Below are 288,358 nucleotides of genomic sequence, written 5' to 3' on the forward strand. Positions count from 1 at the left end.
GTCCTTAATATCAGGGGCGCAATTTTGGTTTTAGAAGTGGGGGGGACATAATATTATAATTATATATATGATTTTTTTATCCAATTGGATATACACTCCAAACAGCCTACCAGACAGCTACATGGCATCAACGTGGTTCTAAAGCACACTGTTGCCTCGTTTTGTATCACATTCCAATGATAACACCGTGGCGGATAAAAACACAATTTCAGTATGTGGGGAGGACATGTCCAGATTACAAATTGCACAATAGAAATGTAAAGATCATTTCCGATTAAACCGACATATGCAGAGTTTACCGTGAATGCAGTGTTACGAAGTCCCTGCCGATGACTGTTATCAGCACCTCACAACCATGAGCTGCACACTGCACTCCCCATCTCCCATGACCTGAGCCTCAGAGTCTAGGCGGTACCATAAACCTGCCTCTCAAACTTTCTTTGACCTGTGTGACCTGATAGGTTTCAAGGTTACTGGGGGCCGGACATCTACCAATTGTCTTGATTATACAGGTCACAATATACTTGCAGTCTCCCTCAGGCAGTGGCAGAGAGCAATATCGCTTTCTCTGCCTGTCAACAACTGGACTCATTCATATCTCTGGACTTGTGGGATGGTGTGCATGCTCAAAAACCACTACCTTTCTCACTTTTCACCCCCATGTACACTAACGTTCAAAAGTTTGGGGTCACTTAGAAATGTCCTTGTTTTCGATAAAAAAAACAAATATCTTTGTCCATTAAAATAACATCAAATTGATCAGAAATACAGTAAAGACATTGTTAATGTTGTAAATGACTATTGTAGCTGGAAACTGAAGATTTTTAATGAAATATCTACATAGGCGTACAGAGGCCCATTATCAGCAACCCTCACTCCTGTGTTCCAATGGCACGTTGTGTTAGCTAATCCAAGTTTATCATTTTAAAAGGGTAATTGATCATTAGAAACCCTTTTGCAATTATGTTAGCACAGCTGAAAACTGTTGTTCTGATTAAAGAAGCAATACAATGGGCCTTCTTTAGACTAGTTGAGTATCTGGAGCATCAGCATCATCATGAGTGGGAGTCCCCGGTGCACAACTGAGCAAGAGGACAATTACATTAGAGTGTCTGGTTTGAGAAACAGACGCCTCACAAGTCCTCAACTGGCAGCTTCATTAAATAGTACCCGCAAAACACCAGTCTCAACGTCAACAGTGAAGAGGCGACTCCGGGATGCTGGCCTTCTAGGCAGAGTTCCTCTGCCCAGCGTCTGTGTTCTTTTGCCCATCTTAATCTTTTCTTTTTATTGGCCAGTCTGAGATATGGCTTTTTCTTTGCAACTCTGCCAAGAAGGCCAGCGGCCCGGAGTCGCCTCTTCACTGTTGATGTTGAGACTGGTGTTTTGCGGGTACTATTTAACGAAGCTGCCAGTTGAGGACTTGTGAGGCGTCTGTGTGTGTCAACTCTTGGGTTGCCTTATTCCCCTTTAACCGGGGGTGGTGTCAGTGGGTCACAAACCAGTAAAATAGTAGAGGCGGGTCCCTCTCTTTCATGCCTTTTCTCCTAACGCGTGACATTGCCTTTAAATTTCAAATACGCTGTAACGCAGAACTTCCACGATTACGGATTTAATAGAGCCCCTAGTGTCATGTCATCATTCATGATACAAATATGTAGGCCTAGCCTAGCATGCCTCAATGGTCATACATACCAAAGCCAAAAGTATTATGGAGGCTGTAAACTAATCAATCAACGCTCAAGAACACTGTACTGGACTACAGAATATGGATTGAGCAAAATGTGTTCTGGCCTAAATTGAACAGGTGCAGCCTTTAGGTACACAAGGTATGAAACTGGTACCAAAGAGAGAACAGTATTTCCAAAGATCCGTTTGCAACAGAATCGGATTAATGAATACGCCCCAGTCCTTTGTTTTAGTTTGCGCTCATATTGTCACTGTCCATGGTGCTGAATATGTACCTGCGGCTTCTACCAAAAGTATGGGGACACCTGCTTGTCGAACTTGACATTCCAAAATCATGGGCATTAATATGGAGTTGGTCCCCCCTTTGCTGCTATAACAGCCTCCACTCTTATGGGAAGGCTTTCCACTAGATGTTGGAACATGGGACTTGCTACCATTCATCCACAACACCATTACTGATGTCGGGCACTGATGTTGGGCGATTAGACCTGACTTGCATTTGGTGTTCCAATTCATCCCAAAGGTGTTTGAGGGGGTTGAGGTCAGGGCTCTGTGCAGGCCAGTCAAGTTCTTTCACACCGATCTTGACAAACCATTTCTGTATGGACCTGACTTTGTGCACGTGGATAATATCATGCTGAAACAAGAACGGGTCTTCCCCAAACTGTTGCCACATAGTTGGACGCACAGAATCGCCTAGAATGTCATTGTATGCTGTAGCGTTAAGATTTCCCTTCACTGAAACTAAGGGGCCAAGCCCAAACCATGAAAAACAGCCCCAGACCATTATTCCTCCTCCACAGTTGTCACTATGTATTTGGGCAGGTAGCGTTCTCCTGGCATTCGCCAAACACAGATTTGTCTGCCAAACTGCCAGATGATGAAGTGTGACTCATCACTCCAGAGAACGCATTTACACTACTCCAGAGTCCAATGGCAGTGAGTTTTACAACACTTCAGCTGATGCTTGGCATTGCGCATGGTGATCTTAGGCTTGTGTGCAGCTCCTCGGCCATGGAAACCCATTTCATGAAGCTCCCAATGAACAGTTGAACCGAGGACAGACGATTTTTATGCGCTATGCACTTCAGCACTGGGCGGTCCCGTTCTGTGAGCTTGTGTGGCCTACCACTTCATTGCTGAGCCTTTGTTGCTCCTAGGCGTTTACACTTCACAATAACAGCACTTACAGTTGACCGGGGAAGCTCTAACAGGGCAGAAATTTGAAGAACTGACATGTTGGAAAGGTGGCATCCTATGACGGTGCCACGTTGAAAGTCACGGAGCTCTTCAGTAAGGCCATTCTACTGCCAATGTTTGTCTATGGAGATTGCAGTGTGCTCAATTTTCTACACCTGTCAGAAACAGGTGTGGCTAAAACAGCCGAATCCACAAATTTGAAGGGGTGTCCACATACTTTTGTTTATATAGTTTAAGTGGCAACCAGGTTGCCTATACCACTGTATTGGATCCATTATAACGGTATAATGGCGCCAGAGGAGATGGCGGCCGTTTTACAATCCCCTAACCAATTGTGTTATTGTGTCTGTTTTTTCGCATTATTTATAACTTATTTTGTACATAATGTTTCTGCCACCGTATCTTATGACAGAAAAGAGCTTCTAGATATCAGGACATTTATTACTCACCCCGTACTGGAGGAATAGTTTTTCTTTAGCGAGTCAGACGGGAAGGATTTACTTCAGATTCCCGACAAGGCCTTCATCCCCGTCATTCGCAGGAGAAGGAGACGGAGATATCGGGGACGAAGGTCTGGTTGCCTTGTAAGGAGCCAACGTACAGTCAATGGAAAATAAAATAGACAAACTACGATCACATATATCCTCCCAACAGGACATTAAAAACTGTAATATCTTGTGTTTCACCGAGTCGTGACTGAAAGACGACATGAATAACATACAACTGGTAGGTTTTACACTTTTTTTGGCAGGATAGAACAACGGCCTCTGGTAAGACAAGGGGTGGTGGTCTATGATATTTGTAAACAACAGCTGGTGCACGAAATCTTTTGCTTGCCTGAGGTAGAGTTTCGCATGATAAGCTGTAGACCACACTATTTACCAAGAGAGTTTTTATCTATATTCGTCGTAGCTGTCTATTTACCACCACACACCGATGCTGGCACTAAGACCGCACTCAATGAGCTGTATACGGCCATAAGCAAACAGGAAAACACTCATCCAGAGGCGGCGCTCCTAGTGGCCCGGGACTTTAATGCAGGGAAACTGAAATCCGCAGTTTTAAGAAAATACCTTAAAAAAGTAAGAAATTAAAGTAACAAATAATTAAAAAGCAGCAGTAAAAAAAACAATAGTGAGGCTATATACAGGGAGTACCGGTACAGAGTCAGTGTGCAGGGGCACCAGTTAGTCGAGGTAATTGAGGTAATATGTACATGTAGGTAGAGTTATTAAAGTGACTATGCATAGATAATAACAGAGATTAGCAGCAGCATGGGGGGGGGGCAATGCAAATAGTCTGGGCAAGCATTTGATTAGATGTGCAGGAGTCTTATGGCTTGGGGGTAGAAGCTGTTTAGAAGCCTCTTGGACGCCTGTAATCCATAGCTTCTGGTTGGGGGATGTGCGTACGGTCACTGTGGGGACGACGAATCAATGCACCTATTGATGAAGCCAGTGACTGAAGTGGTGTACTCCTCAACGCCATCGGCAGAATCCCGGACTGCCCCCATTCTCATCGACGGGGCTGTAGTGGAGCAGGTTGAGAGCTTCAAGTTCCTTGGCGTCCATATCACCAACAAACTAACATGGTCCAAGCACACCAAGACAGTCATGAAGAGGGCACGACAAAGCCTATTACCCCTCAGGAGACTGAAAAGATTTGGCCATAAGACTCCTGAACAACTAATCAAAGGGCTACCCAGATCCCTCTTTCACACTGCTGCTACTCTCTGTTCATTATCTATGCATAGTCACTTTAACTCTACCTACATGTACATATGACCTCAATTACCTCTTACCGGTGCCCCCGCACATTGACTCTGTACTGGTATCCCCTGTATATAGGATCGCTATTGTTACTTGACTGTTGATGTTTAATTATTTGTTACATTTATTTTCTATTTTTTGCTTAACACTTCTTTTTCTTAAAACTGCATTGTTGGTTAAGGGCTTGTAAGTACGCATTTACCTAAGATCTACACCTGTTGTATTCTGTTCATGTGACAAATAAAATTTGACACAGAATCACGACTCAGGATATGACCCAGACGCAGGAGGCGGATGGTTCGGTTCTCAGAATATTTATTGTAACAAAGGAGCAGGCAATAGGGCAGGTTGAGGGCAGGCAGAGGCTCGTAGTACAAGGCAGAGTCTAAAAGGGACAGAAAGGCAGGCTGAAAGGTCGAAACCGGGAAGACTCGAAAACAACAACTTGTATCACACGGAAACCACGCTAGAACGATTTGACAAGACAGAAAACGCAATATAAATACACAGGGGATACTTGGGAAAATAGGAGACACCTGGTGGGGGGTGGACACAAGCACAAGACGTGAAACAAATCAAATCGTATCAGTCACATGCGCCGAATACAACAGGAAATGCTTATTTACGAGCCTCTAACCAACAATGCAGTTAAAAAAATACGGATACGTAATAAAAGTAACAAGTAAAGATCAGGGTGTGACAATTCGCGTAAAACTACGTGCCCTATCTCTGATTTAGTTATATGCTTTGGCCAGGGTCTATTGATTTAAGTAGACGTACGACCTTATCATTTTATCCATCATTTGGAAATATTTTATAAACTAGCGCAACATTAGTTTCATGCCCACAAGATGCATATACGTTTTGCCCGCATTTCCCCGTACTTGACGCACGTATGTATGTGCTTCGCTTTCAACTTGCTAAAAACGAACTAGTTGGAGTCTGTGTCTGTACTTGTGTTTGTACCTCGCCACAGTGAAACAATGCACAAGTAGAACATATTGAACGCATATGGTACACACAACGCACCGTAGCCTAGCGCGGCACCTCCAACGTAACGTTCCGGACTGCTCTATTGAAAATGAATGACTTCCGCCAGTACGTAAAGAGTTTGATCCATCTGATTGACATCGTATGTCAGTAGGGCAGTGGTGTAAAGTACTTAAGTAAAAATACTTTAAAGTACTATATAAGGATTTTTTATAAATATATATATATATTTTGGACTACTTTTACTTCATTACATTCCTTAAGAAAATATTGTACTTTTTACTACATACATTTTCCTTGACACCCAAAAGTACTTGTTACATTTTGAATGCTTATCAGGACAGGAAAATACTCAAATTCACACACTTCACAGAATATCCCTGGTCATCTCTACTGCCTCTTTATTTTATTTTATTTTTCCAGGTAAATTGACTGAGAACACGTACTCATTTGCAGCAACGACCTGGGGAATAGTTACAGCGGAGAGGAGGGGGATGAATGAGCCAATTGTAAACTGGGGATTATTAGGTGACCATGATGGTTTGAGGGCCAGATTGGGAATTTAGCCAGGACACCGGGGTTAACACCCCTACTCTTACGATAAGTGCCATGGGATCTTTAATGACCTCAGAGAGTCAGGACACCCGTTTAACGTCCCATCCGAAAGACGGCACCCTACACAGGGCAGTGTCCCCAATCACTGCCCTGGGGCATTGGGATATTTTTTTATTTTTTTTAGACCAGAGGAAAGAGTGCCTCCTACTGGCCCTCCAACACCACTTCCAGCAGCATCTGGTCTCCCATCCAGGGACTGACCAGGACCAACCCTGCTTAGCTTCAGAAGCAAGCCAGCAGTGGTATGCAGGGTGGTATGGCGGTCTCACTATATGCCAAATGCTTTGCCAAATGCCACCTGGTTTGCTTAATATAAGGAATTTGAAATTATTTATATTTTTACTTTTGATATATTTTAAACCGAATACTTTTAGACTTTTACTCAAGTAGGTTTTACTAATGGACTTTTACTTGAGTCATTTTCTATTAAGGTATCTTTACTTTTACTCAAGTATGACAGTTGGGTACTTTTTCCCACCACTTCAGTAGGGTGGCGCATTGACGTATTGTAACGTGGCCTGGGAGGCGAAGTGGCGTAGCTTGGAGTCCGAAAGTGGTAGAAGGTGTATGCTAATGTTTCTGTTGTGTTCTGCATTACCAGTTTACCTAGGTTAGCTAACGTAATCGTTGTAATGAAAATGGGACTGTTCGGGAAAACACAAGATAAACCACCAAAAGACTTGGTAAGTGAAGGCTTCTGGTGAGGGGCGACACGAGCTTGACAGCTAGCCAAACAACTCATTCTAAGCTAGATACAGAACCTAACAGCTAGGCTAGCTTGCTCTGTTTATTTATGGTACTGTAACAAGGGCGACGTTTATCCAATACCTCTCCTCACGATCTCTGTCGTATTTAAACTTTAATCGAATAACATAGTATTGTAATGTAGCTAGCTAACGTTTACTACGGCAGTTTACGAGTTAGCTAACGTAAGCCAATTGTTGCTAACATTACCATTTCAGTTTGATTGTTAGCTACACAGTAGCTAGCTAGTTTATGGCCTTCAATATAAGTAGTGCTTGTTTGCTAGCTACTTGCATTGGAAGAATGTGTAGCCTATATTTACAAACTTTATTCCCCAAAATGCTATGGCTGCTGGCCTGTTGCTCATTTACACACTAGCAGCCAGCACCATCTTCGGATGTAAACAAACGACCATCAATCTAACGTCACTTTACATTGTTCTGCCTCAAATTCACACGAAAGAAGAAAAAATAGTTTACACGTAATTTTCTTAAGTTTGACATTGAATGACACATCTGATTGTAATATTTTACTAGTGATTTGTTGAAGCTTAATTCACTTGTTTCTGTCATTTAAGGTAAATGAATGGTCACTCAAAATCAGGAAAGAGATGAGAGTGATTGACAGACAAATTCGAGGTGAGAATAAGTACTTTAAGGCTATCTTATGTGAAGCCTAGTCCAATATTGGTTTAAGAATGTCAGAGAGCAAAAACAATACACTATAACAATATAAACACCAAGGGAAGTTGCTGTCAAACTTCTGTCATAATGTTCTACATGAGTTTGTTATATTACATTATATTAGCGCTCTCTCATTGTACCTATCCTATCTCAGACATTCAGAGGGAGGAGGAGAAGGTAAAGAGATCCATCAAAGATGCTGCTAAAAAGGGACACAGGGACGTGTGTGTGGTTCTTGCAAAAGAGATGGTCCAGTCGAAGCGTGCAGTCAGCAAACTTTATGCCTCCAAAGCCCAAATGAACTCTGTACTCCTCAGCATGAAGAACCAGCTTTGTGAGTGTGAAGGAAACTACTGATGTAGCACCACCAGTTACAAAATGCCCAGGATAAGTTAATTTGATGACAAATGAATAGAAATGCTTTGTAACACTGGAAGCTAGTAGCGGTGCAGAGTTTTTCCTGGTCAGACCAAGTGGTCAAGTCATGGCCCAAATATGAATATATATGCATATGTAATATGCTACGTGTTACATTACGAAGGGGTGGTGTCTGGTGTGTGACTGCTGTTATTTTCCCAGCTGTATTGCGTGTAGCTGGCGCCCTTCAGAAGAGCACAGAGGTCATGAAAGCCATGCAGAGCTTAGTGAAGATCCCAGAGATCCAGGGCACCATGAGGGAGCTGTCCAAGGAGATGATGAAGGTCAGTCACATATCTGCTGACACACTGTGGCCGCTGTGTTACTGTTGGGTACATAAATCGATCACTGCTCATGTGCATTGCTGCTGCGTCACGTACCGGTGTGAGAGACTCAGGGAAGCCGTCCAGTTTTGAACCACTGCTACGATCCGAAGCTACAAACATACAATTCATATAACCAACAATATTATGCACTATGTTGAAATTTATATTGAAGAATAAATGAGTAAATATTGTTTGAGTATTGATACACAACACCAAAAGGTTATATGTCCCACAGGCTGGTATCATAGAGGAGATGCTGGAGGATACCTTTGAAAGCATGGAGGATGATGAGATGGAGGAGGCAGCAGAGGCAGAAGTTGATAAGATCCTCTTTGAGATCACAGCAGGTAAAGACAGTCCCTCTGGTAATGAAACTGGTCTCAAAAAGTTGTTTGGGGTTGTAAATGTTCATCTGTCTGGTGGGGGCTTATGGTAAAAAATGTAATGTTGTACATGCTGACCTCTGGTGGTTTGTTCCATATTAGGCGCCCTTGGCAAAGCGCCCAGCAAAGTCACAGACGCCCTACCTGAAATGGAGCCTCCTGCGGCAGCCTCAGAGGATGAGTCGGAGGAGGACATTGAGGAGATGCAGTCTAGACTGGCAGCCTTAAGGAGCTAAGATTGAGCTTTTGACCGCTTTTAGTCCCATTAAAGTATTTTTGCCTGCTCAAGTATGAACAAAGACAATTTTGGTCAAGGGTTAATCTAGTCTCTTCTCAAATATATTGTATCTTTCTTTCACATTATTGTTTTTCATTAGCTTTGCGCTGAGAACATTTGAATGCTTAGGGCTAAATAACATATCAGATCTGTTCTGAAAGTTGGCTTTTATGACCTTGGGTAAGCCCAGAAATCACCCAAAGTGTGGTGACTGTATACCCAATGTTGCGAAGATGTATATTAATCCCAAGATCGCTGAAAATAAGAATGCTCATGCCTATCTAAAGTGATGAGTGTGGTCTGATTATTTTGGGGAAGCTGAGGCTTCATCCTGCAATAGGGTGGATTAACCACCCACTGGGGGAAAACAGGTTGAATCAACGTTGTTTCTACATCAAATCAATGAAATTACGGTGAACCAACATAGAATAGACGTCTGTGCCCAGTGGGCAGAGACTTACTCTGAGCCGGTCACTGACATATCTAATCCGTAATGGAAATGTCTTGCTCTACATTGTGACATTAAATGAGTGACTCATCACATTTTAGTGTTCATGAAACTTTAATCAATCACTACTCTGATCTAATTCTGAAATATAAAATGTAAAACAATATACACTGAGTATACCAAACATTAGGAACACCTTCCTAATAAGGAGTTACACCCCCTTTTGCCCTCAGAACAGCCTCAATTCGTTGGGGCATGGACTCTACAATGTGTTGAAAACATTCCATGCTTCCCACAGTTGTGTCAAGTTAGCTGGATGTCTTTTGGTTGCTGGACTATTCTTGATACACACGGGAAACCTAGCAGCGTTGCAGTTCTTGACACAAACCGGTGCGCCTGGCACCTACTACCATACCCTGTTCAAAGGCACTTCAATATTTTGTCTAGTCCATTCACCCTCTTAATGGTGTACATACACAATCCATGTCTCAATTGTCTTAAGGCTTAAAAATCCTTTAACTTGTCTCCTCCCTTAATCTGCACTGATTGAAGTGAATTTAACAAGTGACATCAATAAGGGATCATAGCATTCACCTGGTCAGTCTGTCATGGAAAGAGCAGGTGTTCTTAATGTTTTGTACAATCAATGTATTTAATTTACTTTCAGCATTTGAAACCCTGGAACTAAAAAGCAAACTTCTCTGTAAAGTTTATCTGTACAGTGCATATATCTATATTATTTTCTTTATATAATGTTGTTTGGAGGGGTAAAAAAGGAATGCAAATTCTAACCGATTTTGGATGTTGAAATCGTGCTTCTTTAACTGTGTATTGTTGGCCTCAAAGTCCTTAAATTTGTTGTGCTTATTCAGTAAAAAATCTGATTGGTTAGTCTCGTTTCAGACCCTGTGTGTTATGGGTTGTTTTTTTCTGTGCATACCTTTGTTTTTTATGTGACCAGGAAATTATTGAAATAAACATTAATGATTTTACTGTTGCCTGGCCCCCATACTTGAATGTTACCTGAAAGTTAAGGAAAATGGAAGAGTAGGATGAAAGGAAAAAGTGGACAAATGTGTTTCGTTCGGTTGGTAGGCCACTACTTTTGTTGCTATATTTTATGGGAAAGAGCAACATCTGTGAAAACACATTCAGGAGCGAGAGAGTCTTAGAGCGAAACAGTGCGTCTTTCGTCTGGGTTGCTTTTCACTTGGCTTCAAAGGGATTAGCTTTATAACCAAATGTAACCAAACCCTATCTCGGTCCTCTGTTGATATAGGTTACCAGTCATAAAAGCACTGTAGCTGTCTCATGTTTTAGGGAAAACTCCCCAAAATTATTTACAAGCCTCAACTAATGGCAGTGGATTATATTGAATTACTATTGTTTCTGAAACTGAGCACTTACAGTATTGCAATCATAGTATACTATTGAGATGTTTAATCCAGACTGCCTGGTCCATGCTATCAGGGATCCTTGGGATGTATCAACTCTGAAGTTACCTGATTGAAGTTTAATTTTTAAATGGTGGGTTTAGGGTAGTGACTTCCCAAGGATTCTGAATAGCATTTACCCTGCCTGGTGCTCACCTTTTTTCTTTCTTTTTTTCCAGCTCCAGGCCCTCTATTTCACAAGGTGTTGGTGTTGTCACTACAACCTCACAATTGTCCTAGTTAGTGGTCAATTAAAAAATTAACATCAACATCAGGTAGTTAGGCCAGTAACTATTTAAATAAACAAAAAATACTCTGTATCCATAGGCGGAAATCCCAGGGGGGACGAGGGGGACACGACCCCCCCCATCTTGGGAAAAATATGATTTGTCCCCCCCAATATATCACTGTAAACATAACTATGTAATTTCAATAACATTAATAATACGCAATGAAAGCACTTGTGCTGATTATAGACACTTAATAGCGCATTTAAATTTCAAAAGATTGCGACCCCCCCCGCCCTTTGCCTCACAATGGTTTGATCCACTGCCAGTTCTTTAGCTGGCAAGGTAATAGAGAGTTCGTATCTACTGTCCGAAAGGGACATGTACGTAACTGACGCGAGGTTAATCCAGTCAATCCATAGCAGGTCCATAGCAATGTTATTTATTTATTTTTATGTTGGCAGGGTTCACACACTAGCGGAATTTGCAGAGCTAGCGCGCAAACTAAAGCAAACATTAACTATCAAGCTAGCTAGTACCTATTCCATTTATGTGGCGTCGTCAAAGATGGAATCTTTGCTATCGTCAGTTTATTCCAAGATCAGCATGCAGCTGTAGTGCTTCGACGTCCCTGTGATAAGGTTAGCAATAAACTGAAGTCCAAACTGAACAGAACAGAACTACACTCTCTTCTACCATTGTCTTAAATATATATAATGGTCTCGTTGCAAAAGATCAATTGTCGCTAGTGAACTTTTTTTATTTTATTTTATTTCACCTTTATTTAACCAGGTAGCAAAGATTATAGCAAACACACAGAAACGGAATTGGTGCTCGCTAGCTTTACAAATTCAGCTATTGTTGGAAGCCAGCCAATATGAAACAAACTATTTAAATTACAAAAGGTTGCAGCATGTGTTGTGTAAATGTGTGTGTGTGCAGCTAGGCCAGCCAGCCAGCCAGGTAGAAAAATGGCAGAAAAAAGTAAGAAGACGGACATCAGAGTATTTGTCAGTACACCAAAACGCATAGTAAGAACTCTAGTATCCTAATATCTCAAAGACTAGTTGATAAAATGTTCATAAGAAAGAAGTGAAATGCTAATGGAATGTTTCACAATGATGTCATTAGGCAGAGCAGGCAACAGATGGCACACAGACAGCAGAGCTGGGGACAGACTGGCAGAGACAGGGAGTCTCAGGTAAGTTTGTTGAGTCTTTGTTTGGCAACATTATGAAAGGTTCTCAATTTTTTTGACTTGTAAAATAGGGACATAATTGGAAAATGCCATGGATACCCCCACTCTCAACTTAAACTGGTGACTAAACTAAGATTTGTTTACGGCAATGGTATTGCTGTTGTGATTAATTGTGTAGTTTTGGGTACCGGTAGTTAGGAGTACGGCAAACACCTTATTTATTTTCTAGGAGACCGGCTGAGTCAGTTAGGGGGGTGAAAGGGAAAGAGCCAGGAAGAGAGACTTCAGAGGACAGTGTCACAGCCACGGCAGGACCAAGTGTCACCCTTGTTGCCAGCAGCACCAGTATAGGGGACAGTGGCACAGCATTGTCCAGTTACCACAGTGATGGCACAAAACCATATCAGCCACACCCACAATTTATAGAACCGCAAACTCTTGCCAACAGAGTGTTGACGTTTCAAGAGAGATGGTTTCGCGATTTCCCCTGGCTACATTATAATCCATCAATAAAAGGAGTGTTGTGTTTTCACTGTAGCCAAGGGTTTTCAAGCCAGCCATCTTTTGGCCAAAGAGCTAATGCTGCCTTCATTAGTGCAGGAATTAGGAACTGGAGAAAAGGCATTGAAAAATTCACAGCACATCAAAATTGCCAAACCCACCGCCACTTTGTAATTGTAACAGCACACCAGCTAAATCCAATCAGTGTCCAGTTATGTCCAGCGCGTGGGTTAAACAGCTGGATGACGCAAGGCATTGCTTGATGAAAATTGTTAGTTCGGTGCGGCATGTAGTAAGACAGGGACAAGCCTTTAGAGGCCACACGGATGACAGTGGGAATTTATACCAGATTTTGAAACTTAGGGCAGAAGAGGATGATCCCATTTTACTGAAGTGGTTAACAGAGCGTACCACAATGTACACAGGCCCCAAAGCACAGAATGAAATTCTGAACATCATGGCCAATAGTCATTCGAGGCATTGCAGCTGAGATTAGGTCTCTTCCGATTGTACAATTTTCATTAATTGTTGATGGTACTCAAGATGTCTCTGGTGCTGAACAGGAGAGTGTCTGTCTGCGTTATGTTGACCATGACCATGTCCCTCACAAGGAGTTTATTGGGCTATACAGGGTGTCGGAGACAACAGGCGAGGGCATTGCGAAAGTGCCAACTGATGTGTTGTTGAGGAAACCCGCAAACATATGCTCGGTGTCATAATACAGAGGCAGATGCAAGATGCAAGCAACGATGGTTTAATGAAATAGTTTACAGCATCAACAGGACAGACAGAATATACTCAGACAGAATCCAACCCAGGGCCTAGGGCACATCCTCTGATGATAGCGTGCTGAGAAATCCAAGGGAGTGAGTCCGGCTGGGTAGGAAGGAGCACAGCAGATAATCCCCACAAGGGCTGCGAGAGAAAGAGCACTGACACACGACACAACCTCAGGGAAGAAACAACGATCTGACAACAAGAAACACAGGTTACAGAACATATAAAGGGGAAGATAATTAATTCCAGCTGGCGCAGACAATCAGGCCAAGATTGGAAACCACGCCCACACAAACACAGGAGAGAGAGAGAGAGAGAGGCAGTGGATTCATGAACCGTGACACTCGGTTCTTTTGTTCAGTAGTGTGTATAGCAGTGGTTCTCAACCTTTTTGGGGTACTGGAACCCCTGCATATTTTGAGGCAAGGCAGGCAAGGTTTTGAGCAGTCCTCAGGGACCTCCACCCCCTCTATATTATATGTAAACTTACTGGAAACCTTGTGGTACTGACTACATTCATTACACTTTTTTATTTCACGGACCCCTTGCAATTAGTCCATGGAACCCTGTTTGAGAACCCCTGGTGTAATTGATATTTGTTCTTTTGTTTAGTAGTTTTCAGGACACTTACAAATTATTTATTTCATGTTATTTTATTTAAAATGGCCTACTTTGTGCGACATACTTGTCCATAGCTGCTGTTTGAAGGGTTGAGACACTGACTGAAGGATATTTTGTTTGATTTATTTGGGTTTTTCATTGAAGTAGTTATTTTGCTTTTAGAACTACTTATTTTAAGCTTTTTGTTCTTGCAAAGATATTGTAGACTCAGGCCAGGTGGACATATTTAATGACTATATAAATGTATCAGAAAAAGTGCAATTAAAAGGTCAATTCAATACGGAGACCAACTTTGTGATGGTTCTCAATGGAGATTCTTTTAGATGTGATCACACCATGTTCATTGTATTTATGAAAACTACACCCATACAGTGTACAGTACCATTGTCACCTACTGACCTTTCTTGATATTGCTGGTTGTAAGTACGAATACCTGCATACATACTGGACTGGTAAGGAGCACTGCTATAACTATTATTAGTAGTAGAATTATAATGATTTAAACATTTGAACAAGTTGGGAAAACCCTTCAGTTAACTACTGTACCTATCAATTATCCAGTTGTAGGAATTATGGTTCCTCAATATACATTTAACAACATATGCTATGTGTTACAGCACTACTTTTGGTGTCCCCCTCAGGAATTGCTCTTGAGAAAATTTAATGTAATTGTCCCCTCCAAGGTTGATCTCAGATTTTCGCCCCTGTCTGTATCACGTTCATGTCTGCGTGCAGCGCAACGTTTGACGCGGTGGTTGGTCCTCGCTGACGCTGCTGTCAAATGGCAACTGCCAACGCTCAGAAGGAAACTCCTCCCTGTTGTCAGCACGTTCCGTCCCCTTCTCAGCGCAATGGTTTCTTGGATAATCTCTAGACTTGTGGTGTAAGTAAAAAAAAATTATCACATTCTTCTTTCATAAAAATCCCACCTCGAGATAATGCCGTTTGCTGTAAATATGCGTTTTTCCGTGACACAAGATGCATGACAGCAGTGGCCGCTTTATAGCCCATTTAGGCTACGTCTTATTTCTGAGCAGAGACGGTGACTCCGGGGTTTGAGGCGAGACGGAATATTGTGCTCTGTTTATGACTTATTCCTTATTTAAATAAGGTATTTTTTGCCTTATTTGATTTAATAGTCATATCACATTTAAAGGGTCGGTGAATATTTTATTTAGCCTATTATGTATTTACATGAGTTTTCATTTAATTCCAGACAAAGAATTACGTGATTGCCCAAATGAAATATGTTTATTTATATTTATATATGTCTGCTCATGCAGAGCTATGCATGTTGAAAATGATCAAGCAACAATAATGCTGTAATCGATAGGGGATTTCATACAGTAAATTCAAATATAACTATATAATAAATATAATAAAATGTTTTTTATAAAGCACAGAGCAGTGGTAAGCAGAGCTATTTTATTATACTTGATGTCCTTTATTTGGAAAACAAAGGGATGGGTCACCCCTCTCAGGTTACAATAAAAGTGTTGTATATATTTCTAAGACTTTATTGACGCAAATGTTCTGAGTCATCCGAATATTTAAGCACGTTAATGTATGGAAGCAGAATTATAGGCTCCACTTGTCATTTCTATTGTGTTGTAATATGGCGAAATGATTAAACATGTTCACAACATATAGACTTGGTGTTAGCCAAATCTCAAAATAGCACGTCAATTAAATTTAGGTTACAATATCATATTACATTGCTGGTTCAGACGTGAGGCTCCAAGTATCTTCTGTCTGATTTGGCATTCAAAGCTCTATATAGACTATCCAACACATTTTATTTGTTGTTCTGAGGTCTTAAGCAGAAACACTGAATGCATTTTGTTTTGAGTGACCTTGTGTGTTTAACAACTGTATGGTTATACAGGACAAGCCAGTGTAGGCCTATGTAGGTCAGTAATTTGAGCAGGTCACACTCACAACTGTTACCATACTGTTGCTTCAAGCCAAGGGGTCCCCCTGTCTGTTATAGTCATACACAGGTGTAGTCCTCATGTGGCCTTGTTTAGTAAGTTCGGATTTTAAATGTGCACCTTTTTCTGCTCACTCATTAGTTTTAATTGTTGTTGAAAATATGAGTGTCTTCATGTCAATTACACATTCAACAATATGAGCGGAATTGGAAAATAGTTGCGCACGTAAAACTCTGACTTGTCTAGCAGGGGCCTCTTTGATTGCAATGGGACTTTGGAGCAAAGGAAGTGCGCATGGGACTGTTCTCAGATTCTCCTAATTTCTTGGAATATGAGCCACTCCCTGTTAATGTATTATTTGTTTATATAAACATTATGCATTCAATCAAATCTAAAACAGTTTTAACACAGTAAATTCGTCACAAACCCAATACCCATTACTGCGAAGTCAGAGGACATATAGCTTATACATCAAAGTTATACAAATAAAGAGTTGTTTGTTTTTTGGACAGTTTTTACCAGTGAGTTTTATTTGCTTTTAGCCCCATAAATGTGTGTGGATGTGCTGGACAAGCACTTATTGCATAAGCTAATTACATGTTTTGTGTTTTCCAGGCTTGTATTTGGCACACTATATCCTGCATACTCCTCATACAAAGCTGTCAAGTCAAAGGATGTGAAGGAATATGTGAGTATTAGCAACATTATGAAAAAAGTGACAATGAAACCATAGTCTGGACTTATTATGGGCCAGTTTCACAGACCCAGCCAAATCGTGGACTGAATTACATGAACCAGGATTTATAAGAATTGAGTTTAATATTCCTGAACTATTATGTATCAAACTAACTGTGACAGTTATTTTGCTTTTAAAGGTGAAATGGATGATGTACTGGATCATATTTGCACTATTCACCACCATGGAAACCATCACGGATATATTTATCTGTTGGTAAGTTAATGCTGTATTATAAAATACCTGTTTTGTTTATGTATAGTATTATTTCACTCGTTTTCATATAATTAGTTATGAAGTCCAAAATATTGTTCTGCAATAGTACTGAGTCACATAACATTGTAATGGAGAGTAGATTTTTTGAATGCTCTGATTGCTATATTATTCTTCCCTTCACTGTAGGGTTCCTTTCTATTATGAGCTGAAGATTGCCTTTGTGGTATGGTTACTGTCTCCTTACACAAAGGGGTCCAGTGTTCTATACAGGAAGTTTGTTCACCCAACACTATCTTCAAAAGAGAAGGTGAGACCAGTACATTAGTACTTTTTTTTTTGTCCTCTTGAAATGTTTTATAAGGTGTCTTCTATATTATATATGTTTTAAATGCTCTGCTAATCATTTTAATGACAGACTTTGCTGTGATCAATTATCCGAAGGAGAGGTTGGATTGTCCTAGCTGGTCATGTTTTGGGTGGAGGGGCATAAGGAAACGGCATGGTTTTTCCTTCTGTTCTGTTCCTTTCCTTTTTCCTTTATTTTGGGGTCAGGAAACACATCAGAGTTGAGTGGGGACCAACACTGGGACCCAGTGTCAGATGAAAATTAACAATAGCACTGATTCTAAAAGACAATCAACATGTCCACTCTTTATGTGTGAAGAAACGTGTGTTGCTAAAGAGCAATCTCAAGACAGATAGTGACCATGTTCATTACAAATAGTCACAACATGTATTGTTTACATACAGTAGATCAAATCTGTGAGTGTGTTTTTCACATGGCCTGCCAATAAAAACACAATTAATATGTGTGTTTTTCTCTCTGTCCAGGATATTGATGACTATCTCTGCCAAGCAAAGGACAAAAGCTACGATACTCTGGTGACTTTTGGGAGGAAAGGTTTGAATGTAGCAGCCACAGCTGCAGTCCTGGCTGCGACAAAGGTAATGCTGACTATTTCCATTTCTGATGTGTCCTGGGGCAATGGTGGGGTGAAGTTATGTTTTTCTGTGTACATATATGTATAATTCATAGTGTTCATATATTTTGTCTCCCACCCCAGAGCCAAGGAGTACTGTCAGATAGACTACGAAGTTTCAGCATGCATGACTTGTCCGCCTACCAGTCCAACCCAACTGAGATGGACTCTGGATCTGTCCCCACTCAGTCTGCAGCTGGACAACAGAGGGCCAGGACCATGATGCGCAGCAAGTCAGAGAGTGGCTACACCAAGGGTGAGACTATACTGCCACATACACTTACATCACTAACCAAGATACAGACAGAATGAATGATACAGCCAGGTTCGGGATGAGATTATCCTATTGCACATCATTTTTCCATAAGACAATTTGATCACCTCTTAGATAACTACCAGGTAATGGCTAAGTAGCAATATGGTAACACTGAAAAGGGTATATACTGTACAACAGGCAATTTGTGTACACCTCTAGCATGTCTACTAGTACGGACTAATAGAGTAAATATTTACTAGTACATATGCTAGAGGTGTACACATTGCCAATCATATCTAATTTGCCTTTAATTTGAAGCAGTGAGCAATATGATGCAGTAAGGTATTTAAGTTACTAACTAGGGAGTTAAAATGTAATCATTGTTTCCATATTATGGTATATTTGGCAAATAATGGTTCTACCACAGCACTAGTGAAAACAATGAGTACAGTTTAACTCCATAGTTAGTAAATTAAATACCTTACTGCTTAGTATTGCTCATTGCTTCAAATGAAAGGCATTAGAAATGTTGACACTGCTGAAAACAGGTCTGTTTCCTCTGCTTAAACAAACATTATCATATGGCCTCTTTCATGTTTAAGCCTGAAGATAATAGTTCTGTGCCCTGACTTTCCTTAGTCCCCCTAACCCCACATATCTATTCCTGTTTGTGATGCTCTCTGACTGCAGGTCAGTCTCCACATGGCTGACAGGCAGGCTCTGAACCAGTGCTATTCAAACCTTTACCAGAATTCCTGGGGACCCCATCCCAAATCTGACCACACAACATTAAAATCAGTCCATTTACATTTTCACATCAACAAATAACCTTAAATTCATTACATTTTCTTTCTTATCAAAATTAAGAGTACCAATAAATACATTTACTCACTGTAATGGTATTTTTGAAATGATTTTTCTCAACAACAACAAAATGATATGTCCCATGAAAAAAATATATATATTTTTTTTTTTGCAACCCCACTGCAATTCCCCCGAATATCAATGCTCTAGACCCAACTAAGAATGCTTCACGGTTAGCTTTTATCATTGAATGACCAGAGCCTGCTCTCCGGTGGCCATACTAGTTCAGTGTTCCATGTCTCATTATACAGTATGTGTTGTACAGTCCCAAAGTTTCTTTGAGATTCACTTTGTTTGGATTGATTAGTCTATTTTCCAAGAGGTTAATAATAGCCACAGGGTGAAAAAGAATGCTTTTGCACCATGGCTCTGTTAACATTTTTGTTGTGGAGGACTGTAACTATTCCTGTAAGTGCCTGTACTGTGTGGATCATTAACTAATTTTCTAATTATGTTTGAAAGACGTGTTTTGTTAACTTACCACACACTTATTGTACAATAATTACAACGTGATTATCTGTGTTTTCAGAACAACATGATATTAGCTGATAGGTCAACCAGCATCCTTCATATTCGAAAGAGCTGGTTTATGAAAGGCTATTTTGGCCTTTTGCTTTCCATTTCCATGGCATATTGAATGATGAGATGGAAATCCAGTGTACTCAACATGATTCTGCAGAGACTAAATGAAGAGCCCTGTGAGAGAGGGAATCCCATATCTTTCAGCGTTATTCTAGTCCTTATTCCCCTGCTGCACACATGGTCCTTTTGATGTCTGCTCCCGTGCTCTGTGTAGAGAACAACAACCACCCTACTCTGCCCCTTAGAACCTGAACTCATAACAACCTCTCTGGAGTGAAGCTACAGCACTTCAATAATTATAGTACAACATTTCACTGCTGCTTTCAGCGTACATTCGGATGTGTGTCTGTTAATTTTTCACCACCGTTGCTTCTCACGGTGCAGGGCAGGATTTGGACATGACTGAGTATGAGGTGTTGAGATTCGACCAGTGTGACACCAAGGAGCTGCTGTCCCACGCTATTACCCCCCCCAAACCCACACTTTCTCCTTCACCCTCCCTGACCCCCCAGCCCTCTCCACCTCCATCCCTTGCACCCCCAGCACCAGAGCAGACTGAGGACATGGGGGGGGAAACATCAACAAGCACCCCACAGCTCAGGCTGATTAAGAGGAAGGCGCCTGAGGTACTCCTTTAAACTGGCTGGCCTACTGGCATGTGATTCTAACTTCCCCTGAACTGGACTGTGGTGACTAACACACTGGGTCCTCGTGGCACGGTACCATTGGAAAAATGAGGACAGAAGATCATTTTCTGGCTGAAATTAGTTGTACTGTTATGATACAAATTAGTTTCTAATATGCATTTGTATTTTTAGTGGACTGATAAGTGTACGAATTTATGTTGTTTTGCAGTGTTGTTTCACTGCTGATGTGACTTTGCTGTTGAATGCAATGGAAGTATTCATTTGATTGCATGTATTGATTTCCCAATTTCCATAGAAAACAAGCTGGAACAGGCCTCTGAAAAGAACATTCCAGGATTGCTTTCTTTACCATGTGTCAACTCATATTTTCATAAAGTACTGAGTGTTTATCTTGTGCCCAAACTGACAGTATAGATATACAGAGCATGCATATCAGACAGACAAGACAAACATTGTCAGACCACAAATCAGGAATAATGTGGCATTTATTGCTTTCAGAACCGTTATGGTTAATCAGTGCCCCATCTCTCTTTTTTTCCATCTGTCTTTCTAGCCTCCTCCTAGGGACATAAGACCTCTCACAAGATCCAGGATTGCCCAGCTGACTTCAAACAGAGAAGCCATGTGATTTTGTGTGAACGCTCCCAAGACCGCTTTAGCTGCCTTAGCTGCAAGGAGAAGAGGGTAAATAATGAAATGTGGCTAAAAGCTAAATGCATAAAGCAGCCTTGTTTTAGAATAAGGAAACCAAAGTGACTTGTGACCCTCTATCTTAATATATATGACATCTGGCACATACTGTACTGTAACGGAGACAGATGGTGGGTGCCATCAAGGTAGCACTCAAGAGTGGGCTCCATACATTACAGACATTTGGATTGATTTGTCGGTCATTGAATATGTTTTTGTATGTAAAGTGTGTGTATTTATCATTAATTGTTTTTTTTATATACTATGTTTAGAGACAAATGCATGTATGTGTCTCTGGTCATTAGTGTCATAAAACAGAATGTATTGTTACTTACATCTTTTTGTGGCTACTTGGTCACTATTTGAGGTAGCATCAGTCATCAGGAGCGTAGCAGGGTGAAATACTCCGTAATGAAGGATATGGTTGTCCACTCACTCTCTTGGGTTTGTAGGGAGAGCTATAACCTGGCAAATACAATCTATACTGACAATTTAACAGGACACAGAATATTGAAATGAATTGTCCTGTCAGGTTAGTATAACTCCTCAAAGGTGGTATTTATTTATGAGATGAAATAGCAGTGGTAGGACTTCAAAAATGCTGATTATTATTAATCAACTGCAAGTAAGGGCTCTATTCAGTCTGTATCGCTGAAGCATTACAGATTGTGCGATAGAAATGTAAAGGTAATATATGATTGAGCCGGCATATGCAGCGTTTATCGTGAATAAAGTCTTCACTAAATTTAGATCACGCTGTAACGCTGAACTTCCACGATACGGATTGAATAGAGCTCTTTACCTTTGCTTATAAAGCCTTAAATCATTCAAATAAAACATTGAGTACCTGGTACTACAGAAACAGTAATATCAGTACTTGTATTTCTTGCAATGAGCACTAAAACATAATGAAGAACATAACTATGACTGTCAGTGACTATTGGCACTATGCACTATGTTCAGAGTTACTGCAACTGTTCCAGTACCATGAAATGCCCAAAAAAAAGTCAACATCAGAAATGTAAAAAAAAAAAAAATCCTTTTTAGTTCACTGATCACCATGTTATTTATTATTACCAAAAGTATTATTATTATATGGGATTAGTTAGTATTCAAATAAAGAAATTGATCTATGGGGTAGAAATGTTGACAATTGACTTTTCAATCTCATTATATCTGGCATTCAAGTCTGTCATTCAATTGTTTTGTAAAAGTTTGTGTTATTCATGTCTTATAGGCATCACTATACATTTGAGTTTTTTCCGGTTTAGCACACAAAACATACTTTGAAGTGTATAGCTATTGAATAACAAAAGATAGCTAGTGGCGAGGGCTATATACTCGGGTCCTTGTCAGAGTCTAAAAACACTGTGCAATACTCTGTTTTCACTGAGCAATTGCAACTCAGGCTTCTTACTCAAAACTCCACATTTCTCAATGTAGCCACAATTGTCGACCTGTCTTTTCCCAGACATTACGAAGAGATGAATTTCGAATTATTCTCTAAGACCTGCCTGTTGCCTATATCTATGAGGGCATAGCAATTACACTATAGTTGGGCAGGTTCCTAACCTTTTGTAAATTACATGAATATCGGGAGTGTTTCTGCCAATGGTAGTAACAAAGGTGAGTGACATACTGTCTTTAACTGAACGTTTCTGCACTGTAGGTATGTGAATTCACTTAGATTGAACCCTCTTGACTATTACACAATGCATCACTGAATCTGGGAATTATACTTGGGGTTTGGGCAGAATTAATTTTAGTTCACTGTTCTCAATAAATACATTAAGGCTTCTCAGGTATGTGTGTTCAGTTTACATCAAATTCAATCACTTTCTGGAAAAAAAAAGATTTTGGTATATACTTGTTTGCACATGGAATTATCAGAAAGAAGTTCCTTCTAATTGGCAGAGTTTTCATGTGGCACAATTTTTTTTATCCTTGTTGCGACTAGTAGTTTCAGTGTTGTGTTGGAATGTGATTCCCTTTTCAAATTAAAAAAATGGATACAAATAAAGTTAATCATGTTTTTGTTGCCATCTAGCAGCACACAGATCAATAAACAAAAGTCATATGAAAATTCTTTACTACAGAGCATTGGGGGAATTGGTTTAGTTTTTATTTGCTTCATTGATTGCCTTGCCAATTTTACATTGATTCTGAAGTGCATAATATTTTTTTCAATATTCTTTTGAAGCACTTTGTGGCAAGGTCAGGAAAGTTATTCTCATGGACAAAATACATGTTTCCACAACCTTGAGTCAAATAAATTGCATGAGGAACATGTCTGACTGATGGCCTCAAAGTAAAAAGTACCTTCTGGCAGGCCAGAATCTCCCATGAAGCTCAAACCTTATTGTGAATTTCAGAAAAAAAGATGACAGGAATGATGAGCTAAAATGACATGTGCTTTCTCTGTTTCATCAGTGTTTCTGTTGGTGAATTGATAACAGCCAATAAATATGAGACAATGTGACACCATGGCTTATGTATTTTTGCATTAATTTATTCAACAAGACAGTCATATTTCAATTGTATTCATCAATTGCCCAAATCTGCATTTCACTCTACATTGACAAAAATGCTGCTGTGAACAATGTTCTTGTGTACAATGACATTTGATTAATCAATTGCAAATGTACATACATCTCAGTGAGAAGGACAATTCAAGCCATTAGACTTTCAGGTTGACACGTTCATGATATTTCTTGTAGGGATCATTGACAAACCAGTTCCTCCTCTTCCAGAATTTTGTGGTCATTTTGTCCAAGAGCTTATTCTGTGTTTTGTTACAAAACACATGCTCCCTTAAACGCTTCTTTCTGGCAGGCAACTTCTTCCACAGTTTTTTCTTGTATCCAGCCTATTGAGAATCAGCAGTAAGTGTCAATTTGCAGACAGAGGAGAAACAGAGAGTCACCGCCACAACCTTTATGGTTTCAGAACCTAAGGAAAACAGAATGAGAGACTTATACATTACCTTGCGTCTAATCCACAGACCACAGTGCAGACGCATGAACCTCTTCACCACTGACCTCACAGATTTCCTCTTTCCTTTTTTCACACTGATGTACGTGAGGTTTCTGCTTGGTTGCTGGACCAGGTTGGGAATGAAAGGTGCAACCCTGCAAGAACCAAGCCCCACCCAAATTAGTAATACAATTGTTTAAAAAAAATGTTTTAATGTTTAATGTCATTCAAACAAACAAAACTTGGGAATATTACTCTCATCTTATTAATTTAATTGATTGATGCATATTTCAAAAACAATTTCAACAAAAGCTGTCTAGTTAGCTAAATTAAGAGTAAAAAAAAAAAGCTAATCGCACTTTATGAATTGAATCAGCACAATATGACTTTTCTGAATCTGATGAGCCATATGCCTAGGTCTCACCGTTGCAAGATGCTCTGCTTGGGTGTCTGGAAGCCTTTGGCGGACAGAGAGGCCCATGCAGGAGTAGTGACCAGAGATCTCTGGACAGTTTGACGATTGATTATGGTGGAGAACCGACATATCTGCTGTCCCCTGGCAAACAGAGTCAACGGCCTCATCAAGCCTGTCCATGCAAAAATAAATAAAGTTCTAAAATTAGGTAAGCTATATCTTGTTCACAGCTGATAACGGTACATTCACTATCACCACACTAGCTACATACCTAGTTAAACAGCTAGCATCATGAGTATGTGCTGGCATTGGATAACTTAACCTTAGCCTGCGCTGCGCTAATCATAACCACGAATGTCGACTCGTTAGGCAAGAAATTAGCTAGGTATATAATCTACAGAAGCTATAGAATCTACACAAAACCTTGAATTAATCACAGGTAAAAGCTCAACAATGTAGCAACACATTACATACCAGGGACGTTCCTGGCTATGGTGGCTGCCATGTTTCTTGTAATGCCGCTGTGAAGCAGGCAATAATAACTAAGCACTTCCGGGTCACGGGTTTTTTGGAATCCTTCAGAATAAGAGTTCTAACCTGTATACTTCGTACTTTATTTGTATTTGTATTTATTAGGGATCCCCACAAGGCAGCAGCTAGTCTTCCAGGGGTCCAAACGCATTAAGGCACGTACATCACACATTAAACAAAATATAAAACAGTACATCATATAACATTATTACACCACTACAGATCTACAATACAAAATGTATAATACAACCATACAACAATATGACAATGTACGTGTGTGTAGAGTGCGTGTGCTAGCGTGTGTGCGTATGCGTGTGTGTCTCTTCACAGTCCCCGCTGTTCTATAAGGTGTATTTTATCCTTTTCCCCCCAATCTGATTCTACTGCTTGCATCAGTTATCTGATGTGGAATAGAGTTCCATGTAGTCATGGCTCTATGTAGTACTGTGCGCCTCCCATGGTCTGTTCTGGACTTTGGGACTGTGAAGAGACCTCTAGTGGCATGTCTTGTGGGGTATGCACAAGACATGCCACCAGACAGCTCGGTTCATTCAGCTTGTCAACACTTACCAAAAACAAGTAGTGATGAAGTCAATCTCTCCTCCACTTTGAGGCATGAGAGATTGACATGCATATTATTAATGTTAGCTCTCCGTGTACATTTAAGGGCCAGCCGTGCTGCCCTGTTCTGAGCCAATTGTAATTTTCCTAAGTCCCTCTTTGTGGCACCTGACCACACAACTGAACAGTAGTCCAGGTGCGACAAAACAAAAGTATTCCTTGCCAACCATTCTGAAACTAACCGCAACTCAACTGTTAAGTGGGGCAGTTATTTCACACGCTGTAGTAGCTGATGTGTATAGTGTTGAGTTATCCCAATACATTGACACACTCGGTTTACTCAAAGCCAGTGGCATGTCATTAGTAAAGATTGAAAAGGGGGGCCTAGACAGCTGCCCTGGGGAATTGCTGATTCTACCTGGATTATGTTGAAGAGGCTTCCATTAAAGAACACCCTCTGTGTTCTGTTAGACAAGTAAGTCTTTATCCACATTATAGCAGGGGGTGTAAAGCCATAATAACACAAACGTTTATCCAGCAGCAGGCTATGATGTATAAAGTCTAACAAAACAGCCCCCACAATCGTTATATCATACATTTCTCTCAGCCAATCATGAATAATTAGGGTGAAAATGATGGAAAATGTGCACAATTATTGATATATTTTATACTAGTTATAAAATAATAATGTAAAGTATTTCTATGAGATATGTGATTTATTTGTTTATTTAAAAACAATTCAAAGTAAAACGGGGGTACATTCTACTCAGGAGCACTTCTACATAACAAATCCACAGAGTTTACACCCAGAGGACCCAGTCTGGTTTTATGAAGGGCAGACATGTAATAATATCCGACTAGTATTGGACTTGATAGACTACAGTGAGCACATTATTAGAAGATAGCTTTATTTTATTTGTAGTGTAATTTGTAGTGTAAAGTGTAATTAAGACACTTTCTAATAATAGTAATAGCTCTGTTCAATTATCCTATCCAATTATTCTAGAGACAATATCTCTCTCATCATCACTCAATACCTAGGTTTACCTCCACTGTATTCACATCCTACCATACCTTTGTCTGTACATTATTCCTTGAAGCTATTTTATCGCCCCCAGAAACGTCCTTTTACTCTCTGGTCTAGACGTTCTAGACGACCAATTCTCATAGCTTTTAGCCGTACCCTTATCCTACTCCTCCTCTGTTCCTCTGGTGATGTAGAGGTGAATCCAGGCCCTGCAGTACCTAGCTCCACTCCTATTCCCCAGGCGCTCTCTTTTGATGACTTCTGTAACCGTAATAGCCTTGGTTTCATGCATGTTAACATTAGAAGCCTCCTCCCTAAGTTTGTTTTGTTCACTGCTTTAGCTCACTCTGCCAACCCGGATGTTTTAGCCGTGTCTGAATCCTGGCTTAGAAAGACCACCAAAAATTCTGACATTTTCATCCCCAACTACAAGATTTTCAACCAAGATCTCAGCGATCACTGCCTCATTGCCTGCATCCGAAATGGGTCAGCGGTCAAACGCTCCCTGAAACACTTCAGCGAGCAGGCCTTTCTGATCGACCTGGCCGAGGTATCCTGGAAGGATATTGATCTCAACCCATCAGTAGAGGATGCCTGGATATTTTTTTTAAATGCCTTCCTCACCATCTTGAATAAGCATGCCCCATTCAAGAAATTTAGAACCAGGAACAGATATAGCCCTTGGTTCTCTCCTGACCTGACTGCCCTTAACCAACAGAAAAACATCCCATGGCGTTCTGCATTAGCATCGAACAGCCCCCGTGATATGCCACTTTTCAGGGAAGCTAGAACCCAATATACACAGGCAGTTAGAAAAGCCAAGGCTAGCTTTTTCAAGCAGAAATTTGCTTCCTGCAACACAAATTCAAAAAAGTTCTGGGACACTGTAAAGTCCATGGAGAATAAGAACACCTCCTCCCAGCTTCCAACTGCACTGAAGATAGGAAACACTGTCACCACCGACAAATCCACTATAATTGAGAATTTCAATAAGCATTTTTCTACGGCTGGCCATGCTTTCCACCTGGCTGCCCCTACCCCGGTCAACAGCACTGCCCTCCCCTCTGCTACTCGCCCAAGCCTTCCCCATTTCTCTTTCTCCCAAATACAGTCAGCTGATGTTCTGAAAGAGCTGCAAAATCTGGACCCTTACAAATCAGCCGGGCTAGATAATCTGGACCCTTTCTTTCTAAAACTATCTGCTGAAATTGTTGCCACCCCTATTACTAGCCTTTTCAACCTCTCTTTCGTGTCGTCTGAGATTCCCAAAGATTGGAAAGCAGCTGTGGTTATCCCCCTCTTCAAAGGGGGGGACACTCTTGACCCTAACAGCTACAGACCTATATCTATCCTACCCTGCCTTTCTAAGGTCTTCGAAAGCCAAGTCAACAAACAGATTACCGACCATTTCGAATCCCACCATACCTTCTCCACTATGCAATCTGGTTTCAGAGCTGGCCATGGGTGCACCTCAGCCACGCTCAAGGTCATAAACGATATCTTAACCGCCATCGATAGGAAACAATACTGTGCAGCCGTATTCATTGACCTGGCCAAGGCTTTTGACTCTGTCAATCACCACATCCTCATCGGCAGACTCGACAGCCTTGGTTTCTCTAATGATTGCCTCGCCTGGTTCACCAACTACTTCTCTGATCGAGTTCAGTGTGTCAAATCGGAGGGTCTGTTGTCCGGGCCTCTGGCAGTCTCTATGGGGGTGCCACAGGGTTCAATTCTTGGACCGACTCTTCTCTGTATACATCAATGATGTCGCTCTTGCTGCTGGTGATTCTCTGATCCATCTCTACGCAGACGACACTATTCTGTATACTTCAGGCCCTTCTTTTGACACTGTGTTAACAACCCTCCAGGCGAGCTTCAATGCCATACAACTCTCCTTCCGTGGCCTCCATTTGCTCTTAAATACAAATAAAACTAAATGCATGCTCTTCAACCGATCGCTGCCTGCACCTGCCCGCCTGTCCAACATCACTACTCTGGACGGCTCTGACTTAGAATATGTGGACAACTACAAATACCTAGGTGTCTGGTTAGACTGTAAACTCTCCTTCCAGACTCACATCAAGCATCTCCAATCCAAAGTTAAATCTAGAATTGGCTTCCTATTCCGCAACAAAGCATCCTTCACTCATGCTGCCAAACATACCCTTGTAAAACTGACCATCCTACCAATCCTCGCCTTCGGTGATGTCATTTACAAAATAGCCTCCAATACCCTACTCAATAAATTGGATGCAGTCTATCACAGTGCCATCCGTTTTGTCACCAAAGCCCCATATACTACCCACCACTGCGACCTGTACACTCTCGTTGGCTGGCCCTCGCTTCATACTCGTCGCCAAACCCACTGGCTCCAGGTCATCTACAAGACCCTGCTAGGTAAAGTCCCCCCTTATCTCAGCTCGCTGGTCACCATAGCAGCACCTACCTGTAGCACGCGCTCCAGCAGGTATATCTCTCTGGTCACCCCCAAAACCAATTCTTCCTTTGGCCGCCTCTCCTTCCAGTTCTCTGCTGCCAATGACTGGAACGAACTACAAAAATCTCTGAAACTGGAAACACTTATCTCCCTCACTAGCTTTAAGCACCAGCTGTCAGAGCAGCTCATAGATTACTGCACCTGTACATAGCCCATCTATAATTTAGCCCAAACAACTACCTCTTTACCTACTGTATTTATTTATTTATTTTGCTCCTTTGCAAAGATCAGAAAGAAAGGGCCAATTTTAATTTCTCTCCTGGTTATTAACTTATTTTTGTTGTTTTTTGTTGTTTTTGTCGCACTGCTTTGCTTTATTTCGGCCAGGTCCCAGTTGTAAATGAGAACTTGTTCTCAATTGGCCTAATTGGTTAAATTAAATAAAGGTGAAAAAAATAAAAAATAAAAACATTAATATGATGGTGAATGCTGATACATCTGATTCATAACCTCTAAGTTTGAACAGATACATTTGGTTAATAAACTTGCATTATAGAAATAACTTCGGTCTGTATCCTGTTTTATTGGATAGTAATTATATCATAACAGAATTTCACTTGAGAGTAGTGCATGGCTATGCTTTATTGCAGTCAGTGTTTTTCTTTAAAACATACAAATATAATTTTATTTTAAATAGCATAGGTCAAAAACATTTCTATTGATGAACATAGATGTGATGCCTTTCAAACAGAAAATAAAAAAGATAACACATAATACCTCAGATCACCAAAATTATTAATATGTATAATCAGCAAATAGATTATTTCTGTGACAGAGGGGAATTTACTTAAAACAATCTTCAAAGCATAAGTTAAACACCCATCGATGTACCATGACTGAGTGCATTTACAAACATCAACAAAAGTGATTTTCATAACACAAGGTCTCCACCAAGTCCTTAGAGGCCCGCAAGCTCCATTTTCAACCCTCCTAAACCATCCAGTGTGTGCCTCTTTAAACCATTTACCTAATTAATCTAAAGGAATGCAAAGGTAAATTCAATTGAATTTTTTTCTTATTTTGAACAAATGTAACGGGATCCACCATCACTAAAGCACAGAATACAGATGAAAAACACTTCTGCTTGTTAAAAATACATCTTGAAGATATAAATCGCAGGAAAGCTGGTGAGTTGTCAAAAATAGTCAAATGGACATTCGGTAAACCATGGCTAGGATTTGGTGTCTGCTTTCTCTTCTGGTCCATTAGTCCACAACTGAGGCACATAGACTTCCCTTGTGTCTGCTCTGAAAGCCAGACATTTCACCCCAATAATAGGAAGTATCAGATGAGGCTGGGGACATGTTCACCAACCAGCATATACTGGCGCGGCATCACCTGGGATCCCGTAGTATTCACCTTGCGGCCTCTCTTTGGTTAACAGAAATTGTCGCGCGAGGGAAAGCTCTCCATCTGTGTCTCGCATTCGACGCAACACCAGTAGGATGACAAAGAGTAGGGCCACTGGACCAGAGAAAAGAGAGAAACAACACATCATTAGTGTATGCAAAAATACTAAAAGGTCACTTACTACTACTCGATTACTTCAGCATGATTTATATATTTCACCTAGTTTTTTTCTACAGGATGTGGCCTCGAGATCAAATGACCTATAAGCATAATTAAATAATATTTGGATATTTGTAGTGCCGAGAAAGTGCATATAAGTAGTGTAATTGGAAGAAATAAACAAGGTTAATGTCAATGAACAACTTTTCTTGATTAATTAATAGGTCACTAAAACCCCAAGTAAATATGGGAATTTCATTATGACAGCTTGACAAGGGGTTTCAACATCTAACTGGTAGCCTAAAGTTCAAACCACTTTCCTCCCACTACACCAAAATGTTAATGTGTCTTCAGACATACCCCCTCCTCCAATGACAAGTAGAGCAATGGCGATAGGGGCCAGCTCGCAGTCCTCCCCTGCCTTGTGGAAGAAGGTCTCCATGCAGTAACCTGGAGCAGTGCTGCCTTCAGGACAGAAGGCAACGCCAGGGCACAGGATGGGGTTCACGTCTGGACTCTGTGGGACAGGTGACATGAGCCCTGGTCATTAAAGTTGGTCAGGAAATCCCTTGGGAATATTTTCAGTATTAGAGGTGTTTACAGGGAATAAGAGCTGTGGTACTGACTGGGCAGTAGTGGTTTTCGGGGCAGAGGTTACAGGTCTCCTGGCCCCAGTGGATCTGGAAGAAGCCGCTGCTGCAGATTTGACACATACTCTGACGGGGAGCCTTGTGCAGGCCTGTCCAAAACCAATCATCCATTTAAAACTGTCTGAGTCTGCTATTACGGTGTACTACCTTCACAAATTAGAACATGCATGCCTTCATTTAGCGTGTTTATAGATGTAATCCATTTAGTGCCAGATAACCCTTCTGTAAATAGAGCTACTTCAGTCATAGACTATACAGACATAGTTGAAGATTTACTTAAAATTAGATTGAATGGAACATTCTCAGCTACAATTTTAATATTTTAACACACTGAATAGCACAGTTTATATTTTTGGCTGGCACTGGCAGTTACCTGGACGACAAGGTGTGCACTCCTTGGCAGCAGCCTGGAGGGACTCTGTACCAGCAGGACAGATCTGACACAGAGCACAACTGGAGGCGCTGTGGGAGTGGCAGCCACAAGGTTGCAATGAATAGGGAAGAACTTATTTAGAAATACTGTTTTATACTGCTGGCTATCACCACCCGTGTCTGATCACTGAACTATTACAATAATAATATATTCAATGCCCACTAATAAACCTATGAGTCTGTCAGTCTGTGTGTCCGTAGGTGTTTTGGGAAGTAAGATCGGTAGCATGAGAGGGAAGCATGTGATGTTAGATCTGCAGACAAGCAACAGTTTGTGTGGATTATCAAGAGTTCATGCAGATCCCGCTGCAGTGCATACCACATTAGTTTAGGGACCACAGATCTAAGGTGACCATGAAGGGCAACTTACTTGCAGAATGTTCCTCGTTGACATGGACTGCACAATGTGGCATTTTGTTGAGACGTATAGAAACCTGAAAATAACACATTCCATTTTTTTTTAAACACAGGAAATTAAATATTTCTAAAGTCTTGGATTGTTTAAATGTGCAACAAATAATTGAAGCCCAGCTCTTATACAGTAGAGCTGATTGTTTTCATCAGTTGTTACACATTTTATATTCACTCCAAAAAATAAAATTCACAACACTATAATCACTGTAATAGTAACAAGTAAGTAATTACTGCAATGCTTATACAACCAAAACAGAACAAATATTGATATAAATACCTGGAGAACAACTTTGGCAGGAGTCGGAGCCTGTGTTGTTGCTGTAGGAGCCTGCGGGGCAGGACTGACACACAGGGCTGCCGGTGAAACTGCAAGAGAAGAGGAAGAGGATCAATGCAACAGTGGTCTACAGAATGTTTGTGAATCAGCTATGCCCTCAGTCGACAGACTTACTTGGTGTAAAAACCCTGGCTGCAGGGCAGACATCGCTGTTGTCCAGCCAGACTCTGAAAGAACCCTCTGGAACATGGGAGGCAAGCCCCAGTGAACAGACACAGCCCTGGCTCATGGCAGCAGGAACACAGGAGGGTGTCTGGGGGATGGATCAGAAGTCTATTATTGAACAGGCTGTGCTGTTTACAAGATTTACCATCTTAATTTTACAGTTTAGACAAATTATCTTTCACGTACTCTGTAGAGGCCACAGGCCAGACAAATGGCAGTAGTCAAATAATACAGCAAAGCTGTCCACTTAGCATACCATAAGACCAAACATCCTTGGTGTTAAAAATAGATGTCACATGGGTAAAAACTACATTACAGTGCTGCATCAATTGGCTGTGGTGTGTTTCTACCTAATTTATAGGTTGTGGTGATAAATATAACTGAGTCTACACAGGAAAATTATTGAAATGTTGTAGCTAACAAAAAGAGCACAAAAGCAGTGAGCTAACATTTTGTTCTCTACTACAGCAAAACACAGAGTGACAATAAAAAGCTTTTGAGGAGATTTATTTAATTCTCAGTCTCCCTCTCTCTGCCAGACTCACCGTTGTCGGAGTAGGACCCTGGGACACAGGCCTCACAGAGGGCAGAGCAGCCTGGGGACGTGGTGCTGAGGATCATATGGGAGGTTGCTGTCTCTTTCTCATTGAATGTAGGGGTCTCACTGACTGTAGGGGTCTCACTGAATGTGGTTGTTTCTGTCACATTCTCAATGAATGTGGTGTTCATCACAGAAAGAGCGAACATCGGAGCCGTCGTCTGACTCACCACCACACCTGTTATAACAAGACAGACTTTCAGAGAAATAGTTCTAGAAACAGGAGAAAATTAAACATTCCCAGCATCTCTCGAAGTAGCAATGTGGTAGATAGGCAAATGCTAGACTGGATTTTTTTAAATTTCACCTTTATTTAACCTGGTAGGCCAGTTGAGAACAAGTTCTCATTTACAACTGTGACCTGGCCAAGATAAAGCAATGCAGTGCTACAAAAAACAACACAGTTACACATGGGATAAACAAAAGTACAGTCAATAACACAATAGAACAATCTATATACAATGTGTGCAAATGGAGTAAGGAGGTAAGGCAATAAATAGGCCAAGAGTAGCAAAGTAATTACAATTTAGCAAATTAACACTGGAGTGATAGATGTGCAGATGATGATGTGCAAGTAGAAATACTGGTGTGCAAAAGAGCAAGAAAGTAAATAAAAACAATATGGGGATGAGGTAGGTAGATTGGATGGGCTATTTACAGATGGGCTGTGTACAGCTGCAGCAGTCGGTAAGCTGCTCAGATAGCTGATGTTTAAAGTTAGTGAGGGAGAGAAGTCTCCAACTTCAGCGATTTTTGTAATTCGTTCCAGTCATTGGGAGCAGAGAACTGGAAGGAAATGCAGCAAAATGAGGTGTTGGCTTTGGGGATGACCAGTGAGATATACCTTCTGGAGGCCGTGCTACGGGTGGGTGTTGTTATGGTGACCAATGAGCTGAGATAAGGCAAAGTTTTACCTAGCAAAGACTTATCGATGACCTGGAGCCAGTAGGTCTGGCGACGTATATGTAGCGAAGGCCAGCCGACGAGAGCATACAGGTCGCAGTGGTGGGTGTATGGGGCTTTGGTGACAAAACGGCTGGCACTGTGATAGACTGCATCTAGTTTGCTGAGTAGAGTGTTGGAGGCTATTTTGTAAATGACATCGCCGAAGTCGAGCATCGGTAGGATAGTCAGTTTTACGAGGGTATGTTTGGCAGCGTAAGTGAAGGAGGCTTTGTTGTGAAATAGGAAGCCGATTCTAGATTTAATTTTGGATTGGAGATGCTTAATATGAGTCTGGAAAGAGAGTTTACAGTCTAGCCAGACACCTAGGTATTTGTAGTTGTCCACATATTCTAAGTCAGAACCGTCCAGAGTAGCGATGCGGGCGATCGGTTGTAGAGCATGCATTTACTTTTACTAGCGTTTAAGAGCAGTTGGAGGCCACGGAAGGAGTGTTGTATGGCATTGAAGCTCGTCTGGAGGTTTGTTAACACAGTGTCCAAAGAAGGGCCAGATGGATACAGAATGGTGTCGTCTGCGTAGAGGTGGATCAAGGAATCACCCGCAGCAAGAGCAACATCATTGATATATACAGAGAAAAGAGTCGGCCCGAGAATTGAACCTTGTGGTACCCCCATAGAGACTGCCAGAGGTCCGGACAACAGGCCCTCCAATTTAACACACTGAACTCTGTCTGAGAAGGCGAGGCAGTCATTTGAGAAACCAAGGCTGTTGAGTCTGCCGATAAGAATACGGTGATTGACAAGAGTCGAAAGCCTTGGCCAGGTCGATGAAGATGGCTGCACAGTACTGTCTTTTATCGATGGCAGTTATGATATCGTTTAGTACCTTGAGCGTGGCTGAAGTGCACCCGTGACCAGCTCGGAAACCGGATTGCACAGCGGAGAAGATACGGTGGGATTCAAAATGTTCAGTGATCTGTTTTTTTAACTTGGCTTTCAAAGACTTTAGATAGGCAGGACAGGATGGATATAGGTCTTTAACAGTTTGGGTCTAGTGTGTCACCCCTTTTGAAGAGGGGTATGACCGCGGCAGCTTTCCAATCTTTAGGAATCTCGGACGATACGAAAGAGAGGTTGAACAGACTAGTAATAGAGGTTGAAACAATGGCGCGGATCATTTTAGAAAGAGAGGATCCAGATTGTCTAGCCCAGGTTATTTGTACGGGTCCAGGTTCTGCTATCTGGATTTGGGTGAAGGAGAAGCTGGGGAGGCTTGGGCAAGTCACTGCGGGGAGTGTGGAGCTGTTGACCGGGGTTGGGGTAGCCAGGAGGAAAGCATGGCCAACCGTGGAGAAATGCTTATTGAAATTCTCGATTATCGTGGATTTATCGGTGGTGACAGTGTTTCCTATCCTCAGTGCAGTGGGCAGCTGGGAGGAGGTGCTCTTATTGTCCATGGACTTTACAGTGTCCCAGACATTGTTGGAGTTAGAGCTATAGGATGCAAATTTCTGTTTGAAAAAGCTAGCCTTTGCTTTCCTAACTGACTGTGTGTATTGGTTCCCGACTTCCCTGAAATAGAGCACATGACCTGGGAAGCTAGATATTCAGAAACCATATAGGCTAATGGGTAAAAACACTGATTAGTATGGTTCAGAAGACCAAAAGTTCATCGGAGATTGGTATTTGATGGCGTAACCCATTGCAGACGTCATGTGACACCTAACCTTCCCCCCACTACAATCAGATTATCTTTCAGTAGACATCCACAGATTTCAACCCTTAGTGTTTGAGGAAAATCCATCAGTAATAGGCCTTTGTGGCACATTCTCCAAAGAGGAGAATTAATTAAAAGCCTTGTTCCTGATCAAAGAATGGCAAAAAGTTCCAGCATGAAAGATTGTAGATGTCTACTTGCTCATTCCTCGGATATCTTACAACGATGTTGCCGTTCTGAATCACACCCACCTGATCTATTTCACAATGAGGTAGCCAACGTTTCACAAAAAGTATTTAAAAGTAATTCTCTTTAGGATATGTAGCTATTTGTGGAGTGTGTAATGTGCCATTATTAAACACCTTTAACACAAGATATCATGGTGTCTGACATACAGTGAGTTGGGGAAACAGAAGAGAGCAGCAGCACACAGAGACCTTATTGTGGCAGTAATCACATTAGCAGTGAGCTGAGCTGCTTTACTGAGAGAAAGACACCCTCTTCAAGAAATGCAATTATTCAAAAACAGGTCATGAGATTTCACCTGCTTTATACTCCAAAATGCTCAGTTGGCCAGGGCCCTCTGTTTATACTGTACAGTATATTCTATTGAGTTTAGATTGCCAGAGCAAGGGGAACTGCTTGGGTAATGTGTGTTAATTGTACACTACAATGATCTGCAGGGCTTGATGAATAGGTCCTAAAGGCCAACAAATGTCACCTCACAATAACAGTTGAATGTTGATTAACATGAACTTTTATAGCTGCACTTGCGCAACATTGTTGCAAAGCAGTGTGTAATGTTAATGTTGCAGTCAGTCATTAAAGAACGTTTTGAATCAGAGAATAAACCAAGGTATACCACGGTTTGTAAAACTTTTAAAATCAAATCAGAATTGTGAATGATAAATTGAATGGCGTGCCTAAGAAAAAGTCTAGCCAAAGTTCAAACAGAAAAAGATCTACACAGTTGAACTAGTGGGTGAGTACCTCAAACAATACCATGTAGAATTGTCTTCAGTGACAGGTTGCTAAAAAGCAGTCAGTGTTGTATGCCATGGGTGTATTCATTACGCTAATTCTGTTGCAAAACGTTTCTTAAACTGAAACAAACGAAACGGGGAGGGACCTACCTGAATCTGTCCAATAGAAACTCACGTTTCGTAACTGTTTGTACTAACGATTACGCCCCAGTTGACAAGCCAAGACAACAAACAAACCAACAACCTTACCTAGCAGACAAGCGGCAGCTATCGCAGTCAAAACTCCCCAACATTCCATACTCCAGATATTATCGTCAAAGTCACAAAAAAGTTTTATAGAATTTCATCCCTGACGGTTGTCTTTCTTTTAGTGAAGTCCACCGTGAGTTGCTAGTTTCTGGTTGTTTGTTGGGCTCATCAATGTCATATGACAAAATACAGATCATGTGATTTTACTTAGAAGTTTTGGCAGATATCTGTATATTGACGAGATGCTCATGTCTCCGCCCTAAAAAGGGGGTCGTCCCAAAGACAGGCGACAAATTTAGGTCCAAAATAAATCCGTTGAAACGCTTTGGGTTTATTTTGAACAGATAAAGCTAAATTTGGGGAGAGTGAAATCTCTCGCTTTGCCTCTTCCTCTCTGGTTTCGATAACGTCAAAGCGCAGCCGCAGAATAAAATCATGCAGACAATCTGGTGTTAAATTAATGAATTAAATCAATAAATTATTATGTATAATTTATTTTCTAGGGGCCAAAGTGTATTACAGTGAAACTGTACTTCCTGAATTCGACTTTTCCACACCCCATTCTCTTTTCAATGTGTGTATCAATTTCTAAATGGGTCACATGAAAGAGATGTCGTCTATGCTCTAAAACCAGACATACCACACATTTAAATGAACAAAACCATTTAAAATAAACAGTTCTATGACAACGTTGTACACCACCAACAATATACTTTCATAATGTGCAGCAGGGTTGGGTAGATTACTTTCTAAATGTAATCTGTTACTAGTTACCTGTCCAAAATTGTGATCAGTAACATAACTTTTGGATTACCCAAACTCAGTAACGTAATCTTATTACATTCAGTTACTTTTAGATTACTTTCCCCTTAAGGGGGGTTAGAAGAAGACAAACATGTATTTTACCAATTTAAAAACATCTGTTGCAGGATATATCAATGTTAAAGTTTACATATGGATGTTCAATTTTACTTTATGGGTTCGTTATGTAGACTTCTTCTAACCCCTCGCTTTCTACTACATATAATAATTAAATTAAATTATATCTTTACATTAATATATATAATTTCTAAGTCCAAAAATGGATGTAGCAACTACAGATTGACCCTTTAAGTCTATCAAAAGTGTGTGAGTTTGAGCATGTCCCCATTAGAGTTTTATTCCATAGACTGGGATCCGCACTATGCAGCTGTTGCAAGAGTGTATTGTACACTGGTGTACAATGCAAGAGTGTATTGTACACTGGTTTCAAAAACAATGATTGATAGGCAGCTTAAACTTCTTGAATTCAAACACATTCCCATTTGTGCAAATTTAAGATATAAAGGAAAATACCATTAAATAATAAATAAACAAACAAAGAACATGTAACCAAACCTTTAAAGCAAGTCTCCTGAAAAAAGTTCAAAAAATTGGAATACCGTGTAAGAGCCTCTAGCCTAGCCTCAAGCCCTAATCAATATGCCTTAACCAACCATGTTGTTCCACCTCCCACATTTGCGATGACATCATCTGGTTTAAACGTCTCTAGAGACAAAATCTCTCTCATCATTACTCAATGCCTAGGTTTACCTCCAATGCACTCTCTTCCTACCATACCCTTGTCTGTACATTATGCCTTGAATCTATGTTATCGTGCCCAGAAACCTGCTCCTTTTACTCTCTGTTCCGAACGTCCTAGACGACCAGTTCTTATAGCCTTTAGCCATACCCTTATCCTACTCCCCCTCTGTTCCTCTGGTGATGTAGAGGTTAATCCAGGCCCTGCAGTGCCTAGCTCCACTCCCACTCCCCAAGCGCTCTCTTTTGATGACTTCTGTAACCGTAAAAGCCTTGGTTTCATGCATGTTAACATTAGAAGCATACTCCCTAAGTTTGCTTTATTCACTGCTTTAGCACACTCTGCCAACCCGGATGTCTTAGCCGTGTCTGAATCCTGGCTTAGGAAAACCACCAAAAACCCTGAAATTTCCATCCCTAACTATAACATATTCCTACAAGATAGAACTGCCAAAGGGGGCGGTGTTGCAATCTACTGCAGAGATAGCCTGCAGAGTTCTGTCTTACTATCCAGGTCTGTACTCAAACAATTCGAGCTTCTACTTTTAAAAATCCATCTTTCCAGAAACAAGTCTCTCACCGTTGCCACTTGCTATAGACCACCCTCTGCCCCCAGCTGTGCCCTGGATACCATATGTGAATTGATTGCCCCCCATATATCCTCAGAGCTTGTGCTGCTAGGTGATCTAAACTGTGACATGCTTAACACCCCGGCCATCCTACAATCTAAGCTTGATGCCCTCAATCTCACACAAATTATCAATGAGCCCACCAAGTACAACCCCAAATCCGTAAACACAGGCACCCTCATATATATCATCCTAAACAACTTGCCCTCCAAATACACCTCTGCTGTTTTCAACCAAGATCTCAACGATCACTGCCTCCTTGCCTGCATCCGTAATGGGTCTGTGGTCAAACGACCACCCCTCATCACTGTCAAACGCTCCCTAAAACACTTCAGCGAACATGCCTTTCTAATCGACCTGGCCTAGGTATCCTGGAAGGATATTGACCTGATCCCGTCAGTAGAGGATGCTTGGTTATTCTTTAAAAGTGCCTTCCCCACCATCTTAAATAAGCATTCCCTATTCAAAAAATGTATAACCAGGAACAGATATAGCCATTGGTTCACTCAAGACCTGACTGCCCTTGACCAGCACAAAAACAGCTTGTGACATTCTGAATTAGCATCGAACAGCCCCCGTGACATGCAACCTTTCAGGGAAGTCAGGAGAAAATATACACAGGCAGTTAGGAAAGCTAAGGCTAGCTTTTTCAAGCAGAAATGTGCATCCTGTAGCACAAACTCAAAAAAGTTCTGGGACACTGTAAAGTCCATGGAGAATAAGAGCACCTCCTCCCAGCTGCCCACTGCACTGAGGCTAGGAAACACTGTTACCACCGATAAATCCACTATAATTGAGAATTTCAATAAGCATTTTTCTACAGCTGGCCATGCTTTCCACCTGGCTACCCCTACCCCGGTCAATAGCCCTGCCCTCCCCACAGCAACTCCCCCACTTCTCTTTCACCCAAATCTAGATAGCTGATGTTCTGAAAGAACTGCAAAATCTAGACCCCTACAAATCAGCTGGGCTAGACAATCTGGACCCTCTCTTTCTAAAATTATCTGCCGAAATTGTTGCAACCCCTATTACTAGCCTGTTAAACCTCTCTTTCGTATCGTCTGAGATTCCCATAGATTGGAAAGCTGCTGCGGTCATCCCCCTCTTTTAAGGGGGAGACACTCTAGACCCAAACTGCTACAGACCTATATCTATTCTACCCTGCCTTTCTAAAGTCTTCGAAAGCCAAGTTAACAAACAGATTACCAAACATTTCGAATTCCACCGTACCTTCTCCACTATGCAATCTGGTTTCAGAGCTGGTCATGGGTGTACCTCTGCCACGCTCAAGGTCCTAAACGATATCATAACCGCCATCGATAAGAGACATTACTGTGCAGCCGTATTCATCGACCTGGCTAAGGCTTTCTACTCAGTCAATCACAACATTCTTATTGGCAGACTCAACAGCCTTGGTTTCTCAAATGATTGCCTCGCCTGGTTCATCAACTATTTCTCTGACAGAGTTCAGTATGTCAAATCGGAGGGCCTGTTGTCCGGACCTCTGGCAGTCTCTATGGGGGTGCCAAAGGGTTCAATTCTCGGGTCGACTCTCTTCTCTCTATACATCAATGATGTCGCTCTTGCTGCTGGTGATTCTTCGATCCACCTCTACGCAGACGACACCATTCTGTATACCTCTGGCCCTTCTTTGGACACTGTGTTAACTAACCTCCCGACGAGCTTCAATGCCATACAACTCAATGCCTCCAACTGCTCTTAAATGCAAGTAAAACTAAATGGATGCTCTTCAACCGATCGCTGCCCGCACCTGCCCGCCCGTCCAGCATCCAGATCAGACGTTTCTGATCTAGAATATGTGGACAAGTACAAATGCCTAGGTGTCTGGTTAGACTGTAAACTCTCCTTCAAGACTTACATTAAACATCTCCAATCCAAAATTAAATCTAGAATCGGCTTCCTATTTTGCAACAAAGCATCCTTCACTCATGCTGCCAAACATACCCTCGTAAAACTGACTATCCTACCGATCCTCGACTTCGGCGATGTCATTTACAAAATAGCCTCCAACACTCTACTCAACAAATTGGATGCAGTCTACCACAGTGCCATCCGTTTTGTCACCAAAGCCCCATATACTACCCACCACTGCGACCTGTACGCTCTCGTTGGCTGGCCCTCGCTTCATACTCGTAGCCAAACCCACTGGCTCCACGTCATCTACAAGTCTCTGCTAGGTAAAGCCTCGCCTTATCTCAGCTCACTGGTCACCATAGCAGCACCCACCCGTAGCACGCGCTCCAGCAGGTATATCTCACTGGTCACCCCCAAAGCCAAATCTTCCTTCGGCCGCCTCTCCTTCCAGTTCTCTGCTGCCAATGACTGGAACGAACTGCAAAAATCACTAAAGCTGGAGACTCTTACCCCCCTCACTAGCTTTTAAGCACCAGCTGTCAGAGCAGCTCACAGATCACTGCACCTGTACATAGCTCATCTGTAAAGAGCCCATCCAATCTACCTCATCCCCATACTATATTTATTTATCTTGCTCCTTTGTACCCCAGTATCTCTACTTGCACATTCATCTCCTGCACATTCTACCATTCCAGTGTTTAATTGCTATATTGTAATTACTTCGCCACCACTGCCTTTTTATTGCCTTACCCCTCTTATCCTACCTCATTTGCACATGCTGTATATAGATTTTCTACTGTATTATTGATTGTATGTTTGTTTATTCCATGTGTAACTCTGTGTTGTTGTATGTGTCGAACTGCTTTGCTTCATCTTGGCCAGGTCGCAGTTGCAAATGAGAACTTATTCTCAACTAGCCTACCTGGTTAAATAAAGGTGAAATTAAAAATTAAAAAAGAGGAATACAGATCAGATGTAGATTTGAGGATACTGCCGATGATTCAGTTTCTTCCTGCAGGTTGGGCACGTCTGTGATTGGGCACGTGTTGCAGAACAGGTGAACACCCTGGGAGGAGAAAAACGTTCTTCCAGCATCAACTGAGGGGTGAGGCAGAAGCTTGTTTACAAGGTGCACACAATTACTGCTTATGCCTCTCATAACACTACCTTATGTACGGTACTTTGATAATTTCCAGAGGCTTAACATCAATGGAAAAGTGAGTCTGACTTACCTCTCCATACGTGTCTATACAGATGGGACAACTGATGGTTACTGAGGTTGATATGTGAACAACAGCAGCCATCCATTTTAACCACACCTCTGTGGAGTGGAGTTGAATTCACAATTGCATGTTATAGTCAGTGGAGTAAAGCACTTACAGTAAGTCAAAAATTCTAAAATACTCCTTAAGTCGATTTTTGGGATATCTGTACTTTACTTTACTGTTTATATTTTTGACTACTTTTACTTCACTATATTCCAAAATAAAATAATGTTCTTTTTACTCCATACATTTTCCCTGACAGCCAAAAGTACCCGTTACATTTTGAATGCTTAGCAGGACAGGAAAATGGCCCAATCTCTGGAAATCCCTACTGCCTCTGATCTGGTGTATTCATTAAACACAAATACTTAATTTGGAAATTATTGTCTGCGTGTTGTAGTGAGCAACAGTGTCTCTTCAACCTCAGGAGGCTGAAGAAATTTGTCTTGCTACCTAAAACTCTGACAAACTTTTACAGATGCACAATTGAGGGCATCCTGTCGGGCTGTATCACCGCCTGGTATGGCAACTGCACCGCCCTCAACCGCAAGGCTCTCCAGAGGGTGGTGCGGTCTGCACAACGCATCACCGGGGGCAAACTACCTGCCCTCCAGGACACCTACAGCACCCGATGTCACAGGAAGGCCAAAAAGATCATCAAGGACAACAACCTCCCGAGCCACTGCCTGTTCACCCCGCTACCATGCAAAAGGCGAGGTCAGTACAGGTGCATCAAAGCTGGGACCGAGAGACTGAAAAACAGCTTCTATCTCAAGGCCATCAAACTGTTAAACAGCAATCACTAACTCAGAGAGGCTGCTGCCTACCTACAGACTCAAATCGTTGGCCACTTTAATAAATGGATGACTAGTCACTTTAAATAATGCCACTTTAATAATGTTTACATAGCTTACATTACTCATCTCATATGTATATACTGTATCTTATACCATCTATTGCATCTTGCCTATGCGCTCGGCAATATCTTTTGTTTATTCTATGTGTAACTCTGTGTTGTTGTATGTATCGAATTGCTATGCTTTATCTTGGCCAGGTCGCAGTTGCAAATGAGAACTTGTTCTCAACTAGCCTACCTGCTTAAATAAAGGTGAAATAAAAAATAAAATAAAAAAATTCACTCATCCATATATTTATATGTACATATTCTTATTCCATCCCTTTAGATTTGTGTGTATTATGTAGTTGTTGTGGAATTGTTAGATTACTTGTTAGATATTTGTATTTAAAAAAAAATATTTCACCTTTATTTAACCAGGTAGGCCAGTTGAGAACAAGTTCTCATTTACAACTGCGACCTGACCAAGATAAAGCAAAGCAGTGCGACAAAAACAACAACACAGAGTTACACATAAACAAACGTAGTCAATAACACAATAGAAAAATCTATGTAAAGTGTGTGCAAATGTAGAAGAGTATGGAGGTAAGGCAATAAATAGGCCAAAGAGGCGAAATAATTACAATTTAGTATTAACACTGGAGTGACAGATGTGCAGATGATGATGTGCAAATAGAGGTACTGGGGTGCAAAAGAACAAGAGGATAAGTAACAATATGGGGATGAGGTAGTTGGGTGTGTTATAGCAATTAAACACTGGAATGGTAGAATGTGCAGAAGATGAATGTGCAAGTAGAGATACTGGGGTGCAAAGGAGCAAGATAAATACATGAATACAGTATGGGGATGAGGTAGATTGGATGGGCTTTACAGATGAGCTATGTACAGGTGCAGAGATTTGTGAGCTGCTCTGACAGCTGGTGCTTAAAGCTAGTGAGGGAGGTAAGAGTCTCCAGCTTTAGTGATTTTTGCAGTTCGTTCCAGTCATTGGCAGCAGAGAACTGGAAGGAGAGGCGGACAAAGGAAGAATTGGCTTTGGGGGTGACCAGTGAGATATACCTGCTGGAGCGCGTGCTACGGGTGGGTGCTGCTATGGTGACCAGTGAGCTGAGAATGTGTGGGGGGGGGGACAAAAGGGCTAGTTAAGACATATTTAGCAGGGCTGGAGGCTGTACAGTGGTAATAAGACAATCACTAACCAAAACAGCAATAGACAAGGCATATTGACATTATGGAGAGGCATGTGTAGCCGAGTGAACATAGGGTCCAGTGAGTAGCTAGGCGAGCTGGAGACATGGCGATTCAGACAGCTAGCGGGCCGGGGCTAGCAGGCTAGCAAATGGGCCTCCGGGGGACATCGCAACGGAAGAGCCTGTTGAAACACCTCGGACAGTTACGTTGGCAGACCAGTTGTGATGGATCTGCGGGGCTCCGTGTCGGCAGTAAATGGTCAGGCCAATTGGCAAAAGAGGTATCGTAGCCCAAGAAATAGGCTAATGGACCTCTGATATCGCGCTGTGGAGACTGGCAGGAATTGACCGGGCTGAAGCTGGCTGATGTCAGTGTTAACGGTAATGACCGCTAGCAGTGGCTAACTGACTACAAGCTAGTTAGCTGGCTAGCTTTTGATGGGGGTTACAGTTCTAAAGTATAAAAAATAGCAGATCCGTAGCACATTGGGTGAGGCGGATTGCAGTAGAGTATGTTCAGTCCGTAGATGGAAATTGAGATTTAAAATATATACGTGTCACACCCTGATCTGTTTCACCTGTTCCTGTGATTGTCTCCACCCCCTCCAGGTGTCGCTTATTTTCCCCAGTGTATTTATCCCTGTGTTTCCTGTCTATCTGTGCCAGTTCGTCTTGTATGTTTAGTCAAGTCAACCAGCGTGTTTATCCCGTACTTATTTTTGCTATCCTCCTTTTTCTAGTCCTCCCGGTTTTGACCCTTGCCTGTTTCTGGACTCTGTTCCCACCTGCCTGACCATTCTGCCTGCCTCGACCACAAGCCTGTCTGCCTCTCTGTACCTTCTGGACTCTGATCTGGTTTTGACCTTTTTGCCTGTCCAAGACCATTCTCCTGCCTACCCCTTTGGATTATTAAACATTGTAAGATTCCAACCATCTGCCTCCTATGTCTGCATCTGGGTCTCGCCTTGTGCCTTGATAATACGAAGAAAACAATATATACACGGGACAAGACAAAACAGACATCCGACTGCTACGCCATCTTGAAAATATTACTGCATTGCCGGAACTAGAAGCAAAAGCATTTAGCTACACTCGCATTAACATCTGCTAACCAAGTGTTTGTGACCAATAAAATTTGATTTGATTTGCCCCTGGCTATCTGTATTACTATTTTTTAAGTACTTTTGATACTTATGTATATTTTTGCAATTAAATTTACTTTTAAACTTAAGCATATTTAAAACCAAATACTTTTAGACTTTTACTCAAGTGGTATTTTACTGTGTGACTTTCACTTGTACTTGAGTGATTTTCTAGTAAGGCATCTTTACTTTCACTCAAGTGTGACAATTGGGTACTTTTTCCACCACTGGTTATAGTCAGGTAAGAAGGGTGGTCTGTCACGCCCTGACCTGAGATATCTCTGTTTTCTTTATATTTTGGTTAGGTCAGGGTGTGACTAGGGTGGATTACGATAGTTTTTGTATTGTCTAGGGTTTCTGTATGTCTATGTGTAGTTGCCTGTCAGCACTCATTTGTATAGCTTCACGTGTCGTTTTGTTATTTTGGTTAGTTTGTTCAGTGTTCATTCTTTTAATAATGAAGAATGTACGTATACCACGCTGCGCCTTGGTCTCCTTCCGACGACGGCCGTGACAGAAGAACCCACCACAAAGGACCAAGCAGCGTGTTAATGAGGAGCGGACATCCTGGGCCTGGGAGAAAGATGAGTGGAGAACATCCTGGACCTGGGAGGAGGTAATGGCAGGGGACAAGACCTTGCCATGGAAGCAGATGGAGATAGCGCAGGAGAAACGGCGACGATACGAGGGGACACGGTTAGCAGCCCGAGAGGCAGCCCCAATAAAAAAAAGTTGGGGGGCACACAAGGAGATTGGCTGAGTCAGGTTGGAGACCTGAGCCAACTCCTCGTGCTTACCGTGGGGAGCGTGTGACTGGTCAGACACCGTGTTACGCAGTGATGCGCACGGTGTCTCCATTTCGGATTCATAGCCCGGTGCGCTCTATTCCAGCTCCTCGCATTTGCCGGGCTAGAATGGGCATCCAGCCAGGACGGATGGTGCCGGCTCAGCGCTCCTGGTCTCCAGTTCACCTCCTTGGACCAGGATATCCTGCGCCGGCTCTGCGTACTGTGTCTTCGGTGCGTTTGCACAGCCCAGTGCATCCTATGCTAGCGCCCCGCACTTGCCGGGCTCAAGTGAGCATCCAGCCAGGACGCATTGTGCCAGCTCTACGCTCCAGATCTCCAGTGCGCCTCCACAGTCCAGTACGTCCTGTGCCTCCTCTCCGCACTCGCCCTGAGGTGCGTGTCCCCAGCCCGGTACCACCAGTTCCGGCACCACGCATCCGGCCTCCAGTGCGCTTCCACAGTCCAGTCCGGCCTGTGCCTCTTCCCCGCACTCGCCCTGAGGTGCGTGTCCTCAGCCCGGTAACACCAGTTCCGGCACCATGCATCAGGCTTGCAGTGCGCTTTCACAGTCCAGAGCTTCCGGCGACAGTTCCCAGTCCAGAGCTTCCAGCAACGTTTCACAGTCCGGGGTCTCCAGCGACGGTCCCCAGTCCGGGGTCTCCAGCGACGATGCCCAGTCCGGAGTCTCCAGCGACGGTCCCCAGTCCGGAGTCTCCAGCGACGGTCCCCAGTCCGGGGTCTCCAGCGACGGTCCCTAGTCCGGGGTCTCCAGCGACGGTCCCTAGTCCGGGGTCTCCAGCGAAGATCCCCAGTCCGAGGCCTCCAGCGAATGTAACGGATGTGAAATGGCTAGCTAGTTAGCGGGTACGCGCTAATAGCTTTTCAATCAGTTACGTCACTTGCTCTGAAACCTAGAAGTAGTGGTTCCCCTTTTGTGGAGCGATGGGTAACGATGCTTCGTGGGTGACTGTTGTTGATGTGTGCAGAGGGTCCCTGGTTCGCGCCCGTGTCGGGGCGAGGGGACGGTCTAAAGTTGTACTGTTACATTGATGCTGTTGACCCGGATCACTGGATGCTGCGGAAAAGGAGGAGGTTGAAAGGGGGGTGAGTGTAACGGATGTGAAATGGCTAGCTAGTTAGCGGGTACGCGCTAATAGCTTTTCAATCAGTTACGTCACTTGCTCTGAAACCTAGAAGTAGTGGTTCCCCTTGCTCTGCAAGGGCCGCGGCTTTTGTGGAGCGATGGGTAACGATGCTTCGTGGGCGACCGTTGTTGATGTGTGCAGAAGGTCCCTGGTTCGCGCCCGTGTTGGGGCGAGGGGACGGTCTAAAGTTATACTGTTACACGAAGATCCCCAATCCGGGGCCTCCAGCGACGGTCCCCAGTCCGGGGTCCCCAGCGACGGTCCCCAGTCCGGGGTCTCCAGCAACGGTCCCCAGTCCGGGGTCTCCAGAGATGGTTCCCAGTCCGGGGCCTCCGGCGATGATCCGCGGTCCGGAACCTCTGGCGATGATCCACGGTCCGGTTCTACAAAGGCGGTGGGATCAGCGTAAAGAGGGGGGGGGGGCGGCGTCCAGAACCAGAGCCGCCACCAAGGGTAGATGCCCACCCAGACCCTCCCCTATAGCTTCAGGTTTGCGGCCGGGAGTACATACCTTTGGGGGGGTACTGTCACGCCCTGACCTGAGATATCTGTTTTCTTTATATTTTGGTTAGGTCAGGGTGTGACTAGGGTCGATTACGCTAGTTTTTGTATTGTCTAGGGGTTTTGTATTGTCTAGGGTTTTTGTATGTCTATGTGTAGTTGCCTGTCAGCACTCATTTGTATAGCTTCACGTGTCGTTTTGTTATTTTGGTTAGTTTGTTCAGTGTTCATTCTTTTAATAATAAAGAATGTACACATACCACTCTGCGCCTTGGTCTCCTTACAACGACGGCCGTGACATGGTCTCACAGGTCTCACCTGGCTTTGGTGTTGGGCAGCGAAGAGGGGGGCTGTCATTGGATTGTCAGGAACAATAATAGCCGCTTCTTCCTCATCACTCCTCAGTACCTAACTTTCCCGGTCACGTCTCCGTAGACATTCAACACTAGCCTCAACTCAACTTTAAATGATGAATGATATACAGAGAAACTCACCATCTACGATCTGCAATGGGATGACAAAGGCCAGGGAAATTGAGTCAATAAGAAACAGAAGATTTGAATATTAAATAACACATACCCCATGTGAAAAGAAACAAATGTGATAGGCTAATTGCAGATTTGCACTCACCACTATTGAGTCATTGTTGTTGGTGAGATCTACATTGTTGTTGGTGAGATCTACATTGTTGTTGGTGAGATCTACATTGTCTTTGGCAAGGTTCACAAAAGATGAAGTACCAGCTTCAGTGGTGTCCAATACGTCCCAACCCAGGGTCCACAAGAGCAGCGGGACGGTTCCGTGATTATCAGTCTCCTGGGTTTGGCATGAGTATTCCACCATAATCACTTTCTGCCAAACCCTTTCTAGTAGCCATTTCACTTGCAGGCTGTCCCTCATCTGTGGTATCTACTGCTCTATTGGACTCTGGTGCCGAAGGAAATTTTATTGACCAGGCCCTTGCCTCCTCCCTGAACATCCCCTCAAACTCGCTCTCCTCTCCATTTCCGGTTCAAGCGCTTGATGGTTGACCACTGGGACACGGAAATATCACTCACAGCACCACTCACCCTTACCATGGGACCGATGCACCAGGAGAGCCTTCCCATCGTCACTGCACCCGCGCACAAAGTCATCCTCGACCTTCTGTGGCTCCAACAGCATAACCCCACCATCTCCTGGTCGAGGATGAAGATCCCCGCCAGGGCACCAGGATGCCGGAAGACCTGCTTCCTTTCACCCTGTGGGTCCATGTTGGTTGAGAGTCCGGTAAGCGCCCTCCAGCCTCATATTCCATCCTCCCGTATAGTTGGCCCCTTGTTTTGGGATGTAGATGTAGACATCTGCCAGGATCTGGAGAGGGAACCCGCACCCGCTACATGCCCTCCTGAGCGCATCTACGTCCCCACAGAGGTAAGGGATAGGCTGTTGACTTGGGCGCACACATCTCTCACCACTGGACACCCAGGTACCCCGCACCACTCACTCCATCTCCAATAAATACTGGTGGCTCACCTTGGCACAGGATGTGGCTCACTATGTCAATTTGTGTTCAGTATGTGCCCAAACTAAATCGCCCGAGCACGCTCCAGCAGGGAGACTCTGTCCATTGATTTTGTCACCGATCACCAGGATGGAACACGGTCGCCTCACTGTTGGAGACATGTCCTCCGGAAGGCCGTAATGCCGGAAGACCTGCTGGAACAGTGCCTCAGTGACCTGGAGAGCGTGCTTCTACATCTGCATTGCTTACTGTTTGGGGTTTTAGGCTGGGTTTCTGTATAGCACTTTGTGACAGCGGCTGATGTAAAAAGGGCTTCATAAATACATTTGATTGATAGGGAGACCAGAGAGAGGAATAAACCGGCATGATTTTGAGAATTTGCCCACAACCACCAGAATGGTGGTGAAACCATTAGAGGTCTTCCGGCACTATGGCCTTCCGGAGGACATTGTCTCTGACAGTGGCCACCAATTCACGTCATGAACCAGCTCCTGAACCAGCTCCTGAACCAGGAGATGGGGAGGTTCCTGAGGAGTCACTGCTCCGACACTTCCTTTACTGGAACACAAATATACAAAAAAGCACACAGACATGAGATCCCAATTCGCCAAACACTATCTGTTGCACCATAACACCAAAGCACGTGTGATACAACTGATGATGAGAAAGTGTACATTAGGTGGGGTCAGGGGGTGATGTAATGCTATAGTTTAGTCACCTATACACTGTGTGAACTCCTGCAGCTTCACTTTAGCTGCTTTTGAGTTTTTGTGTCCATCTACCATCTCTTGCTCCAGGTCTCTCATCTCTTTCTCCTCCTGCAACTGCTTGTTTATGTATCTCTGCTTGGCAGCTTGGCAGTCTGCAAACAATCACAAACAAGATAGGCTCAATAAAACACACAGATAGGCTCAATAAAACACACTCACAAAGACAGGAACACTTACCTTTTCTCAATGATTCCAAAACTGTATAACACTAACTGTAATAACACACACCTCTTCCTTCTTTAGCAGTGTAGTCTTCTGGTTGCTCTCCATGATGCCGGTGCGGGCGAGAGCGGCCTTTTCATAACTGATGGGTCCCTCCAGACGCTGGCGCTCCACCTGGGCAAGCTCCTCCTGGAGGTCCAGCTCCCGCATCTCCTTTTGTCACTGCAGGAATGAGGCGGGCTCGTCCACCCCCTCCACCAGCTGCTCCATCCTGTGTTACCGTAACACACATTATAATACCTCTCCACTCTAGCTGCCTTCATAAGTGCCCCACTGGCCCAGCTAGTTTTTTATGTCAAAAAAGTGACTGACAGTTGGCATGGTGATTCATTCCCGGAGTATAGTGGCACACCTGATACATGAGGCACCGGTGCATGCATCCTATTGTACCAGTGTAGCTCCATTCTCCAACCGAACGGTTATACAGAGCCCCCTCTCTCAGGATGGCTGTGGTGTTTAGCCTGATGGGCAGGTTGTTAGTCTGGTGGACATACACAAATACACAAAGAAGTTCATAGTCAAATGTGTCTGTCAGTTACTATATATTATTTCTGTATAATGTGAGAGCACTACCTTATGGGTGGCTGGAGTTCCAGAGGTGTGGAGTGAATCAAACTTGAGCAGGGCGTCATGGCTTCGCACAATCTGGGATATGACACTGGAAATCAGACAGTACAGTATGATTCAGCATGGATGGAGACAGGATGCTGATATACAAAAAAAATGACCTTAAAGCAAGAAAAACTACTTGAAAATCTCTTGCTGGGAAAATGTAACTAACTTGGTGTGCTCAGACTTTTGTGGGTTTGCACACTTAAACTTTTGAGTGTTTGCCTCATACATGACTTGCTGTAAGTGGAAAAGGAAATAGGGGTTTGTTGTATGTATGAGTGCAGGAGAAAAACGGCATGTGTCAAAATGAGATACCAGACACAATATACCTCTGCCTTCTGACGATTCCTCTGTTTGTCCTCTAAGACGTGCTTTTCTTTTGGAGGTATGTAGGTGCTAGTTGGTACCCAGGACTAAATAAGGTTATAAGGTTTATACAAGGTTATAAGGTTATACAAATAGAATAGCCTATCTATTATGATATTGTGTCAATAACATTCTGACTTTGGACCCCAGTTCAATGTTTCCAAATAAAAAAAGAACCATTGTAAAGCGGTAGCCTATAGTAAAACTGAAACGTGATACTGACTGGCTGCTGTTTCTCCTGCAGGGGGGTGGGGTCAGGTGCAGGAAGAGGGTGGGCTATGAGTTTGGTAAGTGAAAATTCCTGGGGCTCAGTGTTTTTCTTGGTGGCTTTCTTGAGTTGACTCCCTTGAGAGATTCTGGCTGCAAGCTGTGCCATCAGCATCTCAATCTCAGGGCTCCACCTAGTGGGGGAAATGTTTATCTATTAGAAAAAGAGATGGCAAGACATGAAAAAGAAAAAAATTAAATAAGACAGCATGAGTGGTGATTCAATGTCTTTAGGTATAACTTGAATGCCTTCACAATTCTGTAACTTAGCAGTGGGGCAATCCACTTCCTCTTCACATAGGCATCATCATAGATCTGACTCCACTCCCCCTGGATCCACGTACTGATGTTGAAGAAGAAACTTAGGAACTACTAAACCATAATTTACTCTGTCATTCAGTCACAAGTACAGTTTCATTACCTTAACAGTCTACAGTTTGACACTCAAACTTCATGACACAAAAAATACCACACAGATGACCCCGTCTATATGAAGGTAAGCAACTGGATTGTCCGAGAAAGTTGTATTTTATGAGTATTTTATTTTATGAGCCATAAAATGACCACAAACTGTGAAATAATTGCATAGTTGGTGTCATTAGACTACAGATAATGTGTTTTTAACTTTTTGAAGTCCAGAGTTCACAATCTTGCTGAAGCACTGCAGTCCCATGTCATCAAGGAGGAACATGCTGAAGTAACAGATTACTGTGGATTGACAAATATAGAAGAGACAAATGGTCAGATCATGCGTTTGTTATACCATTTTGAAAGCATTATCTAGAATTTAGTTATTGAACATTCTGTGATGAATTTACTGGCAAACTGGTTATGACCAGACTTCAGTAAGCGTTTACCATTCTGAACATACAAGACATTGATGACAACATCCAATAACTTTTTATGCTCAATGCATACAGAAATGAGGTCAAGTATAAACTTCTTATCCAAGGCATCCAGGTTCTGGTAAGAAAGAAACTGACTGTTATCTGAAATGTCTGTAACACCGAAGCAGTATTACGTTATAGATAGATACGGTATATGGCTCTGGTCTGACCATTTTTATAAATAGTCTATTTTCCCTAGCTTTAATATAATGTTTTAATAATTCATAATGGGGCATGAGATTAACAATCCATCGCAGCACATACACATCACATCCATCCACACATACACACTACTCAATTTAGGTACAGTTACAATGTCCTTTGAAGCATCCTCTGTAAAATCCTTTCTCTACAAGTAGGGTGAGTCAACATGTGCACAAGCACACATGCAAACAGAAATCAGAACCATTGACAGCCACGGGGGGGGGGGGGGGGGGGTCTCGTTCAGTTCCCGTCTTCTTCCCCGTGTTTTACCCACGCACCGCTAATGTTCATGTTTGTATTTGTGTTACAGCCACTTTCTGAAAATAATGTACCAAAATTGTAGAACTACCAAAGATCCCTTTTCGCTTGCCAACAATAATTAGGACGTATGTACCATATAATTAGGAATTAGAAATGAATAATTAATTTTAAATTCACAAATTAGCAATTAGAATACTAATAATTAGGAATGTTTCATTTAATAGGATATCTATGGTACCTACACCATGGTGACGTATGGTGCAAGCCTGTGAAAGTGGGTGGCGATATCAACGTGGCTGTCATCAAGCAGACGGAGGGGAAGAGCGAACGAAACCATCCGTTGAGGATTGCTTGCTTTATATATAAAAAAAGAAGGATTGCTTGCTTTATCCCGTCGGACTTGAAAAGTGTCAGTGAATCACCAGTCAACCGTGGATTATGTAGGCATGAAAACACATCGTCGTTTTTAAAGAAATTATTTGAACACTTCAACTCTTTACCTTACAATTTCGGATGTCGTATTGGATTAAATATTTCCCACCTTTTTAGCAACGTAGTTAGCTAGCTAGCATTTGCTAGTCTGTCTCACAGGTAGAAGAGGGGTCGGTGACAAAGGAGGGGTAAAGTGGCGAGGTAACTTAACGATGAATCGATTTCGAAAGTGGCTTTACAAGCCTAAGGTAAGTTTGATTCTATTCTCCAGCTACTGCCAGTAATCTGTTATTGGCTAATATATTTTTGAAAATAGCAATCTATAGTTTGCTATTTCCCCCATACAGTATTTTGCTGCAATGCATGTATTACACTTCTTAGTACATATTGAGCTACGCATGTACATGCTAGCTAGTCACTGCTAACGTTATCTTCTATAAAGTTGTTTCTTTCATTCTGGGTTTTAGGTAACTGAAGCTATGCAATACGAATGGCTGCTTCTCGAAGCAAATTGTCATCGACCGCATTGCTGAGATTGGTCAATACAGAAATAAATAATGTAGCTAGCTAACCTAACTTGCATTGCAGTCTCGAACTTGTACACTAGAGTTTTTGTTAGCTCTCTAGCTACCGTACCTGACGTTATAGTACAAACTGTCATCACCCTGACTCAGAATTCATTTAATTGCTGTTAATCCGATACAGTAACTGAGAGAATGCATCCGACAAGATGAGCGAGTGCATTCCGAGGCTATTAACGCCTATGATAGTTACTCATTCTACATAGCTTTAGTCCAGTGGCTCCCAACCTTTTTTGGCTACTTTACCACAAACTGAATTACGCTATGCTTGGAGTACCCCTGAAGTATCCCCTCGTGAATTTTTACCAGTAAGCCAATGGTTTCATGAGTCTTCTCAAGTACCTCCTGTGAATAGGCGAAGTACCCCCAGGTCCTAGTATCCCTGGATGGGAACCACAAATGTAGCCTTTGGCAATACTAATTTGTCTCCTAAGGGACAGATCGGCATTTACTGTGGGAGAGGGGTGTCAAACAATTTTTTAGCTTTGGGAGGGTTTACATGTATTTATTTATTTATATATATTTTTTATATATTGGGCACAGGGGAGGGTAGTGCATTTCCCCCCAGGTTTACATTTGTTCTTCTGGTTGTATTTTCACTATAAACAATGGCTGAACTTTTGATATTACCCTAATAAAGTTTAGAAGTTTTTGAAGGTATGGTGTGGCTATTATTAAGCTTTAGCTACTGCAGACCTATTATACGAAGGCAGTGCACCCCGGCGCTCCAACTGACTTGGACAGTTGAACTTGGGGTAGGGAAGACTTTCAGGCCTACCAAAGTTTTTAGTTTTACATTAAAAAAAAAAAATCTAACCTTTATTTAACTAGGAAAGTTCTTATTTACATTGACTGCCTACCCCGGCCAAACCCTAACCCGGGCGGCACACAATTGGTAGATTATATTGATAGATTATAGGAGTAACTATAATCTATCAATACAATGTTTATCTTTATTTAAAGTATTTGGTTTGAAAAGGAACGAATTACCCTCCTTCTGTACATGTATAGCAGTAGCCATCTGACATAAAGAAATGTATGTCGGTGTTGTAGTGTCTGTCTGTGTGGAGGCTCCTCAGGGGAGGACCATCCTCAGTGAATTTCCTAAAAATAATGAAATATTAAAACTATACTAAATATATTCACGTCACCAAGTAATTGATTAAAACGCACTGTTTTGCATGGAAGGTCTACAGTAGGCTCAGCAGCACTCTGTAGGATAGCACCATGGTGTAGCCAGTTGTTTCCAACAATTGTTTGAAAAATTACTTGTGTCATGTGTCACAGTATAACTTTACACCATCCCCTCGCCCCGACACGGGCGCGAACCAGGGACCCTCTGCACACATCGACAACAGTCGCCCACAAAGCATCGTTACCCATCGCTCCACAAAAGCCGCGGCCCTTGCAGAGCAAGGGGAAACACTACTTAAGTCTCAGAGCAAGTGACGTAACTGATTGAAATGCTACTAGCGCGTACCCGCTAACTAGCTAGCCATTTCACATCCGTTACACATGCACAAAGTAGATGTCCTAACCGACTTGCCAAAACTATAGTTTGTTAACAAGAAATTTGTGGAGTGGTTGAGAAACAAGTTTTAATGACTCCAACCTAAGTGTATGTAAACTTACGACTTCAACTACATAAGTTTGCATACACTTAGGTTGGAGTCATTAACTTGTTTTTCAACCACTCCACAAATTTCTTGTTATCAAGCTATAGTTTTGGCAAGTCGGTTAGGACATCTACATTGTGCATGACACAAGTAATTTTTTCAATTGTCTACAGACAGATTATTTCACTGTATCACAATTCCAGTGGGTCAGAAGTTTACATACACTAAGTTGACTGTGCCTTTAACCTCTTGGCTCACGGATCCCTTTAGTGGGATAATTGTCATCAACAACCGCTGAATTGCAGAGCGCCAAATTCAAAAAGAAATTGCTAAAAATATTTATATTCATGAAATCACAAGTGCAATATAGCAAAACACAGCTTAGTTTGTTAATCCACCTGTCGTATCAGATTTTGAAAATATGATGTACAGTGAAAGCAATCCAAGCGTTTGTGTGAGTTTATTGATCACTAGACAAAACATTACGAACACCTAGCAGCAATGTAGATTGGTCAGAAAAGCAATAAAATTCATCGCTTACCTTTGATGATCTTCGGATGTTTGCACTCACGAGACTCCCAGTTACACAATAAATGTAACTTTTGTTCGATAAAGATGATTTTTATATCCAAAAACCTCCATTTGGTTTGCGCGTTATGTTCAGTAATCCACAGGCTCGTGCCGGTCTTGAAGGACAGACAAAATTCCAAATAGTATCCGTAAAGTTCGTAGAAACATGTCAAACGTTTTTATTATCAATCCTCAGGTTGTTTTTAACATAAATAATCGATAATATTTCAACCGGAGGGTAAAGTAATTCAATACAAGACGGAAATAAAATGTCAAACTACCACTTTCGCGTGCAAGAACTAATCAAGGACACTGACGCGATTTGATAAATCTCACTAATTTTTCAGAATAAAAGCTTGAAACTATGTCTAGACTGTTCACAACCTGTGGAAGCCATTGGAAAAGGAATCTGGTTGATATCCCTTTAAATGGAGGATAGGCAGGCAATGGAACAGGGATTTTTCAAAATAAGAGGCACTTCTGGGTTGGATTTCCTCAGGTTTTTGCCTGCTAAATCAGTTCTGTTATACTCACAGACAATATTTTGACAGTTTTGGAAACTTTAGAGTGTTTTCTATCCTAATCTGTCAATTATATGCATATTCTAGCATCTGGGCCTGAGAAATAGGCCGTTTACATTGGGAACATTATTTTTTCCAAACATAAAAATTCTGCCTCCTAGCGTCAAGAAGTTAAACAGCTTGGGAAATTCCAGAAAATTATGTCATGGCTTTAGAAGCTTCTGATGGGCTACTTTACATCAGTCAATTGGAGGTGTACCTGTGGATGTATTTCAAGGCCAACCTTCAAACTCAGTGCCTCTTTGCTTGACATCATGGGAAAATCAAAATCAGCCAAGACCTCAGACGAAAAATTATAGACCTCCACAAGTCTGGTTCATCCTGGGGAGCAATATACAAACGCCTGAAGGTACCACATTCATCTGAACAAACAATAGTACGCAAGTATAAACACCATGGGAACATGAAGCCATCATACCGCTCAGGAAGGAGATGTGTTCTGTCTCCTAGAAATGAACGTACTTTGGTGCAAAAAGTGCAAATCAATCCCAGAACAACAGCAAAGGACCTTGTGAAGATGCTGGAGGAAACAGGTATAAAAGTATCTATATCCACAGTAAAACGAGTCCTATATTGACATAACCTGAAAGGCCACTCAGCAAGGAAGAAGCCACTGCTGCAAAACCGGCATTAAAAACGCTACGGTTTGCAACTGCACATGGGGACAAAGATTGTACTTTTTGGAGAAATGTCCTCTGGTCTGATGAAACAAAAATTTGAACTGTTTGGACATAATTACCATTGTTATTTTTGGAGGAGAAAGGGGGATGCTTGCAAGCCGAAGAACACCACCCCAACCGTGAAGCACAGGGTTGGCAGCATCGTGTTATGGGGTGCTTTGCTGCAGGAGGGACTGGTGCACTTCACAAAAGATGGCATCATGAGGACGGAAAATTGTGTGTGTATGTATATATGTATATATATATTGAAGCAACATCAAGACATCAGTCAGGAAGTTAAACCCAAAGCATACTTCCAAAGTTGTGGTAAAATGGCTTAAGGACAACAAAGTCATGGTATTGGAGTGGCCATCACAAAGCTTGACCTCAATCCGATAGAAAATTTGTGGGAAGAACTGAAAAAGTGCGTGTGAGCAAGGAGGCCTACAAACCTGACTCAGTTACACCAGCTCTGTCTGGAATGGGCCAAAATTCACCCAACTTTTTGTGGGAAGCTTGTGGAAGGCTACCCTAAACGTTTGACCCAAGCTAAACCATTTTAAAGGCAATGCTACCAAATACTAATTGGGCAGAGGCGCAGCAATGGGAGGGCTTGGCCCACCCACTTGGGAGCTAGTTCCACCCACTGGGGAGACAGGCTGAGCCAATGAGTTTTTCCCCACAAAATGGCTTAATTACAGACAGAAATACTCCTCAGTTTCATCAGCTGTCCCGGTGGCTGGTCTGACGATCCCGCAGGTGAAGAAGCAGGATGTGGAGTCCTGGGCTGGTGTGGTTACACGTGGGCTGCAGTTGTGAGGCCGGTTAGACATCCTGTTAAATTCTCTAAAATGGTGTTGAAGTTGCTTATGGTAGAGAAATTAACATTCAATTCTCTGGCGAAAGCTCTGGTGGAGATTCCTGCAGTCTCCCTCAACTTGAGACGTCTGTGGCTTTGTGTTGTGACACAACTGCACATTTTAGTGGCCTTTTTTTGTCCCCAGCACATGGTGTACCTGTGTAATTATCGTGCTGTTTAATCAACTTCTTGATATGCCACACCTGTCAGGTGGATGGATTATCTTGGCAAAGGAAAAATGCTCACTAAAAGGGATGTAAACAAATTTGAGCACGAAATGTTAGAGAAATTAGCTTTGTGTGTGTCTGGGATCTTTTATTTCAGCTCATGAAACATGGGACCAACACTTTACATGTTGTGTTTTATATTTTTGTTCATCATACATACAAACAGAAGTATGTGGACACCCCTTAAATTAGTGGTTTTGGCTATGACAGGTGTATAAAATAGAGCACACAGCCATGCAATCTCCATAGACATTGGAGAGTAGAAACACCTACTGAAGAGCTCAGTGACTTTCAAAGTGTCACTGCCATAGGATGCCACCTTTCCAAAAAGTAAGTTTGTAAAATTTGTGCCCTGCTAGAACTGCCCCGGTCAACTGTAAGTGCTGTTATTGTGAAGTGGAAACGTCAAAGAGCAACATCGGCTCAGCCGCAAAGTGGTAGGCCACACAAGCTCACAGAATGGGGCTGTCGAGTGCTTAAGGGTGTAGCGCGTAAGAATCATCTGTCCATGTTTGGCAACACTCACTACCGAGTTCCAAACTGCCTCTGGAGGCAACGTCAGCACAATAACCGTTCGTGAGATGGGTTTCCATGGCCGAGCAGCCGCACACAAGCTTAAGATCACCATGTGCAATCCCAATCGTTGGCTGGAGTGGTGTAAAGCTCGCCGGCATTGGAAATGCGTTCTCTGGAGTGATGAATCACGCTTCACCACCTGTCAGTCTGACGGACTAATCTGTGTTTGGCGGATGCGAGGAGAACACTACCTGCCCCAATGCATAATGCCAACTGTAAAGTTTGGTGGAGGAATAATGGTCTGCTTCTGTTTTTCATGGTTCGGGATAGGCCCCTTTGTTCCAGTGAAGGGAAATCTTAACGCTACAGCTTACAATGACATTCTAGACGATTATGTGCTTCCAACTTTGTGGCAATAGCATGGGGAAGGCCCTTTCCAGTTTCAGCATGCCCCCGTGCACAAAGTGAGGTCCATACAGAAATAGTTTGTCAAGATCGGTGTGGAAGAACTTGACTGGCCTGCACAAAGCCTTGACCTCAACCCCATTGAACACCTTTGGGATAAATTGGAACGGGGACTGCGAGCCAGGCCTAATCTCCCAACATCACAAATGCTTTAGTGGCTGAATGGACGCAAGTCCCCGCAGCAATGTTCCAACATCTTGTAGAAAGCCTTCCCAGAAGAGTAGAAGCTGTTATAGCAGCAAAGGGGAGACTCCATATTAATGCCCATGATTTTGGAATGAGATGTTAGATGAGCAGATATGTTCATACACACCGTCATGTAGTGTGTGTGTGTATAATAGATATTTTATATTAAAGTCATACAGTGGACACCTAAGTCTAAAGGCCTATGCATGCAATGCCCTGATACATTTAGTGGTCAAATCTCTGACAGCTGAAACGTGAGGTGGACAATTCACATAAATCTGTCACCAATTGGATGGAAACTTCACTATAGACACCCTAAAGACTCTGGCAAGTGCGCTAGTCCAGTGTCACTTTGATTATGCCTGCACATCATGGTTCACCAGCAGCCCCAAACATCTAAAGATAAACCTACCAGCCAAAAAAGCTTGTAAGAATTGCACTTAAACTCCCCCCTCATACTGATCTGGAGGTTGAGCATTTTTTTTGTCTATTGTCTCCGTATCTATGTAATTGTATATGTATTTGTTTTAAAATATAAAAAAAAAAATAGGGACCACAATGGAAATAAGTCCCCGACTATTTTATTTAACACTTTTTTTTTTACCCCGCTTTCTCCCCAATTTTGTGGTATCCAATTGTCTCATCGCTGCAACTCCCGTAAGGACTCGGGAATGGCGAAGGTCGAGAACCGTGCTTCCTCCGAAACCCAACCAAGCCCCACTGCTTTTTGACACAATGCCCTCTTAACCCGGAAGCCAGCCACGCCAATGTGTCGGAGGGAACACCGTGCACCTGGTGACCTTGTCAGCGTGCACTGCGCCTGGCCTGCCACAGGAGTTGCTAGTGCGCGATGGGACAAGGACATCCCTGCTGGCCAAACCCTCCCCTAACCCGGACGACACTTGGCCAATTGTGCGCCGCCCCATGGGTCTCCCGGCCGCGGCCGGCTGCGACAGAGCCTGGACTCGAACCCAGAATCTCTAGTGGCACAGCTAGCTCTGCGATGCAGTGCCTTAGACCACCGCGCCACTCGGGAGGCCTGTCCCCGACTTTATTGTGCAATCAACAATTGAAAACAAATATGTATTTATTTTTACTGACAAATTAAAACCAATCACTTCTGACTGTGCAGCGGCCAATTGATGAATGGAAAGAGACATCTGTTACAAAACACTAAACATTTTAAAGCCTTCGATACTGGGTAAGCCTACAGATGGGGAGGGATGTATTTTCTGTTTGTCTAGATTGGCAGTCTATTTATTGTGGCGTTAAACGCAAACCATCGTATTGAAGTGCCCAAAGTCAGTATGCTTTGTTTATTGGTTGTGAGGTGCATTGGCACAGAAACATGTTGGTGGAAAATTCTTTGCATATACAGTGCCTTGAAAAAGGAAATACTTTTTCATGGCACTAATTTATAAAATTATAAATATGGCATCAAAATGTTGAAAAATATGATTTTCCTCCCAGCTGCAGCAGGCTCTGATCGTAGTGTAATGAAACCTGCAGGGAGAGTGAGCTCGTCTGTGGTGGTCGGCGAACCCTCAACCTTCTGGCCTGTAGCCCTGCATATCATCGACCGTGCAATAAAAGCATGCTGAAGTGGCATAGTCGATATCCACGTTTATTAACACAAGGTCGCTACAGTTATTGTTATTTGTAGTTGTAAACATTTATTTTGAGTTAATTCTATGAGGGCGGAGGGTGTTCATTTTGTTTTACAGTACAAGGGGAGGGTCGTGAAAATAATCGCAACATTGGGTGGGTGGGTGGGTGGGGGGGGGGGGCTGCCCCTAAGATCTGGAAAGAAGTGGAGGGTGCTGTACCATGTGTGGATAACACATTTTGAGATTGTACAGTTATCCCTTTAACAGAGAGCTTCAGATCCCACTTGATTTTTGGAAAAAAATGGCCTAACATGGCCTAACATCAGAATTCACATTGAATGTACTCAGGATCAATAACTGATTTGTTGTTGTTGGGACAGTTTTGCAATGTCACAGGGTACCATTTTAATTTGAAGGGTTGGTGAATGTGGCATTGTCATACCATGACTTAAACCACAATATGCAGTTCAGGATGATCTGTCTCACATGTCTTTTTAGATTACTGTAGCTCATGCTTTAGGCCTAGTTGGACTTGACAGCCACGAAGACAACTTGGAAAATATTTGCATTTGCGCACATACTATGTTCCAGCTAAGGCCTATTTACTAACATACCACATCTCTGTTTGCTCTTCCAGCAAATGTATTGTCCATTACCATGACTCTGCCTTTTTCCTTTTAAAAACAACCGCCCTACAATGGTGTTAAGGTTGCCAAGGTGTTTGTCAGGGTAATGACAAAGCTGAACCTTCTAATGAGAAATCGCAAAACTTGTCATTCACTGTGTCTAAAAATTTAAATGGGCGTTAAGAAAATAACCATGTGGTAAGGACTGATTATGTTACAAGGTTTCGTTCCCCTCTTTCCTACAGAGTAAATGTAAGTTGCTGACGGGGACATTTATCGAAGTCCTATTATGCTCCTGCAGCTCAGAAAACACTGGCTAACTCAACACCCTCTTGATAAGATTGTCCTTCAATTCAGTGATTTCATCAAGATATTGGGGAAAGTATTTTTGCAACCAGAATAACAGGAGGTTAAAACGAACAGTCATTGACTAATATAATTAATTCTCAGTACTTTTGCCAAGAGGAGTATTCTGCGTTGCCTTTTCCAGATGTACTGAAGGCAACAATGTTGTTATTTATTTTACCGGCTACTAAGTCTGTAGCATTCCGCTCTCGTTAATACTACTCTAAATAATTTTGCCTAAATTCTTAAGACCCTAACCAAAGTCATCTCCTTTTCGTTTATTCAGCATCACCTAGAATGGAAATATTTCTATAAAATACAGAAAAAGCTGAAGAAAGTAATTACCAAAGTAATTAGCACCTTGTCTGGTCCAGAGTGGTTCTGCACAGTTGTCAACAAGAGGGAGAAAGGGAGCAGCAAAGTGCTGGGCAGCGACCAACACGTCTGAATATTTAGCCTAGTTTCTCCAGCCCTTTATAGATGTCTCCATTCTGCTTACACAACAGCCAAGCCATAATTGCCTTTTCTAAGTGTGCTGAGGGAAACACAGAATGTTGTTATTTATTTTATAGGCCAATAAGTCTGTAGCATTCTGCTCTGACATACTTTATTGTTGAACACTGCATGGCCTTGTCATTTTCGCATCAACAGTAAGTATTTTTATTATTGAACTATGTACTCCTGGAGATAGAAAGGTGTTGAATCAGCATGTTCCCCTAGAATGGAGTAAGGCTATTGATATTTTCAGAGCTGTTCTACCCTAGATTAGTCACATAGGGAAGGAATTTGTTTCTCTCTTTCCAGCTATATAATCTCCATTCAGTGCTCTAAAGAACTCTGGTATCAAAGTGCACTTCAAACTACCTGAAAATAAGACCCACTGATATCCCTTCCAGAGCACTGTACCCTTGGACTGTTGGAGGAAGGGCTATGGCTATAGGGCAAAGGTAGGATTAGATTGACCCACATTCACAATATTGTAAGATGAGATGGCTGACATTCCTTCTTGCTCTGTAAACTTGTCTTGCTGTTTTGGTCTAAATCCTCTCTAAAAGGCAGTTAAGAAAGACCGGGCCTGTTCTGTATTATAGTACTTAGCAAATGTTAGCTTGCTGTACAGGTGCACGTCCTCTACCATTATTGAGTTATGGGGGGAAACGCATTGAATCATGAACCTAATATACTTATAATAGACAGCTTTTTTTCCCCTCGACCAAAAATTAAATCTGAAAAGTTATAATAAAGGGAAGGGAGAAGATTGGGGCCATTGTACATGGAGACATGCTTGACTGGCAGCAGACAGAGACGAAGACCTGGCTAAGGTGTCCACTGAGCCAAAATGGCCTCTATTACTACCTCTCATTCATCAGAGAGAGACTCACAGAGAGAGGGAGAGATGTCAGGAGGCTAAATCTGCATATTTCCTCCTTTTGCCTCTCCCCCAGGGTTATTCTATCAGGCATTCAGTGATTGACCTTCAGCCACACTCCACCTCATCTGTCAGTGTGACAGGCCCACAACCAGCGACGTGCCGGCCAGTCGCGCTCAGCTCGTATCCATCTGCCTGTATAGCCTGAGCAGATGGAACAGAGATGGGATGCTCTAAAATCCACGCTTGCCACTCTACACACTAGCCAAGCATATTAGTACTTGCAATTATAAACAACCACATCCCTCCCCCATCCATTTATACAGTTACAGGATAATACAGATACTGTTTGTAAGACAGAAATGTCATAGATTGCAGCATAAAGTCCAGACATCGATCATTCAAATCCAACTGTCTCTAGTCCTCATCCTTCCAGTCATCCATTTTCCACACTGTTTTAATAATATAGTTTTGCCTAAATTCTTAAGACCCTAACCAAAGTCATGTCCTTTTTGTTATTCAACATCCCTAAGTTGCCGGGGAAATATTTCTGTAAAATACATAAAAAGCTGAATAAACTAAAGTAATTATGCAACTTGTCTGGTCCAGAGTGGTTCTGAACAGTTGTCACCAAGAGGGGGAAAGGGAGCAGCAAAGTGCTGGGCAGCGACCAACACGTCTGAATATTTAGCCAGGTTTCTCCAGCCCTTTATGGATGTCTCCATTCTGCTTACCCAACAGCCAAGCCATAATTGATTTGGTGTCAGCTGCCGGATTTAGAAAACTGACCTGACCCCTGGTGCACATCTAGACAGGCCAGCCAATTTGAAGGCCTTCTGAAATTCATTGCAGGATTGGTATGCTGTCCATTGTGTCCAAGGTGTGGGGTGAAGATGATTTAATGCAAGAAGTTGTGGAGCGATGGGGATTGAACTCCACCAGAGAGACAACTCTAGTAAGGGTGTTTTAATGACAGAGGAGATTCATGGATTTCTTTTCACATTAAGACATTGATAACAATCTGTGGACACTCCATTCGATTGGGACAAGTTCTTTGATTCCACTTTATAGAAGCAGTATGGTGCACTCTCAAGGTGCCCTTTTGCTTTCAGTGAGTGGTATGAGGCTGTCTGCAGCAGCAGACTATAAAATGCACAACACCCCTCCTTCTCTGGCTGCCATCTCTACAGCAGGAAAGAAAGGGAAGGTGGGAGAGCCAGGCAGGGAGAACAGTAGGCCTATATTTTTGGGATTAGGCCTAGTTCTTTCTTGGCCTTGGTTACAGTTGGCAGGAGATAAAATAAAAGGATGCGTCTCTTTCACAGCTTTCACACACTGGTATTTCTTCCTTTTGTTTCTCCCGACTATATTCACAGTGTCACACCATGGGAGTTTTTGAGAACAAAGTCTCTGAACGTGCAGATTGAACAGCCAATACTGTACAACCATTAGCCTTACTATTGAAAGTTACTGTGCACCATGCTATTGTGATTTAAATTTGCAGCAAAGATAAAGAGAAAAAAAAATAACTGTTGGCTTTTGGGAATGAATGTTTTGAAATTTGATATAGCTTAAATGTAAAGACAAGCTTAGAACCCTCAACACCTTCACAATTGTATTGATGTCAACTGCGATTTTTCCACTGTAAATTTGCCCACAGTGGAGCATGGCGTGGGCTTTGTGTATAAATATCTTCTATGCAGAGGGCGGGCACCATAGAAGAGAGGATCAAAGTCTGCTCCATGGAAACTGGACAGTGTATGTGGATGATGAAAACCTGCAAGTTGTATGTGTGTGCGGTCCCTGCAGTCACCAAGTGTTCATCCACGCCTGTCATTATGTCTTTAATCTCCATGGTCAAACTCTGCAGTAATGTCTGCCTGGGTCTTTGTCCATCCATGACAATGGTCTGTTGCTGCGTAGACAGACTGAGCTGAGGCTGACTGAGTCATGTTCCACAAGAGTAGAGAGGGTTGTAAGTGCAGAGTTTAGTTTATTAGAGTAGTACATTTCTTTTATTTCAGTTCTGTCAAAGTAATTTGACTAGAAGAATTGTGATGGTAACTAGGTTTCTTATCTTGTATTTTATCCTGTAAGGAGCACCCATGAAATTGGTCTCTACCGTGTTTGATTTTAAAAGACACTATTATAAAAAAAGAATCATGTTACAGAATGAAGACCAACACGATGCCATGATGCGTCTTCGAAGAAACAACCTTTCACCTACGCCCCCCCCCCCCCCCCTTATCACGCCCCCCTATCACCCTTTCAGCCTCATTTGCGCTTTTGTGTTATTGTTTTCGGAATTTGAAGTCTCCCCTCCATCTGTAACCACCACAGCAGTTAGCCAGCACGGGATTGTATAATTGGTCACGGGTCCTAAGGAAGTGTGTGTGTGGGGGGGGGGGCTGCTTGCAGCAGCCCAAATCTTCTTAGCCCCCCCTCTGTGCTACGGCTGCCCCGTCCTGTCCTGCCAACCCATGTGCCAGGGACGTGCTCTACACAGCTCCATCTTTCAGATGAAACATCAGATTACGCCAGTGGCCATTCAGACATACACAGTCACATGATGACAGCCTCAATCCAGATACAAAGACTATTTTCAAATCTGCTGAGTCAATGAACTTGCTCTGGGTTGAGCGCATTGCCCGGGGCAAAGAAGAGGGATGGCCTGTTTGTCAGCCTGTGTGAATGTGGCTAACTGCTATGGCATTGGCAGATTTGTTTTACACATGCAACACAGTAGCAATTAGATGTTTAAAACTAGTTGACAATAGATGTGCTAAAGGCGATCCTTAATAAATACTAATGGACACAAACACTTCAAAGATTCAGGCCTATAGATTTACCAAGAAAAATTATAGGATAAGGGGTTAATTTCTACTACTCTGTTGTCATATGTAAACTGCAGTTCCAGAGGATTAGAGTAACAAGGCTGAAAGACTTTCGAGGACAAGATGGCTCGCGAAAAAAAGAGTCTTTGCAACACTGTTGAAAGAATTTCACAGTGCAATGGAGACCGAACAGAAAATAATGACTTGGCATAACGGAAACCTCCAGAAGACCTTACGGAGATGATCATGACGATAATAGTCTTCATAGTTAGGCCATAACTGACATAATTGACCAAGGACCTAAAAGTTGTTTACTCAGGGTAGCAGAGGTTTTTGAGCTTTAACGCTGACCAATGGGCCTGAGTAGGGGTGATGCGCTGTATACAGCTGCTCATTTGCCAGTAACTGGATGATACAGAATGTGCTGTTGCAGACAGTGCGAGACAGAGTTTCCTCCAACGTGTGTGTGTGGTAGCCTATTCTTAGCAGGAGAATGAGCCTGGAGAATGAAGGGCAGAGGAAGGCTTGTTGCGAACTCCTTGAAGTGGAGTCTATGTATGTACAGTTACTGATGATGGTGATGTAGGATTATGGAGAAGCATTAGCCACCCCCACTGTTTAAATAGAAATCCAGATTCGGTACCACCACAGGGACATGGCTGAAGTAGACTGCTGCTTGGCACAACGGGAGCGTTTAATATGATTATACAGGCTGGCAAGACAACGCACTGCGAATGACAACAGCACACCTTGTTCAATTACACTGATATCCTTCTTCAGGATCGGTGGGTCCCCTGCGGGACGGTTGAGCTAACATAGGCTAATGCGATTAGCATGAGGTTGTAAGTAACAAGAACATTTCCAAGGACAGACATTTCTGATATTGGCAGAAAGCTTACATTTTTGTTAATCTAACTGCACTGTCCAATTTACAGTAGCTATTACAGTGAAAGAATACCATGCTATTGTTTGAGGAGAGTGCACAGTTTTGAACAAAGTTAATAATGATCAAATTAGTCTCATTTGGGCAGTCTTGATACAACATTTTGAACAGGAATGCAATGGTTCATTGGATCAGTCTAAATGGTGCACACTGCTGCCATCTAGTGGCCAAAATCTAGGTTGCACCTGTGCTGGAATAATACATTATGGGGGGGGGGGGGGGGGGGGGTACAATTATTATTTATTTTTTTGTATTATATTTTACCGGCTCTATTGTGTTATTCTCCTACATTCCTTTCACAGTTCCACAAACTTTCACATGTACCAAGAAACTGCATAGCCTTGCTTCGGGGTCTGAGCTACAGGCAGTTAGTTTTGGGTATGTCATTTTTGGCGAAAATTGGGGGGGAAAGGGGGATCGATCCTTTAAAAACATACTTTTTGGCTGGTTTTGCTGTGTGTTGCCTAATATTGGTGCGGTTGAAGAGAACGGCCTTGAATATGTATCACTAATCCATCCATGGTTAGGTTATGAATGCTTAATCATCTAATGACATGGTTTTGAACAGAGAATGAACAGGTTTGAGTCCTCTGAACGAGAGGATCAAGGACATCTGACAGCATTAGCAGTTACACACCAGTGTCTTGGTCGGTCACTGAATCTGCTGAATCATGTTATCGTGCAAGGTAATGGTTGGTTGTCCTAAAGGAAGGGGACATGAGTTGCAGTTTTTACAGTTGATTCCTAAAACTTCACACCCTCTCGAGACCGACTTTTTTTCAGTCACAACAAGCCAAGCAACTTAGTTTAAATTCAATCGATTAGTTACAGACAATGCATATTTGCCAGATTGTAGGTTGTTGGGAGATTAGTGTTCAGACTAGTTCTGCTCCCTTCAATCCCACCATCTCGTTATCGACTACTTTTTTCTACTGAATCATAGCTAGTTTGTCATTATTTTACCACTGACCGTTTGCCCTTTTCTCTTGACATCTTATTTTTGCCTCTGCCCCTTGTGTAACAGTACAGCATTTAGTTGTCACTCATAACAAGGTTGCGAATCTGTCACCTAGACCGACTAATCATTAATTAATCTGTTTTCTTGAGCTATTTGTGTCTAACAATGTTTTCCTGTGGGAAGAAAGGGTTGCTCTCATGACTTGTATAACCCTATTTATTCACCATCTGGACTATAGCTTTGGCTGAGCTGCAAATTGACACGTTGTGTTACGTCTTCATGAATGACATGCGTTTTACTAACACATTAGCGGTCACTAGGCATGCCGGCCGGGTTCCCATGGAGATCAAATTGTATTTGTCACATGCACCGAATACAATGGGTGTGGACTTAACCGGGAAATGATTGCATACAAACCCTTCCCAACGATGCTGCGATTTAAAAAAAAATTGAGGAATAAAATACACAGGGAGTACCAGATATACAGGGAGTATCAGATCAATGTGCAGGGGTATGAGGTATTTTTGAGGTGGATGTGCATATGAAGGCAGGGTAAAGTGACAAGGGGTAAAGTGACAAAATAATATTCTAATTATTAAGAGTATAATAAAGAATAGAGTAGCAGCAGCATATGGTGTGGGGGTGTTGTCTTCTCAGTGCAGATAGCATCAGCTCAGATAGTCCGGGTCACCATGAGGTTGGAGTCTGTTTGATTGAGTGTGTGGACGGGTGTCTTTTATACAGGTAACGAGTTCAAACAGGTGCAGTTAATACAGGTAATGAGTGGAGAACAGGAGGGCTTCTTAAAGAAAAACTAAGGTCTGTGAGAGCCGGAATTCTTACTGGTTGGTAGGTGATCAAATACTTATGTCATGCAATAAAATACACATTAATTACTTAAAAATCATACAATGTGATTTTCTGGATTTTTGTTTTAGATTCCGTCTCACAGTTGAAGTGTACCTATGATAAAAATTACAGACCTCTACATGCTTTGTAAGTAGGAAAACCTGCAAAATCTGCAGTGTATCAAATACTTGTTCTCCCCAGTGTGTGTGTGTGTGTGTGTGTGTATATTATATTATATACTGCAGATTTTGCAGGTTTTCCTACTTACAAAGCATGTAGAGGTCTGTAATTTTATTTATAATTGTATATATATGTGTGTGTGTATGTATGTACAGTTGAAGTCGGAAGTTTACATACACCTTAGCCAAATGCATTTAAACTCAGTTTTTCACAATTACCTGACATTTAATCCTCGTAAAAATTCCCTGTTTTAGGTCAGTTAGGATCACCACTATATTTTAAGAATGTGAAATGTCAGAATAATAGAGTGATTTATTTCAGCTTTTATTTATTTCATCACATTCCCAGTGGGTCAGAAGTTTACATACACTCAAATAGTATTTGGTAGCATTGCCTTTAAATAGTTTAACTTTAAGCCTTCCACAGGCTTCCCACAAAGTTGGGTGAATTTTGGCCCAATCCTCCTGACAGAGCTGGTGTGACTGAGTCAGATTTGTAGGCCTCCTTGCTCGCACATGCTTTTTCAGTTCTACCCACAAATTGTCTATAGGATTGAGGTCAGGGCTTTGTGATGGCCACTCAAATACCTTGACTTAGTTGTCTTTAAGCCATTTTGCCACTTTGGAAGTATGCTTGGAGTCATTGTCCATTTGGAAGACCCATTTGCGACCAAGCTTTAACTTCCTGACTGATGTCTTGATGTTGCTTCAATATATCCACATAATTTCCCTGCCTCATGATGCCATCTATTTTGAGAAGTGCACCAGTCCCTCCTGCAGCAAAGCACGCCCACATGTTGCCACCCCCGTGCTTCACGGTTGGGATTGTGTTCTTCGGCTTCGGTTCTATTTTTTATTTTTTTTAATCAGACCAGAGGACACTAATCCAAAATCTACGATCTTTGTCCCCATGTGCAGTTGCAAACTGTAGTCTGGCTTTTTAATGCCGGTTTTGGAGCAGTGGCTTCTTCCTTGCTGAGCGGCCTTTCAGGTTATGTCTCTATAGGACTCGTTTTACTGTGGATATAGATACTTTTGTACCTGTTTCCTCCAGCATCTTCACAAGGTCCTTTGCTGTTGTTCTTGGATTGATTTGCACGTTTTGCACCAAAGTACGTTCATTTCTAGGAGACAGAACGCATCTCCTTCCTGAGCGGTATGACTGCTGCGTGTTCCCATGGTGTTTATACTTGCGTGCTATTGTTTGTACAGATGAACGTGGTACCTTCAGCTGTTTTGGAAATTGCTCCAAAAGGATGAACCAAACTTGTGGAGGTCTGCAATTTTTATTTTTTTTACGAGGTCCAGGTTTTGCAGCTCTCAGAACATCTGCTATCTGGGTTTGGGTGAAGGAGAAGCGGGGGAGGCTTGGGCAAGTAGCTGCGTGGTGTTCCGGAGCTGTTGGCCGGGGTTGGGATAGCCAGGAGGAAAAGGGAGAAGCTATTGTTGACCCAATCGTATTTTACTGTAAGCCTAAATATCATACCAGATCTCAAAATATGGAAAGGGAGTGTTTCAATATGACTGATCAGGGAAGTTTTATGAGAATGACCGTTCCAGATTCTACCCTCATAAGAAAGATGGGCCAGCATATCGCCCACAATCAACTTCGGCCCATGATGCACCGCTGTTGGAATGTTCCCTCTTGAATGTGGAATGCCGCAAGAGTAGGCCATAGGTCCGCTGCTATCTCAATAGCTTTTTGTCTTCCTCTGAGTCTGGTGGGCCTTGCTTGTGTCCTCCAGAAACTCCCAGAGGAATGCCATCCCTTTGAGCTAGATTGTGCCCCTAAACGCCAGCCCCTGGCCTGGTACAGCTTCCTATCCAGCTGCTTGTATGTCCTACATTTCATCCTTCAGACAATCATTTGACTAACATGCAAAGGAAGGTAGCCCAGTAGCTAGGTCTGTTTAGTTCTTCAGCGAACTCCACTGACATTTGTTGTCATGCCATTCTTGTTTGTATGACAACAGAACATGACAGAAGACTGCTAGATGTGCAATTCCACAGTAACAGAATTGTGCTGAGATTAAAATGTTTCACTTTAAAATGTATGCCAAACAAAAACCATTGATTTCAAAGTTTAACAAACCATACAACTCTGCACAAGAACTACTTTTATCCATTTACACTTAACATTTTACAAAAAAATACTTTTACTGGAAGAACTGTGCAGATGCAAAATCCCCTTCTGTTTTATCGCCTTCATCTTTTCCAAAAACTCTTAAATATCTGTTTCCCGAATTTAAGATTCAAAGATTTCTGCAGAAACAATGGGGGTGTGAGCTATGACATGACACGTTGACTTTGAAAAAATCTCTTTCGGTTATTGAACTACAGTAAGTGAAGTAGATTTACACCAGGTATCAAAATTGTGGTAATGGAATTACATCATGGGTCCATGATCTGTACTACACAGATGCATAATTATGGATATGAATGTCATTCTCAGGTAAATAGGTGCTCAAAGTAAAAAATATGCAATACCCTCCTTTGCATATTTGGGTATTTATTTTAAACAAGATTTGGTTGGTCTGGACCGGACCAAATCTGAACCAATCATAAACATCTTTTTTTTTAAAGTTTGGACATCACAGCACAGAAGAGGAGTACAATACAGTACATTATAGTGTGCTCAACTCTAGTAGGGCTGGGTGATATGAACAAAATATTATATCACAGTATTTTAAAATATGATATCATGGTATTTGATGGTATTTTTTGTTTTTGAATAATAAAACTTGTACATTTGCTTTGAGTAGTGAGTGAACCTAGGGTGGCAGCACATACATTATTAATTGAAATCCCTTATCTTTATTTTTTGTTTTATACTGTTCAATTCAACTTCAACCAAAACAAATGTCAGCACTTTTATCATTTCCTGCACTCAATTGCAGTGGTGGAAAAGTACCCAATTGTCATACTTAGATACCTTTTTAATAGAAAATGACTCAAGTACAAGTCAATCAGTAAAATTCTACTTGAATAAAAGTATTTTGTTTAAAATATACTTAAGTATCAAAAAAAAAGTATAAATTATTTCAAATTCCTTATATTATTAAACAAACCAGATGGCACCAAATAGTTTTTATTTACGGATAGCCATGGGCACACTCAAACTCAGACATAATTTACAAACAAAGCATTGTGTTTGAGTCCTCCAGATCAGAGGCAGTAGATGACCAGGGATGTTCTCTTTACAAGTGCGTGAATTGGACCATTTTCCTGTCCTGCTAAGGTTTCAAAATGTAATGTACTTTTAGGTGTCAGGGAAAATGTATGAATTAAAACGTACAGTATTTTCTTTAGGAATATAGTAAAGTAAAAGTTGTCAAATAGTAAAGTACAGATACCCAAAAAAAACTATGTAAGTAGTACTTAAAAGTATTATTACTTAAGTACTTTACACCACTGCTCAGTTGAGAGAATTTTCATACTGCCATGTAAGGCTGCACAATATGGGCAAATCTAGGATTTATTTTCAACCAAATTTTGCAATTGCAATTACAGTTTTGTTTGAGTTGGCAACAAATTAAAATGCCAGGGAGGAGTTATTGTGACAGGGTAGGAACTAAAGTGCTGATAAGTGTTTCCTAGAGGACCTTATAAGTTTTGGCTACATTGCATGTTTTCTCTTAGCTACTTCAGGTAGCTAACATATTCTTGCTTTGCATTTAGATGATACTGTTGCACATACAACATGCTAATTTAGGTCTACACCACTGGTATTATCAGGCTGTATTAGCTAGCAACGTTTGCTCTTACTCAGTACATTTTATTAGCTAGCTAGCTAGCTATTAGCATTAGCGGCTAACAATTAGCGTCTCATAAGATATTTAGGGCAACTTGCTAAGAAACACAAACAAATAGTGTCATTGTAGAACGCTAGTGGATTTATATTAAGAAGGAAAGTGAAAACAGCATTGTCATCAACATTGTTGCATGTGCTGCATTGACCTTGCAGACTGAACGCAAGTGTCTCGTTGAGGAACAACAAATTACTTCAACATTTTTCAGAGATAGCCATGTATGCATTTAATGAATCGATTATGCAATCAATTTGACTTTATTTTTACTAATCTAACTACATAACATTCATTTATTTTAATGGTAAATCTCTATTGATAAACTGGGTAAATCAAGATATTGTCTAGGCATAACAGGGTTTCCGTTAGGAAAATGCTGTACTGGACATTTTCACTGGCAGCATTTTAATTTGAGAAATTTATCAGACATGAGTTGGGTGCGTGACCTGATTAGGTCGTCCACCCGCGGTGCTCAGAATGACAGAAATCACATTTAGATGATGGTTATTCATCTTAACCTTTCTAGCGGAACCCCTCGACAACATTCCGCTGAAAAGACAGTGTGCGAAATTCAGAAATATTTTTTTGAAATGTCATTTTCACACATTAACAAGTCCAATACAGCAAATGAAAAACTTTTTGTTAATCTACCCATCGTGTCCGATTTCAAAAAGGCTTTACAGCGAAAGCACGACATATGATTATGTTAGGTCAGAGCCAAGTCAAAAAAACACACAGCCATTTTTCCAGACAAAGATAGGAGTCACAAAAAGCAGAAATAGAGATAAAATTCATCACTAACCTTTGATGATCTTCATCAGATGACACTCATAGGTCATCATGTTACACAGTACATGTATGTTTTGTTCGATAATGTGCATATTTATATCCAACAATCTCAGTTTACATTGGCGCATTACGTGCAGTAATGTTTTGATTCCAAAACATCCGGTGATTTTGCAGATAGCCGCATCAAATCCCAGAAATACTCATAATAAACATTGATAAAAGATACAAGTGTTATTCACAGAATTAAAGATATACTTCTCCTTAATGCAACTGTGTCAGATTTTTAAAAAACTTTACGGAAAAAGCATAATCTGAGTACGGCGCTCAGAGCCCAATCCAGCCAAAGAAATATCCGCCATGTTGGAGTCAACAGAAGTTAGAAATAACATTAAATATTCACTTACCTTTGATCTTCATCAGAATGCACTCCCGGGAATCCCAGTTCGACAATAAATGACTGATTTGTTCCATGAAGTCCATTATGTCCAAATAGCCACTTGTTGTTAGCGTGTTCAGCCCAGTAATCCATCTTCATGAGGCGCAAGCACTACGTCCAGACAAAAACTTAAAAAGTTCCGTTACAGGTCGTAGAAACATTTCAAACGATGTATGGAATCAATCTTTAGGATGTTTTTAACATAAAACTTCAATAATGTTCCAACCGGAGAATTCCATTGTCAGTAGAAAAGCACTGGAACGAGAGCTATCTCTCTCTCGGGACCGCGCGTCACGAGCCTGAGACACTCTGCCAGACTACTGACTCATTCAGCTCCCATTCCCCCCTCCTTTATAGCAGACGCCTGAAACAAGTTTCTGAAGACGGTTGACATCTAGTGGAAGCCTTAAGAAGTGCAACATGACCCCATAGACACTATTCGGTAGGCCAAGCTTTGAAAAACTACAAACCTCAGATTTCCCACTTCCTGGTTGGATTTTTCTCATGTTTTCGCCTGCCATATGAGTTCTGTTATACTCACAGACATCGTTCAAACCGTTTTAGAAACTTCAGAGTGTTTTCTATCCAACACTACTAATAATATGCATAAATTAGCATCTGAGACAGAGTAGCAGGCAGTTTACTGTGTGCACGCATTTCATCCAAAAGTGAAAATGCTGCTCCCTATCCCAAACAGGTTAACAGAACATGCAACTCGAGGATGAGCACTTTGAAGATGTTAGAATAACTGCCACATTTACTTTTCCTCAGCCTACAAGATGAGTAATGAACAGCAAAATCACTAGCCTATGCCAATCTAACATACAAAAGCTTTGAATAAGAGATTCACTACATGGAACAACAGTCCCTTCAAAAAACATCTAAGGGAAGTTTGTTCTGAAGTGTCTTATTATTGTTTATTATCCTAACTCTCGCATGTCATACATAGGTACGGATACCCCCAAGGGACATCCTACTACAGTTTACAGCAGCAGGCACTTATTAACCGGTGTTCTGTGACCTGTGCTCACTGACCACGCTGAAGATGGGATGGCCTGGGGTGTGAAGACTGTGTGTTTATGCTTTAACTCTCTCTGACGGGGCTACTGTCGTTCTTAGAAAACCACACAGGCCCTCTGTTTCCTCGGCGACTTGTCTCTCTGCTCTAAAGCTTTTCATTTAGTACTGAGAGCGCGCACACACTCAGACTGCCTTTTCTCCTCTCTATCAACCTCTTTCTGGAGCACTCACAATCTGCCAGTTCCTCTCTATATATCAGCAATGTAACACCCATTTCTCTCCCCTCCATTAATGTGTATGATGGATGTTCTGGTAGTTCAGTGCCTTATGGCTGGTTGAGATGTATTGTGTTGAGAGGCAGGCCATTGATCCTTCCCAGTAGTAGAACAAACAGTTTTTTGCATTTTGTAAATCTTTAAATCCTTCGCTGCCTTTCTCCCAATCTTGGCAGCTGGGCACTGCAGCCTCTTCCCATCCTTCACAAGTTATGGATTTATAGAGATGGAGCATGTACAGTCAGGTCTAAAATTATTAGCACCCTTGATATAGATGAGCAAAGAAGACTGTGTAAAATAAATAATACAAATATTGAGTTGTATTGTATTTCCCCCCAAGAAAAAATATTGGGAAATTATTTTATACTAATATTTGCTCAGAAAGAGATTTTACAAAATCTCAAAAAGATAGGGGTCAAAATTGTGCACCCTCCCCTTGCAAGGATAACGACAGAGCCTTTTTCTAAAATGTTTTGAGATTGGAGAACATGTTGGGAGGGATCTTAGACCATTCCTCCATACAAAATCTTTCCAGATCCTTGATCTCTTTCATCTGTACTTATGGACTGCCCTCTTCAATTCCAACCACAGGTTTTCAATGTGGTTCAAGTCCGGAGACTGACATGGCCATTGCAAAATTTTGATTTGTGGTCATTAAAAAAAAAAACGTGGGGTGAGTTTTGATTTGTGTATGGCGTTATTTTCTTCCTAGAAGATCCACTTACGGCCTCCTGGCAAAGTCAACCAGGTTTTTAGCTAAAATGTCCTGGTACTTGGTAAAGTTCACGATGCTGTTGACTTTTTAAAGCTGCAAAATGTAACTCTTTCAGCGACCTGACCTAATTCACATAGAAATGTGAGTTATAGATCTGTCATTCTCATTGAAAGTAAGTCTAAGATGCGGTAGATCTGTTATTTGTGCATTTTTTTGTTTTGTGTGTCTTTTTTTTTTGTATACCAGCTTCAAATAGCTGCAAATACATTTTATTTGGTTATGGAATATATATATACTTTATGTGTGTATATATATATATATATGTATATATATATGTATATATATGTATATATGTATATATACATATATACATATATACATATATACATATATATATATATATGTGTGTATATGTGTATGTATATATATATATATACGTGTGTGTGTGTGTGTGTGTGTGTGTGTGTGGACACTCCTTCAAATTAATGGATTTGGCTTTTTCAGCTACACCCGTTGCTGACAGGTGTGTAAAATTGAGCACACAGCCATGCAAACTCCATAGACAAACATTGGCAGTAAAGTGGCCTGACTGACGAGCTCAGTAACTTTCAACGTGGCACCGTCATAGGATGCCACCTTTCTGTCAAGTTTCTGCCCTGCTAGAGCTTCCCTGGTCAACTGGAATGAGATGTTCGGCAGGGACTGGGAGACGAGTCAGGACCTCCGACTGGGGCGAAGGTTCACCTTCCAACAGGACAGCAACCCTAAGTACACAGGCAAGACAACACAGGAGTGGCTTTGGGACAAGTCTCTGAATGTCCTTGAGCGGCCCAGCCAGAGCCCGGACTTGAACCCAATCTAACATCTCTGGTGAGACCTGAAAATAGCTGTGCAGCGACGCCCCACATCCAACCTGACAGAGCTCGAGAGGATCTGCAGAGAAGAATGGGAGAAGCTTCTCAAATGCATGCGTGCTGAGAGAGTTTTCTATAGCTGTTTTTCAGTCTCAGTCCCAGCTTTGATGCACCTGTACTGACCTCGCCTTCTGGCAGGTATTTTGCCCACGGCAATGCGTTTTGCAGACCACACTACCCTCTGGAGAACCTTGCAGTTGAGGGCGGTGCAGTTGCTGTACCACGCGGTGATACAGCCCGACAGGATGCTCTCGATTGTGCATCTGTAAAAGTTGTTTTAGGTGACAAGCCACATTTTTTCAGGCTCCTGAGCTTGAAGAGATGCTATTACGCCTTCTTCACCACACTGTCTGTGTGGGTGGACCGTTTCAGTTTGTCCGTGATATGTACGCCGAGGAACTTAAAGCTTGCCACCTTCTCCATTACTGTCCCGTCGATGGGGGCGGCGTGCTCCCTCTGCTGTTTCCTGAAGTCCACGATCATCTCCTTTGTTTTGGTGAGGTTGAAAGGTTATGTTCCTGACACCACACTCCGAGGGCCCTCACCACCTCCCTGTAGGCCGTCTCGTCGTTGTTGGTAATCAAGCCTACCACTAGTGTCGTCTGCTAACTTGATGATTGAGTTGGGGGCGTGCATGGCCACGGAGTACAGGAGAGGGCTGAGAATGCACCCTTGTGTTGAGGATTAGAGGGGTGGAAATGTTTCCTACCTCCACTACCTGGGGGCAGCCCGTCAAAGTCCAGGACCCAGTTGCACAGGGCGGGGTCGAGAGCGAGGGTCTCGAGCTTAATGATGAGTTTGGAGGGTACTTTGGTGTTGAATGCTGAACTGTAGTCAATGAACAGCATTCTTACATATGTATTCCTTTTGTCCAGATGGGATAGGGCAGTGTGATGGCGATTGCGTTGTCAGTGGACCTATTGGGGCGGTAAGCAAATTGGAGTGGGTGTAGGGTAAGGTAGAGGTGATACTCAAAGCACTTCATGATGACAGAAGTGAGTGCTACGGGCCGATAGTCATTTAGCTCAGTTACCTTGGCTTTCTTGGGAACAGGAACAGTTGTGGCCATCTTGAAGAATGTGGGGACAGTAGACTGGGATAGGGATTGATTGAATATGTCTGTAAACAGAACATCCAGCTAGTCTGCGCATGCTCTGAGGACGCGGCTAGGGATGCCGTCTGGGCCGGCAGCCTTGCGAGGGTTAACACGTTTTAAATGTTTTACTCACGTTGGCCACGGAGAAGGAGAGCCCACAGGCTTTGGTAGCGGGCTGTGTTAGTGGCACTGTATTGTCCTCAAAGCGAGCAAAGAAGTTATTTAATTTTGTCTGGGCGGGTTTCTTTTTGTAATCCATGATTAGCTGTAGACCGTGTCACATACGTCTCGTGTTTGAGCCGTTGCGTTGCGACTCTACTCTGTCTCTATCTATACTGACACTTTGCTTGTTTGAGTGCCTTGTGAAGGGAATAACTACACTGTTTGTATTCGGTCATGTTTCCAGTAGCCTTGCCATGATTAAGTTTTGCACGAATGCTGCCATCAATCCACGGTTTCTGGTTAGGGATATATGTGTATGTGTGGGCACTGTATTTTTACAATATTTTCTACATTTATTGAAAATTAAATACTGTAAATCAAATTTACATAAGTATTCACACCCCTGAGTCAATACATGTTAGAATCATGTTTGGCAGTGATTAGAGCTGTGAATCTTTCTGAGTAAGTCTAAGAGATTTGCACACCAGGATTGTACAATATTTGCACAATACTATTTTTTTATTTTAATTTTGAGCTCTGTCAGGTTGTTTGTTGATCATTGCTAGACAGCCATTTTCAAGTCTTGCCATAGATGTTCAAGTATATTTAAGTCAAAACTGTAACAAGGCCACTCAGGAACATTTATCTTGGTAAGCAATTTCAGTGTATAATTTGGCCTTGGGTTTTAGGTTATTGTCCTGCTGAAATGTGAATTAATTTCCCAGGGTCTGGTGGAAAGCAGACTGAACCAGATTCCTTTAGGATTCTGTCTGCATGGCTCCATTCTAAGTTTTTTTTTTTTTTTTTTTACTCCCCAGTTCTTAAAGATTACAAGCATACCCATTACACGATGCAGACACCACTATGCTTGAAAATATGGAAGGTGGTACTCATTAATGGGTTGTATTGGATTTGCCCCTAACATAACTTTTGGTTCATTTGAATATACAAAGTGTTAATTGCTTTGACATTTTTGCCGTATTACTTTAGTGTCTTGTTGCAAACAGGATGCATGTTTTGGAATATTTCACATATTAGAGCCCAGTAAATTTCGATCCACCCTTAAGTGTGAAACATTTATTTGCCTTCCATAGCAGAGATTTTCCTACTTAATATTCACCAATGACATGATCTGTTGGGGTGGGTGGGTGTGTGTGTGCGCATGCTTTGTCAGTACCTCATACCACTTTCAACATGGCTGTGTTTATTCCGTGGATAGAGAGCTATATGACATAGAGTAGGCCTATATGCTTGTAGGTTGATAACTGTTTTTCGTCATGCTGGTTTGTTTTATTATTGAGAGAGGGAGTGCGAGAACAGTACATCAACACTGACTTAAGGGAAACCGCATGTGGGGCTCAAGAAAATATCATTAAAAACATAGCCACAGTAATCTTCCCCTCAGTCTGTGTTGTCAGGTTCCCTTAAGCAGGAGGAGGAGTTGTAGTACTATTTATTATGGTCTGCTGGTGATGTTGCCGCATCAATCCTTTGTTGTGTTTTCATAACCATTAAGATTTTATTACTCCCCCTTTCCCGGAGATAGGTCCCCACCTGCTCCCTCTCCCTTTCTGCTCCCTATTTTCTCCTCTCTTGTGCTCTCTCTCCAACCCTTTTGAGTGGCGTGGCTGTGCATGTGCTTAGCAATGGAATGATCTTCTATGCTGTGGTCTTCCCTACGGAACAGCACACGGTGTGAGATAATGACACATATCCTTTACCAGGGCCAAGCTGTCTAATTACCCCTGCTCTTCTGGGGAGAGAACAGACTATTAACCATCTGTTAACGTTCCACTCTCTAGAACCCAGCCTGTTTTCATCCATTTCACCGTCCTGGTGCTCATACACATCATACATGTACACCTCCGTAATCCTGTTTTTATGGTATTAGGTCTTTGTTGTCAGTAAAGTCGAAGGCCCCGCATGACGTATCGTTGTAACTGGGATATAGAGAAGAGGAGATGGGAGGGCCTTATTTAAAACACTTTCCCCATGTGCAATGCCCTTTACGTCAATGTTCAGCTGATCTACTACGATTTAAAAACCTCTGAAGTGCTTTATTTAACCTCTCCATCTCTGTCTGTACAGAGGACGGACCCTCAGCTCCTGGCCCAGTTCTACTATGCTGATGAGGAGCTCAACCAGGTGGCCACAGAACTAGACAGCCTAGATGGGAGGAAGGACCCTCAGAGGTGTACGCTGCTGGTCAACCAGTTCAGATCCTGTCAGGTAAGAATCTAAAGGGGCTGACACTGGTTCATTTCAGTACCCTCGGAATACGGCCACAATTCTGTAGCTGGTCTCTTATCGTTTCATTTCAGCATGTTTCTCATTTCTTTTAGACTTCCATCTCCATAAATTAATAAAAATCCATCACAGACATTTCATTTGAGAGTTAATGCTGTAACCCAGTTTGGCAGAGAGCACTTGAAGTCCACCATGCCAATCAAAGTGAGTGAATTGAGGTATTGAAGTTTGACCTCAAATGTTTAAAACTATGACGACAAACTCTACAACAGGGGAGTTTGAACTGCAAAAAGCCTGAGATTAGTTGGCTGATATGTTAGAGGCTGTGCGATTGTCCCAGTAAGCATTGATTGGACGGGCTGTTAAATCAAGCCGGTTCACAGTGGTAAGGAGAGATAAGGAGTCCCTCTGAGTGCAAGCAGTTGATTCAATCAGGTTTTGTTGCTGTTTTAAAAGCCTTTATCAGGTTATCTAGGTCAGGAATGAAGACTTGGATGAGTAACTCTGGAAAGATCAATGAAGTGGCGCTATTAGAGATTGGATCTTTAAGTCTCTCTATTTCTCTATATAGATATCATGACACCTGGATTGATGTTTTCAGGCACTATGGGGTCAGAGTAAAGGTTTTACTGTCGGGTTGTTTTGAATGACTTATGTCAGTGTTATGTAGATCCACTATAGGATATTAGTCTGCTTGACCGGAGATGACGCTTTTTCGCCTCAGACGTATTTGTCTCTGTTTGAGACCTGTCACATGACAGATGGAGGACTGTTGTGTCTATTTGGAGTTGGGGGGCTTCTAAACTGGTCTTCCTCCAGATGTGAGGTCAGGTGTGTGGGGTCTGGACATTGAGGGTTGGCTGCCGTGCTGCTGCCTGCTGTTCAGGGGGGTGGCAGACAGAGAGGTTGTTAACAGGCCCACCAATGTGCCTGAGCCTCGTGCACCCAGGGCCCAGAGGGGGATGTTCCTAATAAGGTCACTGCTTGATCCCCAACTGCTTTCCCTGTCTCTCCATCCTCCCCCACCCACCACTCGCTCTCTTTCTCCATTCCATGCTCTCATTGTCCCTTCTCCCGCCATCTCTCTCTGCTGAGTATTTGTATTCGCGTCATTATCACCTTAAATTGACCACGCCGGGAAGTACTGTGTGTTAGCTTTGCGTCATGTTGTGCTTCGTAAACCCAAAGGCTTTTAGCTGACTGCAGGATGTTTTCAGCGACTGAGAATCATCCATCCTGGTTTGGCAATTTCCATCTCTCCCCCTGAAAGAAAAGAAGTGCTTCAGGGACGCAACACAGCCTCTTATTCTCTCAGCTAGTGTTTTGCTTACACACTAATATTTATGTGAAATAAAATGCAGTTTAACGTGTAATATATGTGATACTTGTCAGGTAGGCTTTTAAATCCCATGGTTAGAAAAGTATTTTGATGTCGGTTACCTCGTTGACAAGGAACACCAGGTTAATAGCATGCTTTAATAATACCACGTATACATGAGACCCCCAGAATGGAAGCCAAGTGGTCTGAAGGTGTAGAGTTGTCTGCTCGACCCTAACGTTTCTGTTATGAGCTCTTATTGATGGCCATGGGCCTCGGAGGTGCCAAGCTGCACCAGTTATGTTGCTCTCACAGCATGGACTGCACCAGTGGAAGAGATGCTCGTTCTTCTTTTCTCTTTTCCTGGCAAAGCATCAACTTGGAGGGTAGGAGTGAAGAGCGAGCAAGCTCTCCATCTATATTCTGCTACTGTAGGTATCATCTCAACGTCATGATGTCTGATGAGAGGCTGATGGTGATCAAGATTAGGCCTAGCTGTAGTGTAGCACACAGGACAATGACCAGATGAGCATTGGGCTGGTGGGGGCACTGGGAACCGGCCAAGGCGTAGGTATTACAGCACTGCAATAAAGTCGGTGGTTAAGCTTTTTAATCTTGCTCCTCGGGGCTAGCAGCAGCAACGTAATGCTGTTCCTGGAGAGAGAGGGAGGGAGATAAAAGGCTCATTGTTCAAACTCTTGTACATGCCAGCGGCACACAAGCTCTTGATTAGCTCTGGCTGTGCGTGACAGTTTGTTTGCACCGCTGGAATTATGGGATTTAGTTGAGTGTTTTTTTTATTGCGTTGTGATTGAGGGCTGTAATGGGACCATTCTGTGCATTGGCCTGTTTAATTGTTTTCAGCCTGTTCCCTGTTCAGAGTTCTCCAGACACTGCAGGAAAATTCTCTACCTGTGGTGGGGCTGTTGAGTGGATGGTTTTACAGTGGTAGTTTGTGAAACATTATGATCAAAACTTCCGCGTTTTGTTTGCGGTCGTTCATCACCAACAGAATTTGTGTTATTGACGCCCCTTTTCATTCAGTACATTTTATCTTGACACCCTTTTTTTGTTCAGTACGTTTATTCACTCATTTATTCAATCTCTATCCCTGTCACTCTCCCTGTGTCTGCAGGACAATGTGTTGAACATTATCAACCAGATCATGGATGAATGTATTCCTGGCGACAGAGCCAACAGAGACTTCTGTGTCAAGTTCCCAGAGGAGATTCGCCATGACAACCTGGCTGGACAGCTATGGTTTGGGGCTGAGGTACTGTACTGTATACCCTCCAGTATCATCTCAAATAACATTAATAATACGTACTCTGCATGAATGTTAGTCTGCTTGACACTATAGGCATTCATCAGTTACATTCATGTTTCCACAATGTAGTGGTCAGCTGGATCATTGTGTAACTCATTCCTTGTGTTAGCCACTTGTGCATAGACAAGTTTTGTCTTGAAGAAAAATATACAATATTTGAATGAGACTACCCTGGATAAAGAAGGGTTAAATAACACAAGTCATTCCCTTCTCTCGCCATCTTTACGTGAAGTGTCTGGCTGCAGGCTCAATCATCATGAACAGGGAGATAGAGAGCATGGCCATGAGGCCTCTAGCCAAGGACCTGACCAGTAGTCTGGAGGAGGTCCGCAACATCACGCGAGACCAGGCCCTCAGAGACCTCAACTTCTACACCGACCGCATGAGGGACACGCTGCGCCACTTCGACAGCCTCTTTGCTGAGTTTGAGCTCAGGTAGCTACAGGACATCAGCATCTTACACTATTGGACATCATCAACATATTTGACTGTATGTATTTTAATGTATTTTTACATGATTCCCTCTGTCTGTCAGCTATGTATCAGCCATGGTGCCTGTGAAGTCTCCCAAAGAATACTATGTTCAGCAGGATGTGATTGTGCTCTTCTGTGAGACTGTGGAGAGGTGAGTTGTATGGGGGGGAGACAGAGAAAGAGAGACAAACCATGTCACGGGGAAAAGCCATGGGACTGTATGAAGGCTAGGTTTGAGTTTTTAGGTTTGTAACGTTGGAGTTGGTACTAAGATGACAGTCGAGTGGTTGTCCAATATTATTTCACAGCCTCACGGCTTTGTTGTGTTTGTCTCAGGGCACTCAAGCTGGGCTATCTCAGCCAAGATATGATCGATGACTATGAACCGGCTCTGATGTTTACAATCCCCAGACTAGCCATTGTGTGGTAAGTGTTGTTTTCTGTCTCCTCTTGTTCATCTTCCAGAACTCTCTGATACTAATAACATTTTATAACCCCCCTGTCTCTCCCTCAGTGGTCTGGTGGTGTACAGTGAAGGTCCACTCAACCTGGATAGGAAACCAGGGGACATGTCTGAGCTCTTCCGGCCCTTCCGCACTTTACTGAAGAAGATCAGGTACTGTTAAGAGGATGCATATATAGATTGTTCTCTGTATTTAATCATAGGTAGAAAATAGCTCTGAACCATCGCAACAATCTTGTGGACATAATTCGATTTTGCCGAACAGTCTAAAAATCATGGGCCAATATCATCCTTATTGCGTGATTATTTTAGGCTGGGCGTTTAAGTATCTTATTACGGTTGTGTTATTCCCATAGGGACCTGCTGCAGACCCTGTCAGAGGAGGAGTTGTTGACGCTGGAGCGGAGCCTCTGTATCTCTCAGGACGGGTTCCCCTTAGTCCCCGAGCTTCCCCCCACCCCAGCCCCCACCATTGCCCCAGACCCCCTCTCATCCAGCAGCCCCACCGGTGACATCCCGGAGGAGCTGGCTGAGAGGGAGCAGCAGCAGCAAGAGGTGCTGTCTCTGTGCATCTCCCACATCCAGGATGTGGAGGACAGGGAGTGGGAGGAGGTGGAGAGGGGGGGAGAGGAGGAGCGGGGTAGTCTGTTTGAGGAGGCGGAGGAGGCGGACCAGGCCTGCTCCATGCAATATGATGAGGAGGAGATTGAACAGCTCAACATGATGGTGCACCGCGTGGGGGACGAGATGTTCACGCTGCTGTCCCCTCCCAGCCAGGGACAGTCCCCAGCCCACCGCCCCAACAAAGGGGGCTCTATCGGTAGCTCCAGCACCGAGGCCTCCCCCATCCGAGTGCTGGTGGGCCAGGGCAGGACAGGTCTCTACCACGAGGAAGAGGACAGAGTCTTCTTCATGGAGGACCTGGACGCAGGAGGGGACCTTGTGACCAGCAGTCGTCTAACCTCACCTTCCAAAGCCCCTCAGCCCTCTTCTCCTCAGCCCAGCAGGCCTGGCCCCCTGACCGACTCATCCAGGAATGGATGGTCCGCTGAAGCCCAGTCAGATCTGTCCCAGCATCCTCACAGCCAGCCCTCACAGTGCCACAGCACCAAGCGACCTGGCCCTGGCCGGGAGCCTCTGCCCTACACTAACGGCTGGGAGGTGGGCCTGGAGGGGGCGGAAACTGCTGAGGTCATCGCACACCGCATGGGAGGGATGAAGCTATCGGCCACCGTCATTTTCAACCCCCACTCCCCCAGCCTGACTGAGCTGGCTGTAGACAAGCTGCTCTTGCCCCGACACCTCTCCTCCTCAGAGACAGAGCCATGCGCCCCCCTGGTGGCCACAAACTGCCTGCTCAACTCCTGTGTCTGCTGCGGCAGCTGTGAGGTCGGCCATGATGACACCCTCACCATGGACACCACAGGGCTGGGAATGAGCCTGGGGCTGGACAAACACTGCAAGCCCCACAGCTCTGTCATCCAGTCCTCTGCCTGCCACCTAGCTTCCTCAGGACACGACCTACATGGGAAAGGGGACTCTCCCCCCCAGCTGACGCCCCCCTCTCGCTGTTCCTCAGAGCCACCTCCGGGGGAGGAGGAAGGGGACCAGCGCTGTGACAAGTGCCTGGTGGTGGTGGCCCCGGGGCCTCAGCAGTGCCTGGGCCAGAACAGGAGCCCCATTGGGGTAAGGGGAACCCCAGAACCTTGTTCCCACCAGTGCAGGACAGTGAGGAGGCCCCAGGCCAGCGGGGGAAGGGACAGGACTGGGACCAGAGAGGCAGACAGTGAGTCCAAGGAAGAGATCAAGAAGAACACTAGGTATGAATATACAGAGCATTTGGAAAGTATTCAGACCCCTTGACTTTTTCCACATTTTGTTACGTTACAGCAATATTCTAAAATTGATTAAATATTTTTCCCCCCTCAATCTATACACAATACCCCATAATGACAAATAATTTTTTTGGGGGGGGACTTAAATATCACATTTGCATAAGTATTCAGATCCTTTACTCAGTACTTTGTTGAAGCACCTTTGGCAGCGATTACAGCCTCGAGTCTTCTCGGGTATGACGCTACCATCTTGGCACACCTGTATTTGGGGAGTTTCTACCATTTTTCTCTGCAGATCCTCTCAAGCTCTGTCAGGTTGGATGGGGAGCATCGCAGCACAGCTATTTTCAGGTCTCTCCAGAGATGTTAGGTTCTGGGCTCTGGCTGGGCCACTCAAGGATATTCAGAGACTTGTCCCGAAGCCACTCCTGCGTTGTCTTGGCTGTGTGCTTAAGGTCATTGTCCTGTTGGAAGGTGAACCTTAGCCACAGTCTGAGGTCCTGAGCGCTCTGGAGCAGGTTTTCATCAAGGATCTCTCTGTACTTTGCTCTGTTCATCTTTTCCTCGATCCTGACTAGTCTCCCAGTCTCTGCCACTGAAAAACCCACAGCATGATGCTGCCACCACCATGTTTCACCACAGGGATGGTGGCAGGTTTCCTCCAGATGTGATGCTTGGCATTCAGGCCAAATAGTTCAATATTGGTTTCATCAGACCAGAGAATTTTGTTTCTCATAAGTGTGCAAAGCTGTCATCAAGGCAAAGGCTACTTTGAAGTTTCTAAAATATATTTTGATTTGTTTGAGACTTTTTTGGTTACTACATGATTCCATATGTGTTATTTCATAGTTTCGGTTGTCTTCACTGTTATTCTACAATGTAGAAAATAGAAAGACCCTGGAATGAGTAGGTGTCCACATACAATTCCAGTCAAAGTTAAGAAGCTATTTATTTTGATTACTTTTAATACATTTGCAAAATGTTTACATCTGTTTTTGCTTTGTCATTCTGGTGTGTTGTGTGTAGATTGATAAGGGAGGGAAACAATTGAATCCATTTTAGAACAAAATGTGGACAAAGTCAAGGGGTCTGAATCCTTTCAGAATGCACTATGTGCTATACATGTGGTGTTTGGGTGATGTGTTATTAGGGCTCCACTTCATAGCATGTAGGCCTCAACAACAGTCATTTACATCTCTTTTGAAAGCAAACTTCCTCCACGTCTGGTCTCTGGCTAATTTAATCCACATCTTGTCATCCAGTTTTATGTTCTGTTTGCTATTTGCACTTTGCTTTATGCTACTTTTGTAGCGTAACTTTCACAGATCCTATTTTATATTGCCCATCTGTTATCAGTTTATATTTTATATTTAATTATTTAGCTTTTCCTCTTTTGTTATTCCCAGTTTTTTTCAGGACTCTCCTCTCAGCTCAGTCTCCAGTAGTGACTGTGAGAGTGTGTCTGTCACCACATGTAGTCTGTCCAGCAGTGCTTACACAGCCAGGTAACCGCTGACCCATTTGTGAGCGGCTGTATCTGTACTGTGTGTGTGTGTGTGTGTGTGTGTGTGTGTGTGTTTCTGTTTCATATGTTACAGATTATGGTCATATAAACCTTTCCCATCAACATCTCTATTTCACCCATTACTCACTTTGAGATTGAAATCAAACACAACCCCTATTGTACAATGCATATTCAGTACAGTACACTATGTTGATGAGCAGTGTTGTGTGTTGATAAGAATGACAATGAATGTGACTGTCCCTCCCCCTGCGCTTCTCTCCATTCTGTCTCCATCTCCCTTCACTGTATGTCTCCATCTCTCTTTCTCTCTCTGCCATGTTCGCTCCTCCTGTCTGCTCCAGCCCTGTCAGCAGTCTGACCACGAGCTCGGGGACGTCAGAGGATCTGGACCACCATGAAATCCAGCTGGCCCTGCAGGCTGCTAAAATGGCCGCCAGGAACAAGATCCGCTCGCGCTTCCACAGCAGCAGTGACCTCATCCACCGCCTCTTCGTCTGCATATCGGGTATGTCTCTCAATCAATCAATCAAATGTATTTATAGAGCCATTTTTACAACCGCAGTTGTCACAAAGTGCTTGTACAGAAACCAAGCCTAAAACCCCAGAGAGCAACTAATGCAGATGTAGCGGCACGGTGGCTAGGAAAAACTCCCTACAAAGTCAAGAATCTAGGAAGCAACCTAGATGGTAACCAGGCTTGCTCTTCTGGCTGTGCCTGGTGGAGATTATAAGAGTACGTGGCCAGTAAGGCCAGGTCGTTCTTCAAGATTTTCATAGAAGACAAGCGGGGTCAAATATTAATCACAGTGGTTGTACAGGGTGCAAGAGGTCAGCACCTCGGGAGTTAATGTCAGTTGGCTTTTCAGCTGATCATTTAGAGGTCGAGACAATATGTGGGGGGGGGGGGGGGGGGGGGGGTTCCATGGCCACAGGCAGAACAGCACGACCAGGTAACTGAGGACAGGAACAGGCAGGAGTCGTCAGGCCAGGTAGTCCTGAGGCATGGTACTAGGCCTCAGGTTCTCTGGGAGAATTAGAGCAAACCTATCTAAGATCACACAGGACAACAGATAAGACAGGAAAATTACACCATATATAACAGACTGACCCTAGTCCCCCGGCACAAAGACTATTGCAGCATAAATACAGGAGACAGACCGGGTGGGTCGGGGGACACTGGCCCCGTCCAAAGTTACCCCCGGACAAGGATAACCCCACCCACTTTGGCAAAGCACAGCCCCCACACCACTAGGGATATCAGCAGGCCAGTAACGTACTACCCTGAGACAAGGCCGAGTATAGCCCACAAAGATCTCCCCACCGCACAAGCCCGAGGACAGGAAGGACGGAAGAGCATGAGCAAGCCAGTGACTCGGCCCCGTAATAGGGTCAGAGGCAGAGAATCCCAGTGGAGATAAGGGATCTGGCAAGGCAGAGACAGCAAGGGTGGGTCGTCACTCCAGTGCCTTGCCATTCACCTTCACGCTCCTGGGCCAGACTACACTCAATCATAGGACCTACTGAAGAGATGAGTCTTTAGTAACGACTTCAAGGTTGAGACCAGCTGTCTGCTTAGAAGGAGCCCTGCGTCTTGTGACTAGTGTACGTGTAGGTATGTACTGCAGAACCAAATCGGCGGAAGCCAGTGTAGGGAGGCTAGCACTGGGGTAATATGATATTTTTGGGGGTTCTAGTCAAGATTCTAGCAGCCGTATTTAGAGTAGAGGTCGACCGATTATGACTTTTCAACGCCGATACTGATTATCGGAGGACCAAAAAAAGCCCATACGGATTAATCTGCCATTTTTTTTATACATTTATTTATTTTTAGTTATTTATTTATTTGTAATAATGACAATTACAACAATACTGAATGAACACTTATTTTAACTTAATATAATACATCAATCAAATCAATTTAGCCTCAAATAAATAATGAAACATGTTCAATTTGGTTTAAATAATTCAAAAACAAAGTGTTGGAGAAGTAAAAGTGCAACATGTTAGCTTTTTTAGATGGCACGTTTAAGTTCCTTGCTCAGAACATGAGAACATATGAAAGCTGGTGGTTCCTTTTAACATGAGTCTTCAATATTCCCTGGTAAGAAGTTTTAGGTTGTAGTTATTATAGGACTATTTTTCTCTCTCTACGATTTGTATTTCATATACCTTTGACTATTGGATGTTCTTATAGGCACTTTAGTATTACCAGTGTAACAGTATAGCTTCCAGGAACACATCGACAACAGACACCCTCAAAGCATCGTTACCCATCACTTCACAAAAGCCGCGGCCCTTGCAGAGCAAGGGGAACAACTACTCCAAGTCTCAGAGCGAGTGACATTTGAAACGCAATTAGCGCGCACCCCGCTAACTAGCTAGCCATTTCACATCGGTTACACCAACCTAATCTCGGGAGTTGATAGGCTTGAAGTCATAAACAGCGCAATGCTTGAAGCACTGCGAAGAGCTGCTGGCTGACGGACTAAAGTGCTGTTTGAATGAATGCTTACGAGCCTGATGCTGCCTACCACCGCTCAGTCAGACTGCTATATCAAATCATAGACTTAATTATAACATAATAACACACAGAAATACGAGCCTTAGGTCATTTAATATGGTCAAATCCGGAAACTATCATTTCGAAAATAAAACGTTTATTCTTTCAGTGAAATACGGAACCGTTCCGTATTTTATCTAACGGGTGGCATCCATAAGTCTAAATATTCCTGTTACATTGCACAACCTACAATGTTGTCATAATTACGTAAAATTCTGGCAAATTAGTTCGCAACGAGCCAGGCGGCCCAAACTGTTGCATATACCCTGACTCTGCGTGCAATGAACGCAAGAGAAGTGACACAATTTCCCTAGTTTAATATTGCCTGCTAACATGAATTTTTTTAAACTAAATATGCAGGTTTAAAAAATATATACTTCTGTGTATTGATTTTAAGAAATGCATTGATGTTTATGGTTAGGTACATTCGTGCAACGATTATGCTTTTTTCCGCAAATGCGCTTTTGTTAAATCATCCCCCGTTTGGCGAAGTTGGCTGTCTTTGTTAGGAAGAAATAGTCTCCACGGTTCGCAACGAGCCAGGCGGCCCAAACTGCTGCATATACCCTGACTCTGTTGCACAGAACGCAAGAGAAGTGACACAATTTCCCTAGTTAAAAGAAATTCATGTTAGCAGGCAATATTAACTAAATATGCAGGTTTAAAAATATATACTTGTGTATTGATTTTAAGAAAGGCATTGATGTTTATGGTTAGGTACACATTGGTGCAACAACAGTGCTTTTTTTGCGAATGCGCTTGTTAAATCACCCGTTTGATGAAGTAGGCTGTGATTCAATGATAAATTTACAGGCACCACATCGATTATATGCAACGCAGGACAAGCTAGATAAACTAGTAATATCATCAACCACGTGTAGTTAACTAGTGACTATGTTAAGATTGATTGTTTTTTATTAGAAACGTTTAATGCTAGCTAGCACCTTACCTTGGCTCCTTGCTGCACTCACATAACAGGTAGTCAGCCTGCCACGCAGTCTCCTCGTGGAGTGCAATGTAATCGGCCATGATCGGTGTCCAAAAATACCGATTTGTTATGAAAACTTGAAATCGGCCCTAATTAATCGGCCATTCCGATTAATCGGTCGACCTCTAATTTAGAACTAGCTGAAGGTTATTTAGTGCCTTATCCGAAGAGTAGAGCATTGCAGTAGTCTAATCTTGAAGTTACAAAAGCATTGATTAGCGTTTCTGCATCAAAGTTGGACAAAAAGTGTCAGAATTTTCAAATGTTACGAAGACGACATGCGAAGCTGGTCATAAAATATTTTTTATATGTTCATTGAAGTAGAGATCAGGGTCCAGAGTAACGCTGAGGTCCTTCAGTTTTATTTGAGACGACAGTACAACCCTCAAGATTAATTGTCAGATTTGACAGCAGATCTTTGTTTCTTGGGACCTAGAACTAGCATCTCTGTTTTGTCCGAGTTTAAAAGTAGTACATTTGCCGCTATTCACTTCCTCTTATCTGAAATACACGCTTCAAGGGTAGGCAATTTTGGGATTTCACCATGTTACATCTAGAGATACATCTTGTGTGTCGTCTGCATAACAGGGAAAGTTGACATTGTGTTTCTCAATGACATCACCAAGAGGCTGCATATATAGAGAAAACAATAGGGATCCTAGAACGGATAGTGGTCTCGCTCCAAGGGCCTAGCTGTAGTTTGATGGGGTAAATCAGTCTACATGTTGCTCATGTTTTTGTTTATTTTGTTATTAATACTTTGACACCAAAATAAAATGAAAATGTACTTTTATTACTTTACTGATCTGTACTCCAAACACCCTCCAACGGATTTACACTGTATTCCACAATGCACTAGCCTACTTGGCTTTTCTCTTTTCTCATATGCACCACAGTTGCACCCGGTATCCTGTTTATGCCTAGCTTGCACGCCTCCAGTTCCAGTGGCATGCATTGAAACGTGTGGCTTTCTTTTGCAAAATAACTATGTATTAATGGACTTATTTATTCACCATCACATTAAGGTGTAGGGCATTCAATGTATTACATGGAAGAATAGCAGGTCTATTTTGCTACAGAGAAGTAGCTCATTGTTCCCTTGTTGGCGCAAACACTAGCCTAGCGTCTAAGTAACGTTAGTTAGCTAGCTATCAAGCTAGCCAGGTTTTCTTAGAAGCTTGTACACACCCCACAGCCCATTCAGCTAGAATTACAGATTGTCCCGGTAGTGACTGTTTTGAATCCCTGCTGTTTCCGTCTGCCTTGTGAGCTGCCCTTTCTGGAACTGAGAGGAGTAACAGAGTAGCCCACGTTACTACCATAACAAAGACCAAAGCCGGTGGGAGTACCGTTGAGGACAAAAATTGTTCTACAAGCAGTTCTTACAACAAAAAGAAACTGGCTTCAAGTTTTGTCCAAATACTGGTGGTCAGTCCATTCTTTTATTAGTTATCTGACCAGAGAGGTCCAGGACCTGAAGAACAGTTAGCAGTTCTCCCAGTGTTAGCTCGATGAGTTTAGAGGAGAACAGCAAGATGACTGCAATCTGTAAGGCATTGAGAGAGGACATCAGTTGTGTATGTGAATCGATGATAACAATGACGGAGAAATCTGATTATCTTGAGGGAGAATCAAGGCGGAACAATATTGTTGAGGACGGAATTGCAAAATCTCCTCACGAAACCTGCACGGCGTTTGAGGACAACGAGGACTATCCTGAAGCTGTGCGCCATAAGCGGAAAGAACTTATCCCAGCCATGAAAGCTGCCAAAGCGCGTGGGGACATTGCTTACATCCACTGTGACAGTCTCATTGTCCAGCCTCCCTCCCAAAAGCCTGGAAGGGATGAGAGCCAAGCATGTCGTTTCGTAGCTTCAACACCCCCCCCCCCCAGCACACACACAATTACACACACAAACTGATTGATGGAATGCTGTTTTATTTTTTGCTTTGTTTGTTCTTTTCCATTTTTATTTCTGATAAACTACCCAGGAAAGGGCTAAAAATGGTCCACCACCCAAAGGACATCCAGCCAACTTGACACAACTGTTCGAAGCATTGGAATCAACATGGGCCAGCATCCCTGTGGAGTGCTTTCGACACATTGTGGAGTCCATGCCCCGACGATTTGAGGCTGTTCTGAGGGCAAAAGGAGGTGCAAATCAATATTAGGAAGGTGTTCCTAATGTTTTGTACACTCAGTGTATGTGTAGATTTAGAAATAAAGTTCATGAAATCATTAACTTGATAACATCAGATAACATTCATATATTAGCCACTTCTGAGACTCACTTAGATAATTTCTTTCATGATACAGCAGTAGCAATTCAAGGATATAATATCTACAGAAGAGACAGGAATGCCTATGGGGAGGTGTTGCTGTATATATTCAGAGCCATATCCCTGCAATGCTTAGACAAGATCTCATGTCAAGTGTTATTAAAGCGTTGTGGTTGCAGGTTCACCAGTCTCATCTAAAGCCTATTATTTTTACAATGTTGCTATAGGCCACCAAGTGCTAACAGTCAGTACCTAAATAATGTCTGTGTGTACAATGCTTAATAGTGTATATGATGTAAACTGAGAGGTCTACTTTCTTGGGGACCTGAATATTGACTGGTTTTCATCATGCTGGCCGCTCAAGATTACTAATCTGGTTCAGGTTATTAATCAACCTATCAGGGTGTTTACAAACGCTACTTGAGTTATATCATCCACATGTATTGATCATATTTGTATTAATACTGTAGAACTTTGTTCTGAAGCTGTATCCGTACCCAGTGGATGCAGGGATCATAATATAGTGGTTGTATCCAGGAAAGCCCAGGTTCTTAAAGCTGGGCCTAAAATACTGTGTAAGAGGTCATATAAAATATTTAGCTATGTGGATTATAAACTCAGCAAAGAAAGAAACATCCCTTTTTCAGGACCCTGTCTTTCAAAGATAATTAATAAAAATCCAACTTCACAGATCTTCATTGTAAAGGGTTTAAACACTGTTTCCCATGCTTGTCCAATGAACCATAAACAATTAATGAACATACACCTGTGGAACGGTTGTTTAGACACTAACAGCTTACAGACGGTAGGCAATTAAGGTCACAGTTATGAAAACTTAGGCCTTTCTACTGACTCTAAAAAAACACCAAAAGGAAGATGCCCAGGGTCCCTGCTCATCTGCGTGAAAGTGCCTTAGGCATGCTGCAAGGAGGCATGAGGACTGCAGATGTGGCCAGGGCAATAAATTGCAATGTCCGTACTGTGAGATGCCTAAGACAGCGCTACAGGGAGACGGGACGGACAGCTGATCGTCCTCGCAGTGGCAGACCACATGTAACAACACCTGCACAGGATCGGTACATCCAAACATCACACCTGCGGGACAGGTACAGGATGGCAATAACAACTGCCCGAGTTACACCAGGAACGCACAATCCCTCCATCAGTGCTCAGACTGTCTGCAATAGGCTGAGAGAGGCTGGACTGAGGGCTTGTAGGCCTGTTGTAAGGCAGGTCCTCACCAGACATCACTGGCAACAACGTCGACTATGGGCAAAAAACCCACAGTTGCTGGACCAGACAGGACTGGCAAAAAGTGCTCTTCACTGACGAGTCGCGGTTTTGTCTCACCAGGGGTGATGGTCGGATTCGCTTTTATCTTCGAAGGAATGAGCGTTTCACTAAGGCCTGTACTCTGGAGCGGGCTCGATTTGGAGGTGGAGGGTCCATCATAGTCTGGGGCGGTGTGTCACAGCATCATCGGACTGAGCTTGTTGTCATTGCAGGCAATCTCAACTCTGTGCATTACAGGGAAGACCTCCCTCATGTGGTACCCTTCCTGCAGGCTCATCCTGACATGACCCTCTAGCATGACAATGCTACAAGCCATACTGCTCGTTCGGTGCGTGATTTCCTGCAAGACAGGAATGTCAGTGTTCTGCCATGGCCAGCGAAGAGCCCGGATCTCAATCCCATTGAGCACATCTGGGACCTGTTGGATCGGAGGGTGTGGGCTAGGGCCATTCCCCCCAGAAATGTCCAGGAACTTGCAGGTGCCTTGGTGGAAGAGTGGGGTAACATCTCACATCAAGAACTGGCAAATCTGGTGCAGTCCATGAGGAGGAGATGCACTGCAGTTCTTAATGCAGCTGGTGGCCACACCAAATACTGTTTCTTTTGATTTTGACCCCCCTCCTCCTCGTTCAGGGACACATTATTTAATTTCTGTTAGTCACATGTATATGGAACTTGTTCAGTTTGTCTCAGTTTTTGAATCTTTTTATGGTCATACAAATATTTACACATGTTAAGTTTGCTGAAAATAAATGAAGTTGAGAGGACGTTTCTTTTTTTGCTGCGTTTATATATTTTTGTTGGTCTGTGATTGATAAGGACCATCTAGACACTGCACGTGATTAATTTATGAAATTGCTTCTTCTAATTATTGATAAACATGCACCTGTTAAAGTGACTGTTAGCACTGTTAAGGCTCCATGGATCGATGAGGAATTGAAAAACTGTATGGTTGGAAGAGATGGGGCAAAAGGAGTGGCTAATAAGTCTGGCTGCACATCTGACTTATGTGACTAAATTCAACGAAAATAAGTAACTGTATTATGAAGGCAAGGTCAATGATATAAAGAATGATGGGGGAAAAGTACTTGAAATGATGGGCAGTAAGACAAATTCAACTCCAATGGTCATCAAATCAGAACGCTTATTCATGACAAAACCATTTGATGTTGCCAATTTTTTTAAATGATTACTCTATTGGCAAAGTGGGCAAACTTAAGCAGGAAATGCCAACAACGAACTGTGCAACATCCTATTCATGTATAAAAAAACAGATAATGAAAAAAAGCGTAAGTTAGAATTTTGTAAAGTTAGTGTGGGAGAGGTGGAAAAAGTATAGCTCAATAATGACAAACCTGCTGACATTGACAACTTAGATGGAAAGCTACTGAGGATGGTAGCAGACTCTATAGCCACTCTGACTGTATATTATGTCATAACTTTGATCTGAGCCTAGAGGAAAGTGTTTGTCCTCAGGCCTGGAGGGAAGCAAAAGTAATTTCGCTTCCCAAGAATGGGTAGTGGCCTTTACTGGTTCTAACAGCCAACATATCAGCTTGCTGCAGGCTCTTAGCAAACTGTTGGATTTTTTTTTTACTTTCAGCATGCTTATAGAGAAAAGGGCACTCAACATGTATTCCACTGACAGAAATGACAAAGAAATTTATAATAAGAAAATTGTGGGAGCTGTACTAGTAGATATCAGTGCAGCCTTTATTATTGACCATAATCTGTTGAAAAAAACGTGTTATGGCTTTTTAACCCCTGCCATATCGTGGATTCAGGGCTATCTATCTAATAGAAGAGGGTTTTCTTTAATGGAAGCTTCTCTAATGTTAAACATGTGAAGTCAAATCTAATTGTATTTGTCACATGCGCTGAATACAACAGATCTTACAGTGAAATGCTTACTTACAAGCCCTTAACCAACAATGCAGTTAAGAAAAAAAAGTGTTAAAGTATTTACTAAAACTGAAAAAAAAATGGAACAACAAATAATAAAGAGCAACAATAAAATAAGAGTAATGAGTCTATATACAGGGGGTACCAGTACAGTCAATGTGCGGGGGTACAGGTTAGAGGTAATTAAAGTAATATGTACATGTAGGTAAAGTGACAATGAATAGATAATAAACAGAGTAGCAGCAGTGTAAAAATTGGGTTGGGGGGGGCTCAATGCAATTAGTCCAGGTAGCCATTTGATTAGCTGTTCAGGAGTCTTATGGCTTGGGGGTAGAAGCTGTTAAGAAGCCTTTTGGACCTAGACTTGGCACTCCGGTACCGCTTACTGTGCGGTAGCAGAGAGAACAGTCTGTCTAGGGTGACTGGAGTCATTGGGAATTTCTAGGGCCTTCCTCTGACATTGCCTGGTATAGAGGTCCTGGGTGGCAGGAAGCTTGGCTCCAGTGATGTACTGTGCCGTACGCACTGCCCTTTGTAGTGCCTTGAGGCCGAGCAGTTGCCATATCAGGCAGTGATGCAACCAGTCAGGATGCTCTCGATAGTGCAGCTGTAGAACCTTTTGAGGATCTGGGGACCCATGCCAAATCTTTTCAGTCTCCTGAGGGGGAATGAGTTTTGTCGTGCCCTCTTCACGACTGTCTTGGTGTGTTTTTGGACCATGATAGTTCGTTGGTGATGTGGACACCAAGGAACCTGCTCTCAACCTGCTCCACTACAGCCCCATCAATGAGAATGGGGGCGTGCTCTGCCCTCCTTTTCCTGTAGTCCACAGTCATCTGCTTTGTCTTGATCACGTTGATGGAGAGGTTGTTATCTGATCTCCCTATAGGCTGTCTCATCGTTGTCGGTGATCAGGCCTACCACTATTTTTGTCATCGGCAGAATTAATGGTGGTGTTGGAGTCGTGCTTGGCCATACAGTCATGGGTGAACAGGAAGTACAGGAGGGGACTGAGCACACACCCCTGAGGGGCCCCCATGTTGAGGATCAGCGTGGCAGATGTGTTGTTACCTATCCTTACCACCTGGGGGGTGGCCTGTCAGGATGTCCAGAATCCAGTTGCAGAGGGAGGTGTTTAGTCCCAGGCTCCTTAGCCTAGTGATGAGCTTTGAGGGTGCTATGGTGTTGAACACTGAGCTGTAGTCAATGAATAGCTTTTTCACGTAGGTGTTCCTTTTGTCCAGGTGGGAAAGGGCCGTGTGGAGTGCAATAGAGATTGCATCATTGTGGATCTGTTGGGGCGGTATGCAAAATTGAGTTGGTCTAGGGTTTCTGGGATAATGGTGTTGTGAGCCATGACCAGCCTTTCAATGCGCTTCATGGCTACAGACGTGAGTGCTATGGGTCGGTAGTCATTTAGGCAGGTTTTCTTTGACAAAGGAACTGTGGTGGTCTGCTTGAAACATGTTGGTATTACAGACTCGGTCAGGGACAGGTTGAAAATGTCAGTGAAGACACTTGCCAGTTGGTCAACGCATGCTCAGAGACACATCCTGGTAATCCATCTGGCCCTGTGGCCTTGTGAATGTTGACCTGTTTAAAGGTCTTGCTCACATCGGCTAAGGAGAGCGTTATCACACTGTCGTCCGGAACAGCTGGTGCTCTCATGCATGCTTCAGTGTTGCTTGCCTCGACGCGAGCATATAAGTAATTTAGCTCGTCTGGTAAGCTCGTGTCACTGGGGAGCTCGGGCTGTGCTTCCCTTTGTAGTCCGTAATAGTTTGCAAGCCCTGCCACATCCAACATGTGTCGGAGCCGGTGTAGTAGGATTCAATCTTAGTCCTGTATTGACGCTTTGCCTGTTTGATGGTTCGTTGGAGGGCATAGCGGGATATCTTATAAGCTTCCGGGTTAGAGTCCCGCACCTTGAAAGTGGCAGCTCTACCCTTTAGCTCAGTGCGGATGTTGCCTGTAATCCATGGCTTCTGGTTGGGGATGTACGTACGGTCACTGTGGGGATCATCAATGCACTTATTGATGAACCCAGTGACTGATGTGGTGTACTCCTCAATGCCATCGGAAGAATCCCAGAACATATTCCAGTCTGTGCTAGCAAAACAGTCCTGTAGCTTAGCATCTGCGTCATCTGACCACTTCCGTATTGAATGAGTCACCGGTACTTCCTGCCATAGTTTTTGCTTGTAAACAGGAATTAGGAGGATAGAGTTATGGTCAGATTTGCCAAAAATGGAGGGTGAGGGAGAGCTTGGTACGTGTCTGAGTGTGGAGTAAAGGTGGTCTAGAGTTTTTTTTGTTTTTTTCTTCTTTTGGTTGCACATGTAACATGCTGGTAGAAATTAGGTCGAATGGATTTAAGTTTCCTTTCATTAGGGTCCCCTGGACAGAGGTGAGAGAAGTGTGGTCTACAGCTTATCATGAGATTCTCTACTTCAGGCAAGTAAAACCTTGAGCGTTCCTTATTATTAGATTTTGTGCACCAGCTGTTATTGACAATTAGACACAGAACGCCACCCCTTGTCTTACCGGAGGCAGCTGTTCTATCTTGCCGATGAACGGAAAACCCAGCCAGCTGTTATCCATGTCGTCGTTCAGCCACGACTCTGTGAAACATGAGATATTACAGTTTTTAATGTCCCGTTGGTAGGATAGTGTTGATCGGAGCTCATCCAGTTTGCTATCCAATGATTGCATGTTGGCTAATAGGACTGATGGTAGAGTTGGATTACCCACTCGCCGTCGGATCCTTACAAGACATCCCAACCTACGTCCCCAATATCTCTTTCTCATGCGAATCAGAGATTTGGGCCTTGTTGGGTGTCTGAAGTAAATCCTTTGCGTCCGACTCGTTAAAGAAAAGATCTTTGTCCAGTACGAGGTGAGTAATCGCTGTCCTGATATCCAGAAGGTATTTTCGGTCATAAGAGACGGTGGCAGAAACGTTATGTACATAATAAATTACAAATAATCCCAAAAAAACGGACGCAATAGCACAATTGGTTAGGAGCCCGTAAAACGGCAGCCATCTCCTCCAACACCGTTCATTGTGTGGTGTATCGCAGGACAGCTCCCTTCTACTCTTTTCTATTTTTACCAATGACCTACCACTGGCATTTAACAAAGCCTATATGTCCATGTATGATGGTGGTTCAACCCTATACAAATCAGCAACCACAGCTTGTGAAATCACTGCAAGCCTAAACAAAGAGTTGCAGTCAGTTAGAATGGGTGGCCAGTAATAAACTGGTCCTGAACATCTCTAAAACTAAGAGCATTGTATTTGGTACAAATCATTCCCTAAGTTCTAGACCTCAGCTGAATCTGGTAATGAATGGTGTGACTGTTGAGGAGACTAAATTACTTGGCGCTACCTTAGATTGTAAACTGTTATGGTCAAAACATATTGATTCAGTGGTTGTAAAGATGGGGAGGTCTGTCCGTAATAAAGAGATTCTCTGCTTTTTTGACACCATACTCCACAAAGCAAGTCCTGCAGGCTCTAGTTTTATCCTATCTTGATTATTGTCCAGTCATACTAGAAGGACGTAGTTAAGCTGCAGCTGGCCCAGAACAGTGGCACGTTTTGTCTTTCATTGTAATCAGAGGGCAAATATCCAGTTTCTCTTGGCTAAGAGTTGAGAAACGATTGACTGCATCGCTTCTTGTTTTTATAAGAAACAATGTGTTGGAAATTCCAAATTGTTTGTATAGTAACTTACACACAGCACTGATGCACACACGTACCCCACCAGACATGCCACCAAGGGTCTTTTCACAGTCCCCAGGTCAAATTCACGGAAACGCAGAGTATTATACAGAGCCATGATTTCATCTCATATAGCACAAGTGAACAGCAAACCTGGTTTAAAAAAACAAATAAAGCAACGCCTCTCCCCCATGTGACGTATTTGTAACTGATAGACACACACACACACACACCCACTACATGTTAATGTTTTTAAATGTATGGGAATTGTAAAGTCTTTTGTCATTAATGTATTTTTCTTTGTGTTGCACCCCAGTAAGACTAGCTTTCGCCATTGGCGTCGGCTAATGGTGATCCTAATAAAAACAATTAATAATAATGTCATTGGTTCCTCTTGACCTCCAGGTGTTGCTGACCAGCTGCAGACAAACTATGCCGCAGACCTTCGAAGCATTCTGAAGACACTGTTTGAAGTCATGGCTACCTCTGAGCAGGGGGACAATAACAAGGAGAAGGGTGAGGAACAGATGCTTCTGTTTAGCTCTCTTATCTTTACATCAGGGTTAACTTGCAGTAATGTCAGGTGTCTTAGTGTAGTTCTTCCAGTTTGTTTGTCTGTGATGGTAATGTTAATCGTAATGACATGGCTGTGCTCTGTGTGGTGGTGCAGCATGTCCAGGGCTGCGCAGTGCTGTGCTGGAGGACTGTTCTCTCTGTCAGGAGACCATCTCCTCCTCGGAGCTGGCAGCCAAGGCCCTGGAGGGACAGTTTGAAGGTCAGCACCTCTCTTTTCTCCTTAAAACACATACACACATGACATGCATGCACACAGTGTGACACACATATAAACAAGCACCACTATTAATGTGCCCCTGCTTTTCCCCTGTAGATCCCCCAGACTGGGTTCCTGATGAGGAATGTGACTCCTGCATCACCTGTAAGGCCCCCTTCACCGTCATCCGCAGGAAGCACCACTGTAGGAGCTGTGGCAAGGTAACACAAAACACCTGAACAGATCTCCCTTTAGAATTGTCTGTACTACATAAAATAAATGAAGAACAATCAAATATAACTTGTTTGCTCTGTGTCTTTTTAGATCTTCTGCTCTCGCTGCTCCTCCCACTCAGCCCCGTTACCGCGGTATGGCCAGGTGAAGGCCGTCAGGGTGTGTACGCACTGCTACATGTTCCACGTCACACCGTTCTACAGCGACAAGACTGGCATCTGACCCCTGCTGTACAAACCTATCCCCCCCCCCCCCACCTCGCTGCATCTACAGGAGCAAATCCAGGGGATATGAGGCTATATTCAAAGTACATCCCCAACTACACAGAGCAACCTTATTGATCATCTTCATCACACTGCACAGCAAGGCAAGGCTTTGGAATAAGGAGGACATGGATGAGAGGACAGAGAGATGGAACGAGGTCGGATGTGGAGGAGCATAAACTATGATTAGATCCTTTCTGTTGTTTTTGAGATGCTGCTGCTGCCTGAAAGGGAACCAAAGGGCCTAATCCTATGCTGTCCTCCTCCTAACTCACTAATGCCTGCCTGCCTAATAGAGGCAGATTAAGAAAAAACTGGAAATAGGGTTTTGAACAGGCTACTCTGGACCGGTCCAGTGCTTTAGGAACAGCTTCTGGGAATGTTTGCAGCTGAAGAGGGAGAGAAAGCCTTTTCTGTTTTATTGCTTGTGTATAACAAAGGCCTTCTGACATCATGTCCTATGCTTTAGCGGGCTTCCCACACTTGTGCCAGAGCTCTGACAGGGCTCCGATTTACTTTAAAGAATGGAAGTCATAATAAACATGTAAATAAGGATAATTATGTTGATAGTGATGATGATCTCCGCACAACTGATCTCGCTTGTTTGGCCGCAATGGCTCTAGAGGTTTTAATTTTAGTTTGTCATGTAATTCCTGATGCTGTGAGGAGGGGAAAGCAATCCTCATCAGGCTATCTAATAGCGAAGCAACAAAAAAATATAGATTTTATGTATATGTGGCTTGTTTGGCAATGTTTTTAACGGCAATATAATTTGTGATATAATTTCATATGGGATTTTTATTTTATCGACTGTGTCTCAAAGGACACAGATTAGCTGGTCTTTTATAACAATGTGGGCTGTGCCCATTGCTTTTACAGTCACAACATACAATGTTTTTTTTAAATGCTTGATCTCATTCCCATCCCATCTTTAACATGCTACTCCTCAACCTCTGACATGGTCACATCAGTCACTCTCTCATGCATTTAATGCCCTCTGGTGGAGAGAAACTTTAACCTCCTACCACACAGTATCTATATTATGTGATTGTTAGAATCATGGAGTGCATATCACCACTATTTAGAGGTTTATGATGCCTGTCTCCCATCAGTTGGTCAAGGCAGCTTTGTTTCCTCCTGATTGTGCAATATAGTTTTTCCCTCTGTGTATGTTGTTGCCAAACACATTTATCTTAAGTATATTTCAACTCTCCCAGTGGTCACACTGATAGCACACTTTTCTAGACAGGATTCACCAAAACCGAGACGAACCTCTACTACTACACTAAGCATGGATGTACATTTTCATGATCTAAGTTACATGCCAGCTGCTGCTGCTGTTGCAGAAACATATGTGATCTGTAGGGAAATCAGTTAGAATATGTTACAGATAGTAAGTTAAATTTAAACTAGACTGTTTTTTTTCATCCCTACCTGCGTATACATTATCCCCATACCTCTCTGCACAAAGTACTACTATTCCCAGTAGATAACCACTTCCTCTACTCTTACATCATGATTTCTGCCTGCTCCCTCTAGTCATTTCTGATGTGGAGGGGAAGCTTCACCATCTAGGTTACAGTGGAGAATGTGATGTGGATAGAGGAATGGTCAATCTGACATAACTGGCTCAAACAACCATGGCCTTCTACGCTTCAAGGCCGCACCAGTTATATCAAATCTGCCCTGATTTATAAGCTAATTCTCAGGCTTTATCTTGTCTAGATCGCTTTATACTTCTACACGGTTTATTTGTATTGAGGAAAATTTAAAGACCTTAAGATTATGTAATTGTTTTATAAACAAAATGAAATTGTAAATCTATAAATCTATTACTACTTTTTCAGTATGGTGCAGTAATTCAAGGACTGCGTATCCTATTACTTCAGAGCTTGTTATTTTGTAAAGGCTAGCAGAGTTCAGTAATAAGAGCCATGTGAAACATTTGGGAAAACTGACATAATGTTATTAGTTTTAAATGTCATGTAAATTAAAATTAAATGACTTTTTTCTTTGAATAAGTGTTTATCCTAATTTCTGTGTTACTACTATCCATTCATGTTCATCTCATTCTCTCAGGCAGTTGGGACATTTGTCAACTCGTCATTGATATGGTCTTGACTCTGGTGTGCACAGCATCAATCACACACAACTTGATCCAAAGGGATGTAATGTCATTGGAGCACGCTTCCCTTGCCTGAAGACCCTGAATGTATTTCAGCTGCTCTATCGATCACTACAAACGGTTCGTCACTAGTTACCACAGCCACAAAGTCATAAACTCCGCCTATTTCTATCATTTCTATTCTTAAACCTAATCTCACATTTAATCTAAACCACACTGCTAACCGTATGCCTAACATTACATTAAAACCAAAAAAAGTTACTTTTTGTTTCACGAATTTCTGTGATATATGGCTGTGGAAACTAGTGCACACCCTATAAACGCCATTTGGCCAGAGCGATGTGGATGGGTAGCCAGGCAAACGCTTCCCTGCCTCTTGTCACGTTCTCAGGTGAGATTACATCCCTGTCCCACTGGGTGGCAGCACCTATTCATTTGATGCAGCATTGGCTGCTATCTGACTGATACATGTAGCTCTATAATCCATAGTACATTAACGTAACACCCCTAACAATTAAATGTTTCCAATTATTCTTCAGGGGATGTGATTAAGCATTGCTGAAAAGATATGTGGATCTTGTTAGACTCACTATGACTGGTATGGTGGGTCTCCTGTCTGTTTGTTCTTCTGGGGGTAGGATTAAAGTTGCTTTTTTAAATAGCGATCTAAGATAGGTATTGTATTGTTTTCTCGTGATGGTCAAGGTCAGGATTCGAGTATGAAACTTATCCTAGATCTGTTACAGGGGTGACCCTCGACAATTTAAATTGAGGCATATACCATTTTTTATAAATTACTCGTGTGATCTAGGCGATTGGATTATGATAGTGAGAAAAAAAGAGTTCATTTTGATAGATTTATCCAGCCCTTGTATGTGATTGGTCAAAAGTTGAGAACTGGGATGGCAACTATCTCTGCACTCGGTAATTATTGTAGTGGATGTGAAGTAGAGTCCACTGTACACACCAGTTGGATACAGACTTTAAAAAACACCAGTTGGAAACAAACTTTTAAAAACTACCTATTTTTTTCCAATTTGTCGAAGTTTATGCAACATTTAAATGGATACCCATCTGTGATTAATGGACACATTTGATGGTATGCTTCGACTGATTTGAGCTTTTCCATTCCATAGACCGATCTACAGGCAGTCAGCGATCATTATAGTTGTGTTCGAGAGCGGTCGATGAAATCGGCCACTAATAAATAATGGAGACCGTGCAGACTTCTATGAGAATGGGTTGCCCGTTTTTAATGAAGAGGCTGATACGAGGTTAATTTACTGTAAACGTCAGGTATGTAATTCAGAGTTAACATTGTTGTGCATAATATGCACTGCATATGACCTTGTTCATACGATTATATTTTTCGCAATAGTTCATAGAAATATATATATTTCAATTTAAGACATGAATGGCTACGTATTATTAACAATTGATTGCTTACAGTTATATGAATAATTACAATTTAATTTTACATGATGTGGAATTTTTAGATAGGCTATGTATGGACTATGGTAACATGTTATACAGTAATTCATGAATGCAAATGGTGACAATTATACAATATAATACAGCTGTGTTTCAGATAAATATACATTTTTGTTGTATATTTGTATATTCATTTATCAGAGGGGGCAATCTGTGAGAGCAGCACTACTTAAATGAGTTTGCACCATATTGACCACAGATATTTATTGAAAATAATAGATAAATATACTAACACAGGCTAGATATGTTATTTTATCGATCAATCCTATGATTAATTTTTTTTTTGGAAATGTGTGTATCTCTATGCATTTTAATTTATAAGAGAAATCCACATGCATTTCAGTTCCACTATGGCCTTGACACAACTGTGTGTCTGACTTGAAGGACATATGGAAATTCAAAGCAGAGCATTTACTGTAGATTTTCCATATCATCTAATGAGGCAAACTGCTTTTCCCTGGGGGTGGATGCGAGTTCTGCAGTGTGCAGTTACAGAATCTGGAAGGCCTGATTTTTTTTTAACCATATGTCTTTTAGAGTTGGGGGAACATTAAGTTGTCTTCAGTCAGGATGGGAGTCCTCAAGATCATGCTGCTCATCTTTGAGTCCGTTCTGTTGTCTGACTGTGCAAGGGGTGAGTAATACATCTTTGGGATATTTTTTTCCTTAACGTAACTTAACTTCACACTGGGCACACACTGGTTAAATCAACATTGTTTCCACATTTCAATGAAATTCCATTGAACCAACGTGGAATAGATGTTGAATTGACGCCGCTGCCCAGTGGGTTTCATTCTTGCTTTCTTGCCTACACAGTAGTGTCCAATCGTTTTAGTGAAATATTAGCAGATAAATTGGTTCATCTAAGTTAGGTTGATGCTGTTGCTTTTTGTTTACATGAAGAAAATCTCAGTTGGCTCTAACTTCTTCACACTGAGAAGTAAGAGAGTAGGAAAAGTAGGAAAAACTCTAAACAAAACCCAAAATCAACAGTGGGGAAGTAGAGAGAAAGCCAACCCTTACCCCCCGTGTGTGATCTTTTCAGTCATGGCCATGTTTGTGTGACTGTGTGTACATTCGCCACTGCTAAGCCAAACAAACACATCCATCAGCTTCCCAGGGTGAAAGAACACAAGTCAGTGTAAGAGTCCAGCTCTCCCGGGGTTGGTCCAGGGACCGTACTTTCTCAGCATCACGTCTCTATGTGTGTGCGTGTGTGTACGACCATGACCAGTGTAGTGTATTATTGCTTTGATTCAGGGTCAGACAACTGCCTGCATTGATTGAGGATGTCAGACAAATGCAGAACGCATAGTATAATTATGCGTACGGTTTCCACAATATCACCTGTCATCAACGGCTGAATATGTCCAGACCAGCTCAGTAGAGCTTGAACGTCACCTTTTCAATTTGACAGCTTTGAAACTTTCACATAAACTTTTAGTGTATTCTACAGCCTCTCGCAGGGGGAAACCAGACATCCTATTCTACGCCTCTCTCCTCATTGGTAAACTTAGAATGGCAGCAAATGGAAGTGGCGTCTCAAAAGTACTACATGCATGTGGCTAACAGGGCATTGCAATATGGGGCAGGTGGGGGCCGGTGAGGGCCGCTAGGTGGTTTGGATGTGGGCAGATTACATCTGTGGGCCTGCAGACAATGCCTTATTCACAGCAGGACAGACAAGCCTTCACGACATGGCTAAAGCAAAAGTAAACAAGACGTGAAGGCTAAATAAGATTAGACAGGCAATTATATCTGTTTACAGATGTCAAAGGAAGGAGAAAATCAACAGGGGAAACAGACTGCAGAGAGAAAAACGAGACATCCTAATCTGTATGCACGGTGGCCTGCACTGATTTTATCACAGAAAAAAATAGGAATATGTAGTCTGTTTTTCATACTTTCTTTCTGAAAGTGATTTTAGATAGGTCCAGAACAGATACATTATTTACTGTTGGCGAACAGCCCCCCCAAAAATATTTAGTAATGCGCCTCTCTGACATCATATGCTCAGTTTTAAGTGGCCAAGTTTTAATATGTAATTTTGTTAAGTTAAATCATTTATTTGGCTTTTATAGGATGGTTTTAATTGTCAGGTATACAGGACTGCAGGGTGAAATAAAGTCTCCAGAAGTTGATAAAAAAGAGCCCATAGTATAATCCCTTAGAGGGAATGATGTGGCAGCAAGCTCCCAGGTATGACACAATGTGATCCCAGAGTAACAACTTCACCGTTTGATATCCTGTAAAATAAAGGTTTTGGTTACAGACACGTGGTTTTGTAGAGGAGTAGAGACTGTCGTGGCTGTAAAACGGTGCCTTGTAAAAGTTAACAGGCTATGATAACATCATTGACAAATGCAAATGATATTATGCAGGAGATAATCCTTTGAGTTACGTGTGAATTCAAAATAACATATTGGAAGTGTTTAGTGGTTTATTCTGGTCGTTATATGATCATCTTCTGTACTTTTACATTTTAAACTTGGGTTAAGTCCAACTTAAAGAACAGAGTGATAATGAGCCTGCTGCTGTCAGTCTGATCCTTTATCTCACTATGCAAGCCAGGACCAGTTCTCCCTTGTGCTCTGAATTATGAAACTTGCTCAGGACTGATTCCTTGAACCCCATTGGACAACCCCTCCCCCCTCGTATTCCCCCCAGCAGCTGTAGGAGGTGCTCCGTGATGTGTCCCGGCAGAGCTTCTAATGTGGTGACAGGACTGGGGACCACTGTGGTATAGTAACTGTGGAATGCAGCACCCGGGACATATGGACCTGCTGTGTGTTCTGTATCCTTGGTGAGAATGAGAGGATACAAGGTGTCCCTAGTACTTACCAACACACACACACACTGAAATGATTACCAGTCTCTTTTTGGAAACAGAATTGCAGTGACATCCACACAAAGTGTACTTTGTTTGTAGGAGAGGCCTGTGATTTTTGAGGCAGTATACTGTATCGACATGTCACAGGCAGCATATTAGCTTGACATGAAAATTTTTAACTTCAGACAAATGTTTACTCATCTACACCTCCTGAGCCATCTGGATAAATTTAGAGCATACAAACTGCTCTGCAACTGTTTTGGAATATATACATTTTATAGGCGAGTTACATCATGGTTTTATAACAAGAAGGTACTATGAGATAAATTGTATGCCATGGGCATTTAAAATCACAAGGGCATTTGGCTCCCAGACAGATTTGCGTAATGAGGCTAGTTTCCCAGTAAACAAATACTCCAAAGTCCTCTTATTTTTAAAATATGGCCCAAATAGTCCGAAGATAATGACACTGTGGTGTTCTGGCACATGAGCCCAGCTGGAGAAACAGAGGGAGAGTGGACAGAGGTGAGAGAATGAAAGAGAGAGGGGGGGAGGTCTAGGCAGTACTGTAAAATCTTTGCAAAATCTTTGCCATTCAGAGTAGTCCCCTCTGAAGACACTTGATTTAGAAATTACAACAAAATCAGTGTTATCATACTATCAGATTCGCCAATGAAGTACCAGCACTGAAAAAGAGTGGATTCATCATAAATCCACCAACACCCACAGACACACACAACTCAGTGCAGTCCGACCGATTGACATGCCACCTCTGAACTCTGCGGACTGCGACGCTTCCCCAAGCCAATTTATGACCAAACAACAACCACTGCTCTCTCGCCATCCCCCTTACACATGTCTCCCTTCTCTCCCTCCCAGTCCTTCTCTCTGCATTTCCTCCCGTTTATTACCAGTGTAAAGCCAGAGGAAGTGAATTAAGTTAATGTGCTGTCGTTAAAACAAGGCATGGAGCTGACCTTTACTCCCACCCACCCTCTCTCAGCTCACCAATAGCCCCTCTTTACTGAGCCTGGGTCCATTTGCAGAGAACAATGGGTGGATTATTATATGCACTAGTCCCCCCGTTTGGACATGGCAGCAGTAATTAATTTTAAACACTCTACATCCCTGAACACTGTGGTAATTTGCCGTCTATTAGTGTGTACGTATACTGCAAACCAGGGAATTGTTTTACTGAGGGGCTGCGATTTAGAGGTGCGTGAGGAAGAGTTATGAGAGGGAGCTACACTCAGGGTTTTGTGTAGAAGTGTGTGTGTATACGTATGTGTGTGTTTTATTAAGCATGGGGCAATTGCTCTGTGAGAAGTCATGATAATGAGATACCCAAGGAGCAGAAGCCAATTTAGAAACCCTAGAAGTATGAGTTACCAGATACAGCAACACTTATTCCCTCTCCAAAAGTTCCACCACTAGTAGGTACTAATACATCATACCACTGCTACTACTGCGTCTACGTTTACTATGATAACAAATACAGCTGCATCTATCATTACTACCGTCACACACTGCAGCTCCTGGCAAATCTATGGAAGGGAGAGGAAGTCTAGGAAGGGACCTGGAAGAGAAAGGTGTTAGACTTCACCCCAAAGAGAGGAGAGGGCTGTACATGGTGATGAGGGAAGCTGTGATAAGTAGCCATAATGGAGGTCAATTGTTGTTTACTTTAGTGGGCCATAATCTGTGTGAACAACACTGCCAGCTTTGACTGAGCCTAATGGGCACTCTAATTAGCATTCTGATGGAATCTCAACTATTTACACATTGTCTGCTCCCATTCACTGTTGTCATGCTCAGCTGTATGGGAAGGGGGAGAATGAAGTGTGAATAGGATTGTTTATAATCTGCCAGTCATGAGGATTTGTCTATGTAGACCTACAGCGATCATGAGTTTGTTTTGCCGCTTGGCTCCGGGTGGCAGTGTCTTTAAGCCACACACTCTGTCCCCTATGAGTAAATGGGGTGATAGACAGACACATGGATTCATGGTGCCCTACTTAACCCACAAGGATCTCATAGAATCCTTTACAATGGGCCAGAGAGCTGGTCTGGTTGACGTGTCATCATTCAAATGGTAATCACCTGCATGTGTTTTTGATTTGATTGTTTGAGATGAACAATAAATATTCAAACTATTGAGGGATATATCTCAAAGCTGCATTATGTAACTTTTTGGGCAACCTGACCAAATTCACATAGATATGTGAGTTATAGATCTGTCATTCTCATTGAATGCAAGTCTATGAAGTGGTCGATTTGTTCTATGTGCACTATTTCTATGCCTTGCGTTTTAAAGTTTGGGTTTTTGGTATTGGAAAATATATTTCTTTTTTTTGTTACATAAACTGAAATTAGACAAACTATTAGAATTTTATCATCCAAGAAATGGCAGAGCGATTTCTGCATATTGCACCTTTAAATCCTGCACCCACCTGTCTCCAAGCTGTTATGTAATGTCATAGTGTCACTATAACAAACAATAAGAGGTCCAAGCTCCAGCTGCATATTTCCCTGTAGCTCTGGAGCACAGGGCTGCTATGTTACACTCTTGGACAGAGAGATTTTTTATTTTATTATTTTTATTTCACCTTTATTTCACCTTTATTTAAGATGGGCCGTAGTCGTTGGGATGGAGCGTGGAGGTGGGTGTTAGGGGCCGCACTGTTGGACCTTTACAATTGACCTTACAATAACATTTCAGCTACGCAGTGGGAAATGTTTATCTTGCGCAACCTCTTCTTTTTCAGCCTCTCTGGCCCCCTCCCCTCCTCTTCCACAGCTCTCTCCTCTCCCTTATATTTTCTCTTTTCTTTCGAGCAGCGGAGAGCAGCCGAGAGCCCCCACTCCCCTCCGTGTTTCACAGCTGTTCTCTCAGTCACTTAACAAACGAAACGTTGAGAGTCTGAAGCCCACTCCTCTCACCCCTCAACAGGAGACGGTCAGTCTTGTTTTCCTGTAGATGTTAGCGTGTAGATTTATGATGAGGCATTGGGTCTCCCTCCCTCTCTTTCCCCCTTTCCATGCCCATTTCCTTTCTCCCTTTCTTTAGACAAGTAAAGTACACATGGCGCTCTATGATAGAATAAGGGGATGTTTTAAACAGTATCTTGCTCATCTTGTACTCTTGTATGTTGAACTTGCCACAATCGTCTTTAGTTGATGTTTTATTTTCTCCTATCATCAGTTATCAGAACTTCAAATCACTGGCATATCCATTGCAAATGTTTCTCTCCTCTCTGAGGTAGTCATTGGAAATCACCAGCAGTACTGACTCCTTCCCTCCAACCTCTCCCCTGCCTCCCCTTCAATGCTTTTTGTTCTGCAGTTAAAAGGTTGATTGAAAGTTATGGTGGCAACAGCGATGCCTGGCTGGGTCTGAAGAAAGCATAGCCAAGGGATAGCTGGGATAACGAGGGCTGAATAAGGCCTCCACAGCCTCCACCATAACCCACCGCTCTGATCAACATCCCCCTTTGCGATCGGCATCAATGAGACCCCACATGACTTTCTGCCTTTTCACTCAGAATTCTCACTATTTTTCTTTGGGAATTGTTTTATAGAATTTGTAAGTTCTATTCTGTATGCACTATTTCTGTCAAACGGAATAGGCATTGTTTAGGATAGCCTTTGGGAATTGGGGAATGTTGTTGTATTATGTCAGAAATTGAGTTCTGATGGTGGAGACTGTGGGAGTGGAATTTGAAACAATGCCAAAGATCACCCTACTACTGTAATTGGGTTGACATTCTTTATTTTCAATGTCAATCACTTTCAGGATCCAAAAGTAAGGAACTTTTTTTCCCGTGAACTTTATATACACAAGGGATCCACAGACCCATAGATTAATGGTTTACAAAGAATGGAAAAATATTCCCCACTTTTAACTTGAAGACTTAAGGAGGCTGGGGACAGAAGAGTAAAAATTGTTCAGAAGCTGAAAGTATGATCTGTCATATTTTATAGTTGGGCTATTGCTGTCCCAGACTGGAATTTCTGCACCATGTAGTTAAACTGATTTGATTTCCTCATGCACAGGGATGTGAGTTTGGGCTCCAGCTTTGGGCCAGGATGCACTTGGGTGGGGGAAGGGGGACTAGCATACACATGGAGATTCAAGGATGTTTTGGAGGATTCATTCCATTCTTAAATGTACCTATAGCTGACTTTGTTGTGCTGGTGTGTGTTTTCTGTGTCAGTCAGTACAGTATATCTAAGATAGCTACTGTTTTGTGTAGCACGTTCACTTTGCAAATGTATGTCTGCAGGTCACTTTGGTAAAGGGACCGTGTGACTCCATGTGTGAGGTTGGTGAATGAAGGACTAAAGAGAGAGATAGAGACATACAGACTGGCAAACAGAGATGTATAGAGTGGAGTGACCTTTGTGGTCGGACTTGTAAGGTGAACCGGTAAAGCGGGGAACACTGTCACTGTGAAAGGCCGGGTACCTCCTGGTAATGACAGGCACAGCAACTCCACAATGACAGATTGATTTCAGACAATATTCCTGAATTGTCAAGAGGCCCCATAGCTGTCAGTAGGAGCTTTGCCAACACCCCCACCCCCTCTGTCTGTCTCTCTCCCCTTCACCATCTCCCTCTGTCTCGTCTCTTTCTACCCAGGCATGGCTGCTACATCTCATTCTGTCATTGGCGCTCTCTGTGAAAAGGTCTGGTTGACAAAGGCGCTGGTGTAAAACGCATTAGTGTGTCATGTGGAGGATTTGGTGATGCTCAGAGCCTACAGTAACAGTGGTGTAGGGTTCCTGCTGGGCCAGCTAATGGAGGGGCACACAGACATTGGCACACAGACAGAGACAGGGTACAGTATGGGTAATGGAGGGGCATACCGACAGAGACAGGGTACAGTATGGGTCACCACACACAGATCCTCTCTGGGCCCCCTCTGACCTCAGATACAGATTCAGATACACACTGCTGGTGCTGCTGTTGACAGCATGTCTTGTTTACTAGACAGGCCTAATGCTTAGTGGTCAGTGAACTTGTAGTCTTCTAGTAGTTAGAGAAGCACAGAGGCATGTATACAGATCTTTATCTCTATATAGCTCTCGGGAAGTTGACTTGATGATAAAGCAGGAGGACTATGACCTAACCAAGAGGCCCAATCAGTTGACTGCAGATGAAATAGTGTTGGCCATGCTTGAGATCCACGTTGGAATGCAGGAGGGGAGGAGGAGGGGTGGGGTGCAAGGAGTGGTAGAGTACACAGATGGAGACACCCTCACTGTTGACTGTCAGGGCCCATGAACCACCAGAGAATACAGACCCTGTAGCTAGCGAAGGGAAGAGAGCAGGCAGACTGATTTCTGAGGAGGAAGGAGTATTAGTTAAACCCTAATCTAGTGAGTGGTTTAATCTTTAACCCACTGTGGTACAGTATGTGAAGTAGACAGACTGACGTGCAAATGAATGGCTCTGTATTGCCTCCAAACCTGTGTGTGCGTGTCCACATTCATTCTACTGTATGTGCTTCGCTTTTCTCCAATCGTATGATAAGGATAGCAAGAAACAGGTGCACATATCCCCTCTACTGTCCCCCCATACAAGCAAGAGCAGAGAGAGAGAAAAGGTTTTTAGGTTTTGTTGTGTCATATGCCCAGACCAGTCCAGGCTGAGCCCAGATCAGGGTAGGGTGCGGGAAGCTGGGTGTGAGATTGTTGAGATTCCTGGTTACTGCCGCCTGGACCCTCCTAATCCCCTTCACTCCCTCCAAATCTCCTCTACCGAGTCCCTACAAGCTGTGTGTTAAAGGAGGCCTCACTGTCATATTTGCCTCTGCTCTCTGCCACTCTCTAAATCAACCTCTCTCTTGCTTTAACCTTCACCCTACTCCTCTCTTTCTAACTTTCTCTCTCTCCCTATTTAACTCCCCCTCTGTGACCCTATATATCACTGCCCTCCATTCTCTTCCTATCTTTACCCATCTCTTGCCCTTATCCCCCTCCCTTCCGCTCCCTCCTTCCCTCTCTCCTGATTAGTGCCCCTAAGCACACTCTCTGCTCCTGTGTGTGCACCATGCCGTGGCCTAATGGAGTGAGATAAGGCTGCATGAAAGACGAGGACTTTACACACACTCAGAGGAGCAGCAAACCAATGTCCATGAACAAATGTGCTCTATGTTACATTACAGATCTTCAGTACAACAGCAACGTATGGTAATGTGCAAAGGGGTTGGCATTTCAATTTGTTCCGGCACTCAACGCATGCTTTTTCAAATTAACCAGTTAAAAGCTATATAGCACCAATTATTTGTATTGATACATGGTTCTCATGAATTTCTACAGTCACTCAGAGAGGATGACAAAGTGGATATGCGATTATGATGTTCTTGGTCCTGTGGTTGTTGCAGCACAGACTCCAGCATACATGCACACACCCCTCAGCAGGAGCTGAGGCTGGTAGAAGGAATTCAAGCCTAATGAAATATAGCAGCTCAGAGTTCAAAGGCTCCACAGTAGGGGCTGTTAGGGGTAGACCGCGTGATGGAGACGTTTCCAGAAGCTTTATGACACTTTATGAGTAATTTCTGACTTTCTTCCTGTTCATTTGATGGAGCCTGCAGGAGCTCATTGTTCTGCATGGGGCCATTAGGAGAGGAAGCGGAGGCAGATCCACTGGTGTTTGTCGTAATCACTGTCAAAACCAGCTTCCTCTCTGCTTTGAAGTGGCAGCAGTTATATTTCAATTAATTAACATTGAAAACATAGATTGGCAGGAGCATCTCATTCTTTCTCCATCCCTCTTGTTCACTGCCTCCCTCTTTCTCTCTTTTGCGCTTTCTCTCCATGGTCTCATGTCACCCAATAGCTCTTACTCTCTTGCCATTCCCACCACTGTAGCCATGGCTATTCAGCCCACATCAGATGGTGCCAAAGAAAGCCTCATTGTCCCCCCTGGTCTGGTCTGGTCTTACCCTGCTCTTATCTATTGATTGGAAAGGCGAGAGGAGAAAATAAAAGGTATTGACTACCAGACGAGGTGAAGTTGTTGGGCAGGACGTCTGAGGTGGTAAGAAAAGACAGCATTCTTTACCCTCCGCTGCCCAACTGCTGTCAGAGCACCTTCTCTCCCTCTGTCCTCCCACTTTTACCCTATCGCTGTCCCCCTCCCCCGCCTCTATTCTTTAGTCGCCAGGATGGCTCTTTCTCAGAGTGATTGTTATCTGTGCTTGTGAAATGTATAGCCCGGCGCAGCAGTGGTCTCAGAACAGAAGCAATGGTCTTTCACACACTCCCCATGCCATGTTGACTGCCTCACCTTCCCTCTCTACTCAACCTCTCAAGTCTCAAGTAAAGTCTCTGGTCCTGGGTTCGGTTTCTTGTTTTCATGTATTTTCTTCTTTCACATCCACCTTTCTTCCTCGTCCTGTTTTGGCTGGCTTTGACAGACTATTTGTGGGTAACATACTATCCCACTGGTTCTCTTTTGCCATCCATTCTGTTTGTTGTAATATTAAAGTTTGCCTAATATTTTAAGAGATGGACAGTAGGATGATGTTTCCCTGGAACTACAGGTTCCATTAAACACTGATTTCCTGCCGCTAGGCAGTTAGTGAAGACTGATGCCTGCGTCTGTCTGGAGACCGGTACGCTTCACTAAGGAAACAGACAAGCAGTACTGAGGACTTCCCACTCACTGGTGGGACAAGAAGTTGCACTGATCCAGAACAAGAGTGGTTTGCTACTTTCAAATGGTTAAAGCTAAGATTGGTGAGAGTAAAGCTGGATCAGGGTTACTGAACAATGTCTTGCTAGAGCCAAAATATTTGATCTCATCCAAATGTGTCAATGGTTCATGGTTTTTGCATGGGACTGTTAGAAATGAGAGAAAACATGGGTTATTTGGTGAGATGGAGAGCAAATACTTTTATGAGTGGGTGAGTTACATGCAACCCACACCACGTTTGGTGCGCGAGTCTTCAAAATAAATGTACACATGCATGTTATTCAATCATTTTCCCCACACTGCTAGCGTGCGTGAACTAGCATCTGCATAGCCAAGCGCTAAAATAGAACTTGGTTCTATTTGAGAAGCTCCACAAGTCCCCTATTGCATATCAGGAAGATACAAACTCACGTGGTTGTTTGAAAAAACGAACGAGGAGATATAAATCAAGGATAACTAACTAAAAACTAACTAGGTTTCCCTTTTTATTACATTTACATTTAAGTCATTTAGCAGACGCTCTTATCCAGAGCGACTTACAAATTGGTGCATTCACCTTATGATATCCAGTGGAACAACCACTTTACAATAGTGCATCTAAATCTTTTAAGGGGGGGGGGGGGGGGGGGTTAGAAGGATTACTTTATCCTATCCTAGGTATTCCTTAAAGAGGTGGGGTTTCAGGTGTCTCCGGAAGGTGGTGATTGACTCCGCTGACCTTTTATCTGTGAATTAATCGTCAGAAGTATAGAAACACATGATATTTATATGATCCGGGTCAAAATTCTACGAAGAACCAGCTAAAAGGGGGACCATATATGTGTGATCAGGTAAAATGACAACCCAATCAATGTTATTCTCCCAGGGCAAACTGCTAGCAACAGCTATCTAGCTTAATTCATGAATGTTTCATGTGTGTTTAGAGCTGTCACCAAATTAACATAGTTGGCTCACAGTTTTTTGTAATTTAACCTGGGTGTAATGATCGAGTCTGGTGGGAATCATAGAGATAGACGGAGGACTCTAGTTTCAAAAGTCTATTTTAACATGGGCTGCGCCATTGAGGACTTTCACCATTTTGAAGAAGTCAACTGGGTGGGACTTCCTTTAGACGGGTTGGCTGACAACGTCATGACAATTATGCGAAAGCATCGATGATGAAGGCTGTGGGGTGTTATGATTCTGAACGGTCAAATAGCTAGCAACAATCACAAGAGGGAATTATAGGTATCTCATTTCAGCTAGTTGTATATTTAAGCAATAAGGCCGAGGGGGTGTGGTATATGGCCAATATATCACGGCTAAGGGCTGTTCTTATGCGCAACGCTGAGTACCTGGACACAGACCTTAGCCGTGGTATATTGGCCACATATCCCAAACCCCCGAGGTGCCTTATTGCTGTTATAAACTGGTTACCAACGTAATTAGAGCAGTCCAAATAAATGTTCTGTCATACCCGTGTTATATGGTCTGATATACCACGGCTGTCAGCCAATCAGCATTGACGGCTCGAACCCCCCCAGTTTATAATGTTATTGATACCATATCTTTTTTTGAGGGGTTTTGACTCATGTCATGTCTATGCTAATGTCTACAATTCGTTATCTAGTGAATCAACAACTGTAATGATGTATTTGAGAGACAACAAGAGCTCATTGTGCAAATGTATTTATGTTTTCAATAAACATTCAGAGATTAAATATAGTTTACATGTTTTCAAAAATCTAAGTTAACCAGTCTGTTTTGCCCCATAGTTCTGCACATGTCGGTTTTGTTGCTCATATAGTTTCACAAACATACGTCATGATCCAAAAATAAATGAGTAATCTTTAACAAAAACAAATGTTTAGCAAAATAAATGCAAGACCGTTTTTTTCTGGCTAACACAGCACATTTTACAAACATATTTCTTACTTTGTAAACAAAACAGGGGTCAAATATGTTTTTGTGAATATAACAACATTTATGACTCCACAGATTACGTTTGTGACCTGCGTTTGACATATTTGTGACTTGCTTAACATTTGTGAGTTGCTCCACGTGTTTGTGAGTGGCCTTTGTCAGGGTTTCCCATAAAAAAAGGAAAACCAGATAAATAAAATTATTGCTGGCCAAATTGACCGTGAGAAAAAACAGTGCTATCAGCCATCACCCAACACTTTACAATGTGTGCAGGAGGCAGTATGTCATTTGAAAACATACTTGATTGTTTGAAGCCTGAATGTTTTACTTCATATTATGAAGCATGTCTTACCTTGCTTGAAAATAAGACCATAGAAAGTTGGAGGCAATTATTTTATCAAATTAAACAGGCAGCACACGAGTTTCAAATTTGGGGAAGCATATTGTAGTCTACAATGTATCCTAGTATTTGATTTTCATATGTGCATTTTTGTGGAACAGTTTCATTTAAATAATAACGTTTTCGTTTCTCAAAATCATTGTCACGTGGTTAATCATAAAAATCTGAATGAAAATGATACAAATATCAAAGTTAAAATTCAACTAATGTGAGAGCACCAGCTTCTGCCATATGGACACATTGATACACCATGATCATTTACCAATGCAGCCGTTGGCCTATAAAACTTTCATTGTCAACTAATTAAAATAGCCTATACTGATTAAAATGCTGGTTCTTTCAATCATATGCATCTCTCTACTCAGCCTATCTGCCTCCCTTTCTATATGTCTTGACTTAAACTATCACTTGTGAAATGCAACATTGTATCTAATCAATCAACTGGATCTGGCATGAAGCTGTCTCTAGAGAACTTGTAACATTGTATCAACTAGCCTATTCCAGGCCCTCAGAGTTTCCTGTCTTATCCAAAGCAACTTACATGTTCATACTTTTTCTGTACTGGTCTCCCGTGGGAAATCGAACTCACAAGCCTAGCATTACAAGCTCCATGCTCTGCCAACTGAGACACATCACATCATCACAAACCACTTGATGTCTCAATGTACTAAATTACTGTACTGCGTGTTGTTGTTTTTTATGCTGATGGAAAGTCTACAGGTACAATCCTAGATGACCAGCCCATGTACAATATAGTAATGTACATTTACATTAAGTTGTTTGTAAGGATGGTAAATTAATACTGCACAAAAAGTGGTTGCTTGGTCATGAAACATATTTAATTTGATGTGGATGTTTTGTGTCTTTGCTCATAACTTTTCACCTTCTGATGTAAATGTTTGAAGACAGGGTTTTGTTCTTTCTGGATTCATTAGAATGACAATCACAGAGAAAGGGACAGGGCAACAACTCTTACAATTCCAACTATTGAATCCTGCAAGATACTGTTCTTAATTATACAACTATCTTCTTTGCCAAAGCAGATACTGGATTTTTTGTTGTTGCTCGTGCTACATACGTCTATATCACTCTGATAATACTAGTAACGGCCCTGTGTACTACTTTTGTCGAAAAATATTTCTTTCAACAAAATAATATCGTTTGTTTTATGAATATTTATTTTTTATTCTGCTTTTTCACGGGGTGCTGCTCGCGGCTATGGCTACTTCTATTAATGCTCAGGAGCGTGCACTCGCTTAACATTAACAACCAGACCCATGCTCATTGCTCACATGGAGCACTCCTAATAAAAGACAACGAACAAATTGACAATTGGTAAATGATGGTTATGATATAAATCAACATTTGTTTCTCACAAGTGTAGCAGGTTGTGAACAACGTTTCTACTCCAAGAATGAGAATGGTAAATGACTGTAGGCCTAATTAGTAATACAATGCATTAACATAAATTAATGTAACCAAATTACGGGGATTGACGGTACATGTACTACTGGTGATATACATCACTGTGAATTGATCCAAATAAACAATCAAAGGGCAAACAATTCACATGAAACAATGAAAACGGGAGAATTGGCGGGAGACATCTGAGTGGATTCTGGAGAGCTGAGAACAAGAGACGCGCCTATAGACTATCTTCGCCACACACCCCTCCCCTTCTAATTGTCTCAACATTTTAAATGATACTCAAGACACATTATCTTCACACATATTTGAGAGGTTTTTCACTGACAGTCGCAACTCAATAATCAGCTAGGGCTTTTGCCACGCGCGCTGCCTATGAAAGACTTTCTCAAATGCCATTTTTCTTCTGTTCTACTGGTTTTCATATCAACTTTCTTTCCTTGTCCAGAAGCCAAATGCACAATCCTAGTCATATTAGCAACCCATCCTAGTTGTTGCATCTTTAGATTCACCCTCTTTCACCCTCTAAATTTCTAAAGAATATTTTCATCTCTTTCATATACTGCTTGCAACAGGTGCGCTGTTTAAAATGGTGTTTTCCCTTTTTCCCACGAATTTCATTTTGGGAAATGTTTGACAATGACATTTTATTTACTGCTTCATTACAGGAGTTGCATGTTTCGTTAAAATTAATTACCATAATCTAAATGTGTTTTCTGTCATTCTGAGCAACGTGGGAGGACGCCCTAATGAGTTACACACCTAATGGGTAACACTTTACTTGACACCTAGTGTCATAACACATTATGACATGGTCATGCAGCTGACATAACTTGTCATAACCTGTCATAATATGGTCAAAACACTGTCATATATTTAAACCTGTTGTGACATGTTTTGCATTAGTTTATGGCTGGTTATGACACCTATATAAGAGTGTCAAAACCCACTTTTATTCAAATTCGTTTTGTTTCCCTGCCGAGAAGTTTCCTTTTATTTGAAAGTTTGTTTCTTAAATCCTTGGTTCATTGTTGTAATGAATTCTTTACAATCATGTTTTTTTTACCCCATTTATTAATAACTTGTAGAATATACACTTTATGGCACTGTCAAGAAGCATTATGACCATCATAGGCCAGATATCCTATCCTTTTCTAACTCCCTTACCTTTCCTTCTAGCCTAGCTTCCTTTCTTCCATTCCTTACTCCCTTTCCTTCCTAGCTTCCTTTCCTCTCATCCTTTACTTGCTCCCTTTCCTTCCCTGGCTTCCTCTCCTCTATTCCTTTCCTATTTTTGTTGTTGTTTAGTTTATTAATTTGACCATTTTCAAAAATAAGTGAGTAAAATCATCAAGGATAACACACAATAAAGTCTGGGACTTATTTCCATTGTGGTCCTCTTGAGACAAGATGGCTAGGCAAGATCCAACATGGTTGAACACACTATAGCAGCGAGATAATAAAACATAAAAACAAAGAAGAAGAACATCTATATCATCATTGCTTCCCTTTCCTCCTTTCCTTCTTTCCTAGCTCCCTTTCCTTCTATCATTTCCTATCTCCCTTTCCTAGCTTCCATTCATTGGTCTATCCTATCTTCCATTCCTTCTTTCCTAGCTTCCCTTCCTTGATCCTTTTCCTTCTTTTCCTCCCCTTCCCTCCTTTGCTTTTCTAGCTCTCTTTCCTCCTAACCTTTCCTAACTATCTTTCCGCCTATCCTTTCCTATCTTTCCTCTCTTCCTTTTCTAGGTCCCTTTGTAGCTTTATTTCAACATTTCCTTTGTCCCTTTCTTTCCTTAACTTCTTTTCTTCTTTTCATTTCCTAGCTTCCTTTTCTTTCCTCATTTCCTAGCTGTCTTTTTCCTTGTTTCCTTTCTTTCCCTAACTTCAATGGAAAATAAAAAAATAATTCAGAATGGGATGGTTTGAGTTGGTTTGGAGAGTTTTGGAGCATTTTGTTACATGCTTTAAACACATTTTCATAATGCATTGTAGACAATGGCAAGTGATCACTCTGCAAAATGTGTCTACCAATTTTCCCTATAATTAAACAAAATATTTTTTTAAAGGTTTTGGGGATCAACTACAATCACAGAAAGAGTAAAAACAAATCTACATGTACAAATTGGCGAACTTCCCCTTTAATGCTGAGTGCCAAAGAGCCAGGCATCAGATCAAATGTCTTTGGTTGGTATGACTCGACCAGGGATCGAACCCCCACCCTTCCAATCTTAGGGTGGACACTACCATAGGGCCCCTGATTTGCTGCTACTGTTATGTTCACTACAATAGTAGTATTATAGAATTCCCAAAGTCAGTACTGTAGTAGGAGGAAAGGAAGCTGGGAAAGAAGGAAAGGGATCTAGGAAAGGAAGTTAGGGAAGGAAATGGCATAAGAAAAGGAGGAAAGGAAGCTAGGAAAGGATGAAAGGTATATAGGAAAGGAGGAGAGGAAAGGGAGCAAGGAATGAAGGATAGGAAGCTATGATAGGAAGAAAGGAAAGAGAGTTAGAATAGGAGCTAGCATAGCAAAGGAGGGAAGGAAAGGGATCAAGGAAAGGAAGCTAGGAAAAGAGGAATGGAGGATGGGGAAATACCAAGGAAAGGAAGCTAAGAAAGGAGGAAATTAAATGTAGTTAGGAAAGGATTGGAGGAAAGGGAGCTAGGAAAGAAAAGAAGGGGAGAAAAGGAAGGAAAGAGAGCAAGGACAGGAATGTAGGAAAGGAAAGTAAACTAGGAAAGGAAGTTAGGGAAAGAAAGGGAACAATGAAGTTAGGAAATAAAGTTAGAAAAATTAGAAAAGGAGGAGACGAAAGGAAGCTAGAGGAGGAAAGGAAGTTAGGATAGGAGGAATGAAAACATAGTTAGGAAAAATAGGAGAAAAGACAGCTAGGAAATAAGGAATAGAAGATAGGAAAGACCAAGGAAAGGAATCTAGGGAATGGAGCTAGAAATGGATAGGATGAAAGGGAGCTAGGAAAGGTGGAAAAGAAAGGGAAATAGGAAAGGAGGAGAGGAAGCCGGGGAAGGAAAGGGAGAAAGGAAAGAATAGAGAAGAGAAAGTCATGGAAAGAAAGGGAGCAAGGAAAGGATGAGAGGAAAGGAAGCTAGGAAGGAAAGGGCGCAAGGAATGGAGGAAAGGAAGCTAGGCGAGGAGGAAAGAAAATTGAGTTAAGAAGGATAGGAGGAAAGAGAGCTAGGAAAGCAAAGAAGGGGAGGAAAGGAAGCAAAAGGGATCAAGGAAAGCAAGCTAGGATAGGAGGGAATTAAGATATGAAAACAAGAAAGGAAGCTAGGATACCAAAACAGATGCATTTTCAAAAGTTATTGTAATATATTCATTTTTATCTTTATTTGTATGAGAACTGAAGATGTCCTAGTCTAGATTCTGTATATTACATTTGCACAACTGATCTGTAAAACGCAACTCACAGATATGTGGAGCAACTCAAAAATGCGAGTCAACTCACAAATGTAATACAAGTAATAAATATGTAAAATGCAGGTCATAAGAGTTAATCAGTCATATTCACGAAAACATGTTTGACCACTGTTGTGTTTGCAAACAAAAAAATATTTTTGTAAAATATGCTGTGTTAACCAGAAAAAAACTGTATTGCGTTAATTTGCAAATCATAATTTGTGACTCATTTGCTTTTGGATCATGACATATAGTTTGTGAAACTATATGGGCATATTTACAGACTGATTTTTATTTGGAAGTTGCATTTTGTATTTGCACAACACCTCTTTTGTTTGTGACTCTACTTATTTTGATAAAAGTCACCATATTATATACACCCTTTCAGTTTGTTTGCCAACAATTTCCTTCTAGTAGAAGAAGAACTACTTCAAAATGGAGATGGCCTCAATTGTGCTGCCTGTGCTCTCACAGACACCATAATGGGACAGATACACTGATGCGATGTCTAAGTCAATGATGGGGATAGACAAAATCAACATGCGCACGATGGCGCATGCACAAACGTGACCTGTGTAGCCATGGTGTTAGTGTGGTACAACTAAGACCTACATTGCCTTCGGAAATAGACCCTTTGACTTTTTCCACATTTTGTTACGTTACTGCCTTATTCTAAAATGGATGAAATAAAACATTTTCCTCAGCAATTTACACACAATACCCTATAATGACAAAGCAAAAACTGTTTTTTAGAAATGTTTGCAAATGTATAAAATAACTAAGACAGAAATAGCTTATTTACATAAGTATTCAGACCCTTTGTTATGAGACTTGAAATTTAGCTCAGGTGCATCCTGTTTCCATCGATCATCCTTGAGATGTTTATACAATTTGATTGGAGTCCACCTGTGGTAAATTCAATTGATTGGACATGGTTTGAGAAGGCACACACCTGTCGATATAAGGTCCCACAGTTGACAGTGCATACCAGAGCAAAAACCAAGCCATGAGGTTGAAGGAAATGTCCGTAGAGCTCAGAGACAGAATTGTTTCCAGGCACAGATCTGGGGAAGGGTACCAACATTTTTTTTGCAGCATTGAAGGTCCCCCAGAACACAGTGGCATCCCTAATTCATAAATGAAAGAAGTTTGTAATCACCAAGATTCTTCCTAGAGCTGGCCACTCGACCAAACTGAGCAATCAGGAGTGAAGGGCATTGGTCAGGGAGGTAACCAAGAACCCGATGGTCACTCTGACAGAGCTGTAGAGTTCCTCTGTGGAGATGGGAGAACCTTCCAGAAGGACAACCATTTCTGCAGCACTTCACCAATCAGGCCTTTGGGTTAGAGTGGCCAGACAGAAGCCATTCCTCAGTAAAAGGCATATGACAGCCCTCTTGGAGTTTGCCAAAAGGCACTAAAAGAACTCTCAGACCATGAGAAACAAGATTCTCTGGTCTGATGAATCCAAGATGGAACTCTTTGACCTGAATGCCAAGCGTCACGTCTGGAGGAAACCTGGCACAGTCCCTACGGTGAAGCATGGTGGTGGCAGCATCATGCTGTGGGGATGTTTTTCAGTGGCAGGGACTGGGAGACTAGTCAGGATCAAGGCAAAGATGAACGGAGCAAAGTACAGAGAGATCCTTGATGAAAACCTGCTCCATAGCGCTCAGGACCTTGGACTGTGGCTAAGGTTCACCTTCCAACAGGACAATGACCCTAAGCACACAGCCAAGACAATGCAGGAGTGGCTTCGGGACAAGTTTCTGAATGTCCTTGAGTGTTCCAGTCAGAGCCCGGACTTGAACCCAATCAAACATCTCTGGCGAGACCTGTGCAGCATTGCTCCCCATCCAACCTGGTAGAGCTTGAGAGGATCTGCAGAGAAGAATGGGAGAAACTCCCCAAATACAAGTGTGCCAAGCTTGTAGCGCCATACCCAAGAAGACTCGAGGCTGTAATCGCTGACAAAGGAGCTTCAACAAAGTAGTGAGTAAAGGGTCTGAATACTTAAGTAAATGTGATGTTTAATTTTTTTATTATAAATTAGCAAAAACATTTTTTTAAACTATTTTTGCTTTGTCATTATGGGGTATTGTGTGTAGATTGATGAAGGGAAAAAAAACAATTTAATACATTTTAGAATAAGGCTGTAACGTAACAAAATGTGGAAAAGGGGGTTAGAATACTTTCCGAATGCTCTTAAATGTGTTTACTGTATTGCATGCATCACCGAGTGAGGTTTCTTGAGACCCAGGTGTTCTCTATTCTAATGCCTGTCAGCAATGGAGTCATTCTTTATTGACCTGTTTGCGATGACTAGAAAGACCAAAGCACTCGTAGAGAGGAAAAAATGCATGTACACATCATTACAAATCCACAGGTGTTTTGAAGAAGAAAACAGAAAGGAGGGAAGAGCTGCCAGCCCATCTGAACATCACTGAAGCCTGGCAGCCTACTACAGTCTGCTTGTGTGTTCCCCTCTTTCTTTCTCATTCTCTGATTCCCTGCTCTGTTTCTCTCTAGCTCTGTCCTCATGTTGAATCAACAGTTGCTTAACCCCTCCAAACGGTTAATGAAACCAGAGATATATTTAGCCTGAATCACAAGAATGCCTCTTGTTTAATGTGCCCCTTTCTCTTAAAATAATCCATCACCAAATTGAGCAAAGAAAAACAGAGCTAATTCTGTGAGTCGCCAGACCTCCTCTTCCTGACCATGAAAGATTCCATTTAAACGCAGAGCTCGGCTAAAATAAGGCCCTTCACCATTACGGCAACACGGGAAAGCTCATGCATGCGGTCATATGTATCGCTTTCCATTTACAGGGACGCTAATAACGCAAACCAGTTGTGTAAACACTCAAGTGCTGACCCGTTTGATGTAAATCTTCCAGAGTTCCATTTGTCATCCCACTGCTTAGTAACAGAGTTCCTCCACTGACATGAACAGACTTTGTTAGAGTTGATTGAAGTATGCAGTGTGTCATAGATCATGTAAATGAACAAACTGAATCTAAGTGTGTAACAGAGTTAGAAACCGATGTCACTGCAATGGACCTATTGAGTATTTACTTCACAGGGAGGGTCTCTGTCTCTAAGCATTTAATCTGAGAATTCATTTCAGCTACAATTTTAAAAGAACCTGTCCTTGAGATAGAGGAGGAGAAGTATTTCTGTTGAGGAGAGGATGGTGGTCATTCATACAGCACAAACACTTATTACGTTACTCAGACGGTGGCCTTGACTTGCAGCACCTCTTCATGTCTTGTTTTTTAAAGCACATCAAAAGGCTTTTAAGAGGAGAGACAGAGGGAGGGAATCATTTGTTGCACATTCCACGCACTTGGTGTGGCTGCCAAGCCCTCTTCTAGTTTATTAAGCCAACGTGTTTTTTCGGGGGGCAAAAAAGTGTTTGTGGGTGCTTTCAGTTCTTTAACAACACTAAAGACATACTTTGTTCTTCTTCTTGCATAAACAATGCGCTCTTTGAAAATAACATTTCTCCAAAAGATCATTCTCATGATACAGAAGAAAGAGAATGTGGAGTTAGAAAAACTTGACCCCTTAGGCTTTGTTCTGATAATGCTGAAGTAGTGTATTTTGACAGTTTGCAATAAGCCTGGTTAGTTGATAGATATGAGTTAGTAGTTTATTTAATCTGTGGTAGAAGGTCGCTTCTCTGTTGTCATTGTACATTTAGAAGCAGTTGATTGCATTAGATAAACACTCATTAGCTTTATGAATTAGTGAAGCTGAGACTCAGGCTGGGCAGTGGGTATTTCCTCCATGTGCTGTGACCTCTCTCTTGCTCTCTCTTTGGTTCTGAGCAGATAGTCTGTTGAGGAGGAGTGAACACTGAGTCCCTCTGTTCTACTCTCTTGGTAACAGAGGAGTGAGATATGAGCTGGCTGAAAACCCGAAAAAGACTGTGGTCACGTTCTCCCCACAGACGTAAACAGTGACACTTACAATTTCCTGTGCATGCTGCAGAACAGGAAGGCCAAAGAGGACGGCAGAGCCTGTGCACTCCACGTGCGTATCTGGGAGGACGTGTGTGTGTGTGTGTGTAAGACTGATTTAACATAGCATAGGGTTCACCGTCTCTCATGGAGCAGTCAGAGTGGAGTGAAAGGATAGCGTACACTCACCCTTTGACTGTCCACTTTATGCAGTCTCGTAGATTAGTGTGCTGATAATGCAGTTTTTTTTTAAATGGTACACACAACTTGTGAGTGGCCTGTTACCATTACAATGAACAGAACCTGAAGTCCACCTCCCCCAAGGGTTACTACCCCCAGGCAGCCCAGGGTTCCAGATCCTTTACCTGCTGTTGAGTTGAGCCACATCTGTTAGCAACGTGACCAATAAAGGCCCAGATGGAGTTATCTGCAGCCCCCTTTCCTATACACCCCCATCTCTATAATGAACTGCTTGTTTACCATATGTGTGAAATGCACTGTTGGAATGTGACTGAGTGTGTGTTGAGAGAGGTCTTGTTTATTCTGCCTTCCCAAAGGTTTTACTGCTACCAGACAGACAATTTGTATTGAAAGACAGACTACGCCAAGTGCTAATTTTAAGACCAGTAACTGTTTTGTTAAATTACGTTGCATTCTCCAAATTGTTTTACTCTACTCATCTGCTAATTTCTGTTGTTTCACTGTGCTCAGTTTCTCTCTGTTATGTTGTGGTCCGGTTCAGCACTACTGCTGCTTTAAGCTGTCTCGGTGAATTGTGCAGGCTTTCTAAGTAACTTGACTATCACAGGTTGTCTGAGCCAGCTCCACTTCACCAGATCAGAGGAGGCCAACCTGAGCCAATTAGGAGCAGGGAGCGGGGCTGCTGTCCACCCAACAGTGGCCCTGCCCTCTCCGTTGCGCTTTGATCTCCCGCACGCTACACACAACCAGAGCCAGAGCCTCCAACTCTGTCTGTAATGGATGACAAGGCTAGTCCAATTATTACAATCTGGTTTCAACATCTCTCGGTAATCAGACGAAAGAAGGGGTAATGAATAATCCCCCACATTTTCCCAAAAAGCATTCAAGGGTTTTTGCTTAATTCAATACAGCCCAAGTCAGAGATCATTTGGTATCAAATCAGTTCAAATTAGAGATGAGTTACAGTAATATGTGGTTTACTGATGTATATCAATGTAGTCTGTATTATATGTCTAGATTAAATGAAGTCTGTTGTTGAACATACATATGGTTCAACTCAATTTGTATGTGTTGCTCCAGGTCCTCCGTGGGTGTCTGAGAGGGTGGCCCACAGACAGCCAGTGCGCCTGGGGAGTTCCATCAAGCTACCATGCTCTGTGGAGGGAGACCCTCCACCCCTCATCATGTGGACCAAGGACGGCCGCAACATCCACAGCGGCTGGATCCGCTTCCGCATCCTCCGCCTGGGCCTGAAGATCAAGGAGGTGGAGGCCGAGGATGCTGGAACCTACGTCTGCAAAGCCACCAATGGCTTCGGCAGCGTTAATATCAACTATACCCTCATTGTCATCGGTAAGTAGAAAGGTGTCTTGCAGTCTGCTCTACATTACAGTATATTACTGTTTGCCAAGTAATACCATTCACAGTGAAATCACCTTTACGATGACGCTACCCATAAACCATGTACATGACTCAAAACTTGCCATCATCTTTTGAGGAAGTGATTTAAAGTCAGTCACTTAACTCTTTCGCTCAGGTCAAGATCGTGTCGATATGCAGATGTTAAAAGACAATAACATGCACCATGGATTCATGGCTCTGAAATAAGGGGATTTAGGAAGGGGGATTGAAGTTAGTCCCCTACTCTCTTATATCTGTTATATCCTATACTACTCAATCCCAAAGTCAACAGCAGCATGGGATGTTGTTTCATATTGCATCATCCTCGGTGACTCAAGCAGATCTTAACTTCTTCCCTATCCCTAGGCTAAACTCTGGTTTGTTAAAGCAGAGGCTCTTTAATTCAGAATAGTCCAACAAGACACATGTTCACCTTAACATTAACCTATGAAGCCCCGTAAAGCATATAAGAGGACATGATGTGGTGTGCAAGAGTCAAGTATTTAAACTCTCAGCAAGTCAAGCTACTGGTCTACTTCATCCACTTTAAGGCCATTGTGCTGCTCTCTCTGTACATACAGTACAGTAGGATGGCTCTGTGCTTGAGTAGAGCGTGATGAATGAGAGGAGTGGAGCGTGAAAGCTCTGTTTAGTTTAATTACTCTAAGATGCCTAATTAGGTCCAGAGCCTCCTGCAGGGGAGAAGAGGGGAGAGCAGGGGCCGACCGGAGGAGCTGCTTCCTGGTCTTGTGATGGTTTCTCACACTGGCCTTGTTTTGGGGTAGAACCCTAATCACAAAGATCAGATGAGGATAACAGTGGGGAAAGAGAATGATGTCCATTGTGTAGCGAGTATCATAGGGTCGGGATGCGGATCTGGGGAAATGTGATTCTAACAAAGTTTTTTTGGCTCCTGTTCAATATGAAGTTGACTGAGATGTCAACAAGAGTGCAAAGCTGTTGATTTTTCCTGGTTAGATATACACTATAGACACACCAAGAGGAGGAATGTCAAAGTTCACACGAGTGTATTTCATCAATGTCATGGCTGTCGGCTGTACTTATAATACGTTATTTTACTGTACATTGCTGTTACGTCATGTAAACTCTTCGTTGTGATAGTAATAACCTGCAGTGTCAGGTTGCCCACATGATTTACATTGGACCATGCTCAGTTCAGAAATATCTCTATGATTGCACAGTGCAGCACAGTGTATAAATCATCAAGTCAGTCAATTTATCCAAATGATAGATAGCATATCTCTCCTTACATAGTATTGTGTGTAACTCACAACTGATTTATCTAGCTTGGCCTTCCTGTTTTTTATTTAACTAGGCAAGTCAGTTAAGAACAAATTCTTATTTACAATGACGGTCTACCCCGCCCAAACCCAGACGACGCTGGGCCAATTGTGCACCGCCCTATGGGACTCCCAATCACGGCCGGATGTGATGCAGCCTGGATTCGAACCAGGTACTGCAGTGACACCTCTTGCACTGAGATGCAGTGTCTTGCGCCACTCGGGAGACCTGTACTATGTAATGAAAAGTATTCTAGCCTTCAGTAGTGCTGAAGCAGGGCAAGATTGTATAAGATAACTTCCACCTGCCTGTATTACTAGATACCTACTCCCACACAAGAAAGATATGTTTTTTTTCTTGAGGCATACTGTTTTCTTATGTGTATTTTATTATACTGAACACCATTATTTTCACCCTCTCTGATCTCCACCACAAACTGTTTGGCCTCGTTCTTCATACAGATGGAGTTGGTTCTGTTTTCCTTTCCCATCGTTTGTGGTGAATGCGTGACAACCTAACACTAGCCTCTCAGCAGTCATTGTACATCTCTGTTTTGTAAGACCACAGAGACCCCCCCCCCCCCCCCTCTCTTCTCTCCATTCTCTCATCCATCATCCCAGTCTGGGACTGGCACACACCACCAGTTTGTTTGTTTTTATAGGTAATTGTCCCATCAGGGGTGCAGTCAGAGGCTTTTTGGGCTAGGGAGATTAGGGGAGCCTTTAAAACATTTACAGGACTGAAATCATACATTGAGAGAACTGACAGCCTAAAAACGGTAGAATGGTCCATACTTATTGTGAGCGGCACTTTCCAATCAATCGTGAAATTATTGTACCTCTTGATGTGCCTAATTGTTAAACATCTTTATTAATTATGTTTTGTGTGTACTCTTCATATAATTAATTAAAATGCCTTTATTTGTATGGCATGTTAAAAGGAAACAAGGTTTAAAAACTCCCTGATGAAGGGCATGCAGCCGAAACAAGTCTGAGTTTTTATATGAAGATTGTCTTGGTCCTCCTTTCTTTTTGATGACCAATTGACCCCTTATACCAAAGAGCACCTTCTGTCTACCAAAATCTACTGTTGTGTACCTTAGCAGCGCTTCACTTCCTTCTTTTTTTCTACTGTGTTTGTGTATAGTTCAATGCCTGGTGGGGAAGGCTGGTAGTTTCTTCAGAGAGATTTATTTGTGTGTTGTAAATGGGAGGTGTAATACTGGCCAGCTTCCAACGTAGCTCTGCGAACAGTATCCATTATTTGAGTTTGTTTTTACTTGAGCTCAGAAAGAAAAAGATGCAGTCAGTTCAAGTGCTGTTCAGGGGAACAGTGGCAACAATATCCTGGCCTGCTTTCAAGCTTAAGGCCCGTAGTGACTTCCAGTCATTGCGCTAACAATAGTTAGCAGTTGTGCTAGTGCTGGTTAGCAACTTCCTTCAAACTGCACACAGAGACATAAAAATGGTATCCACAAGTTTATAAAGGGACTCATTGCCAAAATTCCGAAGTATCCCTTTAATGTCAAACAGAACTAACCCTGGATAGGTTACTATGTTCTCAGAACATAAGATATTAAAGTTCTAGAAATGTTTCATGGGAACAATCAAGGCCATGATTGGTGAACCACTAATCCATTCATAGCTCTTTGTCTGTTGGCAAGATTAGGAATAGTCACAAACAGTGCATTTAAAATGTATGATTAGATTGTACATGTTCATTTATACGGTCATTATTATTCAACATGTCCTCACCTGGGATTTGAACTCAACCTCTTGGTTCATGGTACTCCAATCTTCCTGCTACGCCACCAGGTCCGTGGATGGTATCAGTTCATCTGATTATTCTCATCATGGATTTGTTTATGCCGAAAAAAATAGATAAACACAACATGTAATGTTTTGGTCCCATGTTTCATGAACTGAAATAAAAGGTCCCAGAAATGTTTGATATGCACAAACAGCTTCTCTCTAATGTTGTGCACAACTTTGTTTTCATCCAAGTTAGTAAGCATTTCTCCTTTGCCAAGATAATCCATCCACCTGACAGGTGGTTGCCAAGATGGCGTAGCAGTCGGACGTGTGTTTGTCTTGTCCCATGTAAATAGTCGGTTTTCATCGTTTTTTTTCGTATATATTTTAATCTCACATTCCACCTACAATCTAAATATACTTTCCTGCAACCCGCCTCACTCAATGTGGTATGGATTTGCTATTTTTATACGTTATAACTGGAACCACCATCAGAAGCTAGCCAGCTAACTAGCTACTAGCTAGTAGTCACTGTTAGCCACGGCTAGCGCTCTTCACCTTTAGCTGGCTTGATGGCGTAGCAGTTGGACGTGTGTTTTTGTCTTGTCCCATCCAATCCCGTGTATATATCGTTTTCTTCATATATATTTTGTCAGTTAACGGTGAGGATCGCTAGCACTGGCTAACTCGGACATCAGCCAGCTTCAGCCCGGTCAATTCCTCCCAGTCTGAACAGCGCGATGTCAACCCAGAGCATATCGGACTGCTTTTTCTCTACCACATCTCCGGATTCCTACCGCAAGCGCTGAACCTTAATACCGGATCATCGCAGCTAGCTAGCTGCTATCCGAGTGGCTTTTCCTGGCTAACGTCTCTGTCCCGAAGCAAGAACCAGTTAGCCTGGAGCTAGCCTCGAGCTAGGCCCATCTCCCAGCTAGCCAAAGAGGTCCACCAGCCAATTCTTGGGCTACAATACCTCTTTTGCCAATTGGCCTGGACCCTTTATTGCCGACACAGAGCCCCGCTGATCCATCACAACTGGTCTGCCGACATAACCGTCCGAGGTGGTTTCAACAGGTTCTTCCGTTGCGACGTCGCCGGATGCCCATCTGCTAGCCCCGGCCCGCTAGCTGTCTGAATCGCTATGTCCCCAGCTCGCCTAGCGTAGCAGCGACTATGGAATTGGCTCCCTGACTCATCTAGTGCTACTCATTGAACCCTATGATCACTTGGCTACACATGCCTCTCCCTTATGTCAATATGCCTTGTCTATTGCTGTTTTGGTTAGTGATTATTGTCTTATTTCACTGTAGAGCCCCTAGCCTTGCCCAATATGCCTTAGATAGCGCTTTTGTTACATCCCCCACACATGTGGTGACCTCACCTGGCTTAAATGGTACCTCTAGAGACAAAACCTCTCTCATCGTCACTCAATGCCTAGATTTATCTCCACTGTACTCACATCCTACCATACCCTTGTCTGTACATTATGCCTTGAATCTATTCTTCCGCGCCCAGAAATCTGCTCCTTTTACTCTCTGTTCCGAACGCTCTAGACGACCAGTTCTTATAGCCTTTAGTCGTACCCTTATCCTGCTCCTCCTCCAGTGATGTAGAGGTTAACCCAGGCCCTGCAGCCCCCAGCAACACTCCCATTCCCCAGGCACTCTCATTTGTTGACTTCTGTAACCCTAAAAGCCTTGGTTTCATGCATGTTAACATTAGAAGCCTCCTCCCTAAGTTTGTTTTATTCACTACTTTAGCACACTCGGCCAACCCTGATGTCCTAGCCGTGTCTGACTCATGGCTTAGGAAGGCCACCAAAAATCCTGAAATTTCCAACCCTAACTATAAGATCTTCCGACAAGATAGAAATGCCCAAGGGGGCGGAGTTGCAATCTACTGCAGAGATAGCCTGCAGAGTTCTGCCATACTTCCCAGGTCTGTGCCCAAACAATTCGAGCATCTACTTTTAAAAATCCACCTTTCCAGAAACAAGTCTCTCACCGTTGCTGCTTGTTATAGACCCCAGCTGTGCCCTGGACACCATTTGTGAATAGATTGCCCCCCATCTATCTTCAGAGTTCGCACTGTTAGGGGACCTAAACTGGGATATGCTTAACACCCCGGCCGCCCTACAATCTAAGCTAGATGCCCTCAATCTCACACAAATTATTAAGGAACTTACCAGGTACAAGCCTAAATCCATAACCATGGGCACCATCTTAAATATCATCCTGACCAACTTGACCTCTAAATACACCTCTGCTGTCTTCAACCAGGATCTCAGCAATCACTGCCTCATTGCCTGCGTGCGTGATAGGTCTGTGGTCAAACGACCACCCCTCATCACTGTCAAACGCTCCCTAAAACACTTCAGCGAGCAGGCCTTTCTAATCGACCTGGCTCGGGTATCCTGGAAGGATATTGACCTCTTCCCGTCAGTAGAGGATGCCTAGATATTCTTTAAAAGTGCCTTCCTCACCATCTTAAATAAGCATGCCCATTCAAAAAATGTAGAACCAGGAACATATATAGCCCTTGGTCACTCAAGACCTGACTGCCCTTGACCAGCACAAAAACATCCTGTGGCGTACTGCATTAGCATCAAATAGCCCCCGTGATATGCAACTTTTCAGGGATGTTGAACCAATATACACAAGCAGTTAGGAAAGCTAAGGCTAGCTTTTTCAAACATAAATTTGCATCCTGTAGCACAAACTCAAAAAAGTTCTGGGACACTAAAGTCCATGGAGAATAAGAGCACCTCCTCCCAGCTGCCCACTGCACTGAGACTAGGAAACACTGTCACCACCGATAAATCCACGATAATTGAGAATTTCAATAAGCATTTTTCTACGGCTGGCCATGCTTTCCACCTGGCTACACCTACCCCTACCCCTAAAGCAACTCGCCCAAGCCTCTCCCATTTCTCCTTCATCCAAATCCAGACAGCTGATGTTCTGAAAGAGCTGCAAAATCTGGATCCCTACAAATCAGCCAGGCTAGACAATCTGGGCCCTCTCTAAAGTGATCTGCCGAAATTGTTGCAACCCTTATGACTAGCCTGTTCAACCTCTCTTTCGTATTGTCTGAGTTCCCCAAAGATTGGAACTCTTCCGGGGTCATCCCCCTCTTCAAAAGGGAGAGACACTCTAGACCCATACTGCTACAGATCTATATCTATCCTACCCTGCCTTTCTTATTTTTATTTTCTTTAAAAAAAAATTGACTCCCTTTTCTCCCCAATTTTCGTGGTATCCAATCGCTAGTAATTACTATCTTGTCTCATCGCTACAACTCCCGTACGGGCTCGGGATAGACGAAGGTCGAAAGCCATGCGTCCCACGAAGCACAACCCAACCATGCCGCACTGCTTCTTAACACAGCGCGCCTCCAACCCGGAAGCCAGCCGCACCAATGTGTCGGAGGAAACACCGTGCACCTGGCCCCCTTGGTTTGCGCACACTGCGCCCGGCCCGCCACACTACCCTGCCTTTCTAAGGTCTTCGAAAGCCAAGTTAACAAACAGATCACCGACCATTTCGAATCCCACCGTACCTTCTCCGCTATTCAATCTGGCTTCCGAGCTGATCATGGGTGCACCTCAGCCACGCTCAAAGTCCTAAACGATATCATAACTTGCCATCGATAAGACACAATACCTTGCAGCCGTATTCATCGACCTGCCCAAGGCTTTCGACTCTGTTAATCACCACATTCTTATCGGCAGACTCAACAGCCTTGGTTTCTCAAATGACTGCTTCGCCTGGTTCACCAACTACTTATCTGATAGAGTTCAGTGTGTCAAATTTGAGGGCCCGTTGTCCGGACCTCTGGCAGTCTCTATGGGGGTGCCACAGGGCTCAATTCTCGGGCCGACTCTCTTCTCTGTATACATCAATGATGTCGCTCTTGCTGCTGGTGCTTCTCTAATCCACCTCCACGCAGACGACACCACTCTGTATAACTTCTGGCCCTTCTTTGGACACTGTGCTAACAAACCTCCAGACGGGCTTTAATGCCATACAACTCTCCTTCCGTTTCCTTCAACTGCTCTTAAATGCAAGTAAAACTAAATGCATGCTCTTCAACCGATCGCTGCCCGCACCTGCCCGCCCGTCCAGCATCACTACTCTGGACGGTTCTGACCTAGAATATGTGGACAACTACAAATGCCTAGGTGTCTGGTTAGACTGTAAACTCTCCTTCCAGACCCACAAGAAGCATCTCCAATCCAAAATTAAATCTATAATCGACTTCCTATTTCGCAACAAAGCATCCTTCACTCATGCTGCCAAACATACCCTCGTAAAACTGACAATCCTACCGATCCTCGACTTCGGCGATGTCATTTACAAAATAGCCTCCAACACTCTACTCAACAAATTGGATGCAGTCTATCACAGTGCCATCCGTTTTGTCACCAAAGCCCCATATACTACCCACCACTGCGACCTGTACGCTCTCGTTGGCTGCCCCTCGCTTCATACTCGTCGCCAAACCCACTGGCTCCAGGTCATCTATAAGTCTTTGCTAGGTAAAGCCCCACCTTATCTCAGTTCACTGGTCACCATAGCAGCACCCACCCGCAGCACGCGCTCCAGCAGGTATATTTCACTGATCACCCCCAAAGCCAATTCCTGCTTTGGCCACCTTTCCTTCCAGTTCTCTGCTGCCAATGACTGGAACAAACTGCAAAAATCCCTGAAGCTGGAGACTCTTATCTCCCTCACTAACTTCAAGCACCAGCTGTCAGAGCAGCTCGCAGATCATTGCACCTGTAGATAGCCCATCTGTAAATAGCCCATCCAACTACCTCTTCCCCATACTGTATTTATTTATTTTGCACCTTTGCACCCCAGTATCTACTTGCACATTCATCTTCTGCACATCTATCACTCCAATGTTGAATTGCCATATCGTAATTACCTCGCCACTATGGCCTATTTTATTTATTTATTTTGTATTTTATTTACCTCGCCACTATGGCCTTACCTCACTTGCACCCACTGTATATATACTTTTTTTCTACTGTATTATTTACTGTATGTTTGTTTATTCCATGTGTACCTCTGTGTTGCTGTTTGTGTCGAACTGCTTTGCTTTATCATGGCCAGGTCGCAGTTGTAAATGAGAACTTGTTCTCAACTAGCCTACCTGATTAAATAAAATTGAAATAAAACTTATTTTTTAAAAGATGCTGGAGGAAACAGGTACAAAAGTATCTATATCCACAGTAAAACAAGTCCTATATTGACATAACCTGAAAGGCTGCTCAGCAAGGAAGAAGCCACTGCTCCAAAACCGCCATAAAAAAGCCAGACTACGGTTTGCAACTGCTTATGGAGACAAAGATCGTACTTGTTAGAGAAATGTACTCTGGTTTGATGAACCAAAAATAGAACTGTTTGGTCCTAATGACCATTGTTATGTTTGGTGGAAAAAGGGGAAGCCGAAGAACACCATCCCAACCGTGGAGCACGGGGGTGGCAGCATCATGTTGTGGGGGTGCTTTGATGCAGGAGAGACTGGTGAACTTCACAAAATAGATGGCATCATGAGGAAAGAAAATTAAGTGGATATATTGAAGCAACATCAAGACATCAGTCAGGAAGTTAACTTCTTGCCGCACGGATCCCTTTAGCGGGATCATTTTCATAAACAACCGCTGAATTGCAGGGCGCCAAATTCAAAAATAATACAAAAAATATTTATAATCATGAAATCACAAGTGAAATATACCAAAACACAGCTTAGCTTGTTGTTAATCCACCTATCATGTCAGATTTTGAAAATATGCTTTACAGCGAAGAGTTTATCAATCACTAGACAAAACAGTACTAGACAAAACAGTAAGAACAGCTAGCCCCAAATTAGCTTGGTCACGAAAGTCAGAAAAGCAATAAAATGAATCGCTTATATTTGATAATCCTCCGATGTTTGCACTCACGAGACTCCCAGTTACACAATAAATGTTATGTTTGTTCGATAAAGATTAGTTTTATAACCAAAAACCGCCATTTGGTTTGCGCGTTATGTTCAGAAAACTACAGGCTCGTTCCGGTCCTGAAAGGCAGACGAAAATTCCAAAAAGTATCCGTAATGTTCGTAGAAACATGTCAAACGTTTTTTATAATCAATCCGCAGGTTGTTTTTAACATACATAATCAATAATATTTCAACCGGACGGTAACCTATTCAATACTAGAGAAAGAAAATATCGAGCTACATCTCTCGCGCGCAGGACACCTGACGCGTTTTGAAAAATCTCGCTCATTTTTCAAAATAAAAGCTTGAAACTATGTCTAAAGCCTGGTCACAGCCTGAGGAAGCCATTGGAAAAGGAATCTGGTTGATACCCCTTTAAATGGAGGAGGGGCAGGCAACGGAACAGGGATTTTTCCAAATAAAAAGGCACTTCCGGGTTGGATTTCCTCAGGTTTTCACCTGCAAAATCAGTTCTGTTATACTCACAGACAATATTTTGACAGTTTTTGAAACTTTAGAGTGTTTTCTATCCTAATCTGTCAATTATATGCATATTCTAGCATCTGGGCCTGATAAATAGTCCGTTTACCTTGGGAATGTTATTTTTCCAAACATAAAATTCTGCCCCCTAGCTGAAAGAAGTTAAAGCTTGGTCGCAAATGGGTCTTCCAAATGGACAATGACCCCAAGCATACTTCCAAAGTTGTGGCAAAATGGCTTAAGGACAACAAAGTCAAGGTATTGGAGTGGCCATCACAAAGCCCTGACCTCAATCCTATAGAAAATTTGTGGGCAGAACTGAAAAAGCGTGTGTGAGCAAGGAGGCCTACAAACCTGACTCAGTTACACCAGCTCTGTCAGGAGGAATGGGCCAAAATTCACCCAATTTATTGTGGGAAGCTTGTGGAAGGCTACCCAAAGCATTTGACCCAATTTAAACAATTTAAAGGCAATGCTACCAAATACTATTTGAGTGTATGTAAACTTCTGACCCACTGGGAATGTGATGAAATAAAACACTATTTTCTATTATTCTGACATTTCACATTCTTAAAATAAAGTGGTGATCCTAACTGACCTAAGACAGGGAATTTTTACTAGGATTAAATGTCAGGAATTGTGAAAAACTCTGCTGTTGTTTTTGTCACACTGCTTTGCTTTATCTTGGCCAGGTCGCAGTTGAAAATGAAAACTTGTTCTCAACTGGCCTACCTGGTTATATAATGGTGAAATAAAATGTTAAAAATAAAAAGGTGTGGCATATCAAGAAGCTGATTAAACATCCTGATCATTACACAGGTCCACCTTCTGCTTGGGACAATAAAAGACTACTCTAAAATCTACAACACAATACCACAAATGACTCAATTTGAGGGAGCGTGCAATTGGCATGCTGACTGCAGGAATGTCTCCCAGAGCTGTTGCCAGAGAATTTAATGTTCATTTCTCTACCATAAACCGCATAAGCCGCAAACAATGTTGTTTTTGAGAATTTGGCAGTACGTCTAACTCGCCTCAACCGCAGACCACGTGTAACCACGCCAGCCCAGGACCTGCACATCCATCTTCTTCACCTCCCGGATCGCCTGCGACCAGTCACCCGGACAGCTGATGAAACTGAGGAGTATTTTTCTCTGTAATAAAGCTCTTTAGTGGGGTAACACTCATTTTGATTGGCTTGGCCTGGCTCCCAATTGGGTGGGCCTATGCCCTCCCATGGCTGCGCCCCTGCCCAGTCATGTGAAATCTTTAGATTATGGCCTAATGAATTTATTTCAAATGACTGATTTCTTGTATGAACTGTAACGCAGTAAAATCGTTGAAATTATTGCATGTTACGTTTATATTTTTGTTCAGTATGCTTATTTCAGCAATTGAAGGACTTTCTGTATAGTTGTCAAAGGTTTTAGATTTTTATTTTTTTATTTAACTAGGCAAGTCAGTTAAGAACAAATTCTTATATATAATGATGGCCTAACCCGGACGATGCTGAGCCAATTGTGCGCCACCCTATGAGACTCCCAATCATGGCTGGTTGTGATACAGCTGGAATCGAACTAGGGTCTATAGACACCTCTAGCACTGAGATGCAGTGCCTTAGACCGCTTCAACACTCTGTCTGATAACCAACCCCCCTTGGCCATTTGGCCTAGATGCCCTGGCCCATGAGTGGCAGAGGAGAGGCTATATGCCTTCCCCCTGATCCTGCCGATTCCAGCGACTCTAGTCAGACTCAGGGAAGCGGGCCACCAGGTTCTTCTGATTGCCCCGAGATGGCCGAGATGCCACTGGTTTAGCACAATACTGTCACTCCAAGTGGGGACAGCATGGGAACTACCTCGGAGGCCGGAACTATTGTCACAGGCGGAGGCACATTGTGGCATCCTAATCCCTCCCACCTGCAGCTGTAGGCCTGGCTGCTGGCCCTTGAAAATGGTCTGGTTTAGATCTTGAGCCCTCTGTTGTTAACATCTAACAGCCAGGGCCCCCTCCATCAACCTATAACACGAGGTGGCGCGTGTTCTGCCAGTGGTGTGGGGAGCAGGGTGTTGCTCCAGAATCTTGCGGCATAAGAACTGTGCTCCAGTTCTTGAGGTCTTTGTTTGATGTTGGCAGGGCTGCAGCCTCACCTAACGTATGCGCAGCAGCCATTTCAGCATGTCAGGATGAAGAGCAGGATGGGCCGCTTGGCAGCCATCTGCTCAAGGCAAGGTTTCTTAAAGGAGTCCGTTGATTACGCCCCTCGAGCTCCCTCAGTTCCCAAATAGGATTTGGATCTGGTTCTTGGAGTACTATCCATATCTCCCTTCGAACTGTTAGACGCTATAGACTTTAAACATCTTGCTCTTAAGACAGCGTTTCTGGCGGCCCTCGCCTCTACCAAGAGAGTTGGCGAGCTTCAAGCTTCACCTTTAAGTGATGAGTGTTATCGTCGATGTCCCGGGTAAAGCGAGCTCTACTCTGCTGCCTAATCCTGCCTTCCTATCAAAGGTCCTGCTCCCAGGTCACGTGAACAAGGAAATGGTGCTAACAGCCTTATCCACCTCCATGCTCCCTGGGGCTCATGATGTTGATGTACACGATCTGTGTCGTGTACATCAACATGTACATGACACAGCAGCCCGATTAGGTCCCGTAGGACACTGGTGAGATCTACCAATGATCTCCTTGTCTGGGAGAATCATGGCCGCAACAATGGGGTCCATGATAGGGTACTGGCCCAGTCCCAACTCCTCGGCCGAAGACATGAAGGTCCAATGCTTTCACTGGCTTGAGACATGGAACCTTGAGTTCACCTTAGCCCAAGTTGACGCAGTTCATTGGAGAACTTGGGAGCACTGAGGAATGAAAGTATTCAGACCCCTTCACTTTTTCCACATTGTTACATTACAGCCTTATTCTAAAATGTATTAAATCGCTTTTTCCCTCATCAATCTACACACAATACCCCATAATGACAAAGCAAAAACAGGTTTTTAAGAAATGTTTGCAAATGTATAACAAAAACGTATCACATTTACATAAGTTTTCAGACCCTTTACTCAGTACTTTGTTGAAGCATCTTTGGCAGCGATTACAGCCTCGTGTCTTATTGGGTATGATGCTACATGCTCGGCACACCTGTATTTGGTGAGCTATTTTCAGGTCTCTCCAGAGATGTCAGATCAGTCCGGGCTCTGGCTGAGCCACTCAAGGACATTCAGAGACTTGTCATAAGGCCACTCCTGCATTGACTTGGCTGTGTGCTTAGTCGTTGTTCTGTTGGAAGGTGAACCGTCACCCCAGTCTTAGGTTCTGAGTGCTCTGGAGCAGGTTTTCATCAAATATCTCTCTGTACTTTGCTCTGTTAATCTTTCCCTTGATCCTGACTAGTATCCCAGTCCCTGCCGCTGAAAAACATCCCCACAGCATGATGCTGCCACCACCATGCTTCACCGTAGGGATAGTGCCAGGTTTCCTCCAGATGTGACACTTGGCATTCAGGCCAAAGAGTTCAATCTTGGTTTCATTAGACCATAGTCTTGTTTCTCATGGTCTGAGAGTACTTTAGGTGCCTTTTGGCAAACTCCAAGTGAGCTGCCATGTCCTTTTAATTTAGGTGTGGCTTCCGTCTGGCCATTCTACCATAAAGGCCTGATTAGTGGAGCGATGCAGAGATGGTTGTCCTTCTGGAAGGGTCTCCCATCTCCACAGAGAAACTCTGGAGCTCTGTCAGAGTGACCATCGGTTCTTGATGACCTCCCTGACCAAGGCACTTCTCCCCGAAAACTCAGTTTGGAAACAGGATGCACCCGAGCTCAATTTCAAGTCTTATAGCAAAGGGTCTGAATACCTATGTAAATAAGGTATTTCTGTAAAAAAATAAAAATAATAATAAGACTGTAACGTAACGTTCCACAATGTGGAAAAAGTGTTAGGGGTATGAATACTTTCTGAATACACTGTACACTCTGCCCAGGCTGCTGTTAGGGTATGGTTTAATATCTAGAGCTCCTGCACAGAGCCCTGACCTCAACCCCATCAAACACTTTTGGGATGAATTGGAACACCAACTGCGAGCTAGGCCTAATCGCCCAACATCAGTGTCCAACCTCACTGATGCTCGTGGCTGAATGGAAGCAGGTCCCTGCAGCAATGTTCCACCATCTATTGGAAAGCCTTCCCAGAAGAGTAGAGGCTGTTATAACCGCAAAAGAGGGACCAACTCCATATTAATGCCCATGATTTTGGAATGAAATGTTTGATGAGCAGGTGTCCACATACTTCTGGACATGTAGTGTATGTCTTATAGAACATATAATCTGTATAACACCCCTTTAATACTATATCAGGTGTAAGTACAAAGTAGTTCTGTTCTCAGGGCAATATGTTAATTAAGTAATAATTTATTCTAGGGATATCAGAATATATTTCGGGAAATTCCACTCACAATCCCCAAAAGGTATGGATGTGAGAAGCCAAACTCAACTGCTACAGTAATAGACCGTGTGAGAAGAGGTCCTGAGAACTGACTGGCCAACTCTCGTGAGATTAGTGAGGCGCGAGTTTTGAATCTCACTCCGGAAACAGCTGCAGCTCGAGCCAGTATGAGAGAATGCTAACTAGGATGCGAAGATCAACGGTGTTTAGCTAGAGAACACCCAATCTCACCTAGCCTGGGTAGGCTCGGTACCCAGCCTCAATCTCCAGAGAGAAGAGGCTAGCGTCCAGCTGAACCTAACAAGCAATGCAATTCGCAGTGAGACAACTAACGTTTAGCCTCGCGCCGTGAACAGGTTGGCCAAAACAGTTCACCCTGCTTCGTAGCGCGGGGTCGACCTGTAAGAAAACAGTTAAGACAAAAAAACACTGCAGAGCACTCCTAGGAGGAGCAAGCTTCACACAAAATGGAATATACTCTACACACTCAATGAAAAACTCACCTACGGAGTCTTCTACATCCACTTCTCGCTCACTTGCGTAGCAGAGGGAAGATAAGAGGAAGTGATGCTACTCGCATCACACACGTGGTACATAATTACTTTAAAATTAATATCTAACTCATCCTGCCGCCAGGCGGAAGGATAACCAATTGAGTGACTAGCATAGTCGCTCAATTGTTTTTTAAGTTTTCATAACAATCGGAAATCGGTATTTTGGGGCGCCGATTTATTTATTTTTTCACCTTTATTTAATCTTTATTTAACTAGGCAAGTCAGTTAAGAACACATTCTTATTTTCAATGACGGCCTAGGAACCACTGCCTGAACGAGGAACGACAGATTTTTAACCTTGTCAGCTCGGGGGATCCAATCTTGCAACCTTACAGTTAACTAGTCCAATGCTCTAACGCTGATTACATTGCACTCCACGAGGAGCCTGCCTGTGCCGCGAATGCAGTAAGCTAAGGTAAATTGCTAGCTAGCATTAAACTTATCTTATAAAAAACAATCAATCAATGACTGTCATTGCTCCAATGTGTACTTAACCATAAACATCAATGCCTTTCTTAAAATCAATACACAAGTATATATTTTTAAACCTGCATATTTAGCTAAAATAAATCCAGGTTAGTAGGCAATATTAACCAGGTGAAATTGTGGCATTTCTCTTGCGTTCATTGCACGCAGAGTCAGGGTATATGCAACAGCCAGAATTTTACGTAATTATGACATAACATTGAAAATTGTGCAATGTAACAGGAATATTTAGACTCGTGGATGCCACCCGTTAGATAAAATACGGAACGGAATAAACGTTTTGTTTTCGAGGTGATAGTTGCCGGATTAGTCAAATGGTTTAGAGAGAAATAGTCGACGCGTTATAATTCCTGTAATAACTTGCGGCTGAACTTGAAAGGGGTTCCTTCGTTATTTGACCGTTCATGTCTTCCATGGAGAATGTCTTGATCTACTTCAAATAAGGTCTGTGTTTCGTGCAGGCTTAAACCACCTCGACGTTTTGATACCCGTGTAAATCTCACTAGGATAAGGTAACGTTTGTCAACATATTTTCATAAATCCACTCTACAAAAAAAAAAGATCTTCGCTTATATTTAGCCAATATTGATCAGAGTTACCTTGTCCTATGGATATCTACACAGTTATAAAATTGGCAAGGTGGTGTAAGCCTACACGAAACACAGACCTTATTTTAAGTGAATCTAAAAATGTCCTATGGAATAAATGAAGGAACCGCTTTTCAGATTTTGCTAGAAGGTGTCATGGGAATTATGACTCGCGCTTTGGTCGTCAATTCTTACCATGCCCATTATTAAAATAGGATTTCCTGCATATAGAAATGACAGTTTTTGTTTTCAACATTCATCAAAGGTAACTTAAACTCTATTTTTATTCAAACAGTTGAGAGTATTTGTCTCCTAAGCAGACTCTTCAGTATCATTGTCACTTCAGAGCTGTGTGTGTGTGTGTGTGTATTTATGTATTATATTAAGTTAAAATAAAAGTGTTCATTGTTCATCCAGTATTGTTGCAATTGTCATTATTACAAAAATGTGTGTGTGTGTATGATATATATATATAAGACATTTTTTTTTAAATATAAAGGATTTTTTTGCCCTCCAATAATCGGTATCTGCGTTGAAAAATCATAATCGGTCGACCTCTAACAGAGGGTAGTGCGAACGGCCCAGTACATCACTGGGGCCAAGCTTCCTGCCATTCAGGACCTCTATACCAGGTGGTGTCAGAGGAAGGCCCTAAAAATTGTCAAAGACTCCAGCCACCCTAGTCATAGACGGTTCTCTCTGCTACCTCACGACAAGTGGTACCAGAGTGTCAAGTCTAGGTCCAAGAGGCTTCTAAACAGCTTTTACCCCCAAGCCATAAGACTCCTGAACATCTAGTCAAATGGCTACCCAGACTATCTGCAGTGCCCCCCCACCGCCTCTTTACACCACTGCTACTCTCAGTTGTCATCTATGCATAATAACTTTAATAACTCTACCTACATGTACATACTACCTCATATAACCGGTGCCCCCGCACATTGACTCTGTATCGGTACCCTCCTGTATATAGTCTCGCTATTGTTATTTCACTGCTGCTCTTTAATTACTTGTTACTTTTATCTCTTATTCTTATCTGTATTTTTTTTTAAACTGCATTGTTGGTCAGGGGCTCGTAAGTAAGCATTTAACTGTTGTATTCTGCGCATGTGACTAATACAACTACATTTTATTTTTGATTTTATTTGAATACAAAAATAGCAGTGAATGGATCGATCAGTGATTTTACAAATCAGGGCCTTGATGGGCTTGGCAACAGTAACAAAGTGTGATGTGTAATTACTTATTTTGGGGGGGGGGGGGGACTTTTCTTTCTTTGGGACAATCAGCTGACATCCTGACAACTGATACGCCGAAATGAAACCCATGAAATGTGTCTACAACATTAATATCTTACATTCTGAGAAAATGGCAACTCTCAGAAAACTGGACACATGAATGTTCTTGCAACATCCCATGAAGCGTGTCTAGAACATTCATATTGTATATTCTGCAGTGGTGGAAAAAGTACACAATTGTTATACTTGAGTAAAAGTAAAGATACCTTAATAGAAAATGACTCAAGTTAATGTGAAAGTCACCCAGTAAAATCCTGCTTTGGTAAAAGTCTAAAAGTATTTTGTTTTAAATATACTTAAGTATCAAAAGTAAATGTAACTGCTAACATATACTTAAGTATCAAATGTAAAAGTATAAATAATTTAAAATGACTTATATTAAGCAAACCAGACGGCACCATTTTCTTGTTTTTTAAATTTACAGATAGCCACGAGTACTTTTCGGTGTCAGGGAAAATGTATGGAGTAAAGAGTACAGCATTTCTTTAAGAATGTTGTGCAGGGAAAGTTGTGAGAAGAAAAAAAACAGTAAAGTAAATGACAGATACCCCCCCAAAAATGTTTTACTTTACTTTACACCACTGATATTCTGAGAACATGACAATCATGTTCTGTGTATGTTTGGCAGAACGTTGATGGAATATTTTTCTAATCCTCAGAAAACTGGACACATGAATGTTCTTGCAACGTCCCATAAAACGCATTTAGAACATTAATATAGAGAACATTGTAACCACGTTCTAGATACGTTCTGCCTGACATGAAGAGGGTGTTCTAACTTTAACACCAAAACATGCTAAAAGGGTTCTCAGAAGGTTTTTGCTAAAAGAGAGAGTGTTTCCCTAACGGAAAATTGGACACTCAAACATTAAGGGAACATTAGGTTAACATTACAAAAACGTTTTCTCTCAGTAGAATTGTTAGCTGGGTATCCCAAGAATCTGGTCAACCAGTGCAACATGGCGCCTCCCCAATCCCCCCAGCTGGCTGTTTGGGCCCTGTTTGGGGTGGTCTCCTGACAACTGACCCCCCTCATCCCTTGCATACACCACCAGCTCCACCCCTCCTGCTGCTAGACTTGGACATGACTGCCACACTGAAAGACAGCCAGATAGATACATTTTACAAGTTGCACAGTGTAAAGTTTATATTCTAACACAGTGTTTGCACAAACCATGTAAACAAAGAGGGGATCATGGTAGCCTTAATTTCTACATGGACACTTTAAATCTCTATAGTACATTGGTAGCGATAGTAGTAGTGCTGTAATAGTAGTAATAGTACAGACTTTGTTGTCTGTTCAGATACACCTCATTATGTGTGGCTGATAACATATGGTGGTTGTTTGGAGGTTTGCAGTGTGATGATGTAAGGCCACTTACTCCTTACTTTCTCTGGACATGAGAATGTCCCCAACAACATCTGGAACTCATTGTGACACACAGAATGATGGGGCCTTTTTCTTTGATTCAGTTGAAGCTCAAGGCCAGGGGAGTGAGAGTGATCTATTTCCTGTGGCTGGATTTGTGAATGAAGAGGAGACAAAAAGGGAAGCGCACCAGACCCAGTGATACAGTAGACTACAGAGACAGTTTGAATGGATTCAATTCACTTCGGTTGTTGTTAGCCATTTACTTTGCCTGCCTTCCCAACAGTATCTCTGTAACCAAATATGTCTGGGTGTGTGGGTATTTGCCTTTCTCTCCCATCTCTAAATGTACAATTGTACTGTATTTAGAATGTATATTCCATTCTGAGGATACAATTGGAATACAAATATTTTATCCCTTAAATGTTGTGCCCTGCAAAACCCTAGTGGATTGCTGCTCTTAGTTGCTCTTTGATCAGGGAGGATGGGGCCCCTCTCAAGGAGCGAGAGGGGACACAAAAAGGACTGACAGGGAGTCATCCAAGTCCTGTCCTTTTAATAATAATAATTGTATTTTTCAGTATTCGAACAATAACAATTATGTGGTAGCACTGAGATGTCCTGCCTCCCCCAGTCTCTGGGTCCGGTGAGACAACATTGTGTAAAGACAATAGCAGCCTGGGATAGTAGTATAGGCCTAGACTCATAAAGGGTGCCATTGTTTCTAAGACATTCAAAAAATAGAGAGGAAGTAGATTCAGGAACAAAGAAAATGTGAAAAGAAAATCCCGGCAGTGTGGGACTGTGTTCTATTTAGATTTGGAGGTTCAGGAACCGGGAGGAATGTGGAGAGCCCAAGTGAGCAACAGAGAAATATTTATTCCAATGGAGGCTGTTTTTTTAAAAGGAATGGGTTATTATAGTTGGCCAGTTAAAGCCCTTAAATAGCCATGACATCATGACTGGGGCTGGTGCTGGAGGGGAGAGACAATGGAGGGTTTGTGCCCGAAGAACTCTAAAGAGCTTTGGGGGGTTTGGGGAGAGTCGGAGGGCGGCTAGAGTTGGGGGTTAGAAGCCACATCTGGTCTCTACCTGCCCTATTCAAACACGGAGTGGGAATCAAGTGTTCCAAACTGCATTTGGAGACATTTTACTGGTGGCTACACTGAGCTCAAGTTCGGTACAAGGTGCAAGGCTTTGCTCATATATGTACTGTGCACCTTCATATTTATGAAATATGCCTTATGAAACATTCTTTCTAAGTACTGTATAACACATTCACTATACTTATGAAATGTGTTTGACGTCAATATTACAATTGAATAGCGGAAACATTTGAGTCTGAAGCCTCAGAAAGTAGGCTATGAAAAAAATGACAAACTCAGCGCTGGTATATTGGAAAAGATTTGAATGTTTGTGAATGACTAATACCATGAAGTGCAGTAGTATCATGTGTAATCTATCTGACGCTCTGCTTTGGTTGAACTTCTATAATCAGTCATAATGTTTGGTATTCCAAATTATAGTAATTGGCATGGAACTTAATATGCACCATAAATTAATCAATGTCTACCTCACAAAGTAGATATGCATTACAAACAATCTATTATGTTTCACTGATTATATTTTCACTAAGCCGTGTCTCAGCTCCACCACATGAAGTCAGTCAGTCAATGACCTCAACTCAACAGCTGTCTCCCAGAGCTGCGCTTATAAAAACTGATCATATTACTCCCAAATGTTATAGCGTGTGACCTTAGCATGCACCCCCTCAGTGTATCCTATCTATAAATGCTACATTTACTCAGATGGAGTCAAGAGTGTTTTACTGTGCCTCTTTGGCTGGGGGCGCTTTCTCTTTGTCAAGTGGGCCGTGTCAATGACATTGTAAAAAGTGTGAAACAAATAGCATTGAATTTAACAGAATTTTTTCCCCCACTGTTTGCTGAACACTCTGCCTCATACTTGTGTCCTGAGTTAGAGGAGCAGTAAAACAGAGACTCTCACTAACAACCAGTGTCTACACCATAATAACAACTTCATTGATAGTGTTCAGATGCTGTTTTTGAATGTGAAACGATTATATAAATCGTTTACAAACTTTGAAATAATCAAGACAAACACCCATCTGAGATCAGAACTAGAAGGTAACTCTAGTTGATATTAGCCCAAACGGCCACAGAAGCCTTCACCACTAGTGAAACCCTAATAGGCTTACCTCATAATCTCTGTCATCACCCTCTGTTAAGACCTCTAAGGCCTTTTCTATGTGCCTATTGGGCATAACGATTATACCATGTTAAATTCTATGTTGAAAAGTCTGCATCTTTTGCCCGCAATGATAAAACGTTATTTTCTCTCACAGTGATATGTTCTGTCCCTTTTCCCTTACAGATTACTCTGGCGCTGATAAGACTGGGCCAGGGGTCCCTGGTGGGGTGGACTCAGAGTATGGCCCTGATGGCCTATCAGGAAAACTAGGTAGGATCATAAAAAAAGTAACATTACTACAGTTACCGTAATTGCTGGACTATTAAGCGCACCTGAATATAAGCCGCACCCACTGAATTTAATTTTTTATTTTATTTTGTACATAAATAAGCAGCACGTGTCTATAAGCCGCAGGTGCCTACCGGTACATTGAAACAAATGAACTTTACACAGCCTTTAAACGAAACACGGCTTGTAACAAAAATAAATAGGCTTTAACGAAACACGGCTTGTAACAAAAATAAATAGGCTTTAACGAAACAGGCTTGTAACATTATTATTTTTTTAAATAGCAATAAACAATAGCCTACCAAGAAAGTCCTTGGTCACTATCTTCCTCCTGTGCACTGAAACCACTGAAGTAATCTCCTTTGGTGTCGGAGTTGAATAGCCTCAGAATTGCTTCATCCGATGTTGGATCGTTTTCATTGCGCTCTCCTCACTTTCATCCGGAGGCAAACTCATCCAAGCCTCATTTTCTAGTTCGGGCCATCTTCTTTTCTTTCCTCTGAAAACTTTTGTTGTCTTTTTGCACTAAGTCAGTTTCTCACGCTGCTGTTTCCAACGTCTTATCATCGACTCATTAAGGCTCCCGTGCAGCAGCACTATTTCCTTTTCCAACAGCCAGATCGATCGCCTTCAAATTGAAAGCTGCATCATATGCATTTCTCCATGTCTTTGCCATGATGAGGGTGACAAAATGACTACCGTAATCAGAATGATGGAAAGTTTGAGCGTGCTCGATTTACGTCACATTATGTGACGGTGCTCAGTTTTTTGGCGGCATGAATTTGTGAAAGCGGGAAAAATCCATAAATTAGCCGCGTCATTGTATAAAGCTCAAGGTTCATAGCGTGGGAAAAAAGTAGCGGCTTATAGTCCGGAAATTACGGTAATTGCATTAGTCTGAGTCTAATTTCATGATTTTCGAATCCATCTCTCCTTTTCCCAAAGTTCGTCCCCGTTTCACCCAGGCTGCTAAAATGAGGAAGCGTGTGATCGCCCGGCCCGTTGGGAGTTCTGTGCGGCTGAAGTGTACGGCCAGCGGTAACCCTCGGCCAGACATCGTGTGGCTGAAGGACGACAGGCCACTGACGGAGAGTGAGGTAGGCGAGGGGCGCCAGAAGTGGACCCTGAGCCTGAGAAACCTGACCCCGGAGAACAGCGGCAGGTACACCTGCAGGGTCTCCAACCGAGCTGGAGAGATCAACGCCACCTACAAAGTGGAGGTTATACGTAAGTATCAGAGAGTCACAGAGGTCAGAGTCATAAATACACTTAACGAGCCAGTCCACCTGGAAAGATCTCATAACTAATGTATGTGGTAGACTCCTCAGGGGAAGGAACCAGATAATAATGTAGTATATATCACAGTCCTTCAGACCGAGTTCTATGGATGTTGTGATAATGATCATTTTTGGCTATCATGGATGGAAATAAATCTGGTCAACATTGATACAATTGCCACGTAATCGTAGTAATGTTGGGTCTGGATTTGAGGTGGAACCACAACCTTTTGGAGATCCTTTCTCTCTGATCTAACTTAGTCAGACTGCTGAGTTTGATCAGTACGTTTTAACTCACATCCCTGTTCCATGGATGAATGTTACTCGTATCCCTGTTCCATGGATGAATGTTACTCGTATCCACGCTCCATGGATGAATGTTACTCGTGTCCCTGTTCCATGGATGAATGTTACTCGTATCCCTGTTCCATGGGTGAATGTTACTCGTATCCCCGTTCCATGGATGAATGTTACTCGTATCCATGTTCCATGGATGAATGTTACTCATATCCCTGTTCCATGGATGAATGCTACTCGTGTCCCTGCTCCATGGATGGACGTTACTCGTATCCCCGTTCCATGGATGAATGTTACTCGTATCCCTGTTCAATGGATGAATGTTACTCGTATCCATGTTCCATGGATGAATGTTACTCATATCCCTGCTCCATAGATGAATGTTACTCATATCCCTGTTCCATGGATGAATGCTACTCGTATCCCTGCTCCATGGATGAATGTTACTCATATCCCTGCTCCATGGATGAATGTTACTCATATCCCTGCTCCATGGATGAATGTTACTCGTACCCATGTTCCATGGATGAATGTTACTCGTACCCATGTTCCATGGATGAATGTTACTCATATCCCTGCTCCATGGATGAATGTTACTCGTATCCCCGTTCCATGGATGAATGTTACTCGTATCCCTGCTCCATGGATGAATGTTACTCATATCCCTGCTCCTTGGATGAATGTTACTCGTATCCCTGCTCCATGGATGAATGTTACTCGTATCCTTGCTCCATGGATGAATGTTACTCATATCCCTGCTCCATGGATGAATGTTACTCGTATCCCTGTTCCATGGATGAATGTTACTCGTATCCCTGTTCCATGGATGAATGTTACTCGTATCCCTGTTCCATGGATGAATGTTACTCGTATCCCTGTTCCATGGATGAATGTTACTCGTAACCCTGTTCCATGGATGAATGTTACTCGTATCCCTGTTCCATGGATGAATGTTACTCGTAACCCTGTTCCATGGATGAATGTTACTCGTATCCTTGCTCCATGGATGAATGTTACTCGTAACCCTGTTCCATGGATGAATGTTACTCGTATCCCTGCTCCATGGATGAATGTTACTCGTAACCCTGTTCCATGGGTGAATGTTACTCGTATCCCTGCTCCATGGATGAATGTTACTCGTATCCTTGCTCCATGGATGAATGTTACTCATATCCCTGTTCCATGGATGAATGCTACTCGTATCCCTGCTCCATGGATGAATGTTACTCATATCCCTGCTCCATGGATGAATGTTACTCGTACCCATGTTCCATGGATGAATGTTACTCGTACCCATGTTCCATGGATGAATGTTACTCATATCCCCGTTCCATGGATGAATGTTACTCGTAACCCTGCTCCATGGATGAATGTTACTCGTATCCCTGCTCCATGGATGAATGTTACTCATATCCCTGCTCCTTGGATGAATGTTACTCGTAACCCTGCTCCATGGATGAATGTTACTCGTATCCTTGCTCCATGGATGAATGCTACTCGTATCCCTGTTCCATGGATGAATGTTACTCGTATCCCTGCTCCATGGATGAATGTTACTCGTAACCCTGTTCCATGGATGAATGTTACTCGTATCCCTGCTCCATGGATGAATGTTACTCGTATCCTTGCTCCATGGATGAATGTTACTCGTAACCCTGTTCCATGGATGAATGTTACTCGTATCCCTGTTCCATGGATGAATGTTACTCGTAACCCTGTTCCATGGATGAATGTTACTCGTATTCCTGCTCCATGGATGAATGTTACTCGTATCCCTGCTCCATGGATGAATGTTACTCATATCCCTGCTCCATGGATGAATGTTACTCATATCCCTGCTCCATGGATGAATGTTACTTGTATCCTTGCTCCATGGATGAATGTTACTCATATCCCTGCTCCATGGATGAATGTTACTCATATCCCTGCTCCATGGATGAATGTTACTCATATCCCTGCTCCATGGATGAATGTTACTCATATCCCTGCTCCATGGATGAATGTTACTCATATCCCTGCTCCATGGATGGATGTTACTCGTATCCCCGTTCCATGGATGAATGTTACTCGTATCCCTGTTCCATGGATGAATGTTACTCGTAACCCTGCTCCATGGATGAATGTTACTCGTATCCCCGTTCCATGGATGAATGTTACTCGTATCCCCGTTCCATGGATGAATGTTACTCGTATCCATGTTCCATGGGTGAATGTTACTCATATCCCTGCTCCATGGATGGATGTTACTCGTATCCCCGTTCCATGGATGAATGTTACTCATATCCCTGCTCCATGGATGAATGTTACTCGTATCCCTGCTCCATGGATGAATGTTACTCGTAACCCTGCTCCATGGATGAATGTTACTCGTAACCCTGCTCCATGGATGAATGTTACTCGTATCCCTGTTCCATGGATGAATGTTACTCGTAACCCTGCTCCATGGATGAATGTTACTCGTAACCCTGCTCCATGGATGAATGTGCTCGTCTAATCATGAAGATGAGAAGCATATTGACTGCAGGTCTGAGAATGAGTGTTGTGTTCCGGTGTGTGGGGTGAGGAGGTGGTGGCTGCTAAACCCCAAGCCCCTCCAATCTGGAGCTGATTAAGGTCCAGCTGCCTGCCCCCCCCCCCCCCCCCCCCCCACACACACACACGGGACGTGTGTGCAGTACAACCAGGAGCGGAGAGAGGGGAAACTAATCACATGTGCTATTTCTCTCTCTCTCTCTAATAACTGTATGGACATCTGCGCTGGTTCAGGCAAAGAGTCAGCCATGTGGGAAATGTGGGATGGCAATGACAGTTTGTCCATTATGTCTCTCTGCAGAGCGGACCAACTCCAAGCCCATCCTGACAGGCACTCACCCGGTCAACACCACAGTGGACTACGGTGGGACTACCTCATTCCAGTGCAAAGTGAGGAGCGATGTCAAACCCGTCATCCAGTGGCTCAAGCGTGTGGAGTCCAACGAGGAGAGTCGGTACAACTCCACCATTGAGGTGGGCGACCATCACTTCGTGGTGCTGCCCACGGGAGAGGTGTGGTCACGCCCTGATGGCTCCTACCTCAACAAGCTGCTCATCACCCGTGCCAAGGAGGAGGACTCTGGCATGTACATCTGTCTGGGTGCCAACACCATGGGCTACAGCTTCCGCAGCGCCTTCCTCACCGTTCTGCCAGGTAATACCAGTGCCAGGCTGCCTGCCCTCTAGTACATCATACCCCCCATAAACTCTTACCTGGCTTCCCAAAATTCCAACTTTCAAAATATTTCCCATTGTACACACAAACTCCTCTGTTTCCAGTTTTCTTCTTCCACAGGTTCTTGTGAGTTTTGTATTGGTGAACAATGTAGTATTGACCCACTGCAGTGATTTCGAGTGCTGAGCGATAAGTGCTTTGTGAGGTCGGTTCAGTATCGGTTCGATTATTAAAAAGATAATCATGTTTTTTGATTTCGGTTTAGCAAATGTTTTTTTACATTAATTGCACTATGCATTATGTGGGTTGAATGCTGTAACACAGAATTAAACAATAAAAGTTCCATGATGGTAGTGACTGCCTATTTACTGCCTATTTACTGCTTATCTGATTTATCTCTACAGAAACATTGAGCATTGAGCTCACAAAAAAAACAAAATTGAATTTATTAAATAATTGAACCGACCAAAATATAGGTTAATCGCTCAGCACTATTAATTTCTCTACCAAGACTCTCTCAGCATGTGTAGCTACTTCTTTGTTCAACGTTATTGTTTAAAATGATTGACTCCACGTTGACTGATCCTTCTTTTTTTGGGGGCCCTCTCCTCCTGCAGACACCAAACCACCCATCACCCCGATGTTCACCCCAGCCTCCAGCCCCCTCCCCTGGCCTGTCATCATTGGCATCCCTGCAGGCATGGTGTTCATCTTTGGTACAGTGCTGCTGTGGTTCTGCCAGAGTAAAAAGCACTGTTCCCCAACCAGCACTGCGTCTGCCCAGGTCCTGCAGGCCTCCCACCGGCTGCCCTACCGGGAGAGGGACAGGAGCTTTGTGGCCCCTTCCTCCAGCCCAGAGAAGGACTGCCTAGGCTCCATAAACTATGAGGAGTATCTGGCTCAGCAGCAGCTGCTCCTCACTCAAGGGGGCTCTGCCCTCCCCCCCAAAATCTACCCCAAAATCTACAATGACATCCACACTCACACACACTCCCACGTGGACGGGAAGGTGCACCAGCACATTCACTTTCAGTGTTAGCCATGTGCCAAATGTTGTCCCCCTCTGCGCATCTGAAGGATTGCATCGTAAAGCGAAGGTCTGAGCTTTGGACTGAACCTCAGAGAACAGCTCTCTGGTAAACACATGTGGGGCTGCTCTTTGAACTGTTACCTTGCCTGTGCTGGATCTTGATCTAACTGGACATTATAATGATCATTCAGTACTGTACAACAGTGAAATTAAGGTGATGGTACATGAGCAGTTTTAGCGGTTAGTGCATAAATGGCTGCCCTAGTGATTTCTCAACTAAAATAACATTTTCCAATGACAATGTATGGTTTTTACTGTACCTGCAAACCTGCCTGGTCCTTGGTGCTACTTTTTTCATATCAAAACCACTGAACCCTGATGTGCACTTAAATCACCAAAAGATTCTGCAATGCATTAAAGGCAGCTATTCAGACTTACTGAGAGTGCATATCCATCAGTAAATACCTAAATAATCCATCATTAACTTGTTTACCCCTATCAACTAATCAACAAGGATTAGGGTCAGTTTCGACCTTTACCTCATGTTGAGTACAAGGTACAGTACTTAAGCTCTGCTAGGTGATGAAGGCGGTATGGAATACAATACAAAAGGGCTGGTATTACGCTCATACTCAGGTAGCCCCTTTGATTTTTGTAAATGTTTATTGTTCAAATGCACATCCATTTAACCCTGACCACTATTGATGTGCCATCAATAATCCTGTTTTACAATCACAAAGGTAATATGATAGCATTTATTTAATATTTGAATCATGTCCATATCAAAGACTGCAAATAGAATATTGTTCCAATGTTGACTGGACTCGCTTAATATCATTGCCAGAATCCAAACGTTAACACCACTAGCCTTTTGTGTTTTGTAGAATCCTTGCAAATATCCCGTGTTGCATTGAATACATAGTCCGCAGTCTAATTTAACCACATTTTAGATGTAGTCATGGAGACAATTTATTTTTTAAGTCAGGCATTTTAGATGTATTATATTTTTTTTTAAAGGTACATTTAATAAGGTTCTGTAGTTGCAAAGTAATAAAGACAATGCCAATCAGGATAATCATAGTTTATGCAAGTACTTATACACAATTGGTTGTTTGACAATCTTGTATGATTTGATAAAGTTGATTTGATAAAGGACAGGCAAATAGAGATTCTCTTTGGTTCATGGCCTCAATTCTTTACAGGAACTTGGTTGATGCATCAATTATAAAATCAATCTATACTATGAATGACCTCTGAAAATGAGAATTGCAAGGATGTTTGTAAAAGCCTCCGGTCAGCCCACCGGCTTAAAACACCATAGGCTTCCACTGGGAATGAAGGGATGGGCTCAGTGACAGTTAGCTGCCCTGCTAGGTAAGGACCATAAGGAGGCCCCTACAAAAGGCAGGTCAGCTTTCTTCCCGACATGACTGGAAGAGCCTAGTCTACACAGGGTGATTCAGAGGGCAGCCAGCAAAGGGCCAGTGGTGCTGGAATAGATACAGGCAGAGATAGAAAGTGCTCTCACAGGAGAGTGATGGCCCCTGCAAGAGTACACCAACTGACTAGCATCGCTCCCATTTAAGAGTGAATCTACCCCTTCTCCTCCCCTCTGCCCCACACTACCACCTCATTCAACTCCAATCTAGGTAGGATTTCCTTTCACCATTTAGGAAGTGCATTGTCCTGGTCCGGGAGTGATGTGACAGGACCCTGTGATTGCTCATGGAAGAAGGGGAGCATTGTATCAGGGTAGCTTGTTTTGTTGTAAGCATTGTGGAACGAGATGAGCTTTGGTTCTGGAGACAGGAGCTATAGAAATGTTTTAACAGCACTAGAAAAATCTATGAAGTACACTTTTAGCTACTGTTTGGAATAACTTGTACAAATGTCTCTGCTATGCTCATCAGAACATGCAATGAATGCATGAAACCAAAAACTATAAATTACCTTTGCAAAGACTATACCACAAAATATTACTTATGGTAAACAGCATCTCCTTGTGGCTGAAAATAGTTGAGGGCTACAATGAACTTCAAATAAACTTGCAAGGAGCTACAACGGATCTTGATTAGTAATGTTTTATTATTACAGTAATAAAGACAGACATGAAGACAAACATTGACAAAATATGAATCAGTAGATGAGGCAGTGAAGTACTATTACATTTCTCGATCTCCAATTAAGAGCAGCAAATCATTTACAAAGCGATATTCACACGTTAATCAGGAAGAGCACATATTTAGATTTGTAAAAAATCTAAACTACAGCAATAAAGGCAAGGACATAGATTAACACAGTTGAACTCAGCCCTTCTGGACTTTAGCGATTAGCTCATCGCAAAGACTGGTGAGTTCTTCAGTCTCTTTTACCTGAGACCAGGGAAAAAATGCAAGAAAAAAAATCTTGATAAGAGCAAAAACTACCATGAACAAATTATGCCAAAAACAGTGATAAAGGCAGGCTCATGGAGTTCAGACTGAGATGGACTTACTTTCTGGTCAAGGCTGTTCTCCAGTGACTGGGCCTTTAGCTGCTCTCTGCGCAGCTGGGCCTGATGTACAGAGACCTCTGACTTTAGTTTGGAGCGAACCTCTGCAATCTCCCCATTCGCCCTGGGAAAAAAAGTAGTAGTCAGCCAAGTGAGACTATACAAAGGCCGGCAACAATACGCAATTATGTAACCGGCTGTATTTTGCACAAAAATACGTATAGTTTGAATGTCTTACAGGCCAATTTTATGCTCTGCATGGACTTTCAGGGTCTGGTAGCGTTGCTCCTCCTTCTTGATCCTAGCCAGGTAATCTTGAGCACATTTCTTCAGCATCTCTTCATTCTTAGTGGCACACACATTCATAACCGAAGGTCATGAGGTTGGCAAAGCAAAGTCATGGACCTACATCAATTCAGTATCATCCTTCACAGCAATGTTACTTACCTGCACCAAAGCATGGTGTTTTGCGCAATAATGTGTCAGCAAGATTCTATCATGTATTTTAAGCCTTCTCCAGAAATGATAATTACATAAAAAATGAACACAATTGCCTGAGAGCTGCTGGACCATAAGGACAGTTTGATGAAAAAGCTTTAAATAAAAAAGGTTCAAATTTAGGCATGACAAATGGTTGCACAAAACACAGGGCCCTATGCATAGGTCATGACATTCTTTTTAATGCCGACCTTTTTGTAACCCTCGATGGCCTCTTTGTACTTGTCCAGTCTCTTGAAGAGCTCAGAGAAGGACCTCTCCATGGTGTTCAGGTCCTGTGATACCTGCTCCTTCTCCTGCAAGACTTTAGTGATCTCAGCCTGGGCCATCTCCTTCTCCCTTTGTTTATCAGCTGCAGGAAACAATGACAATCACAACAAGTTGTACATTTTACATTAAAAGGATATTAACAATGCAAAATTGCCTTTACTACAACATACCCAATATCTGAGCAATTGTGGCTTCAAATTCAGACATGATTTTCCTGCAAAAACAAAAAAGCAGAGAAACCAACAGTTATTTGTTAGAGGTCTGAAATGAGAATAAGTGACCAAATAGAGTCAATGCTTATTGCTTACCCCATTTCATGATTATCCCAAGACAGCTTGTCATGCTTTGCCTTCCATTGATCTTCCTGTTCTTTTACCTATAAAAAGAAACCATTATAAATGAAAATGACCATAGCAGCATACCACCCTGCATACCACTGCTGGCTTGCTTCTGAAGCTAAGCAGGGTTGGTCCTGGTCAGTCCCTGGATGGGAGACCAGATGCTGCTGGAAGTGGTGTTGGAGGGCCAGTAGGAGGCACTCTTTCCTCTGGCCTAAAAAATATCCCAATGCCCCAGGGCAGTGATTGGGGACACTGCCCTGTGTAGGGTGCCGTCTTTCGGATGGGACGTTAAACGGGTGTCCTGACTCTCTGAGGTCATTAAAGATCCCATGGCACTTATCGTAAGAGTAGGGGTGTTAACCCCGGTGTCCTGGCTAAATTCCCAATCTGGCCCTCAAACCATCATGGTCACCTAATAATCCCCAGTTTACAATTGGCTCATTCATCCCCCTCCTCTCCCCTGTAACTATTCCCCAGGTCGTTGCTGCAAATGAGAACGTGTTCTCAGTCAACTTACCTGGTAAAATAACGGTAAAATAAATAAATAAATGACTGGATTGAAAGGGATGAGGAAAACAAACACGTACTTCTTTCTGGATCTTGGCAATGGCAGCATCCATGTCTTGCTGACTGTATTTAAGCACCTCTATGATGTTATCCTCAGTGTTGGCTGGTTGGGGGAAAGTTGAGGCCAGATTCATAGGGGAATTTTGCACGAGAGGCGTCATAGGACCAACAACCTGAACCTAAAGGAACAGAAGACATCCATTCAACAGTTCCCACATTACTTAGCTTTACTATATTATAGGTTCTTTGAGGACTGAGGAAACTTACAGGTGGTGGGACATCAAGAAGTTTGGGGTTGAGAGACTTCAATCCATTCACCTCCTCCTTGGCACCAGTCTTCTGGGTATCCACACTAAAACCATTGACAGAAACCTCTCAGATTTGGAGAAAACACCTTGATATTCACCTTTGAATTGCAAACTCATTTTTAGATACAACTAGATGTAATTGTACTAGATGTAACTAGATTAAGGATGCTCTCAATTCTAGGCCAATTAAATACTTATTTGCAACTAGAACATTTTAAGATTAACACGCAAGTCATTCTCCCCACCCAGTTAGATGGGTAAAACAAAACCATGTGATTATGACCAAAACAGTAACACACCGTGAAGCAAAGGCATCAGGTTGAGGGAGGTTGTCGGGTCCTGTGGGGCCTCCAGACTTCTTGGGGCTTTCTCTCATGAGGGGGTCAAATTTGAGGTACAGAGATTGTTTCCTCAGTGCTGACTCCTTGAACTGAATATAAAGGCTACGTAATTAGAGGAAGCCCAAAATGTAAATAAACCAGGTAAGAAAGTATGTAAAATCAGCAAAAAAAGTAAAGACCTCACTGTCAACTGCACTTATTTTCTGCAAATTTAACATGTATGAAAATAACAAGATTCAGCAGACCAACTGAACAAGTTCCACAGACATGTGACTAACAGAAACGGGATAATGTGTCCCTGAACAAAGGGGGATGTCAAAATCAAAAGTAACAGTATCTGTGGACACCAGCTGCATTAAGTACTACAGTACATCTCATGGACTGCACCAGATTTGTCAGTTCTTGCGGTGTTACCCAACTCTTCCACCAAGGCACCTGCAATCTCCCAGACATTTCTGGGGAGGAATGGACCTAGCCCTCACCCTCCGAGCCAACAGGTCCCAGACGTGCTCAATGGGATTGAGATCCGGGCTCGTCGCTGGCCATGGCAGAACACTGACATACCTGTCTTGCAGGAAATCACACACAGAACGAGCCGTATGGCTTGTGGCATTGTCATGCTGGAGGGTCATGTCAGGATGAGCCTGCAGGAAGGGTACCACATGAGGGAGGAGGATGTCTTCCCTGTAACGCACAGCGTTGAGATTGCCTGCAATGACAAGCTCAGTCCGATGATACTGTGACACCACCCCAGACCATGACGGACCCTCCTCCTTGATCCCGCTCCAGAGTACAGGCCTCAGTGTAACACTCACTTCGACGATAAACGCAATTCCGGCCATCAACCCTGGTGAGACAAAACCCCTGGTGATGTCTGGTGAGGACCTGCCTTACAACAGGCCCACAAGCCCTCAGTCCAGCCTCTCAGCCTATTGCGGACAGTCTGAGCACTGATGGAGGGATTGTGCGTTCCTGCTGTAACTCAGGCAGTTGTTGCCATCTTGTACCCGTCCTGCAGGTGTGATGTTTGTATGTATCCTGTGCAGGTGTTACATGTGGTCTGCCACTGCGAGGACGATCAGCTGTCCGCCCTGTCTCCCTGTAGCGCTTTCTTAGGCTGCTCACAATACGAACATTGCAATTTATTGACCTGGCCACATCTGTAGTCCTCATTCTTTCTTGCAGCATGCCCAAGGCACTTTCACGCAGATGAGCAGGGACCCTGGGCATCTATCTTGGTGTTTATCCCCCAGAGTCAGTAGAAAGGCATCTTTAGTGTGCATGTTGCAGGTGCATGTTCATCAATTGTTTATGGTTCATTGAACAAGCATGGGAAATGGCATTTAAACCCTTTACAGTGAAGTTATTTGGATTTTTACGAAATATCTTTGAAAGAGAGGGTCCTGAAAATGGGACGTTTCTTTTTTTTTGCTGAGTGTGTGTGTGTGTGTGTGTGTGTGTGTGTGTGTGTGTGTATATATATATATTTTTTTTTAATAATCACTTACATTGCTGGAACCAAACTGCTCCAGGTAGTCCATCTGTCCATCAAAGTCATTCGCCATGACTGGAGAGAATGGGGGACAAGTGTTAGTCAAAAAGCAAGTCAAGTCGACATTACAGCAACTAACATGAATTCCTCAAGTTATTTGACTTACATGTGGTTCCAGGAACAAACTCCTCATTAAATTCTGACATGCCATTTTGTGGGTTCTGCTCAAAATGACAGAGTTCAAAGGGTTCTAGTGTGCTCAGAGAAGGTTGGTTAGGTTCAGTTGGAGGTTCCTGCTCTTGGCCAGACAAAGGATCCTGAACTTCACAAGATTCCATCTGAAGCTGCTGATCTTGTGGAATGTTGTCCTAAAATTGTAGAAAGAATGTCACCTAAGCAAGCACACAAATCAATATACAGCTTTGGCTAGCCAAAATATTTTCCAATATATAATCTGATCAAGGTTTTAAAAAGCTTACAATTCCTTCTCGTGTGGCAGACAGATCAGGTTCAGTCCTTGAGATTTTGTCTCCAGTACTAGGAAGACTGAAAATAGAATCACTACCAGTTAATGGAGTGGTGCAGCTACATTAAGCTTCTTTGTACAGCACTGATTATGCTTCAACTATAAATCAAGACTACCTTTAGTACATTAATTTAAGAATATTAAAGTTGCAATGAACATGAACTTACAGTGGCCATGGTGCGGTGTCTTTCTGAACAGGCTCTGTCACTTTATCAGGGGAGGCAGCCACCCTGACTGAGTTTGATCCCTTGGCCTCTAAACTGGATTTCACCTTACAGACTATAGAGTCACTCATTCTTGCATTTGTACCAAATGGATTGAAGTCTGGGTCATCAAACTTGTCAAAATTGTACGTGCCTTTTGGAACAGGAATATCAGAATCAGTACTGACCGCTGGCATCACTGGGGATTCCTTAGATAGAGGTTTATTTTCTTCAGGTACTGCCTTTTTCTCTGTCGGCTTAAGACCAGGAGGCCTCTTGACAAAGCGCTTGGGAAGAGGCTTACTTTTGATCTCCCCGCCATCATCCAAACTGAACTCAAGTTTCACTGGCCCGGCATTGGGAGCGGCTTCCCCCGGCTGAGGCATGGAGTCTTCAGCGGGCTGGCTCGTCTCCTTGGGAGCAAGTGACAATGGTGCAATAGCTCTCATCTCGGGCTGGACAGGTGCCAATACAACTGGCTGAGACACCCGAACCATGGCTGCAGGTCCCATTTCCTTACCAGCAGGGGCAGTCTCTTCAACTTCCACCTCTGGAGGGTCATTGAATGGCAGCTTTCTTCCAAGTACAGGAGAATTCTGAATTTTGGAGGCTCTTGTTTGGAAAGGGTTGACAAAATCAAGGTCGTCAAAATCTAATTTGTAAGACCCTTTGGGCGGCAGAGGAGTCTCATCTCTAGAGGAGATGGCGACAGCTTGATCTGGGTTAAGTTTAACTGATGACTGTACAGTCTTGTCCTCATCAGCTTTGGATAACTCAATGGCTGGATCCTTCGTCATAGTGATCACACCGCTATCTGTTGAACGCACATCAGCTGAGATGTCAGCAAGAGAATTTTCCAGTGAGGGCATGAACGGGAGGGTCTCATCCAGTGCCGTTTCAATCTTGTCAAAATCCTCTAACTTCTCCTCATGAGAAACTGCCTCAACTACATTAGGTTCACTCAGATCAATAGCCGTGGAGGTTTCAACTAGTTCACTGGGCCTTGCTGGAGAGAGGACCATTTTACCGGACCCTTGGAAGGGATTGATGACGTCAAGGTTATCAAAATCCAGCTGATAACCTCCTTTACTCTGAATTGGCATGTCATCATCAGGATAGGATAACACATCTGAAAAGTCCACAGTAAAATAAGTAAAAATCAAGTCAACATTTTATGGTTGAAATAATGTGACAAAGCAGTGTCGTAATGAATCTTGAACCTTTATTAAAATGCATTTACCTGATTTTGGCACATCAACAGGCACATTGATTTCCTGCAGCAACACCCTGTAAAAATACAAGAGGATAGATTAGTTTCGAATCTCTCAACTTGATACCAGATTATGAATAATCATTCTGCCAAAGTGACGTACAGCTACAGCTTTAAAAAAAATGTTTTTACATGCTTACTCTTCAGGTGTTGTAAGCTGCAAAGACTCTAGGGCTTTTGTACAGTAATCTATGCTTGCCATCTTGAGGGACTTTGTTGGTGATTCTATTCTCTTAGTGTGAGGGTCTCTTCTTGGAGTCTGAAAACAAACCTGAACGCAGAAACCAAAAGGTTATCTGAAAACAATTTTCTTTCAAACAGACAAATAAAGAAATATGTCATCGGTAAACCTAACCTGGTTAAATTGTTTTTCGTGCACATCGAGTGAACAACTTTATTTTTATACAGTTTACTCTGAGTAAGCACCTCAAAAAAATGTGGGTGTGCATCAGCTCATGCTTTTTGCTAGACTTCGAACAGTCAAGCATAGATCCTCAATAACAAGATTATTTTACAGAGAGAATTATTCTGGAACATTTAAACTACTCGAAGACTAGGCTTCTTGACAACATATATACACCGTACCTTCCCTCCCTTTACTATAGTTTTGTTGGACAGGTTCTCTGCCTGAGACTGGCGAAGGATGGATGGCCTCCCAGTCGGCTGATCCAAGGAAAAGATGTCACAACTCGTCTCTGAATTGCTGTGCTTTCTTCCAGGGCAGATCCCACGATTCTCATCGTTCACAGCAGTAGAACTCATCCTATAAAGAGGGGCAGACAGAAGTGAGGGAGCTGAAGCAAAAGTAGGCCACACCCAGTAGACAGCTGGGCACACTGATTAGACTGAGCAAAGCACGTCACAGACAAACTAATTGACAAAGCACATTCAATCTAATCTCTAGATACCTCATTGAGGGGGTGTGTATCAGCGCTACACCGATTGAACAAAACATTAGGAACACCTTCCTAATATTGAGTTGCACCCCTTTGGTGCACAGAACAGCCTCAATTCATTGAAGCATGGACTCCACAAGGTGTCAAAAGCATGCTGGATGCTGGCCCATGTTGACTCCAATGCTTCCCACAGTTGTCTCCAATGCTTCCCACAGTTGTCTCAAGTTGGCTGATGTCCTTTGGGTGGCGAAACAGTCTTGATCCATGGGAATTGTTAAGCGTGAAAAAGCCAGCAGCGTTGCAGTTCTCGACTCAAACTGTGTGCCTGGCACCTACTACCATAGCCTGTTCAAAGGCACAATAATATTTTGTCGTGCCCATTCACCCTCTGAATGCCACACACAATCCATGGGCTGCGGTCCAAACACTAAAGACACCCTCGTCCACTTAGCCTCGCCTTATGCCCTTATCCCCGTCACCATCTTGGAGGGCGATCCAAATGATTTGCCAAGCAAGGGAAGATTGCAACGCAAACCCCATAGCCCTCGTTTTTAGTCAGCTTTGCGAGTATACAATTATGTTCACTCCGGGGCCTGAAACTCCCCATATTTCAATTTGCGACGATTGTACATCCGCTAAGAAGTCTGTGAAAACTTAATCAATGGAGAAGTCAACATACAAGTGTAAGTAAAAACTAATGCAAAGTTACAAGTTGTGCTACTAATGCACATGACAGCACAAACACGTCTTGTAAAAAGTATTTAAAAAAAATCATAATTGGGTTATCTTTTGGAAATTGTAGGGAATTATTTTCCTTCAGATGTTCCAGCTAGGGTAGGCTAATGTTAGTTAGCTAATTAATTTGCTAGCTATCATACAGTAGGTGTATATTAATAATTATACACTGCTCAAAAAAATAAAGGGAACACTTAAACAACACAATGTAACTCCAAGTCAATCACACTTCTGTGAAATCAAACTGTCCGCTTAGGAAGCAACACTGATTGACAATAAATGTCACATGCTGTTGTGCAAATGGAATAGACAAAAGGTGGAAATTATAGGCAATTAGCAAGGCACCCCCAAAAAAGGAGTGATTCTGCAGGTGGTGACCACAGACCACTTCTCAGTTCCTATGCTTTCTGGCTGATGTTTTGGTCACTTTTGAATGCTGGCGGTGCTCTCACTCTAGTGGTAGCATGAGACGTAGTCTACAAACCAAACAAGTGGCTCAGGTAGTGCAGTTCATCCAGGATGGCACATCAATGCGAGCTGTGGCAAAAAGGTTTGCTGTGTCTGTCAGCGTAGTGTCCAGAGCATGCAGGCGCTACCAGGAGACAGGCCAGTACATCAGGAGACGTGGAGGAGGCCGTAGGAGGGCAACAACCCAGCAGCAGGACCGCTACCTCCGCCTTTGTGCAAGGAGGTGCACTGCCAGAGCCCTGCAAAATGACCTCCAGCAGGCCACAAATGTGCATGTGTCAGCATATGGTCTCACAAGGGGTCTGAGGATCTCATCTCGGTACCTAATGGCAGTCAGGCTACCTCTCACGAGCACATGGAGGGCTGTCCGGCCCCACAAAGAAATGCCACCCCACACCATGACTGACCCATCGCCAAACCGGTCATGCTGGAGGATGTTGCAGGCAGCAGAACGTTCTCCACGGCGTCTCCAGACTCTGTCACGTCTGTCACATGTGCTCATGTGCTCAGTGTGAACCTGCTTTCATCTGTGAAGAGCACAGTGCGCCAGTGACGAATATGCCAATCTTGGTGTTCTCTGGCAAATGCCAAACGTCCTGCACGGGGTTGGGCTGTAAGCACAACCCCCACCTATGGACGTCGGGCCCTCATACCACCCTCATGGAGTCTGTTTCTGACCGTTTGAGCAGACATGCACATTTGTGGCCTGCTGGAGGTCATTTTGCAGGGCGCTGGCAGTGCACCTCCTTGCACAAAGGCGGACGTAGCAGTCCTGCTGCTGGGTTGTTGCCCTCCTACGGCCTCCTCCACGTCTCCTGATGTACTGGCCTGTCTCCTGGTAGCACCTCCATGCTCTGGACACTACGCTGACAGAAACAGCAAACCTTTTTGCCACAGCTCGCATTGATGTGCCATCATGGATGAACTGCACTACCTGAGCCACTTGTGTGGGTTGTAGACTCCGTCTCATGCTACCACTAGAGTGAGAGCACCGCCAGCATTCAAAAGTGACCAAAACATCAGCCAGGAAGCATAGGAACTGAGAAGTGGTCTGTGGTCACCACCTGCAGAATCAAGGCTTTTTTGGGGGTGTCTTGCTAATTGCCTATCATGTCCACCTTTTGTCTCTTCCATTTGCACAACAGCATGTGACATTTATTGTCAATCAGTGTGGCTTCCTAAGTGGACAGTTTGATTTCACAGAAGTGTGATTTACTTGGAGTTACATTGTGTTGTTTAAGTGTTCCCTTTATTTTTTTGAGCAGTGTATATTTAATATAGGTAGACATGCACTCATAATTGAACGTAGCGCGGAATGAATGAGTGACGAATTTCAAGCCAAGGGTGGCCCATTTAAAAATCTTTCCTTCCTCCCTCGCCCTGCAAGTGTATACTCGTCAGACGTCATCAGAAGTATCCACTTAATTTAAGGGATAGGGTGTGTCTTAAGTGTTTGGAACGCAATCCATGTCTCAAGGATTAAAAAGCCTTTAACCTGTCTATTCTTCATCTACACTGATTGAAGTTGATTTTACAGGTGACATCAATAAGGGATAATAGCTTTCACCTGGTCAATTTGGTGAAAATACCATGTGTTCCTAAAGTTTTGTACACTCAGTTTGTGTAGTTGGATCCTTGTTGACGATGGATACATGTAAAAGTCACCAACCTGTAGAAGTCTAAATGTGCAATTTATTTGGAAATAAAAGGTGAAAGGGTCATGTGCTACCAGTGGGGAGAAATAACTATTCATCAGGCCACAAAGAGTTGTCATTCAAACAAGTTTGTCTACTGACATTTCAATTGATACATTTTAGTCATTAAGCAGACGCTCTTATCCAGAGCGACTGATAGCCAAGACAACATTTAGATTACGGGATTATGAATTGTACACCACTTGTTAGCATGCCAAGAATGTATAGTTGGTAACGATGTCTAAGCAATTTACCCACTACGTCCTCACACCATAATGTGGCCTGCAGTTCCAGGGCTTGTCAGTTTTCCCTACACTGGATGCATCTGCCAGGCCTGCTAAAGAGCACACCAAATCTGCAAAGCCCGTTTGGAATCATTCAGAGTTTCGCTAAATTAATTTCCCTTGGTGCATAGCCAATTAAACTATACTACCGTGACTGCAGCATTTTATGGATGGTCCGGCTTGACATTTAACTAGTACATAAAGGTTTGGAGTATTGCCACGAGTTTTGCTCTTGAAGTGCAATAATGTCTGAAATAATGTGGCCAGCGCAGTAATACCGGCAATCGCGTACCAGCTAACGCTAGTTAGCTAGTATGTTAACAAGGAACAATTCAAAATAAAATCTCGTTCACTTTAGGTACGTTGACGTTACCTAGTAACGCTAGTTAGTTATTAATTCCGCACGTTTGCCAATACCAATTAACAGTAGAAAACTAGCGGACCTTTTCAGCTGATACTTTGACACCAACCATAGATAACTAAGCAATATGACGGTAACACAATTACCTAAATAAGCAGTTTCCCTAACATAAATGACCAGTTTATTATAATGTATAGATAACAGTAGACATTGGAGGGAACTTGCTCTCGAGAACCCAAGGCAAAACTAACGTTAGCGTCTAAGAATGCGCTAGGAGTTAACTAAAGTCAGTTAGCTGGTTAACGTTACTAACCATAAGTAATTTAGTTAGCTAGCCAACGTTAAGTAAATCGCTAGCGTCCAGCTACAAGAGATGCGTCAAATGAAGGAAGACATTTTGCGAGATAGACCAAGTCAGATGAACAATTAAAAAGCAGCCAAATAGCTACATACCTCAATCAAGGAGTCGGATAAGCATAAAATAACTTCTCTTGACTCAAATAACTCAACCCACAGTTTACTTTTCGAAATCGTTCTTGCAACGCAAGTGGTCAGTACATTTCGAATTTAAACGCCTCGATTTGGACCAATTAAATAGACAGAAAACATAAAACATGGGGCGGAGCTTCATACGAATTAGCCAATAGCGTTGCGTGACTTTGAACCGACCAGCGAATTTGCGCCAAAGTCGAGACAAAGACGATTTAAAACACTATTTCTAGGCTCGCGTTTGATGCCAATTTGTTTGATAAGAGAGTGTACATTTTACAACACGACGGAGGCAAGAGTCTTTATACTGTCTGTTCAGTTATGAAAATGGATATACTTTGCAGCCTTTGCTCTAGGAGAGGGAGAAAATTAAATGAAAGAGTACATTCGGAAAGTATTCAGACCCCTTCCCTTTTCCACATTTTGTTACATTACAGCCTTATTCTTTAAAAAAAAATATATATATATATGTATCCTCATCAATCTACACACAATACCCCATAATGACAAAACAAAAACAGGGTCTTAGAAATTTTAGCAAATTTCTAAATAAATAAATACCTGATTTACAGTATACAGTATTCAGACCCTTTGCTGAGACTCGAAATGGAGCTTGGGTGCATCCTGTTTCCATTGATCATCCTTGAGATGTTTCTACAACTTGATTGAAGTCCACCTGTGGTAAATTCAATTAATTGGACATGATTTGGAAAGGCACACACCTGTCTATATAAGGTCCCACAGTTGACGGTGCATGTCAGAGCAAATCAGGCCTTTATGGTAGAGTGGCCAGACAGAAGCAACTCCTCAGTAAAAGGCACATGACAGCCCACTTGGAGTTTGGCAAAAGGGACCTAAAGGACTCTCAGACCATGAGAAACAAAATTCTCTGGTATGATGAAACCAAGATTGAACTCTTTGGCCTAAATGCCAAGTGTCACGTCTGGAGGAAACCTGGCACCATCCCTGTGGTGAAGCATGGTGGTGGCAGCATCATGCTGCAGCATCAGCGGAAAAATGAACGGAGCAAAGTACAGAGAGATCCTTAATGAAAACCTGCTTCAGAGAAATTGCGGTGGGTACCATGAAGCCACGTCTTTCGAATGCCCCACATGGGTGAAAGAGAATGAGGTGGTCAAAGTCAGGGTTGTACAGAGCATTTCATATGCAGCAGCTGTGAAAAGGGTTGAGAGTTTGAATGGTGCACCAGAAGAGTCCATTGTGGTGGATAGGCCTACACTGCAGGCTGCAGGGGTTGCCTTTCACCAGCAGGATCCTGACATTTTAAAGGTTAAGAAGGTGGACTTTGTGGCCTTTAAAGCTATGGTAATTAATGGCAATGCCAAGGTGGGGAGACGGTCCAGGGAGATAGGAATCAAAGTGGATGCGGCGAAGCAGTTCCTGGGGCTGAAAGATTTCTCAGCGAAGGAGTTACATGGCGCAGCGGTCTAAGGCACTGTATCTTGGTGCTAGAGGCGTCACTACAGATCCTGGTTCGATTCCAGCTTGTATCACAAACGGCTGTGATTGGGAGTCCCATAGGGTGGCGCACAATCGTCCGGGTTAGGATTTAGCCACGGTAGGCTGTCTTTTAATATTTTTTATTTCACCTTTATATAACCAAGTAGGCCAGTTGAGAACAAGTTCTCATTTACAACTGCGACCTGGCCAAGATAAAGCAAAGCAGTTCGACACAAAAAACAACAGAGTTACACATGGAATAAAAAAAACGTACAGTCAATAACACAATAGAAAAAGTCTATATACAGTGTGTGCAAATGGTGTGAGGGGGTAAGGCAATAAATAGGCCATAGTAGCAAAGTAATTACAATTTAGCAAATTAACACTGGAATGATAGATGTGCAGATGATGATGTGCAAGTAGAAATTCTGGTGTGCAAAAGATTAAAACAAATACATAAAAACAATATGGGGATGAGGTAGGTAGATTGGGTGGGCTATTTACAGATGGGCTGTGTACAGCTGCAGCGATCGGTAAGCTGCTCAGATAGCTGATGTTTAAAGTTAGTGAGGGAGATATAAGTCTCCAACTTCAGCGATTTTTGTTTATAATTTTTATTTTATTTCATTTTTTAATTTTTTATTATAATTTTCAAAATTTATTTTAGACATTTTTTGCAAATCGTTCCAGTCATTGGCAGCAGAGAACTGGAAGGAAAGGCAGCCAAAGGTAGTGTTGGCTTTGGGGATGACCAGCGAGATATAGCGGCTGGAGCGTGTGCTACCGGTGGGTGTTGTTATGGTGACCAGTGAGCTGAGATAAGGCAGAGCTTTACCTAGCAAAGACTTATAGATGACCTGGAGCCAGTGGGTCTGGCGACGAATATGTAGCAAGGGCCAGCCGACGAGAGCATACAGGTCGCAGTGGTGGGTAGTATATGGGGCTTTGGTGACAAAATGGATGGCACTGTAATAGGCTGCATCCAGTTTGCTCAGTAGATTGTTGGAGGCTATTTTGTAAATGACATCGCCGAAGTCGAGGATTGGTAGGATAGTCACTTTTATGATGGTATGTTTGGCTGCATGAGAGAAGGAGGCTTTGTTGCAAATAGGAAGCCGATTCTAGATTTCATTTTGGATTGAAGATGTTGTAACGACTTTCCTCTTCTTCTGACGAGGAGTAAGAGATATCGGACTAATGTGCAGCGTGGTAAGTGTCCATTTTAATATATAAAACTGAACACTACAAAAATACAAAATAACAAAGTGAATGAACAAACGAAAATCGAAACAGTCCCGTATGGTGCAAACACAGACACAGGAAACAACCACCCACAAAACACACTAGAAAACAGGCTACCTAAATATGGCTCCCAATCAGAGACAACGACCGACACCTGCCTCTGATTGAGAACCATACTAAGCCAAACACATAGAAATAGAACAACAGAACAAAACATAGAAAAACAACATAGAATGCCCACCCCAACTCACGCTCTGACCAAACTAAAAAAATACATAAAAAAGGAACTAAGGTCAGAACGTGACAGTACACCCCCCCCCCCCCCCCCCCTCCAAAGGTGCGGACTCTGGCCGCAAAACCTGAACCTATAGGGGATGGTCTGGGTGGGCATTTACCGCGGTGGCTGCTCTGGAGCGGGACCCCACTCCACATAGTCTCGGCCCACTTCTGTGATACCTTAGGAGCGGCAACCCTCGTCACCGACCCTGGATTTGAGACCCTAGTAAAGGGTACCACTGTACTGAGGGGCAGCTTCGGACAGGAGGGCGACTCCGGTGGCTCCGGACAGGAGGGCGACTCCGGCGGCTCCGGACAGGAGGGAGACTCCGGCGGATCCGGACTGGAGTGCGGCTCAGGACAGACGGGCGGCTCAGGACAGACGGGCGACTCAGGACAGACGGGCGACTCAGGACAGACGGGCGACTCAGGACAGACGGGCGACTCAGGACAGACGGGCGACTCTGGAGGGTCCGGACTGGAGGGAGGCTCTGGAGCATCCGGACTGGAGGAACACACAGGAGACTTGGTTCTTAGAACAGGCACAGTACTCACCAGGCTGGAGAGATCTACTGGAGGCCTGGTCCTTGGAGGAGGCACAGGATAGACCGGTCCGTGGAGGCGCACTGGAGGTCTCGATCTAAGGGCCTGAACAACCCGTCCTGGCTGGATGTTGATTTTAGCCCGGCACTTGCGGGGCGCAGGCACAGGACGTACTGGGTTGTGCAGACCCACGGGAGACACAGTGCATAGGGCTGGTGCCATATAACACGGACCGAGGAGACGCACTGGAGACCAGTTGCGCTGAGCCGGCATCATTACTCCTGGCTAGATGCCCACTCTAGCCCGGCCGATTCGAGGAGCTGCAATGTAGCGCACCGGGCTACGTATGCACACTGGGGACACCGTGCGCTTCACCACGTAACACAGTGCCTACCCTGTCACTCTCTCTCCACGGTAAGCACAGGGAGTTGGCTCAGGTCTCCTACCTGACTTAGCCACACTCCCCGTGTGCCACGCTGCCATGCTGCCTCCTCATACCACCGCCGCTCAGCTTTCGCTGCCTCCAGCTCTGCCTTGGGATGCGACATTCCCCAGCCTGTGCCTAGGGTTCTTCTCCGTCCAGAATCTCCTCCCATGTCCATGAGTCCAGAGATTTCTGGTGCTGCCCGATACCATGCGTCTTTGTCCTTTTTTGGTGGGTGGTTCTGTAATGACTTTCTTCTTCTTCTGACGAGGAGTAAGAGATACCGGACCAATGTGCAGCGTGGTAAGTGTCCATTTTAATATATAAAACTGAACACTACAAAAATACAAAATAACAAAGTGAATGAACAAACGAAAATCGAAACAGTCCCGTATAGTGCAAACGCAGACACAGGAAACACCCACAAAACACAAAGGAAAACAGGCTATCTAAATATGGCTCCCAATCAGAGACAACGACTGACATCTGCCTCTGATTGAGAACCATACTAGGCCAAACATATAGAAATAGAACAACAGAACAAAACATGGAAAAACAACATAGAATGCCCACCCCAACTCACGCTCTGACCAAACTAAAATAAAGACATAAAAAAGGAACTAAGGTCAGAACGTGACAGATGTTTAATATGAGTCTGGAAGGAGAGTTTACAGTCTAGCCAGACACCTAGATACTTGTAGTTGTTCACATATTCTAAGTCAGAACCGTCCAGAGTAGTGATGCTAGTCACAGATGGGCATATTGGATTGTTTTTCTCCACTACAACACCGGATTCCTGCCATAAGCCCTGGAACACTACTCCTGATCTTCGTAGCTAGCTAGCTGCCACCGAGTGGCCCCGCCCCGAAGCTAGCCTTGAGCCAGGCCCATGTCCCGGCCTGCTCAGTGGACCCTATGATCACTCGGCTACACAGCTGATGCCTCCCGGACTCTTCACTAACACTACATCTCCGGATTCCTGCCATAAGCTCTGAACCTTTGCATTGGATCATCGCAGCTAGCTATCTGCTACCGAGTGGCTATAGTGGCTAACACCCTTGTCCCGAAGCTAGCACCAGTTAGCCTCAAGCCAGGCGCATCTCCCGGCTAGCAAACAAAATTACTCCAGCTACAATACCTCTTTTGCCAATTGGCCTGGACCCTTTGTCGACACGGAGCCCCACCGATCCATCACGACTGGTCTGCCGATGTAATTTTGTCCGTTGTGCCCTCAACCGGCCTTCGCCGGACGTTGGTGAAGACGCTTCCGCTAGCCCCGGCCTGCTATCTTTATGTATGCCGTGTCTCCCGCTTGCTAGCGTAGTAACGACTACCTAACAGCTTCCATGTTTCATCTATTGCTGTTCACTGGACCCTATGATCACCTGGCTACATAGCTGATGCCTGCTGGACTGTTCATTAATCACAGTACTCCATTTTGTTTATCTGTCGGCCCCTGCCTCGAACTCAGGCCCTGTGTGTAGTTAACTGACCCTCTCTGCCCATTCATCACCATTTTACCTGTTGTTGTCTTAGCTGGTTAGCTGTTGTTGTCTTACCTGCTGTTGTCTTAGCTAGCTCTCCCAATCAACACCTGTGATTGCTTTATGCCTCTCCCTAATGTTAATATGCCTGGTATACTGTTGTTTAGGGTAGTTATCATTGTTATATTTGACTGCGGAGCCCCTAGCCCCACTCAACATGCCTCAGATACCTCTTTTGTCCCACCTCCCACACATGCGGTGACCTCACCTAGCATAACGAGTGCCTCCAAAGACGCAACCTCTCTCATCATCACTCAATGCCTGGGTTTACCTCCACTGTACCCGTACTCTACCATACCCGTCAGTACATTATGCGCTGAATCTATTCTACCACCCAGAAATCTGCTCCTTTTATTCTCTGTCCCCAATGCACTAGACGACCAGTTTTGATAGCCTTTAGCCATACCCTCATCCTACTCCTCCTCTGTTCCTCGGGTGATGTGGAGGTTAACCCAGGCCCTGTGTCCCCAGGCGTTCTCATCTGTTGACTTCTGTAACCGTAAACGCCTTGGTTTCATGCATGTAAACATTAGAAGCCTCCTCCCTATGTTTGTTTTACACACTGCTTTAGCACACTTCGCCAACCCTGATGTCCTTGCCGTGTCTGAATCCTGGCTTAGTAAGGCCACCTAAAATTCGGAGATTTCCATCCCCAACTACAACATTTTCCGTCAAGATAGAACTGCCAAAGGGGGAGGAGTTAACCTGAAAAGTTCTGTCATACTTTCCAGGTCTATGCCCAAACAGTTTGAGCTTCTAATTTAAAAAAAGAATCTCTCCAGAAATAAGTCTCTCACTGTTGCCGCCTGATATAGACCTCCCTCAGCTCCCAGCTGTGCCCTGGATACCATATCTGAATTGATTGCCCCCCATCTATCTTCAGAGTTCGGTCTGTTAGGTGACCTAAACTGGTATATGCTTAACACCCCAGCAGTCCTACAATCTAAACTATATGCCCTCAATCTCACACAAATTATCAAGGAACCCACCAGTTATACCCATAAATCCATAAAAATGGGCACCCTCATAGATATTATCCTGACCAACTTGCCCTCCAAATACACTGCTGTTTTCAATCAGGATCTCAGCGATCCCTGCCTCATTGCCTGCATCCGCTCTGGTTCCGCGGTCAAACGACCACCCCTCATCACTGTCAAACGCTCCCTAAAACACCGCTGCGAGCAGGCCTTTTTAATTGACCTGGCCCGGGTATCCTGGAAGGATATTGACCTCATCCCGTCAGGTCCTAGAGCCTGAGAAGGGAGATATGGAAAATTAAAGGAAGAAGTGGGAGTTTCGTTTGTTTTGGCAATATACAATTTTTATTAGGGTGGACTAAGTTAGCTTCACTATTACCTTTGTATTTTTATTAGTTTATTTTGGGGGTTTCAACCTTTCCAGTTGGTGGCGACAATAACGTTACACCTTTTGGGGTGGTAGTCCTCCATAAAACCCACAGAAGATGATGGTCGAACCCGCCAAAGTCAAAGATGGATTTATGTAGATGATAGCTACACTAATGTTTTGACATTAGGTTGCAACAAAGCAACATGAATAAGAATGGAAAGGTTAGGTCAACTTAACGTTCAAATTAACTTTTGTTTAAACTAACAGTAAGCTAGCTATTGGTTTGGCTGAATATTAGGATATTTGTAGGCAACACCGGCTTTGAGGGCATTATACACTGCTCAAAAAAATAAAGGGAACACTTAAACAACACAATGTAACTCCAAGTCAATCACACTTCTGTGAAATCAAACTGTCCACTTAGGAAGCAACACTGATTGACAATAAATTTCACATGCTGTTGTGCAAATGGAATAGACAAAAGGTGGAAATTATAGGCAATTAGTAAGACACCCCCCAAAACAGGAGTGATTCTACAGGTGGTGACCACAGACCACTTCTCAGTTCCTATGCTTCCTGGCTGATGTTTTGGTCACTTTTGAATGCTGGCGGTGCTCTCACTCTAGTGGTAGCATGAGACGGAGTCTACAACCCACACAAGTGGCTCAGGTAGTGCAGTTCATTCAGGATAGCACATCAATGCGAACTGTGGCAAAAAGGTTTGCTGTGTCTGTCAGCGTAGTGTCCAGAGCATGCAGGCGCTACCAGGAGACAGGCCAGTACATCAGGAGACGTGGAGGAGGCCGTAGGAGGGCAACAACCCAGCAGCAGGACCGCTACCTCCGCCTTTGTGCAAGGAGGTGCACTGCCAGAGCCCTGCAAAATGACCCCCAGCAGGCCACAAATGTGCATGTGTCTGCTCAAACGGTCAGAAACAGACTCCATGAGGGTGGTATGAGGGCCCGACGTCCACGGGTGGGGGTTGTGCTTACAGCCCAACACCGTGCAGGACGTTTCGCATTTGCCAGAGAACACCAAGATTGGCAAATTCGCCACTGGTGCCCTGTGCTCTTCACAGATGAAAGCAGGTTCACACTGAGCACATGAGCACATGTGACAGACGTGACAGAGTCTGGAGACGCCGTGGAGAACGTTCTGCTGCCTGCAACATCCTCCAGCATGACCGGTTTGGCGATGGGTCAGTCATGGTGTGGGGTGGCATTTCTTTGTGGGGCCGCACAGCCCTCCATGTGCTCGCCAGAGGTAGCCTGACTGCCATTAGGTACCGAGATGAGATCCTCAGACCCCTTGTGAGACCATATGCTGACACATGCACATTTGTGGCCTGCTGGAGGTCATTTTGCAGGGCTCTGGCAGTGCACCTCCTTGCACAAAGGCGGAGGTAGCGGTCCTGCTGCTGGGTTGTTTCCCTCCTACGGCCTCCTCCACGTCTCCTGATGTACTGGCCTGTCTCCTGGTAGCGCCTGCATGCTCTGGACACTACGCTGACAGACATAGCAAACCTTTTTGCCACAGTTCGCATTGATGTGCTATCCTGGATGAACTGCACTACCTGAGCCACTTGTGTGGGTTGTAGACTCCGTCTCATGCTACCACTAGAGTGAGAGCACCGCCAGCATTCAAAAGTGACCAAAACATCAGCCAGGAAGCATAGGAACTGAGAAGTGGTCTGTGGTCACCACCTGCAGAATCACTCCTGTTTTGGGGGGTGTCTTGCTAATTGTCTATAATTTCCACCTTTTGTCTATTCCATTTGCACAACAGCATGTGAAATGTATTGTCAATCAGTGTTGCTTCCTAAGTGGACAGTTTGATTTCACAGAAGTGTGATTGACTTGGAGTTACATTGTGTTGTTTAAGTGTTCCCTTTATTTTTTTGAGCAGTGTACAATGTGTTACCAACATATTCAAATAATGATGGACATATTGCCATTAACATTATTTTAGTTGAATTTATTAATTCTATTTCATCCTTCCACAAGATATAGTCCCGACACAAATCTAGGGTTGCTTCCCAAGTCGGCTCGTCGTTCGTTCAATCAGTTCGGTTGCCAGAGACGCAACCCAGTCAAGTCTGTTCAGTCTTTTTGTTCTTTATCTATGGACACAACCCAGTCGTTCGTTCTGAATGTTTTCAGTGATATTTATTTTCTATACATCCATAACAATGAGGTAATGAGGCACGATTTCGCCTGGTATTGAAAATGTGCCCTGGTTAGGACACTTGTTCATAGGAGCTAGCCAACAACACATAACACAACCACTTCAAACTGAAGCTGGAAAGGCTGCAAAAGAGCTGCACTTCGTTTCTTACCTTTTTTTAATTGACATTTTTGTATATATGCATAAAAGACTGAACGACTAGCCGGCTTCTTCTTCTTGGGTGGGGTTTGTCGGCGGTTGGCATCCAACATTCTGGTGTACTGTACTGGAGGGTGTGCCAGAGATAGGGAGAAACTAAATTCTACCTGCCTGCCGAGTTGCTCTTAAAAAAGATAACACATTTGAGACTATATCAAATGACATTCTACTCAATATACTCTTTAAACTAATTTCCTGTATCCCCTTCTCCCTCATACTAAACTCAGCAAAAAAAGAAACAGCCCTTTTTCAGGACCCTGTCTTTCAAAGATTATTCGTAAAAATCCAAATAACTTCACAGATCTTCATTGTAAAGGGTTTAAACACAGTTTCTTATACTTGTTCAATGAAACATAAACAATTAATGAACATGCACCTGTGGAACGGTCGTTAAGACACTAACAGCTTACAGATTGTAGGCAATTAAGATCACAGTTCTGAAAATTTATGACACTAAAGAGGCCTTTCCACTGACTCTGAAAAACACCAAAAGATAGATGCCCAGGGTCCCTGCTCATCTGCGTAAACGTGCCTTTGGCATGCTGCAAGGAGGCATGAGGACTGCAGATGTGGCCGTGTGTATTAAAGTAGTCAAAAGTTTAGTATTTGGTCCCATATTCCTAGCATTCAATGATTACATCAGGCTTGAGATGCTGCAAACTTGTTGAATGCATTTGCTGTTTGTTTTGGTTGTTACAGATTATTTTGTGCCCTTTAGAAATTATTGGTAAATAATGTATTGTTATTTGAGTCACTTTTATTGTAAATAAGAATAGGATATGTTTCTAAACACTTCTACATTAATGTGGATGCTACCATGATTACGGATAGTCTTGAATTAATCGTGAATAATGATTAGTGAGTAAGATACTAGTATAGATGCTATTTCAATGACGGGAGGTTAGCATTTTTGGGGTGGTATGATATTTATGCCTGTAAAGTTCTCACTCATCATTATTCACAATTTATTAAGGATTATCTGTAATCATGGAAGCATCCACCGCACTTTAACCTCAGTCATTGTATCATTTCAAATCCAAGGTGCTGGAGTACAAAGCCAAAACAACAAGTGTCACTGTCCCAGTACTTTTGAAGCTTGCTGTATACGTCTCTGTTATCAGATTCAAAATCTGGCAGTTGCTCAATGCAGCATGACCAAGTAACCAACAGGTAATGTGGCTTATTGTTATTGCTAATTTCTCACAAGAGCTGGCCATTGTCTCCAATTTAATAATAACTTGACACACTCTACACATACTGACACGAGTTGCCCTGCCTCATTTGGAAACTTATACTGCCAGTCGCTCATGTTTGTCATGACAATTCTAGAAGAAGTTGGCAAGAAAGTAGAAACTGGTACCCAGGCTGATAGTAAATTGTATTAACTCTTTAATGTTTGTGTTCTGTAATGTAGTGGTGACACTGACTCAATTAAAGTGTTTGTGCGGGTGAGACCTCTGATCCATGGGACCAGCCTAACCACTGATGGATACCAAGGTCTCTGTCACCTCTCCGAACACCATCTAGAAAGGGTGAGCAGAAAGTAACTGACATTGAAATATGAAAAGTGCCAGTGATTTTGTTTTATCGGTTCTCTCAGATTGATGATTTAATTAACCTTGTTTTTCCTGACAGTCTGGAAATGCCAAGAGCTTCCTGTGCAATTGCTCCTTCATTGAGATCTACAACGAGCAGGTTCATGACCTGTTGGACAGCGCTTCAGCCAGCCTGTTCCTCAGAGAGAACATCAAGAAGCGGGTGTTTGTGGAAGGGGCTGTAGAAAATGTTGTCACTTCAGCTGCTGAAGCTAACCAGGTACTAAATAATTTAATGTGATTGATCCAATTACTTGCTTTTGTCATAGCGTAAATTATACTCGCTTAATTTCTTGTGTAGGATTGATTTGACTGACGTTGAACTGTTGGCTTTGAATTTGTTTCTCCTGCTTCCATCTCAGGTGCTGTCAATGGACTGGTGTAATAGGTGTGTGGCTTCTATCTCCATGAACAGGAAGTCATCGCAGTCCTATGTAGGCTTCACCATGACTCTGCAGTCCAAGGAGGTGCAGGTGGTGAACATCCGCACATCCCAGCTGAACTTGGTGGACCTGGCTGGGTTGGAGAGGCAGAGAGAGAGAGAGAGAGACACACACACACACACACACACACACACACACACACACACACACAGAGGGTTCCAGACTCAAGGTGATGCAGGAGTACTGTCCGCTGACTGAACATTCACAGCACACAACAAACCCTTTAGAAGGCTAAATTCCACCGTGAATCTGTTATTGTGTACACTCATTTGTTATATTATTATCAGTTCTCTGAGATCAACCCCCTCTTTTCTCCTCTTTCAGGAGGCAAGCAGCATCAACCGCTCCCTCGTGATCATGACACTGGTGGAGGAGTCCAATGGGAATAGCCGGCATATCTGCTACAGGGACTCCAAACTCCCCTTCTTGCTTTGGGTAAATTGATTCTAAAAAAGCTATTGCTTTCTTGGTGTTCCTGGTGTGTGCTAACATAACAACTATTTCCTGCAGGACTCTCTTGGAGGTAATGCTAAGACCTAGATTATAGCCAATGTGCACCCAAGTGCTTTGTGGAAACTGTATCCACCTTTCAAATCGCCCAGAGAGCCAAGTTGATCAAAAACAAGGTTAGGATGCAAAGTTGGATTTATCGCAATAGTTATTAAATATGCTACTAAACCTTTTCTCCATACAGGAGGGGAAGGGGAACCCTAGTCAGTTGCACAACTGAATAAATTCAACTGAAATGTGTCCTCCGCATTTAACCCAACCCCTCTGAATCATAGAGGTGCTGGGGGCTGCCTTAATGTACGTAATTGGCACCCGTGAGCAGTCATTGTTGAGGGTTAACTGCGTTGCTCAAGGGCAGAAAGACAGATTTCTCCATCTTGCCATCTCTGGGATTCGAACCAGCGACCTTTCGGTTACTGTCCCAATGTTCTTAACCGCTAGGCTATCTGCCACCATGATACTGTGTTGCTGATTGTAATAGATATTGTATCTGTGGTAGTTTAGTGAGCATCTCCTCATGTGATTCCTTGTGCTTTATCAGGCCCTGATCAACGAAGACATGCATGGGAACGTGAGGCAGCTACAGGCTGAGGTGAAAAAGCTGAAGGAGCAGCTAGCTCTGGCTCTCTCTACCCAGACACAATTGTACTTACACCATAGTAGTTTGCAGACTCAGCTCACCCCCTCACATTTTCTCTCTCGCTCTCCTTTAGGCGGGAGTGGGAGCAGCCGCTGGGGCAGCAGCGGTCCCTGCAGGATGCCTTTGACCAGATCCAGGCCGAGGCCAAGTTTGAGGCAGACCAGTCCAGGCAGCAGCTAGAGGACAACCAGCAGGACATCATAGCTCAGCAAGCCCAAATCACTGTCAGTCAGCTCCTTTTTAAACCAACCAAGCCCGCTTCTCTGTTAAGGACATTCAGAGCCTACCTGTCTCATTTGTATGAAATTACAGTTTAACCCCTATGGAGGATTGAGTGTGATTAGTTTTTATTGATGAATATGTTAGTTGAATTGTAGGAATTGACAAAAGCTTTTCAGTCTGAAAGAACACACAAACCAATATGACCGCCCAGTTGAGAGAGGCTAGAGAGAGCACTTTAGAGTGAGTGGGTATAAAGGCGTATTTTCTATTTGTGCATGATGAGACCTTTTTGAAGTGTATTTTAAATGTTTTGTTGACATGTTTGATTTGTTTCTCCCCAGAGAGCTTGTTCAGAATATGGAGCAGAATGTAGTGCTAAAGAAGCAAGTGTCTGAATGGACTACACAAAACCAAAAACAGGACTACACAAAACCAAAAACAGGACTACACAAAACCAAAAACAGACCTGTCATTCATTCATTGTTATTGTGTACATGGTGGTTAATGTAGTGTTTTATTTATATTTCTTAGAAATTGTTATCACTAGTATGTGTTTTTAGTTTTGTCAAATACAGTTAAACTATTTGACATAATTGGATCTTAATCTCCAATCAACTGTAATTGGCCCGGTCTTCGTTTGTATTTTTACTTTGAAAGACTTCCAATATGGCAAGCCTTGAACCAAATCTGACAACTGCCAATGGGACCATATCCAGCCTTGAGAAAAAGTTTGAACAAGAAAAAGTAAGTCTGCTCACTTAAATTACCTGCCATTAATTACTATTATTTGGGGATATAATTCATTTTGCATGTATTTGATACATCTAATCTCAGAAGTCTCTTGTTTTGTGTTGTTTGTCCTGGAGCTAATCAACCAGGCCATGGACCTCTGCAGTAAGCTGGACCTGGTAGGATCAGGGCCTTGCCATGCTGTCTGCAGGTGTCAAGGACCTTACGGTACTGACTCAAGTCATTTGTGTACCTCTTAATTCATTATCATTTTTAACTTGTATACTTATATTTTTTACTGTAGTTTACCAATGTATTTATTTTTTACCTGGTTTGTTGTAATAGGATATGTACAATGCTCCTTGCACCGAGATAGAGGAGCTCAAGGAACACAACTCCAGGATGCAAGCAGAGCTCCAGGACCAGAGAGAAGCAGCAGAAAGGAAGGTAGCTTCTAATCAGAGAGGTAAGACTTGGAGTATATTTTAAGCATAACAACTAGCGGCATCTTGAGCTTTGATGCGAGTTGCCCAGTGAAGTGAGCCTACCAGACGGGCTAAAAGTATTTTTATGCTCGCTTCGAGCCAAGCAGCACTGAAGCATGCATGAGAGCACCAGCTGTTCCGGACGACGGTGTGACCATGCTCTCCTTAGCCGATGTGAGCAAGACCTTTAAACAGGTCAACATTCACAAGGCCGCGGGGCCAGATGGATTACCAGGATGTGTACTCGGAGCATGCGCGGACCAACTGGCAAGTGTTTTCACTGATATTTTCAACCCCAAGTCATAGACTGGTCTCTCTGCTACCGCATGGCAAGCGGTACCGGAGCGCCAAGTATAGGTCCAAGAGGCTCCTAAACATCTTCTACCCCCCAAGCCATAAGACTGCTGAACAATTAATCAAATGGCCACCCAGACTTTTTGCATGCCTGGATTCCACCATTATGACAACGTCTGGATGGATGTTTTGTCCTCAGGTGGTGGTGTTACAGGAGGAGCTGGTCTATGCCACTGAGGAGGTGGAGCGACTCACCAAGGTGTTAGATGAGCAGGCAGGTCTTCTCCAAGCTTCACAAGATCAGACTGCCCAGAAGGAGGCTACCACTCTCCAGGGGAAAATACCAGGCCATTTTTTTCCTATGCACATACAAGAGCCACTGAAAACAAATCAAGGGCTACGCTACAGTAGCATGGAAAATGTCCGATTTTAGACCAAACAAAATAGATTGTACAATTATCTCTACTTATGTGATTTCCCTACCTGCTTTTCACCAGTTCAAACAACAGCAAGAGGCGGTTGAGAGGACTGACAGAGGTGAGAGTACCAATCATGTTCCACAGTCATCCTTCATCCCTAAAGTGCTTCCACAGGTAATGGATGCTTGTGTCTGATGGTTTTCCCTCCTGTATACTTTACTAGGGAACTCTGTCTGATCAAGAGAGGGTTTAATCGCTTATCTGGTTGATTTATCTGTCGGACACCTCACACCCCCTGAAGCTTCAACCCTGACCTGACTCTGGTGGTGGAGAGCCAGGAGAAGGAGCTGGAGAGCTGACGCTGATCCATGATGACTATGGAGGTGCCCCTCACTGAGCTTAACTATAAAAGGACCGCCAAGAACGAGGAGATCCAGAAGCTCAAGGTGTGGTTTGTTTACTGCATGTCATGATGAATGCTAAACATCCACTCTTGAAACACTTAATTAACACATTGATATAACACATATGGTGTTTAACTAGTCTGTGATGATTTCCCACAGGGTCAGCTGAATGAGAAGGAAATGGTGCGAATGGAGATTCAAGCTGTTCTTGACGAGTTCTACGCCAAGCAGAACCAACTGGCTCAGAATGGGAACACAAATGGGTTAGTCCATTCAAATAAAAATTTTACCGATGGATTTTTGCAACCCAAGTGTTATCAGGCTGTTGATTTGTGAAGTGTCTGATGTATATATTTTAATTGACAGGGATGTTTTAAATGAGGCCATTCATCAGAATGTCTTGAGAGAGCTGCAGGAGGAGAGGAGTGCAATGGTCTGTGTATCAATCACTCAACTCCCCTGTTCACCTGAAAATGTAGTTTTAGTAATTTGAAAATACCATTGTTTATAATAGGTGCTTTTTCATATTTCTTAATTTCCTTTCATTTGTAGAGAATAGTCATACAGAGGCTCACTGAGGCTCATGAAAGGTATGCAAATAACACTTTCTTCTTTTATCACACAGATTCTATGTGGAATATACTTGTGTAGTGTGTATGCAAATGCATTTTTTTGTTTCTTTTTTGTTGGTGTTGATTAGACTGACGAGTCAGGGATCCCTGTTGGCCCAGCCTCAGACCAGTGTCCAGGAGCTGAGGAACCACTGCCTAGAGGTGAGCCGAAAGGAGCGAGACCAGGAGTGACTGCTTCAGGTGAGAAGGGCATCAGGATCTGCTGGGGTTATTGTAATTGTATGTAGCTTTTTAATAAATTAAATTATCAAATGGAATGCAGAAAATGGCAACTTGCTCTAGTTGACAGGCTGGATAATTTTATGGCAGGCTGTAACGCTCATCGAAAGGATGAGACCAAGGTGCAGCGTGGTACCTGTTCATGATTCTTTATTAAATCCGAACTTGTAACGGATTTCCTCTTCGTCTGAGGAGGAGTAGGAAGGATCGGACCAATGTGCAGCATGGTAAGTGTCCATAATAGATTTTTAATAAATCAAAATGAACACAGAACAAAAATAACAAAACACGAACAAACAACCGAAACAGTCCCGTATGGTGCAAACACTAAAACAGGAAACAACCACCCACAAAACACACTAGAAAACAGGCTACCTAAATATGGCTCCCAATCAGAGACAACGACCGACACCTGCCTCTGTTTGAGAACCATACTAGGCCAAACACATAGAAATAGAACAACAGAACAAAACATAGAAAAACAACATTTAATGCCCACCCCAACTCACGCCCTGACCAACTAAAATAAAGACATAAAAAAGGAACTAAGGTCAGAACGTGACAGTACCCCTCCCCCAAAGGTGCGGACTCCGGCCGCAAAACCTGAACCTCTAGGGGAGGGTCTGGGTGGGCATTTCACTGAGGTGACGGCTCTGGTGCGGGACGTGGACCCCACTCCACCATAGTCTTGGCCCACTTATGTGCCGCCTTTGGAGCGGCGACCCTCGCTGCCGACCTCGGACTGGGGACCCTTTCAGCGGGCCCCGAATAGACGGGAGACGTTGCCGGAGTGAAGGGTGACTCCGGCAGCGCCGGAGTGAAAGGCGGCTCCTGACTGACGGGCGGCTCAGGCAGCTCCTGACTGACGGGCGGCTCAGGCAGCTCCTGACTGACGGGCGGCTCAGGCAGCTCCTGACTGACGGGCGGCTCAGGCAGCTCCTGACTGACGGGCGGCTCAGGCAGCTCCTGACTGACGGGCGGCTCAGGCAGCTCCTGACTGACGGGCGGCTCAGGCAGCTCCTGACTGACGGGCGGCTCTGGCTGCTCCGGACAGGAGGGCGACTCTGGCTGCTCCGGACAGGAGGGTGACTCTGGCTGCTCCGGACAGGACTGTTTAGATAGCCTGTTTTCTAGTGTGTTTTGTGGGTGGTTGTTTCCTGTTTCAGTGTTTGCACCATACGGGACTGTTTCGGTTGTTTGTTCGTGTTTTGTTATTTTTGTTCTGTGTTCATTTTGATTTATTAAAAATCTATTATGGACACATACCACGCTGCATATTGGTCCGATCCTTGCTACTCCTCCTCAGAAGAAGAGGAAATCCGTTACAGAACCAGCACTGAAGCATGCATGAGAGCACCAGCTGTTCCGGACGACGGTGTGACCATGCTCTCCTTAGCCGATGTGAGCAAGACCTTTAAACAGGTCAACATTCACAAGGCCGCGGGGCCAGATGGATTACCAGGATGTGTACTCGGAGCATGCGCGGACCAACTGGCAAGTGTTTTCACTGATATTTTCAACCCCAAGTCATAGACTGGTCTCTCTGCTACCGCATGGCAAGCGGTACCGGAGCGCCAAGTATAGGTCCAAGAGGCTCCTAAACATCTTCTACCCCCCAAGCCATAAGACTGCTGAACAATTAATCAAATGGCCACCCAGACTTTTTGCATGCCTGGATTCCACCATTATGACAACGTCTGGATGGATGTTTTGTCCTCAGGTGGTGGTGTTACAGGAGGAGCTGGTCTATGCCACTGAGGAGGTGGAGCGACTCACCAAGGTGTTAGATGAGCAGGCAGGTCTTCTCCAAGCTTCACAAGATCAGACTGCCCAGAAGGAGGCTACCACTCTCCAGGGGAAAATACCAGGCCATTTTTTTCCTATGCACATACAAGAGCCACTGAAAACAAATCAAGGGCTACGCTACAGTAGCATGGAAAATGTCCGATTTTAGACCAAACAAAATAGATTGTACAATTATCTCTACTTATGTGATTTCCCTACCTGCTTTTCACCAGTTCAAACAACAGCAAGAGGCGGTTGAGAGGACTGACAGAGGTGAGAGTACCAATCATGTTCCACAGTCATCCTTCATCCCTAAAGTGCTTCCACAGGTAATGGATGCTTGTGTCTGATGGTTTTCCCTCCTGTATACTTTACTAGGGAACTCTGTCTGATCAAGAGAGGGTTTAATCGCTTATCTGGTTGATTTATCTGTCGGACACCTCACACCCCCTGAAGCTTCAACCCTGACCTGACTCTGGTGGTGGAGAGCCAGGAGAAGGAGCTGGAGAGCTGACGCTGATCCATGATGACTATGGAGGTGCCCCTCACTGAGCTTAACTATAAAAGGACCGCCAAGAACGAGGAGATCCAGAAGCTCAAGGTGTGGTTTGTTTACTGCATGTCATGATGAATGCTAAACATCCACTCTTGAAACACTTAATTAACACATTGATATAACACATATGGTGTTTAACTAGTCTGTGATGATTTCCCACAGGGTCAGCTGAATGAGAAGGAAATGGTGCGAATGGAGATTCAAGCTGTTCTTGACGAGTTCTACGCCAAGCAGAACCAACTGGCTCAGAATGGGAACACAAATGGGTTAGTCCATTCAAATAAAAATTTTACCGATGGATTTTTGCAACCCAAGTGTTATCAGGCTGTTGATTTGTGAAGTGTCTGATGTATATATTTTAATTGACAGGGATGTTTTAAATGAGGCCATTCATCAGAATGTCTTGAGAGAGCTGCAGGAGGAGAGGAGTGCAATGGTCTGTGTATCAATCACTCAACTCCCCTGTTCACCTGAAAATGTAGTTTTAGTAATTTGAAAATACCATTGTTTATAATAGGTGCTTTTTCATATTTCTTAATTTCCTTTCATTTGTAGAGAATAGTCATACAGAGGCTCACTGAGGCTCATGAAAGGTATGCAAATAACACTTTCTTCTTTTATCACACAGATTCTATGTGGAATATACTTGTGTAGTGTGTATGCAAATGCATTTTTTTGTTTCTTTTTTGTTGGTGTTGATTAGACTGACGAGTCAGGGATCCCTGTTGGCCCAGCCTCAGACCAGTGTCCAGGAGCTGAGGAACCACTGCCTAGAGGTGAGCCGAAAGGAGCGAGACCAGGAGTGACTGCTTCAGGTGAGAAGGGCATCAGGATCTGCTGGGGTTATTGTAATTGTATGTAGCTTTTTAATAAATTAAATTATCAAATGGAATGCAGAAAATGGCAACTTGCTCTAGTTGACAGGCTGGATAATTTTATGGCAGGCTGTAACGCTCATCGAAAGGATGAGACCAAGGTGCAGCGTGGTACCTGTTCATGATTCTTTATTAAATCCGAACTTGTAACGGATTTCCTCTTCGTCTGAGGAGGAGTAGGAAGGATCGGACCAATGTGCAGCATGGTAAGTGTCCATAATAGATTTTTAATAAATCAAAATGAACACAGAACAAAAATAACAAAACACGAACAAACAACCGAAACAGTCCCGTATGGTGCAAACACTAAAACAGGAAACAACCACCCACAAAACACACTAGAAAACAGGCTACCTAAATATGGCTCCCAATCAGAGACAACGACCGACACCTGCCTCTGTTTGAGAACCATACTAGGCCAAACACATAGAAATAGAACAACAGAACAAAACATAGAAAAACAACATTTAATGCCCACCCCAACTCACGCCCTGACCAACTAAAATAAAGACATAAAAAAGGAACTAAGGTCAGAACGTGACAGTACCCCTCCCCCAAAGGTGCGGACTCCGGCCGCAAAACCTGAACCTCTAGGGGAGGGTCTGGGTGGGCATTTCACTGAGGTGACGGCTCTGGTGCGGGACGTGGACCCCACTCCACCATAGTCTTGGCCCACTTATGTGCCGCCTTTGGAGCGGCGACCCTCGCTGCCAACCTCGGACTGGGGACCCTTTCAGCGGGCCCCGAATAGACGGGAGACGTTGCCGGAGTGAAGGGTGACTCCGGCAGCGCCGGAGTGAAAGGCGGCTCCTGACTGACGGGCGGCTCAGGCAGCTCCTGACTGACGGGCGGCTCAGGCAGCTCCTGACTGACGGGCGGCTCAGGCAGCTCCTGACTGACGGGCGGCTCAGGCAGCTCCTGACTGACGGGCGGCTCTGGCTGCTCCGGACAGGAGGGCGACTCTGGCTGCTCCGGACAGGAGGGCGACTCTGGCTGCTCCGGACAGGAGGGCGACTCTGGCTGCTCCGGACAGGAGGGCGACTCTGGCTGCTCCGGACAGGAGGGCGACTCTGGCTGCTCCGGACAGGAGGGCGACTCTGGCTGCTCCGGACAGGAGGGCGACTCTGGCTGCTCCGGACTGGAGGGCGACTCTGGCTGCTCCGGACTGGAGGGCGACGCTGGAGGCTCCGGACTGGAGGGCGACGCTGGGGGCTCCGGACTGACGTCCTTCGTTGGAGGCCTCATGCCATGGATCCTCACCGGAGGCTTCGTGCCATGGATCCTCACAGGAGGCTTCGTGCCATGGATCATCACCGGAGGCTTCGTGCCATGGATCATCACCGGAGGCTTCGTGCCATGGATCATCACCGGAGGCTTCGTGCCATGGATCATCACTGGAGGCTTCGTGCCATGGATCATCACTGGAGGCTTCGTGCCATGGATCATCACTGGAGGCTTTGTGCCATGGATCATCACTGGAGGCTTCGTACCCTGGATTATCCCTGGAGGCTTCTTGCCATGGATCATCACTGGAGGCTTCTTGCCATGGATTATCACTGGAGGCTTCTTGCCATGGATTATCACTGGAGGCTTTGTGCCATGGATTATCACTGGAGGCTTCTTGCCATGGATTATCACTGGATTGGAGAGACACACAGAAGGCCTGGCTCTGGGAAAAGGCACAGGACTCACCAGGCTGGGAAGACATGCAGGAGGCCTTGTCCTTGGCCGAGGCACCGGATGCACTGGACCGTGGAGGCGCACTGGCGGTCTCGAGCGCAGAGCTAGCACCACTCATCCTGGCTGGATACCCCCTGTAGCCCGGAAAGTGTGGGGAGTTGGAACAGGCCGCACTGGGCTGTGCTGGCGAACTGGAGACACCGTGCATAGGGCTGGTGCAGTATACCCCGGGCCGAGGAGATGCACTGGAGACCAGATGCGCTGAGCCGGCATCATCCCTCCTGGCTCGATGCCCACTCTAGCCCTGCCGATTCGAGGAGCTGCAATGTAGCGCACCGGGCTACGTATGCACACTGGGGACACCGTGCACTTCACCGCGTAACACAGTGCCTGCCCGGTCACTCTCTCTCCACGGTAAGCACGGGGAGTTGGCTCAGGTGTCCTACCTGACTTAGCCACACTCCCTGTGTGCCTCCCCCAATACATTTTTGGGGCTGCCTCTCGTCCCAGCCGCGCTGCCGTGCTGCCTCCTCTTACCACCGCCGCTCAGCTTTCGCTGCCTCCAGCAGGGACGGCGATATTCCCCAGCCTGTGCCCAGGGTCCTTCTCCGTCCAGAATCTCCTCCCATGTCCATGAGTCCAGAGATTTCTGCTGCTGCCCGATACCACGCTGCTTTGTCCTTTTTTGGTGGGTGGTTCTGTAACGGATTTCCTCTTCTTCTGAGGAGGAGTAGCAAGGATCGGACCAATATGCAGCGTGGTATGTGTCCATAATAGATTTTTAATAAATCAAAATGAACACAGAACAAAAATAACAAAACACGAACAAACAACCGAAACAGTCCCGTATGGTGCAAACACTGAAACAGGAAACAACCACCCACAAAACACACTAGAAAACAGGCTATCTAAATATGGCTCCCAATCAGAGACAACGACTGACACCTGCCTCTGATTGAGAACCATACTAGGCCAAACACATAGAAATATAACAACAGAACAAAACATAGAAAAACAACATAGAATGCCCACCCCAACTCACGCCCCGACCAACTAAAATAAAGACATAAAAAAGGAACTAAGGTCAGAACGTGACAGAACTCCAAACAAAACAACAAAAGAACAACGAACGTCACTTTCCGTAGGCTACGCAGAGGTAACAAAAAATAACACCCCACAACCTAAGGTGGCAAAACAGGCTGCCTAAGTATGATTCCCAATCAGAGACAACGATAGACAGCTGTCCCTGATTGAGAACCATACCCGGCCAAAACATAGAAAAACAAAACATAGAAATAAAGAACATAGAATGCCCACCCAAATCACACCCTGACCAAACCAAATAGAGACATAAAAAGGCTCTCTAAGGTCTGGGTGTGACAGAACCACCAATCTCCATGCTGCTCCAGACGTGGCAATGATATCAGCTGCTGTCTTAGTCCATGATTTGCTTTAAGAGGGTCCCTTTGTAGTGAATCTAGCTAATGTGTGGTGATTTTAGTGAGATGCCTGAATGTCGGCAAACCTGTCCCCTACCTGTCTGAGGGGAACTGCAAGCTTGTGGGCCATAAGAACCATAAGCAGAGGATTGAGTACCTGGTCAAGCTCAAAGAAGAACACCAAACTTCAAGTGGTAATAATCATATTTAACATTTCATCACCTGGCTGCATGTTTACTTTTTGTAAGTGTTATAGTTGCCATCAAGAGACTTGGCCTCAGCAGTGAAATACTGAGGGGGAATTTCACTGCATTTATAGACTATAAGTAACAAACACAATTTTTCAAGGGAAATAAAACCTCAGATCTGAAATGAGTATCTGAGAAAATGCTTGGAGAGATTCTCATTGGCTGCTCAACATTTCTTTTTGACTGTGAACATGTCCCCCAAACAGAAAGCCTTTTCACCCTTTTTTAAGTTGACTAATAACCGTGTTATTGCATCACATAATAGGATAAACTGGTCAGTACAGTACATTACCTGTTTCAAATATTGTGATTCTATAAGAAAAATGTCTTCATGTTTTTTCATATTTCTGTATGAATATTTTTCTACTAGGGCTGGGCAATCCATTGTGTATATTGTGATATGTATAATTGTGATATGCATATCATTGGATCTTAGTATTTCACTACCTCTCTGCAGCAACTGTAGCCTCCCTGGGTTACATTCAAAGGGAGGCTGTGCCACAGGCTAAGCGGCGTCTTCATTTCAGATATTCATTTCAGCAATAAGGCCCGAGGTAGTGTGGTATATGGCCAATATACCACGGCTAAACCCCTGAGGTGCCTTATTGTTATTATAAATTGGTTGCCAACATAATTGAGTAAAAATACATGTTTTGTCATACTTGTGGTTTATGGTCTGATATACCTCAGCCAATCAGCATTCAGGGCTCGAACCACCCAGTTAATAATTATGGTTATATCATCATCCTTCATATTGTATTATATGAATTTTTGTGGTCCATATATCGCCCAGCCCTAGTATTTACCACAGGGGCTATCAATCACAGATACCATATTTAGGGTAGATTGTGACATGATTGAACAACTGTTATGATGGATGAAATATATTTTAGAACTGTAAATTGACTGTGTATACATTTAGTCAGATCATCATTCATAAAGGCAAATTCCGGATGTTTTCCTAGTTGATTCTGCCCTAGCAACATATCTATTTTGTTTTTGCTAACATCTGTATCTTGTCTATTTGTACAGTTGTGTGACCAATAAAATGTGATTTTATTTTTAATATTGAGTCTCACCTTTGTCCTCTAAATTCAGAGAATAGGTCCTGTGGAGATAATTCCCTGTTATTGGGTCTACTGCTTTTGTATGGGTTCTGTCTACTCATCATTACTCTAATTATGTCTTTGTAATATGGTTTATGTTATTTATATAATCGAATAAATGAATATATTTTAGTTTCTTGTTTACATTAGGAGTATGAAAGGACAGTACCCCTAGCTACCAGATGGAATGTTTGATTCAGACATAGAGTCAGCAGGTGTACTACTGTCACGTGTCTTTGAACCGATGATTTAACTAATTTAGAATTCTACAGCAACATCCACCCTTGAAAACGTATCAGCAGTCTCTGTAGTGAACAACATATGAAACATGAATAAAGCAATAACTGCAGAACAGATAACAGAATGGTTTACATTAGGGACCCATTTTGCTAACATTCTAATCACGGATGAAGTTCCAAAAGAAGTAAAGTTAGAGGAGTCATCAATACAGAGGTGAGTTCAGTTGGCTAGCTAGCTAACGTTAGCTAGCAAAATGTAGATGGAATTGCTAGCTAACGTTAGCTAGCTTACACATGCTGCCTTGCACCATAGACGGTACAGTCTGCCTGTATTAACCAGATTTCCCTCCAACCATTTTTATGCTATTAAAGTACGTCAGATAAAAAAATGCATTGACAGGCCAGATGGAAACAAACATTTTCGGGAAACTTCACATCTCGAAAAAACAAAATTTCCTAGACAAGGTGGGATATTTTTGTCTGTAAATTTAACTATGATAGAAATGTAACGTTAGGTGGATTTTTTTTAAATAGCAAATATTGATAGAATTACCATATCGAAAAAAAAAATGCGGGGTCACGTGATGACGCGTGGTCCTCTCACTAGATGTAAGTTATCGGAAAAGCATGCAGTTTCAGGCTACATATTAAATACATTTAATTTTACAGGGTGGTGAAAGTGCAAGGTGATGAGTTTAATGCACATTTTAATAAATATCGAGCGTCTTATTCAGGTGACATGGTCATCGATGATTGGCTGCCGCGCTTGTCCATAATCTTATAATGTAGGTTATACATGCGCTCGAAGCGTTATCTACGTGCTGTTGTCTAGAGCACACGTGTTAATACCAGAGTAGGCACAAGCTATATAACCCACATTTATTTTGAGAACCATCAGTATAGTTAAATGCGATGCAAACACATTTCACTTGTATTTTTTATTCGGTACTTGGGAATTGAACCACACAATGTATGTGTATGTGCACTACGTCATTACGCACAGGCTTTTAGCGGCAACAAAACCATTTGGTAGAAAAATCTGGTGGGAATCTGCCAATTGGATGGAACCTAGAAACTTTCACACATGTTCACATTTGTTGGCTGGCTAGCTAACATATGAAAGGAACGTTGCTTTAGTTAGGTACATAGCTAGCTACTTACTTTTCTGTAAATATTAGTATTACTGTAGTAGCTAAATAATGCTAACACAGTAAAAGTAGCTAACTAGTCAGGTGCCAAAATTCCTAGATTTATTAAATCAGTGCAATTAAGTAGCTTTCTAAGTTACAGTAGTAGCTAGGGTAACCGAGTAGTCTATTGAGATGCACCCCTAGTCCAGTTAGCTAGCAGTATCTATTGTTGTATGTATGAATCTGCCCCCATGCAAGTGCTGGTCCAGGGCAATATTTTGTTGCAGACCCATGAATTAAAATGAATCTGTAACATATTTTTTTAAGATGACAACTCTTTCAGTCATGAGCTAGTAAGGTCATGAGTTGGGTACTATTTTACTACCCAACCTGCTCTTACAGTGGGGTGCTGTAGGCCTCTGTGGAGTTGTGTGGCACTGGATAGTAGTAGGGAAGGTCCCAGACCCTATGGGCAGTGAAAGGATAAGAGCCTCTCATGGTACGGTCCACATAGCCAGAGATGGTTGGGATCTCTTCTCTTTGGGCCTCACCATAGTTGGGCACAGTAGGTGTGACAAATCCCTGCTTCATTTGGTATCGGTTGGTCCAGGCCTCCATTGGCCCAAGCAGTTCTGGCTGCGGCATGTGATCCTCCTCTTCTTCCCCTTCCTCTTTGTTGAGGAAGTCTCTCAGCACCTGCTGGAAGACGTACACCAGCTCCCAGGGCAGGATCTTGTTGCTGGCCAGCACGTCATGGAACCTGAGAATGAGATAGTGTGTTAATAAACGATTTAACCCAAACGGCATTATCCATAATAATGAAACTGTTTGGGCTTTCAATTATCCATTAGGCCTAGCTGACCAAATGATGCTGAAACTATTTCATCAAAGTATCATGTATTGTGTGAGGTGATAAGGCTGAGGTCGTGTTTATGCGCCCGCTCTAATTTCTAGTTGTCAGGAGGACATTTAGCAAAGAAGACAAAATAAATGCAGTGAAAGAGTCACACCAAATAATATTCCCGGAATAATCGGGCGATCTTGTTACTGTTGTGATGTGATTATGCAAACAGCCACCCCTGAAGAGGAGTGGAACAACATTCCACAGGCCACAATCATCAGCCTGATCAACTCTATGTGAAGGAGATGTCACTCTGCATGAGGCAGATGGTGGTCACGACAGATACTGACTGGTTTTCTGATCCACGCCCCTAACTTTAAAAACAAAATTATCTGTGAAATCCATAGAGTAGGGCCTAATTAATATATTTCAATTGACTGATTTCCTTATATGAACTGTACCTCAGTAAAATCTTTGAAATTGTTGCATGTTGCATTTACATTTTTGTTCAGTATAATTTATAGTCATTTTTACTAGACCCATGGTGGATTTAAAGGTTATTTAAAGTATGATTCCTCAGTTAGCCACTCAGAAATACCAAATTCAGTCTGTTCATACAAATGTCACCATCACTGTAAAATGTTGGGATCTGTGTTTTTATTTTAATAGGGATATGATACTGCTAATGGAAAACTCTTTCCCTTTGGGTTGTTTTTGCTGTGCTCAGCCCCATAGGGTCCCCTTCACCTTTGCATGATCACACCCCATGTAACCTACTTCTGTGACAATAACACAAAGTGGCTTCCCTGGCAGCTTTGCTCTACCCCCCCTCTCTTTGAGACTCTTGTCTCTTTCGCCTATTGTCATCCCGGTGTGGGGGCAGTACTGAATGAAGAGTGGTGTACGATGTACCTGGAGAGCACCGTAGCGGTGTGCATAGGGTGGATCTGGGCACACAAGTGCTCCAGCTGGCGGCGCTCCGATGCGGGGATCAGCGTGCGTAACCTGGGGTAGCTCTGGAGCCAGTGGGGGTATCCCGCGGTGTTGTGGGCCAGCTTGTGTTCCTGCTCCACCTCCCGCGCCATGCACTCCCTCTCCTCTACGTGCCACAGCAGCTCCCTGATCAGTGTGCAACTGGGTGATACCCCTTTGGACGCCCCTTCATCCTGCGCCTTTTTTCGTTCAGAACGCGACCATTTCATCCAGCTGAACAGGGGCATGGTGGAGGAGTGCTGTGGTTACTGCAATGAGAAAAAAAGTATTTTACATCTGAAGCAAAAGTATTGACACTGCTGCCACGAGTATTGTACACTGCTGCCACGAGTGTCAAGGAATACCCCTCTGTTCTCCCAAAGTCTGTTTTAACAGAACAATTCAAAGGATTGCAATTGTACTATTCACTGATCTGCACTCATTGAAGACTCAACTTTTTTGAAAGTGAGAAATGGATCACCTCCACACAAGCTGATCCCTGGTCCCTGACTCTCTGTCATCATCAGTGTTTGATTTGCCTTCAGTGGCATTCTCACTCAGGTGAGGATGCCCAGGTGTGGGTGTGTAGTAATCTCCTCAGACTGATTGTTCTCTCTGTACCTCACACCTGAGCTACACACAGATTTGACAGCCTGGGGTCACAGGTCATGCTACGTGAACAGAGCACGCAGTGCTGTATACTTGACAGCAATGTCTTAAAGCACAATAAAAAAATTTTTTTTTATTAAACCTGCCTGTCCTAGCTAATTTCTTCAAATAATGCAATTGAGATTCCTGATTTGTGCCTATTGTCTAGATGAGTGTTTTTCTTTATTGTTGGAACATTCTGATCATTGCAAATAGCCTATGTAGTAAGAAAAGAGAAAACAAGCCATTGCATGGTTGGTACTTACTGTTGAATGCTGCAATGATGAGCCAGATGTAGACAGAGAGATCAAGGCAGGCGTCTCACAGAGTACCATCTCCAGGACTCTGTCTCCATGGGTCTGTCCGTGAGGTCTCCATTCTCTGGTTCTGACTGGACTCTGCTATCCGTCTGTAAGCAATCAAATGGTTCTCTTTCTCTCCTCTCTATACTGCGTAATTGTCCTCTTCACTTGTCCCTGTTCTTCTGTCCTCTGGACTGTTTACAGCAGAGTTACTCACTGTTCTCCTCTGACTCAGTGCTGTCTCCTCTCCTTTCACCTCACTCTCCTTTGTGTTGCTTTGTTGTAAGGTCAGCTGCTTTGTGGTTAGATGCTGAAGTGCGTGTGTAAGTCAGTCAACGCGTGTGCATATAAATGTGTGTGTGTGAGCTGCTCCCAGCTCTGACAGTGTGTCTGCCTGCTGTGTAGATAAAGTCCTCCTCTTGCCCAGAGAGAAGCTGAGATGACTGGGACTGCTCTCCCTGCCACACTGCCCCAGGCTTGACTGGCCCAGCCACGGAATGAGAGGAGTGGGAGAGATGAAGGGGAGGGCGAGTAAGAGACAGAGGAATGTTAGAAACCGAGCAAGTAGTGAAAGGGGGATTTCAGTGCAGAGGATGGAGAGGGAGGGTGATGTGAGGGGAGAAGGTAGTTCAGAAAGAGCAAAGGGGAGAACTATTTGACTTGACGAAGGCTCATTAGCATTACTCATATAACGTTACTTATTCACAGTGACAAAGCCACATTATCACCACTCACTACTAGTGTGCTTGCTGAGACAAAACACGCACGTTTTTTCCAAGCCATTTTCAGACTGGATTCTTCACACGTCTGTTGCCCTGAAGATGGCTTTGGTTTGTGTATTTGAATATGAGCCGAATATGAAGAGCCTGTTGCTGTTTAATAGTAGACCTATGGGGGGCGCTTTGTTTGACCTACCTTTTTTCCCTTTGATGCTTAATTGCTTGTGTGTGTGTATACACTGAAATGTCAGACTTTTGATTTGACACACATGTTTCTTTATAGCCCTGCAAAAGCTTCCCAACAGCAGGGTAGTCCAAAGAGGGATGACTCAGATGGAGGACTGAGGAACAAGACAGGAAAGCCTGACTTTTTGGCGAGTGAGTTATACATTTATATAATCTTCTAATTCATTTGGCTTCCAATTGGATGCCTTTTGTTCCTCAACGATGAAGAAAGGCATTGAGCAAACCTTTCTGTGTTACCTCATCTCTCCAACTCTAGGTTCACCTCCACCTCCATTGACCACTTATGAGTACCCCAGCTTGCCCATCACAAAGAATAGACAGGAGGTAAAATAGTTTAGTAGCCTCACACACGCATTCAAACGGACACACGCATGCTTTTGTTCCTCCTGCCATGTCAGGACATTTTCAGGTCATAGACTTGGTCATCAGCAACAGTTCCTCAGGTCATAACACCACTCAAGGTTTTACAGTGTGCTTCAGATGAGCTCTGATTCTATCTGATGGAGCCATGAGTGCAATAAGAGGGGGAATAGCCCACTGAATGTCTTCACATGCACACAAGTAGGGCCATTAGTTGGCCATTGGTGAAGAGATGTGTTTTTCAGACTTTCATTTCATACTCAGATTCACATGTATTGTCCTACAATACCAAAATCTGAATGTTTTAATGTTATTGTGACTTTGTGAATATAAAAAACAGATTAGAATACTTTATTATAATTTAGATTGTTGAATCATATATTGTGTTCATCTTTAAATGGCTACAATATGTTCTTTCATTCCTTCTACTGAGTTTGATGTGCAGTTCTGTGTTTGTATTTCCAGCTCATCTCTCTGATTGAAAACAACTCCGTGGTGATCATCCGTGGAGCCACAGGCAGTGGGAAGACTACCCTGCTGCCCCAGTTCATCCTAGACTACTACAGCGAGAAGAATGCCCCCTGTAACCTCGTGGTCACCCAGCCTCGCAAAATAGGCGCCAGCAGCATCGCCCGATGGGTCGCCAGAGAGCGCAAGTGCACCCTGGGTAGTCTGGTGGGATACCAGGTTAGTGACTCACAGACACCTTGTTGATGATACCATTTTGTTATATATATCTATATCCCAAAAAACACATGACCATGCGTAGTATGTTACAAAGTCGGATTTGCGTACACATCCCTTCGTGGAAAGAAGATGGAGAAAAAGGTGCAAGAAACCAGAATTGCGTGTTCATGTTTCATAACAAGGGGCAGTGTACTGAGTCTTGCATCTCCAGCAATATTATTACCCCTTGATGAAGCTCTGTACAAAAATACCATTTGAAGTTTCTCTTGCAGAGGGAGGAGTGGGGTGGACACTTCCATGCTGGACTCTTTCCAGGCTGCCTAGTTGCTCTGTTTCCAGCTCTGGAACAGGAGACACAGTCTAGTTATAACTCCCTGCTCCTCCTCTGTCTGCTCTGCTGCGGTTTGCAGAAGCGGTGATGTCACTATTAGGCAGACAGTGAGTGAGACAGTGATGAGCTGACCTGATGAACACCTAAGTGCTTGAATCTGGGCCTTGAGGATGTATGGAGAGTAACAGAGCATTATCCACTTTCACAGTGACCTTCCCATGACACTCCTGCCATGAGAGAGGGCTGTTTTTGTACATTCCTCTGAGCATCAGCTTTGTCTGACTGTCCTAAGGGTAGTGTGATGGATGTTTACAGTACTTTCTATCTCTGTCTTTCATTTCTTACTGAGAGTTTTGTGAAAGTCTTGCCTGAGTTTGTACTTGGATTTGAGTAGCAGGACATGAGAGCAACTCCTCAGGGAGAAGAAATGTTAGGACGGGCAATTTGTCTGATCTCTGAGAGTCACGTTGTGTGCTGAATTTGTTGTGAAGGTGAGTTGTTCAACAGAATGTTTGACATCACATAGCTAGATAGATAGATAGATAGATAAATACCTACAGCTACAGTAGATTTTGAATCCTCACGTCTCCCTTCAGGCTTTAATTGTCTGTGTATTTTTGTGTTTATGTGCTTGTGTGTGAAAATGTATTTCTATGTTTGTTTCAGGTGGGCCTGGAAAAGATGGTCACTGAACACACAAGACTCATCTACATGACCACTGGGGTGCTGCTGCAGAAACTGGTCGGAGCAAAGAGCCTGACTGAGTACTCCCACATCTTCATAGATGAGGTAACTGACACTCAGACTGGTCATCATTTCAAAGTGATTTCATTTTCATTTCATTTCATTTTGACTTTGATACCAGGTTTAGTATCACGATACTAAAACGATACCAACAAAAAAAGGTATATTAGCCAAAGTCACAAAATGGCACTTGAACCAGACAGATAAACTATTATACTGCTCTGTTCAATCATTGGGCATCTTTTGAGTTCAATTTCATTCCAAAAAATGTACGTCAACATCTTTCTGAGATGTATATGCATTAATTAAACAATCATACAATCAATTTGATTTTGTTTTTACCAATCTAACTACTTAACAACTTAATGGTAATCAGTTATTTCAATGATAAATCTCTATTGATAAACTGGGTAAATCAAGATGTATCCTAGGCCTATTCACAATACAGGTGAATACATATTCAGTAGGACTGTGTGCATGCATTGAGTTTTTGAGCTAGTTTTGGCTGATTTCATTGAGGTACAGATGACAATCTGTTTCACTTCCATTTGGGACTCATTTTATTGTACTGATCAACAACATTTGCATAGAACCGTCAGAGCCCTATTCACACACGCTTAGGCAATAGATCATCTTTGGCTGATGGAGAGATCTGACGGAGAGACCAATTTAAGTGAATTAATCAAGTTTTTGGTGGCAATCAGCTTTGAAATCAGCATATTTAGCTTTATGGTTTGCATATTATAAACAAAGTACAAGGGTAATGAATTGATGTTAGCTTCAGCTGTAAGCTAGCAATGAAAGTCTTACCATAGATTTTTAAGACAATTTAAGTGAAAACTGTAACTAGGCAACTCAGGAACATTCAATGTTGTCTTGGTAAGCAACTTGGTAAGCAATATATATTTGGCCTTGTTTTAGGCAATTGTCCTGCTGAAATATGAATTTGTCTCCCAGTGTCTGTTGGAAAGCAGGCTGAACCAAGTTTTCCTCTGTGATTTGCCTGTGCTTAGCTCTGTTCCATTTCCTTTTATCCCCCCACAAAACTCCCTAGTCCTTGACGATGACAAGCATACCCATAACATGATGCATCCACCGTCATGCTTGAAAAAAGGAAGAGTAATGTGTTGTGTTGGATTTGCCCCAAACATAACGCTTTGTATTCAGGACAAAAAGTTGTCTTTTCCAAATGTTTTGCAGTATTACTTCAGTGCCTTATTGTAAACAGGATACATGTTTTGGAATATTTTTATTCTGTACTGGCTTCCTTCTTTTCACTCTGTCATTTAGGTTAGTATTGTGGAGTAAGTACAATGTTGTTGATCCATCCTCAGTTTTCTCCTATCACAGCCATTCAACTCTAATTGTTTTAAAGTCACCATTGGCCTGATGGTGAAACCCTGATCGGTTTGCTTCCTCACTGGGCAACGGAGTTAGGAATAGCACCTGTATCTTTGTAGAGACTGGGTGTATTGATACGCCATCCAAAGTGTAATTAATAACTTCACCATGCTCAAAGGGATATTCAATGTCTGCTCTTTTGTTTTTACCCATCTACCAATAGGTGCCCTTCTTTGCAACGCATTTGAAAACCTCCCTGGTCTATGTGGTTGAATCCGTGCTTGAAATTCACTCCTCGACTGAGGGACCTTACAATTATCTGTATGTGTGGGGTACAGAGATGGGGTAGTAATTTAACAATCATGTTAAACACTATTATTGCACACAGAGTCCATACAACTTACGTGACTTGTTAAGCATATTTTTACTCAATTTATGTAGGCTTGCCATAACAAAGGGGTTGAATACGTATTGACTCAACACATTTCATCTTTTCATCTTTTATTAATATGTAAAATTGTTAAAAAAAAACATAATTATACTTAGACATTATGGGGTATTATGTGGAGGCCAGTGGCAAACAATCTAAATGTAATCAATTTAAAATTCAGGCTGTAACACAACAAAATGTGGAAAAAGTCAAGGGCTGTGAATACTTTCTGAGGGCACTGCATAAAGAGAAGAGGAGCTACCGGTATCTTACTGCATTGTAAAGTGTTCTGTGCAGCATGAGTGGGGTGCTAACATGAGGCAAACCCCAACTCCCAGTGCAGGCTACTAGTAATGAGTAAGTGGAGCAGGTATGGTGCACGCCTCTGCTAAAAGGGGACATCGGCTGCGCTGATAGACAGAGTTTGTGAGGCACATTTGACAGAAGTACCGAAAGTAGCAACAATTCTTGACACTATTTCAAAGTAGTCTACAGATATGACTTGACTGATAATGATGATGTCCTATCTGGCGTACATTGTGTCTCTTAGTACCCAGTAACATAATTCAAGCTGAAGGTGAGTAACATCTTTTTACCATGGCGAGGATGAACCAGTCAGTAAGCAGGGTGGTTCTGTATGTTTCAGGTCCATGAGCGGACAGAGGAGCTGGACTTCCTTCTGTTGGTTGTGAGGAAGCTCCTCCATTCCAACTCCCGTTACATCAAGGTGAGCCTACGCTTCTCATCTCAGCATTCACCACCATGTGATCCTAAACCGTACTGACTGAACAGACACACACCGCCTCCTTTCCCCCTTTATGCAGGTCATCCTCATGTCAGCCACCATCAACTGCAGGGAGTTTGCGGAGTACTTTGGCACCCCCATCCGCAGCCAGATGAACCCAGCCTATGTGTTTGAGGTGGAGGGGGCTCCCTACGCCATCGAGGAGTTCTACCTGGAGGACCTCTGTAGCCTGATTCCCTACAGGGTGAGAGGGGGAGCGCCAAGCCTAGTCTGTGGATGTAGCTGGTACTCATGGTTTAGACTAACCTAACACGGTGTCTATTAACTATCAGGTGGATACCCGCCGTCCAGATGACCCTTACATCACTGTGGAGATGTACAACGTGGCTGTCAGCCTTATCCAGAGCTTTGACGAGCTAGAGGCCAAAGATCAGAGGTGAGGGATCAACAGCTTTACTCTTCATCTTAGCTCGCTTGATAAATAAACCATTTGTTCACTATTTGTTAATTACTTAGATGATTGACTTAGATTGACTTAGGTGTCCTATAGTTGTCCTGGTGTGTTTGTGTATCTCAGCAGTAGGACTGCGAGGGAGGGAGGCCTGTCTCTGCCAGACCGGGGCAGTGTGCTGGTGTTCCTCCCTGGTCTGGGTGAGATCCACTACATGCAGGAGGCTTTGTCCAAGCTGGTGCGCAAGAGGTGGGTGCTGTGTGTGTACATGTGCACTTTCAGTGGTGGCGTTTCTGGAGCATGACTGGTAGTGTCCGGTGCATAGTAGAAACTTGATGGGGCTGTTATGGTGTATGTTTCAGACTGCAGGTGTACCCACTCCACTCCTCTGTCACTCTGGAGGAGCAGAATGGGGTGTTTCTGGTGCCTGTCCCAGGATACAGGAAGGTAACTATCACACCACAACCCAGTCTACTGAATAGACTTCTAGAACGCAAAGTGTTTTTGATGTTTTGTCTCTGTCTCAACAGATCATCCTCTCCACCAACATTGCAGAGAGCTCTGTTACAGTCCCAGATGTCAAATATGGTGTGTGTTTTCATAATGTTTACAGACCTTTCTTGCTGTATGTACTGCCGTACTGTATTCACTCCACATGTCTGAGTTTGTGACGTATTCCTGTTGACAGTGATTGATTTCTGTCTGGCACGACACATGGTCTGTGACAAAGAGACCTGTTACCAGTCCCTCCGCCTCACCTGGGCCTCCAAGACCAACTGCAACCAGCGTAGAGGTACAGTACAGCAGGGATTCTGGGGCCCCCCTGGGTGCACATTTAGTTTTTTGCCCTAGCACTACACAGCTGATTCAAATAATCAAAGCTTGATGATGAATTGGTTATTTGAATCAGCTGTGTAGTGCTAGGGCAACAACCAAAATGTGCACCCAGTGGGAGAATTAGAATTGCCACTGCGGATTTGTGACTCACGTCTCCTCTGTCCCTCTCAGGCAGGGCTGGGCGAGTGTCTAAGGGCTACTGTTACCGGCTGGTGACCAAGGAGTTCTGGAGGAATGAGATCCCAGACTATGTGGTTCCTGAGATGGTGGTAAGAGAGTCGAACATTAGGTCAGCCCTGATGGCAAAGAACCAAGCTCATAACTATGCTCGACAGTATGATGTTTTACAACTGCAAAGTTGATGGATTTATTTGTTGATGGATTGATGCACTGTATGTGATTACTGAAAGACAAGGCATGCTACTCTACTAGACCTACATTGAGTATACAAAACATTAGGAACACCTGCTTTTTGGTGAAAGTTATGATTCCTTATTAATTTCACTTGTTAAATCCACTTCAATCAGTGTAGATGAAGGGGAGGAGACACTTGAAACATGGATTGTGTATGTGTGCAATTCAGAGGGTGAATGGGCATTGGTAGTAGGTGCCAGGCGCACCGGTTTGTGTCAAGAACTACAATGCTGCTGGGTTTTTCACACTCAACAGTTTCCCGTGTGTATCAAGAATTGTCCACCACCCAAAGCACATCCAGCCAACTTGACACAACTGTGGGAAGCATTGGAGTCAACATGGGTCAGCATCCCTGTGTAATGCTTTTGACACCTTGTAGAGTCCATGCCCCGACAAATTGAGGCTGTTCTGAGGGCAAAATGGGGTGCAACTCAATATTAAGAAGGTGTTCCTAAAGTTTTGTACACTCAGCGGTACACTCAGCGGTCTCAGTGTATAAAACTTATATTTTATTCGGACTATTCCCAGCGTGCCCCCCTGGCTAACATCATGCTGAAGGTGAAGCTTCTGGACATGGGGGACCCCCGCTCCCTCCTCTCCACTGCTCTCTCACCCCCCCAACTCAATGACATTGAGAGGACCATACTCCAGCTCAAAGAGGTACCTCGCTGTGGACCTTATCACAAACAACCATTGAAGTCATTGGATTCCTGTATTTGTGGAGAGGTTTCCAATAAGAATCTTAGATACAACATTGCTGAACACCCAAATCTGTCACTGTTTGTTTGTGATGTTGCAGTGGTTTCCTAACGTTGGTTCTGCTGTGTCAGGACCTCTGCGTCAGCTAGCATTAGCTCTCTCAGTGGTGTTTGTGTGTGTGTTTGTCAGCTGTGACTTAGCGGGGCGTAAAGTGTGTTGATTAAGTCTGTGTATGTGCTGTGGATGGGCTCTTTAGCTGGAAGGATTGATGGACAGAGCTATTTATGTATTTTTTATTACTATTTTTGACTGTGTGTGTGATGCTTAAGTATTCTTGTAGTCACTTATTATTGAGGTAATGATAATTGTCATGACGTGTGTGTGAGGTGTAGATAGGTGCACTGTCTGTGGGGAACGATGGTCAAGGCCAGAAGCGTTTTGATGGAGAGCTGACGTTTCTGGGTCGGATCCTGGCTCACCTGCCTGTGGACCTGCACCTTGGGAAGATGATCGTGCTCGGACACGTCTTTGGCTGTCTGGAGGAGTGCCTCATCATAGGTAAGTGGGGTCTGTGGTTTCTGCTTTGTCTGTAGGTGTGTGTTCAGGCCACGACTCCTCAACCTGTCTCTCTCCCTTAGCCGCCTCTCTGTCTCTGAAGAGCTTCTTTGCCATGCCCTCCCTGCAGCAGCTGGCAGGGTACAGGTGAGTCAGCACTTGAAAATGTATTTTCTCTCATACAGCAAAAAATATATAATAACACTTCTACAATATCTACCTCGTCACTGCCATTTGAGTTATTGTCTGCTGTAAGACTGTCATACCTGTCCTCTCTTAAATGTTTGAATATTCAGGAGCAAGCTGTCGTTCGCACACGGTGTGCAGAGTGATTCGATTGCTTTTGTCAACGCATTCAAGGCTTGGCACACGTCCAGAAGCAAAGGAGAGTTGAGGCACCCAAAGGTGAGAGCATTTACAGTTGAAGTCAGAAGTTTACATACACTTAGGTTGGAGTCATTAAAACTCGTTTTTCAACCATTCCCCAAATTTCTTGTTAACAAACTATAGTTTTGGCAAGTCGGTTAGGACATCTACTTTGTGCATGACACAAGTCATTTTTCCAACAATTGTTTACAGACAGATTATTTCACTTATAATTCACTGTATCACAATTCCAGTGGGTCAGAAATTTACATACACTAAGTTGACTGTGCCTTTAAACAGCTTGGAAAATTCCAGAAAATGATGTCATGGCTTTAGAAGCTTCTGATAGGCTAATTGACAACATTTGAGTCAATTGGAGGTTTACCTGTGGATGTTTTTCAAGGCCTACCTTGAACTCAGTGCCTCTTTGCTTAACATCATGGGAAAATCAAAAGAAATCAGCCAATACCTCAGAATTTTTTTGTTGTAGACCTCTACAAGTCTGGTTCATCCTTGTGAGCAATTTCCAAATGCCTGAAGGTACCATGTTCATCTGTTCAAACAATAGTACGCAAGTATAAACACCATGGGACCACACAGCTGTCATACCGCTCAGGAAGGAGACGCGTTCTGCCTCTTAGAGATTAATATACTTTGGAGTGAAAAGTGCAAATCAATCCCAAAACATTAGCAAAGGACCTTGTGAAGATGCTGGAGGAAACGAGTACAAAATTATCTATAGCCACAGTAAAACGAGTCTTATATTGACATAACCTGAAAGGCAAGGAAAAAGCCACTGCTCCAAACCCGCCATAAAAAAAAAACAGACTACGATTTGCAACTGCACATGGGGACAAAGATCATACTTTTTTGAGAAATGTCCTCTGGTCTGATGAAACAAAAATAGAACTGTTTGGCCATAATGACCATCATGTTTGAAGGAAAAAGGGGGAGGCTTGCAAGCCGAAGAACACCATCCCAACCGTGAAGCACAGGGGTGGCAGCATCATGTTGTAGGGGTGCTTTGCTGCAGGAGGGACTGGTGCACTTCACAAAATAGATGGCGTCATGAGGGAGGAAGATTATGGGGATATGTTGAAGCAAAATCTCAAGACATCAGTCAGGAAGTTAAAGCTTGGTTGCAAATGGGTCTTCCAAATGGACAATGACCCCAAGCATACTTCCAAATTATTCTGACATTTCACATTCTTAAAATAAAGTGGTGATCCTAACTGACCAAAGACAGGGAATCTTTACTAGGATTAAGAATTGTGAAAAACTGAGTTTAAATGTATTTGGCTAAGGTGTATGTAAACTTCCGACTTCAACTGTAGATCGTTATGTTACATCAATTAACTTTAAACATGGATAATACATAGACGTGTATGTAATAAAGGAGGTTCCTAAAGACATTAGACAAAGTTCCAGTATCTTGCTGAGATGGCTGCAGTAAGGTGTGTGTGTGTGTGTGTGTGTTCTTCCTCCCAGTCCGAGCTGGAGTGGGGCAAGGAGAACTGCATCCAGATCAAGAGGATCAGAGAGGTATAGAGACCAGCATCTCACGGAACACACACCAGGTGACCCCAATCCCTGACCTGACCCTGCCTCTGTGACCCCCCCAGGTGGCTGAGCTCTATGAGGACCTGAAGGAGAGAGTGTCCCAGTTCAACATGCACGTGATTGAGAACCCAGTGCCAATGGACTACTCCAGCCTTCACAAGCAGAGGTTCATCCTGCAGGTGAGACTGAGGCACATGCCAGTATTCTGGAGCTCTACACCTTATTTCCAACGTAAAGCTATATGGTTATTATTATGACACTATAATATTATCTGTTGTACCAACCCCTGCTATTCAGAATATAATTTGGCAGTGCTAACACTGTAGCCCCTGTCTATTTGATAGATTCTCCTCTTCTCTTCATACAGTGCCTTCAGAAAGTATTTATACTCCTTGACCTATTCCACATTTTGTTGTGTTACAGCCTGAATTGGAAATTGATTAAATTTATATATTTTTTCAGCCATCTACACACAATACCCATAATGATAAAATGCTAACATGATTTTAGAAATGTTAGCTAATTTATTGAAAATGAAATACGGAAATGTCTCATTTAGGTAAGTATTCACACCCCTTTGCAATGACACTCCAAATTGAGCTCCGGTGCATCCAATTTCCTTTGATCATCCTTGAGATGTCACTACTTGATTTGAGTCCACCGGTGGCCAATTAAATTGTTTGGACATAATTTAGAAAGAAACACATCTGTCTATATAAGGTCCCAAAGTTGACAGTGCATGTCAGAGCAGAAACTATACCATGAAGTCTAAGGAACTGTCTGTAGATTGCTGAGATAGAATTGTGATGAGGCATATATCTGGGGAAGGGTATAACATTTCTAGAGTGTTGAAAGTTTCCAAGAGCACAGTGGTCTCCATTATCTGCCTAGAGCTGGCCGTCCGACCAAACTGAGCAATCAAGTAAGAAAGACCTTGGTCAGGGAAATGACCAAGAATCCAAAGACCACTCTGACAGAACTACAGAGTTCCTTGGCTGAGATGGGAGAACCTGACAGAAGGTCTCTACAGCACTTCATCAATCTGGGCTTTATGGGAGAGTGGCCAGACGAAATCCACTCCTGAGAAAAGGCACATGACAGCACGCCTGGAGTTTGCAAAACGGCATGTGAAAGACTCTGAAAGCATAAGGCGAAAGATTCTGGTCTGATGAAACAAAAATGTAACTCTTTGTCCTGAATGCAAAGCGCTATGTCTGGAGAAAACCAGGCACAGCTCATCACCCGCCTAACACCATCTCTACCGTGAAGCATTGTGGTGGCAGCATCATGCTATGGGGATACTTTTCAGCGGCAGGGACTGGGAGATTGGTAAGGATAGAGGGAACAATGAATGGAGCCAAATACAGGCAAATTGTTGAGAACCTGAGAACCTGCTTCAGAGTGCAAACGACCTTAAACTGGGGCGAAGATTTATGTTCCAACAGGACAATGACCTTAAGCACACAGCTAAAACAACTCTGGCATGGCTTCAGAACAAGAATGTGAAAGTCCTTAAGTGGCCCAGCCGAAGCCCAGACTTGAATCCCATTGAAAAGCTGTGGAAAGACTTGAAGATTGCTGTTCACCCCACCGCTCCCCCATCTAACCTAACAGAGCTTGAGAAAATCTGCAGGGAAGAATGGGGGAAATTCACAAAATCCAGATGTGCAAAGCTGATATAGACATACCCAAGAACACTCAAAGCTGTAATTGCCACCAAAGGTGCTTCTAAAAAGTATTGACTCAGGTGTGAATATTTATGTGAATATGTTATTTAATTTGAAATACATTTGCAAAAATGTAAATAAATGATAAAAAAAACATGTTTTCATTTTGTCATTATGGGCTATTGTTTGTAGATTGGTGAAAACATATATTTGAATCAATTTTGAATTCAGGTTGTAACACAACAAAATGTAGAATAAGTCGAGGGGTATGAATACTTTCTGAAGGCACTCCATCTTTCAGGTGGTTATTGCTGGTGCCTACTACCCTAACTACTTTTCTCAAGGGGAAATGGATGAAGAGCTGGCCTCCAAAGACCTGTCAGGCCATGATCCCAAAAAAACTGTGCTGGTATGATGCCATTACCCCCTATCCCTGATTCCCTGATTTATCAGATTCCTATACATTCATGAACAGTGTTTGTATGTTGTGAATGCTAGACCACTGCCATGATCTTTGATTGTCTCGTCTCAGGTGAGGAACCTGCCCCCCTACAGTTTCCTGTACTACAAGCAACTGCAGTCCCTGTTCCGCCAGTGTGGCCAGGTCAAGTCCATAGCCTTCGATGGATCCAGGTAACAAACGGATCAAACCTCCGCTGGACTTAGAATAACTAATCATGTTACCTGTTTCATAGATAGATACTTCATAGATGTTTTGACCTAAATGGTCGTACATAGCTTATAGAATACCCATAGTCCATTGGTAAGACAGAAAAATATTTGTTGTGCGTTCCTTCAGAGGGCATGTAGAGTTCTACCGGACGACTACTCGAGGGTCGGGGGTGCTCCCTGAGGTGTCACTGGCCCTCCTCTTGGCCCACCAGAGGCATCCTCTGGACCTTTTTGTACATCCCAGTGACGAGGTGGAGACCTTTGCGGGGAGCAGGACCATCTGCCACATGAGATACGCTCGGTAGGGAGCCTATACATCCGTCTCAAACTACTAATCCACTCAGCTGGGGTTTTAATCCTCGTTTGCTACATGGGTGTAACATCATCTAACCCCAACTTCTCAAGGGGAATGCATTTAGCGGAGTGAAAGTCAGTCAGACAGTTGATGTATAGGTAATGCCAGCTCTGGCTCAGGGCCAAATACCTCTTCAGGAAGGTGGAGGTGTCCTGTTAGTGGTCATCTGGGTTTGGGGGGAGTGGGCTTTGCCCATAACCCTGCAGGCCTGCACCCCTCCACACTGGGCCTTGATGTAACCTGACATGCTTGCACTCTGGCTGACCCTCTACAGCCATCACACAGCCTCTGAGAGGGTAGATTTAGGCCGAGTCAGACCCTCTCCCTCCTCCTCACACACATTTACAGACAGTGCTGTCATGAGTGAGTTACAGTCAGTTAGGTCAGTCCCATAGACTCCCTAATACAATGATGCAGCTCAGTGACTTTGACTGTTACACTAGCACTGTGTTCCCCCTTTGAGGGAACCTCCAGGCTTTTTAAGCATAATTCATTCTGTCCTGTGGTTTTCAGTGTGAATGTGGACTTCCAGAACAACTCGGTCTACCCAGTGGGGGTGCTGAGCAGCACCATTGACCCAGACAAGCTGCCCTCTAACCCCATCTTTGTGGTCAACATCACAGAGGTTCGTCAGGCTGAGACTTCTCTTTCAGTCAAATTTCTGGGACTTGTTTTTGTGTAAATAAGTAATCTGGTGACGATTCTATCTAGAGGAACTGAATTTAGGTGATCACATACCTTCCATTTTGGCTATGCATAGTCTGTAGTGGAGGTGGTAACCAAGCATGCCTCCTTCATCTTGGCTCCCTAGGTGGTGGAGGTGGGCCACTTCTGGGGCTTCCAGGCGGACGATGCCAGCATGGAGAAGCAGCGCCATCTGACAGCGGAGATTAATTCTCATGAGCTGTGTCCAGTTCCTGTCTCCCTCTACCCAAACCTGCTGTGCCTGGCACCTTTCTCTGAGGGCGACGAGCAGGGCCTCTACTACCGTGCCAAGATCCTGCATGTCTGCGGCAGCTCTGTGGAGGTACAAGCACATGCTCACTAGTACACACAATCACTCCCAGGTTGATTACAGTTGCAGTTTTAGTGGATGAACCATGTAAAGTATATGTGTGTTCTGAATGTTCAAGGTTTTCTTTCTGGACTTTGGAAACACCACTCTGGTGTTGTGTAGCTGCCTGAGGAAGCTACCTGCTGATATCATGGCCCACCCATTCCAGGTACAATGTTTTATTTAGGCAAAATGGTAAACATCTTTGGGCAACATCCTAATCAGGAGAGTTGATCTAGTATCCCTATATACTGTTAGGATTGTGTTTTGCCCTGTCTCCTCAGGCCCAGGAGTTCCAGATTAGGATTGTGTTCTGCCCTGTCTCCTCAGGCCCAGGAGTTCCAGATTAGGATTGTGTTCTGCCCTGTCTCCTCAGGCCCAGGAGTTCCAGATTAGGATTGTGTTCTGCCCTGTCTCCTCAGGCCCAGGAGTTCCAGATCTCTGGGATGCGTCCATCGGCCCAGTCCATGATCCTGGGGGACCAGTGGAGCAGCCGTGCCCGCAACCGCTTTATCACGTTGGTGAACGGCCACCCGCTCATAGTCTCCCTGTTCTCCATCCTGCACGGCGTCATGCGCGTGGAGCTGCTCATCAACACTGACACGGTCACCTCCAGCGTGGCTGACATCATGATGCAGGAGGGATACGCCATCAAGGCCGAGGAGAGCTTTGAGTCTAAGGTACCTCAAACACAGGCCAGCGTTCTGTCTGTCTTCGCTGCAGCTTCTAGGATGTTGTGCTCATGGGGAATTATTCAGTTATAGTATTCCTGTCAGGCTATAAACATAAATCATTTAGTGTTTCCTAGCTGTCCAGTAGTAGAAACAAAGGCTGTGACCCTGACAGTGCTGTGTGGTTGTGTGTCTTGCAGCAGATCCACGACGTGCTGGTGTCTCTGTACAAAGACCTGCAGGACGGCACCTTCACTCCCAATGCTACCAGCAGCTCCTGGAAGACTAGCAAGGAGGAAGAGAAGCAGCTAATTGACAGCCTGCTCCAGTCCTTTGCCAAGACCAGCCAGTCCTCTCTGAAGAGCAAGGCAAGAACACTGGCCAAATGGCTGACTCACATTTCATAGACTGCTACTGTGTTCAATAGACTGCCTGTCTGGTTTAACCAGGAGGTGTTGTTAGTTGTTCACCACAAGAGGGTGTCATCGTCTTTCTGCCTTTTGCCTGCCTCCTGTCCAGAGGGTGGAGACATTTTGGTAGTACGCGAGCTGGTGTACATTTTGTTCTACGGTGTATTAGTGGCTGTGGGCCAGGGCCACACATTCCTCTCAGGAATTCGTGGAACACAATTTGTTTCTGGGGGATGTTTTTACTGTTAACATGTAATAAATAATTGTGTATGAATGTTAATGGCTACAGGATGCCCATTCTGTCTTAATGCTCACTGTAAGTAAAGTGTTGCTGATGCTGTTTCCCACAGGTTCGTGTGCATGGCCCATCCAGTCCTCACAAAGTCAACTTCCACAGCTTTAGCAACGTCACCAACTACAGGTTAGTCAGTGTCACCCAGATCAGGTTAGAGTTTGGCCCAGTGCTGGTGACACTATATACCAGTGCTAATGAATGTGTTAACTCCTTACAGGTCGGTGATCATAGAGAAGGACAGCATCAACTCCATTGCGTTGAATGACAGTCCTCAGGACAGCCATCAGCGGATGCTGGTGGCTGGCTCCGTGTCTGTCAGTGCGACAGGTACAGTACTGGGAATGGGATATGATCTGGGACATAATAAGCCCATTAGAATAAGGGTTAGACCATGGGTGTCCAACTCATTTTGCCCTGCGGACTGCATTCGGTCTTCACCGAGGTCTGGAGGAACACCTTCCTAGTATTGAGTTGCAGATCCCCCCCCTTTGCCCTACGAACAGGATCAATTCGTCAGGGTATGGACTCTACAAGGTGTTGAAAGCATTCCACAGGGATGCTGGCCCATGTTGACTTCAATGCTTCCCACAGTTGTCAAGTTGGCTGGATGTTCTTTTGGTGGTGGATAAGTCTTGCCACACAGGGAGACTGTTGAGTGTGAAAAACCCAGCAGCTTTGCAGTTCTTGACACAAACCGGTGCACCTGGCACCTACTACCGTAACCCATTCAAAGGCACCCTCTGAATGGTACACATACAAAATCCATGTCTCAATTGACTCAAGGCTTAAAAATAAATATTTAACCTTTCTCCTCCCCTTCATCTATACCAGGTATTCCCAAACTACACCAGGTATACCCCCAGGGGTACACCAAATACATGTGATTCACATTAAAAAAAAATATATATATATATTTATTAATATTATTTTTTAGACTTTTTTTTGTTCTTCACATTTTCAAACAGTCCATTTATATTTCCCAACAGGGCTATACATTTGAGGCTTTTTTCTCACCTGAGTAGCTTGTTTGAGTTTTTTTTTTTTTACCATCTAGTGTTCAGCGAAATTACACAATGTCAAATACAGGTAGCCTAGTCAAATAATTAACATCCAATCACATTAACCGTTACTCTCTTGCGGGAATTCCACTAACGGTCTGTATGTAGCCAAACGTAGCTGATGCTCATGTTGGTATCTGTACTGATGGCGCAATAGCCATGACAGGGAGACATAGTGGAGTGGTAACGTGCATGCAAGCAGTTGCTCCCGACGCCACTTGGGTACACTGCAGCATCCACCAAGAGGCTCTTTCTGCCAAGGGAATGCCTGACAGCTTGAAAGATATTTTGGACACTACAGTGAAAATGGTTAACTTTGTTAAAGCAAGGCTCCTGAACTCTCGTGTATTTTCTGCACTATGCAATGATATGGGCAGCGACCATGTAACACTTTTACAACATACAGAAGTGCGCTGGTTATCAGGGTGCAAAGTATTGACACTTTTTCTTTTATTGAGAGACAAGCTTAAAGTTTTCTTTACATTTTCACTTCTCTGACCGCTTGCATGATGACGAGTTTCTCACACGACTGGCCTATCTGGGTGATGTTTTTTCTGGCCTGAATGATATGAATCTAGGATTACAGGGTCTGCGCAACTATATTCAATGTGCTGGACAAAATTGAGGCTATGATTTAAGAAGTTGGAGCTCTTCTCTGTCTGCATTAACAAGGACAACACACAGGTCTTTCCATCATTGTATGCTTTTTTTGTGTGCAAATGAACTCAAGCTTACAGACAATGTCAAATGTGATAGTGAAGCACCTGAGTGAGTTGGGTGCGCAATTACCCAGGTACTTTCCCGAAACGGATGATACAAACAACTAGATTCGTTATCTCTTTCATGCCCTGCCTCCAGTCCACTTACCGATATCTGAACAAGAGAGCCTCATCGACATTGCAACAAACTGTTCTGTGAAAATTGAATTTAATCAGAAGCCACTGCCAGATTTCTGGATTGGGTTGCGCTCAGAGTATCCTGCCTTGGAAAATCACGCTGTTAAGACCATGATGCCTTTTGTAACCACGTACCTATGTGAGAGTGGATTCTCGGCACTCACTAACATAAAAACTAAATACAGTCACAGACTGTGTGTGGAAAATGATTTAAGACTGAGACTCTCTCCAATACAACCCAACATTGCAGAGTTATGTTCATCCTTTCAAGCACACCCTTCTCATTAACCTGTGGTGAGTTATTCACAATTTAATGAACAAATAAGGTTTTATATGTAAGATGGTTAAATAAAGAGCAAAATTATTATTTGTGCCCTGGTCCAATAAGAGTTCTTTGTCACTTCCCACTCATTCTTATGTTTAATAAATGTATCGTATAGTGTGTGTGTGGCAGGCTTACAGTGATGGCAAAAAACTATATTTGAGAGTGCGCTGACCCTGGTGCTAAAGGGGGTACGCAGTTGGAGTTTAAATGTTTGAAGGGGTATGGGACTATAAAAAGTTTGGGAACCGCTGATCTACACTGATTGAAGTGGATTTGAAGGGCTGTCCCCAACGGATAAAAAAATCTTAGTCGACCAAGTTGTCTGTTCTTTTGACCAATCAATCAATTGCTCGACATTTTTAAACGTGTATGTTTCCATAAATAGACACACTCTGTGTTTTAATAAAATCAACTACGTGCAATGAGCTTGTCTGATGCTTTAAGCTTACGGTTTGATGCCTCAAGATGTCGCCAGAGATCTAGATAACCAGAAGGGGGGAAAATGTAGCCTGACCCAGCTATTCTCCTCCCGCTCCTGCTGGCTTTCGCAGATTCTACCATCATGCTCCTGAAGTTAATAGGCTACACGAGGAGTCGGCAACCTTTCTCATGTGCAATGCCAATTTATCTAACCTTTTCTACCGATCTGCGTGCCAGTTATGGTTTTCATATGCACATTTTTGTGAGACAGTTTAATTTTATAATAACGTCTTTATCTCAAAATCATTGTAATTTGGTAAATCAAATGTCTATCCAAATGAAAATGATACTAACCTAAAAAGTAACTTTATTGCCAACAAATATAAACATTGCAGCCTGCATGTAATATCCTGATTAAAAAAAAATATATATATATATCCTCATTACCGGCCGTAACTGGGAGTCCCGTAGGGCGGCGCACAATTGGCCCAGCGTAGTAGGTGTTAGGGAAGGGTTTGGCCAGGACGGCTTTACTTGGCTCATCGCGCTCTAGAAACTCATTGTGGCGGGCCGGGCGCCTGCAGGCTGACATCGGTCGTCAGTTTCCTCAGACACATTGGTGCAGCTGGCTTCTGGGTTAAGCAAGCGGGTGTTAAGAAGCTCTGTTTGGCGGGTCATGTTTTGGAGGACGCATGATTCAACCTTCGCCTCTCCCCCAAGCCCATTGGGGAGTTGCAGCGATGAGACAAGATCGTAATAACAAAATTGGGGAGAAAAAACCCTTTACTCAGTACTTTGTTGAAGCACCTTAGTCAGTGATTATAGCCTCGAGTCTTCAAGCTTGGCACACCTGTATTTGGGGAGCTTCTCCCATTTCTTTCCTGCAGATCCTCTCAAGCTCTGTCAGGTTGGATGGGTAGCGTTGCTGCACAGCTATTTTCAGGTCTCTCCAAAGATGTTCGATTTGATTCAAGTCCAGGCTCTGGCTGGGCCACTCAAGGTCCCGAAGCCACTCCTGCGTTGTCCTGTTGGAAGGTGAACCTTCGCCCCAGTCTGAGGTCCTAGGTGCTCTGGAAAAGGTTTTCATCAAGGATGTCTCTGTACTTTGCTCCGTTCATCTTTGCCTCGATCCTGACTAGTCACCCAGTCCCTGCTGCTGAAAAACATCCCCACAGCATGATGCTGCCACCACGATGCTTCACCGAAGGGATGGTGCCAGGTTTCCTCCAGATGTGACACTTGGCATTCAGTCCAAAGAGTTAAATCTTGGTTTCATCAGACCAGATAATCTGGTTTCTCATGGTCTGGGAGTCTTTAGGTGCCTTTTGGCAAACTCCAAGCGGGCTGTCATGTGTGGCTTCCATCTGGCCACTCTACCATAAAGGCCTGAATGGTGGAGGACTGCGGAGTTGGTTGTCCTTCTGGAAGGTTCTCCCATCTCCAAAGATGAGCTTTGTCAGAGTGACCATGGGTTCTTGGTCACCTCCCTGACCAAGGGCCCTTCTCCCCCGATTGCTCATTTTGGCTGGGCGGCCAGCTCTAGGAAGAGTCTTGTTGGTTCCAAACTTCTTCCATTTAAGAATGATGGAGGCCACTGTGTTCTTGGACATTCAATGCTGCAGAAATGTTTTGGTACCCTTCCCCAGATCTGTGCCTCCACACAATCCTGTCTCGGAGCTCTAAGGACAATTCCTTCTACCTCATGGCTTGATTTTTGCTCTGGCATGCACTGTCAACTATGGGACCTTTTTATATAGTCAGGTGTGTGCCTTTCTAAATCATGTCCAATCAATTGAATTTACCACAGGTGGACTCCAATCAAGTTTTAGAAACATCTCAAAGATAATCAATGGAAACGGGATGCACCTGAGCTCAATTTCGAGTCTCATAGTAAAGGGTCTGAATACTTATGTAAATAAGATATTTCCGTTTTTTTATTTAATACATTTGCAAAAATGTCTAAACCTGTCATTATGGGGTATTGTGTAGATTGCTGATAATTTTGTTTTATTTAATCTATTTTAGAGTAAGGCTGTAATGTAACAAAATAAGGATAAAGTCAAGGGGTCTGAACTCTCTGAAGGCACTGTATATGTATATATCAGTGGAGGCTCCTCAGAGGAGGAAGGGGAGGACCAACCTCAGTGAATTTCATTTAAAAAATAATAATAAAGTTGTCCTTTTTAGATAAAACTCAACTAAATATATTCACGTAACCATATAATTGATTAAAACACACTGTTTTGCAATGGTCTATAGTATCCTCAACAGTAGGGTAGCACCATAGCGTAGCCGAAGGACAGCTGGCTTCCGTCCTCCTCTTGGTACATTGACTTTAATGCAAAACCTAGGAGGCTCTTTGTTCCCATGCCCTTCCATAGACTTACACAGTAATTATGACAACTTCAGAGGACGTCCTATCAGAGCTCTTGCAGCATGAAGTGACATGTTGTTCACCCAATCGAAGGATCAGAGAATGAATCTAGTACTGAAAGCATAAGCTACACCTAGCTAGCACTGCAGTGCATAAAATGTGGTGAGAAGTTGACTCATGCCAAGAGTGTGCAAAGCTGTCATCAAGGCAAAGGGTGGCTACTTTGAAGAATCTCAAATATAAAATATATTTTGATTTGTTTAACACTTTTTTAGTTACTACATGATTCCATATGTTATTTCATGTTTTTGATGTCTTCACTATTATTCTACAATGTAGAAAATTAGTAAAAAATAAAGAAAAACCCTTGAATGAATAGGTGTGTCCAAACTTTTGACTAGTTGTGTGTGTTTTAGTCGAGCAATAACAATCTCGGTCAACCAACAGCCTAACGACCAAACAATCGACCAGTCGATTAATTGGGGTCAGGCCTAAAGGGATCATAGCTGTCACCTGGATTCACCTGGTCAGTCTGTCATGGAAAGAGCAGGTGTTTAATGTTTTGTCCATAATTTCTACACTGTTTTGATTTGAGTCGTTTCCATGTCGATTGCGATAGTTTTCCCATCAATTTTTTTTTTTTATCACTCAAACCACCCACGCTGTTAGTTTAGACAATACCAGAAATGTAAATGTGTCTTTGTCATAACAGTAAGATGCGTATATGTGTGTGCTGATCTAGGCACACAGATTCTACTGAAGGAGACCACACTGATGCCTCACATCCACGGCCTGCCTGCACTCATCACCATGCTCTTCACCCCTGCCATAGAGCTACGGTCAGTCTGCTTGGAGATGGTATACTCATCACATTTAATCAAATTACCTACCGTAAGGAATGTGAGATCTTATAGGGATGGTAAAATGATGTGCGGGTTTTATTAAATGTTAACATAAATAATTTGTCATATTCACGTCAAATCATGCATTTAGTCATAAAGATCTGTTAATGTAAATTTGCCTGTTCTCTGCAGCACCAATGAGGAGAGGACCAGCTACACTGGTGCCCTCTGTGGTCTGGGGTGGAACGTCCAGTCTCAGGCAGCTGCCCTGCCTGAACATGACATGGAGCTCGCCTTTGATGTCAAATTCGATGTAGAGGACATCACCGAGGTAGCTAACATCCATATAGTTCCTCATAGACCCTTCATATGTATCGTGTTTTAAAACTTTCCACATATAATCAGTGTGTTTTGTGTTGGATCAGATCAATGCGTTGCGTGGTGCCATTAACCGCCTGGTGTGTGAGGGGTCCAACGGTCCTCTGCACCTGGGGCCTGACAGGATCAACACCCTGCAGGAGGACTGCCGCGAACGCCTCGTCAGTCTGTTTACAAAGTCACCCCCTCGAGAAGACCTTGTTCCTGTGTACCATGAGGAACCAAAGCAATGGAACCAGGTATGGCTTGAATTCATGGTGTAATGTTAGTTTTCCCCACTTCAATCAATTCTGTCCTGAGCTTTTATAGAGCGTAAGGTCCATACTTAATCATAATTTCTAGTGTTAAAACAACTCATGTTGAGCTTGTATGGTGTGTACAGGTGGATCCCAGTCAGAAGATGGAGATTGTCCAAAAGGAAGATGGAAAGAGCAAAGGGGTCCTGTTCCAGCTACACCCCGTCACACTGCTCAACATATGAGACCATTCTAAAGCAGCAACCAGAAGTGCTGTCCTGTTTTCACCTCCACTACTATTATGTTTTACAAGATTCTTGCTTATGGTAACCCTCAGGAGGGACAATCTCTTTTGATAATTCTTATTTCACTTTTCTTTTCTTTTTTGCAATTGTTATGACTTATTTTACTTAAGGTCCTGCCATGCTTCTCTGTCCTGTGTTATGTTGTTCAGCTTTTCTATTGCTGTGCTGGTGTAATTATTCTTTCCAAACACCTATCCTTTTCTATTTTTATAATTAGTGATATTTAAAACAATAAATGAATCTGACTTAGTCTGAAGGTATGGTGCTGGTTTCAGTTCGGTACTGTACTTACAAAAATACACATTTGAGTGCCTACAACAGATGAGACTTGTCGGTCTCCATTCAAACTCAGGTTACTCTGACGGACTATTCCTAACAGCCAAGTTAAATTTGTCACCTCAGCATACTGACATGCGCATGCAGGCATGAAAGGGTCTTCTGTGCCAGAAGGAATCAACGTGTATTTATAGAATGTCATTTCAAATCCCTTTGGAGATTTTCCAAGTGTTGTATGCACCATGTACCCTACGAAACATGAACACCTCATATGTCCTCTTATTTCTAACAAGACTAGACTGTCCTAGTCAAATTAAACATTTTTGTCTTGGACCCCATTTTCAGAAAAGCGTCTGAAAAACTATAACATAATACATCAAGGAACATTTATTTTTCTTATTCTGTAATGAAATACATACTGTAAGTGCAAATAGTTAGTCCAGGGTCTAACAACTACATTGAGTACAGTTGGACAGTTAATTCAAACAAATTAAATATCAGATATTCCTTGTCTTCATAGTAGTCAAACAACGGTACCTAAAACACCAGCTTGTGTATAGTTCCTTATAGTTATACAAAAGCAAAAACCCTACAATTACCACATCTAAAACACATTGTCAAATTATTTTGTGCTTGAAAACACCAAAAGGAAATCATTTTATATATATTGTCATACTGAGAGAAGCCCCACCAGCAAACTCGAACATGAAGCGGTATTTCACATTGGCAGCAGAGCATTTCTGTAGGCATATCTCTTTTTTGTGCCAAATCTTAGTTTGTTGTAAGCACAGCAAAAGAACGTAGCATGAAAAACTGCACAAAATATATCAAATATTTACTCAAGGCTTGACGTCATGCACTTAATAACAAGCAACACAAAAGAAAAAAAGGCTGGTTCTTTTTGTTGTTCAGAATTGTGTACTTGTCTACCTAGACATAAGATCTTGAACATGAGTGATTTTACTTTGTGTTAACCGTTCTAGACAGTTTTGGGGTCAGGGCTTCTTCAGTGGTTGGTTTTAGAGAACACCTAGATGAAATAGTACTACCCCACAGATAATGACAAGGCTCTCCAACAATGATCAAGCTGTCTGAGCTGGACCTCGCTGTTAGCTAGACTCGCGTCTACTCTTCCTTTCGCTTGGCCCCGGGGATCTTCGCCTGGATCCTGTTGCGACAAAACATGAGGTCAACTCGGATACAGTACTGATTTATGTCAGTGTAGTCATGAACCTTTTCTAGTTTGTATCAAGATGATCATTAGAATCTATTTCTTAGGTGGATGTTCCAGAAACTACCATGTTCATTCTTGAGTAGAAAAGGTCATAACCACTTACTTCCCCACTACGGAGTTCACTTGGGTCCGTATTAGTCCAACATATTGGTCAATCTGTGCCTGAGACAGAAAACAATTTAGATTCAATAAAAAATGTTTTTGTGAGTTAACAAAAATGCATTCGAGAGAGTGAGGGTAAATTCTTACCTGGTGTTTCTCATAGACAATGGGCATGCTAAACATGGACACCACGGCTGTAGGGGAAGAGAGAGGGAGAGACGGCGTGTTAAAGCAGTTTGACCTCGTCACCCCCTGGGAATATACTCAAGTATGCACACATTGTGTCCACAGAGCCCCACTCCAGCTCAGAGACTTATCTACACTAGGTTAATAGAAAAATAACACATATGAGATACTTTATGTCTTCAGTTGTGAATGAAACCTTTGAACAAAGCCCTTCATAAATAACCTTTGGAATTTCATCACATGGATCTTTTTGGGAAGTGAAGCCGACTGAACTTTAATCTAAGATTAAAATCAATTGTTTTTGCTAAAAAGGGCAGAAGGGAGTAATCCACTTTGATAAAGAACTTAATTGATACAGATTGCAGTAAAACTCTGGTTCCATGAAGAACCATGTGTTGTGCTCTTGTCAGGTCGTGTGTTCTCTCTGTGTTGGGTTAATCATTTACTGACAATGGGGTACTGTGCAGCGTGCTTATTACAGCCCACTCCCCTGATTATAGTAAAAACTCATACAGACTGGCTTTGTGATCTTGTAGATTGAGAGGTTCCAATATGATGCATTATATTCCATTTTGATGTTAGAAGAGACAAAATATGAGCTGTATGTCAGGCTCAAAATGGTGGGAAGGCAGTAAAGGGGTGCAGAGCTGAGTAGAACAGTAGCTAGTCATTGGAGGATCCTCACCTAGAATAAGCAGTGTCAGGCCATTGAAGAGAGCGCCCACATAGGTCAGCAGCCACATCAGCACAGCAAACTGCAACACAATGTAAAAACACTTAACTCTTGGCACTGCTTCACCAAACAAGCCCAGCCCCACAATTTATGTGTATTTGATGATTGACAAAAGGTATAAAATACAAAAATAATTAAACATTTTAGGTTTTAACGTGTCCATTGATGACTTTTGACAGTAGAAATAGTAGTGAGATTACAGACATTAAAAAGTGGAGTGTTGATAAGGTGTTTGTGTCCATGTCATTCTTGTAAAAGCCAAGAGATGAGAGAGAGGCTGACCTTCAGTGAGTCGATGAGGTCCTGGACCAGGAAAAGCCTACGGAGCTCCTTCATACAGGTATTGGCGTAGAGCAGAGCCTTGTCAGCATAATTACCAATCTGATCCTGGGACAGAGAGATCTCCACTTCCAGATAGGATCTGTCAGGGGAAAAAGTACAAGAGACTGTTGGTGTCTAGGCTAAAGTGACTTTGTAAAAATGATTTGTTAATGTAAATGGCAGCTTTTTATGTGCTGAGAAAACCTCAATCATCTTCTATCCTCTCTCACTCACTTGAATGGGTGTCCTTCATCAGTCTTCTGCACAGCCTGAAGCACAGACTTGTAGATCCTGAAGCTGATGCTGGCAGAGAGGGCGGCCAGGGCTAAGTAGGCTCCCACACTGACCACACTGAACTGGGTCAGCGAGAAGAGCAGCAGGAGCACGCTGCCGAACACAGCTCCAGACTGCTTCACGTTTCTCCAGTAGAGCAGGTCAATGGCTGGGGGAGGACAGAGACAGGACAGCAGTTAGGATCCAGAGTTAGGCCCAGTATTACACAGTGACAGTATGATGACCTAACCGTAAGGTCACCCCAGCATGACACAGTATGACCCAACCATCGGTCACCTCAGCATTACAGTGATAGAATGACTTCGGTGCTCAATTTACAGTGTTCCTGTCTACGTTGTGATATCACTTACAGTGCCGTAATCCCGTGTGTCCCAGGCATTTGGGTCAAATAACTGGAAGCCCATAGCAGCAAAGAAGTCCTCAGAGACCCCTGATGTGTGGCATTTTGCTCTAACCTATATTATTATTGCGTTTGATTCAGCTGTGGATTCATAAACGTAGGTGTGAATGCGTGTAAGTGAAAACTTTTCTATCCGGCTTCTTTTCCCCTATATATAGAGTGACCTTTGCCAATGATAATAGCGAGCTGACTACTACTTGTTGAACAAGTGTCACTCGATTTATGTTGCCACACACCGGTGGTGGCACTCTATCTGCCAGTGACGTGTGATTATCAGTAGTAGTGGTCAGCACTCGGCCTGGTCACACACACAAGCGACCCTGCAGTACCCTAACACAACCTGGTTCCCCAGTAGTACAACTGTACTAGCCATTCACAGAGCTGGGTTAATCATTGACCTGGGGGCCTGTGGAGCCAGTGGCATAAATAGATCCAGATAGTGTCCAGAGATAACAGCTTAAAGTGACCTGGTCATTCTACAGCTCTACGGTCAGAGGAATTAGAGCACAGTAACAGATGAGAGGCCCATTTGGGACCATAAGAATGAACGAACTAGGCTACATCATAAGCCACACTAGTCAACACCCAAAGGAGATACAGCCTAGTTAAATTAGGGGATACAGCCTAGTTAAATAAGGAGATACAGCCTAGTTAAATTAGGGGATACAGCCTAGTTAAATTAGGGGATACAGCCTAGTTAAATTAGGGGATACAGCCTAGTTAAATTAGGGGATACAGCCTAGTTAAATTAGGGGATACAGCCCAGTTAAATTAGGGGATACAGCCTAGTTAAATTAGGGGATACAGCCTAGTTAAATTAGGGGATACAGCCTAGTTAAATTAGGGGATACAGCCTAGTTAAATTAGGGGATACAGCCTAGTTAAATTAGGGGATACAGCCCAGTTAAATTAGGGGATACAGCCTAGTTAAATTAGGGGATACAGCCTAGTTAAATTAGGGGATACAGCCTAGTTGGCAACCTAAATAAGCTTTCTTTAAATTTATACTATTTCATACATCCAATTGAATTATGTCTTAAAAGACTGGTGCCATGTCCTGCTATCTCTGTTTTTTAGGGCATCCGTTTCAGCCCCCAACAAAGATGACGGGTTTATCACCCCTGGATTCCAGCTCAACTCAGGTGACCCATACAACCCTCTCCTATGTTGGCTGTTAACACAGGCTTGTTTCCATGAGAACAGTGGCTGGTTCACCCACATTAGTGAGTTGTCTCCTCCACATCCAGTGACTGTGGCTCAGTGTAAATCCAGCAGCCAGCTGTTGATGTCACACCTGCAAGCCCTCTGTTTTACGAGGAGAAAAAGTCAGTTCCAGAGAGCTTGTGCTCCTGTTCTAGAGAGGAGTAAAACACTGCTGGGTCTCCTGGGTGTCTTCCTCCCTAAGCCCTCCTGCCTGCTTGCCCGCATGGACTAATTTTAGCCGTGGAGCTGTGAACAGCACAGAAATGACGGCCATCTTTATTTTCTACCATAGGCATCTATGGATGAAAAAAAGGCGTTCTAAAACAGGGTGCTGAAAGACGCTCGTTTTACCTCCTCTCTGTGGGTGACAGGTGCAATGCTAGGCACGTTCTGCCATTTCCCCATAATCATCTGCCCAAGTCAGCAAGACTGTGCTGCCCTCAATAACCAATACTGACTGACCTCTGTCCCTGTAATCAATAACTCTAATCAATCAGGCTGGATTACCTCTATATATCTGACTGAGTGCCACTCCCTTTAAACCAAGTGCCAATATCACTAGTCACTAACCCACTCTCTATGATTTTCCATTTATCTACAGTATTGCTTGTAATGGAGATGCTCAACAACAAAAACACACACACATTCACACACACATTCACACGCGCATTCACACACGCATTCACACACACATTCACACACACATTCACACACACACCAAGCAAAGCAGCTGTAAGACAGACAGGCAGGACAGCAACGCCGGAGAGACTTGACAAACAGCAGCAAATGTGCCTCATGTGCCTTGTGATCTGATCTACAGATTGCACAGAGAGAAAAGCTTTAGCTAGTGCGGTGGAAGTGTGTGTACTGACCTGCGGCTCCCATGGCTGAACAGGGAAAGAGGCAGCTGCTTTATCCACAGACAAAAGGAGAGCACTGAAGGGGGACTACCCCCCCTCCTCTCAGCCGGGGAGGGGAGGGGCCACAAGCACGCAGGCTAATCATCCTTGGTCTAGGCAGGAGGGTGGGCGTTAAGGGGAGCGGTTGCCAGAGAGCCGAGCTGCAATCCAACACACACACACACACACACACACACACACACACACACTCACTCTCTCTCTCTCTCTGTGAGCTCTTTCATACCCTGGTTTTAAAGCACAGCCCCACTGACAAATGACAAAGACTGCCAAGCAAGGACCAAAATAAGGAGACTGTATCCGATTCAAAATGGTGGATGGGTATCTCCCTCCACCATGCAAGAAGATGGAGTTCTTTCCGATCATTTACTTATTATCTTATCAATAGCCCACAGCATGTGACTTCATTGGCAGTGTAGCATCTTGTGAGTGGGCATCGCAGCAGATCTGCAAGGTCTGTGAAGGTGTTATAGGACTGTATACTGAGGATGAAAGATGCTACCTGAAATATACTGCTCTATTAAAATGCTTCAGCTCTCTCTGTGAGGATCTGTTGAGCGCCTGCCTGATGCAGTTACCATAGCTACAGTGCTCCATTTTCTCCCCCTCCACTCAGAGAGAGAGAGAGAGGAGGGGGGAAGCAAGGAAGGAGAGAGATGGAGGGAGGGAGTGCGGGCGGATCGTGAAAGCACTTCCTGAAAAACAGAATCAGATTCACTTGATTTGTCTGAATCTAGGGAATGAGGGACACGAGCTTTGTCTTCACCAACACACACCCAGTCACTCCCTTTATAGTTCAACACAAAAAGACAAGGGGCCGTTTAAACATGGAGGCAGGCATTAGTCAAAACAAGACTGTACGTCATGGTCATGGTGTGAATGGGTTTCGAAACGTAGCTGATAGAATATGACCAGGTTTAAATCCCACTATGAAAAGGGTAAATGGAGTCTGATGGCTGAATTAGGTTTAAAAATGTCAGATCATGACTCACATTAGGAATCATGCAAAAGTCTGGAACAAGCGACAATGTGTTTTTTTTATTCACTGAAAAAATATCTGCTTATCAACATTTATTTTTAAACAAAACCTAAGCTACTGGTGAACGAGACCGCTTCAAATAATATGTTCAATGCCCTTTTATTAACCCATTCATGTCCCTAACGGATAATTTCCTTTAGTAAATATGTTCTCTGAGCTTTCTAATGGACAAATCTGAAAAATATAATAATAAATCGGCCAAAGTGTTTGTCTACAATGTGAGTTTTGATATTGTACTACATTTAGTCTTTGGACACATGGTGTTTTTACGCATTTCATGAACCAAGTCCAGGGAACACATGTTAAAGTGATCAGATCAGAATAATATATATAAAACAATATCTAAAGAAATCCACACACACCACATGCAGTGTAAGCAAATCCAACGCAAGTCAATGGAGACTGAAGAGTGAGTCATTTTACAGTAAGTTCCCTATTTCTCAGATCTTTAAACATTTTCAGATCTTAATGTTTGGTAGATAGTCAGGACCAATATATAAATAAATCCACACACACACACACACACACACACACACACACACACACACACACACACACACACACACACACACACACACACACACTCCTAGAGTATATTATACAGCATAAGCAAATTGAATGCAAGTCAATGGCGAGTGAGGCCTGCTACAGCATTCTCCCTCTTTCTCTCCCTCTCTCACAAGCACACCTGTGTACACACATACCACAGACATCAATGCACACCCGCGTGTGAGTGCGTGTGGATTGCTTGAGATATTGTTTTTATATACACTGAGTGTACAAATCATTATGAATACGTGCTCTTTCCATGACAGACTGACCAGGTGAATCCAGGTGAACGCTATGATCCCTTATTGATGTCACCTGTTAAATCCACTTCAAATCAGTGTAGATGAAGGGAGGAGACAAGTTAAAGAAGGATTTTTAACCCTTGAAACATGGATTGTGTATGTGTGCAATTCAGAGGGTAAATGGGCAAGACAAAATATTTAAGTGCCTTTGATCGAGGCATGGTATTAGGTGCCAGTCTTGACACCGGATGTGTCAAGAACTGCAACGCTGCTGGCTTTTTCACACTCAACAGTTTCCCATGTGTATCAAGAATTGTCCACCACCCAAAACACATCCAGCCAATTTGACACAACTGTGGGTAGCATTGGAGTCAACATGGGTCAGCATCCCTGTGGAATGTTTTCGACACCTTGTAGAGTCCATGCCGATGAAGTGAGGCTGTTCTGAGTGCAAGAGGGTGCAACTTAATATTAGGAAGGTGTTCCTAATGTTTTGTACACTCAGCGGTCCAGATGTTTAAGATCTGACAGAGAAAAAAACTGATGAAATGACTCCATAAATGTGCCGGGGTTGTGTGTGAGAGAGGGGGGGGGGGGGGGGGGGGGGTTATATATTGGTCCAGACAATCTATATACCAAACATTATTAAGATCTGAACATGTTTAAGTTCTGAGGAGAAAATGTAAAATGCTTATCCCTCCAGTCTCCATTGACTTGCAATGGATTTGCAAATACTGCATGTACTTTAGGGGTGTATGTGTGAGAGAGTGTGGATTTCTTTCAATATTGTTTTCATATACCGTACCAGTCAAAAGTTTGGACACACCTACTCATTTGTGGATTTTTCTTTATTTGTACTATTTTCTACAATGTAGAATAATAATGAAGACATCAAAACTATGAAATAACATATGGAATCATGTAGTAACCAAAAGAGTTAGTAGCCAAAGTAGCCAAAAGTTGATGACAACTTTGCACACTCTTGGCATTCACCCAACCAGCTTCATGATTAACAGGTGTGCCTTGTTTTTTTATTTAACCTTTAGTTAACTAGGCAAGTCAGTTAAGAACAAATTCTTATTTGACAATGATGGCCTATCCCGGCCAAACCCTCCCCTATCCCGGCCAAACCCTCCCCTATCCCGGGCCAAACCCTCCCCTATCCCGGGCCAAACCCTCCCCTATCCCGGCCAAACCCTCCCCTAACCCGGACGACGCTGGGCCAATTGTGCGCCGCCCTATGGGACTCCCAATCACGGCCGGTTGTGATACAGCCCAGGATCGAACCAGGGTCTGTAGTGATGGCTCTTGCACTGAGATTTACATTTACATTTAAGTCATTTAGCAGACGCTCTTATCCAGAGCGACTTACAAATTGGTGCATTCACCTTATGACATCCAGTGGAGCAGCCACTTTACAATAGTGCATCTAAGTCTTTTAAGGGGGGGGGGGGGGGGGCGGGGGGGGGGGGCAGAAGGATTGCTTTATCCTATCCTAGGTATTCCTTGAAGAGGTGGGGTTTCAGGTGTCTCCGGAAGGTGGTGATTGACTCCGCTGTCCTGGCGTCGTGAGGGAGTTTGTTCCACCATTGGGGTGCCAGAGCAGCGAACAGTTTTGACAGTGCCTTAGACCGCTGCAGTGCCTTAGACCGCTGCGCCACTCAGGAGCCCCAACTTTTGTTAAAAAGAGAAACGACAGTCCATCATTACTTCAAGACCTGAAGGTCAGTCAATACGGAACATTTCAAGTACTTTGAAAGTTTCTTCAAATGCAGTTGCAAAAACTATCAAGCGCTATGAATGAAACTGGCTCTCATGAGGACCGCCACAGGAAAGGAAAACCCAAAGTTACCTCTGCTGCAGAGGATAAGTTCATTAGAGTTAACTGCACCTCAGATCAAGTAACAGACATATCACAACATCAACTGTTCAGAGGAAACTGCGTGAATCAGGTCTTCATGGTCGAATTGCTGCAAAGAAACCACTAAGAGACTTACTTGGGCCAAGAAACACGAGCAATAGACATCTGTGCTTCGGTCTGATGAGTCCAAATTTTAGATTTTTGGTTCCAACCGCCGTGTCTTTGTGAGACGCAGAGTAGGTGAACGGATGATCTCTGCATGTGTGGTTCCCAAAGTTAAAGCATGGAGGATGAGGTGTGATGGTGCTTTTCTGGTGATACTGTCAGTGATTTATTTAGAATTCAAGGCACACTTAACCAGAATGACTAACACAGCTTTCTGGAGCGATACACCATTCCATCTGGTTTGCGTTTAGTGGGACTATAATTTGTTTTTCAACAGAACAATGACCCAAAACACACCTCCAGGCTGTGTAAGGGCTATTTGACCAAGGAGAGTGATGAGTGCTGCATCAGATGACCTGGCCTCCACAATCGCCCGACCACAACCAAATCGAGATGGTTTGGGATGAGTTGGACCACAGAGTGAAGGAAAAGCAGCCAACAACTGCTCAGCATATGTGGGAACTCCTTCAAGACTGTTGGAAAAGCATTCCTCATGAAGGTGGTTGAGAGAATGCCAAGAGTGTACAAAGCTGTATTCAAGGCAAGAGGTGGCTACTTTGAATAATCTCAAATATATTTTGATTTGTTTAACACTTTTTTGGTTACTACATGATTCCATGTGTTATTTCATAGTTTTGATGTCTTCACTATTATTCTACAATGTAGAAAATAGTAAAAATAAAGAAAAACCCTGGAATGAGTAGGTGTATATATATCTCAACAAGTATTTACATAACTTGGTTCGTGAAATGTGTAAAAAACAGTAACCCCATGTGTCCAAAGACTAAAATATATAGTACGATACAGAAACAGCTGTAGTTCACAAATGACAATGAGTTTAATCATATATTTGGGCTTAGAACAAGTCAAATAACAATATTATACGCTTTTAAACAATTTCATTCTGAAATGTATTTCAAAAATACAAATGCTAACATCATTTTAAAATCCCAACTTCGATTGACACGTATTATGTCATTATCTATCAATCTTAAAACGTCAATGTGGCCTGTCTAGACACTATGTTGACACCACATTTCATGCATTAACACCAAACATAATGTGTTCAGTGGCGCATTTTGATATAGTACAAGGACGTGAATGATAATATGTGGATGGTACTCTGCACAGTAAATCATTAGTAATAGTAGTAGGCCTAGGTTATATTTCACTTAGGTAGTGACTGAGTGTACAGTCATGGGTGAGGCTTGCTGCCAAGCTCTCTGGTCTGTAGAGACCCTGGGGATTATTACTGTCCCTCCCAGCCAGCATGAACACCTGAAGTGGAACCAGAACGTACAAGAAGTACCGTGGCACGCAGCCAAACACTGATCACTGATACAGGCCTGGATCATTTCTGGTTCTGATCATCAACATCAACAAGCTGATGCAATATTTCTTATTCTTCAGGTTTGTCAATGATGTTCTAGACTACATTTTTGGGTAGAAGCAGAGTGAACCAGTTTTAGGCTGACCCGATTAGACAACTAAAGTTATCGATAGTGCCTTAATCCATGCCCCAAGCTAGCATGTGTAAACATGTAGACATGCCTGTATGTACAGTACTTTGCTTTAACAGCTTATTCAAACTAAATAACACCCACATGGTAAATTTCACCCTTGGGTGTGTTGACTGTATCAACTTTTATTGGCAAGAGGGAAAGAAAGTGAATGTTTTAAACAAACCCAGTCAGAGAGATGGTGACACAGGCCTTTTAATAAACACAGCCTAAAAGCTTATTTCAGGCCATAGTGAAAGCTCAGTGAACACAAGCTATTCTGCTCACAACTCTCAGTGATGGAATAAAAATACCTACTTATTGTATCCCCAGGTTTATGTGTGGCTCCTTCTGTGTATTTTATTGAAGATAATGTAGGATATAGTCTTACATTTTCATTTGGTAGATTCTATTCTCCATTCTAAATACATTCTTAAAATCACCCACTGTCATTCACAGGTAAGGAAAAGGCAGACCAACCAACTCCATCTCCATCTTACACACAATACAGTATAATAAACATGGCTGCTATAGAAAATTACAGCCAGTTGGAAAGGCAGGGAGGAGGAAGGTAAACCATTTTCTCTCCCCGTCCCTCTTCCTAACCCAGAGGTGATACTAATGCACACCATGATGGAGAAAGAGACAGACGGAGGCTGTGCCTTTCTCTCCCAGTAGCTGTAAAGTGCCCTGGCAGCCGATGGATGAGACTGATGTAATCAGGATGGGTGCGCCCTGGTTACCATGGAGACAGTCTGTCAGTGCTGTCCGGATGCTCCGACAGCCTCGCACACAAAAAACAACTCAAAGACTCTGAAAACAGCTTCCCCGCAGAGCCCTCAGACCGGGAGAGTGATAACAATGACACACCCTGGTTTCACATTAACACACATATAAAAACGCACACAGAACACACACACAACACAGACGGCTCACAGCATGTGTGTGTACATTCATCATTACGTCTCACACCTACCTTTGCCCTTTGTCTCACACGGCAGAGAGAGAGCGTGATCAGGGCGTGTCTGCTGTCACCCCCCTGGTGAAGGTAAACAGCTCAGCCTGATCACCCAGGCCCCGACTAACACACACCTTGAATACCCCCCACAACCATACATGCAACATCCCCCTTTCATACATACACACAAACTACAGCTGCACTAGAAGCATAAATACACATGCTCCTCATACATACATCATTTCACCACTCCCAGCCTAGATACACAAACGGAGATACACACAATAAACACAGCAAACGCATCAGTACCCTGGCCTTTCCAGCTGCTCCAGGAGCACTCCTTCTTGGTACCGTCTGCAGTGGACTGCATGCTGATGATCAGTTATCTCCCTGATTTCCTTTCTTTCAGTTCTCTGTTTTCTTCTAGCTCGTCCTCTTCTTGTGCCACTGACTCACTCAGTCATCCCACAATGGCATGAATGGTTGGAAGGATGAGATGAGGGAGAGATGCAGAGACGAGAGGGAGGGAGGCAAGGTTTTCAAGGTACTGGTTGGCTCGCAGAGCACAGACTGATGCTGTGGAGCAGTGTTGGCGAGAACAGAAGGAGGAGAGGGAGTGATCGAATTGTAAATACAACACCACAGTTGCTACTGCAGCAAATCATCCATGCAATGATTTAGTGCCTGGGGAGGGGAGGGGGGGGGGGGGGGTAGTCTTTTTCAAGAAAGGGGAGGTAAGCACTATTTCACAATAAAAGTTCCCGTGCTGATCCTGATTCTCAAAGCAGACTAGGGCGGTGGGTAGGGGGAATTGGCAGTGAAAGAGTTAACCAACATGCCCTTTGATGAAGCTCAGTCGGAAATAGGCATATATCCTAGCCCGCCCCAGGCTAGTTTTATCATGATCCATATTGTATATAAGATCATTTACAGATAAGGTTGAAATTACGATGTAAAAAAATCTGACGTCATCTTTTACAGCGTTGAGACTAAAGACTCCGCCATGAAAACTGCTCTCCCGCAGAGCCCTCAGACTGGGAGAGTGATAACAATGACACACCCTGGTCAACCTACCGTTTCACATTAACACACACAGAACACAGACTCACAACAGACGGCTCACAGCATGTGTGTACATTCATCATTATAAACAGAGTTTTGTGTTAGGAACTGAGGATTCTATAGGCTACTGCTGGGGTATGGACCAAGCGTTGCCAATGAATAATCTGGCAAATAGTCAACTCCTCTGCCCCTTGGTACAAAAGAATGTTTAAGTTTGCAGTCAATATCACGCAAATACTGTAGCTATTTTCAATACGTCTCACTAAATATTGAACAGCCTAAGTGCTGGTCTTTTCAATAATTCATAACCATCACACTGTAGCCTACAGTATAGCCCTCAATGTTCTTTTAGGTTTACTGGGTTCAGGCTGTGGTTCAGTTTGTGCTTCAGGTTTTTCCACCAGGATGCATTATCAGGGCAAATGGCCTGACAAACAGCTATGGACTCACAGTGATGCATGGAGGCATGTAACGAGCTGTGTGCAACGGACACTATCATGTCTAAACAGTGTCTGTGGGCTTGGATAGAGAATAACCATATCCTCATGATTTATAATGTTATATACATTGACCCCCCTCTATTTCAGTGACATTGGTACAGTCAGTCTGTGCACAGACAGCCCTGTCGACGTCCCCGCCACACCTTCTGCTCACTGCAACCATAAAAAATATATGAGCCTGTGCTGTGTGCTCCCCCCTAGGAAGGTGTTGCCATGGCAACTGCGGTGGAGCTGCACAGGCTGTGGTACATGATGTCTGCTCTGCTTATCTTCTCTCCTCTCCAGCATACATACGGACCTCTGTTATAGTCTATGGTGCCCTGCACCACCTAGTGGTGGAAGAATATAAACTTCATCAAATGGGTTGACCTGCTTTTAGGAATTCGAGAACCTTCTGTGTGTGTGTCTGTTTGTAAACACCAGGAGAGGGGAGCTTCGGCTTTTACTCAAGCACATCCTTAATGTTTTCATTCCTCTTTCCTCTCTCCAGCGGGATAAAAGAGCGTCAGTTACATACCACAGGTGGATATTGTGCCATGACAGCTAAAGAACCATAGAATAACTGAAATGTGATATTTCTATAACTGCATCTAGCCATACATAAAGTGAATCCTCCTAAGCTTAAGTCGATGCTTGTGTTCCAGATTTGACATCACAGGGTTACATAAACCCACTGTTTACAAGAAGGATGAAATAGAAGCAAACAGAAGAAAGACAAATAATAAATGCCAAAACAAAATGTCCGGCTTAACACACACAAAGAACTCTGGCTCGATGTGGTGCAAATTGGCTGGCGTGATCTGTGATGATATGTCTGTCTGGGTTACTTCCTGACATGATGATGGTACTGGGTGTTAGGAGACAGATGGTCTGTTTGGGATTTGGAAGAGAGAGTCAAGGCTGTGTCTAAAAATCCTATATGAGAGAGGGATTAGTTATGATACCTTCAATGACGTAGAATAGATAGAGGCTCATCCTTTGTTGATTATCATCGTAAAAATGCTGTTCTCAGACATGTTTTGTAACTGTAGCCTACCACCAGAGGGAAGCAGATCTTGAAATCATGCAGCAGCTCATAATCCAAGACGCTCACACCCATCACAGCACAGAGAGAACGGAATCAGCCGTCTCACAGCAACACTTTCATTTCCTGACCTTGTCAACAAAGGCACTATAACAACACACCATGACCCTCCATGTTATCTCTTCTGGTGCATCACACACTCAGGGCAGTAAAAACAGTACGTTTTCCATAGTCATACCAACATCCTGGTAAAAAACGTGCAGTTACTAGTGTTAAAACACGGCAACCGAACAGCCACTGGATCCTCCACTGACAAACAAATGCACCAACAGATTCCATACTACCTGTTCCATAAGCTGGTTGAGCAATTTCTGTAGTGTTGTGATGATATAATGCAGATGCAACACAACTGCAACAAGGAAAGATAAGTTATGAAGATAACATGGTTTCAAGGAGGGATAATAGTGTGACTACAGTAGGTAGGTTTATCACTACAGATTGTATGTTGGAATGCAGGGTTCATCATGAGCAGCACGATTCCAGAAATAACATACAAATTCTGAATCAACAGACGAGTTAATGAATTACAGGACTTACTTTTCTGTTTGTCAAAGCCCTCCATAAAGACAGGCGCAGCAGGTTTAGCCAGGTCTCCTTTCCCCTCAGTGACGTGCTTGTCGTCCAGGAGGGGCTTTTCGGACCTCACCTCCGGGGGCACGGTGGCCATGGGGAGCTTGGGCTTAGTTGGGCGATCCTCCTCCATCTTCATGGGGCTCTTGCTCTTTTCATTGGATGATTTAATCATGGAGCTCGTCACAGGCTCTGCTGGGACCAGTTCTGGGGCAGGGCGGGTGGGGGACGCGGCGGTGAGGATCAGAGGTGATGGGGTGTTGACCCCCTGTTTGGGGCCGGACCCCTCTCTCTTGGGGCTCTCCTCATTGGCAGACTCAATGAAGAGCTCACTGTCCAGCTCAGCCTCCCTCTCCTCCCTCAGGATGCTGTAAGATGTGGGTCCCTTGGCGCTGGGGGGGTTGTCGAAGGGGTTGCCAGCCTGGCTGAAACCTCCCTTGCTGCTGGGAGACTGCTCAAAGGGGTTGTTACTGGACTTGGTGCTGGGGGGGCTCCGCAGGGGGGGCTCCTCAGAGACCAGCTCTATCTCAGAGTCCCCAGACTCTGCACTGCTGCCGTCCTGCTCACTGGCCTTGGTGGAGCCCGGGGTCGGCTTGCTGCTGGGGACAGCCGTGAACAGGTCTTGGGAAGGGGATTCTTTTTCTGCAGAGATAGAGAAAAAAATGAAAGAGACAAATTAGAGTACTAATATGAGACATTGAATGCATCTTTAACATATTTTTATGTCCTTTTATGATTTGTTGTAAACCTATAAATTAGAGAGCGATGCATGCTGAACCCTAAACGAGAGAGCTCAGTTGAGAGGGCTCAGTTTGTTGTTTTTGTAAAGTTGTGACAGTGTTTCCTCAGAAAGTTTGGGTTATATACTTAATGATTTTGGATCCCGCGATGCGGTTAGCCTCACTTGCTGTGACCGCTGCTATCTGGCCCGGGATCCTACCAAACCAAAAAGTCTGAAGCTGTTTGGTGTAGCTAGCTACCAGCCTCGTTTCCCTGTCTTGTGGCTGTATTCCCTGCTGCCGTTTTCCTGCCACCTGACCTAGCTTTAACTCTGTTGTATTGCTACCAACGTTACCTATTTTGTGTTTTTTCACATTGTTTGTTACTTATTTTGTACATAATGTTACCGTGTCCTATGACCGAAAAGAGCTTCTGGATATCAGAACAGTGATTATTCACCTCCAACTGGACTAAGATTTTTTCTTTAATGAGTCTGACTCGAAGGATATAACCGCTCACTTTCGCTTATTTGAAAACGAAATCTCCAAAATATAGTTACTTTTTAAACAATCCATAGAAAGTTGGTTGCAGTTTCAGGTTAATCCACCAGAAAAGACAGAACAAATAATACAACAAATAATGTGGTTAAACTTAAATATACTAATTGATATTATCTATCCAATAGAGAGGGTTTTCTTCAATGGAAACTTCTCTAATGTAAAACATAAAGCTGTTCATACTGTTCTCTATTTTTACTAATGATCTACCACGAGCATTAAACAATGTCTGTGTGTTTATGTACACTGATGATTCAACCTTATACATGTTAGCAACCACAGCTAGTGAAACCACTGCAACCCCAAACAAAGCGTGCATTCCGTTTTGGAATGTGTGGATAGTCAAAAACTAAAAGCATTGTATTTGGTACAAACCATTCCCTAAGTTCAAGACCTCAGCTGAATCTGGTAATGAATGATGTGGCTCTTGAGCAAGTTGTGGAGACTAAACTTCTTGGTGTCACCTTAGACTGTAAATTGTCAAGGCATATTGATTAAATTGTTGTAAAGATGAGAGGGCTGTCTGATAAAGAGATTCTCAGCATTTTTAACACCACCGTTGACCAAACATGTCCTGCAGGCTTTAGTTTGATCTAATCTTGACTATTGCAAGGTGATATGGTCAAGGGCTGCAAAGAAGGACCTAGAAAAGCTGCAACTGGCCCAGAACACAGCAGCACATTTTGCCCTACAATATACACAGAGGGTTAATCTCAAGAGTATGCATGTCAGTCTCTCTTGGCTCAAAGTAGAGGAGATACTGACTGCATCAATTCTTGTTTTTGTGAGAAATATTAGTGTTCAAAATTCTAAATTGTCTGTATAATCAACTTACATATAACTCTGACAGACATACTTACCCCACCAGACATGCCACCAGGGGTCTCTTCACAGGCAATGCAGAGTATTAATAAAGCCATGATCTCAAATTACTCAAGCAAACAGCAAAAGTTGATTAAAAACATAACGTCTCTCCGCTATCTCACCTAAATAACTCTAACATGTTGCCAAACCGGCACTGCGTATGCGTCTCCGTGTGCCATCGTCTAAGTGTTGCTTTTGTCTGTCCCCACCAGATACGCAGGTTAAAATATCAAAACCAACTATGAACCAACTATATAAATTTGCGGACAGGTCGAAACACACATGAAACATTCATGGACATTTAGCTAGCTTACTGTTGCTAGCTAATTTGTCCAGGAAAATAAACATTGGGTCGATAACCCACGTGGGTACAGTTGAAGTCAGAAGTTTACATACACCTTAGCCAAATACATTTAAACTCAGTTATTCACAATTCCTGACATTTTATCCTAGAAAAAATTCCCAGTCTTAGGTCAGTTAGGATCACCACTTTATTTTAAGAATGTGAAATGTCAGAATAATAGTAGAGAATGATTTATTTCAGCTTTTTTTTCTTTCATCATATTCACAGTGAGTCAGAAATGTACATACACTCAATTAGTATTTGGTAGCATTGCCTTTAAATTGTGGGTCAAACGTTTAGGGTAGCCTTCCACAAGCTTCCCACAATAAGTTGGGTGAATTTTGGCCCGTTCATCCTGACAGAGCTGGTGTAACTGAGTCAGGTTTGTAGGCCTCCTTGCTCGCACACACTTTTTCAGTTCTGCCCGCAAATTTTCTATAGGATTGGGGTCAGGGCTTTGTGATGGTCACTCCAATATCTTGACTTTGTTGTCCTCAAGCCATTTTGCCACAACTTTGGAGTATGCTTGGGGTCATTGTCCATTTGGAAGACCCATTTGCGACCAAGCTTTAACATCCTGACTGATGTCTTGAGATGTTGCTTCAATATATCCACATAATTTTCCTCCCTCATGATGCCATCTATTTTGTGAAGTGCACCAGTCCCTCCTGCAGCAAAGCACCCCTACAACATGATGCTGCCACCCCTGTGCTTCACGGTTGGGATGGTGTTCTTCGGCTTGCAAGCCTCCCCCTTTTTCCTTCAAACATGATGGTCATTATGGCCAAACAGTTCTATTTTTGTTTCATCAGACCAGAGGACATTTCTCCAAAAAGTACAATCTTTGTCCCCATGTGCAGTTGCAAACCGTAGTCTGGCTTTTTTTATGACGGGTTTGGAGCAGTGGCTTCTTCCTTGCTGAGCAGCCTTTCAGGTTATGTTGATATAGTACTCGTTTTACTGTGGATATTGATACTTTTGTACCCGTTTCCTCCAGCATCTTCACAAGGTCCTTTGCTGTTGTTCTGGGATTGATTTGTATTTTTCGCACCAAAGTACGTTAATCTCTAGGAGACAGAACGTGTCCCCTTCCTGAGCGGTATGACGGCTGCGTGGTTCCACCGTGTTTATGCTTGCGTACTATTGTTTGTACAGATGAACGTGGTACCTTCAGGCGTTTGGAAATTGCTCCCAAGGATGAACCAGACTTGTGGAGGTCTACAAATGTTTTTCTGAGGTCTTGGCTGATTTCTTTTGATTTCCCCATGATGTCAAGCAAAGAGGCACTGAGTTTGAAGGTAGGCCTTGAAATACATCCACGGGTACACCTTCAATTGACTCAAATTATGTCAATTAGCCTATCAGAAGCTTCTAAAGCCATGACATAATTTTCTGGAATTTTCCAGGCTATTTAAAGGCAGTCAACTTAGTGTATGTAAACTTCTGACCCACTGGTATTGTGATACAGTGAATTATAAGTGAAAGAATCTGTCTGTAAACAACTGTTGGAAAAATTACTCGTGCCATGCACAAAGTAGATGTTCTAACCGACTTGCCAAAACTATAGTTTGGTAACAAGAAATTTGTGGAGTGTTTGAAAATCGAGTTTTAATGACTCCAACCTAAGTGTATGTAAACTTCCGACTTCAACTGTATATGCTCCTAAAAAAACAACGAGGAGATGGGAGAGGCTGGACTTTAGTGTGTCAAGCATATAAAAATAAAACAAAGTTCTATTTTAGCCCCTGGCAATGAAGACACTCATTGACCTGCGCGAGCAGTTTAGATGAAATGATTGAATAACATATATGTCTACATTTACTATGCAACGCAAACGGTGTTGTCAGCATGTTTGGCATATGTATATGTACTGATGTGTTGGTAGCTGTCAGCAATGTGTGCAGCTGTCAATATAACTTTTTGGGGTTCTTATTTTAAATGTATGTAGTTCAGTCCTTGAGCTGTTCTTGTCTATTGATGTTCTGTATTATGTCATGTTTTATGTGGACACCAGGAAAAGTAGCTGCTGCTTCAGCAAGAGCTAATGGGGATCTGAATAAGATACAAAAAAAATACTTAAATATAGATTTGTTTTTTACCAACTTGAAAACTGTACATAAATTGTAATTAAACCATAGTCCAAGACCATAGACCGTGGTTATGGTGAACTCTAACTTACAAGGACACAGTGGGAGTGCGTGGGCGATAGATACCTGTTGGGGATGCATTGGGGGATGAGTTGGGGCTGTCGTCCTCTGGCTCAGAGAGCGTAACCGTGGGGACGCCCTGCAAGCCCAGGCTGAGGATGTTGTCAGACACGTTTGCCTGTGGAAGGATGGGTTTGGGGGCAGCAGGTGGGTGGGACTCGGTCAGGATGATCTTCACAGGGCTAGCGGTCTGAGGGGTGCCCAGGTTGCGGTAGGAGCGGTAGTCAGACAGCTCCTCATCCTCAGAAGGCTCCTCAACGTAAGGGAAGGAGTGGGAGTCCAGCGCCGGTCCCAGGTTCTCCTCCTCTTCCTCCTCGTGTCCTGCAGGGCTCTTATCCATGTAGCCTCCCAGGGAGTCCAGGCCAGACAGCCCGGCGTCCACCAGACTGTGCAGGGGTGCTGGTTCTGGACAGCTCAGGTTATGGACCTCATCACCATGGCTGATATCCATGTAGTTGTAGGCCTCCGTCTTCAACTCAGAGCTACCCAGCAGGGACTTGGGCATCTCATCAACCAGGTCAGTGGTCATCTTGGTGTGGGGGGAACCAAAGATGCCGTAGGAGTCGAAGGGGTCCTGGGAGGAGTGGTCAGAGGAACGCTTCAGATCATCAGACAGGTAAGAGGCATCCTGGCCTGAGGGGTAGCTCTGATTGGACAGGAGTGAGGTGTATAGTTCACCATCATCACTCATGGGCTTCCTAAAAAGGTCAGACATGGCATCACCTAAAAGCAGAAAAAGAGAAGATGGACATTGGATTTAAATCACAGACCTCAGAGACAATTGGATTAGGCAAACTTAAAAGTATAGAAAAGTGGATAGATGAAATAGGCAGAAGATAACGTCACAGGCAACATAACATGTCATTGATAATTCAGTCAAAATTCAAAAGGCACTCGCACATCTGAGCAATCTTATTTGCAGGTACATGGCAACAATTGAACAAGATGAAGGAAAAAAGAAACCGCACACTGCTCTTGATAGAATCACTGATATTTAATAAGCTTACGTATCGGCCACACGGCCTTCGTCAGAGCTTTTGTGATTTTTTGAAATTTGCACCCTTATGTAGACCTGGCCCCACCCACATCCGTTCTACACATCGAAGGGGGTTGGAGGCAAAGAAAAAACAAATAAGTGCTACCAAATATAACAATATGCATTTCATAAATATTATAAAAGTGTATAAATAAGGCGTATTGAACATGTCTGTAAAATCTCAATGAGGACATAGCAAGTTTTCCTTAGTCATTGGGTACATTGTACAAAAAACGTCAGAATAATCTACAAGAGACACATATTTCATGTTCAAATTCACAACATAACATACATAGGCATTTCATCATTAAGTCCTTTAGGAAATAATGTCTGGAGTGTGAAAATCCAAAAACATTCTCTTTTACTCAGAGTATTATTAATATCTTCTCCCCTGTCTGATATCTGAACTTTCTCTATGCCACAAAATCTAAAAGGTAGAAATGTCATGCTTTAGGTCATTGAAATGTACAGCGACTGGATAATCCCTGTCGTTTCTCCTGATTGAACTTTTATGTTCATTAATTCTCTGTTTGAGAGAGCGGGAGGTTTTACCAACATAGCTGAGCCCACATGGACATTTAATAATGTAAATAACATGGGTGGTGGAACACGTAATAATGTAATTTATTTAGAACCGTTTTCCTGTGTGTGGGTGGCAGAAATTGATAGAATTGATAATTCTGTCAACAATGAACTGGTGCAAATATGAAACTGCTGCGTCAGAGCTGAAATTATTAAAAACAAGTTCTACAATCAACTGCTGAACAGTTCCAATAAACTGTTAAATTGGCAATAACAAGATCGTTACATTTGTGTACGCCAGGCCTGATAGTGGAGACGTGTGGGATTGTGGGGAGAGTATGGGAATCAGTTGGGAGATGGCGGTGCAGATCAGTGATGCAGCACTAACAGAGGGCACTTGTGCCCTGAGCGGGACAAAGGCGGATTGTTTAAACCCCAAAACTCATCCTGCCAGCTCTTAATCCTCAGACAGTGAGGTGCGGGGAAAGGGCTCTGTATTCATTCACATCTCGTTTGTATTCGTAAATCTCCTCTGACAAGATGGCCGATTGTGTCACTGAGGCACACACACACACACTACTGTACCCTATCCTTTTCTGTGTGACTTGCCACCTAGAGTAAAGCATGTCCTGTACGGCATGTAATGTAGGCTACCACAGCATGAGAGCATTGCAAAGGCATCCCAACAATACGGTACAATTCCACAGTAATTGAATTACGCTTTGACTCAGTTTTTTCCACTTTAAAATGTATGCCAAACAAAAAACATTGATTTCAAGTTTAACAAACCATACAATTACGGTATGCACAATGACGACATAACAATTTCCACTGAAAAATGTACAAAAACTAATTTAGTGGAAGAACTGTACAGATGCAAACTTTGGTAACGGAATTAAGGTCAAATCTCCCTCAGGTTTTTATGCAACCACGTTTTCCAAAAACTCTTAAATATCAGTTCCGTTTTAAGATTCAAAGATGTGCACAGAAAGAATGGGGTGTAAGCTATGACATGGCACCTTGAGTTTGTAAAAAAAGAAATATTGGTTATTGAACTACAGTAAGTGAAGTGGATTTACACCTGGTAACGGAATTACATCATGGTCCCTGATCTGAACTACACAGAAATGCATAATTATGGATATGAATGCATTCTTCTCATGTTTCACAAGTTTGGACATCACAGTGTAGCAGAGCACAGTGCAGTACAATACACCACAGCGCAGCACAGCTGAGCAGAGAAGAGTTCAGAACAGTACAATATACAGTTGAATCCAGACGTTTACATACACTTTAGCCAAATACATTTAAACTCAGTTTTTCACAACTCCTGAAAATTTATCCAAGTAAAAATTCCCTTAGGTCAGTCTTAGGTCAGTTAGGATCACCACTTTATTTTAAGAATGTGAAATGTCAGAATAATAGAAAAGAATGATTTATTTCAGATTATATTTCTTTCATCCCATTCGCAGAGGGTCAGAAGTTTACATACACTCAATTAATATTTGGTAGCATTGCCTTTAAATTGTTTAACTTGGGTCAAACGTTTTGGGTAGCCTTCCACAATAAGTTGGGTGAATGTTGTACAATTCCTCCTGACAGAGCTGGTGTAACTGAGTCAGGTTTGTAGGCCTCCTTGCTCGCACACACTTTTTCAGTTCTGCTCACAAATTTTCTATGGGATTGAGGTCAGGGCTTTGTGATGGCCACTCCAATGCCTTGACTTTGTTGTCCTTAAGCCATTTTGCCACAACTTTGGAAGTATGCTTGAGGTCATTGTCCATTTGGAAGAACCATTTGTGACCAAGCTTTAACTTCCTGACTGATGTCTTGAGATGTTGCTTCAATATATCCACATCATTTTCCTCCCTCATGATGCCATCTATTTTGTGAAGTGCACCAGTCCCTCCTGCAGCAAAGCACCCCCACAACATGATGCTGCCACCCCCGTACTTCAAAGTTGGGATGGTGTTCTTTGGCTTGCAAGCCTCCCCCTTTTTCGTCCAAACATAACGATGGTAATTATTTTATCTTTATTTAACTAGGCAAGTCAGTTAAGAACAAATTCTTATTTTCAATAACTGCCTAGGAACAGTGGGTTAACCGCCTTGTTCAGGGGCAGAAGGACAGATTTGAACCTTGTCAGCTCTGGGATTCAAGCTTGCAACCTTTCGGTTACTAGTACAACGCTCTAACCACTAGGCTACCTGCCGCCCAATTATGGCCAAACAGTTCTATTTTTGTTTCATCAGACCAGAGGACATTTCTCCAAAAAGCACGATGTTTGTCTCCATGTGCAGTTGCAAACCGTACTCTGGCTTTTTTATGGCGGGTTTGGAGCAGTGGCTTCTTTCTTGCCGAGCGGCCTTTCAGGTTACGTCGACATAGGACTCGTTTTACTGTACTGTAGATATAGATACTTTTGTACCTGTTTCCTCCAGCATCTTCACAAGGTCCTTTGCTGTTGTTCTGGGATTGATTTGCACTTTTCGCACCAAAGTACGTTAATCTCTAGGAGACAGAACGCTTCTCCTTCCTGAGCGGTATGACAACTGCGTGGTCCCATGGTGTTTATATTTGTGTACTATTTTTGAACAGATGAACGTGGTACCTTCAGGAGTTTTGAAATTGCTCCCAGGGATGAACCAGACTTTTTTTTCTGAGGTCTTGGCTGATTTCTTTTGATTTTCCCATGATGTCAAGTAAAGAGGCACTGAGTTTGAAGGTAGGCCTTGAAATACATCCACAGGTACACCTCCAATTGTCTCAAATTATGTCAATTAGCCTATCAGAAGCTTCTAAAGCCATGACATCATTTTCTGGAATTTTCCAAGCTGTTTAAAGGCACAGAAAAATTAATTGTGTCATGCATAAAGTAGATGTCCTAACCGACTTGCCAAAACTATAGTTTGTTAACAAGAAATGTGTGGAGTGGTTGAAAAACGGGTTTTAATGACTCCAACCGAAGTGTGTGTAAACTCCCGACTTCAACTATACTGTACTCTAGTCTGTACTATATTATACTCTACTTTTCATTACAGTACTACTTATTGGACTGTACTCTTCTGTGCTCTACTCACTGTACTCTATTCACTGTACAGTACTGTGCTGTACTCAGTACCAGGGATTGGAACCGGTTCAGGGAACAGAACCAAAAACCGTAAAAGAATGACATTATTCAAGGAACAGAAACGGAACAAAAGTGTTCCATACTGTTCCGGAACAGAATCATTATTTTAAAAGCATGGAAACCGGTTAATAAAGTTAAATTATGTTCCAGGCATTTTTTCTAGTCTCACAAAAACATGCAAGAAAGCACTCTCATTCATTCAGAAACTTATTCCAGCATCTGGCAGGAAGCTGAAAATCTTTACCACTGTGTGTGTGTTTAGGCTACATGCCCCTTCCCCCTCTGAAGCAAAGCATAGACTACTGTACTGACGTTAGAAGCATGAGGAGATTTTTAATAAACTAGAGAAGAATGGATTAACTTTTTCAATGCTAGTTAAGGATACTATAGGCCTAGTTATCAAGTTCCACAATAGATTTATTAACTACAAAACGGTAAGATGTGTTTTTTATTCTGGTGCCTTTCTGCACTCACAAGCTTGTTAGCTCGCTAACGCAAGCTTGTTAGCTCGCTAGCTAGCTCAAAGAACATTAAAGGTTCCTTCATAGAAGCCACTTCTCCTAGGTATAATTCTGTGGACCTAATTCAGATAATACATCTCTCCCCACCTGTAAAATGTCTGTCACATCTTGTGCCATAGGCTACACTTTTGTCTGTCATTCTGGCATGTAAACAACTAGCTTGCCTGCTATTTCTGCACTGATTGGTGAAGTAATTTAATGAGCTAAATGTAAAAAATCTTGATTTCACAGGTTAAAAAAGTAACAGAAAGGAACAATAAAAATCAGTAATTTTTGGGGGGGGTTTGAACCGGTTCAGAACTTTATTTAGCTGGTCTGAATTGTGGAACGGAACGAAACAAATAGTGGTTGTGTTCAGAACGAAGCAATTGGACACTGATTTTGTTTCCAACCCCTGCTCAGTACTGTACTGTATTGTACTGTGCTCTCCTCACTGTACTGTACTATTCAAACTTGTGAAACATACATAGTGCATTAGGAAAGTATTCAGACCCCTTCACTTTTTCCACATTTTTGTTACATTACAGCCTCAATCTACAAACAAAACTCCATAATGACAAAGCAAAAAAATACTTTTATACATTTTTGCAAATGTATAAAACAAATGAAATATTACATTTACACAAGTATACACAAGACTTCCGAGTGGTGCAGCAGTCTAAGGCACTGCATCTCAGTGCTAGAGGTGTCACTACAGACCCTGGTTCGATTCCAGGCTGTATCACAACTGGCCGTAATTGTGAGCCATAGTGTGGCCCAGAAATGGCCCAGCGTCGTTAGGGTTTGGCCGTTGTAGGCTGTCATTGTAATTAAGAATTTGTTCTTAACTAACTTGCATATTTAAATAAAGGTTCAAATGTAATTAAAAAGATCCTCTCAAGCTCTGTCAGGTTGGAGGAGAGCGTCACTGCACAGCTATTTTCAGGTTTCTCCAGAGATGTTCGGTCGGGTTCAAGTCCGGGCTCTGGCTGGGCCACATAAGGACATTCAGAGACTTGTCCCGAAGCCCCTCTTGCGTTGTCTTGGCCGTGTGCTTAGGTTCGTTGTTCTGTTGGAAGGTGAACCTCCACCCAGTCTGAGATCCTGAACACTCTAGAGCTGGTTTTCTTCAAGGATCTCTCTGTACTTTACTCCATTCATCTTTCCCTCAATCCTGACTAGTTTCCCAGCCCCTGCTACTGAAAAACATCCCAAAAGCATCGTGCTGCCACCACCATGCTTCACTGTAGGGATGGTGCCAGGTTTCCTCCAGACGTGATGCTTGGCTATCAGGCCAGAGTTCAATCCTGGTTTCATCAGACCAGAGAATCTCAGCTTCCGTCTAGCCACTCTACCATAAAGGCCTGATTGGTGGAGTGCTGCAGAGATGGTTGTCCTGGAAGGTTCTCCCATCTCCACAGAGGAACTCTGGAGCTCTGTCAGAGTGACCATGGGTTCTTGGTCACCTCCCTGACCAAGGGCCCTTCTCCCCCAATTGCTGTTTGGCTGGGCGGCTAGCTCTAGGAAGAGTCTTGGTGGTTCCAAACTTCCTCCATTTAAGAATGATGGAGGCCACTGTGTTCTTGGGGACCTTCAATGCTGCAGGCATTTTTTGGTACCCTTCCCCAGATCTGTGCCTCAACACAATCCTGTCTCTGAGAATTCCTTCGCCCTTATGGCTAAGTTTTTCCTCTGACATGCACTATCAACTGTGGGACCTTATATAGACAGGTGTGTGCCTTTTCAAATCATGTCCAACCAATTGAATTTACCACAGGTGGACTCCAATCAAGTTGTAGAAACATCTCAAGGATGCTCAATGGAAACAGGATGCACCTGAACTCAATTTCGAGTCATAGCAAAGGGGCTGAATACTTATGTAAATAAGGTATTTCTGTGTTTTATTTGTAATAAATTTGCAAAATTTTTATTTTATTTTATTCTGAATGCACTACAGTCTGGTCAATCTGTGGATGTTAACAGGCATGGGTGGACTGACCAAATGTAAACTTTTCAACGCCCATGGACATCCGCTGTTGGTCGGTTCTCCGTGGGCGAGGATGCTGGACACAGTAAATGGAAAGAGAGGGGGCTCATGGGAGAGGTGTCAGTAAGAACCGAGAGAGGTGACATTAACTGGTGAGTGAGTGAGTGATCGAGAGAGAGAGAGATTGTCCAGACAGACTATTTTAACACGCTTGGTTTGACACCTAGACAACAGAAAGACAAAGAAAACAGTTATGAGCAGAACATAACAGTATGCAGGTGGAAGCGAGGAGAGTAGCAGGTGGCCCAACTGGTTTGGTACTATTATTATTTCCCATTATAGACAATTCATTTGCAGTAATAACGTTACTGATTTTTGGGTAATTCCGTTACCAATCACTTCATAATTGATAAACAAAATTGATATCAGTTAAATCACTATAACTAAATTGGTAGATTTACCATTACTTTACACTTCTGTGAACTTTCAATATACTCCCTCATGAGGGAGAGAAATTAGAAAATATCTTAAAGATATCTCGGTTTTTGGTAAAGGAATTACAAGGCACAAGGCGATATTTCCTAAACTTATAGAAGGTAAACAATTTCTCCAAAACTAATTATAAGTGTTGATATTAGTTGGCAGGGGTCTTAACATCAACATTATTATGTTTTAATGTATTTCTGATACCTTTTAAAACTTTCTGGTAGATGTTTTCTAAGACCCCTTTTCTATCTGTTTATCAAGAAATCAGATGGAAAATGGTAAAATAAATGTTTTATCTATACCTTCATTTCAGATTTAATTTGACACCCAATTAGATATGCTCCTATGACTTCATATGTTGGTGCTCATGGGTCTTTTTCGATGGAAATTACTGTAATCTTTTGTTTACATCATGTGTCGTCTACTGCCAAAAATCCAAAGCTTAACTTGAAAATAAATATTTGGTTTCCGTGAACTTGATAGATCAGACTTACAGTGCAGAAAGCCAACATTTTTGTGCAAAGTGATTGGACACAGGTTGCACAGGCAGTGAGGCCCATGGCTGGAATGTGTGCTGTGTTGCACAGCTGAGTGCAAAGCGTAGTTTACTCCCCCACTAACTGTGCTGGGAGCGCCACCCCTCCCTCCCCAGAGCTGCTCTACAGTCTTCAACTCTCACTGGGCAGCGGTGCCTCTATAAATAGCCCGAGTCCAGCTGCTGGGGTGGGTGAGGATAGGATAAGGGATTTAAATAGGAACTTTCAGGCTCTCACAGAGAATGTAGGCTGAGTACCCTACCGTTCAGGACGTCCCTTCCCATCCTTCCCCCCCGTTCTGTTCTCCCTGCAGGTCCTGCTCCCTTTCCTCATGGTATTGTACAACGTCTATAATGTCCTTGTCAGTAAATCATACAAAACACAATGTCCTAAACACTAGACTACACCCACGATCCAGAGAAAACAAACACTCTAAAATGAAATAACATGGTGAGATCCTAAGCAGAGCAACATCGCAGCAGGCTATTCTCTGTTAGGTAGAATGTAGTCAGGGCAGCATATGAAATGTCTGAGCATCATCAGGCTGTTCCTAAAGCAGATGGGAACAGCTGTGGTTTTGGTGTCTGGAGTTCAGTGGGGTTCATGAAGCCATAGATCTACTGACAGCCAGCCTACTACTGTATAATCCTCTTATGGCTCTCCTTTCGCCCCATTCTGCCATCCCCCTGACAATACCAGCAGCATAATCTACCATTGACTGAGTCACATTAACTACACAGAAGAGGGCAGGACTCTGGACTCATAAATACAACATACTGTGAAGAGAGGTGACCTCTGGAACTGGTTGCAGTTGATTCCTGGCAGTGGGTCACACGCACCCCCCATATTCTCTCTCCACACCGCTGGCTGCTTTAGAGAATGACAGTGGCGTAGCGCTGAGTGGTTGCTTGCTAACCACTCCTGGAGGCATCGAAGCAGCAGAATGATGGGAATAGATTGGATAAGTGTTCAGCAGACAGACATCAAGGCAGCAGCGGCTGTAAGAGGCTGCTCAGACAGACAGGAGAGCTGTCTACTGATCCACATCTACATACAGCAGCGGCCATTGTGGCGCAGCAGCAGTAACCAGACAGTCAGACACTGGAAAAACCCCACAAGGCCAAGCGAGCGCTTCAGCTCATTCAGACAGGATCAGACGTGACAGCACAGAAACTCTCGTTTCAGAATTTGCCACAACATAATCATGCTTCTGAGTGGATAACACAGTTAAATCAATCATCTCTGGTGGATGTGTTGTGAAGGGGCAGTCACATTGTTAATCCTACACACAAGCAACACAGCCATTAACCTAATGCACCCTGACAATTGTTGCTACGCTAAGCCCAGGCATCTCTAATTATATGGCTGGAGACAAAAACGTGATAACAGATGACATCAAAAGTATTGGCTATTATGTATAGGCCTGGAAGCAGAGGTTCAATGAACTGCATGTAGGCGGCTGCGGCCTGATGCATTCACTCCACAAGACTATGCCATTGAACTCATGATAATGACAGTGATCTTCAATATCAACCATCTTTTTCTCTATTGTGTTTGGCTGCTCGCTAATTTGATATTTATAAAATTAAAGGCAAACCTGAACAACAATCAACTTGATTTTAAATCCAAGAGGGTCATGTAGTCTTGGTTTGTTTTCCTAATGGCTTGCAGTTGCATACAAAACTGTCAGTTCTCCTCTAGCTTTTGAGAGCCCCACTCCCGCAACCTCTCCACTCCCGCAACCTCTCCACTCCCGCAACCTCTCCACTCCCGCAACCTCTCCACTCCCGCAACCTCTCCACTCCCGCAACCTCTCCACTCCCGCAACCTCTCCACTCCCGCAACCTCTCCACTCCCGCAACCTCTCCACCTCTCCACTCCCTCAACCATGCAGCCTTCTGGCCCTGAGGGAGACATAGGAGATGCCGTGCTGTATCAGCAGAGCTCTGGAGCACGAAGGCCTTTAATAAACCTCCACTACTTCCATCTAGCCTCTTCCGATGAGAAGAGAGACAGCCTATAGGGAGGTCTGTGACCTGGCAGTGTGTTGCCAGGACAACAACCTCTCCCTCAACGTCAGCAAGACAAAGGAGCTGATCGTGGACTACAGGAAGCTGAGGGCCGAGCACACCCACATCGATGGGGCTGTATTGGAGCGGGTTGAGAGATTCAAGTTTCTCGGTGTCCACATCACTAAGAAATTAACATGGTCCACACACACCCCACCACAGTCGTGAAGAAGGCACAATAACAATTAATCTCCCTCAGGAGGCTGAAAAGATTCAGCATGGGCCCTTAGATCCTCAAAAAGTTCTACAGCTGCACCACTGAGAGCATCTTGACTGGATGCATCACCGCTCAGTATGGCAACTGCTTGGAATCAGACCGCAAGGCGCTACAGAGGGTAGGGCGTATGGCCCAGTACATCACTGGGGCTAAGCTCCCTCCCATCCAGAACCTCTATACCTGGCGGTATCAGGGGAAGGCCCTAAAGATTGTCAGAGACTCCAGCCACCCAACTTATGGACTGTTCTCTCTGCTACCGCACAGCAAGCACTACCGATGGACCAAGTTGGGAACCAACTAAGACTGCTAAATAGTTAATCAAATAGCTGCCTGGACTATCTGCATTAGGGCTGTCCCAGAATAAATAAAAAATATTGGTTGACCGAAAGTCGTCTGTTCTTTCGACCAATTGATTGCTAGAAAATTTTAAACGTGTATTTTTCCATATATAGACATGGTTTTTATTTTTTATTTAACACATCCATTTTGTCCTCTCCGGAGTACAAATATATTTTTTGTTTTTTAAAATATGTTCTGCTACATGCACAGTACCAGTCAAAAGTTTGAACACACCTACTCATTCAAGGGTTTTTCTTTATTTTTACTATTTTCTACATTGTAGAATAAAAGTGAAGACATCAAAAATATGAAACAATGGAATCATGTAGTAACCAAAAAAGTGTTAAACAAATCAAAATATATTTTATATTTGATTCTTCAAAGTAGCCACCCTTTGCCTTGATGACAGCTTTGCAAACTCTTGGCATTCTCTCAACCAGCTTCACTTTTGACTGGTACTGTTCATACACATGTTGCATTCATGGTACTTTTATATAAAGCAATGACACAACAATAATACATGACCAAATATAAGCTCTTTAATCCCACCCCTCAGCCACTCTCAGCCCATCCCAACTATCACCATATACCACCCTTGTTTGGTTTCCATGTGCCATATATTTTAATTGTGCTGTGATGTTTTACATAAATGTTGAACCTTTCTAATGTATACTATCCACAGATTGTGAGCTAAAGTTGAAAACCTTTCCTACGAGTATTATTATATTATTTATTGACTGACTATGGTTTTCCAAATCGCCCAACACTGCTATTTGTTTATTTAACTTTAAGTGAATGTTGTGATTTTTATACATTCCTGAACCTGTGACCAGAAACAAGCTACCAGAATAAGGGACCTAGTGATTCTGTCTCTTCGCAGCTGAGATTGTCGAGATTGTCGTATGCCCCATATACACTGCTCAAAAAAATAAAGGGAACACTTAAACAACACAATGTAACTCCAAGTCAATCACACTTCTGTGAAATCAAACTGTCCACTTAGGAAGCAACACTGATTGACAATAAATGTCACATGCTGTTGTGCAAATGGAATAGACAAAAGGTGGAAATTAAAGGCAATTAGCAAGACACCCTCAATAAAGGAGTGATTCTGCAGGTGGTGACCACAGACCACTTCTCAGTTCCTATGCTTCCTGGCTGATGTTTTGGTCACTTTTGAATGCTGGCGGTGCTCTCACTCTAGTGGTAGCATGAGACGGAGTCTACAACCCACACAAGTGGCTCAGGTAGTGCAGCTCATCCAATATGGCACATCAATGCGAGCTGTGGCAAGAAGGTTTGCTGTGTCTGTCAGCGTAGTGTCCAGAGCATGGAGGCGCTACCAGGAGACAGACCAGTACATCAGGAGACGTGGAGGAGGCCGTAGGAGGGCAACAAACCAGCAGCAAGACCGCTACCTCCGCCTTTGAGCAGGAGGAGCACTGCCAGAGCCCTGCAAAATGACCTCCAGCAGGCCACAAATGTGCATGTGTCTGCTCAAATGGTCAGAAACAGACTCCATGAGGGTGGTATGAGGGCCCGACGTCCACAGGTGGGGGTTGTGCTTACAGCCCAACACCGTGCAGGACGTTTGGCATTTGCCAGAGAACACCAAGATTGGCAAATTCGCCACTGGCGCCCTGTGCTCTTCACAGATGAAAGCAGGTTCACACTGAGCACATGAGCACATGTGACAGACGTGTCAGAGTCTGGAGACGCCGGGAGAACGTTCTGCTGCCTGCAACATCCTCCAGCATGACCGGTTTGGCGGTGGGTCAGTCATGGTGTGGGGTGGCATTTCTTTGTGGGGCCGCACAGCCCTCCATGTGCTCGCCAGAGGTAGCCTGACTGCCATTAGGTACCGAGATGAGATCCTCAGACCCCTTGTGAGACCATATGCTGACACATGCACATTTGTGGCCTGCTGGAGGTCATTTTGCAGGGCTCTGGCAGTGCTCCTCATTGCACAAAGGCGGAGGTAGCGGTCTTGCTGCTGGGTTGTTGCCCTCCTACGGCCTCCTCCACGTCTCCTGATGTACTGGTCTGTCTCCTGGTAGCGCCTCCATGCTCTGGACACTACGCTGACAGACACAGCAAACCTTCTTGCAACAGCTCGCATTGATGTGCCATCCTGGATGAGCTGCACTACCTGAGCCACTTGTGTGGGTTGTAGACTCCGTCTCATGCTACCACTAGAGTGAGAGCACCGCCAGCATTCAAAAGTGACCAAAACATCAGCCAGGAAGCATAGGAACTGAGAAGTGGTCTGTGGTCACCACCTGCAAAATCACTCCTTTATTGAGGGTGTCTTGCTAATTGCCTTTAATTTCCACCTTTTGTCTATTCCATTTGCACAACAGCATGTGACATTTATTGTCAATCAGTGTTGCTTCCTAAGTGGACAGTTTGATTTCACAGAAGTGTGATTGACTTGGAGTTACATTGTGTTGTTTAAGTGTTCCCTTTATTTTTTTGAGCAGTGTATATAGCATTTTGTTAGTGGCAAGAATTTTGTATAATCATTTAAATTGAAAAACTCGAAGCGCTGCATCAAGTGTTGTTTTTTGTACCAGTTCATAAACCATGTGCCCTGCCATGCGTTTTAATAAAATCAACTATATCCATTGAGCTTGTCTGATGCTTTAAGCTTACGGTTTGATGCATGAAGATGGGCCAGAGATCTAGATAACCAGAAGGAGAAAAATAAATGTAACCTGACCCAACTATTCTCATCCCGCTCCTGCTGGCTTTTGCAGATTCTGCCATCACTCTCCTGAAGTTGCTGGTAATAACTACACGAAGAGTCGGCAACCTTTCTCATGTGGAATGCCAATTTATCTAACCTTTTCTATCGATCTGCGTGCCAGTTATGGTTTTCATATGCACATCTTCATGAAACAGTTTCATTTAATTTATAATAACGTCTTCATATTTCAAAATCATTGTCATGTGGTTAATCAACATTCTATCCAAATCTAAATGAAAAACCTAAAAAGTAACTTCTATTGCTATTGCCAACTATGTAAAAATAGCCTACATAAAGCCAACAAATGAAAACATTGCAGCCTGCAGGTAGAAATTATCCTGATAAAAATAAATATCCTATAAAAATCACATTGGCTACGCATGGCCTGTCTGCAACTAACTTGAAACATTGTATCAACTATTAACTTGGGTCTCCCCCCTGCCAGAATCCCCCCCCCCCCCCCCTTCGGGTTCTTCATTGCTGCGACTTGCTTGTCGAGATTTCTGCTCTTCACTCCGTTGTCAGTTTAGCCTACATTTCACTTATCTTAGTTTTCGGTTTGGCTATTTGTTTCAAGTGTAGGTGGCGGTTCTAGCTTGTATGGCGCCCTGGGCGAACCCCCCCCCTTCAGCATGCGCACCCGCCTGCACCCGGGGGTGCCCCGTGTCGCCCCGGAAAGATGCAGCCCTGGGGGGCTGCCCATGTTGCCCGTACCTAAATCCGCTACTGATTTGTATTAGTCTATAAATAAATCTCTTTGCCAAAATTCGTCATCTCTCCCATGTCTTATTCGACTAGTATTTTTGAAAGTGTAAGGATAATAATTCAGCCATAGTTGTTCTGAAATGTTTAATTGCTTGCCAACATTTTACTCCCTCCTCTATGTTTAATATAAACACACATACATTAATTATTAATTTCGGTTGCCTATCCTGACATGAATTTTGATCTATAGAAAGTATTTGACTCTGATGTGTGACACAAAAGTATTTGACTCTAGCTACAAAATGAAGGAAATTAGAAGGGGGAGAATTCTGGCAGGGGGGAGATTCAGCACAACACCTGAACCTATTTCAGTCCAAGTCCAGCACTGATAAGAAGCCTTTATGACATTTCACTGGATCAGAGAATGACATTTTTCCCTTTCACGCTGAGTGGTTATCGAAAGGAAAGATTTTTCAAATACATTGAGAAACTATTGTAATTCTCAATGGATGTAGAAACAGACTTCCGTTTGCTTGCTGTTTGAGGTGAAGAAAACATTACTTTGACAAGCTCCATAGGTCATTAGTGGTTGTGTGTTAAGCCAATCAGAAATACTATCAGATCCCAAAATGGGCACATTTATATGCCTACATTTGCTCGCAGGCCAGGTAGCCTATAGGCCTACTTCTATGTGTGCACGTCCTTACTCAACATTGACAGGAGCGCTCCAAACAAAAAACAATGACTAAATTGACAGAACTCATGAATGGAATTAAAGAAACCAAAACTTGTTTCTCACAAGTGTAGCATAGATTGTGCACTCTGCAAACAATGTGTCCACTCAGACAAGGAGAACAGGAAGACTGGAATAATAATATTGAATGCATTAAAAGAAATGACCATAACCAAAGTAACAAACGTTGTAGATTAGAAATGATAGGAATTAACGTTAAATGTACTACTGGTGATATATGTAATGGGGAATTGATATACACTAACAATCAAACGCAAACAATTCATACAATGCAGTTATGAAACAATGAATATGCACTAATTGTCGGGAAAGAGCGCATTCTGGAAAAAGAAGTGCATTGCGCATCTGGGTGCATGGTCAATCCGATGTCTGCATTGGCCATGCAGCATTTATGGTGATATGGCCTCAGCAGAAGTCAGGGCATTCATACTTCTTGTGCTTTATGGAGCAGTGCAGCACTGTTGTCAAGGAAGTGAGTTTGTGTTTATACAGGATGTACCACCCTACCTACTGTCAACTAGTCATGTCAATTCAGAGCTATACATAGCCTCCGCATTGTTACAAAATTTGGGAGACGCCTGGCGACGCGGTACAGAGATATTTGTTACAGCTCGACTAAAACAGTCTTGGTAGACCAACAGCCTAACAACCAAACAATCAACTAATTGGGGTCAGCCCTAATCTGCATTGACCCTTTTTGCACTAACTCTTTTGACTCATCAAATACGCTGCTGCTACTGTTGATTATCTATCCTGTTGCCTAGTCACTTTAACCCTACCTATATGTGCATAATGCATCTACCTCCATTAGCTCGTACCTCTGCACATCGACTCAGTACTGGTACCCTGTGTACAGTGGCAAGAAAAAGTATGTGAACCCTTTGGAATTACCTGGATTTCTGCATAAATTGGTCATCAAATTTGATTTGATCTGATCTTCATCTAAGTCACAACAATAGACAAACATTGTGTGCTTAAAATAATAACACACAAATGATTGTATTTCTTGTCTATATTGAAGAGATCATTTAAACATTCACAGTGTAGGTTGGAAAAAGTATGTGAACCCCTAGGCTAATGACTTCTCCAAAAACTAATTGGAGTCAGAAGTCAGTTAACCTGGAGTCCAATCAATGAGACGAGATTGGAGATGTTAGTTAGAGCTGCCTTGCCCTATAAAAAAACTCACAAAATTTGAGTTTTCTATTCACAAGAAGCATTGCCTGATGTGAACCATGTCTCGAACAAAAGGGATCTCAGAAGACCTAAGATTAAGAATGTGTTGACTTGCATAAAGCAGGAAAGGGTTACAAAAGTATCTCTAAAAGTCTTGAAGCGCATCAGTCCACGGTAAGACAAATTGTCTATAAATGTAGAAAGTTCAGCACTGTTGCTACTCTCCCTAGGAGTGGCCGTCCTGCAAAGATGACAGCAAGAGCACAGCGCAGAATGCTCAATGAGGTTAAGAAGAATCCTCGAGTGTCAGCTAAAGACTTACAGAAATCTCTGGAACATGCTAACATCTCTGTTGACCAGTCCACGATACGTAAAACAAGAATGATGTTCATGGGAGGACACCACGGAAGAAGCCACTGCTGTCCAAAAAAAACATTGTTGCACGTCTGAAGTTTGCAAAGGTGCACCTGGATGTTCCACAGGGCTACTGACAAAATATTCTGTGGACCGATGAAACTACAGTTGAGTTGTTTGGAAGAAACACACAACACCTTGTGTGGAGAAAAATAGGCACAGCACACCAATATCAAAGCCTCATGGTTTGGGGCTGCATTGCTGCCTCAGGGCCTGGGGAAAATGAATTCCCAAGTTTATCAAGACATTTTGCAGGAGAATGTTAGGCTATCTGTCCGCCAATTGAAGCTCAACAGAAGTTGGGTGATGCAACAGGACAACGACCCAAAACACAGAAGTAAATCAACAACCGAATGGCTTCAACAGCAGAAAATACGCCTTCAGGGGTGGCCCAGTCAGAGTCCTGACCACAATCCAATTGAGATGCTGTGGTATGACCTCAAGAGAGCAGTTCACAACAGACATCCCAAGAATATTGCTGAACTGAGGCAGTTTTGTGAAGAGGAATGGTCCAAAATTCCTCCTGACCGTTGTGCAGGTATGATCCACAACTACAGAAAAACGTTTGGTTGAGGTTATTGCTGCCAAAGGAGGGTCAACCAGTTATGAAATCCAAGGGTTCACATACTTTTCCCACCCTGCACTGTGAATGTTTACACAGTGTGTTCAATAAAGACATGAAAACGTATAATTGTGTTATTAGTTAAAGCAGACTGTGTTTGTCTGTTGTTGTGATCTAGATGATCAAATTTATGAAGAAATCCAGGTATTTCTAAAGGGTTCACATACTTTTTCTTACCACTGTATATAGCCAAGTAATCTTTACTCATTGTGTATTTATTCCTCTTGTTATAATAAAATTCTCCCTGCATTGTTGAAGGGCGGCCCGTAAGCATTTCACTGTTAGTCTACACCTGTTGTTTACGAAGGACCTGACAAATACATTTTATTGTATTGACGCTCAAAACAACTTGTGTTTTCCAGACACTGTAGTTCATCTTTACTGTACAATGCTATAATTACTAGATTGACATGTCTCTTTAAATAAAAGCAACTGAAAAGTGAATGTATGCCTGGGTGATTCTAATGAAACCAGTTTTAATGCCTGTAGCAAAACCATGATGCATCTGCATTTCCCTTCCTCCGCTGAGACTAATGCTGTGTTCAAAACAACTGGGAACTTGGAAATGTCTGACTTCCGACTTCAGTGCATTCAAGACAACTGAGAATTCAGGGGAAAAAACTAGATCTGACTGGGGAAAATAGTTTTGAATGGTCATCCAACTCGGAATTCCAAGAGCTCCGACTTCCCGACCTGATTGACGTCATGATTTGACCTAGCTATCCCCCCGAGTTCCCAGTTGTCTTGAAAGCACCATGACCATCAGCTGCAGGTACCATCAGTCCAGTAAAATGTAAAAAAGCTAATTATTTAAATTTGTTCTACACCAACTGATCTATTTTGTTATCAAAGCTTGAGTTTTTAAATATAATATGGTCTGAGAATAACAATATTGGCAGGCCAGGCATTTAGCCAATATGCTATGATAATTTATTAGGCATATGGCCCAAACCTCATTCCTACAGATTTGTTTATACTAGGTTAATGTAAAAAAAGAAAAAAAGAAAGTAATGTTTAAACATTTATGAGCGGTAGATCCCGGCTTGCTTTTTGACTGTGAAAATGATCTTGACTCAGATACTCAGATAAGGTTGGTGACCACTGATTTTGAGGAGTAGTCCTTAGATGTGCACAAGTTAAGTTAATTTATAGCTCAGGTTGGTAGAGCCAAGGTAGTGGGTTTGATTCCCGGGACTATCCATATGTAAAATTTATGCACGCATGACTGTAAGTTGCTTTGGATAAAAGCATCTGCTAAATGGCATATATTATTACATTATATGCCTTCAGAATGAGGTTCTTATTCTCAAACACCCCCTTTACCCCACTTGGCCATCTCATTAGCGAAATGGCTCAAGAGCTCAAATTGGGGGAAAGTCTGATTTAATTTTATAACAGTTGTATATTTTCATTTGAAATATTTATATTTTCAGTGTTATGTTTTAACTCAGGCTTTTTCATTAGGGGAGCATGCCAAAAATATTACAAATATTGATTTGATTATTACTTTTTTGGACTTCAAAAACTATTACTGTAATGAACATTGTGAAAATGTTGGTCAAATGCATATCTGATAAAAAAACATTTTTTTTTAAAATTAAATAGATAAGTACAGATCCTAATATGAGGTATTCAAGAAGAAACTTTGTGAAAAATGACTCGTGATAATTTTTTTTAAACAGTTTTGTGAGAATGATTTGCCTACAATGTAGTGTATATAGTGTTAATCTATGTTCGACCTGTGTGATGTTTCCTTTCAAGAGTCCTCTCCCATTTCTGCTGCATGCTACAGCAAACCAGCCAAACAGAGGGTGAGAGGGGCCTTACAAGATCATAGAGGCTGCTGTGTTGTTAGCTCTTCAAATTGAAACTTAAGAGAAGAGGGTAGGCTTTAGGCAGCAAACTAGGGGTGACAATGAGAAGGGGGAAGAAAGAAAACAAAAAGGTGTTGAATTGAGGGGAGTAAGCAAGCAGCTACCACGAACACAGAAATATAAGTGGCTCAAAAATGACAACGGGGATATGAATACCGAAGGAGGTCGATAGGTAGGTAGGCAGCTGAAAGGTCAGAGGATACAGTTGCTCATGAGCTATTGTTATCCACCATCTTCTTAAACTCCCATGATGGCTGGACATTGTTATTGTCAACTGGGATGAGAAAATGCTATAAAAACAGTCAGCCTACACACAAGAAGTCTTATTGCATTGAAGTTGTGAAGTCAGTGGAAGCTTTGGTTGCCACCTGTCATTTATCGATCCCAGCAAAGTCTTTACCTGAGTGGAATGGTGAGGATAGATTATCTGAAGATCCAGACGGAGTGTCTACAAGCTGTCAGCTTTGGAGCCCAGCTGTCAATTAACTGTGTTGTCTTACTTCACTTCCATTGTTAGCTTTAGCCAAGACACACACACGCACTCAAGGACACACACGAGCACACACACAAAGGACACGTAGGATAGAATGCCTTTCTTTTGTCTACAGTATTTGGACCAAATGCTGAGGACAGTGGCAACTGACTGCTAACAGCTCTCTGCATCAAACTACCAAGAGATGTGGACAGAGTTGAGTCTTTAGAGAAGCCTATTTAGCAATTCAGCAAGTAAAATTCTAGCCTCTCTGCATAGCTTTTTTTTATAAAGCCATTCAAGCAGACTGGCAGGTGGAAGGTTTGAGAAGCCTTAGGCTAGATTCAAAGATGGTGCAGAGTTGTCTGTCGGGGGATTGAAAAAGATTTGGAGAATAATCTATTTAGGCCCACAGTTCACGACAGCTGACATACTGTGTTGTCCCCTGGGGTGGAGCTTTCCTGACCCTGTCCTTCATTGCTTTATCTGTGTCCTTCCCACAGCATTAGCTAATTGGCTCTGGAAGCTGAAGAAGACGAATGAGATTTGAAGGCAGGCTGGCAAGAAACAGGACAAGCAGAGGGGCCCAAGTAATTCTGTGAGGCAGCACAGACAGAGACACTAGCAGCACAGTCTCCATCTTCATCATCCTTCCTCCCGGCAACAGCCCAGGACTGCTGGGGCTCTGCGAATAACAGCAGAGCAGAGATCTCCCAGGTTGATGAACATGTACCCTACTGTTACTGTAGACCTAAGTAAGGCTGTGGTGGTCATGACATTTTGTCATGCAAATTTTCTGGCAATGCTCCATGGCAGAGGCTGTACGCTTGTTTGTTGAGCTGACAAGATCTGCTTATCGTCCAACGGCATTATTTTATATTATTTTATAGGAAGAAAAATATAATTTAACGTAGCTGAATAAAATATAAAGGATATCTTTCCCATTCCGGAGCGAGTGTGCATATTAAGTGGCTATGTTGAGCATAAAAGTGATCATTTGAAACAGGTTTTATATGCTAGATTTAGAGTCATTTGGCAACGTTAGTTGTGAATGATACAGGCCTTAGAATGTCTTAGAAATCCAAACATATATGACGCGACTATAGGCCATTGATGATTTGAGAAAGTATCAAAAAAGATTGCGCTCTGTGCCTTGCCTCAGGCTGCACAGCTGTTCTCTCATCAAGTAATCATATTTTCACCCATCAGACAATTGTCAATTTATTATTGTCACTACTAATATTTAAAATTTGTTTCGATTTAGAATGGCACATTATCAAATGGGCAGGGTAATAAAAATACGTAATCTGTATACACTTGAATAGCAAATGGAGGCCGCGCGATTTCCTGCCGGTCAGTTTTTCAATGATGACAGGGAGGCCACTTCGGTTGTATATCGGAGCATGCGCGTAACATGAGCAGCTGAGAAATAAATATAACACTTATTTTACTCCACCCATTAACCACTGTTTGAGGAGCATGCTCTTGCTGCGCGACAAGTGATATTCTGCCCAAATGTTGTATGCCATGGGCTCTCCAACCTTGTTCCTGCAGCTACCCAGTGCTTAAATTTGGGAAACCAACATCGATAGTAACATGTTTTCGCAACAAACCATAAGTAATGTAATTGTTGACAGCCCCTCTGCGCGCTCAAGTAAGGAAGAAAGGAAAGAGAGGAGATGGAAACGCATGGTGGTGAGATATTCTGTATAGCTAAAGGTAACGTGTCACCCAATTATTACTAGGCTATTCAAAATCGCCCTGCACAACCAATTACATCGGCTTCGGCAATTTATTTATTTGTTATTTTACCAGGTAAATTGACAGAACACGTTCTCATTTACAGCAACGACCTGGGGAATAGTTACAGGGGAGAGGAGGGGGATGTATGAGCCAATTGTAAACTGGGGATTATTAGGTGACCGTGATGGTTGGAGGGCCGGATTGGGAATTACGCCAGGGTTAACACCCCTACTCTTACGATAAGTGCCATGGGATCTTTAATGACCTCAGAGAGTCAGGACACCCATTTAACATCCCATCCGAAAGACAGCACCCTACACAGGGCAGTGTCCCCAATCACTGCCCTGGGGCATTGGGATATTTTTTAGACCAGAGGAAAGAGTGCCTCCTGCTGGCCCTCCAACACCACTTCCAGCAGTCTCTGGTCTCCCATCCAGGGACTGACCAGTAGCAATCCTGCTTAGCTTCAGAAGCAAGCCAGCAGTGGTATGCAGGGTGGTATCCTGCTGGCAAATTTACTATACAGTACGTTATCTCCCAGACTAGTGGATATACATTTTGGAGCATACCATAAGGTAACCAGTCCATCCAGTATGCATAATAACACAGTCCACATTCAAAGGAAGTTACTCTAATTTGTTTAATTTTGGAGTATAGGGTAGACCAGTTATGTACCATCTTAAATCAGTTTTGTTTTATGTTTTTCTGCCATATGTAATATCTGCAGTAGGCTATGTATTTTATAATAGCACAATCATACTTCCAATTCTGTTTTTTTCGGGGGGGGGGGGGGGGGGGGGCTCATATGCCTATGCATAAGCTCTAATATGGGTGTGGTTAGAGTGACAATAGAGCCCTGAGTACCAGGCCATTAGGACCATGGTTTTAGTAAATTGGGTTTTTACTGAGGTCATGACTCATGACTGCCGGTAATATGGTCACCTTATGAGCCCTTGGCCTAAGTGCCTTCTCTCTCCTGGTTATGGAAAGGTCTCAGGCAGTAGACACCCTCTCTCATGCTTTATGCTGAGATGCAGAAGAAGCACAAGTAACCCATTAGTCACTGTGTCAAAATTAGGCTAGTGCGTAAAGATTGTTGTGCTTGATATGTCTGGATGGGAGATGTATAGAAGGAATGTACTAGTAGCCTAATATTTTATCTGCAGAGTGTAAAATGTGTATTTCACAGACAAATCAGGAGCATTACATAGGAAGGTGGGAACACTACAGAAGCTCTACAACAGGGACTATTGATGTGAAATATGCATACCGTGAAACAGTCCTATTGCCTTAAATCCATTGGCTCTCGGAATATCAAACACTGACTTCAAAACATAAAATATTCACACAAATAGAGAAGAAATGCCCAAATTCTCTAACTTTCAGCATGGGGAACCCATTAGATGCACCATCTGCTGTGAATATAATGAACAAGTGAAGCGATGTCCTCATGTGCATTTCACAGCGTGGTCAGATCTGGTCAGAATTCTGGATGTCCTGCTCATCATTAACACATTGTTTTGTCATCTTTCTAAGACATCGTTGTGTGCAACATCTTTATGTGCAGAGGATGGGGATGATTGGGCATCACTTAGCCTTAGGAAGAACAGGCATGCTGTATGGCTAAAGATTTTTCTCCACATGTCCTGCTGCTGTAATTGAATATGTGCAGCTGAGACCAGCACTATCTATGGCCTGAACGGGAGAGGACTCATGTACAGTAAGTAGCCTTACTGAGGTTCTGTGAATTACAGGAAATGATGTCCAATAAGTATGCAGTTTAATTTCCTGGAGCATGATATCCACAGGCGAGAGTGAGATTGTGTGAGTACATTGTTGCATGGAGAGGGTCAGGCCCAAGGTCCTAGACAGGACAGAACCGGCTAGGGATTTTCTGCTCCAAAAACTATCCTAGATCTGGCTGGTCAGTGTCTGGTTAGTTGAAAGCAGTCTAGATCTGTAAAGATCCACATTGTGCCCACCAAGACCACAAGTGTCACAACAGATTACTTCTATACTGTAGACAGGGCCCAGCAAGCATGGCTAAAAGGCAGTTATGTTTGCCTTTTGATGATTTTCTGAAATGGCTGCTGTGTGTTTGCATGTGTCCGTGTGTGTGTGTGTGTTTGGGAACAGGTCAATCCTCTGTCTCGAGCTGTGAAGCCACAGTCAGTAAACTATTAACACACACCTTTTATCTTGTCGTAAGGGAAAATAATCTGGCAGGCTGAACTGTAGCCATGTTTAGAAGACACCTTCAGTTTCTGAACAACAAAAACACCAATGTTTTTGTAAACACTGATATGCAATACCACACTTACTAAAAGACTGCATTAAAATCAGATTACAGGCTTAAAATAGCCTAGATGCCTTTGTTAATGTAGCAAAAAAACATTCATCTTAAGACTGACAGGGCTGAAAGAGCTAAAGAAAAGACCTGGGTTAAGAAGAGAGCAAGCTAGTCATGGATTTTAAACACCATCTTATGAATATTTCAGAGGGACCGTGAATGAAAATGCAAGTGCAGGACTCCAGTTCCCTCCTCTACAAGCGGATGGTGAGCCCTGTTTTTCCAGGATTAAAAATAGCAGTATGAGCTGAGCTCTGCTGAAGAGGGTGACGGACTTAGAGATGAAGCATGAATGATGCTCCCACAAAAACACTGCTTTGAGGTTCTACAGCAATCTGCTTAATCAGTGCTAGCAAACCTTACTAAATTCATTGGCTTACATGTGAGATTCCATGGCTACAAATAGCCTCAACTTGAAATAAACTCACAATTAAGTTTATGTTTAGGGACTAGGCCTATGTTATGCAAATGTTAGATTGATTCACAACCCGGATGAGAAAGAGGAAATCTCTTTTCTCATAGAAATCAGCTCTGGCAATCTATCCTGCCCAGTATCACTCCGACCTTGCGGGGGTCCAGAGAAACTGCGTTACGCCAGTGACCTAGATGGGAAACTTTTGCGAAAGGAAGCAGACTGTATTGCCACCCCTATTTTCTATGTCTTTAATCAAAGCCTAAAGGAGTGTGTGTCGACAGGCATGGAAGGAAGCTAGAGTAATTCCTCTACATAAAAATAGTCAAGCACCCTTTGCTGGCTCTAACAGCTGCCCAATCAGTTTGCTGCCTCTTTTAGTAAAATGACAGAGAAAATTGTGGTTGAACAAATACAATACTATTTTTCGAAGGACAAGTTCACAATTGACTTTCAGCATGTGAATAGGGAAGGGCACTCAACTTGTACTGCACTGACTCAGATGACTGATGATTAACTAAAATAAATGGATAATAAGATGATAGTTGAAGCTGTATTGTTAGATTTCAGTGCAGCCTTTGATGTTATTGGTCATAATTTGTTATTGAAAAAACTCACTTGCTATGGCTTTACACCATCTAACATAACATGGTTGGAGAGTTACTTATCCAATAGAATTTAGAGTATTCTTCAATGGAAGCTTCTCTAACAGATATGTACAGTGCGGTATCCCTCAGGGCAGTTGCCTAGGGCAGTTACTCTTCTCTATTTTTACAAATGATTTGCCACTTGTCTTACAATAAGCTCAAATGACTATGCACACTCTACACATCAGCACCTAAAGCCAGTGAGCGCACTGAGACTCTTAGCCAGGAGTTAGTCAAATCAAATTTTATTGGTCACATACACGTGATTAGCAGATGTTATTGCGTGTGTAGCGAAATTCCTGTGCTTCTAGCTCCGACAGTGCAGTAATATCTAACAAATTACACAACATATACCCAATACACACAAATCTATGTAGGAATGAATTAAGACTATATACATATGGACGAGCGACGTCAGACCGGAATGGACTAAGGTATAGAATATAGTATATACATATGAGACGAGTAATGCAAGATATGTAAACATTATTAAGCGAATGAGATACCGTAGAATAGTATAGAAAACAGTATATACATATGAGATGAGTAATGCCAGATATGTAAACATTTAAGTGATAATTAGCAAACTGGTCTTAATTACATCTAAAACCAAAAGCATTGTATTTGGTACAAATAGGACATCTACTTTGTGCATGATAGTTTATAGACAGATTATTTCACTTATAATTCACTGAATCACAATTCCAGTGGGTCAGAAGTTTACATACACTAAGAAAATGATGTCATGGCTTTAGAAGCTTCTGTTAAGCTAATTGACATAATTTGAGTCAATTGGAGGTGTACCTGTGGATGTATTTCAAGGCCTACCTTCAAACTCAGTGCCTCTTTGCTTGACATCATGGGAAATCTAAAGAAATCAGCCAAGACCTCAGAAAAAAATTGTAGACCTCCACAAGTCTGGTTCATCCTCGGGAGAAATTTACAAATGCCTGAATGTACTACGTTCATCTGTTCAAACAATAGTATGCAAGTATAAACACCATGGGACCACGCAGCCGTCAAACAATTTAAAGGCAATGCTACCAAATACTAATTGAGTGTATGTAAACTTCTGAGCCACAGGGAATGTAATGAAAGAAATAAAAGCTGAAATAAATCATACTCTGCTATTATTCTGGCATTTCACATTCTTAAAATAAAGTGGTGATAACTGACCTAAAACAGGTTATTTTTACTAGGATTAAATGTCAGGAATTGTGAAACTGAGTTTAAATGTATTTGGCTAAGGTGTATGTAAACTTCCGACTTCAACTGTATATATACAAAAGTATGTGAACTGCCCTTCAAATTAGTGGCATCGGCTATTTCAGTCACACCCGTTGCTGACAGGTATATAAAACTGAGCACAGCCATGCAATCTCCATAGACAAACACTGGTAGGAGAATGGCCTTACTGAAGATCTCAGCGACTTTCAACGTGGCACAGTCAGCCACCTTTTCGTCAAATTTCTGCACTGTTGAGCTGCTCCGGTCAACTGTATGTGCTGTTTGCATTTTTATTAATTATGGATCTCCATTAGCTGCTGCCAAGGCAGAACCTGTTTTGTATATCAAATTTTACTGCTTGCATCAGTTACCTGATGTGGAATAGAGTTCCATGTAGTCATGGCTCTGTTGTACTGTGCGCCTTCCATAGTCTGTTCTGGACTTCGGGATTGTGAAGTGACCTCTTGTGGCATGTCTTGTGGGGTATGCATGGGTGTCCAAGCTGTGCACCAGTAGTTCAAACAGACAGCTCGGTGCATTCAACATGTCAATACCTCTCATAAATACAAGTAGTGATGAAGTCAATCACTCCTCCACTTTGAGCCAAGAGAGATTGACATGCATATTATTAATGTTAGCGCTCTGTGTACATCCAAGGGCCAGCCGTGCTGCCCTGTTCTGAGCCAATTGCAATTGTGGCACCTGACCACACGCCTGAACAATAGTCCAGGTGCGACAAAACTAGGGCCTGTAGGACCTTCCTTTTTGATAGTGCTGTTAAGGCAGAGCAGCGCTTTATTATGGACAGACTTCTCCCCATCTTAGCTACTGTTGTATCAATATGTTTTGACCATGACAGTTAACAATCCAGGGTTTCTCCAAGCAGTTTAGTCACCTCAACTTGCTGAAATTCCACATAATTTATTACAAGCTTTAGATGAGGTTTAGGATTTAGTGAATGATTTGTCCCAAATACAATGCTTTTAGTTTTAGAAATATTTAGGACTAACTTATGCCTTGCTGAAACTAACTGCAGCTCTTTGTTGTGTTGCAGTCATTTCAGCCGCTGTAGGTGCTGACGTGTATAGTGTTGCGTCATCCGCATACATAGATGATTGGCTTTACTCAAAGCTAGTGGCATGTCAATAGTAAAGATTGAAAGAAGGGTCATAGACAGCTTCCCTGGGGAATTCCTGATTCTACCTGGATTATGTTGAAGAGGCTTCCATTAAAAGAACACCCTCAGTTACCTGTCTAACAGAACACAATCTACAATATAGCAGGATGTGTAAAGCCATTACACATACGTTTTCCCAGCATCAGACTGTGATCGATATTATTAAGCATTGAATGAATGCTTAAATGTCAAAAGCTGCACTGAAGTCTAACAAAACAGCCCCCACAATCTTTTTATCATCAATTTCGCTCAGCCAATCAGTCATTTGTGTAAGTGCTGTGCTTGTCCTTCCTATAAGCGTGCTGAAAGTCTGTTCACTGTAAAATAGCATTGTATCTGGTCAAAGTATTTTTTCCCAAAAGTTTACTAAGGGTTGGTAACAGGCTGAATGGTCGGCTATTTGAGCCAGTAAAGGGGGCTGCTTAGGTAGCGGAATTACTTTTGCTTCCCTCTAGGCCTAGGGGCACACACTTTCTAGTAGGCTTAAATTGAAAATATGGCAAATAGGAGTGGCAATATTGTCCGCTATTATCCTCAGTAATTTTCCATCCAAGTTATGAAACCCCATTGGCTTGCCATTTTTGATAGACAACTATTTTTTTCACCTCTTCCACACTCACTTTACGGAATTCAAAATTACAATGCTTGTGTTTAATCATTTGGTCACATATACTTGGTTGTGTCAGTGTTTTTTGCTAGTATGTCATGCCTAAATTTGCTAATCTTGCCAATTAAAATTTTATTAAAGTAACAATATCAGTCGGTTTTGTGATGAACGAGCCATTTGCTTCAATGAATGATAGAGCTGAGTTTGCCTTTTTTTTTCTAAAGAATTCATTTAAGGTTCTCCAAAGCTTTTTACTATCATTCTTTGTCATTTATCTTTGTTTCTTTTTGTAGTTTCTTCTTTCTATTCAGTTTAGTCACATGATTTGTCAATTTGCAATATGTTTGCCAATCGGTTGTGCAGACAGACTTATTTGCCATTCCTTTTGCCTCATCCCTCTCAACCATACAATTTTTTAATTCCTCATCACTCCACGGGGATTTAATAGTCTCGGTAGTTGATAGGCTTGAAGTCATAAACAGCGCAATGCTTGAAGCACAACAAAGAGCTGCTGGCAAAACGCACGAAAGTGCTGTTTGAATGAATGCTTACGAGCCTGCTGCTGCCTACCACCGCTCAGTCAGACTGCTCTATCTAATCAATAAATACAAGCCTTAGGTCATTAATATGGTCAAATCCAGAAACTATCATCTCGAAAACAAGATGTTTATTCTTTCAGTGAAATACGGAACCGTTCCGTATTTTATTTAACGGGTGGCATCCATAAGTCTAAATATTCCTGTTACATTGCACAACCTTCAATGTTATGTCATAATTACGTAAAATTCTGGCAAATTAGGCGGCCCAAACTGTTGCATATACACTGACTCTGCGTGCAATGAACGCAAGAGAAGTGACAATTTCACCTGGTTAATATTGCCTGCTAACCTGGATTTCTTTTAGCTAAATATGCAGGTTTAAAAATATATACTTCTGTGTATTGATTTTATGGCATTGATGTTTATGGTTAGGTACACATTGGAGCAACGATACGCACCGCATCGATTATATGCAACGCAGGACACGCTAGATAAACTAGTAATATCATCAACCATGTGTAGTTAACTAGTGATTATGATTAATTGTTATTTTTATAAGATAAGTTTAATGCTAGCTAGCAACTTACCTTGGCTTACTGCATTCGCGTAAAAGGCAGTCTCCTCGTGGAGTGCAATGAGAGGCAGGTGGTTAGAGCGTTGGACTAGTTAACTGTAAGGTTGCAAGATTAAATCCCCCGAGCTGACAAGGTAAAAATCTGTCGTTCTGCCCCTGAACGAGGCAGTTAACCCACCGTTCCTAGGCCGTCATTGAAAGTAAGAATGTGTTCTTAACTGACTTGCCTAGTTAAATAAAGGTGTAAAAATAAATATATATATATTTTTTTTAAATCGGCCAAATCGGTGTCAAAAATACCGATTTCTGATTGTTATGAAAACTTGAATCGGTCCTAATTAAAATCGGCCATTCCGATTAAGTCGGTCGACCTCTAGTTTGGGTCATTGATAAGTCATTGTCTCAATGCAGCCTTATAAATGCTGTGAAAGGATCCAAGAACCCAAATGATTTGGGTGGCTCCCATCCTCCTTATAAAACATGTTTGTTATTGTGAAGTGGAAACGTCTAGGAGCAACAACGGTCTAAGGCACTGCATCTTAGTGCTAGAGGTATCACTAGAGTGCCTGGTTCGATTCCAGGCTGTATCACAACCGGCCATGATTGAGAGTCCCATAGGGCGGTGCACAATTGGTCCAGCGTCGCCCGAGTTAGGGTTTGGCCAGGGTAGGCCGTCATTGTAGATAAGAATTTGTTCTTAACTGATTTGCCTAGTTAAATAAATAAAATAAATAAAAACAACCACTCAGCCGCGAAGTGGAAGGCCAAACAAGCTCACAGAACAGGACCGCCAAGTGCTGAAGCGCCGTAGCGTGTAAAAATCGTCTGTCCTCAGTTGCAACACTGACTACCGAGTTCCACTGGAAGCAACGTCAGAACAAGAAATGTTCGTTGGGAGCTTCATGAAATGTGTTTCCATGGGCGAGCAGCCGCACACAAGCCTAACATCACCATGCGCAATGCCAAGCATTGGCTGGAGTGGTGTAAAACTCGCAGCCATTGGACTGGAGCAGTGGAAACGCATTCTCTGGAGTGATGAATCACAGACGAATGTGGGTTTGGCAGATGCCAGGAGAACGCTACCTGCCCCAATGTATAGTGCCAACTGTAAAGTTTGGCAGAGGAGTAATGGTCTGGGGCTGTTTTTAATAAAGCAGCACGCCTTGCCCTTAACTGCACACATGGTACTAACAACATGCATGATTGTCTTTCGTGGTTGAGAGTTGAGAAATTGACTACTTCTCTTCTAGCCTTTTTAAGAAACATGTATGTTGAAAATGTCTAACCACTTGATAATCTATTGGCATAAACGTCAAACAGAAATGCATACATAGCCATAGTGGCGTGTCTGGTGGGTTATCTTCACCGTACCCAAACCAAAACCAGATGTAATACGTTGCTCAGTTATGTACAGTGGGGAGAACAAGTATTTGATACACTGCCGATTTTGCAGGTTTTCCTACTTACAAAGCATGTAGAGGTCTGTCATTTTTATCATAGGTACACTTCAACTGTGAGACGGAATCTAAAACAAAAATCCAGAAAATCACATTGTATGATTTTTAAGTAATTAATTTGCATTTTATTGCATGACATAAGTATTTGATACATAAGAAAAGCATAACTTAATATTTGGTACAGAAACCTTTGTTTGCAATTACAGAGATCATACGTTTCCTGTAGTTCTTGACCAGGTTTGCACACACTGCAGCAGGGATTTTGGCCCACTCCTCCATACAGACTTTCTCCAGATCCTTCAGGTTTCGGGGCTGTTGCTGTGCAATATGGACTTTCAGCTCCCTCCAAAGATTATGTATTGGGTTCAGGTCTGGAGACTGGCTAGGCCACTCCAGGACCTTGAGATGCTTCTTACGGAGCCACTCCTTAGTTGCCCTGGCTGTGCGTTTCGGGTCGTTGTCATGCTGGAAGACCCAGCCACGACCCATATTCAATGCTCTTACTGAGGGAAGGAGGTTGTTGGCCAAGATCTCGCGATACATGGCCCCATCCATCCTCCCCTCAATACGGTGCAGTCATCCTGTCCCATTTGCAGCAAAGCATCCCCAAAGAATGATGTTTCCACCTCCATGCTTCACGGTTGGGATGGTGTTCTTAGGGTTGTACTCATCCTTCTTCCTCCAAACACGGCGAGTGTAGTTTAGACCAAAAGCTCTATTTTTGTCTCATCAGACCACTTGACCTTCTCCCATTCCTCCTCTGGATCATCCAGATGGTCATGGGCAAACTTCAGACGGGCCTGGACATGCGCTGGTTTGAGCAGGGGGACCTTGCGTGCGCTGCAGGATTTTAATCCATGACGGCGTAGTGTGCTACTAATGGTTTTCTTTGAGACTGTGGTCCCAGCTCTCTTCAGGTCATTGACCAGGTCCTGCCGTGTAGTTCTGGGCTGATCCCTCACCTTCCTCATGATCATTGATGCCCCACGAGGTGAGATCTTGCATGGAGCCTCAGACCGAGGGTGATTGACCATCATCTTGAACTTCTTCCATTTTCTAATAATTGCACCAACAGTTGTTGCCTTCTCACCAAGCTGCTTGCCTATTGTCCTGTAGCCCATCCCAGCCTTGTGCAGGTCTACAATTTTATCCCTGATGTCTTTACACCGCTCCCTGGTCTTGGCCATTGTGGAGAGGTTGGAGTCTGTTTGATTGAGTGTGTGGACAGGTGTCTTTAATACAGGTAACGAGTTCAAACAGGTGCAGTTAATACAGGTAATGAGTGGAGAACAGGAGGGCTTCTTAAAGAAAAACTAACAGGTCTGTGAGAGCCGGAATTCTTACTGATTGGTAGGTGATCAAATACTTATGTCATGCAATAAAATGCAAATGAATTACTTAAAAATCATACAATGTGATTTTCTGGATTTTTGTTTTAGATTCCGTCTCTCACAGTTGAAGTGTACCTATGATAAATTACAGACCTCTACATGCTTTGTAAGTAGGAAAACCTGCAAAATCGGCAGTGTATCAAATACTTGTTCTGTCACGTTCCTGGCCTTATTTTTCCTTTGTTTAACTTTGTTTAGTTGGTCAGGACGTGAGCTGGGTGGGTAGTCTATGTTTTGTGTTTCTATGTTGGGGTTAATGTGTTGCCTGATATGGTTCTCAATTAGAGGCAGGTGTTTGACGTTTCCTCTGATTGAGAACCATATTAAAGGTAGGGTGTTCTCACTGTTTGTTTGTGGGTGGTTGTATCTCGTGTCTGTATGTCTACCACACGGGACTGTTTCGTTTGTCGTTCGTGTATGTAGTCTGTTCCTGTTCGTGCGTTCTTCGTCATTTGTAAGTTCTCGAGTCCAGGTCTGTCTACATCGGTTATTTGTTTTGTAGTTTGTTAAAGTGTTTTTTGTGTTTCGTCTTTACTTTAATAAACATCATTATGTCAAACTATCACGCTGCGCATTGGTCCTCTGATCCTTCTCGCCTCTCCTCGTCTGAGGAGGAGGAAGAAGTAGACGATCGTTACATGTTCTCCCCACTGTATATAGTTATGTCATTGTGGAATGCTCTGCCACAAGAGGTTACTCTGGCAAAAAGCAAGTTTAGCTTTAAAAAATATATTTAAAAAACATTGTATCACAGCGCCTCTCCTCTTTCTAAAGATCTAATGTAACTGTAATGTATATAACAATATTCATATGAATAGAGTGTAAATTGAATCTTATGTTCTTGTCTAACTGTTCTGTACATTTTTCAAGTATTTGTAAAAAAAAAAAAAGTGTGGACCCCAGGAAGAGTAGCTGCTGCAGGTGTAGTAGCTAATGGGGGATCCTGATATACTAAACAAGCTTAGGCGGTGATGAGCTTAGGCTGTGAGTGACACATTGTATCCCAGCCAGGCTGCCTTTGTAAACAAACAATTAGGGCTATTTTTGAAATGTAGGCCTATACCAGGACCTGTTTATCGTCAGGGGAGAGCTAACAATTTCAGTTAAGACTGTCATGGAAACACCCGAAAGGTATTACTGTTAGAATATTCAGAAACTTTCAGTTTAACATTTGTGATATAGCTATGCAACTATTTTTCCCAGTATGTTGTTCCAAGCTTTAAGAATGTAAAACTTAAACTAAAAGGACTGCACCCTACCAATGTTTGTAGCCTAATAAATAGGCCTATGTCTAGGCCATAGAGTGCCTGTTGTTTTCTTGGTCTGTTCTGTTTCTCTGAGAGACTCATTTCAATTTTATGTAGACCTAGATTTCATAGTCGAAAATAAACACAGTTATGAATTTTATACACATCTCTTCTATTTTGTACCCACTAATAGGACGTCGACTCCATTACCAGACTTGTACTTTCAAGCACATTTCCCAGCCAAACCCATGGTTCGATATCCTAAACTTCTCAGACTTTGTGAGAAGGTACAGAACGCCTGGCACACTGCGATGACGAAGGTTCCATCTCAGACTGCCTCACACTACACCCCAAAAGGCTGCCTGGGTGAGCATGTTCCGCTAACAGCCAAATACAAATTACACACTACGTATATCTATATAAATGCAAGTATAGGCTATGAATGATAAAATGAACGTTACTGATAAATGTTATTGATAAACCGTCTTACCTGTAGATGCAGTTTCCATAGCAACGGGAGGCCTTTTCCCATCGTCCTCAAATTTGTGGAATTGTTGATCCAGGTCGCTCGTCTCTTCCCTGCTTTTCGGTTTTAAATCTTCACGTAGCTCAAACAGAGGTGGTGTACTTCCAAATAGGCCATTTCTTTCACAATCGTTCCCAAACCATTTCCCTTCCGAACCTAGTTCGTCACCGGGCTTCGAAGACATGCTTTTAGGGAGAGGTTCAGGTTGCGCGAGAGATAATAGGCACTGAGGCACAAGCTTTAACGCGGGCTACACAATGGATATTGGGTTGATCTAAGCAATAAACAGGAAATTATGATTTGAAATCTGACTGGATTTACAAATGTATGCTTAAATTGATATTGTAAAATTCTAATGGCTGCGCGGTCCAGTCCGAGAGCACAAGTGAGTGAGGTTGGTTTGTTTTAGTTCAGCGCTTCTATGCTGACGTCATGTCTGTGTAGCTTATGGTTGGCACTTATTTGGGGCAGTCAGCGTGACTATAAGTGTGTGAATATACCATGGAAGTCTACACAGTATATTTACAAGAGTACAGCCTACATAAAATACATTTTAGACCTTGAAGCTTATTTAAGCATATTTCAGGTTTGCTTAGAGACCATTAAATTATTAACGCAAATCGTACAATTTTTGAACATACAACACTGTTGTATTTTTCTTTTTGTTAAACGCTTACAAGTTAGTAGCCTATGGATGCAAGTCATTTCACTCTTATGCGAATACCCAGGGGGACTATTTCATTTGTTCTTCATGCAAGTTTGTTCTCAAATTACTAGTGCTGCAGCGCCCTCGTGTGGGGTTTATTAAAAGTACAACGAAAAAGTTAAGATGGCTCCTGAGCAAAGGGGACGCACTTGCCTGGATACGGGTTGATGACAAAACCATGCTTGAGCATGCTACAGTAGCTAACTTACATGTGCATACTGTTTATCATATACACACACAAATTATAATTTATTTTCATAAATATAATAGCAGCAATAACAGTCTGAAACAAGTATGACGTTAGTTGTCTGAGCAGACAGCGAACTCTTGTTCAGCTTCAATGTAAGTAACTTACATTTGATTAGATAACTGTTACAGTTAGCCAGCTAACATATAGCTAACGTTAGCTTACTAAGTAAGCAAATGTTTTTGTTCTGTGAAGTAAATTAGAAAAATAGCTAGCTAACTAGCTAGTAACATAGCTAATTTGTGAGTCAGACAGAAATCACACATTGTTGCTCTTTATACTTGGCCTCCTGAGTGGAGCAGCGGTCCAAGGCACTGCATCTCTGTACTTTTCAAATCCAGGCTGTATCACATTCGGCCGTGATTGAGAGTCCCATAGGGCGGTGCACAATTGGCCTAGCGTCATCTTGGTTTGGCCGGGGTAGACCGTCATTGTAAATAATCATTTGTTTATAATCTTATTGGTCTATTAACTAATTTACCTCCTGGTGATGTCACCAGGAAGGCCAAAACTCGGTTCCACCAAAACTAGCAGAAATGTTCAAACAGCTCTTACGCTGAAAGGGCATTATTATTATTTTCACAGTATTATTTCAACCTCGCAGTGTGGAAATATATATATAAAACACATGTCTCATGGTATGGTGGGATATGCAAAATGTGTCAGCTATGGGCACCTTTATCTCTTGAATGTTTTGACATTCAGGTTCAAAAAGTCACTTTCTGACCACTTGTACCATGGGCAAATATGTATTGGCATTTTAGTTCAAATCAAAAGGGGTGTGGTCAAAAAGTGATTGAAATCAAATGGAATGGCCCTGTAATTACTTTTTCCAGATGTTTGTTTACTGATACAGTCAGTGTAGCTTGTACCTTAACCTAATTGAAACCCTCAGACAACACCCCCAGTCCCCAACACAAGCTAAGTTTAGCAATGTTCCTTGCTTGAGCTACTTGACTTGGTCAACAGTTGCTTATATTTCAGCACAGAAAAACATGATGAAGAGTGAAAAGCAAAGACATAATGGTGAGGAAGAGGTTATCAAAGAACAGGTATGGTCCTCCCGAGTGGCGCAGCGGTCTAAGACACTGCATTGCGGTGCTAGAGGCGTCACTACAGACCCGGGTTCGATCCCAGGCTGCGTTGCAGCCAGCCACGCCCGGGAGAACAATGAGGTGGTGAACAATTGGCCCAGCGTCGTCCGGGTCAGGGGAGGGTTTGGCCGACCGGGATGTCTTTGTACCATCGCGCTTTAGCGACTCCTGTGGCGGGCCGGACACATACTGACTTTGGTCACCAGTTGTAGTGTTTCCTAAGACACATTGGTGCTTCTGCGGCTTGGCATGGTCGCGTTTTGGAGGACACATGGCTCTTGACCTTCGCCTCTCCCGAGTCCGTACAGGAGTTGCAGCAATGGGACAAGAAAAAGGGGTTCAAAGTTAAAAAATAAACAAAAAATCTAACTGGTGAGTAATTTTGTCACAATGTCGTGTATAATTTTCAGAGTTTGGCTATCGAAGACACCCTTTTTTGTAACTCCTTGCAAACAGGGCATCTTATGAGAAGATAACCCAGGATGGTAACAGCATCACATCCCTGGAGATGTTCTTCTCAGGTTATCCGCGTATGGTTGGACTCCCTTTTCCTCAGGCTGTGCCAGCTGACAATGGTAGGTCAGAATATCAGCCACATCCAGGGCCTTAAGTCTTGTCCCCTGTTTCAGGAGCACTGGTTGGTGGAATGGCAGCTGACAACAAGATCCAGATTTCTCTTCATTCCTTCATGATGACATCTTGGAAATGTGTGTGTAGAGTTTAATCTAAAGAGTATCTATATAGAACAGAATTATATTGTCCATCTTTGATTTCTCGATTCAGAATAGACTCCAAAATGTCTGCAAAATAACTAATCTAGCTATGATTTGCATTATTATCTTTAATACCAACAATTTTGGGGGGTATTTATTATTATCATTATTGCAAGCCATTTCTGGATTTAAGAATTGCCTTCAGCTACAGAATCTGTGCCTCTATGATAATCAGATCAGTGATATTGAGAATTTGGAGTCACTTGTTAATCTACAGGTGCTGTGGTTTAAGAATAATTTACTGAGAGGTATGGATGCTTTTCTGTGTCATGCGGTGTTTGTAAAGTACCTAAAAATCTGAATAGATTGGTTTTGTTGAAATCACCCATTTTGTTGTGTCTCATCCTTTCTTCATAACTGTTTAAAGGGATTGAACACGCTTCAAAAGATGAGAGCTGAACCTAGCTGACAATAACATTGAAAAGATAGGTCAATTGAAGGGTCATCGCCAATGACTGTAAACTTTACGTCTTTGATATACTTTATAATAATAATTGTTCAATTATCTGTTAACTGTTTCACAGGATCCTAATATCAGCCATGAAAATCCTAAAATCCTGATCCTAATATCAGCCATTGAAAATCTGAATTTATCTGGGAACAAGATTAGCTCAGTGTGAAAATTAAGTTAATAAGTTAAGAAAACATTCACTTATTTTCAATAATGCAAATTTGTAATTTTGCACTTTCTCAATCTAATATTTGACTACGGCCTTTGCGTATGGTCAATTACAGGCTTGCTTCTCAGTCAAATATATTGATTGCCTAATCTATGGTAGATTTATATAAATATGTGACCGACCGGCTCAAATCAGTCTTATGTAGATACACTACAGTTGATGAACAATGGGAAGTTTATACGTCTTTGAAAGTTGATAAACTTGTAAACTCCCTTTTGAGAAAATGCCCTCTGAATGATTTGGTACTATTACTGGAGACCCCTTCTTTGTCTACACCCATTCAGTGTCGTTCACACCCTCTTAAGCTTTATCCCCACCCATCAATCAATCAAATGTATGGATGATCCAAGCGTTCTGTACTAACAGCAATCATGCACCCAAGCTAACTTGCTAGCTATTTCCAGACACAAATGAGAACAGCTCACTGAACATTACTCGCCCTAGCAGAGCTGGTTAGGCTGTTATGTTATCCAGAGCGTTGGTGACTGCAACTGTGCTGTCAGTTTGTCCATATAATGAATTTTCATTGAAACCTTTATCCTAGTCGACAATGTAGAAATCAGTAACCCAACAAAGGATTGGCTATTATGTTTGATTGGCCGTCAGTCTGGATAGTTTCCTATTTTCCCAGTCTCGGATTGATTTTAAAAGATCTGTACAGCAATTCCCTGCATTTTGTTTATTGAAGCTCTATTATTAGGGCAGTTCAGAAAAGATCTGCTGATTTTTACCTGTTGCACAATTCATCTGAAGCTTTCCATCTTTGTAATTTTGATGTGGCATTTATCCTTTAGTAGCCTGAGTTGTAAGTATGGTTAAAGAAAGAAAAATAAGAAAAGAAAACAAGTCTTGCCCTTTCAAATAATAGAAACACTTATTTTCATTCACTCAGACACTAATTTCATTGAGCTGCATGAATTGTCTGTCAAATTTGCATGTTTCTTTTTTACTGTGTAATCAACAAGGTAGGGTTGAAGGAGGGGTTCCATGAAGTGGTGCATGAAATTGTTTGTCTCATCCATAATTTTTTACTATTTTCTTACAACATATTTGAAGTCAAGTATGGCTTTTAGGTGAAGAAACAGTTGGTCCTCTCATGAAACCTCAGATAAACCCTCTACCAACAAACAAGTGGGAATCCGATCATCTCATTAATTATGTTAATGTCCATCGCATCCTTTAAGGAGATGCCGTCCTCTCGGATTTACAGTGCATTCGGAACGTATTCAGACCCCTTCACTTTTTCCACATTTTGTTACGTTACAGCCTTATTCTAAAATGGATTAAATAAAAATGTTTCCTCATCAATCTACACACAATGCCCCATAATGACAAAGCGAAAACAGGGTTTTAAAAACAAAAAATGCCTTATTTACATAAGTATTCAGATCCTTTGCTATGAGACTTGAAATTGAGCACAGGTGCATCCTGTTTCCATTGATCATCCTTGAGAAGTTTCTACAACTTGGAGTCCACCTGTGGTAAATACAATTGATTGGACCAGATTTTGAAAGGCACACAACCTGTCTATATAAGGTCCCACAGTTGACAGTGCATGTCCGAGCAAAAACCAAGTCATGAGGTCGAAGGAATTGTACGTAGAGCTCCGAGACACGATGGTGTTGAGGCTCAGATCTAGGGACGGGTACAAACACATTTCTGCAGCATTGAAGGTCCCCAATAACACACTGGCTTCCATCATTCTTAAATGGAAGAAGTCTGGAACCACCAAGACTCTTCCTAGAGCTGGCCTTCTGGCCAAACTGAGCAATTGGGGGAGAAGGGCCTTGATCAGGGATGTGACCAAGAACCCGATGGTCACTCTGACAGAGCTCCAGAGTTTTTCTGTGGAGATGGGAGAACCTTCCAGAAGGACAACCATCTCTGCAGCACTCCACCAATGAGGCCTTTATGGTAGAGTGGCCAGATAGAAGTCACTCCTCAGTAAAAGGCACATGACAGCCCACATGGAGATTGTCAAATGGCACCTAAAAGACTCAAGATTCTCCGGTCTGATGAAACCAAGATTGAACTCTTTGGCCTGAAAGCCAAGCGTCACACCTGGAGGAAACCTGGCACCATCCCTTTGGTGAAGCATGGTGGTGGCAGCATCATGCTGTGGGGATGTTTTTCAGCTGGAGGGACTGAGAGACTAGTCAGGATCGTGGCAAAGGTTGTAGCAGTATTTATTAGAGGGGTAAAGAAAGATTTTGTTCGGGCGCCAGGCAGGTATTAACCATGCCGAAAGGAAAAGAGTAGAATAGAGAGAGTACCACTACCAGACCCACACGCATCTGCAGAAGAGACTGCCTAGAGTGTAGCCTGTTCACCAGATAGCCAGTGGAGAGAAAAGATAATACACACCCTATAAAATCCACATCACAGCACAGGGGTAACCCCAACAAGAATACCTCATACAATAATAATAATAATAATAATAATAATAATAATGGCAGAGCAATTGAACAGCAACTTCATACAAGAAAATGGGATAAAATTTAAATATATATATATATATATATATATATCCACATCATTTCCCTTCCTCATGATGTCATCTATTTTGTGAAGTGCACCAGTCCCTCCTGCAGCAAAGCACCCCCACAACATGATGCTGCCACCCCCGTGCTTCACGGTTGGGATGGTGTTCTTCGGCTTGCAAGCCTCCCCCTTTTTCCTCCAAATATAATGATGGTCATTATGGCCAAACAGTTCTGTTTTTGTTTCATCAGACCAGAGGTCATTTCTCCAAAAAGTATGATCTTTGTCCCCATGTGCAGTTGCAAACCATGTCTGGCTTTTTTTATAGTGGTTTTAGAGCAGTGGCTTCTTCCTTGCTGAGTGGCCGTTCAGGTTATGTCGATATAGGACTCGTTTTACTGTGGATATAGATACTTTTGTACCTGTTTCCTCCAGCATCTTCACAAGGTCCTTTGCTGTTGTTCTGGGATTGATTTGCACTTTTCGCACCAAAGTACGTTAATCTCTAGGAGACAGAACGTGTCCCCTTCCTGAGCGGTATGATGGCTGCGTGTGTAACGGATGTGAAATGGCTAGCTAGTTAGCGGGTACGCTCTAGTAGCATTTCAATCAGTTACGTCACTTGCTCTGAGACTTTAAGTAGGGTTTCCCCTTGCTCTGCAAGGGCCGCGGCTTTTGTGGAGCGATGGGTAACGACGTTTCGTGGGTGCCAGTTGTTGATGTGTGCAGAAGGTCCCTGGTTCGCGCCCGTGTCGGGGCGAGGGGACGACGTAAAGTTATACTGTTACACGTGGTCCCATGGTGTTTATACTTGTGTACTATTGTTTGTACTGATGAACGTGGTACCTTCAGGCATTTGGAAATTGCTCCCAAGGATGAACCAGACTTGTGGAGGCGTACAATTCTTTTTTCCTGAGTTCTTGGCTGATTTTTCTTTTGATTTTCTCATGATTTCATGCAAAGAGACACTGAGTTTGAAGGTAGGCCTTGAAATACATCCACAAGTGCAACTCCAATTGACTCAAATTATGTCAATTAGCCTATCAGAACCTTCTAAAACCATGACATAATTTTCTTGAATTTTCCAAGCTGTTTAAAGGCACAGTCAACTTAGTGTATGTAAACTTCTGACCCACTGGAATTGTATTTCAGTGAATTATAAGTGAAATTATTTGTCTATAAACAATTGTTGGAAAAATGACTTGTGTCATGCACAAAGTAGATGTCCTATCCGACTTGCCAAAATTATAGTTTGTTAAGAAGAAATTTGTGGAGTGGTTGAAAAATCAGTTTTAATGACTCCAACCTAAGTGTATGTAAACTTCTGACTTCAACTGTATGTTCATCTGTTCCTTTCAGTCCACGGTGATGAAGAAGAAAATTATGTACTACAACATGCATGTGCAGACAGCCCAGAGGAACCTGGCAGAGAACCAGGCCAATCTGCTGTAGAACAAGAGGAATCTCTTACAGCTGCCAGAGGACAGCCCAGAGGAACCTGGCAGAGAACCAGGCCAATCTGCTGTAGAACAAGAGGAATCTCTTACAGCTGCCAGAGGACAGCCCAGAGGAACCTGGCAGAGAACCAGGCCAATCTGCTGTAGAACAAGAGGAATCTCTTACAGCTGCCAGAGGACAGCCCAGAGGAACCTGGCAGAGAACCAGGCCAATCTGCTGTAGAACAAGAGGAATCTCTTACAGCTGCCAGAGGACAGCCCAGAGGAACCTGGCAGAGAACCAGGCCAATCTGCTGTAGAACAAGAGGAATCTCTTACAGCTGCCAGAGGACAGCCCAGAGGAACCTGGCAGAGAACCAGGCCAATCTGCTGTAGAACAAGAGGAATCTCTTACAGCTGCCAGAGGACAGCCCAGAGGAACCTGGCAGAGAACCAGGCCAATCTGCTGGAGAACAAGAGGAATCTCTTACAGCTGCCAGAGGACAGCCCAGAGGAACCTGGCAGAGAACCAGGCCAATCTGCTGTAGAACAAGAGGAATCGCTTACAGCTGCCAGAGGACAGCCCAGAGGAACCTGGCAGAGAACCAGGCCAATCTGCTGTAGAACAAGAGGAATCTCTTACAGCTGCCAGAGGACAGCCCAGAGGAACCTGGCAGAGAACCAGGCCAATTTGCTGTTGAACAAGAGGAATCTCTTACAACTGCCAGAGGACAGCCCAGAGGAACCTGGCAGAGAACCAGGCCAATCTCCTGTAGAACAAGAGGAATCTCAATTACACCCTCAGAAATGTCAGTACAACGCTATGCCTTCAAAAATAGACTTTTGATACGTTTGTCATTCATTTACAGTGGTGCTTAATATGATTGTTGTGTTGGTGTCTTGAGCAGCTGGAGTGTGAGCTGTCTGAGGTGCAGGCCTTGTGCCGGAAGTCAGCCCATACCTGGGAGAATGGACTGTCCTCGCTGAGTGACGGCTCTGGACCGCAGTGACACCCCTGCTAATATTACCCACGACCCCAGCCTGGGATCCTCTCCAAGCTAGACGCCCTGTAGTCCATGACCTGACAAATTGAGGCTTTTCTGAGGGTAAAAGCGGGTGCAACTCAATATTAGGAAGTGTTCCTAATGTTTTGTACACTCAGCAGACATGAATAATGGATTAGACCTCCAAGAGAGATCTTTGAGTTTAGAGGGGCTGAATACAGTCTGATTTTGCATTGTTGTTTACATGTAAGCTTTCTATTGGCACGTAGATAATCAAGTGTAAAAAGTAGTTATTTTGCCTTGTTTTGCAGGTATGAGTCCTGGGAACTGCGGGACTTGACCCAAGCCACCAACAGGAACGAACTGATGATCCACTTTCTGCTGATGGAGCTTGAAACAGTGAGGAATATTTGGTTTGAAGAAGGCTACTCTACAGACCCCTGGTACAAATGAACTCCTTTTACATAATTGTGGCATTATGAGTTTACTTCATTTGTGTAGGTTATATGTGTATGTGATTTGCATGCAGCGTTTAGCTACGGAGTCCACTGTTTTCTCTCTCCCAACAGGTTTACTTCCTTCCGGTTCTGTGTGTAGGACTACAAGGCTTATGGCATTACTGGCATCAAGATCAACAGTATCATCCACATCCATATCCGCTCCCTGTGGCTTCGCTTCGAGGACAAGCTTCATACCCTGTTGGCCAGCGAGGAGTTGACAATGTTCTCACAGTGAGTGCCCATGATGATACTGGGAAATCTTAAAATGGCACCTTTCTCCTTTACTCTGTGATATTCACCTCAGGTCTTCAGTGTTATGTGTCTGTTTAAAATTAGAACGTGGAAAAAAAACAAGTAGGCCGAGATGCAAAAATATACTTAATTACAAAATAACACTTTGCACTTTCACCTTTTGTATTCTTTCTAGCATGGATTAAATTAAGTATAATTTTGCATCTCGGCCTCCTTGTTTTTTCCATTAAAGGTTGGAGTCGAGTACCTTTTCTCACGCACCAGCTACCCTTCAATCTAGCCAGAGCGCAGTTCCTCATACTGGCTATCTATGTCTAAAATTATGCAGAAATAGTTGAACAACAGACTACATAAACTGCAATATTAGACCTGTCAGTAGCTCTGTTTGAGACGGATCCTTATGCTTTCTGTACTCCTAATGTTTGTGCAGTAATTACAAACGCTGGCTGGAGTATCTGTTTTTGTGTCTGATCCTGAAAGAACCAGTAAGAAAAAGGAGATGTTTCACATTCCAGAGGACGGCTTTTAAACAGCAGATATTTATAAGGTATTATTTAGATTGTACGCTATGCCTGTGATTGGGCCATTGTTTTAGGGCCTGTGATTGGGCCATTGTTTTAGGGCCTGTGATTGGGCCATTGTTTTAGTTCCTGTGATTGGGCCATTGTTTTAGTTCCTGTGATTGGGCCATTGTTTTAGTTCCTGTGATTGGGTCTTGTGTCTGTGTTAGGCCCTGGGCAGAGAGAGGGTTGTACTCTTTTCTAACAGCCGGAGTGTGACGGACAGGCCTAGGAGTACACACAGTGACAGGCCAACGAAGGTACCTCCAAGCAGAGCATAGATCCTCTCCTTTTCAGACACGATCTGTATGGTCCTATTTCATGTTTCACACAATTCAATGACTTTGTATTGCTAATGAATTCTTGAGGATATAAATCAGGATAAAACTGTAAATGTGTTTACGATATTAATTTGATTTAGAATTTGATGTATCAGAGAAACATAAATGAAATAGCTCTAACTGTCCTCCTGTTTCCAGGTCAGATCATTGATTCCAATGTGTTCCTGGGCCGCAGCATCCCTAACAGAGAAGGGGATTCAGTGGACCCCCTCAACTACCCTAAAGCTCATTCTGTTTACCACAATGTGAGCCCAGAGCAGGGCCATAAGACAAATGGTAATGGCCATAAGACAAATGAGGTAATGTAATTTGAAATATCACAGCTGTTACTTTAGAACAAAATCATTTTTACTAGTGACACTACTCTCTTAATGAAAACAACCAGCAAAAGTCAACATACTACTGTTCCATCCTCCTGTTGACAAACCTGAGACTCTTATCCATATAGGGAGGCCTTGCTCCTCCAAGATCCACCGCGGCTGTGAATGTAGTCTATTTGACCATGAGCTTGTCCTGCTGGAGTACCTCATCGACTTTGAGTAGAACTCCCAGGTTGGAAAAAGTATACCATGTTTGTCTTTCGATGTTCCAGCAGCAGATGCACAGAAGACCCCCCTCCCAATGATATCAACCTGGATGAGGAAATACTGAACATGGATCCCATGGTCAAACTGTGGCCCAAGATGCTGAGCCTGGATGAGAAGACTTTACTCAATGTAGCCAGGGCCAACATCGTCCTCAGTCAGATTACAGTAAGGGTTGAGGAATTACAGTTAATGGTACCATAGACTCACTAGGTTTAGCACTGATATCCCGTCTGTACTGTGACGGTGCCGCACTTTCCTCTTTCTTCGCTGGTCAAAGGTGTTGAATCTCCATGGCAACAGTCTGAGTAAGCTGAAGAGATCTCTCGTGTGACCAACTAGATGACATCTCCCACACGGTGTGTCTGATGTTTGGGGTGTTTACTGGTCAACCAACCTACATCAAACAATTCTCCATTTAGAGTCCTACATACATTATGGTCCCTGTGTTCCTTCAGCCCAACCAGTTACAACCACCTGCTCCCCCGAGAGGGGCTGAGAGGACTAGGGCGGCTCAAGCAGCTGGACCTGCGCTGGAACCAGCTGACCTGGGCCAGGGAGGAGACGGCTGTGCTCCGGAAACACGCACCCGCACAGCTGCGACTCGACTGAGCACCCGTTACCATCCCTGGCACAGGGTAATACTACAGCACACACTAACACCTGCTCTAACAGGAGGTTTAGAGTGCCCATGATCTGCACATTAAGACCAACCAGACACTGTGGTGATAAAAGTGATGTTTTTGTCCCAGCCCGAGGCAGTGAGGATGACTCTTCTGGGATGTCTGATGACCCTCACACAACTGGATGACGTGCTTGTGACAGAGGGTTCTTTCCAGTGCTTCATCTGCAGTACAAGTGCAGCCTTTTTATTTAACAGTGACCTCTGAACCCTGTGAAGATCACAGCCCTTAACCTTGACAGCCAGAGACTCTCCAGGCTCATCAACCTGGGCAAACTGGTCAAACTGCGCTGGGACTCCTTCAATGACATCTCTAAAGTGGAGGGTCTGTACAACTGCCAGCATCTAGAGGAGCTGTCTCTCAACGACAGCTTCATCTCTAGGCTAGACGGTCAGTCATAATCTCATTGGTCCCCACAAAAATGAGAGCGAAATAATTCACAAAAGAGAAAATGTGTCAATGACAAGGGAATCATGTCCATCGCAGATGAATGTGGTTTCCCCACCCTATCTTTGTCCTGTCAGGTGTGTCCAAACTGCATCAGCTCTCTAAGTTCAGTGTGAATGGGAATCAGCTGTCCTGTCTGGACGGCACAATACTGGACTGGCTGTCCAACCCGCACTTCCTGTGTGTGGAGAACTGCATTGGCCGCCTGTACGGGGTACAGAGGACCCGCTCCCTCTTCAAGCTATATATCGGCAACATCATCATCATAACACGAGACATCTAACACCTGAAAATGAGCAGAGCCTCACACAGCCAAGCATGATATCATGTTTGTATATTCTGGTTCTTTTTTATTTCGAGACCACCATTTTTTATTTTTTATTTTTTTCTAGGCTTTGGGAAACTTAATCATTCTGGATCTGTACAGGAATCCTTCAATGGAGAAACTGGAAAACGATGGGAAATATGTGGTGTTCCACCTCCCCTCTCTAAAGGTACTGGATGGGACTGCAGTGATGTGTTTACATCATAATCAAAACAGTTCTGAATCTGTTTGTTGAATTGAGAGAAACAGAAGTGATGATGTCATTGAGATCTATAGAAAATGACTGCGTGTGAGAATGCCAAGGATGTGTTTGGTGGACGCCTGACCCCTGACATGGTGGCAGAGAAACTGGGACACTAACTATTCTGACATCGCTGATCTCAACCTGCAATCCTGTGCAATCAGGTTACATAGCATACTGTACTGGGTAGTACTACATCCCAGTATTTGTCACCTTTAGATGAGTAGAAGAGAGAGTAAAACAGAGTGAGCGTGTATAAAGTGTTCCCTTTCTCCCCAGGATGGTGGATCTGGCCCCAGAAGACCTGATCTACAACCTGCACAGTGTCAACCTGGAGCACAACAATCTCACCTCCTTCAGTGGCCTTGTCTACCTGACCAACATCAAGGTGTGCCAACCGGCCAGAACTAACCAATGTGGTGTTTTGCTTCCTCCCACAAGCTTGTCTGACTCTTCTATCTATGATATTTGTCAAATATTTTGATTCTCACTTTGTCATTTGCACAGTTGGGTTAAACAATTAACAAAAACATTTGTCTTCCTTTCTTCCATGTAGGCACTGTGTTTAAACAATAACCACATAGAGTCCATCCTGCCAAGGCAGAAGGCCCAGGCCCACCTGACTAACAGACAGATTCTCTCCCACAAGGTGAATTCCATTGGTTACGGCTAGCAGGGCTCCTCAAAGGCAGTAGGTACCAGCACTACAGATGAAAGTCTATTATTTGAACATAACATTTAAATGTAATACTTTTTAAACACAGTTTGTGATCTGGAAATGAACAATTCATGAAAATCTTTAACCATTTATGTTTTCTCAGTACAGTGGCGACCCATCATTTAGGGGTTTGCTACAAAAACGAAAAAATTTAACATGTTTTGCATGTTATTTTGACATTAATGCATGTCACATATCAGTTTGCAAACAATGTAAAAAAAAAAAAAAAAATCTTTAATAAAGCAGCATACTTTGGTCTCTTTTTTTGCTTTCTTGAGCAAGGCAGCTCCAGGTGTTTCAGCCTAGCTCAGTGCATTCTGTGGTGGTGGGGCAGCCAGCAGAAAATACAGAGTGTAGGGGTTGGTAATGTTCTCTAGATGTGCCATGATTGGCTCGGTGTTCTGTCACTCATGGGGACACTACGTAGCTGCAAAATCTATGGGTAGAGCTAAAAAATTCAAGACCCTTGGGTGCTGCCATAGTCACTTTTAAAGTGTCCATCCAAGAAGGTTCAAGGTCATTGGCCACAGATAAAATTATATCAAGTTATTTCTACCGTAGCTTTGATTGGACTGATCATATCAACATCATACTTTCTAAATCTTAGCTAGCAGTCATCATTATTTATCAAGTCGACAATCTACTGGCAAATCCTTTTCAATCCTTGTCATATGACGAGAAATAATGAAGAGAAATGATAGATAAATGTATCGGTGCTCATCGGCCATTGGACATAAACATTACACAACAAGTTGGAAATCGCAAATTTAACAATGAGAGGTTTGAAAGGAATCAGTGGCTAACTGCAAGCATTGCAAAGCAATCACTAGCCTGCTTTTCAGTGAAGTGGGTGTGTGGTGTGTTTTTTCCAAGCTTAAATGGATCAACATTCAACATTGGCCATACTGTCAATCCAGCATGACTTCTGCCACGCTCAAAACAACTGGAAACTCAGAACTGGGGAATCTGACTTCAGGGAGTTCAAGACAACTGGGAACTCAGAATAAAACAAGCTCTGACTGGGGAAAATACATTTGGACACTTATCCAACTCGGAATTGCAAGTTGGGAACTCGTGCCACTTTCTAGAGCTCTGACCTGAAGATCACTGATGGCATCATGATTCGACCTTGTTTTTTTCCCGTGTTGCCAGTTGTCTGAAAGAACCATAAATCCAGAGAATGCCAGACTTTGACGACAAAATTTGCCCCCGAAGGACCGCCACGCCACCTTCCTGTTCCAGTGAGCACAGCACAACAAGGTCCAAAAAGTCTAAAAATTTCTTGTATGCTGCTGCACAAATGATGTAATATGCAAGGGAGATATATATACTGTAGCTAAGAAAGTAATACTAAGTGTATGCTGTGTGGTAAGCTGTTAGTAGCCCATGTTCCTCACCCTAATAATTTGGTCCCTTTCCCCTCATAATTTAGCCTACTGTTCTGACTTGGTGGTGCACATGTAGCCTATAGCCTCTTTTAGAGAAATGTAATCATCAAATATTGTAAGAGCTTTCATTGTCTGCTTGTATGCCCCCTTTATTTATCCTACGGTTCTGACTTGGTGTACAGGGAGAATACTGTAAGAACGGCCCATGTTCTGAATTCTGTCACTGTACATTTCAAAGTGCTGAACAAATAGTTATATTGACTACGTCCGTCCTAACTTGCTCATTAATGTCTTAATCTAAATTACGGATTGCCTCATAAACTCGTCGTCTCCTTAAGCCATAATCTCAATTGTCAGTAAAAAACACATTTCATCAGCCATATCAACTATGTTTTTTTTAAAGGAAGTAAATGAGGCTGAATAAACGGTTTCACTGTCAGACAAGGCTCCACTGATAGCCAGGTGTTGCAGTGGTAAGGTGATGGGACGGCTGTTGGGACAGCTTTATGTAGGCCCTAACAGTTTGTGGGCACAGTTTGTCACCGTTATAGTGCAATTAATGTATTGTTTAGTGTTGTGTTTTATAGTGTAGTGGCTTTGCTGGCATACATCTAAAACATTTTTGGATGAGTTTGGCCGACCCAAGATTTACATGGTAAAATTGCCACTGTCTGATGGTTGGTATAGGACTTATTTATTTTCTCTGTTGTAATATAGTATTTTCTACTTTCAGACACTTGGGGGCAGCACTAAACTGTTGCACTGACAAAACTCCGGCTTCTGCTAGCTGTTTTCAGAAAAGCACAAATCTCCCTTTTCACTGGTACTATTGAAAAAGACAAGAGGAGAGTTCACACAAAGTAAACAGCACATAAAAGAGGTTTCAATTGGGAAGAGGGTTGGGGGGTCAGGCTTTTGTGTGTTCTGCCTGTGCTGTGATTGCCTTGAGTTGCTGTGCACCTGTGAGGTCTGGCCTTCTAAGAGAAAGTGCAGTGCATTCAGTTAGAGGCAGCTAACTCTGAGTGCCCACTCTGTCCCTCTCTTTCAGGGAAGTGGACCCTGCGGACAGCCTGGAGCCACTGATGGGCAGCCTGGAGGTGCTGCATTTGAGCCACAATGGCATCTCCAATTATTGCCAATCTGCAGCTCAGCAGGCTCACCAATCTCAAAGCACTCTTCCTCCAAGGTACAGTAACAACTTCCTTCAGGTTTTAAAGCCCATGAAATGTACAGCTCAGTCAACGGAGAGGCTTTCTCAGCCCTGTCCAGGTGGGAGATGAAGCAACAAGAATAGAAACTAAATGGGCATGCCGATGGGTCACAGGAACACAGTACCTTTTTCTGTCTGCCATTGTTTGCATTTGATTATTTTTTTCTTCAGTTGGGTGACTGTCTGACCCTATTCCCACCCTGGGTCGTTTTATGAACCTGTTGAGACATCTTTATACAGACCACACTCACCTTCCAGTTCCACAGACACAGTAACTGAATGGGGCGGCAGGTAGCCTAGTGGTTAGAGCGTTGGACTAGTAACCGAAAGGTTGCAAGATCAAAACCCTGAGCTGACAAGGTAAAAATCTGTCGTTCTGGCCCTGAACAAGGCAGTTAACCCACTGTTCCTAGGCCGTCATTGAAAATAAGAATTTGTTCTTAACTGACTTGCCTAGTTAAATAAAGGTAAAATAAAATTGCAGAGTTTATGAAATTCAGTGTTGTAATTTGCAATGATGCCAGACAAATCATATGGGGAAGAGGGGTAG

General features: G+C 43.0%; 10 protein-coding genes and 1 pseudogene across 13 annotated transcripts; 5 read left to right on the forward strand and 6 right to left on the reverse strand.

Annotated features, from left to right (window-relative positions):
- The first annotated feature begins 6,752 nt into the window (after positions 1 to 6,752).
- Positions 6,753 to 10,533, forward strand: LOC129811731 (charged multivesicular body protein 3-like). Its single transcript, XM_055863281.1, has 6 exons — positions 6,753 to 6,946; positions 7,585 to 7,645; positions 7,845 to 8,024; positions 8,270 to 8,391; positions 8,669 to 8,780; positions 8,919 to 10,533. The coding sequence occupies exons 1-6, from the start codon at positions 6,896 to 6,898 to the stop codon at positions 9,050 to 9,052; spliced, it is 660 nt and encodes a 219-aa protein (XP_055719256.1). The 5' UTR covers positions 6,753 to 6,895; the 3' UTR covers positions 9,053 to 10,533.
- A 4,529-nt stretch (positions 10,534 to 15,062) lies between these two features.
- Positions 15,063 to 23,679, forward strand: LOC129811733 (receptor expression-enhancing protein 1-like). Its single transcript, XM_055863283.1, has 8 exons — positions 15,063 to 15,181; positions 16,845 to 16,917; positions 17,105 to 17,181; positions 17,368 to 17,488; positions 18,013 to 18,126; positions 18,246 to 18,417; positions 20,248 to 20,489; positions 21,064 to 23,679. Exons 1-8 carry the CDS (start codon positions 15,150 to 15,152, stop codon positions 21,136 to 21,138), a joined length of 906 nt encoding a protein of 301 aa, XP_055719258.1. The 5' UTR covers positions 15,063 to 15,149; the 3' UTR covers positions 21,139 to 23,679.
- A 9-nt stretch (positions 23,680 to 23,688) lies between these two features.
- Positions 23,689 to 25,142, reverse strand: mrpl35 (mitochondrial ribosomal protein L35). The gene is made up of 4 exons (XM_055863282.1): positions 25,063 to 25,142; positions 24,598 to 24,760; positions 24,184 to 24,328; positions 23,689 to 24,066 (listed from the first exon to the last, which is right to left on the reverse strand). The coding sequence occupies exons 1-4, from the start codon at positions 25,091 to 25,093 to the stop codon at positions 23,878 to 23,880; spliced, it is 528 nt and encodes a 175-aa protein (XP_055719257.1). The 5' UTR covers positions 25,094 to 25,142; the 3' UTR covers positions 23,689 to 23,877.
- Positions 25,143 to 29,710: 4,568 nt separating this feature from the next.
- On the reverse strand, positions 29,711 to 37,556 carry LOC129811730 (proprotein convertase subtilisin/kexin type 5-like). Its single transcript, XM_055863278.1, has 9 exons — positions 37,167 to 37,556; positions 33,260 to 33,490; positions 32,664 to 32,802; positions 32,490 to 32,578; positions 32,169 to 32,232; positions 31,740 to 31,828; positions 31,343 to 31,455; positions 31,077 to 31,233; positions 29,711 to 30,671 (listed from the first exon to the last, which is right to left on the reverse strand). Exons 1-9 carry the CDS (start codon positions 37,213 to 37,215, stop codon positions 30,514 to 30,516), a joined length of 1,089 nt encoding a protein of 362 aa, XP_055719253.1. The 5' UTR covers positions 37,216 to 37,556; the 3' UTR covers positions 29,711 to 30,513.
- A 12,600-nt stretch (positions 37,557 to 50,156) lies between these two features.
- LOC129812108 (cilia- and flagella-associated protein 99-like) lies at positions 50,157 to 53,240 on the reverse strand (annotated as a pseudogene).
- Positions 53,241 to 53,481: 241 nt separating this feature from the next.
- On the forward strand, positions 53,482 to 104,051 carry LOC129811729 (lateral signaling target protein 2 homolog). Of its 2 annotated transcripts, XM_055863276.1 has the most exons (14): positions 53,482 to 53,890; positions 80,914 to 81,054; positions 83,526 to 83,663; positions 83,950 to 84,152; positions 84,253 to 84,342; positions 84,528 to 84,617; positions 84,706 to 84,807; positions 85,011 to 86,474; positions 87,896 to 87,994; positions 88,356 to 88,519; positions 101,167 to 101,277; positions 101,432 to 101,536; positions 101,651 to 101,754; positions 101,858 to 104,051. In XM_055863276.1, exons 1-14 carry the CDS (start codon positions 53,855 to 53,857, stop codon positions 101,987 to 101,989), a joined length of 2,979 nt encoding a protein of 992 aa, XP_055719251.1. In that variant the 5' UTR covers positions 53,482 to 53,854; the 3' UTR covers positions 101,990 to 104,051. The 2 variants fall into 2 exon arrangements, with proteins under 2 accessions (XP_055719251.1, XP_055719252.1); XM_055863277.1 differs by lacking the exon at positions 87,896 to 87,994 and having other exon boundaries at positions 53,483 to 53,890.
- A 684-nt stretch (positions 104,052 to 104,735) lies between these two features.
- On the forward strand, positions 104,736 to 156,635 carry LOC129811735 (fibroblast growth factor receptor-like 1). Its single transcript, XM_055863285.1, has 7 exons — positions 104,736 to 105,451; positions 106,184 to 106,280; positions 128,572 to 128,844; positions 149,545 to 149,631; positions 150,595 to 150,876; positions 154,057 to 154,410; positions 155,049 to 156,635. Exons 2-7 carry the CDS (start codon positions 106,217 to 106,219, stop codon positions 155,468 to 155,470), a joined length of 1,482 nt encoding a protein of 493 aa, XP_055719260.1. The 5' UTR covers positions 104,736 to 105,451; positions 106,184 to 106,216; the 3' UTR covers positions 155,471 to 156,635.
- An 891-nt stretch (positions 156,636 to 157,526) lies between these two features.
- Positions 157,527 to 168,780, reverse strand: LOC129811734 (transforming acidic coiled-coil-containing protein 3-like). The gene is made up of 17 exons (XM_055863284.1): positions 168,660 to 168,780; positions 164,354 to 164,531; positions 163,909 to 164,039; positions 163,739 to 163,785; positions 162,463 to 163,627; positions 162,249 to 162,315; positions 161,936 to 162,137; positions 161,786 to 161,844; positions 160,236 to 160,366; positions 159,896 to 159,980; positions 159,649 to 159,807; positions 159,029 to 159,096; positions 158,891 to 158,934; positions 158,642 to 158,802; positions 158,191 to 158,297; positions 157,956 to 158,076; positions 157,527 to 157,833 (listed from the first exon to the last, which is right to left on the reverse strand). The coding sequence occupies exons 2-17, from the start codon at positions 164,528 to 164,530 to the stop codon at positions 157,768 to 157,770; spliced, it is 2,790 nt and encodes a 929-aa protein (XP_055719259.1). The 5' UTR covers position 164,531; positions 168,660 to 168,780; the 3' UTR covers positions 157,527 to 157,767.
- A 23,604-nt stretch (positions 168,781 to 192,384) lies between these two features.
- On the forward strand, positions 192,385 to 219,026 carry LOC129811736 (ATP-dependent RNA helicase TDRD9-like). The gene is made up of 33 exons (XM_055863286.1): positions 192,385 to 192,648; positions 197,330 to 197,424; positions 197,549 to 197,616; positions 198,118 to 198,339; positions 199,337 to 199,459; positions 201,832 to 201,912; positions 202,010 to 202,174; positions 202,263 to 202,366; positions 202,508 to 202,630; positions 202,744 to 202,828; positions 202,912 to 202,969; positions 203,070 to 203,174; positions 203,390 to 203,487; positions 204,161 to 204,292; positions 204,724 to 204,889; positions 204,970 to 205,033; positions 205,183 to 205,291; positions 206,741 to 206,794; positions 206,875 to 206,991; positions 208,781 to 208,888; positions 209,012 to 209,112; positions 209,279 to 209,452; positions 210,020 to 210,131; positions 210,318 to 210,533; positions 210,640 to 210,729; positions 210,983 to 211,240; positions 211,432 to 211,599; positions 211,992 to 212,062; positions 212,154 to 212,263; positions 217,752 to 217,848; positions 218,044 to 218,182; positions 218,277 to 218,468; positions 218,612 to 219,026. The coding sequence occupies exons 1-33, from the start codon at positions 192,524 to 192,526 to the stop codon at positions 218,708 to 218,710; spliced, it is 4,029 nt and encodes a 1,342-aa protein (XP_055719261.1). The 5' UTR covers positions 192,385 to 192,523; the 3' UTR covers positions 218,711 to 219,026.
- Positions 193,205 to 195,640, reverse strand: LOC129811739 (protein RD3-like). Its single transcript, XM_055863291.1, has 2 exons — positions 195,318 to 195,640; positions 193,205 to 194,324 (listed from the first exon to the last, which is right to left on the reverse strand). Exons 1-2 carry the CDS (start codon positions 195,623 to 195,625, stop codon positions 193,961 to 193,963), a joined length of 672 nt encoding a protein of 223 aa, XP_055719266.1. The 5' UTR covers positions 195,626 to 195,640; the 3' UTR covers positions 193,205 to 193,960.
- Positions 219,027 to 219,415: 389 nt separating the features above from the next.
- On the reverse strand, positions 219,416 to 272,567 carry LOC129811737 (reticulon-1-A-like). 3 transcript variants are annotated; one of them, XM_055863287.1, is made up of 9 exons: positions 272,103 to 272,567; positions 238,663 to 239,379; positions 233,933 to 234,607; positions 221,857 to 222,064; positions 221,584 to 221,722; positions 221,254 to 221,323; positions 220,530 to 220,576; positions 220,384 to 220,442; positions 219,416 to 220,214 (listed from the first exon to the last, which is right to left on the reverse strand). In XM_055863287.1, the coding sequence occupies exons 1-9, from the start codon at positions 272,320 to 272,322 to the stop codon at positions 220,172 to 220,174; spliced, it is 2,178 nt and encodes a 725-aa protein (XP_055719262.1). In that variant the 5' UTR covers positions 272,323 to 272,567; the 3' UTR covers positions 219,416 to 220,171. The 3 variants fall into 3 exon arrangements, with proteins under 3 accessions (XP_055719262.1, XP_055719263.1, XP_055719264.1); XM_055863288.1 differs by lacking the exons at positions 233,933 to 234,607; positions 238,663 to 239,379; positions 272,103 to 272,567 and adding an exon at positions 231,059 to 231,411; XM_055863289.1 differs by lacking the exons at positions 233,933 to 234,607; positions 238,663 to 239,379; positions 272,103 to 272,567 and adding an exon at positions 224,392 to 224,499.
- Positions 272,568 to 288,358: the final 15,791 nt, after the last annotated feature.

This window comes from Salvelinus fontinalis, chromosome 15 (assembly GCF_029448725.1).
Source record: "Salvelinus fontinalis isolate EN_2023a chromosome 15, ASM2944872v1, whole genome shotgun sequence".
Lineage (NCBI taxonomy): Eukaryota > Metazoa > Chordata > Actinopteri > Salmoniformes > Salmonidae > Salvelinus > Salvelinus fontinalis.

Coding starts and splice junctions, on each gene's coding strand:
- LOC129811729 (XM_055863276.1), top strand. CDS start 53,855: ATGAATCGATTTCGAAAGTGGCTTTACAAGCCTAAG. Junction 84,343..84,527: donor TTCTGTGAGACTGTGGAGAG/GTGAGTTGTATG, acceptor TGTTTGTCTCAG/GGCACTCAAGCTGGGCTATC. Junction 88,520..101,166: donor CCTCTTCGTCTGCATATCGG/GTATGTCTCTCA, acceptor CTTGACCTCCAG/GTGTTGCTGACCAGCTGCAG.
- LOC129811735 (XM_055863285.1), top strand. CDS start 106,217: ATGGGAGTCCTCAAGATCATGCTGCTCATCTTTGAGTCCGTTCTGTTG. Junction 150,877..154,056: donor CTACAAAGTGGAGGTTATAC/GTAAGTATCAGA, acceptor GTCTCTCTGCAG/AGCGGACCAACTCCAAGCCC. Junction 154,411..155,048: donor CTTCCTCACCGTTCTGCCAG/GTAATACCAGTG, acceptor CTCCTCCTGCAG/ACACCAAACCACCCATCACC.
- LOC129811739 (XM_055863291.1), bottom strand. CDS start 195,625: ATGCCCCTGTTCAGCTGGATGAAATGGTCGCGTTCTGAACGAAAAAAG. Junction 194,325..195,317: donor ACCGCTACGGTGCTCTCCAG/GTACATCGTACA, acceptor TCTCATTCTCAG/GTTCCATGACGTGCTGGCCA.
- LOC129811730 (XM_055863278.1), bottom strand. CDS start 37,215: ATGGAATGTTGGGGAGTTTTGACTGCGATAGCTGCCGCTTGTCTGCTA. Junction 32,803..33,259: donor AGGGTCCTACTCCGACAACG/GTGAGTCTGGCA, acceptor TCCATCCCCCAG/ACACCCTCCTGTGTTCCTGC. Junction 32,233..32,489: donor CTGCCAAAGTTGTTCTCCAG/GTATTTATATCA, acceptor TGTTATTTTCAG/GTTTCTATACGTCTCAACAA.
- LOC129811736 (XM_055863286.1), top strand. CDS start 192,524: ATGAATAAAGCAATAACTGCAGAACAGATAACAGAATGGTTTACATTA. Junction 210,730..210,982: donor TCATGGCCCACCCATTCCAG/GTACAATGTTTT, acceptor CTGTCTCCTCAG/GCCCAGGAGTTCCAGATCTC. Junction 212,063..212,153: donor AGCAACGTCACCAACTACAG/GTTAGTCAGTGT, acceptor AACTCCTTACAG/GTCGGTGATCATAGAGAAGG.
- LOC129811737 (XM_055863287.1), bottom strand. CDS start 272,322: ATGTCTTCGAAGCCCGGTGACGAACTAGGTTCGGAAGGGAAATGGTTT. Junction 239,380..272,102: donor TATGGAAACTGCATCTACAG/GTAAGACGGTTT, acceptor TTCTGCTTTTAG/GTGATGCCATGTCTGACCTT. Junction 220,443..220,529: donor TTGTCTATGAGAAACACCAG/GTAAGAATTTAC, acceptor TTTCTGTCTCAG/GCACAGATTGACCAATATGT.
- LOC129811731 (XM_055863281.1), top strand. CDS start 6,896: ATGAAAATGGGACTGTTCGGGAAAACACAAGATAAACCACCAAAAGAC. Junction 7,646..7,844: donor GATTGACAGACAAATTCGAG/GTGAGAATAAGT, acceptor ATCCTATCTCAG/ACATTCAGAGGGAGGAGGAG. Junction 8,025..8,269: donor CAGCATGAAGAACCAGCTTT/GTGAGTGTGAAG, acceptor TTATTTTCCCAG/CTGTATTGCGTGTAGCTGGC.
- mrpl35 (XM_055863282.1), bottom strand. CDS start 25,093: ATGGCAGCCACCATAGCCAGGAACGTCCCTG. Junction 24,761..25,062: donor CATAGCCAGGAACGTCCCTG/GTATGTAATGTG, acceptor TTGCATGGACAG/GCTTGATGAGGCCGTTGACT. Junction 24,067..24,183: donor GTCTGTGGATTAGACGCAAG/GTAATGTATAAG, acceptor GATTCTCAATAG/GCTGGATACAAGAAAAAACT.
- LOC129811733 (XM_055863283.1), top strand. CDS start 15,150: ATGGTTTCTTGGATAATCTCTAGACTTGTGGT. Junction 16,918..17,104: donor CAAAGGATGTGAAGGAATAT/GTGAGTATTAGC, acceptor TTGCTTTTAAAG/GTGAAATGGATGATGTACTG. Junction 17,182..17,367: donor ACGGATATATTTATCTGTTG/GTAAGTTAATGC, acceptor CCTTCACTGTAG/GGTTCCTTTCTATTATGAGC.
- LOC129811734 (XM_055863284.1), bottom strand. CDS start 164,530: ATGAGTTCTACTGCTGTGAACGATGAGAATCGTGGGATCTGCCCTGGA. Junction 159,981..160,235: donor CCTGATGCCTTTGCTTCACG/GTGTGTTACTGT, acceptor CAATGGTTTTAG/TGTGGATACCCAGAAGACTG. Junction 157,834..157,955: donor AGAACAGCCTTGACCAGAAA/GTAAGTCCATCT, acceptor CCCTGGTCTCAG/GTAAAAGAGACTGAAGAACT.